Here is a 252,476-nt window from a genome sequence, read left to right as displayed (position 1 = left end):
CCAGGTCAGGGTTGTTCTTCCAAGCCTCGCCCAGATCGGCAGTGGAGACGGTCAATTCGATCTTCATGGTCGCCAATTTCGTGCGCACGGCTTGTAATTGCGTCGCGAGTTGTGTCACGGTGAGATACTTGCCGAAGAGGACTTCGTTGCCGACGATGATGCCTGCGAAGCGTGAGGAAGGGTATTTGTCGAGGATGCCGTACATTTGTTCGACTTGGCGTTCGTTGGTGGTCGTATTGCCGTCGAGGTACACGCCGAGCCAGACTTTCATGGAGGAGCTCATGCCGAGGCGGTCGATGGCCTCAAGGACCATGGCGGTCTGGTTACAATCTGTGCCGTAGAGCCGCACTGCAGGCGTCAATTGTGATAGGATTGCGATGTCGAGGGTGACGTTGTTCTGATCGGGAGGGTTGGTCAGGCACGCTGTGATTGGGTTAGCAAGACATGTCAGATGTGCGCATCGGTCGAGCCAAACGCGAGGCTTTGGTGGATGCTTACCTGGATATTGCGCATTCAAGGGAGTATAGTCCATTGTCGGGAAAACCTTGTGGAAGTTCTTGTTGCCCATGACAGCTTTGATCTCCCGTGTATTCATGTCCCAGAGACCCTGAGAGCTCCCTTGCGAGACCGTGACGCCACCAGAGTTACCATCACCGTTGCTCTGTGAAGCTTTCCTGCTACCAAGGACTCCACCGACGATGCCTCCCGCGATGGCAAGGACGACAATAACGGCTATGCCGACTCCCACCAACCAACGTAATCGCTTCTGCCCGCTACTTTGCTGTTTTAGCCACTCTGACTTTTCTTGATCGCGCGACGCTGACACCGGGCCGTAGTTGCCGCTCAGCGCGCGTGGGCCTCCTCCGAAAGCTTTCATCACTCCTGCTCCAGCGCCGCCTGCGCCAGCCGGAGCGGATGAAGCAGGCACGTGCTCGTTGAAGCCATCATCGCCATCATCGGCGATGTCCCTTGGGTCGAACTCGTCATACCCGTCGCCGTGATAGTAAGAAGCGCGTGGTAGTGATCTGTCGAAGCTTGATATGCTTGATCCTGCTGCGATGCCGGCTGCGCCCAAGTAGGCGTTCGGTGAAGGACTATACCGGTGTATTGACCGCGACGGCGAATGTGAATATTGTGGCCGTCCATCGTTATTGACGAGCGGCGCTATTGATGTTTGAGAGTCTCGTAGTTGATGATTTGCGGGCATGAGCGACATGTGAGGCGGAGGCATCGGAGGAGCTTGAGCGTAGTGTTGTCGGTCTCTAGTGTCATCATAGCTTGGTTGTGGAGAAGGGGACTCCATCCTGGGGTTATAGAGGTTGTCAACGTCTCGCAACGCGGGATGCACACTGCTCACAGATCGCGGATATCCAGAATTGATGCTAGGTGATCCGTGACCGTCACGAGCGAAGTGAGCATCGTGTCGCGGGGTCTGGGGTGTGAGCTGTATTGAGTTGGAGGGCGAGTGTCGAGCGGATCGCGATGATGGTCGGTAGGGTGGTAATGACGAGGTCGGAGGGTCATACAGGACGCCGTCATCTCGATCGTGGTACTCGGCGCGGGGAGCGTACCGCCTGTCGGACATGATGCTTTTCTTCCGGGCAGGCTGAGCACGAGGCGAGGGAACCCAACGGTCGTCCTCAGCGGTCGTCCGTTGGAACGTTTGTCTTGCAGAAAGTGGAACAGATCACGCTTCGTTCGGGTAGGCAGAGATTGAACAAAGCGCTCGTCGAGCGAAGAATTGCCCTGTCGTGCACAAAGTATCAATTTCAATGTACACAGTGTTGTTTGAGCAGGCGCCGGAAACTGGGAATGTCGAGAAGCCGCGGAAACCCCAGCAACAAAGCCTGTAAGTGATACACGAGCACAAGTTATCACCCGAGAAGAGATTGGTCGACTGGGTTGTTTTCTTCCCCGAGATTGTCAGCAACGGTCACAACTGTGGGCGATTAGAGAATGGCGAGTGAAGGACGATGGCAATGGTCCTGGAAGCCGGCCGCGTGGAGAGTAATGTGTATGGATGCGCGTTTGAGCGGCGCAGCAGGGAAAAGGCGTGGTCGAACGAGATGCATGCATGCGTGTACCCGCCCCGTCGTCGAACTGTCAATGAACGGTACGGGTGGACTTGTAGGGCTGCTGCTGGGTTGGTTAATTCGTCTTCCCGTCGTGTTCAATCATAGTAGTCGAGAATGGAGGATGCGAACTTTCGTATTTCTGGCAGCGGCTGTACATTAACAACAGTCTGCAACAAGAAAAGGCGACGATGATAGTAGCGCTGCGCCCAGAGGATTCGCCTCTCATACTTACGACATCATCATCACACACAGACGAGACGAAACCCGATGTTGGAGTCAAAAGCGCCGGATCCATACTAGCGTGGTCCTAAATATAGCTAGATCTGAACGGCACGGTAGCACCCAGCAACAAGAAAAGACAAAAACCCCAAGCATTACATAATCCGCAGAGAGGGGAGCGCAATTTGTACGGGCGGTCCTCTGATCAAATGTACTGCTCCAGTGCTGTATTGATACTGCTCAACGACAACATGCTGATGATGATCGTGACGGGCGCACGTTGCATCACCGTTCAGAAGAAGTCGATGAAAATCCCCGAACGATTCCTCGCCCGTCGCGCGAACGACACCGATTCGTACCCATGCGCGCCACACACAGCCCGCCCGCCACATGGTGTTCTCACAGCCCTCCCCGCCCCGCCACCAAGTTTCCAAAATTGCGCATTCGATACGGGGTCGGGTTGGATGCGTGCACATGATCAGGAGAGGGTTGACGATACCACCATCCTTCCACGAAAAGACTGTCTGCTGTTTGGACGAATTGACTGCGCGCAACTTCATACAGTCTCGTGCGGCTATGAGCGGAGAGCGTGAAAGCAGTTTAGACATCGGGTCCAAGTCTGCGTCTCAAACAGCGTGATCCAAGTCGAACAATTCCATCGTAAATTCATGAGAGACTACCTTTCCCATCGTACTGAACAAAAACGAAAAAACAACCATTACGCTCCCTGTGATACGAAACATGAGACAGCACAGAACAAAAACCAACGAAACCGACACTCCAAAACCCTTATCTGGGAAAACTTTCCGCGCCTTCCCAAATTCCATCGTAATCCTTTCTATCGTAACGCACCGCGGAGAGCAGTGTTATCAAGGGTTCCATGAGAGACCTCCCTTATGCCCGGGCGAGCCACTTGAGGACCTCCTCCTTCTCGTTCACAGGCAACATGCTGAGGACTTGAGCCACACCCTTCAGTCCGCCAGTCTTGTTGCTGCGCATGAGGGCCGCGACGTCATAAGCGACAGCGTCAGCCTTCATGGCCTCGATCTTGTCTGCGATTGACTTGCGGTTCTCCTCGAACCAGACCGCCACCGCCTTGTCATCGGTCGGGTAGTTGGGCAGCGAAGACCAGGCCTCGAGGGTCTTGAGGTTGGCATCGCGGTTGACGAGGTCCTTGGATTGTTGGCCGGCGATGCGGCGGAGCACGTATTCCTCGTTGAGACGGCGGCGGAGACGCCAGTAGAAAAAGCGACGGGCTTGTGCCCATTGTAGAGCCATGCGGATCGTGCCCTTGGCCTCCATACGCCCGGCACGGTCGTGCAAATCGGCGTATTGCAGAGAGATCTGCAGGTAGACCGGTAGTAGGAGATTCTCACGCTCCGTCATCTTGCGCTTGATATCGTTCTGTTGCTCGGCCGTGAGGTCCTTTGCCAGCGAGCGTGTCTTGAGCTCGCCGTAGGTCGGGTCGAGGCGGGCCATGGTCTCAAGCTGACGTTCCTTACGGTACTTGATGCCAACGATACCCTCGGGCTCGAGCACACCACCGCGGGATTCCTCGTCGGCATACATTTCCATGTATTGAGGGTTGATCGTGGGGTCGACGACGACCTGCGATTGTAAATTAGTCATGTGTCCACTCGTTCTTCAAATCACCCAGGTCATAACTTACCCAAGAACCACCTCGGAGCTCTCCATGCGGCGGGATGTATACGAAGATAGGCTGCTCGTACTTGACCAGCGCGTCGACGATGTAGGAGCCATACTTGAGAACCTCGTTGTACATATCACGCTGGCCACCAGAGAAACCTCGCCAGTTGGCAAGGATCATCAGAGGCAATTGTTCACCGTGGTTGAAGTCGCGGATTGCTTGTGCAGTCTTGTAAGCACTGTTCGGGTACCACACACCACCCGCCTCGTTGGTGACTTGCTCAATCGAGTCAGGGTTGGCGGGATCAGCGGGGGAGACGTTCTCCACGGAACGTGTCTCGACACCAATGACACCGACCGGAATGCCGCCGAGACGAGCGCGGCCGATGACGACGGTCCTGGCCCAGCCGCCGAGCGCCTCCTCAAAGGAATCTTTGTCGAACAGACCAGATTTGAAACCAGCATCGGTCTGCTGACCAGCAATAAGGTGACGAACGTCGTAAGGCGCCTTTTGTGGAGGGAAGAAGGTCACTTCACGATCCCAAGTGTCGGCTGAAGGTGAAATTGGCACAGGCGCGCCACGCTTCTCTGGTACGAACGAGAGCCATCGAACAATCTTGGACACACCAGCAAAGTCATCATTGGCTGTCATGTGGGAGACACCGTTCTTGTACATGATCTGGGTGCCACCGAGCTGGAGGTTGGAAGTGTACACTTCGCGGCCGAGAAGTTTGTTGATGGCGGGTGCACCTGTCAAAATGATCGGCTGTCCCTCAATTTGGATGGAACGTTGACCGAGACGGACGAGGTAGGCACCAATACCGACGGAACGGCAGGTGACGAGTGTCAATGTGAAGATATCCTCGTAGGCGCGAGAAGTCTCACCGGCGATGAGTCCAGAGCCTCGAAGACATTCAACACCAAGACCGTCCTCGGCACCAATGATGGTCGTGATCTGGTGGCGGAGCTCGCCCTCAACGGTGATTGGCTTGGTGAGGACGTGCTTCAGCGCGCCGTCTTCGAAACGAGCCTTCTTCTCTGGTGTGAGGTAGAGATACTCGAAGCCCGCCTCGGGTCTGTTGGCATCCTTCCAGGCGACAGAGAAGTGCGGAATAAGCTCTTCAGCCATACCGATACGTGCACCCGAGTTGGCCGACAAGTAAATCCTTGGGATACCAAGCTTGCGAGCAAGCTCGGAACACTTGTGAAAGAAGTTGTCTTCCAAAGGACCAAAGGAGCCGATCTTGTGGGTGATGTCGTTCGCGATAATGATGAAGCGGCGACCACGGGGATATTCGGGAGTCTTTGCGGTGACCATCCAGCCGACCATTCCGATCTGGTTGGCACCCGGTTCACGGTGGACTTCAGCCAAATTGTCGCTTTCGTCGATCACGAGTTCGTTATACTCGATACAATCTCCACGGACTGGCTGCTTGTCTTTCATGGATGGGTGCTGGGCCACAATAGCGGTCCATTCGTTCTCAATGGCTTGACGGAACAGCTCCGGGAAATCGTAGACGTATTGTGTGCCCATGATGTGTGCCTTGTAACGTTTCGGCTGGAGTGCGCCCTTGGTCTCGTAGGGAGTTGAGACCGGTCGCAGATGCATGGAGCCAACCTTGTTGGTACCACCGATGCTGTGGAAGAACCATTCGTTACCCTTTTCTGATTTACGCTCCTCGTAAAGCTCAACCGAGATGATGTATCCGGACGTGTTAGTGATGATGATGCGGATGGGCAGTGGTGCGCCTGTCTTGGGATCTGTGCAGATGATGCGGATCTCAGCACCTGTGACACGAAGTCTCCAGGCACGACGACCAAATCGATCGAGGAAGTTAGCAAGCGACTCTTCGAGTTTGCTGGGGTCCATGGAGAAGATGGCCGAGAAGTTGATGAAGATGTGGTTCATGTCAGAGTTGTTGTTACCAACGATTTCCATGGCATCAAGGATGTCAGTCATCAGTCGGTCAGCCTCGGAGATCATGTACTCGGCAGTTGGGATGTCCTCGTTCAGATGGCCAACACGAACCGTGGCGCGAGTGAAGTAGCGCTTGTCGGTTTCCGCATTCTTGCCGATAGCCTCGTACATGTGGATGTTACGGTTCTCGGTGAAAACCGGACGAATGTTGAATTTCGACAGACGTCCTAGTTCAAGTTGGAAAGCGAGCGCAGGCTCGATGTGACGAATGCTGATGTCCTCCTCATAAGCGGGACCACGGAAGGTGTAGTATCCTGGATAGGTGCCGTCCTTGTGACCGCAAATGAATGTGAGACGACGCACACGTCGAGCAATGAGTTCTTCGCGGTAGTCTTTGATGATCGGCATCAAGCGAGAGAGGATCTCGGCATCATCAGTGCTCTCAGCATCACGGATAGCCACATTGCAGACGGCAGTGAGCTCTTCGTCGCTCTCAGGCTTCGCCACTTGCGGACCACGTCTCTTGGACAGGTCGGCCGACAACGTGTTCCCTTGAGCGCTCTTGGCTGGCTTAGTTCCGACCAGAGGGAAGGCTTCTAAAACTTTGGCAAGATATTCATCGACTTCATCGAGGAAGGGCACTGGGACAACGGCACCTCGGCGGATAGGCTCACCAGATCCAATCTTACGGTCAATGTAACTCATATCGCTGATGGAGTGCACGCGTGAGAGTTGGTTTGGCCCAGGGGTTCCAGGATTGGATGCATGTGTTGAGGCGACAGGGAGACCGAACTCGGCCTCGCCTACTTTTCGGAGCGCAAAATCCCATGCCAGGACATATGGAGCTTCATCTGTGACCATGTAGTCGATCTTCTTAAGCTGGTAAGCACGGTAGGCGCGACGTGTGTAGACCTCGAGGGCAGCGAGAGACACCCAGGGGTCTTGATGGGCGAAAAAGGTCGGCAGCACATCGAAGACAGTATACTTCGAGTCGACCACTTCTCTGATGATGTCGTAATTTGGCGTACGGTGCTCCCATCCGCTCTCGCCATAGCGGGATTCTCGGACAGCTGAGCGGAGGATGTGCTCCATCTGAGCGCTGCGCTCCTCGAGAGATGGAAGAGCGCACTGGATAAGAACCTCACGAGCCTTCAGGGCGACCACAGCTACAGGTCGTCCCTCCAGCTCGGCGAGCTTCTGAAGCGAGGGGCGGAAGAACTTGGCAATGTTACCAATGCCAGGCTGATTGGGCTGGTATGCCTGGAGAATAGCAACGACGAGATTGTTCTTCGCATTGGCACGGGTGTGAGCGAGCACGGTCTGTACGACGCTCACGACCTTGTCCTTGTTGGCATCACGGAGAGCCAAGATGACCTCTTCATCGCGATTCTGACGAGCGGAGAAGATGCTCTCGACGGCAATGTATTGGTCGAACAGTCGGATGAAAGTGTTGAACTCGTGCACTTTCAGGCCCTCGCTGTATTTGTTCATGATGTCCAACAGTGGTGCCAAGCTGGTGCGGAGAAGTTCGGCTTCTGAGGGACTGAGTGCCTCTGCGCAGAACCGCTCGAAGGCTTTTTGGAGCTGCTTTGCAGGGAATTCGCTCTTGCGGCTGTGCGCACGCTCAACGATCTGCTCGAACGCAGCATCGAGCTTCTGAGGCATACGTGAGTGAAGCGCAGATGCTTTGAAAGTCCACTCGCCGTATGGCAATTCCGGATCACGAAGCACGGCAATAAGGTCCTTGAGCGTAGAAGCCATGATACTTTGGTTGTCGAAACCGCTGAGGATGTTCGATAGGACGCCGAACAGGAACTCAAATCGTTGCGTGATCTTGGTTCCAAGAACGACTGGCGGACCAAATTCGGGCATTGATCCGAGGAAAGGTTGCGCGGACTTGACCTTGGAGGGATCGTCCAATTGCAAAACACCGAGAACGTCTCCTGCTTCCAAGGTAGCGCCGGGCTGGAGGACCAAGTTCACCAAGCCATCCTCCTGCGCAACTAAAGGCATGTACATCTTCATGACCTCCACTTCGGCAAAGGTCTCGCCCTTCTTAACGTGCTCGCCGTTCTCAACAGTGTACTTGACGAGCTTTCCTGGAGATGGCGTCCGGAGCTGGGTGGGATCATTCTCCTGCTCGAGCAGGCAAGTCTTGCCGTCGACACTCATACGAACAGCACCGACTTCTTCCTTCCAGTAGACGTTGTGTGATCGTCCTCCGAGGAGCACAAGCAATCCCCCGTCGGAGAGCGTGCGGATGCTCACCAGAACCTTGCTACCGTTGATGTACAATGTGTAGCTATCTGCGCTTGAGCGCGTTGATGTGAATTTGTACTTCATGCCCTCGTAGATGAACTCTGTCGGGAAGACGATGCGTAGGATGTCCTTGCTCGGCACTTGACCCTTCTCGAGACCTGCTCGATACTCGCCGAGACATTGCTCACTGGCCAAATGAGCCTGGGTGACAGCACCACAGATGACTGCGATAATCGGGTCCGGCCTCTCTGCGGTCAATCTCTTGCTAATCAGCTCGTCGAGCCAGCCGGTGGTGATGGTGTTTTCTTCGAAAGCCGGTGTCTCGAGCAGCTTGATCAGGTATTCCACAGTTGTCCTGAAGTCACCACGAATGCTCAGCTCTTTCAGTGCGACGACCATGTGCTTCCTTGACGCTGTACGGTTCTCTCCGTATGCGAAAATGTGACCGAACTGTGAATCGGAGAAGTTGTGAATCGATGAAGCAGCTCCAACGGAGAAGTATCCCCAGACGTTGGAGCTCGATCGGAAATTCAGCTCATGCATGGTACCCGAAGAGGGCTTGAAGCCTTCACCAGGATCCTCGGAGGTGATACGACAAGCTGTGCAGTGACCCTTGGGTCTTGGTCGTCGCTGTTGTGACGCGCTGTCTTCCTTTTCGAAGTTGAAATCGATCTCGGTCGTAGTGTGCGGGTCAGCTCCATACAATAATCGAATGTCGCGAATGCGATGTAGAGGTAGACCCATCGCGATGAGCAATTGAGCAGCTGGGATGTTGACACCAGACACCATCTCTGTCGTGGGATGCTCGACCTGGAGACGAGGGTTCAGCTCCAAGAAGTAGAATTTGTCATCGGAGTGTGAGTAGAGGTATTCGACAGTACCGGCTGAGACGTAACCGACCAGTCGACCGAGCGCGACTGCAGCAGCTTCCATCTTGCGGAAGGTTTCTTGGCTGGCGATTGTGACGGGAGCCTCTTCGATGATCTTCTGGTGGCGTCGCTGGACGGAGCAATCACGACCAAAGATGGAAATGTTGTTGCCGTACTGGTCTGCAATCAGCTGGACCTCCAAATGCCTTGCATTGCCCGCAAGCTTCATGATGAAGATGGGCGATCCTGGGATCTCATTTGCGGCAGCCTTGTACAGGGCGGCGAAAGAGGCCTCGTCGTCGACCTTACGAATGCCCTTACCACCACCTCCTTCTGAGGCTTTGACCATGACTGGGAAACCAATCTTCTTGGCGGCTACCAGACCTTCCTCGACGGAGGTGACGCATCCTTTGGCGTAGATGTCCTCTGCCACGGTCACAATGTTGTTATCATCCACCTCCACCTCTTCGACACCAGTTCCGGACCATGGGATGCATGGCACGCCCGCGTGTTGCGCTACAATGGTGGACGAGATCTTGTCACCCAGTGATCGCATGGCCGAACCCGGTGGGCCGATGAAGACGATCTTCTTCGGTGACGCAGCGAGAGACTCTGGAAGCTTCGGGTTTTCTGATGCGTGACCCCTGCCAGATTGATCGTTAGCATGTCCTCTGTGGCAACCCGACCATCCGTCCCTCATCACGACCGGCGGCACTTACCATCCTGCCCAGACGGCGTGAACGTTCATGCGCTCAGCGATGTCCACGATGAGTTCCACGTTCGCGTAGTTGTTGTTGTTTGTGCCTCCGGGTACTTCGACGTACTGGTCAGCCATTCGGATGTAATCCGCATTGGCGGCCAAGTCTTCCGGGGTGGCCATCACAGTGAACTGGATGGCCCGCTCGTCGCCAAACGTCTCGTACGCCCATTTCCGTACTGATCGGATCTCTTTGACTGCTGCGATACCGTTGTTCGCGATCAGAACCTAGCAGGGTCATTGTCAGCTGTTGCGCCAGTCGTAGCTTGGATCGCTTAAACCCGATCAATGCTCGAGTCAAGCTATCGTCAGACACTTACACTTCCGATCACGGTATGACCATCGTGAGCGACAACGAAGTCCTTCAATTTGCTGGGCGGCGCTTTGGAGACATGGTTGCCTCCAACAAAATGTGGTGCCAGGTTATGCCTGGCCGCATAGCTGCTGGGTTGGCCGTTCGCATGGCCATTGGCTTGTGACGCCATATTGGTAGCCCTCTGCATGCAACGGTGGAGTGGCAGCTGCAGAAATGCTGGAGGAAAGCGGAAAACAAAAAAAAAGACAGATAGAAGGATGCGGAATTAAATCGAGTGACAGGTCAAGAAGAGGAGCTCTGTCTGATGACAATGTAGCTCTCGGCGGCCTGTTGCTGTCTTGCTGCAGTGTTGATTTCCAGCAGGGTTTCGACCCGATGCAAGCGATTATTAGGACCGGGTCTAAAATCCGGTGGGTGTGCTATCGTCGGATATCTAGAAATCGTGGGCGAAGCGGCTGCCCCACGCATTAATCGAATCTGTGACCGGCCGCTTGATTGAGCCCGCACGTTTGGAAGGGTCGATACTTCAACGGTTCTCTCGAACTACTCGAACGAGCGCCGCCGATGAACTGATATCGAAATGGAGACAGAATCGTTTTCGGAATTGCGAGAGGTGAGAATGAAATCGTGAGGAAGCCAGCATCTGGTACGCGCGGAAACACAATGAAGATATTAATACCAAGTTACATGTTGGGTGAGGTCTATCTACCATTGATCGTCACACCGAAACGGATGGGACATTCGTGGGGTACGTACCGAAGACTTACTCCACCTATTTCGCCCAGCGGAGAAGTATTCGGAGAGAAAATGCGCAAGGTTCCAAGGTTAGTTAGTTTGCACTGAATTTTGGCCCGGGAATTGAGTCTCCAGGGACTTTGAAAGGGCCCCGGGGCGTCACCACCGCACGTCAGGTAAGCACGGCGAGCTGAAAGGACCGATTTTCGAGGCGGTCCAATTATAAAAATACACCTGCTGCTGTATGGAAACTCCGGTGATCCTCCGAATCTCACAGAAAGGATAATCGCTTGTCATGGATCCATTCCTTCGTGAACGTCTCCCACGTCCTTAGATTTGTCCTGCGCACTGCGGTCCCAAACCAACCCAACCTCGGAGGATTTCTTTGGGGACGATACATTCCATGGGTGTTGAACGGTTGAGGGGGGGTCCAGGGAACGTGGCCGTGTGGTAGAGTCTAGAGACTTGCCCGCATTACCATTCAGGATAAGCGTTGCCGAATCGCATGGGAAAGTTCCGCTTCCGAAGTCGAATATGGGATCGGGGCGCTCGTTGTTTGCTTCCTCGCCAGGGCAGTCTTCTTCAACCGTAGCTTGTTATTACGGTGGTTTGCCCAGGTTCATGACTGTATATTGACAGCATGTTGACATCGGAGAGAGGCTGTGGATACATCATCGTGATCAACCAGGTCTCGACTTGCTGCACGACCAATCACTCCCATAAGCACTACTCACAGTCAAAGACCTTGACCTTTCAAAACTCATGAATAGTTCCAATAAATCTTGTGGCATCAATGGAAGCACAGCCGTTTGTCCTACATAGCTCCGGTGTTTTCCACCGCCTTTGTCCTTCTATTGAGAAACCATCGGACGGCGGTATTCAACGCTTTGTGAGACCGTTGATCATCTCAGCATCACCGCTGCTGCCGGCTCGTCAGGTCATTGGAAGCATGGACATCTATCGGGCCCCATCAATGGTTCCCACTAATCATCATCATCATCATCATCATCAATGATGACAATGAACCGGGCGGACGGGCGGAATGGGGGAGCGGAGTTCCTGCGATGGTGGTGCAGCAGGAGTGTCCCGTCGAGCCGTGCACGTCACGATGTACAATGTCACTCTTCATCGTCAATCTCAGAGCTTTCTCGTACTATACACAATACCACCATCCAATTTAATGATGGCGGGAGACCACAGACGGCATGTTGGCTCGGGTGAGCTCCGCCGCGCCATCCGACAGGCGAGTGAGATTCACAGGATCTTGATGGGACGATGCGATGACATGGTATCGCCCAGAGTAATAAAGAGCTTGGACTCCCGCCAGTCCTTCTGTTTCTTCTCTGCGGTGAGAAGCGAGAACGCCCGTTGAACTTCGACACGGACTTGGTGCCCACCGTTGCGGGATCGTTCCTCTTCCTCGACTCTTCTATATCGCCCGGGCCCAACGCATATACACCGGGGATGGTCTGCGTTCTATACGAACGCGAGTGCCATTCCAACGTGCAGAGCATGAGTCGGGATCACGACAACAGAGTCAGCAATGTTCTTTCAAGCTCAGCACTATATTCTGACACCTGAGCGGCTCTGAGTAAGATATGTCACAACGCATTGTCAGCGTGACGATCGTACAGCCCTGGAGTGTCGCCTAGCAAAAGGCTGTGTTATGCTGCCGAATCAGGGTACACGGCGGTCATGCAGCTCCCTACCCTCCTCCTGATTTGCATGGGACCATCTTCCGAGGGGCCCTGTATTGAGGCTCAACAATTTCCATCGGTGAGCTGCTCATCAACATACATACAGCTGGAGATTCAGGTAAATTGTTTCTACGGCATGTACACGGTCTCACACCGGGCCGATAGCAGCTAGATAATACTTTCAATAAACACAACAACATGTTGTACCCATCGCCTGTGTGACCTCATCCGAAATCTGACCGTGACACCGATTCTCTCTCACCACACGTACATACTGTAATCGAGGTGCGGTGCGCTCTCTCCTCAGCTCTCCGCCCAACAACGCCGATCCCAGAAGAATCTTCCCGCACGACTCCTCGCCCAGCAGGTGTGGACACGTATACCGCCGTTCGCTCAGAAGCGAAAAGTCCAGAACAAAATGAGGACTTTCCACACACGTCCCAGCGGGTAAGTGTTCGAACCTGCATATAAGCCAGCAGCGAACGTTCCAGATGGCGAGTGCCGTGATTACCTGCTTTGATTACTCCGGCCCTGTCAGCCCAGCGTCGAGCTAGAAGGGACTCGCGCGAGGGGGAAAGGCTGTTGGAGGCGGGCAGCTTACAGGAGTAGTACAGTAGGAGATGCCCTTTCAGAGAGCACACTACAGCGATTTTCTTCTACTTCTTCTGCTTCTTGTTCCTCTCCTCCTCCTCCTCCTCCTCCTCTCCTCCTCGCAGGTGGAGTGTCCTTTGTGGCGTGCCGAGATCTGGAATGTCGGCCACATCGATTTCGCGTGCCGTCAATTTCCGTAAGGGCGGGGCATAGGAGGGTATCGCAGGATTGGGAAAGTGTATGGATTGGAGATGCTTTGACTTGTGCACCCCAGACGTCACTGGCTGATTATGAGTGGGAATGAATGTCCCGTAATTGCCCTAGAGAGAGCATGGCGAGATCACATTTCGATCAGGAGCATTAATTTGCACGTGCGTGACCTCGCTCTGCGAAGGAGTCTAGATGCGAAGGGCGTCGCGGCGTGAGTTTGACTAATAACGGAGGTATGGTACGAGTGAAGCTGCTCAATGCATTTAAGCAATTTTGCACACGATATGGTAATATATGTGGTAATATACATATACCTAGGGATGCATTGGACCTGGGGGTTGAATTCGTCAATACTCATAGTCATGGTGGATGCTATCTGCTTGCTTGCCCGCCTGCCTGCCGTCCGTCCTGCTGCGTGGCTACATAAATAATACCTGCTGAGATCATACTCATCGAAAGAAAAGCGGTCGCAGCCATACTGCCTAGCCATTCCCCATTGCCTTTTTCCCATTGAATCTACAATCCCATTTCATCATAAAAAAAGCTAATAAAAACAACAATTCACAAAAGAGAAAAAATCCACAAAAGGCCATCTGCCATCCGGTCATCAGTACGTTTCGCCGACATCGCTGACCCTCTTGCGGCTCGGCGGAGGCAGCATTGCATGGCCGTTCAGACTGCTTCCACCGTCGAAGCCGCCCGTCGAAGCCCCGAAGTTCGAACTGGCGCGTTTCGTGATCGGGCGAGGGAGGATGCCACTCTGGCGGCGCGGCAAGGCGAATTGCGGCGGCGGGATCGCAGACGTCGATGCTTTCTTGTGCAAGACGTGGCTGCTGGTGCTGGCGCTGCTGTAGTGATGGCCACCTTTCCCGTTGGCGCCTTTGGGACTGTGGAAGGCATCGTCGGACTCGTTCGCTTTGCGCCGGAGTTCGCTTACGCTCGCGCTGGGGCGATGCTTGCGATGACTTGGCGGCATGGTGGTGGTATAGTTGCCGCCCATGCTGGATCGAGATCGACCCGGGTAGGCGGATGTCGTGCTGCTGACGGTGGTGGTGGTCGCGTCGCTCGCCGGGTAATGGCCGAGGTCGGCGGTGCGTGCGCCTGTCCTGCTCGCTGGCCGGGCAGCTCCCGCTAGACTCTGTCGACTGGCGGGGCGGGCAATGTGCGATGTTGGATTTTGGCCGTCTAGTGCCGATGGAGGACGATCGGGCGCATCCGCTCGATGGCCGACGACTGATGTTGGACGCGGGATCCCAAAGGAGAGCCGTTTCACATGGCTTGACCGTCGGCTTGAAGCCTCAGGGGCAGATTCTTCGCTCTGTAAGGCAGAAGATGACATACTGGTGCTGGTACGTTTTGAAGCACGGCGCACCGTCACTGACGAAGGAATGTTCTCGCCAGATGTGTAACCTGCCCGCGGCGAGCCACGAGGAGTCGTGTTGCTCGGAGTCGGCAACTTGGACCTAGCGTAGTGCACACGCTCCTCGATCTTTTGCATACGGCCGATAAGACCACGGATCTGCGACAAAGACTCTGTGCGAGACGTGCTCCCTGGCGAGGCATGGCTTGGACGACCGGTCCTTGCCCTCGTTGGCGGTGGTCGCATAGCACGTGAATCTGACGTGGTGGGAACGGTCCCTGCACTCGATGCGAACGAGCTGCCACGGACGTGCCGTGATGGGGCTCGAGAAGTGTGGGAAGACGGCTTCGGTGTTGACGAGTCGGGCACCATGGATCGCTTCCTCACCAAGGCGGGCGTCCGTTGTGGTGACTTGACGTGGACGGGCGCATCGGACAACGGCGGTGATGGCGGCGTGGCCATCTCTGATGTAGTGTCAGATCTTGGTGGAGGCGTCGAAGCTGTGGGAGACAAAGGCGTCATACCGCTCGCTTCGCTCAATGGGCTCCTTGCGCGCAACGAGTCCACAGCCAGCTGGGCGGGTTTTCGCGCTCGCAGGGTGGAAATCGTCTCTCCAGCCAGGCGAAGCTTCTCCAATGTGATCTCACTCTCCACCTTCAGATCACCTAGTTCGTCTCGAAGGCGCTGCGCCTCGATGCGCAATGACTCACGCTCCTGTTCGCCGATTTTGATCTCTTCGTCGAGCATGACCCGTTGTTCGATGGCGCTGTTGTATTTGCCCTCCAGATCTTCCAGGCTGGATTCGGTATTACGCGCCTGCCTCTCGTAATCATCATTCATAACTTCAATGTCTCGTAACTTCAACTGCAATGCACGTGTCGTCTCGCGCAAGGTCGTGATTTCCTTCTGTAGTGCATTCTGGGCCGAGTTGGCTTCGGTTTTGGCCTGCTTGTGCTTGGTCTTCCATTCCTCCACCTCGAAATTGAGCTTTTCTACTTGCTCCTTCCACTTGCGTTCGTTCTTCTCGGCGGCCTCGACATCTTTTTCTAATTGTTCCTCAAGCTCCTTGCTCGAGGCTTGAAATTCGCTGAGATCAGTTTCGAGCTGCGCATATTGTGTCTTGTACCATTCCAGTTGTTCTTTGAGGTCGGCGCCTGGGCGTAAAGGCGATGAAGCCATAATGTTGGCCGCAGAAGCGCGTTTCTAGCGGTGCATCTCTGGCCGGATTAGGACGTATTATATGAAACGCAAATTAATGCGCTAAGCAACCGGGAAGGCGTGCTGAGAGGGTTTTTGTGAATCGCTTGAGAGGGAGTGTGTCGGGGGAGCGGTGGGCAGCAGACGCGGATCGCGAATTTCCAAGGTTGTTGTCTCCGGGGTCCGGGTGAGGGGCGTGTGTCGTGGTCCGGGATAGGTGTCGTCAACGGGATTCCGGTTGGTCGTGGTTGTCGTCGTCGTCGTCTTCTCGTGTGCTGCCGTTGTCGATGACGGATCCGGATCCAGGCAGGGAGGCCGTCGGTCGGTGTTGGTGTTTGTCGTTGTCGTCGGATCAAAGCCAGCGGGCGTGGCCAGAAGAAGAAGCCCAAACTAAAGGCGGTCACAGTACGCTAATAGATCCGCTTGTTGACGTGGGCCGTCACCGTCGCCATGGCTGCGTGTTAGGGTACGGCGCGACCAATCAAGTGATACGATGGACTCTATAAATGTTGGAGGCTGCAGTGAAGGGGGAAGGACGGGCACGATGCGTTTCGGGCTGCGGGTCCCGCCAAAAACATCCAGCTCATCATCACTCTGGCACCTGCATTTATTATTATTACCTTCAAGGTGACTGACTTTCACTCGGCAATTTGACCACATCGGCGGCACGAGCTTTTCATTCCCCCTGGACGTTGGTTCTTCCCTCGTCATTGCGCACAAGCCCGTGAGACAGGGGAGCTGTGGTTCTTTTATGGATGAGATTCAGATGCAGAGCTGTGTGTCTCACATTGGACCATCGATTCATTTCTCGAACTGTCAGTCCCGCCAGACTCACCCTTATCCATCACCACCTTGGCACGCCTGAGGCAATTATTACGACGGTGAAGGTGGCGCCACACAGGCTGAACATCTGACGTCTCCCACCATACAACCGTGGAATGATACAGGACAGTTTGGCCCTTCGATGGGTGCTGATGCTGTGCTCGCTCTCCTTCTTGGATTCATGTCGCAGAAGACGCAATGCATGGTAGACGAGGCATGCGAAGAAAACTCCCACCGCCTTTGTGATGCCACGATTCATCAGATGGCTGGCTGCCCAGGTGCATGCATGGGGGGAGCGCTCTTGGTGTCTGCCCAAGTGTCTAGCCGATTCTCCGTGCGCGAAACACACATGAGGGAGACTTCCGCGTACAGTAGTGAAATGCACGCCTGCACCACATGGAGCCCAAAGTCTGGTGATATTGTTGAGTCATCACCCATATCCATGCAGGTGGATTGTAATAAGTGATGATTCCAGGAGAGAGTTGTCCCATCACGTGCCTGCGCGTATGCGGTGTTTCCTCTACCGTGGAGGATGGGCTGGCTGCAGACACAACCGGGCGAACATGCGGGCATCCGTCCAGCCCAGAGGTCAATTTCAGACTTCTCCCGGAATACTCGAAACACGTACATACTACATACATACTGCACTTCCGTCCAGGTGCAGACAAGCACCCAAGCTCGTTTCTCTCTGCAAGCTCCCCGGTCTGATGCAAGGTTTGTTCGATCTGGCGATGATGTTGCAGTGTCGCTACTAGGGACCTGGGTGGTGATGGGTTGGAAGGAACCCTGTCACGCCTGTCATCTGGGGGGCTTGGAAGTCTATCTATTCTGAACTCGGGATTGGCTCGAGTCGAGTCGCGTATGTTTGCACTAAACCGACATAGTTGCCACCGCGAGTGTTCCACGGTTTCTAGTAGTCACGGAGCAGTTGACCATACGATCGTGGGATTGTGACGCCGCACGAGACGGATGAATGATGGATGCATGCGCCCATGGACGTACACCACCGGCGCGCAATATATGCAATTAAGCGTGGTAGGGAGGCGAGCCGATGGTGGGAAATAGAACCGAGTCCGCATCGCCGCCCATGCTACTGTACTGTACTGTAGGAGATAGACCTCTGCCACGTCCGCTGTTGTCCACCTCCCTTTCAAGGTTCCCAAGGTTTTGCTTGCGAAATAACATCGTCACTCCTTCTTTTTCGGATTCTACACACGAGCTGGACCTCTTCTTCGGACTTCTGTTTTCTCCTTCCTCTCCTTCGTCTTCACCTCATTCGCATCGTACCTCTTTTTTCCTTCGGGCATCTCGTCCTGTTCTGTTCGGTTCGGTTCGGTGTTGCGCGGTTGGGCCAGTGTCGCGTCATCAGTGCGGGGCGACTGGGAATTTCGTGTGCACAAATCCAAGCCGCACAACATCAACGTCGCGTGCCTTCACCGCAGAGTCTCACGGGTCCGACGCCAACAGTGCATCTCTCGCGCGGCAGGTACATCGCGTGCGGAAAGCAATCAGCATACTGCTCTCATATCGATCTTTCATGACTTACGTTGACGATTTCACGGCCGCATAAAGAAACACATCTGGCGCAAGCCTCGAGCATCATTTCCAGCATTCCTTCTCCAGGCCCCTTATCCATATCCCATTCGCGCGGCCTTGGCAAGATATTCATATCCCGATCCCTTCATCATCATGGCAGATTTCGCATTTACACGTCAAGATGAGTCGGGCAACTCACTTGGTAAGTTTCCTCTGTTCCTCTATAAACACATCATCGCTACTGAAATCCATCCATGCGTGGACTGACCATCTATCGCAGAAACGACCAAAATTGTGCCTCTGACCTGCCATGGCCACTCTCGGCCAATCACTCACTTGTCCTTCTCTTCTCTCGACCCGAGCGCTAGCTCGACTCCCTTCTACCTCATTTCTGCATGCAAAGACAACAATCCGATGCTGCGAGATGGGCTCACAGGTGACTGGGTAGGGAGCTTCATCGGTCACAAGGGAGCTGTCTGGTGTGCTCGCCTTTCCGACGATGCCACCCTCGCCGCGACTGGATCCGCAGACTTCTCCGCCAGAGTGTGGGACACCTACTCTGGCGAGACGCTGCATACTCTTCAACACGACCACATCGTCCGCGCTGTGGCTTTCCCTCCCAACGACAGGCCGCAGATGCTGGCCACAGGTGGCATGGAGAAGAAACTCCGCATCTTCGACCTCTCGAGGACAGTGACTAGCGCCCACCCCGACAGCCCGAACGGACCCGTCCAGAACGAAACCCCAACCTCCTACGAAATCGGCGCGGACGAGCACAAGGGCGCCATCAAAAGCATCATCTGGATGCGCGATCCCAACATCATGACCACGGCCGCCGACGACAAAAAGATCCGCTGGTGGGATCTCCGCGCGCGCGAGGCCATCGCCGCCTACGCCATCGACGGCCTCCCCGGGTCCTGCGAGCTCAACAGCGGCTTCGAGGGCCACGCCGAAGGCATCGTCAGCGTCGCTGCGGGCAAGAACATTTACTTCTTCGACGGCGGCCGGCCCGGCCAGCTGGTCAAGCACATCAAGACCGAGCGCGAGGTCGCGAGCGTCGCGCTGAACGGCACGTCGAAACGTTTCGTCACGGGTTGTCCCAACGACACGTGGGTGCACATCTGGGACTTCGACGCGGAGCGGGAGGTCGAGAAGGGTCGCGGTCATCACGGGCCGGTGTGGACGACGTGTTTCAGCCCTGACGGGAAGTTGTACGCCACGGGGAGCGAGGACGGCACGGTGAAACTGTGGAAGTCTACAGAAGGGCCTTATGGCCTGTGGCGGTGATGGCGGCGAGAGGAATGGAGGGGGAGTCGCCGGAGTTGGCGCTCTTGTACCAAATCTTGTGGATCTCGTTTTCTCTAGCGTTTCCCTGGATTGCGGGTCATGTCACTTGGAGTCGTGTCATGGGACAGAGCATACCTCATGTCCGCCGACGTATGTACAGAAACAGAACGAGCTCCATTGTAAGCGAGCTCTCCTCGGCACATTAGGGTCCCGTTATCTGATCATGTGATATGTAGTCTCGCCGTCCAGAGGTGATCCACCACGATACTAGTCGGTATCGATCATCAAGTCGGCAACAGGATCGGGCGCGCAGTCCTGCCGTCCTAGTCTAGCACGTCTGCTGGGGCGCGCTTTCTCCAGAAGTCACATCCGCGAGATCGAGCGGAGGAAATGACAATGTGAAGTTGACAAAAGTGGAACGATCAGCCTGAAGCAGAAGCCGAAGCGGAACCAGACGTCAAAAGGCGGCAGACGGAGAAGAAGGAGAAAGGTTAAGGGGAAAGGTTCAAGTGAAGGGGGGTGGGTTTCAGGCCTCACACAAGAAAGAAGTAGTTTTTCCAATTCTGATACCAATCCAAGAGAGAGAAAAGAAAATCAGGTAAGGCCGACGTGTTGAAAACCACCCGTCCAATTCACACCCTGTGTGCTCATCAAATTCCCGTCAACACGCCACAAAACGCATGCAAAAATCTATGGGGAATCTCGCGAAATTTCCAAAGAGAAAAACAAAAAGAAGCGTACAAACACAACGCATCCCCAACATATTCCCAAAGCCCCGAATGCACAAAAGCAGAAAGTATAACCGGAAAATTCCAATCGTGAGGGATGGATGCACCGACTCTCGATGGGAACCTCTTTCAAAAAAAAAGAGGATTCAAAAAAAGACCTCTAACGCCGTCCTCGTTGCTGTTGCCTGTCTTACCTACGCTTCCATGACCAAGATGATTTCCGATTGAAAGTGTGCTCGATTGGAAAATGTTCCAGGATGCTAAACGACGAAAAGATTTCTAATTGGCGTGATCCAATTGGCGTGACATGAACTGTGTACTCTCATTCGAACCCGTTCTGTAGGGGGGAGATGTGTGTCTGTCTTGAGCTGTATGTATCTGGTGTATGCATGGTGACTGGTGTGACCGAGGGAGGTTGAGAGGGATGTAAACGAAAATCCAAGAGTGAAGATGCCGGTGAGTCGAGATGGGTATATGTTTGAAATGCAGCTGATGCATGGGTACCGCTATAGCCTGCACATGGTGGTCGTGCTGTGCGATCGCGAAAGAGAGATACGGAAGAGAGACCGATACGGGCCGTGACAACATGGCCTTTGTGTCCTCTCTGCCATGTCCGATCATTGCCGGAAGCCATAATCGGCATAGTCCATAGGACGGGGTTGGTTCGCATAGATCTCGCGGCCGTAGTTGCCATCGCCCATACTAGGCGGGAGGCCGGCAGAGTATTGGTGACTCTGTGGGTCCAACTGATTGCTGAAATCATAAACAGGTTGTGCAAATGGATTTGAGAACACCGTGTCTATGCCGGCACCGGGCGGCGATCGGTATCCTCCTGCGAGTAGGCCAGGCCGCGAGGCCAACCCAGGCGGCGGACCCGAGATGGCGCTGAAGCTTGATCCGTGCATGAGGCCGTAGTGGGGCGACATGGTTTGCGGAGACATGACGTTGTTTGCGGGCAAGAGGCCGCCGCCGGTCTGGCCTGAGCGCACTCCCAGTGGGTTCTTCGAGAAGCTGAGACGGATGCCACCCTTGACGCTATTGTGCAATGGAAGTCCGTAGAGCTCGTGCAGTGCTTTGGTCGCGTAGGCAATGTCCTCGAATTCGACGAAGCACATCGGCCCGTTCTGCTTGGTGCGGAAGCAGAGACGCTTGTAGCCGCGCTGTTTGGAGAATATGGATTTGAGTTCATCCTCGGAGGTGTCCACAGGGAGATTGCCCACGTAGAGCGTATTGCAAGGCGGGTTCTGATCTGCCGGGTTGACGGGTGGATATTGTGGTCGAGTGAAGTGAGGTGGTTGAGATCCGGTGGACGTCGCTGGCGACATTTGATTCGAGGGATTTGAGTAGGATGCTGTGTTGACGTTTGTTGACGCGCCTCTTGATGATATGATATCGCTCTGAGTAGGTGATGTTACTCCTCGACTTGAACCGTTTGTCTGGCTGATTGACAATCGGTTGAAAGATGACATTGGGATTTGCGGGCTCGTGCGCCGCCGCCCGAGAGGATTATGTCGCGCAAAGGCCACCGGGTCTTTGAGAAGCTCGCCCGTCTCTTCGTCTGCAAGGTCATCGTTTATGACAGACTTTCCGGTATTGTGATCGCTTGCCCCGTTTGTCAACGGCGACTGCGGCGAGAAGATATTCTGGATATGTGTGCTATTCTCGGGCGCAGGGAATTCAGGGATAACACCAGCTCCAGCACCCGCCAGGGTCGGCGAGATCCGATCTGTCGAGTGGAATGTGCTTTCGTAGCGCGATCGGGCAGTTGAACCAACTGTGGAAGATGCGCCTGAAGAAGCTGAGCTTGATAACGTGCGCGATGTCACACCGTCTACAGTATTTCGCCGCTCAAATACTCCAGGCATGCCACTGCCTTGAATTTCCACAATCATTAGAGCCTCCTTGGTAATGTTTGGTTTGCCGTTCAGCTTCTGTTGTGCGTCGAGGGCTCCAGAAGCCGTCTCGAAACGTGCAATGGCCGTAGCGAAGCCATTATCATCTGGGTTGGTTGAGCGAATAAAGTCGGTGTCGATCAGGTCACCCGCGAATAGCAGCATACTCCTGAGGGTCTGCTCGTTGGTGCCAAGCGGAAGGCGACGTATAATGATGACTGGCGCTTGTCGAGGTTCCAGTGTGAAGTTTCCATGATCAGACGATCCACTGTCGTAAACCGAGGTCATCATGCCTCGTGACGCAAGATATCGCTCGTCCGTTGGGCTGTTGCTGAACCCTGTGGTAGGTCGCCCATTTGGAAATTGTGAAAACATGTTCTGTCGAAAGGTTGTCTCGGAGGGTGAGGTCACTTTCGTGTGAAACGGGCTAAGCGATGACTTTCGAGATTGGACAACCGAACTGGCAGAATGAGCTAATGTGGATTCGCTCATCTCGACTCAAACCCGTTCCGTCGCAAGGATAGTGACAGAGCAGCACGTGTTGCGCGTTGATGTTGCGCGCGCCTAATCTCTGAATCGGTGAACTGCCAGAGATAGATAAGGCACTTGTTTGGTCGCGTTCGCTCGCGCACGCTTAGAACTTGTATGTCGGTGTTCACCGATATGAGGCGCCTTGCGACAGCGTACAGATGAAGCGGTGCCGACACAATGCGCTGGGGAGTGATGTGCAGCCGGCGCGTCGAGAAGGAACTTTGAAATATGCAGTCGCAATGCAAATTGTACAATATACACGTCCACGATAATGCAGTAAAAGGCGACAATGTCGTAGATGTGGTCGTAATGCTGGATAGAAAATGTGTGATGCAGGCGCACAACAGCCGGCCGGTTGGATCGATGTGATCAGCGCGCAATGCCGGAGGTACACCTTATCTTATGCTGAGTTCCGGACGGAAGATACAATAGGAACAAAGGTTTCTGATGCGCAATCGGAGAGAAAGGCGCGGCATGAGGAAGATGGGATGATGTGGTGTGGAAGTGAAGAAGTCCCACGACGTGGGAGGTACAGAAACCCAGACGAGCAGCAAGGATGCGACAGAACGCGCTCACTGTGCGAGAGAGGGACGATACTGTGAATGGGATGGACGGGTCCAAAAGTCGCAAACAGAATGTGGTGGAGGAGGAATGTGTGTGTGCGGGCGCGTGTGTGTGTGTGTGTGCGCCAGAGCGTGTGCGTGTGTGTGTGTGGTGAGAGGGAGATCGGGTGAGTGAGAGAGTGAGCGAGAAAGTGCAGGTGGTGAGGGCGAGGATTGCCGGCGGAGGGAGAGGATGAGAGAATGCAGGTGAATGATGGAAGCGTCCGATAGTCACAGTCACGGGCGGGCAATCAGTCAGTCAGTCAGTCAATCAGTCCGGCAGGCAGGCAGGCAGGCAGGCACCTGCGGGCAAGCAATCGGTTGCGCGCGCCCGATCAAAGAGGTGAGAGGGACATTTTTACTCACCCGCACGCTTACTTGCGGGCTGATTGACTACTTGTGAGCTGCGAACCGTCGTTGTGTGTGTGCGTCTGTGTGTGTGGGGTGGGTGGAATCGGTACGGCGCGCGCTGTACTTTGACGCATGTACAGTCCAGGACACACTCCTCAAATCAAGTCCAGTTCACGGTCAAATTCGAGTTCAACCACACCTGCACCACCATCAACAACTACTACTACTCCTGTACTGTACTCTGCATATACTTATCTAGTGAATGGTATTTCTAAGGCCCACGCGGCATGCGCCCTTGACCTCATAAATTCGACCTCCATCGTGCACGTTGACGTGATTGCTCAGTTCAAGGACAAAGCAAACCTTTTCCCTGACTCGGCCACTGACTGGTGTTCACGGCGCATACTCTCTGTGTTTGCGCCCTCGTCGCGCCAACAGTGACTGGACAACATCACACGCTGGCCTGACTACAAGAAAACCGCGATACGAAGGTCGTGTGTGTGCTGCTCTATCAGCGGTTGCACTTCTCGTGATGAGGACGATTATGACGCTGGTGACGAGTCGCGAGCACGAATGCTGATACCATTGGCCGGTGGGGAGAGGTTTCAGCTCCTCATTATTATTAATCATTATCATTACATACACAGCACCGTCATGGCTGCAAAGAAGAGGGAACGAGAAACACGCCGGTGCCTTAACTCCGTGCCCGGGTACGGACATTTGTGATCATCGCTACATGACAAGCGCACGCAGGATCCATTGGATGGTGACTGTCCTCGACAGGGTGTTTCTCTGGAGGATTGTCTTCCTGGGTGATTGTATCAATGACATCTGGAAGTCCATCCCAATCGCCTCGTGATTACGCAAGCTACCTAGGTAGACCATCCAGCCTGTATTGTGAGCGAACACATGTCTTAGGCTAACGAAACGATCATCATCAAAATTGTGGCAGCTCGGAAAATCTCCAGATGTTCTTTCGCAAACCCCCTCGATTTGCGCGGAAGCCTGGACCGTGCCCTCGATAAGCCGAAGCTCAAGCCTCTACAGAGGCACCCACACACACAAATTCGCACAAAAGCCGTTGTAAGAATATGCAAGCAGGGATGAGAAATGGCACTTGTGGTCGGACAGGCCGGATCAATCGAGGCCCACTGCCGGCAAGGGCTCTCTCGCTACACACATGTCAAGGTTGAACAGAGGGGCCCATCACTACTGGACGCCCGCGCTGAGAGGCGCTCGAATCTCGTGTCACACGGTCCGTTGGATGGTTCCACAGCCCCGAACATGGTGCAATGCTTTTCTCGTCCGAATAGACAAAAGCTAATCGGCCTCGAGGACTAATGGCATCATTCGGTCCTTGACAAGCTCGCTGTGCGATCGATCATGCAAGGTCGCTCCGGTAGTGCCAGAAACGATGTCCGAAGCTAAAACCATCGAGCGCAGAGGCAATCGACAATTTTAGTAAGTCGCATCATCCATACTCTGCTAGTGAACGGATAGTGGTCAAGTTCATGATGATTGCGACAGACCCCCACTTCCACATGGTTCCTGAACCACAGCTTATCGCAAGGGCGGTGGTACCATCCCTGAACGACTCTTTACATTGGCATCATGCGACGGCCATTCAATCGGCAACATATGACGAGGTGTTGCGCCGTACAGAGGCTCGGCCTCGAGCGATGACAAGGACCGCTGTGGATGCCGAAGAGCTTCTCAGCAATGTCGGAGGCCCCGCAGGTCTAGTGCCTGCTAATCTGCACGTCGAGCGACATTTCATGCATGCTCGCTTTCCCTCCCGTACCCGTAAAGCCCGTAGAGTTTCGTCCCGACGGCTCCAGAGTCTGTAGCGTGCGCAGCTGCGCATCTGACTCGTCAATCCTCTGGGAGCCGCTTCAACTCTAATACGCCAGCGGCCTGCGGGTGCGCAGCCTTGTTGAGGACACGGGCGTCCCCGGGTTCGAAGCGATACCCATCTGCGCAAAAGCAAACAGCTGCTGCATTCTACACTACCAAGGTGCATGTTCACCGGTCCTCGCAGTCGCGGAACGGGAATGTTATATTCAATATTCTTCGATGTGCTGATCCTGTTGTGGAAGTGCGGACCTACAAGAAATCAGGGTAGGGACGACGGCATGCTGGACGAATTGTCAAGTGGGCACTTCTCAATGGGTGTGGTCGCGAGAGGTTCGGGCAAGGCCTCCGATTCGTTGTCCTGCACGAAGTCACCCGACATTCGTTCTCGGCTCGTGCACCAAGTGGTGATCAGCCATAGGGAACAAGGATGTGCTTCTGAGAGAGTTCGCGGTTCGTGAGACGACGCCCTGCTGTGCGACCTCTGTCCCCGACATACGAGAGCTGCTTCCTTTGACCGGGCAATAGGGAATCACAATGTCGTGGTCGGCGTCAGCGTCAGCGTCCCCAATCTCATGTGGGTGTGCGTGCGAACGGGACGGCACATTCCCGATCACTACTACCCAGGCGAGAAACCTGCGTGCACACACATCTCATCTTGACGTCTTCCATCCTTGCCCATAAGCACAGCCAACTACTGCGCCAAGACAATCCGGTGGTCCCAGGTCCGCGGCGACTATTCCCGCCCTAATTCACTCCCGGTTCTGCACGCGAATAGACGAATTGCCGGCAGCGCAGCCCTGGAGGGAGGGCCTTTTGCCCCGTTGAGAAAAGGGCTACGGGTGTGTGATTGGAAATCCAGCAGCTGCCTCCACGACACGTGTTTGCCGGTGGGCTGCGATATCGCGTTTTGTATTACGAAGCATGTGTGATCGTCTCCTTCTTGGTTGTGATCGACGTCGGCAAAACATAATTCCGCCTTATGAGGACGATCCTTCTATTTCACTATGCTTAGGTCAGCGGATAATGCGAAATATGTAGTTACTTGCAGGTAGTATTGAATAAGCCTCGCCAAACTACACTTTCAATTATTCCTGATAATCAAGGGATTGGTGCCTTTTTGACAAGACGTGCCTGTTCAGCCACGCGATCATCCTGTCAATTATACAGACCGGACTGCTACACTACGAGCATCCAATGAGTCCCATTATAGTTCGTTGGTAGTGGCTCAGCGCAATCTTCGTCTGTCTTGTGGGCGCCTCGGCACTCATCGCAGATGTAGTTACACTCATCACCACTGTCAGCCCTAGAGACAACACGCCGAGCTCGAGTGTAGCTCTGCAACTTCTGTATGGGGCAAGCGAGCGCGACTTGTTGCTTTCCTCACGTCGAGGATGCGTGTCGTGAGGGACAGCATGACACCAACCCTAATGCGACACATAGCCCAAACCCTATCAGCCATCCCGAGTATGAGCAGGTCAATGACATTCAACTTCACGATTTGTCGTCATGGCACAACGTATAACGGGTACAGTATATGGTCATACACATCGTGGCTATCATCATCGGAGGGATATCAAACAAATATCGTCGTGTTGTAGTTCTGTTCGAGCGACCTGAGATTGGTGTGGATTAACATGTTTATCACGGTATTATCCTCAGGCGACAGTTCTCGTTCAATATCTGGACGTTGCGTCCTGGCAGCACAATGCGATGGCGTCTCACGACCGTGGTCGACTCGTGGGCACTTCCCTGCTGGCGCGCTGGTTGTTTCCACTTGCGGCCTGCCGCATCAAGACTTTGCTGTCATGTAACGCTCGGATCCCGGATGTCTTCTCCAGACCCATCTCACAGCCGGACAAGTCTCAGTATACGTATGTCTTGTTCCATCGGCACAGCGGCATGGTTGGTTGCAATTGTTCGTGGCGAGAGACGTTAATCGGAAAGCCATTATACAATGTGATGCGTGGAAGCGGTGTTCGAAAGAAGACGTAGACCTCGAGGTGGAAGATGAGTTTACCTACTTAGATAGGCATGTACCCACCCACCTAAGTAGTAAGCGGACAGGAGGTGACGCGCTGACAATGCCCCTGGACTTCACTTTTTAAAGGCCTGAAGAGCATCGGAACAAAGATCGGTACGGTCCAAGAAATGTTAGCGTATCGTGTGGATGGTCCCTCCGAGCGTTGCGAATGCCTCTATTACGTGGAACATGACGCTGTCCCTGACACACGGGAGGCCTACTTATGCGACCCGATCAGCCGCGGCGGTTGGGTAAAGCATCAAGGGTGAAGCCGCGCTATGCATCGGATGCAATGTTGTCACTACGATATCCCCAGTACAGATTCGAATGCCTTGAACACTCGTACCAACTTGTGGAGGAGCGCCGAAATCAGCGCGGTGTTGATCGGCAAACCGAATGACTGTTCATGTCAATGTATCTGTGGGCTCTCAAGAAGCGGACGACTGATGAAAACCAGGGTGAATATACGGCCGTCGAAAGGGCGCACGGAAGAACCCCGGCCAGTCGTTTGGATAACTCAAAGTCGAATGCTGCTTTCAATTTTATTCATGGACATCAAGTGCTGTACGGCGAGCAAGCCGGAGCCATTCGATTTCGACCTGCCAAGGGTAGAGCGTGAACAAATTTCGCTGGGTAGCCGCCAGGGTGATGACCACACTCGGCTCGAGACAGCTGCATCCAGAAGCCTGCATTGTACGTAGCTAGCATACGATCTTGACCATCCTAACTGCAGGTTCATAATCTGAAACTGCATATATCCTGTTCCTACCTCTAAGGGAGTGGTGCCCGACGCGTGATTTATAATTATTCTGTACTTCAGACGCGTGTGGGTGGGCGTGGACTGGCGGAGGAGAGCAGGAACAAACCTGGAAACTTCTGGGGGGTTGCGCTTAGAAGCACGGCCGCTACGCCATACATTGCAGCGTTATTCGTCGCTTACTAGGTATTGCTGTGTGAAAGAATTGAAAGAACCTTGGATTGATGGGTGACAGGCCGGGGAAGCCCTGGCAGCGGGCGGGACTGCGTCACCCTTCGGCCCACCTGCTTCGAAATGCGGATTCTCGTATGAAGAGCCTCCCAATCACGGGGAGCACGACGTCGTTCATCGTGCGTTTCATCGTCTTTTCCCTCCAGTCATCAGTCAGTAGTGGACGGCAGCAGCTCAGTCCAGTCCAGTGCAGTCGAGAAAGATATCCGCGCTCCGCTCCGGCTTCTGCTCACAATCCAACCCACCACCACCACCACTACTACCACCACCATCTCCACCACCTCCATCACTACTCCTGTTACCACGTCTCCCATCCTTCAGCTCTCTCCCAATCTCCTTTACGCACATCCGTAATCTTTATTCGACTCTCGTCTCTCTCTATCCGCCGCCTCTCGACTCTCGAACATCCCGTGGGACGGCTCCTCCGCATTTCTCTTCGCCAGGTCTGACGTCTGCTGCCCTTTCAGCAACGTTCACCTGTATATTCGTCCTGCGCGTGCAACCTAATCACTTCGGCTCCCATGCCTAGATCGCCATCCGTACAAAGCATCAAACCTTTGCTCTCTTGGGTTACTCAAAATTCAGCACGCTGCAGCTTGGAAAACTGATCTTGCCGCATCGACTCTCCCACCTCAGCCGTCAACAGTCGAAAAATCTCAACGGAGCTGCGGCAGTGTCATTCGGCTCAGGACGCCCGCACGACTAGCAAGCAACGCAGGATCCAAAACGTCATTGTACATCGCACTGCGACGGTGTCTCGCACTCTGCTGGCACCACATCCAGAATTGTCGAAGCGTTATAATTACATGAGAAGTTGCAACAGACAATAGGAGGAAAATCGTCGAGGATACAGGTGCACCCGACTACCTACGCCTTTCTCCCTCAACAAGCGGAGCAAGTCCTCCAAAATAATTCATAATGGCACCCAGCAAAGGCGTGGATTATACGCTGAACCTGGACGGTCTACCACAGCTCGGCCTTGCACAAACCCGTTCGGCCAATACTTCACAAGCGAATTCGCCCGGGGAGACGCCTGCTGGCTCAGGTCTCCGGTATCCACTAGGCAGTGGTCTCGCAGGCGTGGCAGCACAATCAGCCATCGGAAGGAACGGAGCTGGATCTCCGTCGAAGGAATATGGGAGCCGCTTGTTCCCCAAAAGGTATGTAGATAAGATGCGAAATGGGCCAGGCGTAGCTGACATCCACAGGGCTCGTGAAATTCAGCAGCAGGAAGGGCTTTCGCCGCAAATATGGGGCCCGCCACCGACTGGCAGTGGTCATTCTACGCCTTTGCGGGAGACAATCCCCGAGTCTCCTGGCAGCGACAGTTTCCCGGACTTTGATGCCGATCAAACAGGTCTGGGTACCAGTGTGCTAGACACGCTGCCACGGCGGACTCGGGCTGGCACAGTCCCATCAAGATTTCCAGCACCTCATTCTCTGGGAAGCTCGCAATCATCGGCGACCCGATCGGCTCGTGTTACACCTGTGCCAAGTCCTTTCCAAGGTGGTTCCCCACATAGCCTTCATGAGCCTCAGGGAATCAACGTGCTGCCTGCAAGCAATGCGACCCTGCTTTCGCGCCTGCGTGCAGGTTCTATGCCTCAGCGCAACAGCATTCTAGGCGGTAATAACCCATTTGGAAACTCAGTATTCATGAGCAACTGGACACCGATCAGAGACCGCGCGGATACCTTGCAAAGTATCAGGTCGTCTGAAGGTCCATCGTCGCCGAGAGACGGTCCAGTTGAAGGTGACGTGCGCACCTTGGACTATTTGGGACTCGTTGACACGCCACAATCAGCTCGCCCAGCCGGCTTGTCTCGATCGGATCTTGAAGCGCTCGTAAGTCAGCAAAGAGCCACAAGTGGAATGACTATTGCAGATCTCGCATCGCATAATGCGTTCATCAACAAGAACACTGCAAACCGATTTCGATCGTACTCGGTGAACGCAAAGGAAAAGTACGCCGACGTTGACGACGATGATTCGGATCCATACGACGGACAACAAATATACACAGATGAGGCTGCCGCGCAGGCCGCGGCGATACACGAGGCTGTCCGTCAACACAACCTTGACGTGCAGGCTTTCGCCAACTTCGCAAGTGCTAATCGTCCACGAGCGCGAACTGCCGGAGTGTTGGACTCACCATTGTCTCGAGGAATCCGCAATCAACAGTTGCCTGGGCCTTCTAGACTAGAGAGCAGCATCACAGCAGCAGATCTTCAAAATGAGATCGAATCTGATTACACCGGGTTGGCGCATGCCGTGCACACAATGAAGCTCGCTCCCAAAGGCCCTTTCGAGGCTGCCCTGGACCCAAATAACCTCGAAACTCCCACAAGAGCACTTTGGCTTGGCAGCATCCCTCCCTCCACTACGGTATCTTCATTGAACGTCATATTCGGACCATTCGGACCAATCGAGTTCGCCCGTGTCCTTACCCACAAAAGCTGTGGTTTCGTCAATTTCGAAAACGTTCAAAGCGCCATCGCTGCCAAAAATCAGTATAACGGCAAGGATATATTCCCTGGCAGTGGACCCATTAGAGTGGGCTTCGCAAAAGAGCAGAGCGCTTCAAATACACCTGGTGCAAATGGGGCCTTCCCATCGCCAAGCCCTGATCCGTTTGCGACAAAGACTCGTTCCGACGATTCTGCTCTCAGAACATCAGCGCTGCCGGTCGACGTCAATGCACAGACGGCAGCTGCTGCGCTTGTCACTCCGAGACTTGCTGATTTGCAGGAAGAAGTTTTCAGCATCGTACAGCAGTTCGGCGCGACTGCCGATGATCATCCTAGCATCGCAGAGAAACTCAATGCTGCTGTGAGCTTCAACGATTTCGTTGCGGAGATTCCCGTTGTTGCAGAGCCAGGTCACACTCGCGTCCATGATGCTCCGCGCCTTCGCGAAATTCGAAAGCGCATAGACAACAACTCCTGCAGTCCAGCCGAAATTGAAGGCATTGCCATCGAGATGATCCCCGAGATTGCTGAGCTCTCCTCCGATTATCTCGGCAACACCGTGGTGCAGAAGCTGTTCGAGCATTGTACCGAAGAGACCAAGGAAGCAATGCTCACAGAGATTGCCCCACACCTGGCGGAGATTGGCGTGCACAAGAATGGTACATGGGCAGCACAAAAGATTATTGATGTGGCCCGCACCGAGAAACAAATGCGTCTTATTGCAGACGCGCTCCGGCCGCACAGCGTCAACCTTTTCTTGGACCAATACGGAAATTACGTCATGCAGTGTTGCCTGCGCTTCGAATCACCCATGAATGGATTTATCTTCGACACCATGCTCAGCCGGCTCTGGGATGTCGCTCAAGGCCGATTTGGCGCCCGTGCTATGCGTGCATGCTTGGAGAGTCATCATGCCACGAATGACCAGAGGAGGCTCATGGCTGCAGCGATTGCGTTGCATAGTGTGCAACTCGCAACAAACTCCAACGGCGCGCTACTTTTGACCTGGTTTTTGGACACATGCACATTTCCGCGACGACGATCTGTCCTCGCACCGAGACTCATTGCGCACCTCGTGCACCTCTGCACGCACAAAGTGGCGTATCTAACGGTCTTGAAGGTCATTAATCAGCGCGGTGAGCCGGAGGCCCGCGATGCTATCCTCCGTGCTCTGTTTTTCGACGAGAAAACGCTTACAGACATTGTCAACGATCATTCCTGCGGTGCTACGCTCATCTTCAAAGTCTTGACAACCCCTTTCTTGGATGAAAACATCCGCTCCGAGTGCATCGAGAATGTCCGCAATGTTTTGCTTCGTATCAAGGCGCAGCCTTCTCAAGGCTACAAGCGCCTCATGGATGAAGTTGGCCTCTCAACTCGCCATGGCGCGACCCCGGTGAGCCACGAAGGACGTTCGAACAATGTTACAGTGCCGGCAAACGGCGCCGTCGCACACATGGACGCCACTCCTTCCGCGTACAACGGTCAAGGTTACGCTGCGGCCGGTCCACAGCACCCATCCATCAACCAAGGCGTGAACTCTCACGCGCAGCGCTCGACAAGCATGGACTCGAGCTTCGATCCTTATATCAATGGCTACACCCACAGTCCCTCAATGTCGCACAATGGCATGACACCGACCTCGGCCGTGCAATATCCGTTACAGCAGGCCCAGCCTCAAATCTCTCGAAATGCAGGCTTCTATCCCAACCAGAATGGCATGCAAATGCATTCTGGATTGCCATACGCCAATAATCCACCAGTGCAACATATGATGGACCCATATCGTCAGAACATGGCTGGTGCACCGATCGCGCCTCCTGGTATCGTTGGGCAAACCGGCTACCAACAACCAGCTTACGGAAATGCTATGATGGGTATGAACAACACTTTGAACAATGGCTACGGACAATACCAGAACCAAATGCCGCAATACTATCAGCAACCGCCAATGCAGAGCATCGGTCAGCAAAGACGAGGTCGGGTAAGCTCACACCACACTGACGAAATTCTCCTGAAAGTCAGAACCGAACACTAATATCTCCGCTTTCTTCGCAGCGCTGAACGTTCTCGCGTAACAAACCTCAACCCTTGTGAACAGCCAATCCGACGCTACCCAAGACTTTCCAATGACGAGCACCACGTTCTTTGCAGCATATTCGTATTCTATTTTAAGACCTATGATTATTCTTTCATCCCTTGTCGTTTCCAAACAACACGTTCTCATCCACCCGGCGATGCGATGGTCCTTACTGAAATGCAGCCCAGGAGTTTCCGTAAAAAAGACGGAAGGAAAAAAGGGGTGTCCCCGCATAGAGAAATCCATTTTTTCTTCTGATGTATCATGTTGTTTGATTATTTGATCATTCGCTCACGCGGCTGCTGCTGGTGATCCTGTGGACTTTCCCATTCTTTTCTCCCTGTCTGTCTGGTGGGCGTTTATTGATCGCGCGGCGTGTGGCTCGAGCGAATGATCTTGCCAGATGGGTGACATGGAAGGCAGGCCGGAGTGCACGCGTTTGCAATTTTCCTTCGGATAGCGGGATCTGGCGTCTCGGCGGAATGAATGGCGTTGGCGATTGGTTCATAGAACGGCGCTGTGGTTTCACAGCGTGCTGGGTGGTCCCGATGGTACCTTTTCTGGATATTCTGTACGCTTTACTCATTTCTCGACCTCGTGCCTTGAAATCGTCTTCACCCGTATGGCTTCTCGCCGACATTGCAAACTCGTTGTTCCATTCCATCGTGCTCGAGCCAGAAAGCCGCGCGACGATGTCATGGATTTGAGTACAATCCATCATGGACAAATAAATAACCCCTCCCTTACATGTTACAGTGTGTGATCGCCTTTTTCTTGACCATCTTCGTGTACGCTGCTGGGCTCGGGGAACCTCATGTACATGTCACGCACTTTCGCATTTCAAAATCGGTACGATTTGGGGGAAAGAGTATCATTCGCCTGATGTTCCAAACGTCTCGACTATATTTGCGCGCTGAGGTCAATTGTCTCACATATTTCTCGGCCCTCGCAACTCACGCTTGCGAACGCGAACCCGCTTCGATCCCAGCTCGCGATCAAAAAGATCGACGTCCATGTCGATCTCATTGGTGAGCTTGTGCTTGGCTTGTTGTATAGCCTCGAGAACATCGTTTATCTTCGTGGTGGTGTGCTGTGAAGTGGCTTTGACGAAAGTATCAATGGCGACTTCGTTTGCCATATACACGGAAGTGAAGATGGCGTTGTCTACCATTTCGTCTTCGAAGTATGAATTCGTCTCTTCACCGAACAGATCATCTGCGACCACCTCAGTCTTGGCAGTCTGCTTGTGTACAGTGTAGACACTTTTCGATAACCATCCGATCTTGGATTTCGGCGGGATGCCATCATAGAATGTTCTCAGAAAACGTTTCGTGCGTACACGAAGCGCCCCTACGCCAAGGTTGAAAACCGTGCAAATCAGCTCTCCATCGCCGCTCGTCTCATGCTTAAGTGTCCAATCAGGGCCATCGGCGAAGCCCGGCTTTACGGGATCATGTCTCAACGCCTCCTTGATGACGGCCTTGTTGCTTCGACACAGACTATCGTAAGTTCCGCAGAGCATCCAAGCAGAGTCTCCTGCATTAATCGCTTCTTGTACATTTGTTGCATCGGCGCTGTAGTGCTCTTGACGTACGACCTGATAAGCATAATGGCAGAAGTCTTCTGGACACAATTCCGAGGGTTCTGGGCTCTCGTCTTTGGCAACCAGTTGACGAGTCGAAGTATCACAGTCTTTCTCCGTGTCTGAAGCGATCGATTCGAGAGCGTTGATATCTGCAAAAATCGTTTTCCCACCTGTTGTTGCTCGCGAGTAAGGCCCAGTCTCAGTCTCCAAAGAGTCTGCTATCCTGTGGACGGCAGTGCAGGAAATCTTGCCTGCCCCAGACAGCATAGGAATCCCTCCACTTTCCACTGGGCCACTTCGCAAGTGTTGTCCCTTGTTCGTCAAGTGCTTTGATCCTCGAGATGCCTTTACAAGTGCGTTCACTTTTTGCTTTGCCTCAACGTCCCCTGAGGCGACCTTGTCCAGCAGCGGAATATTGTCAGACATTCCAGCATCCCGTAGAGCGTTCTTCACTTTAGTAAGGCGTTTGGACAAGGATTTTGCATCTTTCCGATCAAACCCATGTTTCTGACGCTGCTCCAGTACCCACGGCCAGTCGTGTCCAGCATCACGCCATCGTAGCACCAGAATGTCTTGGCTATGAATGGCCACCCCAGTATACGACGTTCTCTTAGCATGCGGGTTTTGGTCGACATCCCTAGAGCTACCAGAGTCTCGCTGAATTGACGCCGCCTGTGTTGGGGGCATTTTTGGCATACCTTGTGTCGCACTGGGCAATTTAGTTGCGTCAATGCCACCAATGACTGCGCCTTTCGTAGATAGTTCATTCGTCTGTACTAGCGCAGCTTCACCATTCCTAAGATCATTCTGTTGTGTGAATGGTTCTGGATGAATGGCATTAGGCCTCTGCCATTCAGGTGCAATTGAATCAGACACATCGGGCTTTTGACAAACTGCTGGCTCGCTGTAAGACTTAGGAGCATTGCTGTCGAGCGATATTGTAGGTTCACTACCATGACTCGTGCCCGAGGGCTCATCACGAGGATCTCGACCTGGCGTTTCGGTCGAGTCTGGGGTTTCCGCTTGCTCGTCGTTGCACGAATCAACAGACAGTGAGGTTGTTGGTGTGCCCAGGCTTTCGAACTGACCAACTTCCATGCTCTGCACAAGCGCATTTTGGTGGTCTTCAATATCATTGTCTGGATATTTAGAGTTCGGCGACGATGCTGTCGACAAGGACAAAGTTCCTCCCAAATGCTTCGAGTTCTGAGAGTCGGGCAAATTTTGGAATGGCCAGCCGAGCATGCTGCCCATGTTTACACAGAACCGATCATCGATCGTTTCCACTTCCCAATGATTGAATCGAACACAGATCTTTCGAGAGTTCGTGTATTCTGCCACGTCCATCGTTAACTTATGAGGATAACGAGCAATTATTTCTCTGCTAATAGAGGCCCGCAAGTGCTTGCCCAACTATCATAACCAATTTGTTCAAAATGTCGTAAAATTCCACGTCGGTAAAGGTACAGTGTACTTGTCGCTTTGAACCAGGGTGTGTTGAATCAGACAGTATAGCGGCATCTGAAGATATTCCGAGGGCCATGCAAGTGGACATCGAATGGATTTGTAATGATGTCTGCGAGTAGTGCTAGGAATTCGTGAAGGGTGATTTGCAGACCACGGCGCGAGGCCTCCGTCAGGTGCGTGATATGAAGCGACGGTAGACCGCGTCGATGTGTGTTGCAGTAGGTCGATGTGTCGAGAGATGTTGAATGCCGCCCTTGAGAATATGAAGGTAGATTGCATGTGACAGTGGCAGTCGCGGACAGTGTGTTGACGCAAAAAAGTATGGACATTGGACCTTCGACCGGGCTTTGTCTCGAGACCAGATACCGCAACCAAGGCCTGATTTGAGCTTGTAACGCGAGTCCCATGAAGTGTTCTTGGCTAGTGGTTGTGCAAGCTTGATCTGGTTGTGAGTTTGGAGTGACAATACAGGCTGTGAATTTGATCATCGGTCATTCTCGGCGCTCAGCTCGGCCATCAAGCCCCCGACATTTCGGCGTTTCTCGTCTTCCTCGAGCCTCGTCCTCACCAGCTTATCAAGCATCTTTGCCTTTTCTAGGACCGCATTCGTGCATGCCAAAATACTGACGCCATCGATTGGAGTGCCACCGAACTTGGCGATTTGACACACTTCGCCAAAGCGATTGAGCGAAACAATGATCTCACCCTCTCTGCACTGCTCTTCCAGCAGCGTCGCATCGTGGAGCATTATCGAGCCATTCTCGTAGTACGAGGTTGTGACGCAGAACGGTTGGTGTTGCATTTGCAACTTGACCGGCTCTCGTTCTGTGCTGGCGAAAATCGTAACCTCCTCGCCGTGAATTTCTACGTCAGGTCTTCTGAAATGAAGGAGCGCTGAAATGAGAGCGAGGCATGTTGCGTCTATGATATTCCCATCGTGGTCGAGAATATGTACATCAGCACGAATGTGGAAGCACTTCGACCCAGCAATGATACACAAGCTTTCAGTATCGAGTGCGCCAGAGCGACGGATCGTCTTCTCAAGGAGACGAGAAAGAATAACTTCCGTTTGATCCTGCCTGTGGAATTGTTCAGCACATAATTTAGGGATTGTACTTCAATGGATCGCGAGTGCTCACCGTCCGACTTCAAAAGCAGGACTGGCAATTGGGCTCAATTCCGAAGCTATTGTGAATATACCGTCAAACTTGCGATCGGTGTATGGAACTACAACTTCGGCCGATATTTTTACAAGCACTCGTGTCTTGCCTATGCGAACGTCTGCAACTCCGTACTCGTCGCCAAATGCCAAGTCGATTGATCGAAATTGATCGAAAGCTCGGCCATCGAGCCTTACATCCTCTTTCAATGCAGACAAGAGGAACTCTCGCTCGTTATTTGAGATCTCAGCTTCGCGTGGCATGTTGAGGCGGATGTGATGTTGTGATTTTCGGTGCTGTTGAATTTTCGAGGTCGACGGTACGTCAAAGTTCATCGCATGTGAAGATCGTCAGGTGCACGTGCCTGCCGTAGAGAGGCAGGATACATCCATTCCTGGGGCAAGTTGACCTGTTTTGTTTGCAAGAACAATTCACACCGGACATCACTCAAGCTGCTATAATCATACTCATATTTGAGCGATACCATGACGACCGCACATAGACCCACTTTCGATCCCGCGCGAGGAAAGGAAGCCGCCCGTGGCGAAGCATATCATCAGCGCCTGTTGCCTGCGCATAAAATCCTCAAATTTCGTCAAGCCACTCAAGGCGCGCCAGACGAGCAAGCTCGGCGTAATTTGCGCGCTGAGCTCCTCCGAGCCGAGGCAAAGCATTATGCGAAAAAAGAAGGACGCGAATACATTGAGGAAGAATCGATTGATGTGCCATCGAAAACGCTGCAGCTCGAAGATGGTCCAGCGTCTCCCGGAGGCACGAAGCGGAAGCTGGTAGACGGGACTTCAGGATTTGACAATTCCGAAGGCTTCGAGCCAGAGGAAGATTACGAGGCGAAGAAACGGCGCGTACTAGAGGAAACTCGGGACATCGACGCAGATTCAGAGTCGTCAGAAGAGTCGGATGAAGAAGAGTCGGAATCGGATGAAGAGTCGGATGATGAAGAAGCAGAATTACGTCGTGAGTTGGCTAAGATAAAAGCGGAGCGTGCAGAGGCCGCTGCGAAAGCCGCTGCAGAACAGGAAAAGAAGGATCAAGAGCAACGCGAGAGGGACATAGCGCTGGGAAATCCACTACTAAACCCACAAAAGGAGGACTACGGTGTGAAGCGTCGATGGGACGATGATGTGGTTTTCAAGAACCAAGCTAGAGGAACGGACGAGCGTGGCAAGGAGAAGCGCTTTGTGAACGACCTTCTCCGCAGTGACTTCCACCGCCGATTCATGGACAAGTACGTTCGTTGATATTGCTTCGACTATACAACAGCCTCCAGGAGGGAGTGCGAGCTATGTATTCTGCCCATTGGCGAGTCATTCGTGGGATCACAGTTTGGTGGTCGGACTTTGAGGTACCAATGTCAATGCGGGCTGGACGTCTCAACAAGAAGGATTCTAGCCGACTTACGCCGCCCACGCCCTATCGTTCTTCAAGTATTCATCGAACCAAGCCACGGCCTGAACAAATGCAGCCTCCTTGGCATACTTCACCTCCTTCTTGGAAATATCACCGCGCACAGCGAACCCATGTTCGACAGAGCTGTAGAGCGTGATTTGGTACGGGATCGTCATCTCCTTCAAGAGATCCTCGGTTTGGCGGCGCTTCTCTGCTGGGAAGATTGAGTCGGTTTCTGCAGCCTCGTATCAGCATAGGTCGAAAGTCACTTTGTTTTGGAGCATTTCCTTACCGGCAGCGGAGATTGACAGCGGGCCTGTCAACGCCTTGATTTCCTCGACATCAACGAAGCTGGGATGCGCCATGTAGCCAACATCGACACCTTTGCCGCCTGTCATGAAGCGCGCAACGTATTTGGCACCGAAGCAGTATCCGACTGCTCCAATCTTTTTGACACCTTGGTTGGTCTTCATGTCCTTGATCACAGCCTCAACGATCGGATCAGTTTGAGCTGGGCCATGACCACCGCTGGGCCCGCTCGATTTTAGCCACTCCATAAAGTCAAAGCCCGGTGGGTTGTTAAGACGGATCGGGTCTCCCTCGAACAGATCGGGCACGACAACGTAGTAGCCATTGGCGGCAAATTGGTCCGCGATCAGCTGAGCATTGATGAAGTTGTATCCAATCACATCTGTGAGGAGCAAGATGGCGATCTCGGTCTGCTTGGATTCGGGATAAGCGAAGTATGTATCAACTGCAAAGGCCGAAATGTAAGTTTGACATTTAACGTGTATTTGATGTTTTGCAAAGGTGCGCGCGTACTGTTGCCAATCTTCTTCGTCTCGCCCTTGGCTGATCCTTCGTGGGTGACACCAATGGTGCAGCACCTCGCTGGTGGGTTGGATGCCATTGTGTTCGAGTGGTTTGCTTTGATTCAATTTCGACTTGATTCAAGGATGAGGAGGGAGCCTTGGAATTCTGGAATGTGATTCTCTCAAAACATGACGGACATGATGCAATATATACTAGATCGTCGCATACCGTAGCTGGGGCTCGGTTCTCAAAATCGAGCTGACAGGCCCTACGTAATCCCAACAGCCATGGAGTGCAATGTAGGAATAGTCGCCCCCACTAGTCCCCTCCTCCTCGCCATTTTTATGTCCCTTCTCCGATTATGTCCGCCCTCCGACGGTTTTATGCCCAGGTGAGCAGCGATCTCGCAATGCTCAGCGCATTGTCCACGACGATCAATACTGAAGAAATGTACAGAGTGAAAATGTCGGTCTTTGAGGAAACGCTACGGAAGTACATCCCGATAAACCCTGATCGGCGTTCATCGAACCTAAGGTTGAGCGAACTGCCACGGTCGTAGCGCAAAAACATCATACTTTGAGAAGCCATCTGAAGCCTTCAATCGTGTCCATGGGCCATTGTCGCGAGGCTTTCAAATCTGGTAGCGTCAAATAAAAGCAATGCGGTAGCCCGGGATAGAGATGAACTTTCGTAGCGATCCCGTCTTTCTCCAAAAGCTCGTTGAATAGAAAGCTTTCATCACGGCTGGCATCCAGCCCGCAGATTTGGAAGTATGTTGGCGGCAGGTGCTTGTGGTTGTCTTCTGTCGGCCAAACCTGTCGTTGAAGTCAGCAGGATGATCGAGCGATGCACATGTCCTTCGCGTCTTACCATCGGCGCGTATAATTCGGATGTAGTATCGGGTTTAAGACATTGCAAGAAAAGCTTTTGCATGTCTGCAGAGAGCAAAGGATCGCTGCGCACTTCTTCCTGGTTCCGACTCAGGAGCCTCATGTCGTACTCGTCGCCGAGTTTGTGGCCATCAATCAGTCGACAAGAACCGCAACTATTCCAGAGGCCGGTCAACGGAGGCTCGAGCTTTTCGTCGCGCGCGAGATGGCTTAACACTACTGAGATCGTCGCGCCAGCAGAGAAACCGCCGATGATGAAACTTGTACGTGGATGAGCTTTTAGTTCTCCAAGTGCGTTCTTAGCAATCCACTTTAGACTGTCCCAGCAATCATTGATCCCGCAGGGAAATGGATATTCTGGAGCAAGGCGGTAGGCCGGAGCAGCGACTACTGCGTGGAACTGCTTCACGAGTACCCTTGCGATTTGTGACATCTGTGTTGGACTTCCCATAGCGAATCCGCCGCCGTGGTAGAGGACTATTAGTGAAGGTTCCGCCTCCTGCTGTAGGCCATCCTTCATGCGCCAAATGCGAATTCGAATCTTGTTTCCATCCCGCCCAGTCGCATAGAGATCTGTCTCCGTAACCAATGGATCTAGCTCATCCATTTCCTCAGTCAGAGACGTGAACATGCGAAGTCTCGAGATCGCAACATCTTGCTCTAAGGTGTCAATGCTCGAGGGTGGCCAGAATCTCCTGATCTGTATCTTCACATTCAGCCTGGACTGTGATTGTGATGTGTACGAAAGTATCGTACCTCTTCGTATTCTGGATCTGGTTTGGCAAGGGCAAGGATATCTTGCACAGACATCTGTGAAAAAGGTAGTGTTGGGGCAGACATGATGGCGCAGATGACCAATGCTTTCGCTTATCGTTGCAGCGACTTTGCTTGCTGGAATCTGTATGACCAATGGACATCAAAGAGGCGATAATTTCCAGAATCTATCGGATTCACAAGGCGAACAAGCTGACTCAATTCGCGGAGTATGCAGCTTGTAATAAGCTGGAGAGCGTGCATGCCGAAAAGCCCGGGAACCTTGGCGGAAAGACGCCGGAGCTTTATGGCTTCACGAATCGATGTAAGCGATCGACAAAAAGTCTCCGCATTGCCATTGCGCATGATGTACGGCAAATCAGTGTTGGGGTGCACAGTACTTGGGCAAATATTTGCATATCGTATTCGTCGTGCGTGAAGCCAACCACGGCACACGCTCCACATTCATCTGGTGAGGTGCAAGCTCGTTCGGCACAAACGGTTGCGCGGTGAAATGCAGTATTCGCCAGCGTTCTCGGACGCGTGCTCTACAGCGAGCATGCGTTGAATTGTCGTGCTGCTGTGATTTGGCCTGGCGCAAGTAGTCACGAAAAATGTGCACAATGGAATGAAGCCAATGCTTTTGTCACTCTGCTGATTCATGCTTGATTGACGTCGCGGATGCGGCCTTCTTATCAACAGGAGAAGGGCTGAATCCGCTGGGAACACCTCTCGCAGGTCTGCCCATGTCTCCATACGCAGGACCGACCCATGCGCCGAGGAGGCTGCTCCACGAGCAGCCGCCAGCTAAGATCCGTTGGATCAGTTTGTATGATTGGAGGTCTGCGTAGGGTAGTCCGGTCTTCGGATCTTTGAACTTTGCTGGCCAGCTTGTCAGGGCACATCTAGTCTTCGTGGGCGCCGGTGGTAGTAGTTGCTCTGCGCCACGCTTGCGCATCTTGGCGGTGAGATAGCGAAGCTCCTCAGACGTAAATTCCGGGTATGCGATTGGAGCTAGTGTCGAAGCAAGAGGTGTTGGGCCCACAAAAGTTTCTTTGCCCGCCTTTGCTGTGGAGCGTCGGATTGTTGTTATGGGATTTTCCAAGTGAGAGAATTGCTCTAGGATGAGTAGTGACCGCTGTGCCTGCTCCTCTATCACTGGTTCAGATGGTACAGTAGGCATTGATGGATTCGAATTTCTAGCTGAGTTGTGCTGCGGATCGGGCGGTGGACCTGTCTCATCAAATGAACCGGTCGACCAGTGGATTGCGTCGCCATGCAGGATCGGAAAGCTTGGGGTATAAAGCTGAGGCGGAGCAGCCAGCGACTGTGAAGATGAGTCCTCGATCTTGGTTGGAAGCGACTCTGACCCTGATTGCTGAGACGCATACGCATGTACTCCGTCCAGTAGCGTCTGCGGTTGTTGCTTGTCCAAATCACTGGAGTGCGCGTCCGCAGCCAAGGGTGCAACGTTCTCTTTTTTCAAATCAGTCGATTCCACAGGCGTAGGCTCCGCCTGTATCTGGGTCGGCACTACAGCCGAAAAATCATCTGTTGCTGATGCGGACGCGGTAATCGTATTAACATGCGGGATAACACCTTCACCGGCAACAGGGGCTGTAGCAGGTGTAGTTTCTGTTGGAGCTGGAGTTTCCGTGATATCAACCATCATCGCATCGTCGGTATTGTGGGCGTGTTCGCCTTCAAGCTTATCAGGCGTCTCGTCTATACCCTGTTGGTGTCCATGCATGCGCCCGATTTTGATCTGGTCACCCGCCCACAGTACGCTTCCACTCCAAAATTTGTGGATCGGTCCCTCTATTCCTCGTTTCCTCTTTGCCGCCAACTGTTCGTCTCTTATGCGCTGCCTCTCAGCCTCTTCGCGCTCCCAACGGCCGAATTCACGAGCAGTCTCTTTCTCCACCCTCATAGCTTTGGCCATACGCTCCTCCTTCGTCAGGTCTACACGCCTCTTCAACTGCTCGCGCTCCTGAGATTTCTGGGACTGCGTCTTTTGCTTCTCGGACCGTGCTGCGGACTCCTTCAGACTTGCATTCGTCATTTCCCGATTGTGCACGGCAGACGCTCGGCTAGACTGCCTCGTGGGTCCATCGAAATCCGCGGGAAGCCAGCCAGCTCGATCAGCCTTCTTCTTCGGTCTTGCCGATGCTCCATCTTCGGTCTTTGCATCATCCGCGAGTTTCACTCGTTTGTTACTCCTTTGCCAAGCTGGAATGCGCATTCGAGCAGCCTGCATGCGCTTTATCTTCTTAGCCTCAGCTCGTTCGGCACGCTTCAACTCTTTCTCCCCGTCCAAATCGTCTTGATCGCCATCCTTTGGTGGGCCGCCGTCCCCCTCATCGCTGGACGAGTCCATAGCCTCATCATCGTCACCCTGGTCCGAGCCTTCGTAATCGCCGACATCCTCCTCATCTTCAGCTAGCAATTCGTTTTGAAGTTCCTCGTCGTCAAGATTCTGCCGGAGCGTCGCATAAAGATTGCCAGCCGTCGAGCGTTTGGCTCGTGTGGCGATCAAGCCAGTGGTGCTGAGATCATCGCGCTCAGACTCAGAGTCTGATCGTTCATCGTTCGACATATTAATTCGCCAGGCAGTGGAGCTCAATTTAAAAACTCTGGTATTGGATAGACATGCGGCAGAGATGGGACAGTGATGCTGCCGGTGAGCGCATCGAGCAGGCTGTTTGGCGAAGAATTGAACGATGAATTGGCGGACGCGCAGTGGAGACGCGCATGATCGTACTTTTCCAGCTTGACCAAAATGACATACCCCAGTTCTTATCTGATGGGCGGAGCTGCGGCCCGAATCGCATCTCGTGCCGCTCACTCCCAAATGCGCCTGCAGGTACAGCTTGGAGATCAAATCATTTGGGATTCAAGAGCCATGTGCTTCTTCCGAGATCAACACAGCCACACAATAATCACGTGGAATGATAACTACACGTGCGAGCAGCAACGGTGGTTGTCGTGCGGCTGCTCAAATTGCTCAGAGCCGCTGCCGCATCATTGCTTCGATCCTTCAGCATCATCGCTCGTCAATTTGTGGCTACGCTGATTGAACGAACAGGCGATGCAACGAGTATTCCACCGCGACCATGCTACAGTGGGGTCTATTGTGCCCACTACTAATGACGACGCATTGTTTGATGAATGTGATGGACGACTACAATGGCAGTCTCCAAACGGAAACGCAGTATACGCACACCTTCGGGGATTGGACTCCGTGGCTTGCTGGTGGTCTCGGCGTGCCAATGTCTCTGCCTCATGGCTCTTCAATGCCGTCATGGATGAGCATATCTTCCATCGTCACACAGGTTTGCTTTGCTTATCTCCCCAGGGAATTCTAGACCAACCTCCCAAGTCGGTACTGACAGCCACGCGACATGTCTATTCGCCTAACGCTTGGCGTCGCATGGGACCAAGGTCTTGGCACAAGCCATTTCCGGTGCTCTGATCGGACAGACATCCCCGGACAAACATCGAGACCATCGGGCCAAATCGACGTACGAAGGGAGAAAAGAAGAGCGGAAAGCGAATTCCGAATGATACACGATATTGGAAACACGGGTTGTGGTTCGAGCTCGTCGACATTTCAAAAGTAGGTTCAGTGGACATCATTAATGTACTTTAAATTGACAATACATAGTGCGATCCATCCATCCATCGAACGTATAGTACAGGATTATTAGTATTTGGCGGCAAATGCGCTACCCCACAATACAAAACGCCGTAGATCCGGCCAAAAGGCAGCCCTCGGGCTTTCTGGCAATTCCCGAGTCTTTGCAATCTAGTACCACATCTCTACATATTGATACAAATCATGCGTGCATGATTGTGGACTCCTCGTTGCTTATTTGGTGGCTTATGCACCAGTTATCTCGAATGGCTTCAGAGACTGGAATTGAATCCCGGTCCGTGCTCGTCGATATTGTTGCTCGCGGGAAAGCAAGCTGCTCTGTGCTTTGATGATGGAGAAAGCCGAGATGCCCGCGGAATTGCCTGATACTATGGTGTCCTCGTAATTGTGTGATGAGAATCGTGGCATGCCAGCGAAATGCCGATGGTATATGCTGCCGGGGGAGTGTCAAATGTATGACGTATTCGCTTTGTGACGACCATTGTGTGTGCTTGAGTCATCATGTTGAGTCGCTTGTGCTTTGAAGTGGTTGATGTGTAATGCGCTTGCACTTAACAAGTAGGCGCTTGTAGATTGTCTCGTCTGACATGATTATGTTGTGCTGGCGAGGCGCAATAGGCAGGGTTGTGGCGAGCAAGTTGATGTCGATCGATGAAGTGGTGGAGGAGTTGCTGCTCCGTCGGCTTAAGGGCTTGTAGAACTGCATGTTGGCTGTTGGTTGGGAGAGATCTTCTGAAATACGACGAGTTCCACTGCGATTTGAATGATTTCGACGGGATACGTAGAACGCTTGTGATGTTTCTGAAAATCTGACGGAATGGACAGGACTGTGACTTAAGTATACTCGCAGATGAGCAGCAGAGTGCTAAGACACCGACGTATGTATAGACGGGACCACGAGTGGGAATAGGGCACTAAAAACCCCAAGACCTGGAGGATTGCTCGGACAGTGGCTTATCGCCGAGCAGCAAGAACGCCATAGCGCCATGGCGCATCTCGATTCCCATGTCTCGTGCATGACCATCTGGAGTTATCGGCATCGAATTGCGCTATCGCAGCCGGGTGACAGCAGGCAGCCTGGGTTGATTTGGTTCATCGAGCGGGAGTCCGGCAACGCCGGATTCAGCGAATAGCCTCTCACAGGGTCATATTTGTGCTCCATACTTCATACGCGTCACCAGCTTTCTCCGCACAGCGGTTTCATTTCGCCGGGGATGTGCCCCATTGTGATGGCTTTCTTGACATTGGTGTCGATGTTAGTCACTCGTCCGTCAACCGTGGTCTTCCAATATCTTAGGACCGTGCAAATTGGAACCATCGTTCTATCCAGCGCGAGAGCTATTATCATCACCTGAACAACCTCCGTGCTCTATGATTAGGTCCTGCTGATCGTGTGCGCAGGCACGGCAGGGATCTATTCGCTTGTGCGACCGTGCTACCGCCGAGCTTACGAAGAGGATGCATAATCGCCCATATCATGCATACTATGTCCGTTCTCAACACGAGGAGCAAAGCAGATGGGACTGCATATAGTCCGAAACACGAGAGGAATCAACTTGTCAACAGCGCGGCCTGCTTCACGGCCTTTCAAGAATGGCAGTGGAACGTCATGGCTGTTGTATACGCATTGCATAATTCATGTTTGGATGTTTCAGCCTGAGCGTGAATTGCAGCCACGCTACAGGTCTTGTCGTATAGCCATGGCTCGAGCTTGCGCGTGCTATGAAATAAATCGCTTCCAATCTGATACTGTGTGTTTGCGGGTGACGAGGGCCAGGGTGGAAATGGATGTCTCTGACTACCAACAGGGTGCAGTAAGACGGTGTGATGACACACTAGCCATGGATGCTGCGAACCTTCTGCTCCTGCTTTGCGAAGTTTTGAAGTATGACGAAGTCAAATTATATCTGCCCAGGTACCCAGGTGTTAATCCAAAGTGTCAATGAACCACAGCGGTTCCAGCGGGTCCATCCCCTGCCCCAGTGTGTTTGAATATGTCATCTGAGAATGAATGTTGTTCACTGCTAGGCCAACGCAACATACCTAGGTAACCAGCGTGCACAACATAATCGGCGTGCACATCATAACCACCCTGTCGAAAGCCTTCACTCTCCATGGGCATCAATCAGCGTACAAACATATCATGAACCATGCGGGTTCGCAGTCGATCACTGATCAAGTGCAAAACGCGACCGTCGCCGTTATTTCATCATCGGATCGACCAGCTGGAGCTCTCAACTTTTTGCCCCCGGCGGATCGGTCGGATTATCTCCGACTTGCACACAATTTACAGCGACGGCGAGTCGGCACTTGGCTGCCAATATCAACCATGAAGGTGCTCAAAGTTGTCGTCTGTGCCCAGATGATCTCCTGGTCGTTAATTATTGTAGATGTCTCGCAGTAAATCCTTTGTGTCGTTGTAACGAATCCACACGCGCAGGACGAACGCTTGCGATCGTCTCAGGTTTCTCCCTGGGAAATAAAGCTTTGCAATGGCTGCACGTCGCGCAAAAGATGGCTCACGCCCAGAATTGAGGGCGGAGACATGGGAAATGCAAAAAGAAATTGGATCGAACCTTGGCCTTGGTATGCACGCTGTTGCATGGCATTTATAGGAAGAGCCGAAGGCGGGGCTCGAACCCGCGACCTTGAGGTTGTCTCTTATGATAAGAGCCACACGCTCTACCGATTGAGCTACCCCGGCGTCTGAGATTGATGAGGAGGAGAATCCAGCTCGCTACATATAGCTCCTCAGTGGAGCCTCGTCTTTCGCATTGTCCCGTTCATCAGCGTAATCGTTAATCTAGGAACATGATGTCTGCTATTGGTGCTCTATTCGCAGTATCTTAAGCGGACAAGCAGTCGCGTAGAACAGCGATGACTGTTCACGCATCATTTTGGCGGGAAACTGCAGATCGGTGATCCTGAAGTTGTTCGACTCTGGAAGTGATTTGTGTCAGAAGGAGGTCGACTGGTGAAAATTCTTTGCACTCACGACAAGCAGATGTGAAGGTGTTGAAGGTGTCCCAATTTCGTACTGCTCCGGCAATGAGGACTTGGATGTCTGGTTTCATCTGGAACAGCATGCGCAGCGTTGCTACCAGCGCAGAGATGGCTTGCTTCTCATATGTCTGAGGCGTTTGATTGTCAGCAAAGTCGATCACAAAAAAAGAGATGCAATGTTGCTCCTCACAATATCAGCCCCTATCACCAAGTCATATGGCCAGGAAGCAAAATCCTCCTCGACCCAACTGCCAACAATGCCTCTGCCCCACCGAAATACACTAGACTGGAAATAGCTCTCGTCATGCAGTTCATTTAGGAACGCATTCTCCTTGAGCGCCTCTACCACACCCTCGTCACCATCAGTTGATGTGATATGTCTTGCTCCGAGGTGTTTGGCACAAAGCAGGGAGAGGAAGCCCGTTCCCGCTCCCAGTTCAAGGATGTTTTTATCTTTGACCAAGGATCGTCCCTCCTCTGTCAGAAGATAAGATCCGAGGTGTAGTGCAGCTTCCCAAGTCCTAAAGCCTGTGGTATTCGACCCAGATATCAAGTAACGTCGCTCCAATAGAGTGATTGTCGGCTCATCGTTAGACTCAGATTGACTTGACTCGCTTTCTCTGAGGCAAGTGAAGGTAACATACGTTTTCTGCTGTACAGCAGCGCTCTCGGTTGGAAGGTTTGAAGCTATCAATGTAGACAATCGTGTCATGAGGTCATCCGAGATGTCCTAGACAGCGTGGAGAGTATCAGATGTCGATGAGTTTCGAACACAAGTAATGAGTACCTTGGACTTGTCAGCACTTTGCAACATACATCTTCTTCCGGATCGCGAATCGAGCGTTCGATCTTCGTGACCAAGGGCTTAAGCACTCGGAACTGGTATCGCTCGGGGGGTAGTCTCGAGATTTGGTCAGTGTCGAACAGCTGCTCATATAGCCAACGCTGCACATCCTCTTCTTTCAGTAGGAGTGGGTCTGGCCATGCCAAAAAGTCAGGCTCGAGGCACTGCAAATATTGTCTCCGGAAGACGGCAAGACCGGCGTCCATCTTGGCTAGATTGATGCGAGATACACCCTTTGATGACAGTATGTACTACATCTAAATGATCAAATATCGATCACAGCTGTTAAGGTTGTGAACGCCCCTTGAGTGCTGCAAGCCATGGAGCCCTAACGATGTTGAAAGCCGTCCAGGCGCGGGCATAGAATTTGTTGAAGTATTAGGATTTATTGCCTCAGGCAATACATCTGCCAAGGCTCAGACCAGCCCACCAACGGAAAATCCGCATTGCTCCACACTACGAATCAAGGACACACGAATACAGCCGGCGAGCGCTTCATTATTGCTTCACAATCGACCATCGACAGACAAACCACCCATCATGTCGGACGCCCAGGTCACCTTGCGCACGCGCAAGTTCATTCGCAACCCTCTCCTCGGCCGCAAGCAGATGGTCGTGTGCGTATCGCCCTCCAATTCGACCGACTCGATGATATGTTATCGGAAAGAGCAGGCGCTGATATTCATAATACTTTAGTGATGTTCTTCACCCTTCCCGCGCCAATGTCTCCAAGGATGAGCTCCGCGAGAAGCTCGGTGAGCTCTACAAGACATCGAAGGACCAGGTGTCCGTCTTCGGTTTCCGCACTCAATTCGGTGGTGGCAAGAGCACAGGTTTCGCGCTCCTCTACGACTCGCCAGAGGCCATGAAGAAATTCGAGCCTCACTACCGATTGGTTCGATACGGACAGGCAACCAAGATTGAGAAGGCCAGCAGACAGCAACGTACGTCATACCGAGATGCCATGTTGAAAATATTGGATCTACACAGGAGACTATGGACGAGGATCATCGCTGACAGTGTTGCGCAGGCAAGCAAAGGAAGAACCGTGCAAAGGAGTCGCGTGGTACGGCGAAGACGAAGGGTGGAAAGGCCAAGAAGGAGAAATAGAGAACTCGCTCATGCTGCGGTATGGGATGACGGCGTTTCGTTTGCCTTCTACATGGTGCTCTCTACTTTCGACTTGCATGATCTGCTGCGAAGGGCGCACCAGCTTGGCGTTGATGATGCTTACAGTGTAGTTACATGAAGGGGGAATGAAAAAAACTTTCTATCATCACTCAGCTATGGCAATACAGTACATGACGCCAGCAACCCCCAGCGGCCTCCACGGGCATATGGCTATGAATCGGACAAATCCACGGAAATCATCGAGCCCGGAACAGATCTTATACGCCCGCTCTTCACACGAATGTCACGATTGGCGTGGTGCCCCTCACCCTCGCTATTTAATTTTAGCACGTCTGCACAACCGCCATGGATTTTGTTTCTCAGTTCTTGTTCCTTCATCTGTCATCGCTCGGTTGACACGGGCTCCGCCATTAGCCTTGACCTACGCGGAAGGGCAAACGGTACCTCCCTCGTCTTCCATGTTTGCTCTACGGTCCGGAAGGCGAAATGCAGATATCTGACAAAGGTACAATGAAGTAAGAGGTGGAACTCGGAATACCATCGGAACATACTAGTCACCTCGGACTCCGCGACTCGCGGAATAGGCCCATTAGTTAGGTCAGCAGGTTGCATCTCACAATTCCAAAGCGTCTGAGCTCTTCCATCGCAGGTCTTTTAGAACATGAAGGTATACGGCACTGCTCTGGACGCTGCTGAACCTGGCAAAACGGCATGGGGTATTATATCTGCATTAGGCCCACGTGCCTGTGACATCGTTACGTCGGAGACCTGCTGCTTAATGTTCACAGCGATTATTAGTGTAAGTGATGGACATATCGATTTCACGTGCGAGGAACCGCCGGAAAGCCGTCGTCGGTGCTATGACGAGACTTTCGTCGCCTTTGTTGCCTTGATTGCCGGATGCAATAATGCATTGGTCCCACTGACATGGCACCCGAGGGACATTCAGCGACCACAGTACATAAGTCCTGTTATTGCTGATCAAAGGGACGGTATATTTGACAACATTTCGGTACGCGTGAAATTTTCACAGTCGTCAAGGGCTCCTGCTGTCTTATGACGAGGAGGGAAGGCGACACGTGGTGGACGCGTAGCATATATCTGGATTACCCTTCGCTCAGTAGTAGCCTTCCAGGAACAAGCGTAGCGCGTGCATCGTCGTGGGCCATTATTATAGAGCACTCACGTTCCGTAGAGAATCGAAGCAGTGGATACTTTCAACGTGCTAGCGAACTGCTCGCAGTGCTCCAAGTGATCAGACATTCAAAGATTTGTCTCCAACACGTGCCGGCTGATTATTTGACTCGGGGTGCGTCTGATGCAAGCGGTGCGGACTTTGAAGGTTGGGTCCCATCCGAACATTCCAAGCTTGGCCGCGACTTTCGTCCAGCCTAACATCATTACTCAAGTGCTCCACTTGTGCACACTTGCTCCGCATTTGCATATGTTCATGGAATATCCCTGTTTCCAATGACCACAACTATAGGTACACTGACGATCTCAGCAGCAACCATAATGGAGACGCATTACTTTGCCAGGCACCACCACCTACCGCCGTAATGAGACCAGTAGACTCACGCCAGTGAAATTCACTCTCCATGCTCCCTCTTGCCGATATCGGTAGTGATGGACACCCCCGGCCTCGGCATTTTGGTTGTGGGAGGCGTTGAGCGATCGCGGAGCATCGTTCTCTACTCAGCACCGATGTACATAATGATGTCTGACAGGACTGTTGGAGTGGTTGTTCGATGTTGGCAAAATATACGGCGGACACGTACATGCAGCACTGCAGCCACGGGAGGGTGCCGTTGGGACACTGATGGTGGGTCCACTACGAGTTGCGGTCAAAAGTCGCTAGTATCCAGTCACGACAGCACGATTCTGTCTGCAGCCATGGCATTAGCAAATCAATCTGCGCAATGACAAGATGCAGCGGTCTCTGCGCCTCTTCAATTACATCCATGGCACTCTACAATTTCCCGATTGCGCCATGTTTCCGCCAGCACGCCGAGGAGCACGCCTTTGCACCGCATTCTCTCGATCGATGATGACCGATTGTCAGACAGTGCGCGAGAGGATGTATGTGTGTGCAATAAAACCTGTCCTGCCACGCGTCGACACCGACGATGTATACGCTCATTGCTGCACTTTCGCTCAGAATACTTGATCAACAAAGACCTCCTGATATTTGATCCAACTCTCTTGCCAAATATCCGAGCACACAAATCATTCGATATTGTAAATCCACTATAAGATTTGCCGATACTGATCGTCCGCGTTTGCACTATTTCGGCTCCGTCAGGCCGCCAACCTTATCGTCTTATCAACGACCGGAACAAGCCAGATACGGACACGCATTGGGTCGGCATAACCTTTCGGACGCAAGCCTGCAACAAGCCAGACCCTTGAATATCGCCGACTCTCGGGACGTTTCTGTATGTATCATAGCATTAGAAGACGCCAGAGGAGTTGAATTATGCATTTGAGCGACGTACTGCACATGAATTGAACTTCTTCCTCAACATTGCCATTGTCTTTATCCCCGAGAATTGAGCATCAATTGGCCGCCGCTGGACTTCACGTCTTGATCGAAGCTGATAATCATAGACAGCAGGCCGACGCCGCATTGGACAATCACAAACTTGTATGGGCTTCGGATATTGTTGAACATCGCTCAAGCATTCGATCTTTCTAGCTGCTTACGATCGAGTCGTCAAATTTGAAAACATCAGAGGCGTCTTCACAAGTCTCGACTCACAAACAATACCCACCACATCGCTAAACCGATCGCCACTCACGATGACTCAGCGACCTCAATTCTCACGTTCGAGTTCGTATGGACGCAAAGTTGTTCGACATAGTCATCATTCCTCAACAACTTCCATGAAGCTACAGAGTCCAACGAAAAGTACACACCATAGCGGCGCTAGGCGTGACGATCAGCGGAATTCTCATGAGAGCGATGATGACTCAGGGGCCGGTTTTCTTCAATTCTGGTGAGTGTCAAACTTGACTTGACGAACCTCCCTGGCGTGTCAGTCTGGCAAAACAGCTTGAGACGACGTTCTTGCTGCAGATGGACTTCTCTGGCTTACAAGGGGTATCAACACGCTACTGAAACGCCTTCTAACGACATTCATGACAGTGCCACATGTGAGAAGCAAATCGTGTCGCCAGGTCAGGCCTTATATTGCTCCGAGAGGTATGTGAACGAAATTGTCCCGGCGTATTAAGATGTCCCATTGACAGAACATCAAAGCTGTCGGAAACGCGACAATGTGCTGGACGAATACCTATCTTCACCAATGCCATCTCCATTACTATCACCATCGTCACCACTACACGAAATACCGCACTACCCGCACTTCGACATTGTCCCACAACGCTCTCCAACGGTCCTGAAACCATTGTCATTTTCTTTCGCCGGCTTATCAATGGCAGACCAAGGCTCACGTCAGGATCATGATCGTGACCATCGATACAACCCTCGCCAACTCTACGAGACGGCAAGATCAATGACATATCTCCCAAGCGATCATGTCTCATATCAGTCGACTGGACAGCGCCGCAACCAAGGGACGCGCGCCTCAGCCGATAGCTACATTCCGTCGCTCTCGCACACGCCGGGTTCATCTTACGGCACACTCAATTCAAGCTCATCATACCAGCTGCCACAGAGCTCTCGATTTCCCCAACGTGCAATGTCCTTCGCTGCTACCTCTGCGGAAATTGGCCTGTCGCAGCCGAGAACAACTTCGGCACTTTCGGAAGCAGCGGCGTCGGCACACATGTTACGTGATGCTAGCATGAAGAGCAGCGTCAGTACTTTGACATCATTCCGGTTCGTCGAGGCGGATAAGTCATCCTCAGGTGCGAGCATACGGAGCCCGGACGGAGATGAACCCGGGCCACCGACGGAGTTCGCTCACGTTAGCAGCTCGCTCCGCAGATTGTACTCTGCAAAACAGCCGTTAAAGTCGCCTCGCTCATGAGCGCTGGACTTGACGAGCGACCGCCTCTGTGAATCATGTTATTTTGTCGGCGAACTCTTGGGATGTTGTGGCATATGGATGCGGCTTTGCATTTTCGGAAACTAGGCATTGAAGCGGCACAGTGGGGACCTTTTTGGCGTACGGACTTCAAAAGTTGATTGAGTTGATCGGTCATGTTTCAAGGCATTGGAGATTGCATGGGGCCAACAGATGATGCAATGCTATGCGTGTTGTACATCTTGTCTGTCTAAGGTGCTGTCCGGGCTTCACGAACGATTTCATCTGCACCGAGTGCATTTTCGCCGACGCTCGGTAGCTTGCCCGATGCATTCTTTTCCACTGGCTTGCCAGATCCCTCGAGATCTCCCTCGATAATATCGACTTGCTCCACTTCGCCGTGCTCATTAAGCCCTTCGTGATCGTAGCCACTGGCCGCCAGTCGAGCCCGATCAATCCGTCGTCGCCAAGGCTTATACAGCACCATCGACAATCCACCAAAGACCAGAAAGGACCCGCAAATGGCACCACCGATGATATCATAGTTGTCTCCGGCTATGCCAACTCCCTCCCAGAAAGGACCGTCCAAGTCCGGACGAATGTTCAGGATCATACTCAGGAGCTGGAGCACGCCAATGACCAAAGCCACGCTGACGGTGACTGCGGTCAACACACATTGGTAGTAAAGCACCGCGATATTGTCCTTCGCTAGGCGAGCTGAGGTGTACAGACTCATCATGGCGGCGCCGTCAACGGTATCGAGTAGACACATTCCAGCCGTGAATAGAATAGGAAAGATCAGAATAAGCCAGAGTGAGGTGCCCTGTGCTGCCTCGATGGACGCGATGCCAAGCAAGGCGATCTCTGAAGAAGTGTCGAAGCCCAAGCCGAACAGGACGCCGACTGGGTACATTTTCCAAGGTCGGTCCACCAATTTGAAGACTCGCTTCATCAGCAGTGACATGCATCCTACCCCCTCAAATGACATGTTAGGCAACTCCTGGCCGCTCGGGGTCGCGATCGCCCGACGCAGCTGCTGTACCAGCCGAAAGAGAATGTACACATTCATACATCCGAGAATAATCAGGACACCAGAAGATACGGAACTTCCGATGATGCTCCCGACATTCTGAAACGATTCGAAGCGATCCTGGATTGCTGCTGAACTTGCCGCAACAACAATGCTTGTGATGATGACAATGGTTGAGTGTCCGAGGGAAAAGAAGGTGCCAACTGTAACAGGCTGCTGACCAGAAGCCAACAATCGCCGCGTGACGAGGTCAATGATGGTGATGTGATCAGCGTCAAGGGCATGCCGCAAGCCGAGCGTGTAGGCGAGGACGGCCGTAGAGACGAGTGCAGGATGAAAGCTAAGGACGACGCCGACAGATGTCCAGACAAGGGCTTGAACGATCAGCAAGAGGGCTGTAATCGCTATTGCAGGAGCCGGTAGTCGTCGGATCCAGGGTATTGTCGAATGCAGGCTGTGAGCCTTTTGTTTGAGCGCATGGTACCTCGTGCGGGTTGATGGCAATTCTGTGCCCTGAAACTCCATGTCTGCGGATCGATTCGTGTATACCCAAGCGAAGATCGCAGTCTGCGACGAAAAGATACGCTATTTCATATTCTCAAGCGCAACGAAGTTCGTATTTTATTCAGCGGATCATTGCCCCGAGTCAGTGAACATTTTGAAATTGACTTTGCAGCTTGCCAATACTGTCAATGCGGGGCTCACATCCCGCGCATTGGCATTGATAAGGATGCAGCTTATCTTCAGCGATTGAGTCAATTGTATTTCGAAATGCAAAGGCTGGCATTGGTGCCGCCGAAACCGAAGCTATTCGTAAGCGCATTTTGAACGGTGTGTGACTGTGATGTCTTTGCGACATAGTTGCAGTTGAAATCTTCTGCAGGGTCACCCGGCGTCTCAAGGTTGAGGGTTGGTGGCATAATGTTCTGCTCGCACCTGCATTAGCTGCTGTTGCCAGGAATGCACGGTCAATTTGAGACATGAGTGTGCTACATACGTGCTTAACTGCCAGGATGGTGAAAATTGCTTCGACGGCGCCGGCGGCGCCGAGCATGTGCCCGATGGCTCCCTTCGAACTGCTCATATTAATTCCAGAAGCAGATTGTCTGCCATTCTCACCCAGAAGCAGAGTCTTGATCGCATTGTTCTCTGCTGCATCTCCCAATTTGGTCGAGGTCGCATGAGCATTAACGTAGTCGACTTCCGCCGGTCTGATAGAGGCATGCCTCAGTGCGTGTCTCATGGATAAAAATGCACCGTGGCCGTCTGCCCGCGGCGCTGTCATATGATGGGCATCAGCAGACAGTCCGTAGCCTTTGATCTCTGCATAGATGTTCGCGCCACGAGACTTTGCGTGTTCTAACTCCTGTTTTCAGAATGTGTCAGTGCATTGAAGGAGCATGTACTGAATCACGACGTTGAGTTTACCTCCAGAATCACAACGCCAGCGCCCTCTCCGATAACAAAACCAGCCCTTTGGCGATCGAATGGGCGTGATGCCGCTGCCGGATTGTCGTTCCAATCAGTAGCGAGACTTCGAGCCCTGGCAAAACCGGCGATTGCCAGAGGATGGATGCATGATTCGGCACCGCCAGCGACCATAACTTTTGCATCGCCAAAGGCTATTAGTCTAGAGGCATCCCCAATGGCGTGCAGGCCTGTCGTACAGGCCGTAGTCGCAGCATGATTTGGGCCCTTGAAGCCGTACCTAATAGAGATGTGTCCGGCAGCAAGATTGATCAACAGTCTTGGAACGAATAATGGCGAGACTTTACGATAGCCAGCTTCGTGAAACGCAATCGATGTGTTGTAGGCCTCATCGAGATTGCCCACTCCTGAACCAATCGTGACACCAGTGGCTTCGAGGTCTTCTTGTTTCGTCGGATGCCAACCAGCGTCGGTCAAGGCTTCTTGGGCCGCAGCAATGGCGTATTGAGCAAACAAGGCCATCTGGCGCTCCTCGCTGGCGGGTAACCAGTCTCTCGCCTGCCATGCTCCATCGTTTTTCGCACCTTGCGGTACGAGTGCAGCAACTCTGCTGGGCAAAACATCGAATTGCGCGCCTCTCGTCGAGGTCGACACTAGACCAGATTCAGAATTTATGAGACGAGCCCATGTTTGCTTGATACCGGCTGCAAGAGGTGTGATGGCACCCAGTCCAGTCACGACAACTCTGTGCATCACTCTCCAATCGAGGAGAATCAAAGTTTTGATGGATACGATCGTATTGTCCTATTGACCTAACTGATGTGATCAAGTTGTTTGTCCAGCCACTGGTCACGCATGGCGAACTTGCGAGCGTGCGGTAGATCCCGGCATATGTATTCAAGCGCCCCAGTGGCGCCCCGACCATGCATTTACTCCTGGGCACGTATTAATTAATTATTTCCTATATACGAGAGCTCAAGCTCATCGCGGAACCATTTCTTTCTGTACACTGCAGTATTATTATTGAGAATTGCCCCCCGGACGTGGTGCCTGGGAGTGCTGAAAGTTTGTCACGTGACATGACCGTAGTCGCGCGTGCTCTGATGATGTCGCGCGTGAGGGACGTGTCGCGGGCCTTCCATTCCAATGTTCCATCAATACCAAATTCCTTAGGACATCGCCCAGCGCATCACGATATTCAAGAGCATCGCCAACATCTCGCGTCGCAATATTTGCCACTATCAGACTGCTCACCTCTTCAAATCTCTGTGCCACGATCCAGTGGCTTACACTTCACTGCTCAGTCCACTCATATACTGTCACAATGCCGCGACGAAAGCGCGCGGCCAGTCCTGCGCCAGTCGAAGATGTCGAAGAGGAAATCGAGGAGCTGGATGCCGATGTCGAGGGCGATTTGAGAGCATCTAAGAGATTGCGCTTCAATGAACCATTGACATGGCGCGCTGGCAAGGCGATTCCAGTCAGCGAGCTCTTGCGCCGATTACGGACATTGTACGAAGAGCTCCAACCGATGGAGCAATTGGACGAGGAGGAGCAAGATGCGAGGCGCTCACTTGCTCCTAAGGCGCAAGAGTTGGCCAGCTCAATGCTTCTAGGACACAAGGACAAAGGCATTCGCGCGTTTGCTATGCTCGGCATCGTCGAAATGTTCCGGATATTGGCCCCACATGCGCCCTACACAACTTCACAATTGAAGGAGATCTTCGGTCTTTTTGTCACATCGATAATCCCTGCACTCGCGACGCCGAGCGATCCTTACAATGCGCAACATCACAGCATCCTCGAATCGCTCGGGACCTGGCAGAGTATTGTCCTCATATCTGACATTCCAGGTTCTGAGCAACTTATAACTGATCTGTTCTCAAATTGCTTCGACGTGGTCTCAGGAACAATTCGCGGCAGTGGTACTGATCAGGTCAGCAAAAATGTCGAATTTCATATGAGCCAGATGTTGAGCACGCTTGTCGAGGAGTCTGGAACCCTACCATCCCCAGTGGTCGAGGTTATACTGGCACAATTTTTGAGAGCAGACCTGAGCGCCTTAGCTAGCAGCTCGAAGAAGGGAGAGCAGGCTCCGGCACCCCGGGAGCTTTCGTCGGCATACACCATGGCGCAATACACGTGCAATACTTGCGCAGACAAGATGGCGCGTTACATCGGCCATTATTTCAATGCTGTCTTGATCGACGCATCTGAGACATCTACCACCACTAAATCCAACAAGACAAAGCCGAAGCGAAGAAACCATGAAGACAGTGATGATGAGGATGACGCTGGTCTGCTCACGCCGCCTTCCGAGGAAGACTTGCAAGAAGCTGAAAAAGCGCATCGGCTTCTACGAGAATTATGGCGTTCATGCCCTGACGTCATCCGCAACGTAGTTCCTCAAGTTGAGGCGCAGGTCACTGGCGAGAATGTCAATTTACGAGTAATGGCGGTCCAAACAATCGGTGATATGGTTGCTGGCATCGGTGCCGCTGGTTGGCCGCCCTCAGTACAATTGGATCCGTCTGCACATCCGTCACAGAGCAGTCAGGAGTATTCTCCTCCTCCGCAGGATCTTGGCATCTTGCTAACACCCAATGCGCCACACGCATTCGCATCCGTATATCCCTCAGCGTATCAAGGTTTCATGGACCGACATCGTGACAAAGCCGCAGCTGTCAGAAGTGTCTGGGTGGCGGAAGCTGGACAGATAGTTCTGACTTCTGGCGGAGGCAAAGGTCTTGAAACGGAGCAAGAATCCAGCCTGTTGCGACACATTTCCGACATGCTTGTCGACCATGACGAAAAGGTCCGCCTCTCTGCTGTGCAAAGCATCGCACGGTTCAATTTCCCCCTGATAGTCCAGAAGCTAGGGAGCAACGGCGGCGTCATGGACGTGGGTTCCATCCTTGCAAATCTAGCCGATCGTGCTGTCGACCCCAAGTCACTCGTACACACAAGCGCACTTGAGCTTCTTGGGCGCATTTGGGGTGTGGCATCCGGAGCCATCGCTGAAGGGAACACTGTCGTGCGCAAGATTCTTGGCGGGATTCCTTCTCACATCTTGGAAGCAAGGTATAAAAACATTGGTAGCATTAACGTTACAGTACCACAAGTCTTGAACGAGTCCTTACTTCCTGTGGGATTTCCGCCCCTCAAGGCGAAGGCCAGCACGAGTGGTATCCAACGCGTGGACGGTGAGGAGAGCGCCATGCATCCGGATCGCATCAGAGTTGAACGATTGCTGGTGCTGCTACGAGACCTTGGCGAACGAGCACAGAAAGTTTTCTTCCAACTCCAGATTCAATCGGTTTCACGGGCTGCTTATGTGGACAAGATCCTAGAGCATTCAGAAATTTCGAACAAGGCTCGTGAGGGTGACAGCGCGGAATCCGCAAAACAAATCTCAAAGCTGATTGATGCTCTGGTGCGGGATCTTCCAGATCCAAAATCCGCCGCCGAACAGCTTGGGAAGTTTTTCAACTACCACGATCGACGCAATTTTGCGTTAGTCCGATTTTGCTATTCGGCCGAGAGTGACTACAAAAGAGTAGTGAATGCTCTAAAGGAACTTAGGAAACGACTGGAACAAGCACCGAGTGACGTTTCAGCTACCAGCGATACGGTCATTTCCTTCTTGCGCTCGGCATCTCTCCTGGTATACAACAAGAGTCATGTACCAGCAATCATGGAATTTGCTCGTACTGACCAACAGGGCCTTGGTCAAGCTGCGAACGAAATATTGAAGGAAATTGCGACGCGCAGCCCAACTGTCTTCAAAGCGCACGTCAAAGAGCTTTGCGAGACTCTCAAACAACAGGCGCCGACAGCCACAACTCCAAACGACCCCAGCGCAGTCGATTCTTTGAAAGCCTGCGCCGGATTTTCCCGCCGCTTTCCCAAAGAGATGCTCAGTGACCGCGATTTCTACAAAGCTATGGCCAAGATGGCAATGCACGGCGTGCCGTCAGCTGCTGCTAAGCACGCTGTCACGGTCATTGTGACTTCGGCAGACAAAAAGGATATGTATGTCAAGGACATCATGCAATATTGCATGAAAGGCTTCCAACTTGGCGCTGAGAGCTACACGTCGAGATTGGCTGCCATGAGTCAATTGCGATTGCTGGCAAACGCGGAAACAGAACGCTTCGACGAAGCGATCACTCAGATCGTAGCTGATAAGGTCCTCGCTCAGTCGCCCACTGCCGCTGACGAGACCGACCCCGAGTGGGATGACACTGTCAGCGACGATCTCGCTGCTAGAATATTGGCTTTGAGACTGCTCGTCAATGGCTTCCGAGGCAAAGCGATACGGGCAGAGACAGAGAAGCTGAGCACGTCTTTGGAGGATGCCTCGGTTCCAATCTTCAAGTTACTCAATACCCTGATAGAGCAGGCTGGCGAGCTCTCACAAGAATCGGGGGGCTCAACTCCCGCTCACTATAAAGCACGACTGCGACTAGCTGCAGCAAAGCTCATCCTCAAGCTTTGTTGTATCCGATCGTGCGATGCACTTTTCCTCCCCGCTGACTTCAATCGCCTTATCAAGATTGCTCAAGATCCTGTCGAACAAGTACGGACAGGTTTCAATGGCACTCTCAAGAAGTACCTGGGTCAAGGCAAACTACGTGCGCGATTCTATGGGCTTGTGTTCATTTATGCATTCGAGCCGATAAAGAGCGTCAAGGAGAATACCGCCACCTGGATAAGAGCTCGCGCCGCCGCTTACGCTCAACGACAGGAAGGCATTCTCGAAGGTGTCTTCCCACGCTTCTTAAGTCTTCTCGCACATCACGATGACTTCGGAACAGAAACAGACGATCTAGTTGATTCCGTCGAATACATCATGTTCTACCTGAAAAATGTGGCAACCGAAACAAATCTCCCACACATCTACAAGTTTGCGCAAGCGATGAAGGCCATGGGTATCCAGGACCGGATCGACCCAAACAAGAGTGAGAACCTATACGTACTTTCGGATCTTAGCGAAGCGATCATCCGCCAGTATCAGGAGATCCGTGGGTGGTCACTCCCTGTATTGCCAGGTAAACCAGCTTTGCCACAGGGTCTGTTCTCGCGTATACACAGCACAGCCATGGCCCAGGAAATTTCCGAGAAACGCTTCTTGCCTGAAGACATGATTGACAGACTGGAAGACCTCGTGAAATCTAGTGTCAAGTCAAAGAAGCGAAAAGCTGAGGGTGTTTCGACTCAGTCTGTGAAGAAGCCTAGACAATCGCTTTCCACCAGCCACAAGCCGACCTCGACGCGAAGAACGCCAAAATCGACAAAAACGCCCAAGCCAAAGAAGACGTCCCGAGATTCAGTCCCAGATTCAGAGAGACGGAAGAGCTCTCGTTCTAACCGAGCACGCAATTATGCCGAGAACGACGATAGCGAGGACGACGAGGAAATGGAGCAGTGGCAAGCCACAAGCGACGCTGAGTCGGCGGCTCCCGAAGATGCAGAGGACGCCGAGGACGCCGAGGAACGCGAATCCTCCACGCCACCGACGAGCCAACCAGCACCGCCGGCCAGGTCAGCTGAAAGGACAAGGTCCAAGGCAACAGCCACGCCTGCTTCGCGCGCCACTCGTGGGCGCTCATTGCGACAGCAGAAGCAATCCACCACGAATGCTGTGGATAGTGATAGCGATGGGCTTTCCAACCCACCAAGCGATATGGAGGACTGATCTTGATTTTTGTCCCGGCGTTGCTGGCGGCTGGGCCCTCCTGTTTTGCATTAAAGCGTAGTTTCTGAGAGTTGTGTTTGGCTTGTGATTTCGTGAGCGACGGCGTTGGGAATTCACCAGCTAAGTGAGCTCGTATGGTGAGATTGAAGGGCGTATTGACCATCAATACGTCAACTTCTATCATAGAGCCACACAATGCCAAAGTCATATGAAGAGAGGGAATCTTTGTAAATTTGGCACATGTTGTATGATAGCTTAGCAGGCGACTTTATTTCCTCGGAATGGCATGAAGCCTTGACAAGACGAGAAGACCAGTAGGCCAGTTTCATTCGCATATCATCGCGATATACAAGCTCGTTTAGTGACGGCATAATATACAATCGTAAAGTACCAGACCTTGGCCTGCGCATCTCCGCCCGTGACGCTCTTCATGCCTCCTGGGTATCGCCAGTCACAAAACGAATGAAGAATTATGATGTTCATGCACGCTGCTTCTCTGGTCGCTTCATCTCAAACGACAGATTGCACTTCCCTCGGACCAAGCACTGCGGCGCGAACCTGTAGTACGGCCGTGAGTTCCAGAACGAATTCCTGCAACACAACAATGTTCGTGAGGACGTGGTTGAGGCTAGCTGAGCGCACGCCGCTGTCCTTGTGCTCAGGGTCTGGCAACCCGTTGACCGGCAACGAGACCGTCTGCATGAGCACATCCGTCGTCGATGGGTTGTCCGGCGGCGGTGGACGGAATACAGAGCGGGGACCTGGAGAGCGGCTGGATCCGCGACTCTCATCACGGCGTCGTGCAGAGATCCCCGCTGGATGAGGGGATGTGGCTCGACTGTTCGGCTCGAGGCTCTCTCGACCTCGGGCCCGACTCGAACTTCGGCTTGACGACAGAAATTGCCCTGGGACCTCAAGGAAGCTGCCCTGGACGGGACTGTTCATTAACGACGGCGGCTCACTTGCTAAGATGTCGAGGTTGGAGGCTTGCAGCATCGTCTTGCGTACTGCTATTAATTGGTCTAGGTTCTTGATTCTCTCCCGCACACTTTCAAGCTCGGTGGCCAGCTGCTCTAAGATCCGGAACAAGGCGGGTGAGGATTGGTCGGTCCAGGCGGGTCGATGACTTGCACGCTTGAGGGAGAGCCAAGCGTTTTCTTCTTCACTATCGAGGAAGGATTGCCAAGGCCGGGTCGCACTGGTGGTCTCCTCGCTGACCGAATAAAGCGAGGGAGAAATCGCCGCCCAGCCATCGAGACGTATCTCTATACAAAGCGCCATTGAAATGAATGCTTGAGTCAATGCCAGATTGACGTCAACAGAGTTGGTAAAAAAAGTTCTGAGAGTGCTACTCATGCTTTTGAAAAGGCTGTCGTCGCTGTCCAGCAGGTACTCGCCTATATATGCTTGTGTATCGATGAAGCTGTTTTCAAGTGTTGCGTTCGTCGCGTGAGATGCCACTTGAGCCTCAATGTTGTGCCGCGCATCCTCGCACAATCCTACGTATGTGGTTTCGAGACCAAATTGAGGGTGCAAGGAAGTCGCCAGCAGCGAATAATGTTCAAGTTCGACCTCCAAGGCACCGATGGACCTGCTCGGGTCTGATGACTTGATGTTCTGAATCTTCAGCAAGGTTCCCAGCGCGTACTTTCTTTGTCGAGAGATTAATGTTGATGTGAGTTTGAGTGCGGAAAATGATGTCTGGCTGTTTTTGGAGCAAATACTGTTGACAATCAAGTCAAAAAGATTGAAGAGTATCGGTTCAACGCCATCGTTCGGCGCTTTGGGCGGATTAAGTGTCATCAGACTCTTCCGCCGTGTCAACGTAGCTTGTGAAGGAGGTTTTAATGAATTGAGATTCGAAATGCTTGCAGAGAGGTCAGCGCTCTTGCCTTCCGGGATTGCGAGGAGATAAGTGAGAATCATGTGAACGAGATCGGGGTATTCGAGGGATTCCAGAGCAGCTTGGAGATATGTGAGTACCGCCACAGAGCTACCGCCGTCGGTATCACTCGATTGCAGTAATGAAGGGTAAAGTAGCTGTTGCAAAAATAAAATCTGGAAGTGATCTAGCAAGGTCTGCTTGACGTCAGAACTACGAGAGTGGTCCAAGATGTCTTGCCAAAATGCCAAATATGACAGAAATGTCGCCATGTGGGCTTTGTGTCGCTCAGAGAAAGCCGACTCTGCTGTAGCACGCGTGTGTGTGGTCGTGTAGTCGCTCATGGCTAGTACTGCGGGCAGTGTAGCGTCAGGGTGGAGAATACTGAGCTCCCGGCTCAATTGACTATACAGAGCTCCCAGACCTGATGCCATCAAAGTAGGCAGATCACTCTGCACAATCCAGGCCTCCAACTCCTTGGAGCGACCTGTAGCTTCGAAGATATAAAGTAATCCTGTCCGGGCAAAATCGCCAATTCTACCCTCGTGGTGAACTCTATCGATCAGCAAATAACACAACGGGAAATCGTCCTTTTGCGTTACTCCAACAAAGTTGTTCTTCTCTTTCAAGACCAACTCTTCAAGCTCTTGTTTGACGCTAGATTGAAACCAGACCGGCAGAATCTCAGGCTGCAAGCGGATTTTCGCCGATATGGTGAACAATAATTCCAATATTGCGGTCTCTGTGTCCATGCCAATGAGCACGCTACCACTGTCCACTACTCTTCTTATCAGGCGCATGAGGCTTTTGGCGAATGGCGCGCTGGACACGAAATCCTCCTCTTCACTGTCGATAAGGGCGGCGAACGTGGCGATAGCGCTGCGGATAACAGGCTCATATTGACTCGCTGTCGCTGCGCGCGCAATTACAGCATAAAGCTGGCTGGTGCTTGCGAACTGAATGCATGAATGTGGGACGGGTGCGCGGGTCTCGTCACGCAGGAAAGAAGCTATCCTCTCCAGACACGAATGCAGCTCACTGAGTAGTGGTGCTTCATTTGAAGGGTCTCTTGGTCGGTTGATCAACTGCAACACTGTGTTGTAGACTTTTCGAAATTTGACGAGGCGAGCTTGTGGATCATTGGCGGGTGGTCGCGGGGCAGTCTTGCGCGATGTTTGCGAGGTACCTATCAGTCGTGATAACCAGTCCATTGTTGCCGCTCTGCTGTTGGGGATGACATGGGTCCAAGAGGTGTCGCGACTCGAAAAATACCTTGAACGCGTTCCAAGGGTGTCCGAGGCTATGCATGAAGCCCGCGAATTATCACCCCAGGGCTCAGACCCTCCAGGGATCTCTGGTCTGCTTGGGGTCTGCAGGTGGGTGGACCGCGACGATATTTGGCTTGATCCACTAGGCCGCAACGAGCGTTCTCTCGGACCTCATCACCCGAAATTTGTACGCACGCGGTGCCACGCACGATGTGCCCCGGCCGACATCGATGTTACGCCAGGGAACATCTCCGAGCTTAATCCACCGCGACATGCAATCCAGCTTTCGCCCGTACTAGAGGAGGCTGGCTCTCCGCACTTTTGACGTTGCCTTGTGATTAGCATCCATATCCGCAGGTACTGTACATATCTCACCGGTGTGTCTGGCGCAACGAGCACAGGGACATATGCCGCCAGTAACTGGTGGACCGATTGTAAGCGTGCCTTCTTACTATATCGATCAGCATTGATCTCAATTACGGTAGGATGTCACTTGATGAAATATCTTATCACTCTTCATTATCAAAGTTTATGTGTGCCGGTGAAGAGAAAGACGTCGTACGACGTGATTGAGCCCATGATGCTGGATCAAGCGCTGGATCGTGTCAAAGACGGAAGGTCGATGCGCCTAATGAAAAGGCTGAGTACAATGTGTGCTGGTTCGCGACTCAATAAAAAATACAAGACGATATGCCTTGCACAAATAGTGGCATGGATGCCTGCATGTCGTAGACATCAGAATTCGGGATGTACTCCGAATGTACCTAGGTATTGTATATGCTATCACACTGATAATCTGAGTACTTCGATCAGTGACCAACCGATTTATTCGGACGCAACAGAGCGCCCCGTCTTGGAAAAGGCAACGCTCGTCGGACAGAATCATGTGCTCAACAGCAAGGTGAGTGGGTGAGCCGCCGAGAACTTTCATTCGCGCTGCTGCTGCTGCTGCAACCGTAGACAGGTTTTGCGGCTTCGTCGCATCGCTTCCTGGCGCAAAGAATGTTCGGTATCTGCCAGCGAATTTTGAAGCTAACTGCGATTGCTGGAGCCCCTTCGCCAACACTCTGACACGTCAAACATGCTTGAGCATGTACTTGAGCAGCTATTCGCGAAGACCAATGTACTGCCGCTTGCCCAACGCAACAGACGTGGCGGTCACCGTAATAACGACACCACACCTTCTGAACAATTCGAGCATCTTCCACCAGAATCTGAGAACAGGTCATGATCACAGTAGCTCTCCAGCTGCCGACGTTTTTACAACGGGCGTTCATGCGTTTCGCTGAATAGACCATCGTCTATGCTGAGAACGATGATCTTGATGAAATATTGCGATGCATCGATACGCTTATTGAGAGACTTTGACATTGGCAGTGTAATCCATATTTGGGCTCGAAATAGATCGTCCGGATATCTCTCAGGATGAACGTGAACACGCATCACTGTCTACCTCAGGCAGTAGCACCTTAATTGCTCGTCGATGTAGTAATTTGTCATTGCAGTGAGCATCATGTTACCACGCTTCCTGTTTGGTTTCCCGTAATCTCTGGTCTTACAATTTAAGGCTAGAGGGCTGTAACCTTGATCGCAGGTTCGTTTGCAGAGCCTTTCGGTGCTCTTCCGTCACTGCCGGCCTGTAATGCTCGCTTCGTGTAACTGAGTCACTGCCGCATGCAATCTCGGCAAGCCGTCGTAAAATCTTGCATCAGTGTAGAGCCGTCTCTAGTCGTGACAACGCATTGGGATCCCTTGGTCCAGTTTACGATATTTGCTGTCGTTCTTGATCGCCTGAAGACGGCTTGGCTGCCTGGCTGCCTGGCTGATGATGAGGACGCCTGAGTTTATGGGCAATGGGTCGCGAACCACACAAAGACCGGTCAGAAAGCCACATGGCAAAGTTCAGTAGTTCAAACTTCAAAACGAGGTTTCTGTGGATACAGAAGGTAGACACATGGTTCCACATGGATTATTATTAGTGCACGTTCTCAATCTTCATGCCGGTCTGCGGGGGCGGCCTCAAGGCTCCTCCGTCAAGAAACAATCGGGGAGCGACTCGGCCGGATGCCGGGAGGCCACACCTGCCTTGCGCATTTTCTTGCATCGTGCCGCACGCCTTCTCCTTTGTATATGCCACCGGTGAGCAGTTATATTATGATGCGCCTATTCGCTTCCCATCGTGTTGCAAATCAGCATCTCGTATTTGTTCCGAGATCTGCTCTGTATTGCGCAAGGACTGTTCTCGACTCGTTGTCGTGAGTACAAGCTAATCAAAACGTCCGTCCACGGCCGATCGACAATCAGGGTGTGGCATGCTACTCGAAATCGCGCGAATTACACCAGCAAATCCCGACACGCAGAAGCTTCACCCGGTCAATGTGAGTGACTTGGCGTTTGTTCTTTTGATAAATGGCGAGACATACTTATTGTGATCAGGCGAGATTCGGGCCTTCTATCTACCAGTTGTGACTCGACCTGCCCAGAAATTCTGGCAATTTCGTCGGAATTGCGCAGATCACAGGACTTTCCTACATGAAGGATGAACAAGACCGATTTTCAAAATCACGCTGTGCAGAGCGATGCAGTGGATGTGTCTTCGGATCTTCAGCGTGGATCAGCCTTGAAAACATCTAGTTTTGCTGGGCATCATGACCAGGCAGCTTCACCGCTACATATGAGCGGGCTTACCCTACAGAAACACGATTCTTTCAATCTGGGTGGCACAGAACTCCGGCCGGCGGTAGACTCGCGTACCCCGTGCAGTAGAAGTCCGATGGTATTTGAGCCTAATAAGATACCGAACAAGACGCAGGCACCAGTGACGTCCTCACTTCCACTGGAATCACTCGCTACCTTGGCTCCTCTTGAGAACAAAAAACCAATAAATAGTGCGGTTGATACGCGAACTCAGTCATCCAGTAATCGCAAAGATCTAATCACAGCTGGCCCCACAGGTCATGTTCCGATGCTACATATGACGACAGAAGAGCTGTCCGCCGATTTAAAAAAGATCTATGGAAATCTTGCGAATATTGAGGCAAAATGTATCACCATAGATGCCGCTCAAGCCGCCGAGCCTCGTGCGCCACTCACCAACGAGCAGTGGCAGACGCTGATAGCGTTGCATCGCACCCTGCTGTACGATCATCATGATTTTATCATGGTAAGTGCAATACGAATGCGCCCTTGAATCATTCATTTGGCTGATTTTGTTTCAGGCTACTCAGCATAAGGCAGCAACTCCTGCAATGAACGGCTTGCCATTCAAGTACAGTATGCCTGCCAGGATGTGGAAGCACGGGATCCATGCGTTCCTCGAAGTCCTCAGACACCGAAGACCGGAATCTCACGATTACATGTTAGCTTTCATTTACCTCGCGTATCAGATGATTGCTCTTTTCCTAGAGACTGTTCCTAGCTACACGGACACTTGGATTGAATGCCTAGGAGATCTCGCGCGATACCGTATGGCTATCGAACCCGAGAAGGAAGCTCATACAGCCTGGGGTGGTGTAGCGGCGCGATGGTACACTCTAGCTTCAGACCGCAGTCCGGATGTCGGTCGACTGTACCACCACCTTGGGATCTTAGAACGACCCAGTCTTCGGAAACTCTGCTTCTTTGTGAAATCGCTGACTTGCTGGGTCCCATTCACGAATGCCCGAGATTCCCTAGCAACTCTTTGTGGTCCTTTCGTGCAGGACGATGCTGCTATCGAGCGAAGCGCCGGATCTCTTGAGGCTAGAGTCGTCACATTCCATGCCCTGGTCTGTTCCAACAAGGATTCGCAGACGGTCGGTCGGGTTAAGGCTGATGCTGTACGACTGCTCTCCGAGCTCCCGCTGTCCCTACCCAAGATTGGGCCTTATCTAGCGATCACTAACATTGGCAGCCTCTTCGAGCGTGGGTATCCTCAGAATCCCTTGTGGCGGCTCTACACGACAGCCTCGAACAATGCGAAATCTTCGGCACGTGGCGCGACATCTGTGAATGATGGGAGAATCGATCTCCTGTCTGCAAATACCTTCCAGGCGCAGATGAGCGACGCGCTCGCATTTAGCGCCGACTTCTGCTATAAAGCATTTGACGTGCTCCTGCATCCATGGGAAGATGAGATAGTATTGAAGGACAACCTCTCATTTGTTCACATCATGCTGGCGTGGCAGCATTCCTTGCACACACTTCGATCCTCCACGGACAACAAAAGCTTACTGGATGAACAATTTTGCACTCTCGTTGACCCTAGCAGGGTGTCTTGGGCACGATTGGCCAAATTCTTGAATCAGCTGGCCAAATTCCACCCTGTGAACGCGCGCATCCTCGCACATGGTAGAGATGGCAGCTTTCCTATATTGGAGCCCGCTCAGGCCCTGTCCGAGGACTTCCTGATTCGTGGTCTCATCTGGAGCCGAGGGTATCATCCTGCCGACCACTTCAAGAACCAGAGCGAAGACGATGGACGCAACATTGAGTCCAAGGCCACTAATAAGCTCCGAGCAGACCGAGTGCTATGGCTTGGGCTTTTCCTGGCGTTCCAAGCGCGATACCTTCACTACGACGAAGAGGCCAAACTTTTTTCTGCCAATGAGAACACTGCCTGGAAGGTCAGCAGTCATGAGGTTGAGTTGGTCGACATACCGAGATCCAGTGTCCAATCGCCTTCGATGACTGAGGACACAACAATGAAATCGTACTCGGGCAAACGATCAACGTCCTCGAGATCGAATAGCGAAGATGGGTTTGTCAAGGTCGCAAGACTGAGCCAATCGTGGTCACGCGGCCCTACGCCCCGAAATCCTCTGAACATACCCAAGCAATGGAGTTCCCGGGATGGTGCGCCTAGCTGAGCACGATATTCCATCTGTCTCGCACCATTTCACCGTTTCGGAGGCCGAATGAAGCTGTGAGCGCCATGGACAACTGCAAATGGGAACGCAACAATCGCTTCCAGTGGTGTAAGAGCGCCCTCCACTCGTAGATGTATTGCCTATTAGTGATTCATGAACTACTGCTTCCCTTTGGACTTCGCACCATTATGACAACTCTCAATTCATCCCCATGGCCCCATTTCCTACCATCAAAAGGCGAGACATCTACCTCAACGAATCCGTACCGAGCATACAATCCGACCCCCTGTGCACTCGACTCAACGTACGACAACAAGCCCAAAGCATCAGCCTTCTCTGCTCCCCACTGCATGGACAGAGCACCAACTCCTCTTCGCTGGAATCCCGGCCGTGTAGCCAGAACATGAAGATAAACATGCGCTTTCGCCCCGAGATGCTTTTCTTTCAACGCAGCGTGTGCACCCCTGAAATCATTCACCATCGCCACGTTCTGCCCTTCCGGCCCCCCATACTTGGCTGTGTCAGCCTCGACCCAGGCTTTCTCCTCGGCGAGCTCCTCCGGACTACGATCGTGTGGATATATACGCCATTGACTCACGCCAACGATGCCCTCGTAGGGATCTGACGCCGGCAGGGATGGGTCGACTACTTTGAAGCGGTATGTTCGCGAGGGGAATCGGGCTTCAGAGCGAAACGTCGCTGCTGTGGCGTTCTCGAGCGCGGCAGGCGAAACGCCGTTGGGATACCTGTGATAATTCGTGAGTGTCCAGAGGCGACGGATAGACTTATGAATACTGCAAAGGGGGCGACCGTGGCATTCACAAATTGATAGGATGCCAACGTGTTTTCGTTCCCATAGAACAGGGCTTGGGATCGGCCAGGGCGGGCTTGACCTGATGATCGGACACGAGAAAGCACATACATTAGACCCATGACTCCAGGAGCACAAGCTTCCTCCACGAGTTTGAAATACAGATGATACTGCGAATCTGGCAGTGGAGAGAATTCCAACGCCATGGTTTGAGGAGGTCTTCCAATGTCGTGCGTTGAGCTTTTCCACGAGTCCGAACCCAGAGTTTCGCAACTGTCCATGTAAGGGTGATTGATCAAATTGTTAGTTATCCTGACCGTCGTCGGAGGATATCTGTCTAGACTGTATGACTCAGACGGAGGCCGCCTCTGCCGCGACGCTCTGTGCCGCAAACAGATGAACAGGGCGTACTGTAAAAGGCTGACGACGACATTCGTCACATACATGTTACATGCTTGCCCTACATGCGATGATTTGCAGTTAAGTTTTTTCTCGGGTCGATCATCATCAGGCCAGCCCTGTCGTGGACGACCGACCTTACCTACCTTGGTTGATAGGTGCAAATCAGTAATGGTGATCTTCGAAACTTCCGAGAGATGCAGGCTGTGGTGCGTGTCTTCTGGTCCTCCGTACGCACTGGCAACCACATGTGCATGTCCGGAGCACGAGACAGTAGCGACGCTGAACGAGGACTAGCGTAACTCACCCGCATCGGAGATGTTGACGTGCAGAGCCACAGCATCGCACCGCTGCTGCCCGACGATGCAACCTAGCTTCAAAAGTCGCCTGATACCGACATGCAAATATCAGTGCACGAATCGCTTGGTGCCGATAACACACATAGTATGGTCCTGAGATGCAGACTGACCATCAGTGGCGTCACGATTCATGTTCCTTCTTCCGTTAGACGACCACATATTCCGCCAAACGGACCGGTGAACTACCGCGATGTTTGGTTCGGCAGGGACGCGTGAATTACAGTAATCACTCTGTTTCATCCACGAACTCGGATGTTGGTCGGGCTGCAACGACGGATCTGGACGTCATCTTGAGACACACGGTGGATGTCCTGGCCGGAGGAGAGAAAGCAACTTCGATCACACATGGCTGCTGCGAGCGCAAAATGAATTGCACGCTCGCCTTTTGTTCTCTCTTCACAGGATCACAATGTAGCACATTTCGGCTTTGTTGCTGCCAGTGTCAGGTCGAAAATGTCCGTCTTCCGCAGGAGAGAGGTATAATCCCGATCGTGTCGGTGGGCATCGTACTGTAGCTGGTGCCACGTGTTGGGCCGCGACAAAGGCATATCCATCAATTTGATCGTACAGATATGCTTCAGAATTCTTCGAGGCGATATGTACTTGCCGCCGCGTCAACGGGCTTTCAGTAGGTGGCTATCACGTGCGTGCGAGGACAGTGCACGTCGGGCTGTGATGTGGCTCAAGAGTTCGGCGGCGTGACGGACAATGCTGAGACGAGCAGACGTAAGTCGATTCCTGCACATCATCCTTGACACTGGAGTGATAGGTATCGCCCAAGTTGAACATTTCCTGAGAGATCCGACCTTTGCTGAGGAATAATCGTTGCATCCATGCGATGATATGTGCCTTTCGTCAATCTACCATTCTCGTGCGGTTCTCGGGGGATATCTACTTGGAGTGATTATTGCACAACTCTTCGTATCATGGACGGGTTTCCTAACATCCTGTTCGGAGAGGCGGGGGATATGGACTCCGACTGGCTTTCAGATGAGGGCGTGCATGTTCGTAGTCCCCGACCTGGATGTAAACAAAAATGCACGTGTCGTTGATCCTGTAGCAAACCTTGGAAGGAGACGCAACTAGAAATTGTCATAATTTACCCCTCCATGAGAAGAGATGGGCAGCCAGACGCCGGGCCGCCCGCTGACTTCCTGCCCAACTTGACGCACCCTGACGGTCTGGAGGCATCTGGTTGGGCAATCCCATCCTCCCACCTGATCATCATGAATCGCCGCTTATGGCTTCATGCACCATCACCACGTACAGGACGCACATGCGCGACCTGCGAGTCTGCGTCCTGCCACATGCATTCTGAACACAAATGCACGCGTTCTCAGTGACACACTCTGCTCGTGACTCTCCCGTATGCGCACATCGGCCCTACCGTATCATTTGGCGAGGAATTGGTTGGTCGGATGGTGTCTGCGCAACTTAATTTCTCTGCAGAATCTGTAGGCGGCTGCTGCGGTATGCCAGTTGGAACTTCCACCAGCAACCTGCCTGAATTTCCCTCGCAACATCCCATGCTCACCAATCCAGACCCATATCTTATACCCTGACCGTGAAAGGGTAACAACCACCACTGCTACAGTACATTTGTCCGCACATCTGTCTCACCAGAGGAGAGCAATAATGAGTGGTGTGATGAGTGGAAATGCCTAACGGCCTACCGAACAAAACTGCGCAGTACCGATTGAACCCGTGGAAAGACCCAGCTTTACCCGCGCTTGTTCCCTCTCCTGCTCGAACGCTTTGGGTGGCCACGGTGGGTGGTTGCCCTGCGTGTCATCGCGCGCTCCGTCGCCCGCTTCGCTTCTGTTCGCCTGCCCGCTATCTGTTGGCCACAATTCACTCCTCCTGTCACATTCTTCTTTCTTCATCTACATCATCGTCGCTCACCACCATCACTACTTGCTCCTCCCCTTCATTCCTCCCTTCTCTTCTATTCGCACCGATCTGTCCTCATCCACTCTGCTCGACGTGCGACCTTCTGCATAGGTCTGTAAAACGAGATTTGCCGAGTTCGCGTCGTGTCCGTCATCCGTGGACAGCAGATAGACAATCTTGCCCCACTCCCGGTCGCGATCTACCTCGAGGACGTCGCTTTTCTGAGCTTTTCACTTTGCTGGTTCGCTTCTTTTACCGGGACTGCATTCTGCCACTACTATTATTTGTTCCATCTGGCCATCTTCGGACCTCTTGCGCCACTAGGACTTCCTCAAGGCCCGCTTGTATACAATATCCGGATTTCCAAGGGACCTTCACAGTTCTTCTTGTGTGCCACTCATACTGCGAATACCCTTCCTCCAAAGGACTTGCTTGCATCCACCCGCCGGATTTCATTTCCATCTTCTGTGGCCACAATGCCGGACGCCGTTCGTCAGTGGTTCGTGCCAGCCGAAGGCATCGAGCGCCAGGTGATTTCAGCGGATATCCAGCGCTACCTAGGAAATGATGCGACCGTCCGTCCCGGACAAGGAAACGCCTCTGAGAATAACGTTAGTCCACTGTGGCCGTGCATGGCTATCGCTGCGTAGTTTGCATTATACTCATCCATCAGCAGGGCGTTCCCGTTCAAGGATACTGGATCAAAGCTTACCGCAATCTCACATCTGTATGTCGTCGCAGAGACGTTCCTCTTGCTCGTCATGTAGTGACTAATTCCGTTCAGGCCATGATTTTGGACTTGAAAGCAGATTCCGTACGATGGCGGCAAGAACAGCAGCGAACAGGGCCTAGAGGTATTTCATCACTGCGTCGAGCGAACGCGAACAATCGCAATATGGTTTCTGACGGGTGACCCAGATTACGCCGGTTCCACTACTTACAACGCATCCAGTGCTGGTCGGCCAGTGAATGCTCGTGAATCGCCGTCAGTGGAAGGTCCTTACGGAATCCCAAGCCGGGATAGAATGGCCTCCGATAGACTGTCTGCTGAAAGGAACCTCGGAGAAAGGATGCAGCTGGACCCACCAGTTGCACCGCCGGCTCGGACTCTTCCCACGACTGAAAGGAACTACCATCCGGATGGTCGTGCATATGGTCCATCCGACCGAGGATATCCACCTCCGGACAACAGGATGCCCTACCAGCAGGATGTGCCTTTGCCCTCTGCCTATGGACAACGCCCACCTGTCACGGCCCCCTATGAGCAACCTCGGTACGCACCCGAATACCCTGCAGGTAACGGACCTCCAGGATATTCTCGTCCCGGTGAACATATTCCTCCTGTTTCCAGCCCGTACGATTCCAACCACGGACCCAGACCGCCAGTGACCGGCTACGCCCAAGGCAACATATACGCTCAGGCACCACCACCGTCGATGCGCCCGCCGCGTGACGCTGGTTATCCTCAGCAGGAATACGTGGATCCCAGCAGGTATGCTTACCCTAGTCCAGCTACCACTGTATCCTCCATCGCCCGTGAGCCTGTTGCAACTCCTCCACAGCAACAACAGAGGTTCGATTGCCCCGTTCTCGTTTCTACCTGGCAAAGCCATGATACCAGTGCTGACCAAATCATTACAGTCCCTATCACAACATGGCGCCGAACCATCACGACCCTTACGGTGGTCGACGTAAGTTCTACTAGAGCACACGTGTGCATTCAGAGAGCACTCTGATCTGATGCATCCATGTGGTGTGCACAGCTATCATCAGATCCTCGGGAGGCACGCCGATTGCCACGTCACCGATTGGCATTCGTTCGGGCGTCTGTGCTGAAGACGCATTCGGACGTCCAGTGGACGCGGCACTTTCTTCCTTTCCCAACCGTCGTTGGAACTACTGAATTCCAGGAGTGGCGCCTCCGGACATAGTGTCTGCTTTGCTCGCTCCATTTCGCGGTTCTTGGGACTGGCTTTCCGCGAATGTTTTTGGAGATCTTATTCCCTGTCTTCAAGGCCATGGTGCTTCGAGCTTCTAGCCCGGTGTTACCCTATTGGGTGTGATTTATCATTACCATGACCTACATTGGAGCGCTGCGAGATCTGGTCCAAACTCACACTGATGGCTGTTTGGAACAATGGACCACTGCGCGCAGTGCCTTCGAACCAGGGCACCTGCATCTAACGAGCATAGACTTGGCTTGATCATGAAAGATCAGCCATGATGATTATGACACTTGGGAACTCACGAGATGATGTCCGGAGTTACCGAATAGAGGCACAGTCCTCATGTCGGTGCAGGAACACGCTGTCGAGGCTTCTCCATGAGCCCAGCCCGCCAAATAGACGGGACAGAATATCATGACTTAATTGCGATCATATGTAACTAGTCCATCCGATCGCACGCGATCCAATATACAGCGCAAATTGTTGTTGCATTGAAATTCTTGAATTAAAGGTTTTCCACACATCAATAAAATAGTCCTCAGCCAAGGTCTCCTTTAGCCATTGCCCCAACCCTATATCAACCCTATGCAGTTCCTGTGGCCGACTATTTGCACAGAGCCTTCAAGGTGTAGCATTCGCCGCATGACTTGCGCAACTACATCAAAGCACGTGCGATCGGAGGCCCGAATCTATTTTTCTTGATTAACTATTGCTTAAGTATGCGAACGCCGTTGGTTGTGTTCATCAACGACGGAGCGAGGTCCCGACTTTCGGGAAGCAGTCAGGACCAGTGAGTGGTACATTTCATTATTTGCAGGGCATGAATTTCTGACGAGGAGTTTCAAGGATGATCAAGTGGACTTTGAACCAACGTAACAGGAGGATGACAGGCTTGACAGCTTGGCTCGAGAGGTTGCTGCCGGACGAACAAGTGAAGGCATTCACAGTACTGTACCGACGAACGAGCCAGCTTTCGTTTGCTAATGAGAGACCCGATGCAGGGTCCACCTTTTCTCAGGCATGTTCGGGGACAAGCTCGTGTTTTTTTGTTCGGTGGATGGATTTCTAGGGCAAATGAATTGCGGAGAGAGCCAACCCTGAAGTGCGGGAGACAGAGAGGGGGCGTGCTAGGAGAGGCGAATCACCACTGAATACCTCCAGCTCCGATAATTGCACTGTATTGGTTACATATACCAGTGCTATTCGACACCGCCATTGTCCTCCTCCTCCTGCCGTGTATAGATTGATTCCTTCGAGATTGTATTCAACACGATTTGATTTCTCTCCTCCTCCATCATTCGATCATTCGGAATCTGTTCCATTCGACTCGAGACTTGCCTTGAAATATACGACAGTTACCGTGATCTTGTACTCCACCGCAAGATCACCACCGTTCGCTTGCGACCCCGCTGCAACAGCCACCGAGCTCGATTGAAAGGGGAATTTTGCGACGCTGCTGCGAAGCATTCTTCGGTCTTCAACCGCCTACCACCACCACGCCATAAAACAAAACCGCCATCATGAAGGGTTCGTCATCCGTTGCGCTCCACGATCAATCGCATTGTTGTCGTCATGGTCGTCTTTCTGTCCTCTTGCTCACCATGCGCCAGCTCTAATTCTCGTCGGTGGCTTCGGCACTCGTCTGCGGCCGCTCACTCTCACCCTCCCGAAGCCTCTCGTCGAGTTCGGCAACCGACCTATGATTCTGCACCAGATCGAGGCTCTCGCTGCCGTCGGTGTCACCGACATCGTCCTCGCCGTCAACTACCGCCCCGAGATGATGACCGCCGCATTGAAGAAGTATGAGCAACAATACAACGTCAAGATTGAATACTCGGTCGAGACAGAGCCTCTCGGTACCGCGGGACCATTGAAGCTCGCCGAGAAGATCCTTGGCAAAGACGATGCACCTTTCTTCGTTCTCAACTCGGATGTCATTTGCGACTATCCTTTCCAGGAGTTGGCAAAGTTCCACAAGTCGCACGGCGGCGAGGGTACCATCATCGTGACAAAGGTCGAGGAGCCGTCCAAGTACGGTGTGGTCGTGCACTCACCAGGTCACCCATCTCGCATTGACCGCTTCGTCGAGAAGCCCGTGGAATTCGTGGGCAACCGTATCAACGCTGGTCTGTACATCCTCAACCCCTCAGTCCTCTCCCGCATCGAGCTCCGCCCGACCTCGATCGAGCAGGAGACTTTCCCCGCCATGGTCAAAGAGGGTCAATTGCACTCATTCGACCTCGAGGGCTTCTGGATGGATGTCGGTCAGCCCAAGGATTTCCTCAGCGGTACCTGCCTCTACCTGTCTTCGTTGACCAAGAAGGGCAGCAAACTGCTCTCGTCGACCTCCGAGGCCTTTGTCAACGGCGGCAATGTCATGATTGACCCTTCGGCGAAGATCGGACAAAATTGCAAGATCGGTCCCAATGTCACCATCGGACCGAATGTCACCATCGGCGACGGTGTACGCCTGCAGCGTTGCGTTTTGCTCGCAGGCAGCACCGTCAAGGAACACGCCTGGGTCAAGAGCACGATTGTTGGCTGGAACAGCACCGTGGGCCGCTGGGCACGACTGGAGAATGTGACCGTCCTCGGCGAGGATGTCACCATTGGCGATGAGATCTACTGCAACGGCGCTTCAGTACTGCCGCACAAGAGCATCAAGGCCAACGTCGACAGTAAGTCCACTTTCCAATTCTTGGAACACTCTCGAGATGACCCGTCTCGCTTCACTGCAGTCCATTCTAGAGCGCAATTACTGACTCTATCACGTTCACAGGCCCTTCCATCATCATGTAGAAAAAAGATTACGATGGGTTCTCAGGATCACGTGTTGGAGAGTGGACGAAATCCCTTCTGGGCGGAGGCAGTGCGCTGTATTCAACAATCTCTTGCTTCGTAGACATACATTGGTACGCGATGAAGGGACGCTCCTATCGAGGCGTTTGATCAGGCATGTTAGCCACCGCAAAGAGGGAAGAGCGAAATAAAATCAACATTCTGTTATGCGAGCTCGTTGTCGTTCTCCTGGGCAGTGTCCTTCTGCTCCCGTAGAAGAATTCATCGGGAGAGTTGCGGAAAACGTCACAGTCCTGTAACTGATGACGTTCTATGCATACGGCTCTTGACGCGAATCCCCATGCCACATGTTGTTCGTCATGTCGGAATTCGTGATCGTGCATGATTGCAGTGACGGGACAAGCATTTTCTCGATTACAGAAGACACATGCAACCTTTGCCCTTGAAGTTTTGCACAGGAAATCACCTCGTTATCGACAGTAGATCCCCCTCACGTCGCTTCATCGGGCGAGCAGTACAGAACAGAACCGCTTATCAGCGCCTTGAGTAAGAGTGCATGTCATGAGGAACCTTTCCGGCGACAGTGGGACTGCTTGGTACATATATGCTACTGATATGAACGCGCAAGTCATTGGGAGTACCAGACCTGCGCGGTGATGCTGCGAACTTGTCCAGCCCGTTCCGAAGACTCCTCACGTTGTCTGTCCCGATCCTACTTCACGCCTGTCACTTGCCAACACATGTTTATTGCAGCAGGTAGGACGGCGGAGCCTATCCCAATGATCCCCGGCAGATGTCGCCCGCACGACACCCTGTTCAGTGACGCCAAGGTCATGTTTCCTTCCCACAGCAAAATCCAGCTTAAGCCGATTTGCTCAGGTGCTCGTCAACCCCAAATGTCTATCCGTAATCCAAAACGCCTCCCTTGGACGGATATGCATCATCAACACACGCCAGCGGCCAGCGAGCAACAACCGTCTTTGCACGAAGGGCAGGTTGAACCGAAGGGGACTTGTTATTCTCGTTGATTTGTCACGCATTCTGACATGGATACAGGCAGGGATCGGTTGCAAGGTTCCAAGGTTTTCTGGAACTGGGCGCTTCGATGACTTCTGCAGTACTCATAACCCGGTGACTAAACACAAGACGAGCCTTTTCCAAATCTTCCCTATCTGTAATAACACGACTAAAGGACAAATGAAATAAAGATATGCCTGCAGTGCTTGTCGATGGCTTCGATGGTACATACCATTTATCAATCAGATAGAGACAATTTCATATCAAAGGACGGAGAAGTCAGCTCGTGTTTGTTAAGCGGCTGTAGTCCCCTGTCCAATTTGACCGAGTCCTGTATCATCACAACCACGCACATGGCGGCTCCTAACCGTGTTGCAAGGAAAGGAACCCCAGAGCCGAAACTCATCATCGTCGTATAATCCTTTCTCCCATTCATGCATGCATGGGGTTTGTGCGGTACGTCGATGTACAGCTGGTCGCCTGGACGAACAGGCTGGCAAATCAATGTGTGGTATGTCGCGTGTGGTGCACCTGGCTTCGAAGTACTGTACATAGACAATTCCCATGGCGAGGAGAGGTATCGCGTGGTGATACGGCGGGCTGATAATAAGGCCGATTGGGGGGCGTTTTTGTGGCGGTTTGCTTTCGTCCAGGGGCCTGACGATGGCGTTTCAGGGCGGAACTGGGGTTGCGCTGGTCATAAAATGGCACTGTTGTGATGAGGTGGAGGAGCCGCGGAGGAGGTGCAAGCAGGGTACATGATGGGAATTTGTTGACGAACAGGGTTACTCGGGATGGGTTATCATCCAGGTTGTCATCATATTACCTGATGAGACGATTGACGGTGTCTCTCCCTCTCTCTGTCGCTACCTTGTCTCCCACGTGGTATACTGTACTTACAGTCGGAGCAAGACCTGAATCCATCAGAGAAATCCTGCAGGTAAACGATGATGCATGACGTGAGCAGGAGCATAGCGTGACACTGCGGAAGGCAGTAATCTGCGCTTCGTTCTCGCGAATGTTGCTCGTATGCATGCATGACGAGAGCAAACCTTGGTCAGTTACAACATGGATGTGTGTGTCACTCGTGTTGTCCAGTGTCGACACACCGAGGTAGATTGGCAATCCCTTCTGCGGCCGGTCCATCGAGCGCAGCAGCGATGACGAGCAGAAGCAGGGAGGGAAATCGCTGCCGACATCCAAGTGTAAATACATACATGTGAACATACATCATATAATGTACTCGGTGGCTGGCTGTACGAGAGTGAATCTGGACGGTGATGCCACGAGGGCATGAAAGGATTCCACCACGTGTGCGCGCGCGGCCGCCCAGTTCATCAGCGGCGGCGGGAGAAGGGAGCCATCAGGACTGAAGAGGGTGCGGCCTCCCTCCAAACGCTTGCGGGAGAGTCATCACACGATGCTTCCTGAGATTTGGCTGGGGCTCCAGGTCACTTCACGCACGGGTACCGCGGATTCGACAGCAGAGGCTCCCGATTGGTAACGATGCAGCCGTGGGAATGACAAGCGTGAAGTACGAGCGCAATGTCTTCGGATTACGCCGATGAGCACGAGTGTTGTCTCGCATCCCGAGGTGATTTGATCTTTGCAGAAGCTAGTACGTATTACATGGATTAAGGGATACATGAAAGTTCAAACGGCGAACAAAGCACAGTGTGAATAGCATCATGGCAGAACGTCGGCGTTTCATCCCTGTCAATATCGTTGTTTGTTGGTTGCAACCGTTGTCTGCCTGTGATGGGTAAGTAGCCTGTGTCGAAAGCATGTCCAAGGCAACTCGACCAAACATTTCATGTATGTACATAGTACCTGGTGGGTAAGGGAGAACACGCGACCAGGGTAAGGGAAAGAGGGCTATAGGACGGCGAGACTCTCTCGTTTCCGACTGCCAAATACATGCATCTGATTGCTTGTCGAGGATGAGTGAGAGCACCTGGGCAGGGTTTATAATTAGAAGAGTTGAACTTTGGGGTGACAAGCTTTGCGACAAAAAATTGATTAAAACAACCACGCCAGTGCGCCTGTTATCGCTGTCAGCGTCGCGGATAGATAGCCCTGCCTGGAGAATGGGGAGATGAGTCGTGTGCTCAACGCCACGCCCCGATGATCGAAGGGTCGACAATCAACCGTGTGCGCACACCACCCACAATAAAACTACCTCAGATCGGGTGAGAGTTGTGATTCATGTCCGTCTGTAGTGCCATGGGTGGGAGGCGACGCCGCGGCGGCATCTGTCAGCGAGCGATGTCAGGAGTAGACGTTCTCACCACACCTGGGCATCTACAGTACATCCTACTACAGTACATTCTACATCACTCCATCCACACTGTGGAGGGTGAGAGGATAATGTGTGCGTGCGCATGGACTGTGTGTTTGCGGACGGGAAACCGGGGATGGCATTCCGGATCACATAGACTACCCAGGTACTCTGCTTTGTACTGTAACGGAACAGCGCCCAGGCGGGAAGCCACCATCATGGCTGCAGCAATGGACTGCTGCATCTTCTACCGTGCCCGAAGAGACCGGCTTTCGTCGATGAAGCAGTAGCACCGACAGCAGCGGCGGCGTCGGCTGCAGCAACAGAAGTATTGGCGGTTGCAGCATAATGCACGGCTATGCACCAGGGAAAGGCGCACATCTCTTCTGTGCGACGGCACCATCGGCAGTCGGTGAGGGGCGGAAACAGGCGAGTGAATGTCCCTCGCGAGACCGATAACGCCGCGCATATGACATGGAGCACACATGTTGGGATGTATATCGTGTATTGTATCTTGTCCTTTGCTACGGTGATGTCATGTATTGCTGTCACAGTTCTTAAAGAAATACACGAAGGTGCTATACCAACATGAGGTCGCTTGCTTATGTTCGCTAGCGAAAGACAAATAGATTGAGGGCGTCCAATGTGAGAGAACATTTTACGAAGTTCTGGCCAGCAATTTCGATAGGGCGAACAATGCAATATCTCCACCCTCGACTAGCCGGTTTAGGCCGATCCTAACACCTGGTGATTGCGTTTTCCACTGCCTTTCGTCACCTCATCACGTGTGTAGCTCGCCAGCGGATCTCAGAACGAAAGGCAAAATAGATTAGACTGTTCGGCGGGGTTGCCGTGCCGTATAGATCGGCGGGCGCGGGTCGCCTGTGTAAGAAAGTCAGAATGAACGGCGCTCGTGTTTTCGCGCCACGTAAGCAGAACGAAACGACAAGATCCTTTCTGCATCACAGATACCTGCATTGTGCTGTGGTCTGAGGGAAGGTTGAAAAAGGCAGTTTCAGACGGCGGTGTGAGTTTACCCTTTCGGATTCGGAAACTGCCCTTCACCTTCCAGGCGCTTGATTGTGAACCTTGGCAGAACCCTTGTTCGGAGTGGAGCCTGCGCTGTCGCTCCTCCCATTGCCATCATCATCATAATCGTCATCATCATTGAATTCGGGTCGAGGCTTCTCCTGTTGGAGGAGTGCATGGGCAGTGCGATGCCTGCGTCGACTGGGACCGTGGCAGAATCACCTCCCCTGAAACGGACGGGAAGGATCCACCTGTGCATGCCCATTGCAGGGCGCCCAATGTACAGTGTACAGTAGTGCAACGCATGTATCCTCCACGAGGGTCGCTTGCCGAAGAAGCACGGTGATGTCTCGTCCTTGCTGGCACGGACATGCACGCACAATTGGGGGATGGTTATACATAGCCCTCTGCGTGTCGGAGTCGTCTGTGCGAGCCAGGCTGGCTTTCTGATTGCAGCGAGTTTTCTCCGTTTGATCCTTGTCCTGGAGGATCCAGACACGCACGGGTCAAGAATTGTGAGGCTCTATGATTGCTTTTTGAGCACCATCACTGCAGCTTGTACAATGCAGGCAGCATGCTAGCAACTGCCTGGTCATATTATCCCAGTGATCTTGCAATCGCCACATCGTTCACTACGGCTAGAACGAAGAAATTGTACGTATTGTTCACCAATGCCACTCGATTGATTACTTCGATCTCAAGGATACATAGGTAACAGGCTCATTTGAGCCGCCATCGAGCTTGGGCATTGATGGTCGTGACGGATCCTGCATACGGAATGAAGGATACGATGTGAAACAACAAGAACATCCATGGGCGGTCGATCTTCACATCATTCGCTTTCGCTCAGTCTACTCTTCCAGGTTTCGTTGCTGCCGAGTGGTGGTCATTGCAATTCAGGTGGCGCTCTACTTTTCAAACCCGGTCCGTTCGACCATGTGGACATTCCTTTCCTCCGAGTGGTCGAGCGACCCCGTAATTGCATTGTCGAAAAGCCTCCACCAGGGCCTGCCGGGCCTTTTATCTCGCCTTTCTAAACATGCTTTGACAACATGGTTCTCCCTGTGCTCACCAACATGATTACCATCATGTCATCGCCGTGAAGGAGTGCATTGTTTGCGCATTGTTTGCGCATTGTTTGCGCAGTGGCTGCAGGCGCGCCGAACGATCGCTCGAGCGGCGCGTCGGGGAACGTTGCTCGACCAAGGTGTGCTGCCCCGTCGCGATCGAACTTAATGAGTTAGTGTCAAAGTAGCGACTCGACCCTGGTCGCCCGGGCTTACGATCGCCGGGGGCCATGCGCCATTCGTGGTGATGGAGTTATGCGCGTGGAAAGGGAAAAATGTGCGGATAGGGAAGAAGAGGGTGTGCGTGTGGGTACTCACGTACTGTGCTGATTGATGAATATCGTGATGAAGACAACCTTGGAAAGTGCGAGAGCAGAGGGTGACTCGCTTCATTCATTCACGCACGCGGGCACGCACTTACAAGCACACACACACACACACACCCACACACCATCACTGCCCACACCACACACACACACACCTGCAAACCCATTTCTGTCCACGATTATCCTCCTCTTCTGGATGGCACGGATTAGTTGTGACATTGCTTGACGAGTGTATTGGATCACCCGGTGTGGAGTACTTGCTGCATGCTGATGGCGCTGTTGCTGCTGCTTTTCAATCACTTAATATTCACCTGTCCCTCCCTCTCGGCCGCACACGCTCGTCTTCCTCCACCTCTGTCTTTGGTGTCCATCCAACTCTTCTACATCTTCGTCAAAGCCGTCACCCGCTAGGCATGCGATTACCCTTGGCCGCTTGCGTATGCTGGTGTGGCACATATCTTCATATTAAGACAAACCCGTCTTGCCGCCCTCTCTCCAACCTTGTCACGCGAGCTTTCATCAACCTCTTTATCCCTCCTCACCATCTCTAATCACCATCCCTCACTTCCTGGCAATGGATGTTGCACTGCTTACCGCCGGTCATCATTCTGTTGCGCATAACGACTGTCGACCTCGTGCGCGACTGGACTGTTCGCTGCATTTTGCATCTGCTGTGATCCTCAAGACTGCTACCTACACACCATCGACAACGACTATGGACAACGGACCTTGCCTTTGCTTCCCATGTATCATCTCATACCTGGATGGTTTCGTGTGGCCCACCAAGGAGACACAGGTCTACCCACAGCTCCAACGGAAGGGATTCTCGAAGGCGCAACAGCGTGAGATCGCGGAAGAGTGGTATTGGGTGGCCATGGAGCGCGAGACAGCCGTCATGGACTATTTGAATGGATACGGGACCCTGTCGGATGGATGTTCGTGGCGGCGCCCTCCGCCGGGACCAATCAAGAAACCTATCTATCCAAGATGATGGCGGCCCTCCCATTTGCTCAACAGAACGCTTAACCACTGGCCACTTCTGACATTGTTCATCGCGATTTGACGACTTGCGCACGGCGATGTGGTCGGAATTTGTTCCGCCGAGATCCCTCTCTACTTGCGGGATCCTGGATACCCTCACCCTCGGCCCGCCCTGTCTGAAAATTATTGATGTCGCGAATCGCCCTGGCAGCCAAAACATCAGTCGCCATCGACTAGAGGTTTTCCACAGTATGCCTGTCAAACCGTGTTCCCGGATGGATCCGAGTTCCAGACGTCCCACTGCCCGTGGGACGTGGATCATCGTTCCGTGCGCCTCCCATGATTCCCGGACGGACTATTACGTCTTAATGGACAATCGCGCTCTCACACTCGCTTACATCTGAGCGCAATGGATGCCTCATCACCCACTTGCTGATTGATGACGGTGGCCTACACTAATTGCAACCACTACTCGACTTGCCGCTCGCCGCACCCATGCCAACCCGTACACGGACACCCTTTCCCGCTCCATTTACGGAAGGAGTTGCACATGGCGCCGTCTGACTAACCAGCCACGCCAGCGAATCGAGCTTGCTCGAACGCCCGCGGGCCGGATCAACTCCGGCTCAAGCTTATGCACGACAGATGACCCTAACCGTGCACGCGCCACCGATGGCCCTTTGCATCCCGTCGTCGCCGCCGCGCCGCTGAGTTCAAACCCAGATCACACCTGAGGTCGGATAGCAGGCGAATCTCCGAGCCGCATTGGATGATAGATGCAATCGCCCAATTTCTGGGCCCAGCGAACCGCTCGATCCTGGAGGAAGGAATTGTCCGCCCGTGCTGGATCATGTCGTATTCCAATCCTGTTGGCTCGCAGCGTCAACTCAGTCACATCCCTTGGAAGCTGGTCTGGAGCCAATGGTTGTACCTTCGCGTCGTTCCATCTCCTTCACCGCAAACATGGGCGCAACCACTGTCACCCTGAGTGAGAACGTCCCGAGCTATTCTATAACAACCTGAGATTTTCTGCAGTATTTGGACTCATTCCGATCTTGTGTGGGCCCATATTTTCATGACATCCAGCGTGTTTTTGCATGTCAACATTGATGAGAGCGGATCTCACGCAGCTGCACCGTCAGGCACCATGGACAGTATAGGCGCACGAGGCGCATGCTGTGCCGCACGCTCCGACCCTGATGGCGCTTTCCATCAGTTGGCATTCCCAGCAGCATATCCTCGCTTAACGATCGCAATATCGGGATGCGGGGTTGACCTTCTCGCTTCCTCCGCCGCGCTCGACTGTTTCCTACTATTCATCAATCGCGATGTTGATTGACGGGCGCGGATGTACACACTTCCATTTTTATGAGGTTAAACGATCTGGAGGCATTTCTAGCGGAATACTACACACTGCCATACTTTTATTAATATAAAACATCTCAACGTAACAATGCGGTGATGGCGTTCGCTTCCATAATTTCGCGACTTAGGATAGTGCCACCAAGATCAGATGGCCATGTACCTAGGTGTGATGCATCTGGCGCAGGAAACATTCCCTCGATCTCGGCGAGAATTCCAGGAGATGGAGCGGTGGGCCATTACGTGACCTCGATGCAGGCAGAGTTTGGGCGGATGAGCCGTCCGCTCGCGTGCGGACGTGGGCGAAAGCTCTGACAGTTTCCGTGCAGAGACCATTGCGACCCGCAACACTTCGCTTGTACAGTACCGTACCGTACTATTTTGGCCTTCTTCTATGATGACACCACAAGCAGATCGTCGTCGCATCTCATGCCCGCTGAAGGCTATCGTGGCGAAAATCATTCAAGTCGTTTAAGCGGTAGATACCGTAGCGTACGATCAGCAGCTGGCAACCAAGTGCGCGACACACGTCTCCCGCCCTTTGATGAAAATCGATCGGATCTCTGCGCCTTCTCGCCCTGCATTGTGCACAAAAGGCAAGGATCTTGGATGCAGCATGGCCCGTCCGCCATTGAATCGGAAGTGTGTGCAGTAATCCTGGTCGTCCATGCATTGGTACGCGAACAACACATCCACTCGTGCCACTTCCCATCCCTCCCTCAACGGAATTTCGGGCCGCGAGCAGAAATCTTTCCCTTGCCTGCTGCGAGTGTTGTTCGTCCCCCCGATGCTTACGCTCGTCTCGTCTCGTCTCATCTAATCCCCTTGCTTCGCCTGGGGGCGCCACTCAATTGCGATGGGCACCGCACAGACTTCTTCGATCCATGCGCGCGCGATGCAGCCATCGCCAACTCCCGCGAAAACTCTCTCTCGTGCCGACGTGGACGTGCACGACGGGTCATCTCACGATCGGAGTCTATTATGCCCACCAACAGCACGTCAGTGTGTGATATCCTCCTTTGTACTACGCGCGTATTACATGCATGATTCTCTAGTACCATCCAGCACGTACAATTATCGGGGAGTCGTGGCGTTGTTGGTTCCCACCTGGTTTCTTTAAATCCCAGTCGTTAACACCATGTCATCGTCCCGTTCATGCAGTCCATCGATGGTTCACTCTTTGCAGTCCACTGAAGCAAGCTAACATTGAGCAAATTCTCCATTTGTCTAGGCTCTGCAGGGTGAGATCCCAAGCGGCTCATCGATGTGAAGAGATGCTTATGTGTCGAGCACTATACAATCACTCGGGCGCAAGCATAACCCTTTCTGAGCAGCCATGGCTGCATTGTGGGTGGTGCGCCTCGATCAGGTCTCACGGAACGTGAGCACTAATCAACGTCAGTGCTGGACCAACAAGCGCGCCGCAGCCGCTTCTCACCGTCATGAAATTCCCGCAGACGGCTTCCACGGGGCACGACGGGCCTTGATCGTCCTCTACAAGTGTGAAATCGACGCCCATGCCCGTTACTTTTCCAAGATTGTTCCCGTAGTCGATCGTTGCGAATCCAATCTCGCCTCTTGCCTTTTGGCTAGCGGGATCTCGTCTTCCTAGATGGCGCTCATGCTGGGAGATTCATTCTTGCTCAGCCCTATGTGATCACTTTTTTGAAGTCTCACGAGCGTCTACCTATGTATGTTCCGAGGTTGTCGTCACAGACTCCTAGTGGTCGTTTCGATCCGCAAATCACGATCGTCATAATAAATGTCCGAGATGAGGCACACGCAAGAGGAGCTCGTATGTGTGTACATATCTAGTGTGCGTACACCCACCTTCGTGATTTGAAGAGTGTGCTGATCTTCTGCCGAATCCGACGACGGTACTCATCATCTGTTCCAAGCCGCCCTTGTACATGTGCAGTTTCCGCATTCGCCGCGACCTGTGTGTGAAACGCAAGCCCAATACAAGTGCTGACGACGAGAGCGTGGCTTGCACGACTCCCCCACCGTTTCAATGAATGGTCATACGATGGACTCTTCTGGCCAGAACGCCTCTGTGAGATCGGTGTCTGCAAACCCGCTTCCAGAATGATACAAGCTGGCCTGGAGCTATTGTCGTAGTCTACTCCCTCACCGTACGGGCGAACGAAGACATTTCGAGTGTTCGTCAATGTGTCTCCGGAGTTTGTTCCTGATACCTTCCTTGTCGCTACATCGCATGAGCATTTCGTAGCGGAAGCAAGTGTGCTTGACTGTGCCCCGGTCCAAGTGGCGATTGACTTTGGACTTGTGATGCAGGTCATTCGGGTGTCCACCAACTAATGCACCTCTAGAGGCCGAGATGCGACGCGATCCGCCCACCTACGCCCAGGAACCTCTAGGCTCTCGCACGGATTCATCTGAGCTGCTTCTCACGATGCAGTCTGTTGGCGGCACCAGTCATTCACGGTCATTTCCGTAAGGTAAGCGGTGCGTAACTGTGCTTGCTGGTTGCTGGGTGTGCCGCAATGGATGCGTGAGACGGGAAATGCGAGGGTCTTGGTCTGACAGCGAATCGATGTCATGATCATCGTCAGTGTGAATACCTATGTACCTTCTTCAATATTTCACTTTCTTGTGATGTGCGAATACGGAAAGTGATGAACAAATGTGCAGCTTCTCCCACTTAGTAGAACACCACTGATGGGGTACATCTATCGACATGGGCAGTACCTCAACAATTTCAGAGCACGGTACATGATGTGCTGCTCCAACTCAGCCCATATTCGCTCTGTCACCGTTGCATGATGCGAAGGCTTACTGTCCGAAGCCGGAGCCGGTCATGGTCTTCGCCGCAAAGGACGTTACCTTGCTCAGGACGCCTGCCCCAATGAAGGAGTTCCAAGCAGGCACCTTTTCCGAGAACCGAAAACTTGAAAGCATTCCACGCCACCGTCCAGAACTTTAAGATGCAACACACGTGCTCACAGCGCTGTTCCTCACGATGCCGGAGAAACATCGTCATTGCTGGTCTGCTGATTGACATCGTGCCAAGCACACCAGCTGATGTGGTGTTCCGGAAAATTGTCCCACCGAGGTCTAGCAGAAAGCCCTGAAGCAGACGCGCACGCAACGTGGCAGCAAAACGTGTCAGCTTAAGCTGATCTAGCCAGTATGTCATACACGTCGGTATAGTAAGCTGGACCAACACCAACGACACTGCCATTGGATGCTCGCGGGAATCTTCTGACGACGAAGGCCGCAGCACCAGCAACTATTTTGGGTCTCTCTCACCTTTGAAATTCCTCAATGGGGTTGTTCGCGGTGATAACTCACTGTGGTCCACGTCGATAGTGCGCTGCTCGCTTGTCTGTTCTGCACAACCCGCTCGACATCATGTGGGGTTCACCGACGACGACCGTGGTCACGGTGACGATGGTTCAGGCGCGCACAGTGCCACAGGAGGTCTGGCATGTGTTTGAAACACTACTCGATCATTCGCCGACCATCTTATACGTTTCCTTGATCCTGACGGCTTTGTTCTTTGGTCTCGCGCTTCCGGTAATGCCTCCTGAACACCACTGCCTCGCTCCGCGCGTGACGATTTCAGTCAATACCGAGATATAGGACCTGACCAGGACTGACATTGGTACACAGCTCTATGTTGTCGTCTATTTCTTCGCACCTACTCCGCGACCTGCGACGACTTCCGAGAAGCAATATATCACCGTGCTCGAGAATGGCGCCGTCTCCCCGAAATTACCCCTACCCTGTTGGCACGATGGCCACCTCGCCCTGAAAGAGATGGCGCAAAAGAAGTCCATTCTGCCTTCGGAGGCCTTTCAAATAAGTGAAGGAGAAGTCTTCATGTCGCTGGTCATACCGGCCTATAATGAGCAGGACCGCCTAATTGGTATGTTGGACGAGGCTGTGGAATATCTAGAGAAACAGTACGGGCATCACGGCACACCAAGCCGTAGCAGCACAAATGGGTCTGCACAGGCACATGGTCGTCAAGGTGATCCACGTCGCGGCTGGGAGATCATACTGGTGGACGATGGGTCACGAGATAAGACCGTGGCGGTCACTCTCGAGTTTGCTCGTCGGCATATCTTGCGCAGCAGGTTGGCGGCGGCAGGTCAAGCAGTACAGGCCGGAGCGCCGGCCGGAGCGATTCGCGTAGTCAGTCTGGAGAGGAACCGAGGCAAGGGCGGCGCTGTGACACATGGGATGCGACATGCGCGTGGGACATATGTTGTCTTTGCTGACGCCGATGGCGCAAGCAAATTCTCGGATTTGGGCAAATTGGTACAGGGCTGTGAACGTGGAAAGGATAAATTGGGTCGTGCTGTGGGCATCGGCTCGCGGGCGCACATGGTTGGCACTGCGGCAGTTGTGAAGGTGAGTTAACTTCCCCCGGTCTTCCCATATGGGAGCGACACGCACAGGACGGAAGCCTTCCAGAAGCTCGCGGCTCTGCCCAACTTTCACATCACCTCTGAGGTCCCGTCCCTCTTTCTGCTGCATCTGCACATGACTGACTCATCGATTTCGCAGCGATCTCTGCTCCGCAACACACTCATGCGCGCCTTCCATCTTTGCATCTGGTTACTCACGACACCCAAAGTCGCCAAGGTCAAGGACACCCAATGCGGCTTCAAGCTCTTTTCACGGCCTGCCCTACCTTATATCGTACCGTACATGCACTCGGAGGGTTGGATCTTCGATGTGGAGATGTTGATGTTGGCGGAGAGCGCAAATATCCCCATGATCGAGGTCCCTGTGGGTTGGAAAGAAGTCGGAGGCAGCAAATTGAATGTCGTCAAGGACAGCATCGGTATGGCGGTCGGACTGGCACTATTGCGGGTCGCATGGGGCACAGGTATCTATCGGAGGGACTGAGAATGGAATGTTTGCATAGGCCCCTAGATCGGAGGTATCTATCCTTTTGCATAAATTGTGTAGCCCATATCTGAAAAGCGTCTCGAAGGAAACGCCTGTGAAGCGTCAGACCAGTGTGGATTCTTGTTGCAGTGAGTATTTACAACATGGACTAGTTGCCTGGCGTCATTCTACCGAGGTCAGATCCATGAATTTTGTCGTGCTCTTCACGACTGTCGCCTGCAGGGGTATCCTTGGAAAGTCAAATTGAGGAGAAACAGAAATCAACAAAGGGTCGGTCCTGTATGTAACAACAACAATGTGGTACCGAGCCGATGGACCGGCTCTATCGTTCAAGCTGTCAGAAGCTTTCCAAGGGTCGCGCGGGCGTCAGATCCAATCCAACATGCCCAGGTGCTCTTGGAGGAGGGACAGACGCGTGTGTGGGCGCGTGTGCTGACAAGCAGACATAAAAGTAGACGCGGTGCCCACACTCGCTTTTCCTCCCCACCATCCGTCCCAGTACCCATCAGCCGATGATGACAGAAGGAAGTGGCATCTTTGTTGTCACTTTTGCATAACTCGTTGCATAATCTTCATCAAAGGCTCTCTTCGACAGATCAACAAGAGCAGCAGCATCATCATCATCATCATCATCATCACCACCGAACTACATGATTTCATACTCCTGGTCAGATCGAGTCACTGAAAGAGAAAAAAATTACAGGAAAGGGACGCGTCTATCATCGCCGCAGCTGTGTTCGTGCATGTCCCATCCCGACCAATCATCGCCCCGGATCACTCCAGGGAAGCTTGGACTGGGCCTGTCGTTCTGTGTCCCATTGACGCAATCCGGCAACCACTAAAACCTCCGTTACCTACCATTATTATTACAGCAAGTTTTTTTCGTTACTTTAATTTATGCCGAGCTCGCGACAGCTCTCCAACAAATCATTTTTGTTTTCTTTCTTGCGCCTCTCACAAATACGCTGTGTCTACCATCAGCGGCCAGAGGACAGAGCCGATCGCAGACCGTCTCACAATCCGCCTCGGTCTTATGCCCAGTGCAGTGATTGAGCAAGACTTGCACCGCCCTCAGCAGCATTGACACTCCTTCTGTTCGCGAGGCGGTAACTGCCGCCTGTCTCACGCCGCGTGTCGCTGCTCGCTCTATCCCCACCAGCCAGGACTCAGGCACCACTCGACGCACCCATCACCATGGACTCCAATTACCGCCCTCAATCACCAGACCTCTCCTCATACGCACCGCAATCACCTGATCTCTCGGGGTTCCAACCTCCCGACCCTGATATCGCATCTGCTCACACGTCGTCTCTCTACGCGGGTTTCGGACAGGATCCAGCCTTTTCGTCACATCAACCTCCAAGCTATGGTCAGCCGGCGGCCGGCAGATTTCAGGGCTCAGCATATCCGGGTGACAATGCCAACAGCCACAATAACGGTTTTCGAGGGAACTACCCTCAACAACCACCCACATCGATCCCACAGCTTCCAGAAGCTGCCTTCCAACAACAATTGCAACAGCAATCGTACCACCACCCACAGCAACAGCATCCCCAACAGTACATCTCACCCAATGTGATGGGACAGCCGCAGCAGTTCCTTCAACAGCAATATCCGCAGCAGCAGCAACCGATGTATCAACAACAACAATTCTTCAAACATGAGGACAACGACCCCGACTACAACCCCCACAGCGCGCCTGCTCCCACACCCGGCAAGCGAACCCGACGACCGAAACAGGAGCCATCGTCGTATGGCATGCCTGGTAGCAGCGGGTTCGGACCACAGTCCTCCTACGCCATGAACAACCACAACCGACATGGAATGCCTGCAGCACCAGTCAAATCCGAACCTCTTCCAGATCCCACGCTTGGCTGTCAACTCCGCACCACATTCCCAGTCGCCCGTATCAAGCGGCTCATGCAGGCCGATGAGGATATCGGCAAAGTCGCCCAAGTCACCCCGACTGTTGTCAGTCGGGCGTTGGAGCTCTTCATGATCAAATTGATCTCAGCATCAGCGATGCAAGCGCGAGGTGGCGCCGCTGCTACGACGGCAGCAGCAGCAGCGTCCGCGACAGCTCCCGGGACAGCAAAAGGCGGTGCAGCGGCGGCAACGGGTGGCTCCGGGCCAAAGAGGATACTCGTCCAACATTTAAAGAAAGCTGTGCTCGCAGATGAAACCTTTGACTTTCTACGGGAGATTGTGGACAAAGTACCCGATGCTCCGACGAAAGGCAAGAGAGAGGGAGCTGGCGGCGGCGTCGGAGGTGGAGGTGGTGCTGGGAGCGACTCAGAAGACGGCGGAGGAACAACGAAGGCGAAGAAGCGCGGCAAGAGACGAAAGGATTCGGGAGACGATTTTTGAGGGCAGAATGAATCCAAGGATAGACACTGCGAATCAAATGGAAAGAAGCATGGGCGATCATGATCGAATCCCTTCTCATGACGTGTTGACCTCTTTCATACTCCCATCTTTTATTGGAACATCTCCTCCGCTCGAATTGAAGCTGTATCGCAAACTGCGAGGTTTGATCGGACAAGTGCCATCAAGGATTGAGCAATCCCGGACAATACCTCCCTCTCCTACCCACGTTTCATCTGTGGACTGCCTCAAATATGAGCGTCTGACGAACACGCGCTCACTCGAATCTATCGCGACATCCTCGACCTCTCAAGATTTGCGCATTCAGACTGCATTGTGCAGGGCGCGAACAATCCAAGCCTGTCATTGGCTGCAAGCGCGTTGCAATGCGAACGCCTATGCAAGAGCTCAATTCCCGAGCACACAAGTACCGGTCACCACGAAGGCAGGCACAGACGACATTGATCGAATTAAAGAAGAAATCGTATTCATTCGTGAACCGGAACGTATTATTTGTACACCCATCTCTGAGACCACCGATTGCTGAGGACTCTTTGGGGATACTGCCATGCTCCAAAGCGGCGTCGTCCCAAGAACTTGTTTCGACCATGCCACCATGTGCAAGAGAGAATTAAAGAGAAAACTCGATGAAAATACCCGCTCTTTCATGAAACGTCACTGCGAGGAAGAAAGACAGAATGCTCCATGCTGCTCGTTTGCATCTATGCAAGCTGACCACGCACAGCGCCGGGAACCGCTAGGCTGCTGTGAACATCTGCGAAGAAAGCCGCCGGGTTCGCCTCGAGCTTAGCGATGGTGAAGCCGTCTCCGGAGTCAATCTTGGTGACGTTGTTCACGACGCCCGTCTTGAAGGGCCCCGAGATGCAGCCGACGCTGATGCGCTCGTTCTCCGGGCCGCCGGGGACGACCTTGGGGTTGGGAAAGGCGATGCGCGGGGGCCCGCTGGCGCCGCGGGCGGCTTCGTGGATGTGCGTGGCGGTGTTGGCCGGGGACTGGTAGTCGCCGCGGAAGTTCACCAGCTTGATGTTATAGCAGATGATGTCGAGCTTGCTGTTGAGCCCGAAGTTGTAGTAGCCGACGGCGCCCTCGAGACCACCGGTGGGAGTGGTGCCGTTGACGACCTGGTCAGGTGTGGCGCAGACGCTGAACTTGGAGGTGAAAGGGATCAGAGGCTGATCGCATTTCTGAAACGAGAGGTCTGTCAGTATCTTTCGCACCCGTTGGATGGTCTCCACCTTGGAGTGTGACTAAGACTTACGCGCCACGGGGAGCTCTTGAAGTTGACCGAGAGCAGAGCGTCGGGCTCAGCGGCAGGAGCAGCGAGGCCGGCAGCGGCGAAGAGAGCGGTAGCGGCGAAGAAAGTGGTCTTCATTTTGACGATTGTAAATGTGTTGGTTTGGTGGAATCGAGAAGGCTGTTCTTCTTGTCTAAATGTATCTTGTTGATGGATGGATGAGGATGTTAGACTCCAAACGAGACGTAGGGGAGTCTACTTATACATCTTGAGGTGCTGCTCAAATAACCATGTCATAACCATACTGTCTTGCCGGCGAGAGTGCTGCGCCATCTTGGGAGAGACAGAGCTCATCCGGAATGAGGTATGCCACGCCTTGGGCCTGGTCCTGATGGAAAGCATAGCAAATCATCCAACGGATCCAGCATCAATGGCTTGTCTTGGTATTGCCGCAGGTGTGCGGTCTCACATGGGTCGCTGCTGTTTTCCGCCTACATCGTGCGCAAAGTGAACGCGAAGTGTACTGGATACTGAACAAACGTTGACGTCCCAAGAGATTCAAGACGGAAAAGCTCAGCTCCGAGAGGCTGCCAATCCATGGCAGCACCATTTGCCAATGCTGGGCAGTGATCGGCAAATCTGGCCCCGTCACGCCCGGCGGCACTTCGTACAGGGCTGACGTCCAAAAGACTTTGGGCTAGAGACTCGATGTTGTGCCTCGTCATTTCACAGATTGATTGTTTGGGAGACTTTACCTGTCAATGCGAAAGAATACAATCGGGATGATCGATCCCGTTGAGGCGTTTCAGGAGCGAAGTCTCCATATTAGCATTTTCATCTCCAGCGGGAATACGTTTCTTACAAGCCTGTGAGCCCGATGTCGCTTTGTACATTATTTCAATCCGTGTCGGGTAGAACGCAGATAATCTGAGCAGAATTTCCTATCCTACTGCTATTACGCTGGCAAAGACGCGTGGACGAGTCTTTGGCAGACGGATGATGCCCTTGTTGTCATCAGTGTAGTCGCCGCCACCACCACTACCACCACCGCGGCGGAGCCGTCAACACCGCTACGGCCACGAGGAAGGGAGAAACTGGTCTCGCGCTACGTCCGGCGATCAACATTGCCAACATACGAACATGGCCATGAGGCTATAATGCTCGGAACTCGTGATAATCGACAACCCACTGTCATAGTTCGTCGCCCTCTTGCACTGCGCCGTATGCTTGGCATCGGGACGGTGACGAGGACGATGGGGCATGTATGCAAAGCAACGACTGCATTTTTGTCCATTGAGATTGGGAGATATGGTGAACGAGTGATGATTACATCATGTTCAGCCCCGCCCAGGAAAGAGTTCGAGATTCTAAGTCTGTCTCACCAGCACGTGCATGTATTGATGATGAAGCCGCCCTCAAAGGAGCCTTGCGGCTTCATTCGGATGAGCGGTTGATCCGTATAGGGCTAGCAGCATGGCACCGCTGGTCTTGGGACGTCCTGGAACGTGCAGCAAATTCACTTGGCTCTCCTGTAGTGTATCTACTGTGCAAATACAAATGCCCAAGCCTGGGGAAACTCCGGTTCTCATGATGACGGCGAAGACGCCGAAGAGGAGAACGAACATTGGCATTGCGTATGATGCCACGAGGCGAAGAAAGTCTTCTAGATCGAGCCTTGACGCCCCGTCCGGCGCCTTGGACTCTCGTCCAGTAGTTCCCAATAACCACGAGGAACTGCCGCAGAGACGGCCCATTGCCCCATTTCTTTTGCATCGTGGCGACCACGCTTCACGATTACGCTCTGCGCACACAAGGCTCTCTCCCCCATCTCCAAGCGCGCTGCCCAGACGACAAGGCGGTCTGATGGCCCTGGCCTCACTGCCGTGATTGATGAGTCCGGGGTAGAAGACTTGGGCAAAGCTACTCAATCTGTCCAGCCGAAGACTAACCAAATTGCTGTTTTTCCGTCACTTGTGACTGTGATGTAATGACCATTGCCGGGCTCTTATGATAACCCCTCGCATGTAGCATTGCTTTTTTCCTACATCATTGTCAAGCTTCCCGCTCCCAGGGTGTTGGTCTGGCTCGAAAGACTTTTCTGAGTGCAATCTACGTTCTGCACATTGACTCACGGCCGTACGCAGACGACATCAGAAAGTGAAACCTTGCATCTCGAGACAATTACAGAGTTTTACAGGAGAATTATGGTCGTTCATGACAACGGTCTCGATTTCGTTACAAAGATGCGTACAATTTCGTTATATATGACAAATTCGACTTTATGTGATCCGTTTAGATGCAATACGCAGATGCTGCGATGAAGCAAAAAAAGAAAGGACAACCCCGCGATGAAATTTACAAGATCAGACTCGCACCGAGAGTGGCGAATACGGCTGCAAGCCCGGTCATCCACAGGCCGGTGAAGTCGGTCGCTGGCATGAGCCGACCAGCCGCAGCATTCGGCGATGTCGAGGGGCTCGGGGTACCCGTGGCAACGACACCGCCATTGCCACCGAGTCGAGCCGTCAACGGCACAGCGTTCGTGCCGGTCGCCGTGCCAATCGCAGTAGCGAGGGTGCTGACACTGTGGCTGGTCGCGTAAGTTATCCGGGGCGGAATAGTCCAGGTGTTGGGTGAAGCGGTGACCACGTTCGACACTGCTCTGGCGACTCCTAAGGGACCAGCGGGCACGGGCACGATGTTAGATTTAGCAGAATCGTCTTCGGAAGCTTGCGCGATGCTGATTTGACCGTTGTCGAGATCGTACACGACATACATGCTCCGAAGAATGGCATCTCCGAGCCCACTCATGCCCTCCCCGTTTGGTTCATGAGGTTGAATCATGAAGAGACATGCTTGATTGTGCGCGTCGTACGCAATTGGCTCCTTGGTCTCAATATCGTAAGCTGGAATGATGAATTCACTGGCTGGGACCTTGATATGTACCCTGCCGCCGAACTCGAGGCTGAGAAAATCATTTGACGTGGCGTGAGCACACGAGCACAAGCCCTTTTCATCGACGAAGTCGAATACAGGCGCGATGATTTTTGCATAGATGTCGGCATCCAAAAACCAAGCGGCAGCGCCGGTATCGAGGATTACTGGCAAGCCGGCGTCATCATCGGAATACGCTTTGACGTCGGGCGAGCCTCCTGAAGTCAGCTTGTGCAGTTTGCCTGATACCGTGGCGTTCATTGCAGTCACGACACTTAGGTAACGATTAAGAAACCCAGGAGATGACCCCGTTGCTGTGATGTACTGAGGCAGCATGTTCAATGTGACCAGATTACCAGAGTACCGGCTGGTGTCGATGCCTCCAAAAAGAATGGAACCGGAGATATCCCTCTGGTCGTTCAGGAAAACGGAAAATAGTCGACTGTTGATTATGCCAGTGCTGACGAGGACTTCTGGTATGTTTGGATACTTCCCAGTTTCTAGTGAAGTGGCCTCCCCAATGTTGTAGCCGATTCCCATGAGGCCAACGCTGTAGCCTACCTTGCTTTCCGTCTCGGTAGCCAAGCCGAAGATCACATCCGAGATGGAAACGTCCCCAATACCGAAGGTATCCATGGCCAATGGACCAGTAGCGGTGGTACCGTCGCCGTAGAGTTGGTTGAAGGCAGGCGCAGGTATTATCTCCTTGTAAGTGTTTGATTTCGAGGGATTGAATGATCCGCCATGGCATGAACCTAGCCCTTGTTTCTGGCAATTTGGAAGAAAGGAAGCGTCGAAATAAAGATCCGATGATCCTGTATCGACGATGACGGTTTGTTCTTGAGGAGGCGAGCCTATCGTCACTACAACAGATTGTCAGCTGGCCCTCGTCAAGGCTGCATCAATTTCGAGGACTCTTACCATTCGCATAGTAGGCACCGCCATAGCTCCAGCTTAGCACATCGAACACGTTGGTGCCGACAGTCCCTCCAGCACGTCGCTCGAGCAGTGCGCTCCGAGCAAAGTTTGCAGTTGCGCCGTGGGTGTGTCTGTCTCGCTTTGATACTGAGATCTCAGGCAATATAGCAGCGGCAGAAACAATCAACAAAGGCGTCAATGCAAGACTCTTCATGATGCACTAAAGAGGACAGGGACCTATCGTCGTGAGGGTATTGAAAGACTCGAAGGAAGTTGTCGCCAACTGATTCGTGTAAACAAGACAGTTGAGGTCAACGAGATTGATGAAAGGGTGTGATTTTGAGAACTTGGCAAGTGAGGCCCACGGGTATTTGAATACATTTTGATCGTGAACGGCCATGCCGCCCAAACAAAGCAGTGATCTGAGGTCTCTAGAATACCAACGCATGGGTAGACCGCGCCGTATGTGGTGTTTCAGGATATTTCTAAAAGTAGTCGGCGAAGAGGCTGTGGCGTGCAGGCATGCGGCACGAACGACGGGACGCAAAGAGAGTCAGCGAGATCTGGCGGCTTGACCAGCACAACGAAGAGCCAATAGATGGGTGAACATACAGGTGATGAGATTCCCAGGGCAATACGCAACAGAAAACTCCTGTAAGCTTAATGAAGACAGTATATGAATATCGCGGTCATCGAAAGACAGATATCTCCAGAGCATAACGTGTAGTCATTGACACCCATGGATGTTTTCAGTCGGAGTGGACGTCCATGCACCGAGTTACCTCGTCCCTCAGGCACAAAAAGACAACCCTTGAAATCGCTCGACGAGAAAACCTGATTAGGACTAGTTTAATCTTAGCGTTTCTATAGTACGTCAGGGCCACGCTAGACGCGCGGAACAAGCGTCATCTTTACTTCTCATTGGTCCCGACTTCCTGTTGGCCACTGTTCAGGAAACATCCAAATATATATATATATATATATATATATATCGATCTCCTGTACATGCTGCGCCGAGCACTACGCCGCACGCTCCGGGGTTGCGTGCCTATCGCATGCGGTTTCGCGATAGAGACGAAGGCGTGCACTGCCTACATGGCTAGGAATACACTCCGAGAAGCCCATAGCCTACTCCGAGGGGCACAGCGGTCTGGTGGAGAAAGCTTGTCGGAGATGTGCGATTGCGACACACATCTTTCAAGCTCCGCCAGATGTAAGGAACGAGATGAGATCGGCCGCCAGGGACGAGGGTAATGCTTAATGGGCAGTAAAACCATGCGGCCACAAGGGGACCTGGTGGTTGTATCACATGTTGCATTTCATCGCCGCCAGCTACACCTCTTATCCGGGACCAGGATGATTCTGTCTGATATAGTATGGAGTGCAAGCACTGTCGACTCTCTCCACTTCATCTGTGTCTCCGGTTAGCTGCACCCGTTCTCGTAGTCGCTGCACGTCGTCGTGTGCTGGCGGAAAAAAGGTCACATGGATAGCAGGAAGGCGAGATTGCCATTGCTTTGCAGTGTGTCGGCGATGGCGGCCTATGGCTTTCCGGCCAGGAATCCCCAACAGTCGTGGCCTACGCCGTAATCCTGGCAGATCCTTTCTGAGCCACTTCACGGCACTTCCGGCAGCAGGACTGAAACACGGGCACCTTTGGTCTTTCACTAAGATAGAGTATCAGGCCGCCCACTGGAAGATGCTGCCACACGTGCATCATTGATATTGTCATACACTGGGTAGCGAGTGGGCCTTCTGCGGATATCATCTTGTTCTACTCTTTCTCATCCTGGTCGCTCCGCACGGAACATTTCCGTGTAAGGACATCGCAGATTGATGACGAGGCTGAGGGATTTTTGCATGTTGCGCATGGTCCAAGTGTTCTGGGCTATACAGTAGCGTCGTCGTGTGCTCCCGAACGCATGATTACGGAATACTTCCACTCTCAGGTACAATTGGGCGCGTCACCGCCTGCTTTGGGCCGGGGGCTCAATACTGAACCTCGGGGGCATTAGGAGCACTAGACAATTGACGTCCAGGAGTAAAGTTTCAATTGTTCTGAGTGACCCAGCGGTAGCTCTCTCATCACGTCTGTCGTTACGGTTTTGATTGTCCAGTGCATTTCATGGACGCTGCCGTTCGGAATCTGGTGAATGTGCAGGACGCACTTGTGCTCGTTGTCGCCGAGTATCCTCCTTGAGAACCGTTCGAGGAGTCACGCGTGATGTCTCAACCGGACGGGTCGCGCCCAGAGTTCGCAATGCAACAACGTCTGGGCGAGGTGACGAAAGAACCTTTCACGTTCGGCAGACGCCTGCTGGGACTTATCTGTCTGGCTACGACTGTGACTCTATGGACGGCGAGCAATTTTTTGGCTAGTGTACGCTCGTTCTCTACCTACATTGCTTTCCACAGCTGACACAAGTCTTGCCATAGACCATATTTGCAGACGATACATACAGCAAGCCATATTTCGTGACCTACGTCAATTCGACATTTTTCATCATTCCATTAATTCCAATATTAATTCACAAAGCATACAAACAGCCGGAAGAGCTGAAATCCTGGAGAGATGAGTTGCGCAGCCGAGCCGTCGGGCGGTACATGCCTGTCAGGGACGAGGAGGACGTCGAAGAGGAGGTGAACCCAAGAGCAAGCTCAGAGAGTGTAGAGGATGACACGCGGATACATCGTCGACCTTCAGTAAGGTCTCGTACTGAGTCCCAACAGATCGATCTTCAGGAGGGCTCTGCTCCACCTCTGACACTATACGAGACGATGCGACTCAGTTTTGAATTTTGTATACTGTGGTCCTTGGCGAATTACTTTGTCTCGGCATGCTTGCAATACACGACTGTGGCATCGTCGACCATCCTGACAAGTACGAGCAGTGTGTTTACGCTCGTCTTTGGAGTCATGTTCAAGGTCGAGATATTCACATTTCGCAAGACACTTGGCATCATGGCTTCTCTAGCCGGCATCATATTGATCTCCTCGATCGATCTTTCGGGCCGGAACAATGACGAGGACCATCGTGGTGACTTCCCGGAGAAATCATCACAAGAGATCGCGGTTGGCAATACTATGGCTTTGATTTCGGCTGTAATTTACGGCATGTATGCGGTCCTGATGAAGAAACGCATCGCTGACGAAAGCCGCATCAACATGCCGCTCTTCTTCGGATTCGTGGGCGCCATCAATTTCTTCCTCTTCTGGCCTGGATTCCTTGTGTTGCATTTCACGGGTATTGAGCCATTCGAGCTACCACCGGACAGTCGCGTCATGACCATTATCCTGTGCAATTCGTTGGCCAGTTTGATTAGCGACATAACGTGGGCCTATGCGGTCCTACTCACATCGCCGCTCGTGACCACTGTGGGATTGAGTCTCACAATTCCATGCTCACTGATCGGCCAGATGTTCATCAACAATCAGACGGTCGGGGTATGGTATTGGATTGGTGCGCTGTTGGTGCTGATTTCTTTCATATTTGTGTCGCAAGAGGACAAGGATTCCGACCAGTCACAAAGTGAAGCCAAACGACACGATGATTCGCCCCGTTCACGATCAACATCACACGGCCAGATCGCTGGAGAGCCTGCCGGCCTTTGACTATCGACCTTGCAGCCACCGACATCGCCGAAGGACGATTGAGTGGCTAGCAATATCCTTTGTCATGAAATGATACATGACATGAAGTCGCCTCCTACAAGAATTCATCTCTGCCGCATGACACAACTGCATAGCATCTCACTAACGGAAACGATCGATGCTCAATTAACAGAACGAGCATTCTAGCGAAGGCCACTATCTGATTCACTTCAGACTGACGAGAATTTTCTGTACACCCATCTATCATACTTCATCTAGTACCTTCTCGGCAGCTTGCACAAGCTTCTCGTATACATCCCGAACATATTTCTCTTCTGCCAAAGGATTAGCGGACACAACACGAATTGCATATACTCCCCCAACAAGAGTGGAAGTTAAGAAGTATTCCCGGCTTGAGTCGATGATATTGTAGACCTTCTCCGTCACATCGTTGGCGGCCTTGATGTTGGCGTCGTCCACCAAAGGCTGCACAGAAACTTCACTGTCTTGGTCAGGTCGTGGGTCACCTCCATCTGCGGCTTTGGTGTTCTCAGGGCGTCCTGCATTCCGCGGCACGACGGTCAAGACAGTTAACGCAAAATCTGGCGGAGACAAGATGCTGAAGATGTCGCTTCTTGACCGCACAAGATCAGCAAACAATTTTCCCAATGCGATGTGATGTCGGATATGCTCCTGCAAGCCTGCAACACCCCACGTTCGCATCACGAACCAAATTTTCAGGGCACGGAATCGACGGCCAAGCGGTATCTGCCAGTCGCGGTAGTCTGTCACCAAGCCGCTGTCCGTGAACTGATTCTTGAGATATGCTGGAGTCATCCCGAGCGTGTCCGTCAGATCTCGTCGTTTTCGCACGTACAAACATGACGCGTCGAAATTTGTCAACAGCCATTTATGCATATTCATATCGAACGAGTCCAAGAATGCCAACTGCTTGGAGAGGTGTTGGTATTCGGGCAGCACCAGTGCTGCTCCCGCGTAAGCTGCATCGCAGTGAATCCAGATGTCAGGATAGTCCTTGGCCACACCGGCAATCTCAACAAGATCGTCCACCGCACAAGTGCTCGTCGCGCCGATGCTGACAGTTAAGTAGTATGGGAATAGACCTTGTGATATGAGCTCCTCAATTTTCTTACGCAAAACTCCTCCCTTCAATGCATAGGCGTCTTCACGCCGCGTGCTCAGCTTCCTGATCCGCGTGCCCGCAATATTGGCCGCCTTGTGCGTAGACGAATGCGCCTGGTCCGAGCACAAGGCCACCAACTTCGCTCGAATCTCACACGATCGATCCTCAATCGCATCCGCGTCCACGACTCCCTCCCTCTCAATCTGTCGTCGAACATAGCGTTCTCGCGCAGCCACCACCACAGTGACGATCGCCTCGCTCGCCGAGCCCTGGATGACACCTCCGCCGGTCCCGTGAGAATGGAAAATCTCCGGCAGCGCCAGCGCCTGTGCCAGCCAGTCCAGAACAATCGTTTCGAGCTCCGTGACGGCCGGCGAGCAGATCCAGTTGAATGCCGGCGCGGTCAGAGCCGCGCTCCACAGCTCGCCTAGCATGCCCGGGTACGTGCTGCTGGCGGAGAAGAAGGCCATGAACTTGGGGCTCTGCCAGTGTGTGATTCCGGGCATGATGGCCCGTTCGATGTCCTTTTCGATCTCGGGCCATGCTTCGCCGTGTTGGGGTGGCGAGGTGGGGAGCAGTTTCCGGAGGTAGCCGGGCTCGATTGACGGCAGAACATCTCTGGTTGAGATTTCGGAATAGTATTTTTCAATCTCGTTGATCACGGAGAGGCCTGCTTTCTGGAATTCTTGGCCTGTCATGCCCAGGGGTGGTACAGTGCGGTGGTCCACGGTCGAGGGACGACCTGCACCCGAGCTTCTGTCTACATCGTGACTCGCATTATTTGTCGATGCCATTGTTGCTTCTAAGCTGCACTGATAAAAAATGCTTCTTCTTGTGTACGGATAATTCTATTAATGGCCTTCAATTAAAGAGTAGTGAACGTTTTCACGATTCGAAATAGAGAATTACGAAAGCTGCCGGATAATTAATCATACATCTGTGGTTTGACGAGGAGGGTCTGAGTCAATTCCGCAATGGAGCTTGGAGGCTCAAAACAGCCAGAGTTGCCCAATCCGGAGCTGCTTGTTGCCTCAATATTCTACTAATTTGCTGCCGATCGAAGTGGAGCGTGTGCAACACAATACAGCATGGAGGATGATCAGCACATGCAATGCGATCCGAACTTCATAATAATAACCTTGGAAAGTGGGACCCATTGACAACCTTGGGACCTGAGCGCGAATTCGTGATGACGTAGGTTTTGGTGTACAGTCGGGAGCTCCAAAATTATGATTCGATAGCCCGAGCGCAAGAATCAAGGCCGACATCAATCATTAACCTTGACGCACTCTTGAAGCTTCTTCGATTGCTTCATCAAGAACTCTGAATCTATTAAACGCTTGATAGAGTACTCCTCGACGTGCAAGTCAGCCCACCATGGCGTCCCAGCTTCGCAACTCCACGATGTTCACCTATCTGCCACCTCCGGCCGAGTGTCTCGCGATCCTCGTTGGTGGCGCTGAATTCCTCGTCTTCGGCCTCGCAGGGCTCGCCAACGCGCAAGAATTCGCGACAGCTTTCGGTCTGCCCGATCAGTCGACCAGCTCGGCCGACGAAACCGACAAATCTACCGTGACCACCACATCGACTCAGAATCGAAAGACTCAACAGGCACTGAACCAAGCTATTGCAGCACGAAACCTGTCCCACGGCGCGCTGATTTTGACGTTCGCTCTCTACCTCAGGGACCGTCGCGCCTTGGGCTATGCGATTGGATTCGGCTTCTTCACGACGGTAGCGGATTATTTGATCGTGAACGCATATGGTGTGCAGGCCAAAGCCTTGAATCACCTGCTCGGCGCGGCCAACTGCCTTGCTTTGGGAGGTTCACTTCTGTACTGGGGCAGGAATGACCCTTGGTGGTGAAAGCTATAGCAGACGAAGCAAAGACTTGACGATCATGGAATCCCCATGGGAATTTGTTCATCATGGCGATGTTCTACGTAAAGCGAATGTAATCATATGTCAAAATCACACGGCTCAGGCCACAATATGCTAGTCTTATACGTGCAGCTCGGCGACCTGTGCGTTCACCAATGCGCTGGCATATCTCGACTTGACGTCGGCGACCTTGGTCTTGATGAGCTTCTCGACAATTTCAGGGCAACGGCCGATGAAAGTCTTAGGGTCCGTGAGCGATTCAAGGTCAGGCAGAATCGAAGCAAAGTAGGGTGTGTTCCTGATGCGCTCCAAGAGATCGTTTGGCTTGCCTTGTTGCTTCACAACAGCACCGGCCTCGTGAGACAGAACACTACAGATGATCAGTAAAATACTCTGTAAGCCATCAAGGGTCAATAGCAGCTTACCGAATCTCTTCGTGAACCTCCTGTCGAGAGCTACCCGTGGCGACGAGAGCCATGATGATGTTCTCGGTCGCCATGAAGGGAAGCTCTTGCTCAACGCGCTGCTTAATGACAGCCTCGTTGACAACGAGTCCATCGGAAATGTTGTTCAACTGAACAATTGATTAGCTGATGACAATCTCTGAGCTTCACCGCCGGAGGCACCTACCAAAATCAAGCAAGCGTCTGCGCAAAGGAATGACTCCGGTAGCGAGATACGTCGAATAGCCGAGTCGTCCAAGCTTCGCTCCAACCACTGAGAGGCATAAGTCTGCTCGACATCAGCGCTGAAGTTGTGCAATTTACGGCCCAACGAGCACAGTCGCTCCGAACGCATCGGGTTACGCTTGTATGCCATGGCGCTCGATCCGATCTGATCCTTCTCAAACGGCTCCTCGATCTCCTTGAACATGGCGAGATGTCTGATGTCACCTCCAATGCGCTCGCAAGCGCATCCGAAAGCGCTAAGGGCGTGGATCACGTCAACATCGACCAATCGGGAGTATGTCTGGCTGGTAGAGATCTCAGCTTCCTCAAACCCGGCCTTCTTTGTGACAAGTTCATCAAGCGCCTCCACTTTGGCGTGGTCACCCTCGAAGATGGCGAGGAAACTTGCTTGTGTGCCAGTGGTTCCCTTGACACCACGGAACGAGCGGAGAACCTCGTCACGTTGGTGCTCAAGGTTACGAAGGTTGCGAAGAAGATCTGTGATCCAAAGACTGGCTCGCTTTCCGACGGTCACCAGCTGAGCTGGCTGGCCGTGGGTGTAGCCGAGACAAGGGAGATCCTTGTATTTGATTGCAAAGTCGCTCAATTGACTAATGACGACGACCAACTTCGAGATGGTCAAGTCCAGGGCGTCACGCAAGAAGATCTGGTCTTGTTAATCGATGAACGACTATCTCACACAGAAGGACAACTAACCAGATCAGCATTGTCCGTAACGTAGCTACGAATGAGGTTAGCTCTATGTTTTCAAACTGTGTCAAGCCACGCTCGCGACCATACATACCAAGACGTAGCACCCCAGTGAATGATTCCGGCAGCATCAGGCGCAGCAACACCATAGGTGTGGACGTGAGCCATGACATCGTGGCGACGACGTTTCTCCTCAACAGCAGCAGTCTTGAACTCGTCATCTTGGATCTTGACGTGGTCCTTCAGTTGTTGAATCGCAGCAGGAGTGATCTTCTCGAGACCCAATTCGTGCTCGGCCTCGGCAAGGTAGACCCAGAGTTGTCGCCAGGTGCTGAAACGGTTGCGAGGCGAGAAGATGTATTTCATCTGCTCTGAGCAGTACCTCGAGTTGAGGGGGCTGTGAAGTATTCGTTAGGAGGTTCTTTCATAATGGACAATGCTGAGGCGAATATAGTAGTTGTCGTCTGGCTGCTCGGGAGAATGGCACTTGACTTAACGAACTTTTGGTATGTATCATAGTCGGTGGCCATGATGAATGATTGTTATTTGATGCTGTTATTCTATCAGCAGGAGTACACTTTTGGGAGCACCTATGGTGAACCCACGGACTGCTGTGAACGGTTGGATATTTCGTTGAAGTGGTACCGGTTCTTCGAATGATGATTTGAACACTCCTCAGGTGTATTCTCAACTTGTGTTGAGCACCAATAAGGATCTCAGAATTTGTCGACAGACGAAGCGAGATCGGGACCAGTAAATTTATCACTAGCTAGTGCTAGCTATCCTGTTCAACCATGTCTTGCTTCCGTCGTAATTTTTTCCATGCATGCCGATAGCTTAACCCTAATCCGACCCTATCCGAGCAAAAGCAATCGTGAATAGTGGACGTTCACCACTCTTACCCAGATCGATACAACACGAACCCAAAGCCAGAGGCATTGCAGGAAGCATGAGGGGTTTCAGCATCATCGAGCTTCGCGCTTGCGCTGTTGTTCCACCATATCATCCACGATCTGAAAGATGCCTGTGACAATCTTCATAGTACCCTCATCGACGTTTCCACCAAAGCGATGTTGAATTTTGTCCGGATGCCAGCGCACTCGTTCTGCCTTGAGTAACTGTAAACGCGTGCGATCTCCGTCTGCTGGCACAGGCATATGCTCGAAAAAGGGCTCGATGTTGCGCTTGATGGCTGGCTTCGACGGAAGCACTGGCCATGGAATTCGACCTGCCACAGAGGGCTTGGACGCGTTGTCTGTCGCAGATTCTGTGCCGTTGGCGATGTTTGTCTTGAGTTCCTCCCATGCAGCTAGATACTTTGACCAAGCTTGAAGGAACTCCTTCGAGCCGCCATCTACTGGAGTAGATCTTTTCGAAGCACTGCCTTTGCGATCCTCAAAGTCAAAGACATACTCATAGTCGCGAGTGTTATCGTCCTCGACTCCAGCAAATCTCCTTCCTCCCTCTTCTTGTGCACGCTCCCAGGCAGCCCGCTGTTTCCGCCGAACGTACTCCTCTCTTCGCCTTGCAGTGTCCTCTTCTTCCTCCTTTCGCCTTTTCTCGGTTCTTTCCCTCTCCTTGACGATATGCGGATTCTTCTTTTCCCACATCTTGGTCTGCACGTACGCTGCGTACTGCTCATCGTTCATCTCCTCCAATTCACCCTTGGGCGTCTCCACCATCGGACGGGGATAGATGTGTATTGGTTGATTGTAGACACCCTCCCAATATGCCGCACCTTCGTCGTCTGCAAGCGCATCGAAGAGTGACTCTCGAAACGCTGTGGTAGAGTCGTTGGACGCTGAAGGATGAGGTTCGGTCGGTTCACGTGGAAATGGATGGGAGCCTTCGCCCTGATCTCCGGAGCCTGCATCGCTGTAGCTGCGAGCTTGTTTGTCACGGTCAGAATGCCGCGATGCCCTGTGTCGCTTAGAGCGAGACTCATGACGGTGACGTCGGCCAGGATCAGAGACACCCGATTTGAAGCGAAACTGTCCCCTTGCACGCGACATATCCTCATGCTCTCTCGAACGGCGACGTTTGCGTTCTGAACACTGCGCTTTCGATCGTGAAGTGTCCGAACGGCCATCATTGTGCATGTCAATCTCGTCCTGTAGACTGGCGAGGATAGCGTCATGGTCGATATTGTCACCAAGACTGTCCAAGCTGGCTTTCACCTCCCTCTTGCTTTCCGCCAGTGACGGCATGCTGGGCGCACTTGTGAACCTGTCTTGAGCGATGACATGATTCGCAGACCGCTCTCATATCAAAGAATGAGCATACTTCAATAAGCTCTCACGCCGTGTTTGGACAGAAATTATAGGTCGAGCAATTGGGAAAGTTTGTATCATGACCTCATTTTGTGATCGTCAGGCTTCAAAAGCTTGGACCCAGCTTCAGGTTGACCACGACCGTGAACAAGAATCAGCTCCACGACGTTACATAAAAATTGAATCCACTACGCATACTGCGCATACTGTGAAAAGATGGGAAATGCCAACAGGATGTCAAACTCCTCGGATGAAATGTATCGTTACTTGCATGTAATGTAAGCCATCGAAATACAACTGGAATGCCATCAAACCACTGTTCAGTTGTCGAAACACAATCATAATGCCACAAAACCCTTGCTTAGTTGTCGAAACGCAGTCATCGCAACCAACGCATTGTACAAATATCTTCTGGCCAATACTAGCACAGTGTGAGGGCGAAATCATCTCATGCCATGGACAAATTCTGGTTACATCAATCCATGTTCTCAATGCTGATCTCAACGTCTGACTCGTCGTCATCATCGTACTCGTCGTCGGAGTCAGTCCCGAAATCGTCCTCGAAATCATCCATATCCATTGCTGCACGGGCATGGATCTGGTCCAAGAGGTCGAGTTCCATGAGCTCTCTCGTCTCTTCTTCGGTACGATCGATGATGGCGAGCATATGAGCGCTCAACTTCAGCTCGACAGCTTCCCAAGGCCTGGCAAGCATTCCATTGACGACGCCAAATGTCCCACTTGCTAGTGTCTTGCTCATCATGAGAAATGTATCTGCATCTTGAGCAGGAATGGGTATGAGATCAGGGTCAGAGTGGTAGAGTTTCAGCCACTCCATCAAGTCGTCCAGATCGGTCCCATCGATGCCAAAGGGCGTCGTGCTTCGACAGATCTCCGCCTGAATGCGGACTTTCGGATCTTGATGATATTTCCTAACTTGTTTGCAGAATGGTAGGAGCGGCTTGAAGCTGAGTGTGTGACATGCTCTGAAGAGGAAGGTGTTGTCTGTGAACCATATCCCAATGGCCTCGTTACGAATCTGCCGAGATGTCCGGAGGAGTGGTGGTTGTCTAACTCGAACGAAGCTCCCATGCTTCCATTCATTGATCAGAATGGGCTCATCTTCGATCAGAGCATATTGCCATATCCGAGTACGAAGCTCAGGTGCAAGAGCGAGTAGCAGTGATGGTTTTTTGTTGCTTGAATTGAGCGGCTTGGTTTTGCGGGATCTTTGATGAGACTTGCCGCGAGTCCGTTGGACTGGTGTGCCTTTGGACTTGATCTTTATCTCAGCAACCTTTCTCTTTTTTGGCGCTGAAGCAGTTCGCTGCATGATGGGTGACAGGGACGATTCTGTCAGTCAATTCGGCCTCGACTGGCGAGACCACTGGAGCGTCTGTTGTTAATTAGGCGATGCGGATGTACGGGGAAGAGGAATTTGTAGAAGTTTGCAAATGGAAAGTCCAGATTGCAAAGTTTTGAAGAAGAAACCTCAATGTGGTGTTTCTGCCTGGAGAACGCGAGAAGTGACAGGCGTCAAAGGCTCATGCGCGGACCATCACGTCACCACCTGACACTTCGACTTAAACGTTCTTGCCGAGCTGCTGGTCCGTTTGCTTGAAGGAATGCTGGACGAGGAAGTTGAATTGGAATGAGAATGTGAAAGATCGAAATGCAAGTGCATATCACTTGGAGCAGCTGGAAGGTTCTTTCCTGGAAGGAACAAATAAACAATGCTATCAAGCCCAAGGGTATCATCAGAGTGAAACTCCTTGGTTGTACAAACCCAAATCCCGCTAACTATAAACCTCTTCCATGCATGAAACCTTAACAAACATGACGCCGACCATATATTCGTTTCCCTAAAGCGATGCACGTAAGATAAATTTTCGATCCCATCACCAACTATTCACCCACGGCTGGACTCTCAGCATGTCTTCTGCCATGCCCGACTTTGCTTCAACGCGTGCTGAACGCCAGAAATGCGAGCTGCACATAGTGCTTCGGTAGGTGTACGTAATGTGAAACCTCGCTGTGTGCTGATGACACCGATGGATTGCAAAATAGCCTTGCGAGGGTCTCGTGCAAAAATGTCCGGGTGAGCAATCCAGTCCAAGTTGGAATTTAGCTCAGAGTCAAGGATTGCCATCATCGCCGGATCGAACGAAACACTGCCGAGCGATGTCGACTCCTGTGCCCGGGAACTTGATGAAGGCCGTGTTGGCGAAGCTCTATTTGGCGACGAAGGCGCGCTCAGAGGAGCTATGATCGGGCTGCCCTTGGTGGGAGTCTTCGGAGTGGGTGGTAGTGCGACAGATGGCGGAGGAGATGGAAGAGAAGAAATGTTGACCTTTCCAAGGCCTTGAAGAATGGTCCTAGTTTCGGACAGCAGGTGAGTGGCTCTGGCACTCTGGCCTTGATCGATGAGCTGCAGTGCACGCGAGAGCATGTCTGAAGTCAGAAGTTCGAGACGCCGTTGAACAATGTATGGGTGAGGTGGTGTTGATGGTGTTCTTGGGCGGTTCGGCAAGTGAAACTCATGGAATGGGGATGAAGGAAGTCGATTGACAGCTAGGGTCGAGTGTTCCGGAAGTTGCACTCGGCTCCCATCACGTGTCAGATCACCCCAATCTAAATCAGCTTCTAGTAGAAGGACTTCCTCTGCGAGTGCCGAGCGATTTTCAGGAGGCTCAATCGGGCTCATGCCTGGTAGATTTGACACCATGCTCTCGAAATGATCTGAAAGGACGGCTTCAGTGATGCGTTCTGGCTGAATGATGAGTTGCACCAATACATTGCGTCGATCTCCATAGCGAAGATCGCCAAGTGCCACCTCAACCGATCTCCCGGGCACGTTCTTGGCTGACTCAAGCGCTCCGCTAACTTTGACAAATTTTGCAGGCGAGCCATCGGGTAGGCGCAGGCGAAGCTTGACATTTTGGTGTGAGATGCTTTGCAATGAGCCTACACAACCAGCGAGACAGTCGCGGAGCATATGCCATTCTTTCACGTAAGTATAGCTCGCTCTCGTCCGCTCTGAGACCCGGAGCAGAGCGTCTGGTGTATGCGTGACGCCAAGACCAAAGGTGTAGATGCCAATGTTGCCAGTGTCAGCCCGTGCCGTTAACAAGTCGATGCTGGTTTCGGCTGCGGCTGATCCTACGTCGCTCAGGAGAAAGACCTGAGCAATTGGATTAGACAAGCGTCGACGCATGAGAATATCGACGGCAGCGTTTGCACCCTCTATGATATCTGGTACTGTGTCCTGTTGCTCCAGTGGTTGGATTTGGCCCAGCTTTGATGACCAGCTGGCGGAATACTTGGTGGTCAGCGGTGCGAGAATTTTGCTACCGCTGTCGTCGCCGACTGTTATGATAGCCAACCTGTCCCGATCGCCGAGCAAGGACAACAGGAAGCGTAGAGAATCCCGTAAGATGTCCGCCTTGAACCCGTGCGCGGCAGAGGAGATTGGAAAGACAACAACAATGTCCATGGGACTATGAAGAGGGCGCATAGATACGAGTGCTTTATGAGCACCAACAGCTGTCTCGAGAGGCGGTGACTTCAATTTCAGAGGCACTTCCTCGACCGGCGAGTTCGCCGTCGTCTGCTGTGGCGTTTCTGCATGATGCTTTGTAGCGTTATTCTCGATCTCGGAAATGATCTCGTCCAGATCCATTTTGCTCAAGGAGAAGCGTGCTTCCCAATCGATGCTATTGAGAGCTTGACTCCATATTTCAAGATCCGCACGCGACGCGAACAGTAGGTGAAAGGCGGGAAGTTGGGGCACGGACAGGCCTAACGTCAGAATGTCATGATCGGGAACCGCTGCCACTTCCTCCAGATGCTTCTTGATCAGAATTGAGCCCTTGAGCACCCAGCGAGCGGCGGGCGCAGATTGCTCTAGACCATCCCAGACATGGCATGCACTCGCGGAAACCTTTTTCTCCTTGACGCAGATGAGCATCTCGGAGAAGAGGTAACAGTCAAGCTCTTGCCAAACTTTGCGATCCTTGCCAACTTTGATTGCTGATCCACGCAGCTTCAGCTTGCCGAAGTTGTTCGGATCTAGTCCGTGCCAATCGTCAACGCGCTGGAAAAGCTCTTCGCGAGCCCTTTCGAGATCCTCGATGCCTTCTTGCACGCTGGGGGTGTGCGCGGGTAGATTAGGCATTGGACTTGGCTGTAATGAAAGCTGTTCCTGCTTCGCTTGAATTGATGGCGAGATGAGGTTTGAATCTGGCAAGGTAGGCCAGCTGCTCTCTGCAACCTCTATCGTGACCATGCACGTGAGGCTTTGTTGGTATCGTGATTTAGTGATGGAAGGAAATTCGCTGCGCATCACTATTGTCGGTTCCTGAACAGGGAATCTGTCCAAGTCGTTTCGACCGTCAGACGGCAATTCTACCGCTGGCAGCTCGTGATCGCTGCGGGCATCCGCACGTCGCTGTTTCGGTTCTGTGGAGCCATGGGAGCCAATACTGCTGACATTCCTACTGTGCATATTCATGCCATCTTGGGACTGGGCGGCATCCTCGCCGTTCACCAACAGACTCCTGGTGGTCGAGCCGTCGGACCTCCGGTCCGACACTGCCTCGGGTAGAACCTCGGCCGCGTTCTCTGCTGTGTAGCTAACGGACGAGGTGGTTGACTGCGCTTGAGTTGGACGACTGCTTCGTCGTTGATCGATTGTGTCTTGTGTCGCACGTATGAGCTTGCGTAGGCTGTCATAGTCAACCTTACCGCCACGGCTGGTATCGAAATCCAGCGGCGCTTCGCACGTCGGACAGACAGCACTATGGCCGTCACGGACATATTCGTGCAGGCAGGCCTCATGAGAGATGTGCCCGCACGTCAACTGCAGAATCGCCTCTCCGCGCAGGATATGTTCGAGAGGTTCATCACAGGTCGCACAGACACTGCCGACGAATGTGCGCTCCCGCCGGTTTGGAAGTGTTGAGGTGAGCATGTTGTGAAGTACTTCAGATTGAGTCGAGCGGTGGAAATTCACTTCGAAAATGCCATGCCACTCGCCCGCATCTAAATATTAGATTTAAGATGAGCGGAGGTGTGTTCTCAATGAAAGTCGAGGGAATTCTTTCAGATCAAAGACTCATCGAAGTCGCCTCCCTCGCTGACAACCCTGGGCGAGCAGAGATCCAGGCTGTTACACATAAATTCCTTGTTGGCGAGTAGTCAGGCAATGCTAAATGTAGCTAGTCGTGTAGTATCTTGACTGTGTGTTATTAGACAGCGGGTATATCGGAACAAAGAAGTTGCGATGAAGTGTCTTTCTCTGGTAATGTACTTTAGAGAGTTCGTCTACTGACAGGCCTGTGAATGGTGGTAATTGACGCCGCTTTCAGTAGGGAGGACTACGCAAAAGCTCTCGGAGGAAGGTCTGGAAATTCAATGTGCAAGGCGCCTTGGATAGCTGAGTGGGAAAGACCAATTGATAAATCAAAGACCGCGATGAGGCCAGATGAAGTAGGCAGTCAGTCCGATTGTTCGGGTTTATTGTCGGATCTATTGTGCGACTTCCCGACACGCGTCGCTGATTGTACCCGGTCCCTGGCTGGAGTAATTGTTGTCAAGGGACAATGGGTTGTGATAGAGATAAACTGCAGACGTCAATGGGAAATTCCTTGACGGTCCTTCCTCGTAATAACAGCCAGGATATGTATGCCATGCCCACGATTCCTATCTCACCTCCGGCCGGGGTCGCTCGCAGTCGCTGAGGCGGGACATGGACTGTCACCAATGGTGCACAGGATCCACGCCGCTCCCGTCTAGTCAACATTCGGCACGAGCCAACACCCAATCCTACTTCACGCTTGTTTAGCTCTCGAGGTTATATGGCCGGTGGGCGTAGCAATATCTCCTCCTACAGTAGCGCAACGATGAGGGAAATCTGTACATCCCTACGTCCTAGGTGCACAACAGGCGTGGGCGCACATGCCGACGCAGAATCCAAAACTTCCTCCCAGTCACAAGTCGCCTACAATTGCACAGATGACGGGATTGAGCCAGTGATAAACTATCACGGCATGAACCAAGGTGGCCCTCGCACGTCCTTGTGGTATGCATGTGTACATCCGTATGAGCTTCAAGATGACATGCACGAATCCTTGGTTGTTCCGATGCCTTTGCACGTGTTCAAAGCTACTCAATTGATACAATTCTGCATACTGGTGATTGTCGCCTGCTGCTATCACGCGGACTCGTATTTGTAGTTCACCACACACAATCGGCTCCATCATGACGCCGGATGAAGCGAACAAGGTATCGCCCATATAGCAGGGACTGTAAGGGCCGTGTGTTCAGCCCGGTAGAGATTGTCAAGGGCACAATAAATCATCCAACATAGCCGACGTCGCGCACGACTGTGCGTGAATTCTATGCCGAACGGTGCGTGTTCAGCGAGGCCGTCTCTCAAGGGTGAGTATGCCCACGATCGTTGTATTTCGTGCTCGAGGGTAAGACGCGGGATGGCCTCCGCGCAGCGGCTGATCTTGGCAGAAGATGATAATTCACCTTGGTGGCGATGGGCTGTTACGTGGGCCATCTGGTACTGAGATTCACCATCACCACTTTCTTCCCATTTCTAGCACATCAACGACAATCGCGAAGACGACGCCAACGGGAGTGCGAGATTGCAGTACGATGCTAATCAGCCAAGTCAACCTTGAACGCCCTCCATCTACAATGCGAGAGTAAAGTGTTAGGTAACGTTGACCATGATCTTCGAGGTACATATATGTGCATATCGCGCGAGAACACCAATTTGCCAGCAGTGGCGGGCATCCACGAACTTGGGTGGTAGTGGACCATTCATTCATTCCCATCGTCCACCCGCCGCGACGCGAATACTACACACGCGTGGCGCCATTCCGTCGAAGGAGCCGATCACCCAGAGCACCCACGGCCGTCTGGCAGGACCTTCCGGCTTGGCCGGACATATTCTCTAGTGGGCGCGGATGCTGCAAGCATAATCCTGGCGGCGGTTGTGGCGATTCTTGCCATGTTTGGGCGTTATTCTCGTGCCGCGGTGCTCGTCGGGATGCACATAACATGTCTCGTGCCACAGCAGGGAGTGCTTTAGATTCATGTACGCCGGAAATATGATGCACGGTCAGGCGAGGTCTTGTCTGCATCGCACCACGCGCAATCCTCGTTGTGTGAAAGGATCTCCTTCCGTCATCGATTGCAGAATCTAGGATTTCTCCGGTCGATGTGCGGAATCGAGCAAAGTCAAGCGTTGGACTTTGCTCGGCGTCGACTTCGGGGAGGAAGATTGACCCCTGTGGCTTGCAACGACCCGCACAGTCTCGAAGCCCTAGCACACCACGCGAAATATCCAATCACGCAGAGCAGCGGCACGTGAGCATGATGAAGAAGGACATAAGCCCGTCTCGGGTTCCGACACCCTCATCATTCAACCATGCTGGGCTGTATCTAGGGGAGGACGGCGAGTGTATGTGTGCGATCCCTTGCGGTTGAGGCTTCGGACACCATTTCCCGAAGCATGGAGCGTGAGTCGTGCGCTCATCAGAGGATTCAAACAAACGCGTCCAGCAAGTGGTAGAGCCTCGTATGCTAGTAATACGGTAGGTGCGTTCTAGATGCATATCCATGTTTCCCATGGAAATGTACATCTCGCTACACATTTGGCAACGCCAAAAGGCTCTCCGCAAGACCCATGTGGAGGTCTTTGGACCGCCAGTGGCCTTTGCTTATTTCAAAATTGTAGCGTGCAAATTGAGATGAAGTGCAAAACGTGAATTGCGAGCTTCGCAAACATATCACTACACCACCATCATTCGACTGTGCCGCGGAACGCCAGTAGATCGTTGTTCAGATAGTCGGCGAGATAGTCAGTGTTGATCATACTGACTCACCCCATCTTCTGCTTGTCGACCTCGGTATGTCAACTGCGCTGCGTGCGTGGCATACTACAGTTTCGTTAAGCGAGTCCTACCTAGGATCGACTCCACCCAGGTCGGTCCGGGTAGAATATGTGAATTGCAATTGTCAGACTTTCATCGACGGTGGCATCTTCGGATTGTAGTGCGTTTACCATCCAGATGTGAACCCAAATGCTGCCCAGAGATGCACTAAACACTATCGTCCCTTCGCTGCGGATCATCAAAGCCAACCGTTGGAAAGTCTCCCACGGTCAACCCACGCACTCATCGGCCAAACCACGGTATTCCCACGAAGACCAAACGACACGTGAAATACACTGCAACCCAAGTGATCCTCTGTCAACAACACGTGCTTATAGAAAAGGCACCGATAGGCAACATCACCTAGTATATTTTGCATCTCTATAAGCCCAAATACCCTCTTCTCCGTTCTCGGTCGTGCAGCTCCGCACCACCGAATGGCGCAAAGAGCACGCCGCCGCGCTCGCCCACACAAGCATGTTTCCGTCCCAGTGGGAAATACGTAATATGTGCCGTCGCCAACCTTGCCATTCCCAAAACTCAAAATCACACTCCAGGCGTGCAACACGCCCCATTTGATGGTCGCAGGGCGCCATGCGCATGTATTCTAAAGCACGTGGGCCAGCCTCTCGTCCCAACTCCGTGGAAATCCTTGCGTCAGCTAGACAAACCTTCGCCCTCGCTAAAAGTTTCATGGCCCAATGGACAGGTTGAGCAGGGCTACAAACGCGTTTCGTACCTTGCATTGTGTTCCTATGTCGAGTCTGCTCGCTGTCCACGTCGGTTTAATCAACCAGTGAGAGGGATCTGATCGCGTGGGTTTCGTCATTGTGGCGTGAAGCATATGTATCAGGCCAGAGCTAGTCTGCTGTGAGACGGGACAAGAGCTGTTGACGTCCAACTGACGGCTCTCAGAGACAGAGATGTTGCGAGTCAGGAAGTCGGTCGCGTGGCATCTGGGCCTGCTATTAGGCTTGATTGACCGAGACATGATAAGAAGTGCGTGGGATAGCTTTCCTTGTCGTCCTACTATGCCGCGTCGTCTGACAGGGTAACGATTGCGTGAAGAAGAGCAGATCATCTGCTATTGTCTACTATGACGGACACAACATTCTGGTAGTTATCACCAAAAAGCCTCTCCAGAAATATCCAGAAGAGTTGTTGAAGTTTTCTGTTATACAGTAACCCTCTGCGCCCAAATTTGTACAACAAGTGGTCATAACGAACTGTGAAGAAATGAGCGCCTTCCCATTCTCCCGTTGCCCACGAAAATCCCACCTATAGAAACCGAACTATGAAACCTGCAATCCGTGTAACGCCGTCGTCCCGGGTATCATCTGTCGAAGCATAATGAAAAGTGCGCCAAATCCGTGACCGTCCCAAAACGATGATACATTGCATCCTGGTGCCGGCAAGCATGAAAAGCCAAACTGCGAGCTGTGCCAATTAGTGTGTTCCTTTATCGTTCAAGCACCAGTTGCGACACTCGGCTTGCGGCTCGCTGGTGCCATCATGCTCCGAGCAACACTGGCCTTGCGACTCGGTGCGATATTCTCCACGTCAGCAGCAGCGTCTTTATTTGCTCCCCCACCGAGATTGCTGTCCGATCCGCCGGTGCCGAAGATATTGCTGCCGCTGCGACCACCGAATGCCGATTGCATCATGCCCCGTATCCGGTTGTATTCGTACTTTTTTCGTAGCGGAACATATGTCGGCTGGTAAATAGGCGCTCCACCAAAAGCTCGAGCGATGCTTGTCAGAACGGTGTCTTTCTCTTCCTCGCTGTCGATCGGGCCCGATGGCATACTGTCGTCGTCGGGATTTGGAGCATTGGCATCGAAGGCTGCCTTGTGTAGCTTTGCTTGGTTCTTGCGCTGATACTCCATGAGCAATTTGTCATAGGGTCCACTTCGACCTGGAACAGCTCGCTTGGCACCCATGCTGTGGCTTTTGCAGGTCAAGCTGCGAGCACATTGTCCTCCTTGCGGTAGTTCGACACCGCATTGTTTTTCGACATCAACAGGCGGCTTCGCCTTAGGTGCTTTGGCTTTGAGATCATCCTTCTTCTTCTTTTTCTTGTTCGGTCCCCCATCATCTTCATCGTCTCCCGCTTTGCGCTTTTTGCTCGCCGTCAGACCTCCGTTCTTCAGGGCCGTCTTTTTGGCGCCTTCATCATCGTCGTCGTCACTGTCACCCGCCCTCTCTTTTCGCGCAGCTGCATCTCTGGCATCTTTAGCTTCCTTCTTCTTTCGCTGCTTCTCTTGCTTTTTATTCAGACATCCCTCTATGTGTCTGGGCATAGCATGCTTTGAGACCGCGCGCTTGCAGTGGTTGCATTTCAGAATGTCCGGGCGATCGGTCATCGGCTTGTTCGTAGCGAATGCTCTAGCCAGAGACCATGGTACACGATTCACCGATGGTCTCGGGCGACCATTCGGTTCTTTTGACTTTGCGCCTGGCAAGAAATGAGCATCACGCCAGAGGCACTGGTCACCTCGGGGGAGACATACCTCCATCGATCTCTGAGTTCCAACTCCCCGCGTTTTTAACAGTAGGGAGCTTTCTCTTCGCATCTTCAGCGATCTCTGCTTTGATGTAATGCTTGAGATCATCGAACAAGTGGGCTAGCGATAATGCGCCGTCTGTCTTGACAGACTTGTTGAGCGAAGGTGGCACTGTCACGTGTTAGTGATATGGCTTGCGGCGACACGCTCAGCAGGCTCACCCTTGCGAACGGCAGACACGCCATTCGGCGCCATGTTCACATATGCGAGCGAGCGAATGCGCGTTACATGCAACAAGTCTTATGCTGAAGACACTGTCGCATCGAAGGTAGTCCCGCATGACACGAGTAGTGAACGTTCTGGGGTATCCAGATGAGATGGCGTACTTGCCCGAGAGGTGCGACTCGGCCCGCGCCGCTCGCTGGTGCGCTCACGACTCACAATCGTCACTCGGCATTACTGAGCAATGTATCGCCCTTCGACATCATGTTCAGAATACCTGAGTGTCGTGCAAAATCAACAACGTTCTCAATGCGGTCTCATTGATCCCAGATGGCGTGGTCTTATACATTGTATTCCAGTGGCCCCACGTAATCACGGTGTGACACGGTTCCCATTGTCGTTTATTCGACATGGATGCAAGAACTAGAGCGTTCCAAGTCCTTAAACCATCATGCGTAGCCCTCAGTCAGGCTGCCCTGGCATTGAGCAGTTCTCAAACTCAAAAAGACACGCAACTGGTAGTCGTTGGCTTAGAAGACCTCAAGGCGAGACTCTCTACTATCATTAGCCATCCACACGCTCTTGATGAAAAGCTAGCGGAATACATCTTCTTTCCTCTTTCGCAACTACTCAAGGCGAGTCGTAATTGCTCCATTCGATGTCTAGAGCTGGTGTTTGAATGTCTCGCTTTAATCATCCAGCATGGTTGGAAGTCCAAAGTACAGCCGGAGTTGGCAGCTCAGTTGGTTATACTTTGTACTTTGATGGCAGACAAGAACCCGAAAGGCGTAATACCCGCTGAGACTACCAGTGAATTGCAGGTAGCAGCTTTCGCTTGCCTTTATCGGTTATTCGCAGTCCTCAGTCCAGCATCCGCAAGCAGCGATTTGCTTACGAAGGAGGCCAACATACCGCAGTTAGGACAAACGATCAGTGTCATATTGGACGGGATACAGCTCGGATCATCACGAGACATACAAACAACAGCTGCGAGGGCGCTCGATGCGCTCGTGAGCAACGTTGCGAGTTCTACCATAAAAACGGCTTTCCTGCCTGGCATTGCCTCTAGGCTGACGATTGTTCTTACACCATCCTCGGATCAGCGACGAGATCCACAATGTCTGATCATCTTGATTGGAATTCTCAAGGTTCTCATAGACGATCTGCTCTGTGATGAGCCACCCGCAAATACGACTGCAGCCAAGACTTTGACAGACTCAGGATCCAGCAGCGCGAAGAATCCTCTCACACCAAGCGAGCCTGACTGGAAAAAGAAAGCCTCGCAACAACTTGGACCAGCCATTGTCAAGATCATGCGTCTTCGATCTCACAGCAGGTCAGACGTGAGAGAGGCACTCGGTCGTCTTTGTTTGTCAATTCTGGAAAAATGTCGAATAGTTTTGGTCGAAAGTTGTCCTGTGGCACTGGAGTGTATCATCGCCATGTCTACGGAGAGCCTCGATAACGCGGTCCTTATCGGCCTCGAGATGCTGGTCTTAAGGGAGCCTGCATGCCTCGTCCTCCTACAGAATGCCACCTATAATTGGATACAACATTTGCCAATTCTATATCAGTCTGCTGATGAACAAGCTAAAGCAAGTAAGATGCGAGAAATTGGCATTGCCTACGGTCTGCTTGCCCGTAGCGAAATGGACCTGAGCTGGCTCGATAAGACCCTGACGGATGCTCTGCGAGACTGTGTTGTCATGACTCTTCATCCAGGCTCAACCAAGCACGTCGAACCACTACTCGAGTCGCAAATTCATTCTCTCAGCATCATGGATGGAAGCGAGGGGAGCAAGACAATGCAATACAATTCACCTTTGATCAAATACGCGGCGCAGAGGCCATTATTAGAATCGATATACAACGTCGCAAGGACAGTATCGCCTTCAATGTTAAAGTCAGGACTGGCTACATCTCTGGTGCGCTCCTTGCCTGTGTCGCGCGGTGATACTCAAATTGCTGTGTTTTGGCTCGCGATCACCACAATAGAAGCTGCACTGGACAAGGATCGAGAGGCCTCCGAACTGATGTTGTACATCGATAGTAGGCCACCAGCTGCTTTGCGCTCGTTGGAAGAAATGTATTCGTTCTCCTTAGGCGTGCTCACAGACGATATTGAAGAAGCATTCGACCCTCGCATGCACTCTTTGGCACTCAGGACCCTTGGCATGCAAGCTACACAACTCGCCGATGAGTTTCGCCATGAACTCATTGACGCCCTGTATCCTGTGTTGCATGCCATGGCAACACCGGATGAACAAGTCCAGCATGCTAGCTTGGTTACATTAAATTTGTTCACAAGCGCATGCAAGTACGGATCTGTCAAGGATTTGATCGTGCATAATGTCGACTACCTCACGAATGCTGTGGCTTTGAAACTCAACGCATTTGATGTCAGTCCTCAAGCTCCACAAGTCCTACTAATGATGATCAAATTAGCTGGTCCAAGTCTATTGCCATACCTGGAAGATACGATCGAAAGCATCTTTGCCGCTTTGCACGACTATCATGGCTATCCATTATTGGTCGAGCTTCTGTTCAAGGTTTTGAGCGCGATGGCAGAGGAAGGTGCAAAGACCCCCTTGCTTGCAATAGAAGCTGGTACAGTATTTGGCCGGGATGAGATAGGGACGAAAGAAAGTCGATTGATAGGCATCACAGATGTTGTCGAGTCCATAAGAACCCGGCATGAACTCCAAAAGAATAAGAGCGAAGGTGTGAAAGAACCTCATCCCAAGAAGCCCTGGGCCAGTGCAAAAGCGTCAAGTGAGGACAATGCAGATTCAGACGAAGATAATGAAGAACAAAAAGAAGCGAACGACAGCGATGGCAATCAAGAAGTACAAGCCGATGAAGCGGACGCGCCTCCTCCGGCTCCACGAACGTATAAACTCCTCCTCAAGATTGCCGACCTCACACAGCATTTCCTTCCCTCCGCCTCACCCTCCCTCCGCACCTCACTCCTGGGTTTGATCAAAACCGCCATCCCTGCCATTGCGCGTCATGAAAACTCTTTCCTCCCGCTGATCAACACGCTCTGGCCAGAGATTGTCTCCCGTCTAGACGACCCGGAAGCTCACGTCGTCGCCGCCACTCTCGACACGATTGTGCTGCTTTGTACCCATGCCGGCGATTTCATGCGCACGAGAATCATTCGCCTGTGGCCTGGACTCGTCGACATCCACACCCGCACGGCCAAGTCGATCCTCCAAAATACTCGAATCAAGGCCCCGGCAATGGGCAGCCGACAAGAGAGCCAGAGGCCCGCCCCGTCGACTTCGCTCATCCTCCGATCAGAGTCCCTCGCGCTCGCTATCCGCCGCATGCGAGTTGCTCGGGCAGATTATGTAGATGGCTCTGCTCGGGCAGTGTGGGAGGCGTTGGTACGTGCGCTCACAGCGATGGTGGAATTTACTGCTTTGTCGCCAGAGATGTTTGATGAGGCGCTTGCGATGCTTGAACCAGTGATTGATGAAGATCCTGATGTTCGTAAAGCGCTGGACCGTCAGAACGCGGACGCGGTCTGGCTTGCGAGAGTGCGGATGGGTTCGGAGATTCCGAAACGAACGGGCCTTGCTTCAGGAGGCCATCGGCGGAAATTCCCAAGCATCGTCCTGGGCATGCACGGTGTGCGTACATAGGATGATTGACAGTCAAAAACGATTCCTCCGTATTATTTCGACCTTTCCATCACTCATCATCTCCCATTCCCCGAATCCCATCCTGCATCAGACACCTCCAACACCCCTTCACCCGTTCCCAATACGTGACCGTCACGCTCTGTCTCTGCACCTCCTGCGCCGTGACGCGCAACTTCATCCAGACCATCGCCGTCCCTTTCTCCTCGTCGACGTCCGCCGCGATGCTCTGAATCTCAGTGCGATAATTCGGCGTGCCCTCGATGACCTCGCGATATCGCGTCATCAGCTGCTCGCGCGATGTCACGTCCGGCTGCGTCGAGTGCTCCACGTGCGCGGTGAAGTCCGGGACTATGTATCGCTCGAAATCTGGATGTGAGAATTGGGAGGTCGCGACTAGGTTGTAGAGGTGGAGCGTTATGGCTTCGAGCTCGAGAGTCGAGGTGGTTTTCGTTGGCGCTTCGGAGGGGCTGTGGGGACTGTCGATGGCGCTGCCGCCGCTGCTGTGGATGCTGCTCGGGCTGAGGATGTTGCTGGTGCCGCTGCTACTGCCAATGTGGGAGGATGCGCTTGGAGTGGGTGGAGATCGTGGCGTGGTGGTTGAGGTTGAGATATGTTCGCTTGTTGGGGTTGTCATTTTGGCGGAAATCTCCTCTCTTGCTGTGATTTCGAAATGATGAGAATCTCCTTGTCTGTGTGTCACTTGATGATTGGAATCACTTTCTTGTTTATGAGGCTTTGGGGCGTTCCTGACAATGGTCCTTGTAACGTATTGAAAATTCTATTCAACGAGAGTGCAAGGAAATATGAGCGAGAGAAATTCAACATGTCACACACAATGATTGCAATCGGCACGCGCATTTCAGTGTAACGGAGGCACAGGATACATATATACACGATCTATCACATACTCATGTCAGGACTGGCGACGCCGTCATAGGTAAAAAGTCTATCGGCAGCGAAGCGAATGAGCCAGGTCCAGCTGTGGGACGAGCGATGGAGCAATGGATCGAATCCTCCTCACCGGTTGGCGGCGGCCCGAATGCCAGCCAGATCGCACATGGTAGAACGCATCTTCGATCAGCTCGCGCACGTGAAACCGAGCCATGATTGATTTGTGTGTGAATATGTGCGTATGTTCATTGAGTGGACGATGCGATTCATTAGTCCTGCACTATAATTCTATAATTATAGCGATACCGCGCCCAAACGTGGCTCGTCCTTTTCAGCTCATGGAACAAGCGCGACGACCGAGATCATGGGGCGGATCCTTCGTCTCTATACCACCCCTAGTTCTGGGACCAATCGCACATACCGCATCTCGAGCTGAAGATATCATTCACAGCCAAATTCCGAATCTTACGAGTAAGGCCAGCCAAATCTGTATGATGAATGACTGACAAGTGCATGGCGAATGCTTTTCATGCACGCCTTGACTTGATTCGGTGATTGCCAAGGGGCACAGGGTGCGGTGCCGTTAAAGCCTACATTCACAGGATTCGTTTTCGTATGCATGACTGTACAGCACGGATGCTCGCTTTTATATACATGCCGGTGGAGATACAGCATGTGCCGATGTTCCGACTGAGATGCAACCACTATTGATATTGCATCTCGTGAAACCCAATACAGCCGAAGAAGGTAGTAAGACGTTGGCAGGAGTTTCATAACACTGACTCCAATCTTATGCCACTGGTTGTGGAAAATCTGTGGAGTCCAACATTATGAGCAACACAGGTCATACACAATCTCATCACACCTGCCGCATGAAAGTCTCTCGGAATACAAATTTGGCTACTGCATATCATCAGACGAGAATCATGCCGAGAAACTTTTCGCATACCCTCCAGGTGGACAGCGATTACAACGTTGATCACATCGATATTTGATGCCAGCCTTTCACAAACCTCAACACTATTTCGAGCAAATCCATGTCTAAGCCTGACGATGATTGTGGTGATACACAAAACCATTCGCTGTGTCGCTGACTATCCGAGGCGGTTAGGTCGCTTTGATGGTTTGATAATATGAAGAGCGCACAGCAGCTCGCTATTCCGAAAGAATGAAGGTTTGTGTTCATGTCGTAAAGTTCCCATCCAGTGCGCGTTGTTCAAGGCGGAATGTAGTTCCGCTGTCCCATGCTGCCACACAGAGAAGACCTTCTCGGCCCCTGCTTACAGTAGGGTTTGTCGCCAGGGTATGGGTATGTATACTGAACACTACCTAGGTGGGGATGTATTTTCAGCGAGCCCAGCAGAAGCACCAGCTCCGCCAGTCACTCGGCTCTTTCATCTGACCCGGGAATCAGCTGTGCTCCCTCGGCTTGGCCCTTCAAAGATATCTGAGACTTTGGTACAGCAAAACTTATCCCAGGCACTTGAAACTCGCACACCACAGCGCCTCAGGTCTCAGATGGACGTTACGGCCCTGCAGCAATGGCAGACACGCCTTGATGCAGGTAATTGAGCGATACTGTGCACGTGCATGAGATTTCCCACATGCGTGTTCGAACAGGGCAGAAACAGGAAACCGCCTCGGCTGAGAACCTGGGGAAAGTCTGGTGGAGGTGGGAATTCCTCGATGGACTCGAGAACCTCGAACTTCGCTGATGAAAGACCAGATGAACGAGTGCTTGGGTACATGTTGATTCATGGAGACAGCGAGATATCTGGCGATGAGACGACCCGATAAAATTTGAAGGATACAGTACAAACAAAAAGACAATTTTGCGGGCTGTAACGCTGTCATAGGTATCATGAGGAAAAGATCTACCAAATTTGCTTTCTTGGACCGGCGATGATGTGCACGATGAACGAAAGCGGGATTTTTCTGACGTCGGCTCCGAGCGTCCGTTCCCCCTTCTCTTTCCTCAACTTCGGCCGCGTGCACTGTTCCATCATCGTGAGTCGCGCCAACACGGGAATTTTGCAACGTCTTTCTCCCTGGTCTATTCCTATATTGGCAATTATATTTTCCATTCATTCAATCTTGTAATCATCATCGTTGTTCGTCCGCCGCGCGTAACGGGTCATCCACGTCGCGACTTGGAAATTGTTCCGACAGTTCTCACACATCGCCCTGCCTCCGACCCGTGACTCGGGTCATCTCCATAATCCGGTACGACTCACGACCTGAGAGCCTTCGTCGTGCATTCCATGGACCCTCGATCGACCATGTCGCCCGCATCATAAATCATACAGTCGCATCAACATCGAAAGCGCAAACGCGTCTAACCCAGTCAATCCATCACTATGGCGTTCAACTTCAACTGGTCGCCGCTCATCGCCGACACGGATCGCGTCCGCGAGATGCTCACCAGCGCGTTGAACAAATCGCCCAAGCCGCCTATCATCGTCGACGACATCATCGTGAATGAGTTAAACTTGGGATCAACACCACCGGAGTTGGAAATTTTGGAGATCGGCGACTTGGCCGAAGACAAGTTCAGGGGAATATTCAAGATGAGCTATACGGGGGATGCATACTTGACCTTGAAGACTCGAGTGCAAGCGAATCCGCTGCATACCTTCCTCTCGACCCGGCCTTCTTTTACAAGCCCACAGCCGCTTGCAGCGAACAGTAGCCTTACGATCCCCATTCAGATCACCCTCTCTGAATTTCGCCTCTCCGGTTTCGTCATCTTGGTGTTTTCGAAGCAGAAGGGTATCACGATTGTCTTCAGGAACGACCCGCTCGAAACGCTCAAGGTATCATCGACATTTGACTCGATACCTTTCGTCCGAAACTTCCTCCAAAAGACGATCGAGAATCAACTGCGGGTGCTGTTCATGGAGGATCTGCCGGCCATAATCCATCACCTGTCGCTACGCCTATTCAGCCCCGAGCATCAGATGACTCCAGAAAGCGCGACGAAAAAGCTAGAAGCAGATTTTCAGAAACCCCTGGACACATTCTCGAGCGATGATATTCTAGAAAGCGAAGCGACAGCTCAAGAAAGCGCGACTGAGCTATACGCCTCATTCTCCCAGAAAAGCATGCTCCGCTTAGCAGCACTAAGCGAGAGCCAGCGCACGCTGAGCTTGTTCACGCCAAGTATGAGGGACACGGTCTTTCGTGCTTGGACGCACGTATTACATCGAGATGAAATGGGCTCATACTCCCGAACACCCACAATCCGTCCAGTGACCTTGTCAAGATTGCAATCATCAATCGCAACGCCCACGGTGCTATCGTCAGCGGCCTCGCAAACATCAGATGGGACCTCACCACAGCAAAGACCGTCTCTGATCAATGTGTCATCATCAGCGTCAGTGTACAGTTTCGGCAGTGGAGCGCCACGGTCACGGCCGGGCAAGAAACGGAAGCACCGAGTCGTCAATCTGCGCAAGAGCAAAAATGCTGCGGAAGGCGACGGCTGTGATGACACGATGAGCCTGGCTAGTAGCTATGACGAATCTGCCAGCCGTAGTGTCACCGGATCCGCCGACTCCAGTGGAAAGCCGGCATCGACAGGTCCGACAACAATAGGAAGCGCGGTTCGTGACGGCGAAATCCACACTCCACCACGGAGTCCACAAAACATTAAGGGATCTCGTCACAGTGCAACCGGAATGTCCGTCAGATCACGCCAGGTTTCATCCTCAGGGTTGTCCCGTCCTGCCACACCACCACCGCAATCATCAACTTCCCTCCGCTTGACTTTGAATCAACTCGACCTCGACCCTACCCCTCGAGCGTCGACCGTCCTCCAACATCCAACGACAACCGCATCCGATGACATGGACAATCACGACACCATAAAACCCCTACGCCGCGTGCCTCCCCAACAACAACCCTGGCGCCACCACTCCACTCCATCTCGCTCACCCTCGCCGGAACTTCTCCGCCGCTCGTCCTCCAGCGAGAGTCACAACACGACCTCTTCCGCCGACCGTCGCCTCCAAACCCTGTTGACCTCCGTCCTCGCCGCCGCCGCCAACGATGACGAGCCGATCCTTGGCGGCGTGGGTAGCGGCGCCACCAGTCCACGGTACGCCGGCGGTGGCGGCATCCTCGAACAGGCCTGGATGCAGAAGATGACGAACGAGATCGCCCGCAAGGTCGCCGAGGAGAAATCCCGCAGCGCTTCCCTCTCCGGACCCGCAGGCCCAAGTAACCCACAAACGACGAGGCCTCCGATTTGGCGCTCGTCGCTGTCGGGAGCCTCGTCATATACCAATGTGCGCACAGCGGGTGAGGGTCCGCCGCCGGCTTACGCTTCTTGAGCCTGTCATGAAGAACACAAGCTTCGTTACTGCAGCCCTTGTGTTTCGGGAAACAAAACAGAACCTAGATTTGCGAGGGAACATGCACACTCCGAACGATGAGGCTGAAAGCGATAATGAATAAGACTGATTATGATCAATTGGAACGAGTACATACCTCCGTCTCGGCTTTTGGGGATCGGCGGGACCTTTCTCTCTTGCTCTCCGGAACAAAACAAATTTGCGAGAGACGCGGAGAGAGAGAGAGAGATTCAGGAGTCTTCTCACCTGTGACCGGCGCGTTTGAGAGATTTTGTTCTATTTTTGCTTTTGAATTTTCGCTAGAGAGATACCCTTTGTTTATTGACTTGTCCTGCTTTGATGTTGCCTTTTTTTCTCATCGCCTTCTCCTGAGAGGGACACGGGTTTTCTTTGAGAGAAAAGAACAATCTCATCTCTATTGCTGAATTAAACCTTTTCATCTCTATCGTGTTCTGCCTATCCGTTCTCTATATGTTCTTGATATTGGTCGGGCATGATCCGCGCTTCGCTTGTCCCTCTCGCTCGTCGGTGGTCGCCCAATCTCTCACGCCTTCCTCCGCACTTTTCCCACCCCGACGAGTCCGCTCACATCCAGCTCCGCCTCACCATAATCAGCATTTTCCTTCTTCTTCTCAGCCGCGACGCCCTCTTGAGCACCTTCGTGCTGCTGTTTATCCGCAGAGAGTAACTTTTCCACGGCGTCGACTATACTCGTTCAATGAACAGGAATACCCGCTAACGTCTCACGCGCCAGGGTTGGACATACCTTTGTCTTGGAAAGTCTGCTTCTTATCCGTCCGGCTGCCGATGCGGATGTCGCTTTGGATCCGCACGACGCCGCGCGCGTGCAGCATCGTCTAGATGAGATTCAGTATCACGAAAAGAAAGGGAGAAAGGTCCACAAGAGGTGGGGTTCACAAAGGGAAAACGTACGTGGCATTGCCCGATGACGGTCATGACTTGCTCCCAGGATCCCTCTATACAAAGCCGCCAGTGATCATGTCAGTCGAGAGGTAGTTAGATATGCCCGAGTTCAAACGTAGCAGAGAGAGACAGGATGGATGGTGCGTACCGAGGGTCGTGCCGGCGGCGTGCATGGAGTAGTTCACGCCGGCCGTCTTGAGGAAGCGTTGGACATGGGCGACTTCTATTGCATCGAACGGGAACGTGGTTTCAGACTCTGGCAACGAGGCATTTCTGGAACACGTCGAGTCTCAATCTACCTTGGGAAACCGAGGCGGTCGGCGTGCCGATTGGGATGAGGCAGAAATCTAGGAGAGACCGATGACATTACTACCGCGTCCGACGACGATGACATTTGGAGGTTCGAATCATCTATCTAATTGATCGCTCCGTCTCGCGAAGTCCGAATCGAGCGATACACACTCTCGCGGAACGTAACAATATAGGGATGGACGCAGCAGACAATGGGCGTCCTCCATGCTCAGAACATGTCGTCCTCCCGCGTGCTCGTATCTATGTGAAAGTCCCGTGACTGATGAACGACATACCGGCTGTGCATGATGCCGGGGTGGGCAGCTTGTTGGGGTCGGAATCGGCCATGGCGCGTAGGATATGGGCGAGCTGAGGAGAAGTGTCCATCTGATGATGATGAGGATGATGATGATATCAGAGACGGAGTCGAGATGATATGCTGTAGTGTGAAGCTAAGAAAGCCAAAACCCTCCCGGGCTCCTAAGACTCCCACCTTTCCGCGCACATGTGAAGGAGGGAGGCGTTAGGGTTGCCCACATTCCTTTCTTTCGCTCCAGCATGAAGAGGGCCCCACATATCACGGCCCATGGTCCATCATGGCCCGGGAGGAACGATGACGAGTATTGGGTGAGACAGGAAAGTATGCTGGACCCCTGTTTGACCCTTCATGTAAATCATGTACTCTGGTTCCTCCTCCTCCTCCTCCTCCTTATTATCATTACCTAGTATCCTCCTCGTACGTAGTGTGTACGTATGTCCGTGTATACCTACCTACCTAGGTACTCACGTACTCACTAGCAAGCACACATACATATATACATATCTGCAATTTGGGTCCTGTCTCGTCTGCGGACTTTTTCTCCTTCTCCCACCTGACGATGACGCGGTGGCCGTTTCTGCCCGACGCCATTTCTGTCTGGGTCGTCTCGTCTCTTCCACTCCACCTGCATCATGCACGGCCTTCCATAGTGTACCTACCTACCTAGGTACCTAGGTAGGTATATAATAGTCATACTCCAGGGCTGTGCCGAATGATGACTAAGAATTACGTAGAGGGGCATGAACCGCCTGCATTTGCATTTCTCTCTCAATGGTGGAGCGGAGCCATGCCCGGGGGCCGAGTACATGCCACAAGGGCACCATCGTGATTCTCTCCTCCAGCGACAGATCTGCACGTATTGTGAAGATTCAGATGTCTCTGTGAACTTCATGTACGGTAGGATCAACTTTGACTAACTCCACCCAAGCACATCCTGGGCCTCTCGGTGACGTCTCTCAATAGATTGCGCACTACGCTCTTCGATTGCTTCCACCCACTGCAGTCAACGTCACTTTACCCGCACATCGACCACCGACGACTTTCGGCCGGCTGTGTTTACCGACTGGTTGTTTCTCGGTCGCCTGCTCTGGAGACGTCGGCGAAATCTAGACCGGTCTCCCCGAGTCCTCTTGATTATGCGGTCATGACGACGGCGGTCGTGACAAGATTTCCGCGCTCGTCATCGAGGCAAGGTTGAGACGGTGATGCAACTGTACCCGTCGTGTCGATCATGGGCTCGATGCTCATAACAAAACCATCAAGATGGCCTGTATATCGCCACAAGCGTCGTCTTCTACCTCTCTATCAAGTAATCCCACACGACTCGTGATGTTTGTCAAGGTCTCCTATGTCGGTGCGTACCCACCGTACTTCATCATCGAAAACAACGATCATGGAGAGCATCAACCTCTCGCTGCCGAATGGCGAAAATGCATAATCGAATATCTCGACGAAGGCGGCGCCAACTTTATCTTCACCCTACGGCCCGCCAGTGATCCTCTCGACCTGCCTTCACGTCTCCGCGGAAAGCTCCTTCGTTTGCCTAAAAGCCTCCCACACGTCCTCCCTGCCGACGAGCAGCTCCAGACTTTTCGACGCAACTTCGGCAACCTCTTCCCTGTCGAGCACATCATCATCGCCGAGCTCGTCCGCGTCGACCACAGCGTCGTCGCCGCGCTCAACAATGGCCTCGCGCACATGCAACCCTCCACGAGACCGCTCCACCGCCTGACGGATCTTCTGCCAGACAGCGACATGGCTGGCCAGCTGATAACCGACATGACCACGGCGCCTGGCCAGACCCTCGTTCAGCTCAAACCGAAATGGCTACATCAGTCCCCCAATGCCCCGACCAACTCCCGCCGATGCAGGACCTGCGCGCTCCGCGCCTACCGCGCCGCAAAACGCGAGAGGACAGCCTCCGACGCGCAGGAAATCTGCCCATTGGCGCTCATCCACGGCGATATAACGATTCGGCGACATGCGTTCGCCCAAATCACAGCCGATCGCAAACTCCGCGAATACCTGGCGGTGGACGCACAGCCTCTACTACGGGAGCTACGCGAGTGTCAAGTCGACTTCGACGAGGCCGGCGTCCTGGGCGTAGAGAGCGAAACCGCGATCAAAAGTCTCTGCAAAGCGATGACCTTGCGGGACTGTACGCTTTACGTGCGAAGGAACGGCGAACAAGGCAGCGATGACGGAAGCGATGACGAGAACTACGCCGCCGGCGGCAGCAAACGTGCCGATGATGGCGTAGAGGGAGGGACCAGCGAGGGGGACTCGACCATTGAAGCGAGACTGGGGGATCTCGATCTCAAACTCCCTGGACGATTGGACTACTGGAAACGAACGGAACAGGATCTGGTCGATGGCGGGTGGTATACGAATGAGGAGGATGCGGCGCTGCGCACGCCGGAGACGATCTGTACGCTTTCGGTCGATGGCTCGTGAATTTGAACGCGCCCTCTTCCCTCTTCACGGGAGATCCAAAGCTCACAGAGGCCTTGGGTTTGAAACGGATCCTCATCCAACAGATATCATCATCACAGCCTTCTCGGTAGATACCCCAACTTGCGAGCAAACGTGAGAAATTCTCCGACTTGAGAAGCGGCAGGGAGAAGAAATAGCCGGAACAGAGATATCGCAGAGAAGACCAGAATAGAATGACAGAGGACCAAGATGAGAATCACGGCTCTCATTCTGCGGCGAAAGAAAACCCATCATGGAAGAGAGAAAAGAGCACGGACGACCAGAGCAGAACGGGAAAGATGAAGCACAAAGTCTTAATGATACAAACAGAGCACACAGCCCCACTATTCAAACAGGGCTGAATTCAAACCACAACCCCAAGAGCAGCAGAATACATCCGGAAAACGCTCTGCCCGCTCTCCGCCCGGCCCTCAAACCCACCACCACCACCGCGAGCAGCAAACCCACTCCCGCTGTTCATCGCATGGATGTCCCGCCCCAGGACCTCCTCCCGCAGCACCCTCTTCATCTCCGCCAGCGCCACCTTCGCCCTCAGCCCCCGCTGGATCGCAGCCCCGTCCTCCTCCATGAGCGCCAGCCGCTTGCCCAGGATGTCGCGGGTGTCGGCGCCCTTGCGGCCCTCGCGGTCCTTCTTGCCGAGGTGCGCGAGTCTGACGAAAGCCTCGTAGACGGCGCCGCCGTGTTGCCACCCGTCCGGCTTGCGGCCCGCGGGGCTCTCGCCGAAGGCCTCGAGGAGGAATTCCAGGTCGGCGTAGTCCTCCTCGATGACGGCGTCCGGGCCGACGGTCTCGACGAGCACGGCGTGGGCGTCGTCGAGCCGGTCCGCGCGGAGCAGCCAGAGGGCTTCGAGCGCGGCGTTGCGGTCGCGCAGGGCGTGCTCGTGTTGGGCTTTGGCGCGCCAGAGCAGCGGGGAGGGCACGGAGAGGTCGTGGGCGAGGAGGGTGAAGAGGTTGGTCTTGTCGGCGGGGTTGGGCTCCGGGATGACGCCGCCGTTGCGCAGCATGAGCGCGTTGAGCGCTTCCTCCCGCGAGTGGCGGTCGCGGAGGTGGAGGAGGACCCAAGCGGCGGTGACGAGGCAGTCTTCGTCGCTGTCTTCCTTGCTGGGGTGGCGAGAGGCGGCCTCGAGATCGGTGGCGAAGTCCAGCGCGATCTGGTCGAATTTGTCCTCGCTGAGGCGGTAACCTTTGACGTCGAACATGACGGCCAGTTGGAAGGCGAGGCGGTTGTCGGTGTACGTCCCGGTGATATTCTTGGCGTCAAATAGAGCCTCGAGATCGGCGCGGGTGCTCGCAAGGAGTCGAAGAAGGCCAAGGAGGACATCCTCGCGGTCGGCATTGTCGGCTTTGGCGGCGACATCCCAGCTTGGACGAGGGGTGACCTTTTCCTTGCCGTTGCTCAAGTCCACGAGGTATGCGTCTACGGCATCGCCACACGCGGTGGATCCACCATAGAACAGGCGCAGGGCAAAGCTTTGCTTCCACTCCCAGCCGTACCGCTCAGCGATGCAGAACTCTGCCGCACGATCCTCCGCGGCCTTCCCACTGCCCTTGACGGTACAGAAGTCGCCGGCGAGAATGCTGTAGATCGCCCGGATCGAATCGGTCATCTCCGCCCAATCGTTCCTCTCCCGCCAGACCTCCACCTGCCTCTTCATCGTGTCGCGAGCTTCGTCCTGCAGGGGGAGTTGAGCGACGAGGGTCGCAAGGCGGATGTTCTTAGCCTCGGCCAAAGCCTCGCAGGCGCCAACGACATTGTTCACCGTGAGCAGATGGAGCGCCAGTTCTTCCGCGCCGCGAGCCATCCGGGCCTTTTCCACAACCGCCGGCTTGAGCATGTTCGTCCAGTAGTCCCTCAGTGCGTCGAGGCGCAAGCGCTCTTCGAATCGCGCGATGAGCCCATCGTCCATGCCATCGAGCGCCACGCGGCCATTCCATGCGGTGGCGATGGGGTCGAACAGGACGGAGGCCAAGCGCCAAACTTCCGCGCCCACGCGGGACTCCTCACCGTCGTCCGAGAGGAAAGCATGGAATTGCGTGTCGGGCAGAATGCTCGCGCGAGGGAAGTCGTCCACCAGCTCGATCTGGGTGGCGCTCTTCTGCACGGCGAGCGCACCGCCGCTGACGCCGGCGACGGTGGTTTGCCAGCGGGCGAAGCGGATGTCAGTGTGCTCGCCGACCAACGGCTTGATGGCCTGCGTCATCTCGCCTGAGATCGGCGGAGCGGATCCGGGGATGCCGTAGACGAAGGTGCCGTTGTGCGCAAAAGAAGGCTTCCAGGAGTCGTGAAAGGCAGCTTCGGGACCGTCGAGGATTTGTGATGCAGACAGGCGAGTCTTCGCGTATGTGTTCTGTTAAGAATTTGATTTTTCAGCTATGTACTTTTTTGTGGTTTTCGATAGAAGGTTTGACTGGGAAGGAGGAATGGTGATTTCGGGCTTGGGAAGGGGGTATCTACATAAAGTGCAGGGTTGGTACCAATGAGGCACTGGCGATGTGGTTGCGGTACGCTTGACTAAACAGTGTTTCATCCTTTCTTTCCAAAATTCGTGAATAACCAACATGTGTCCTCCTCTTACAGTATCATTAAAAGCAAGGGATGGGGCATGAAGATGATCGTGCGCGAAATGATATCATACCTCGAGACCCTTGGCGGCCGCCGTGGTCCTTGCATTGCTCGTGCTGTTGTCTGCCCACAGCGAGTTGATCAAATCCATCGAGTTGCGGAAAGCTTGGCTATGACCAAGTTTGATGTCGTCGATCGGTTTCGAGGCCATTCGCTGGGCGCTCTTCTGACCTAGATAGCTTTGCTCGAATAAGCTTTGCTTGAATGTGCTCTGTCCGAATGCGTCGCCGGCAAGAAGGTCGGGCTGTCCATCACGCAGCTTCTGACGATCACGCTTCTGCGGGCTGATAGTCCGCTGAAGTTGATCTTCCCAGGATTCGGCCACGAGCTTCTCAGGTGACGCGAAGGCGCTCAAGGGCGCAGCAGTCGGCTTCAGAATGGACCGAAGACCCTTGGGCTGGGTCTCGCCGAAAGAGCCAGGCATCTCCTCGATGGCCTCGTCGATGGGACCAGACTCGGCGAGCATGCTTTGCTCATAACGCTCATACGCGCCGGGGGATGGTTGGCGCACGGCGCCGCCGGCTTGAACCATAAAAGGATCTTCATCGAAGCCGTCAGCCATCGTGCCATCTTGTTCATCCATGACGTCGTCTGAGGGTGGGTCATCATACTCATACTCGACATCGACATCATCCTCCTCATCGAAATTGCCTGGAACCCTTGGGCCAGGTGCTTGTGGTCGTCTGCGGATCTTGAACTCGAATGTGTCGTCAAGGTCGGCCGATCCTGCGCCGGCATCGATGCTCTGCATCATCTCGTCCTCTCCTGACGGCGTGGTAGGCACGTCGCTCAGAAGGCTGGATTCTTGCTGCAGATTGCTGGCTGTCACTTCGGTGTCATCATCCTCCTCGAATCCGTAGGTCGTGAAATGCTCGACAGTGAAGATCCAGAAGCCAGTCTTCTCATCGAAGCTCTTGAGCGTGGTGTTTGTCACGCTCTTCAACGTCTGAACAAAGCGGTCCAAGTTCGGCTGCTTGCCAATCATGATGGCCTTTCTGTTAGAAGGGTTCTTCGGCAGCACGTTCTCGAGGTAGATTGTACTGGGAACATTCAAGCCCTTTCCGCGGGGTGGCTTGACGATCGTAGTGGGATAGACAGTCGCCGATCGGTATTCTAGCTTGACGATACGTCCTGGAATGTCGTCGAGCTCGGTGTCGGTTAGGTCGCAAGTGCTGAACTCGATACGGCCGGTACCTGCCCTTCCAACCACAAACTTGGACACCTGTGAGAGCTGAGCGCGGGACATGCTCTTCAACTCCTTGATGGACGGCTTGGACCAGTATTCACCGATCTCGACCGCGTCGGCATTATCAGCAGAGCTTGAGTGGCGAGGGGTGCTGGCCCGGCTTGTCTGGACACCTTCTTGAACGGGCGCGAGGCTCGCCGAACCATTTGTCTGTTGCATTTCAGGAGCACCATTGGTCTGCGGGCGAGGCTTGGCTGTAGCACGGAACAAAGTTGGAGTGGGTTGATCCTCGTCCGCGTCCTCTGTGCGAACCAGAGCATTGGATGCGCTTGGCTCGGGAGTCTCCTTTGCAGCGGAGTTGTCGAAGCTCACCTTCTTCTTGAGGGAGGAATCCGAAGAATCGTGCGATCTGGATTCGGATGGAGGGCTGAACAAGTCAATGCGCAAGCTTCTGTCGATGTTGAGCTTACGCATGCTACCAGTCGCCAAGAACCTGCTCGATGCACTTCCCGGCACCGGGCGCAGCAAGCTCTCGCCCTCGCGGGGAGTCGAGCTGTCGCCCCGCAAGTTCTGCATGCTGATGCTCTTGGCAAGTCTACTGCTAAGATTGCTGCCGATGCTGCCGCTGGGCTTCAAGAGGCTGCTCGCGCCAGGTGTGAGGCTGCTCGAGAAGGATGAGCTAGGTGTGGCATACGAGTATGTTCCACCCCGGCTGAAGGAACCACGAGGGGTGTAAACGGGAGAGTTGAGTCTGGAGCTCGAAAGCAAGCTCGGAGTCTTGGACTGAGCAGGCTTTGCTCCCGTCAAAGGCGTAGCGAGGGGACCAACAGGGGTGGCCGAAGCGCCGAGCGATCCGAAAAGCTGCTCATTACCGTACGGAGCGATGGTCAGACTGGCGTGGAGCTGGTTCGACTGAGGGGTCTGGTTGCCACTCTGCCCGAGGCCAAACAGGGAGCTGTTGTTCTGTTGGTTTTGAGTGGACTGCGTCATGCTGTTGCCAAATAGCGAGCTGCCATTGTTAGGCTGTTGTTGTTGGTTGTTTCCAAACAGAGAGGAACCTCCATTGGCAGTGGCGGTGTTGTTTGTGTTGCCGAAGAGACCTCCGGCAGGCTTGTTTTGTTGCTGGCCGAACAGAGATCCGCCATTGTTATTGTTGGTGTTGCCGAAAAGACTCGAGCCTTGCTGTTGAGGCTGGGCATTATTGTTGCCGAACAAGCCGCCTCCGCCAGTAGCGGTAGTGCTGCTGCCGAACAAAGACCCCGCTGGCTTGTTTTGTTGCTGATTGTTTCCAAACAGTCCACCTGTAGTGGCGGCTCCGGCTCCGAACAGTCCACCATTTGGTTGTGCCTGTTGCTGCTGCTGCTGTTGTGTGTTTGCGCCGAACAGGCTTGTGCCGGCGGTGGCCGTGTTGTTGGTAGTGTTACCGAAAAGTCCTGTTGCAGGCTTGTTCTGATTGCCAAACAGACTACTTCCTGTGTTGGCGCCAAATCCGGAGGCAGGTTGCTGCTGCTGGTTATTGTTGTTGTTGCCGAACAAGCTGGTAGTTGTGGGTGCTGCGGCATTGTTGTTGTTGCCGAACAAGCTTGTAGTAGTGTTGTTCGTGTTGCCGAAGCCGCCGGTGTTTGTGTTGTTCGCACCAAACCCGCTGAGTCCTGAAGCAGGTTGGGCTGCAGCATTGTTGTTATTGCTGCCGAAGAGACTTGGGGTGGCGGTGTTGTTGCTGGCACCGAAGCCGCCCCCGAAACCGCCTGATGCACCGAACCCGCCGGTGCTCGCGGTGTTGGTGGCACCGAAGCCACCAGCAGCCGGTGTAGTGGTCGATTGGCCAAACACGGATCCCGCTGGCTTGTTTTGGCCAAAAAGCGATCCCCCGGAATTACCAAAGCCGCTCGTCGCGGTATTGTTAGCAGTGTTGGCTCCGAATCCGCCAAATCCGGTGTTGGCGGTCGCCGTGTTGTTGGTAGCACCAAAGCCAGTGCCTGTCGATTGAGTGTTGTTGTTGCTCGCACCAAAAGCGCTCGTGCCTCCGAATCCGGTGCTGGCACCAAAGCCGCCTGCTTGACCGTTGTTGTTACCATACTTGCGACCCTGCGCATAATCTTCTAGACGCAACTCTTCGAAAGTCTTGGCTTTGTACTGAGGTAAGCAGACGATGGATTGATAGGCGATGGTCTGGCCGGCCTGGGCGTCCTTTTCAGTCAGAGGTTGGAAAGGGGTTCCTGCCGTGCCATTCGTGGTTGCGGCTTGACCAGCTCCGAATCCACCGAATCCGCCTGTTGTGTTGTTGCTCGTGGAACCAAACCCTGTAGTGGTGTTGTTCGTTGCACCGAAGCCGGTGTTCGTCTGAGCGGTTGTGCTTCCGAAGCCGGTTGTGTTGTTGTTGGTGCTGCTGCCGAAGATTGAGCCTCCAGTGTTGTTGTTGGTTGACCCAAAACCGGTGGTAGCAGGTCGGTTGGCGCCGAAAAGTCCTATGCAAAATCAGTTCCCGGAACGACATATGTATCGTGAATGGTTGTGATGCTGTACTTACCACCGCCAGTGTTTGAAGAGCTTCCGAATCCCGAGCTCGCGGTAGTGGTACCTCCAAAGCCAGTTCCGCTCCCGAATCCTCCAGTGGTGTTGGTGTTGGTATTGGTGTTACTTCCGAAGAGTCCTCCACCAGTGGCCGCTGGTGCGCCGAAGCCCGACGGCTTCGCACCGAAAGGAGAATTGTTCGTTGAACCAAATCCTCCTCCTGCTGAGCCAAATCCACCCGATGTTGCCGTGTTACCACCGCCGAAGATGGAGCCGCTTGTGGACGCATTGTTGTTGGCGCCAAACCCGGTGTTCGTGCTGGAGCCGAATCCACCTCCGCTACCAAATCCGGTCGAGTTGTTGTTATTGTAGAAAGACATGGTGCCTGTGGTTGACGTCGCAGACGCCTATTTGGACTAGAGAAAATGCGCTCGCATGCGCTTTGATCGATTTGATATCTGGTCGGAGATTTATCGAGGGGGCGGTAATGAGAGAAGCTGCGCAAAACGCGTGTCAGTCGGTCATTTGTTCTTTCTGAAGCACTTCGATGGCCGCAACGAGGTGGACTCTAAGCTTCTCTTGATTCAAGGCGTTGTCGTTTGGATGGCAGATCGATAGATACGCGCTGCGGTGAAGCACTTACAGACCCGTCAAGAGCGCGTCATTGCTGGAGTAGAAATTTTCGCAATCGTGAATTGACTTGGAAATGGACCGTCAGTCGATCCCGTCGGACGATTCGGCGCGATTGCTGTGAAGAAGGTGATAGAGAGAAGGGGCGCGGAGACAACGCTCGATGCGATCAAATATATTTCACGCAAAGCACACGCGATGCTGGTATGCTGGAGGAAGATGCGCAGCGTGTCATTCCATAGCTCCTAGAAGCCGCTTTCGCGGAACATTTGTGGGCTGGGACAACCGCACGGGTGCGGGCCGTCAACCAATCACTGGCCGACGTGGTTGCTGCTTGTGAATCTTTCAGGCAGCTCACCAGGCACACACAGGCAGTAAAGTTAGTCTGCCTGGCCGATCGAAGTCTGGAACAAATTACTGCGTGAGTCACACCAATTGAGTCCCATCGATTCGATCGCACCGCTTGCAGGATTGCAACCCGCAATCATCTACTCACGACGAATGACAAAAACACCTACGTGAAGGAAGACAATAAAATGGACTTAGAGACTATTGAAATTTGAAGTCTGAATTTGATCTACGCAAAGAATTCGCTAATTGGATTTTTCGCTGATGTTATACCATTTTGGTACAGAGTTGAGGAGTTGAAACGGTGGGTTGGAGGGATACTCCTCGATTGCGCCCTCTCCGCAGTTGCCAGACTCCATTGGACGGCGTGTCTGAAGCGAACGGGTGATCCCTGCTTCTCGGCACGACGTCCTTTTATTTGTCTTTCTCACCGGTTGTCGATGAGGGCGTTGCGACTCTAGAGGCGCCGAGGACAGACGTATCTCCTTGAGGTGATTGACGACCACTGAATCGCTAGGATTCGTGAGGCCGACGTATACTGGAATCAATCCATGATCGGGTCGGCCAAGAGCTCACGACTCCACGTTCTTCGAGGATCCAGTGGTGATGCCAGGCAAACTGATCGGTCCAGGAGGCGCCGAAATATCAGGAGGTGGCGGCGCGCTGTCCGGCAACTTGATCATAGCATTGGGGTCGGCCTTGATTTTGCCAACAAGCTGTTCGCCACGCACGATCTTTTCCATCTCCTCTCTGTCAAGCGTCTCGTACTCCACGAGGGCAATCGCCAGACGTTCGAGAGCGGCGCGGTTGTCCGTTAGCAGCTTCAAGGCTCGAGCTCGGCCCTCTTCGACTAATCTGCGCACTTCGTCCTCGATCTTCTGCTTCGTCTCGCTTGAGAGCCTTTCGTAGTCGCTCGCCAGATCGACGTTGCCTAACGTGGCGGACATACCTGCCTGTGTGACCATGTGGTAGGCAGTGTTGGTGGCATTCGTGATATCGCTGCTCGCACCCGTTGTCACATTATCGGATCCGTAAATTAGCTCTTCAGCCATTTTCCCTCCCATTGCCATGTCAATGCGTGCCTCCAATTCTTTCTTGGACATGCTGACTCGGTCGAGTTCGGGTAAGAAGTGTGTCACTCCGAGCGCCTGTCCACGAGGCATGATCGTGGCCTTGTACAGCGGGTCGTTGCCAGCAGTAAGCATTCCGACGAGTGCGTGACCACCCTCGTGATACGCCGTCATGAGCTTATCCTTGGCCTGAATGACTGCACTTCGCCTTTCGGCGCCCATGAGAACTTTGTCCTTGGCCCATGATAGATCCGCCTCGGTGATCTTGGTCGACTTGTTTTTCGATGCATGCACTGCAGCTTGGTTCACGACGTTTTCCAGCTCGGCACCAGAGAAACCCGGGCAACCGCGAGCGATGATCGCTGGGTCCACCGAAGCGTCAGTCTTGACCTTCTCGAGATGATGCTTGAGAATTGCAATTCGGCCTCGAACGTCAGGAAGCGGGACAGAGACATTGCGATCGAAGCGTCCAGGTCGAACCAGAGCCTTATCCAGCGCCTGCGGGAGATTCGTTGCGCCAATCAGGACGATTCCAGTCGTCTGGTCGAAGCCATCGAGTTCAGTCAGAAGTTGGTTCAGTGTTTGCTTGGCGTAGCCAGGGTCGCGCTCATTTCGCTTTCCTCCAACGGCGTCGAGTTCGTCAATGAAAATGATGGATGGCGATTTCGCACGGGCAGCGGCGAACAGTTCTCGTACGCGCTTGGCTCCGACGCCGACGTACATCTCGTCAAACTCAGAGCCAGACATGTAGAAAAAGGGCACACCGGCTTCACCAGCGACGGCTCGGGCAAGCAGGGTCTTTCCGGTACCGGGAGGGCCGACCAGCAGGACACCCTTGGGGAGTTTACCTCCCAACGTGCTGAAAGAGTCGGGGTTCTTGAGGAAATCAACCAACTCCTGTAGATCTTCCTTTGCCTCGTCGCATCCGTGAACGTCACTGAAACGAGTCTTTTGCAATTCCGGTTTGGCTTCATTCGCACCTGATGCACCGCCAAGCTTCCGCAGCGGAGTGAACATCTCCATGCCGAATGTGATGATGACCGTGAAGATGTAGAGCGCAAACAGGTAGAAAAGCGCGGTCCTGAAGATGGCAAACAGAGTGGTTCGCCAGCTCTCTTCGACGACCACATAGAGAGGCTCATTCTTGCCGCCTGTCCCACTGCGAGCAGTAGCGACGCCAGATCCTCGACTCTTGGCCGCGACAGCCTGACCAATAGCCTGGAGCTGCTCGCTGCTCAATTGCCCACCTTGTCCGTTCGACGATGGTCCAAAATTGGTAGATCCGATACGACCAAGCTCTTGACCACCACTTTGCTCCAAAGCACGAGCATACGCAGCTTCTACGGCTGGATTGGAAGCATATTGACCGGTTGAGTGGCGCTCGACGATGATATGGGGCATGTTCTGGCGGAGAAGTGCTTGATAGAATGCATTTTGCGCAGTGGCGCTTCCGGGATTGTTGTTCGCTACCTGTTCGAGATTGGCCAAGTGGTTTGTGTTACTATTTGCGCCCCATGGAGATCGGAAGAGTGTTCGTCGCTGATTGAGGCCGAGAAAGGTTGTAGCGGCCGTTGCTCGGGAGTCGAGTGATGAGGCAGCCGATCGTCGTTCTACGGCAGAGGGCCGATATAGGGATGGAGCAATCGCTGAAGCAACAGAGTAGTCACTCCGCTGTTGGCGGGAAGGAGTACATCTCGAAAACGAGATTGGTGATGCGAAAACCGAGTCGTGATGTAGTGTCGAGGGTGTTCTGAATGCATTCGACCTCTGCGATATCGATCGAGTGGCGACGGTCGACAAATCTCTCCTCGCTGATGATCCCAGACGTTGAGACAACTTCGACGCCGCGGCGTTGACATTCGCGACAGCCGACGAAGACGTCCTGGATAATGAAGCCATCTTGAGAGCGTGGCGCTCGACGTGGCACCCCGAAACCCTCCCCACGATATTCAAGGGAGAAATGACCTTCAATAGCGAATGGACAAGGAAAATGTGCCTAAGGAGTGTATTGGAAACGTGGATCGGACTGTAAGGACATCAACTCATGCGCCGTGGCGGCCAGGCCGGTGATGAGCGCAATGACTGTGAGACAGCATCATGGACGGTTCTAGATAGCAAAGGGTCGATCGGACGCTAGGGTCACGTGCTCAACATCTCCGCCCATCGGAAACGGCCGAGGCGACGCCTGGACATGACGATACCACATAACCAATTGCACATCAAATCATGCATCAAACTTACAAATGCTCTTTTGATCTCATATGGTACGACGATTCAATGCATCAACAGTGCTGAAACGGCAAACTCAGAGAAATGAAAATTGATTGTATACATGAAATGACGAGACCACTTTTTGTTTTTTTGGAACTTGCTACCGTGCCACCGAAACCTCCGCATGTTTGTTCCATTACCTCAGAAATGCCTGCACAGAGTCCTATGATTTTCCACCCGACCTGGTAAAATCCACCTTGTTATACCCGATTGACTACTAGCAGAGTGTTTGCCAAAGCAGCGCGACCTGGTAACCCGCGATTCGATGGCTTCTCCTAGTAGTAGCCCGGGGGACTGGGAGTAGCATAGCTGCTCGGCCCCTGGTCCGACTTGCTGCTGTTGTCGTAGCCGTCGGAGCCCTTATCGGTTGGGTATGGGCCGTTGTCGTTCGAGCCTGGGCCCTTGTCAGTCGGGCTTGGTCCCTTTTCAGTCGGAGCTGGACCGTTATCATATGGAGCTGGGCCATTGCCGGTTGGGTTTGAGCCCTTGTCGGAAGGGGAAGCTCCATAGACAGGGCCATTGGTCTCGCATGGGGCAGTCTCGGTGATAGTCTTGGGTGGCTGACCAGGGCCTCCGATATCGCAGCTAGTGATGGTGACGGCGGGACGGTCGATGGTGACGGTTGGGCCATTCTCGTACACGGTGAGAGTAGTCGGCGGGAACGGAGGAGAGTTGTTGTCGCACTTGGTGACGGTGACTTCGGGTTTCTCGACGGTGACGGTGACCTCGGGCTTGTACTCGGTGACGGTCTTGGGTGGGAGGACGGGGCTGTCGATGGTGCAGCTTGAGATGGTCTCGGCGGGCTTCTCGACGGTGACGGTCTCCTTGGGAGCGTAGACGGTGATCGTCGGACCTCCTGGGCCGCCGGGACCTCCGGGACCTCCAGGGCCATAGACGGTGCAGTCCCTGATCGTCTCAGCTGGCTTGGTGACGGTGACGACATCACCAGGTCTGTCGAATGTGATAGTCACGACTGGAGGCGTGGGCCTGTACCAAGTGCAGTCGGAGACGGTGCTGCCAGGTCTCTCATCGGTGACGGTGACGGTGACGGGTGGTCCCTGCTCGGTGACTGTCTGGGGCGGGCGGATGGGTCCGACATCAGTGCAGCTTGGCGGACCTCCAGGAGATGGAATCACCGTGATGGTGACTGGCGGTGGGCCAGGCCGGTCAATGGTGCAGTCCGACACAGTCTCTCTGGGCGAGAAGACAGTGGTGGTAGATTCGGGAAGTGTCACCACTGAGGTAAACCCGGGACCTGCAACGGTCGAGAAGGTCGTCTCGGTCACAGTAGAGGCCTTGCAGGTCCAGTAGGAGCTCCAGCCGCCGTTCGGGCCCCAGCCGCCGTACGGGCCACCTTGTGGGCCTCCTTGCGTCTTGGAAGCAGTGACCCAGGACGGAGGCGAACCATAGCCATTCCAATCACTGGTTTGCCACGGGGAAGCAGCAACCGAGGAGGCGAGCATAATGCTCAAGAACAAGCGGTTGTTATCCATGATGAATGAGTAGGTGAGTGCAGAGTTGCAATGGCACTTCCAAGCAAATGATCAACAGGACTTGCGTGGAAGCTGTTCGAGAAGATTGAAGGGGGCTGCAAGGAAACGAGGGAGAGCTTGAGGTCCGGACGGGAGAAGAACGAGTCCGCTCTGCCGTAGGTCCAGCCTTTTATGTTTATTCTTGTCTCCGCATCGGATGATGATGATGATGTTCGAAATCATCGCAGAGGATGTACTTGCTTCGGACATCGGCCATCCACGGTCAGCTCCATCGCCCAATGCAGACGTCAGCTTGCTTCCATGTCGTCTCAAGAATATGCTGTGGAGCAGTAAGCTTGCAGAGGTCAGGATGTTGTTGTGCCCAATATGGTCGTGTAGCCGTGGCACGACATTCAAGTACCGCTGTACTTGGTCGGATTAGTTCGTGAATTCGACCACAGGGTTCACAAATGCCCAATGATGCACACATGACATTGAAGAAAACTGACATTGACGGATGTGGGGTTACAGTTATGGTGCCATCGCTGTGCATGAAGAGGCTGCCACCGAGGTAGGTGCGAACGATTTTGGGTTGAACATAGTGTCATAATATCGAACGCGGGAAATTGCTGGTCAGTGCATGTGTCGTCTTAGGTTTGTCCAGTGCAGCAGGTCATATTATAAAGTAAAGCCTATTCGAATCGAGCATGTGCTGTTCAACTCGAAACATAAGCTGGGTCTAAGCCTTGCTCGTAAGCACCTCGATCATCCAGCAGGATCGGCAAGCAGTGGAAGGTCAGTTCGGCCTCAATGGTTCGGCCCCCCAATGCTGACGCTCCAACCGGATGCATGGTCGGATGTAATCTTGAGCAGAGCATGCCCGCAGAAGCTTCGTCCAGATCCTGCGACGAGAGCATGATCGCCCTGGACAGCACGTGTAGTCTTGCGCAGGCACCACTTTCCACGCGGTCTTCTTGGCGGAACGTAAGACAAGAAGGATGCCCAATGCTGACGTGGCCGAAGCTCGCTCTGACCAGTCTGCGTGTTCTTTGGAAATTCGACCTTTCACGGGCCTGAATGAGGGTATGACCATTGGCTCATACACCGCCAAAGTCCGTGAGATTCCCGGGAGATCGCTCGCAAACAGGATTTCTACCCCATCGGAGGAGTATTGCCACTTTTGCATTTACTATTCCTCAGGTGCAAGCTAGACGAACACCCGATGTGTGAGCTTTTGTGGTCATGGTCCGTGGTGTTTCGTCCCAACAGGCAATGCAGTCGTCCCCGAAAGACCCCACAGGCCACAGCGTCATTAGGCTTGATAAAGAGAAACCTCGAACCACAAGCGAACTGTGTAATACCGCCAAGGCCCTGATGCCGACCTTTCCAGGCCTCGTCGATGTGCATCATCGCAGGAGAGCTTTCGGTCGTGGATGCTGTCCTTAAAGCCCCTGATCCGGCCATGTGAGGCTGAACCACAAGATGTCGCCTGACGAGCAGACCATGCAGTGCTCTCCGCTTTGAGATACGAAGCTGTGAGTGACCATGATCGAATAGCTTCGTGCAAAGTCCCGTCTCGACAATTTGAAATAATCTTGGGACGATGACGCCATGAGATCTACAAAGATCGTGACCTCGATCGTCTGAGTCTTGGGAGTTCCGGTATGCAGTGCGGAAACACGTGGTCCCATTCTGTGTGCATGGGACGACATGCATCAGGCCGTTGCGGGAAAGAGCCGGCGCTGTAACTAAGAGGAGTGAAGATCGAATGCCGTCCGCGTGTCGAGACTGAGGTCGTGCCGGAGTGGAGATTGTTAAGGTCGAAGGAGAGCGTACGGTTCAGCCTTGTTTGCTGGCGTGACTGTCTATCGGTATCCCTTGTCCTTGACAGTACTGACAGCGAAATCCCCTGGCGCGCTCATTCCGGTGGCCCAGGAATGGTTTCAGAGAGGAGACCTTCGTTGCAGAGTGGAGACGATGATTTTTCCTAACAGGGGATTTTCCCTTCCCGAACTATCGCGTCGAATTGAAAGATCTTCGAAAGTCCCTCGCTGTACCGAAAGAAATCACCAAGTCAGTCATGCCGAAAGCCCACAGAATTCATCATATCAATTCACATCCGCCGGCAAGGAACTTACCATAACTCCCCATCATCCCGCAGTTATTCTCATCACGCTTCCCCTCCGCCTCCGCCATCCACTCGCGAATCTTATCAATACGATTATGGTTACTGGGATGCGTGCTGAGGAACTCCGGCGGGGCCCCTCCTCCGCGCTCCCGCTCCGCCATCTCCATCCGCTGCCACAGCCGCAGCGCGGCGGCGGGGTTATAGCAGCTGGAGGCCATCATCAGGAGCCCGATGTAATCGGCCTCGGCCTCGGCGGCGCGGGAGCCGGGCAGCTGGAAGGCGTAGTTCAGGATGAAGCGGGTGATTCCGAAGTCGTAGCCGAGGGCGCCCGTCAGGCCGATCCAGAGCGGGATGAAGAAGGGCGCGAGCAGGACGAGTTGAGAGATGCGCTCAGCGGAGTGGTGGGCGACGTTGTGGGCGATTTCGTGGCCGAGCACGGCGGCGAGCCCGTCTTCCGTCTCGCAGATCCCCAGAATCCCCGTGAACACGAAGACCTTGTTGCCCGGGATCACGAAGGCGTTGAGTTGGCGCGGGTCGTCGATGACGTGAACTTCCCAGGCGGTGGGGCCGTCGGCGGCGAGGCCGGAGTGGGGGATCAGACGGTCGAGGACGCGTTTGACCAGGCGATGTTCGGGGCGATGGCGCGAGAGGATTTGCCCTTCGAACTGGCGGAGGGTGCCTTCATAGAGCTGAAGGCCCATCTCGGCCTCCCAGTCCGCGGGGACGACGTTGAAGCGTCGACGTCCGGAGACGGGAACGGTGTCGAGGTTGTAGATGTAGACTCCGGTTCCTGCGGCCGCGATGCCGCCAACTTCGTAGTAGAAGGTTGGCCGAGCAGCCCATCGACGAAAAATACCCGGGCCTCTCTGCTGGAATCGCTGGTATTGAAACGGCCTTTGATATGTACGCTTTTGAGCGGATTGGTGGATGTTTCTCCAGGGTATTCGAGGCCGTGTAGTCGTGAATGTGCGCGCAAAGGTTGAACCTGCGCTGATGCGGCTTGCTGTGAAGCTGCTACATGATGACTTCGAGGCGAACGTGAAGCACCCTGGAATACACGGGTGTTTCCAATAACGAATAGGCTGAAATGCTGACATGGAAATCACAAAGGCCGTCTTCTGCTCGAAAGTCTTGTCTAGTGAAAGTTGCGGCCGGGTCCCTTGTCGATGCGATGCGAACGGGCGTATTCTTATGTACTTGTATAATTCCCGGCAGGAGGAGAGGGAGCGATGGTTTGCAGCATGCGACAGGTCGGATCGTGAGATGACGTTGGTCTCGAAGCTTTGGCCCTGCCCAGGAATATCCACGCCAATCTATCGACATCCATGATTTCCACGAAGCGGCCTGAAGACCTAGGTGATAACAATGAAGGTAATCGAGTCGTTGCCAACATCTATCAGAATTATACCACAAAACAAGTACCACAAGTCACGTTCGTAATACCTGGAAGTCTGTTCTACAATGTATCTTTCCACGCTCGCTTGTGTCCTAGCCAACGAGACTTACTCGCGCAATGCACTGCACTGCTAATTCCTGATCCTCCAGCACAAACCTCCTGTCACGCGAGCATATCTCAAATGGACATATGGAAACAACTCTGCGTGTCAGGGAAAGTCTTCAATAAATGCTTCATCTATATCCATATCCATGAGTCTGTAATGTTTGGGCTTGTCCTATAGCAAAACCGGGTCGTTTTTTCATGCAAATATACATACAAAGATAGCAGTAGTAATAGCAGCAGCAGTGGGTAGTGGGTGGTATCCTCACACATTCGTCACAATGCCATCCTCGGTCCTCGTGCGCTCCTCCTCTTGGTCGTCCGCGGGTTTCAAATCGCGCCCAGCTCCTTCAGCTTCGCGATCAACCCGTCCACATCCTCGACCTTGCCACCGCCCTGTCGCGCCGGGGGTTCGGCGACCTTGAGCGTCTTCAGCCGCAGCGCGCCGTCGACGCCGTAGTCCGCCAGCGTCTTCTTTTCCAGCGGCTTCTTCTTCGCCTTCATGATGCTGGGCAGGGTGGCGTAGCGGGGCTCGTTGAGGCGCAGGTCGGTCGTGACGACCATGGGGAGCGGGGATTTGAGCGTCTCGACGCCGCCGTCGACTTCGCGGGTGACGGTGGCGGATTTGCCGTCCGAGGAGATCTCCACCTTGCTCGCCTGGGTCGCCTGCGGCCAGCCGAGGAGGCCGGCGAGCATCTGGCCCGTCTGGCCGCTGTCGTCGTCGATGGACTGCTTGCCAAGGATGACGAGGTTGCGGTCCTCCTGCTTGGTGACGGCGGCGAGGAGCTTGGCGATGGTGAGGGGTTCGAGCTCGGTCTTCTCCTCGACGACGTGGATGGCGCGGTCGGCGCCCATGGCGAGCGCGGTCCGGAGGATGTCCTGGGATTTACTGGGCCCGGCGGAGAAGGCGAGGATGTCGTCGACGGCCGGGTTGGTTTTGGTTTTGTTCTCGCGGATCCGGACGGCTTCTTCGATGGAGAGCTCGTCGAAGGGGTTCATGGAGTGTTTGACGTTGGTCTCGACGCCGGTGCCGGCTTTGTTCACTCGTGGTTTGACCTGGGTGGGAAGAAGAGGGGAGAGTCAGCGTGAATTTTGATGGCGAGAACCACCTCCGACACAACATGTTCCAGGATCGATCGCCAATTCAGACCCCAAAAAACAACAGCCTCCAAGGGAACCCCAACAAAGCGTGAATCAACATACCGCATAGTCAATGACCCGCTTGACCGGCACAAGGATCCTCAAACCCGACATCTCGTCGTCGGCGATCAAAAACTATCCTCCTCGTGAACCCGTAATCAGCAGCGCAAGTCGTGGTGGTAGAGGTGGTGGTTGTCGGAGAAGAATGTCGACAAGCGAAAAGACAGATCCAATGATGTAGGGAAGGATTTCGACTTCGGCATAGGTAGGTTCAAACGTTCGGCTGTGATGATGGCTGGCGGGCTGGCGGGCCAGAAAAGCATTGGTTAATGGGTGGGACGCGCGCGAGGTCGGCGCATTCGGCTTCGCCCTGTTCTACTCTTCACATGCTCCTTCTCTGCCCAGGTGCTCATGAGTTAATTAAGCTTGAGCTGCTTCGTCCCGAGCTATATGCCGGTCGATTGCTGCAATTTCATGATTCGTTCACGATGTCACATCTCATTGTCCAAACCGATCTTCAAACCTTACAATGACGGATATAGAGATGCGACTCGTCGAATATTTCCGAGACCATGTCAGACGGGAACTCTAACGCATTCCAAACAGGAGGTGCACGAAACTACGGCAGAACTAAGTCACATCCGACCAAAATGAGAAAGGAGAAAGCATTCGTCTCGACGTGATCATAATACAATTCCTGATATGGTTATCGTCGTAATCGCTGTTCGTGATTTTTATATTGTTTTTGGGGGTCTGATTCTTGACATTGCTCTCTCCAATGTCGGCAGAATGGCAAACGGGGGTGGGAGAAGACAACTGCAGGTCGAGAGTCCGAAGACACGTCTACACTAGCCCATCCCGTGGAGCGCGCGCCAAATCGTCTTCCGCTAACAGATTAGAAAAAAAAAAGAAATGGCGCGCAACACCGTCGTCGAGAGACCAGTCGATCTGCAACGCTCATCCGTCACCTCCTTCCAAAAGTCATCGCGACCATTTATGCGGCGGTGGCGGCAGGGGCCTCGGTCTCGGCGGCGCCCTCGGCGGCCAAGGTAGGCTCAACGGCGGTGCTCGGGTCCTCGTCCTCCTTGCCAGGGCTGTCGATGGCGACCTTGACGGCGATCTCACGACCCTCGATCTCACGGCCGTTCATCTCATCGCATGCCTTCTGCTGCAGCTCCTCGCTAGAGAGCGTGACAAAGCCGAAGCCACGGCCCTTGCGAGGCTCGTTGCGGGCTTGAAGCTTGCGAACCATGAACTTGGGGATGGGGCGAAGGGCGATCTTGGCGGCGGTGGGCGAGTAGTCCTTGAAGATCTCGAGGAGCTAGAAAATACGGTCAGCACATCAATCGCTTTTCACAAGGACTCGCTGCTGGAAAGACGTACCTTCTCCTCGCCGAGGTCGTAGGGAAGGTTGGCGACCATGATCTTGGTCTTGCTGGGGACACCGTCCTCTGGGGGACCGCGCTGCTTGCGCGGTGGGCGGGGAGCAGCAGCCTCGGGGACCTCAGCCTCGTTGGTGGTGTTAGCCAAAGGAGCGGCAGCGTCGCCCTCGGCAGGCACGGCCTCTTCTCCATCGGCCTTCTTGGCGTTGCGACCAGCACGGCCGGAACGGCCGCCACGGCCGCGGCCACGGCCACGAGTGGACTGACGGCGACGGGCACCGCCCTCTTCACCCTCGGCGTTCTCGTTGTTGACAGCAGCAGAGGCGGCGGGCGCAGCGGGCTCAGGCTTGCGCGCGAGCTGGACGGAAACCTTACGGTCGAGGATGGTCTTGCCGTTGAGGTCGTTGATGGCACGCTCGGCCTCGGACGGGGTGGACACGTCAACAAAGGCGTATCCAACCGGGCGGGTGGTGCGCGGGTTGGTGGGGATGGAGGTTGTCTCACTATCGATGCCATCAGTCATCCAACTCCTCCAAGCGTCCTCTCTTTTCCGGATGATCATGACGATCGCACTTACACAAGGTAGTCCTTGAAGAAATCCTTCAACTCTCCCTCAGTGGTGGCGTATGCGAGGTTTCCGATGTAGAGACGGCGACCCTCGGCGGCGCTGGCAAGGACAGCGTCGGTAGGGCCAGCGCTGCCCGCAGCGCCGGTGCTCGACTCATTCAAGGTGGCATTGGCCAACTGGTTGGTGACGGCGTCGGTAGACATGTTGTTGCGGTGAAGTTGATGACACGAAGCGTACTGCTAAGATGGAGTGGGATGGGAGTACTTTCGATTGGACGAGAAGTACTTCGTGTGGAGCTTGAGGGTAGACTAGAACGTCTTGTGTCCGCCGAAGAAAAAAATTGGTGGAGTTGACTTGACGAGCTGAAGATGACGAGGTCAGTCGGGATTTCCCTAGCGATCGAAATGGAACGACATCATGAGATGTGTGGTGATTGCCATTCCGCGCGCGTCACAGGATGTCGATCTGCGCGCGAAGATGACAAAGACCCATGGAAGCGGCAGCGCTTGAGAGGAGCAGCATCGCAGGAGATGACTCACGGAGAGTTGGGTTAGGCTAGCTACGTGGCCAAGATCCAGGTGGTGAAAGGGATTTGGGAGGGAGGTTTGCTTGTCGAACTTCTTTGACTTGTGTTGATGAACGGAAGAATCAAGGGAGGAAGAAGACGGGAGAGGAAATTCCACGGGCTATGTACGTATGTGGGAATTATCGCGGTGTGAGAGAAAGCTGGGGGGGGCGGCGTAACTTTTTTGGTCAGGGACAGCACACAGCGGCGGCGGCGTCAAGAACAGCAACAGCAGCAGCAGCAGTCACAGTCAATCACAGTTTAATCACACAAGACCCTCTAGTACGGTAATACAGCAAGGTAAAGTCCAGCACTGTCACGGTATTTTCCTGGATACAACACAAGACAGCAAGTGCAGGCGACACGCGAGGCAAAATCCGTGCGATACAAAGCAAGGGCGGAGTTTTGCCCCTACGGTCGGGAGTCTCCTGCCGCAATGTGGACAACTCAGGATGGAATTTCGCAAAGTCTTGGCAAGAACCTCGCCGCCTTCCCCCTTGCCCCTTTGCTGTTATTGCTTGTGATTACAGTACAAGGATTCCAAGGCGTCGTCGTGGTCGCCGTGGCCAGGTCGTCGCGTTGTGGACACCGCATGCACCAGTCCAGTCCCTCATCGCCACGTATGATGTGACACAACAGCGTATTCCTGCCTGATGTCCACATCATCATCGATGGCAATTTCCAATAAACCAGCTCTGAATGAATCTGTATCTACATACTTACTAGTTAGGTAGGTAGTCGTGATGGTGAAATGGGCGTCACGTGTGCTTCATGTACGGGCACTGAATGATTAATGCCGGAGAGCCTTTTCTGGAACCCTCCGACATCTGCCCTGGGATGGTGGAGACACCTGCAACCTGGGAATGCCATGGGCTGTCAATCACGCCCGGGCGGTCATGTCGACTACCTAGCTACGGTACAGAGGTGTGTCTTGTCTGGGAATGTACGGCAAGCACAATCCATACAGGTAGGTCCTGAGGCATCATAATGCGATTACGGCAAGGAAGCACACGACAACAAATTTGTCCCTCCCACGCTTGTTTCTTCACGGCTGCAGGGAGATGGGTATGAATCTCCTCCCTTTATCATCACCAAATTAAGCGAGGTTCTGGATGATCCCCATTATGGCTTGACAAATATGGCGAAGACCATATCACGGGGATCGATGCAAGCGCCTACGATGTCGACAGCCTCAATCACTTCGAACTTAATCCTCTGGATTATTATCGCTGGCTCGACCGTTGGACTGGCGCCCAGCGTGGTGACCCTCCGTGCACGAATCGGAAACTCTCCGCAGAGCCGCACGAACGATGTGAGGCCTGCCTGCCGACGAACGGAACTGGTCTCGACACATGATCTAGAATCTGGTCCTCAACGTCCGTCTTGTGACTGCAGTGTGGATAGTGGACCCGTTGTGTGCTATTCTCCTCGTCCTTCTCCCGCCGCCACTGGTTCGCAAAGGCACGAGTGTGGCTTCCCGACGGTGTTGTGTGGCTCATGCCCAGCGAGTGTACAAAACGTCGGTGAGTGCTCGCCGCAACGATCCCGATGTCGCAGTTCGTCACGTGTCTGGGTGAATTTCTGCAGGTGCTCACAGTTCACATAGGTCGAGTCCAGTAGTAGACCAACTTCAACGACGTCAGCGACATTTCTTATAGTTCGAGATAGACCGAAAACGCCCATACTGTGCTGTATAACAATATCATCGATCAGGGGCGAAAACATGATTCTCCAACTGTGTATAACCAGGTGGATGGTCGTCGGAGGAGTATCATCCAGGTCACTTATTATGTTGTCTATCAAGTTTTCCTTAGAATATAGGATCAATCCTCGGTTCATTGAACTCTTTTATGCCACAAAGAGAGATAGAGACGGAGACACTCTGACAATAATTGCTCATCGACGGACCATCTCTGATCGTGATATGAGAGATGTCGCCAGTACACATAGATGCGGATCGGGTCCCTTTCGTGTGACGAAAATGGTAATGATGATACGCATATTCGTATTGGCATAGGAGTTCGCCGTTGTAGCTGCTCGAGATTTCATGATCCGCCCGAACATCGGTCCTAACAATAATGTAACGGAATCACCTGGGCTGCCTATAATTCACCGTCGCGGCAATATTCTAGAACATCACTCTTTTGAGAATGATGCATGATACATTTACTGTACAATAATCATCTTTCTGCGACATCAGATCATCCAGCAAAAAACATTATCAAGAGTCTCACATCAAGGCTGCTGCTGCTGCTGCTGCTGCTGTCGGCTTCATGACAAGCTCGAGCGTGTGAGTCAATGCTCGTCACAAATCCTGCGCAACCTTCAAATTTCCACATGCTTTGATCCAACATGCCGGGCCTCAAGTCACGCCTTCGATCCCGACTGACCATTCCTCACTCAAAAGCGTCACCGCGTCGGCGCCGAAATCATCGAACGACCCGTCCTCTCGCTCTGCTCTGATCCTCTACGGTTCCGAGACGGGCAACGCTCAAGATGTCGCCGAAGAGGTTTCCCGCCTGACCGAACGACTTCGCTTCCAGACCACCTTGCTCGATCTCGACGCCGTGCCTCTTCGGGATCTGCTGCGTCCGACCGTCGTCATCTTTGTGATCTCCACGACCGGTCAGGGCGAGGTACCTCAGAACGCGCGTGCCTTCTGGAAACGCCTCCTGAGCAGTGCCCTCAAACCAGGGATTCTCCTTCGACTCCGATTCTCGTCCTTTGGTCTCGGAGACAGCTCATATCCGCAGTATAATGTCTCCCATCGAGCGCTGCATGCTCGACTGGTGCAGCTCGGTGCGCAATCGTTCTGTGAGCGCGGCGAAGGCAATGAACAGCATCCTGAAGGTCACAGCGCTGGAGTGCGGGAGTGGATGCTCTTGTTGAGGGAGACGCTCTTGGAACGGTTTCCACTCCCAACTGGAGTAGAACCGATTCCAGCGGATGAGTTTGTGGAGCCGCACTGGCGACTGGCACTGGATGACACCGTCTCAGAGAAAGTGCCTTTGCAAGACGACTCAGTCACCTTGACAGCCCCGTCGAAGTCTTTGGTCCCTGTCCATGGAGCCCATGCGGCATTCATCGAAAGTAACAGTCGCATTACAGCAACGGATCATTTTCAGGATGTAAGGCATATCGTTCTCCGCACCGATGAGCCCATTTCATACGGACCTGGAGCAGTGGCTGTCATATACCCCAAAAACTTCCCTGAAGATGTCAACCACTTCATCGAATTGATGGAATGGAGAGATATCGCGGACCAACCTCTACAGTTGGTCGCTGATTCCAATCACAAACACGGACCAGGTCCGCTATCTCCACTGCGCGCCTTCAACCTCTCCAACACGCGCCTCACCATTCGATGGCTCCTAGAGAATGTCCTCGACATAATGTCCATCCCTCGAAGATCATTCTTCGCCTCTCTCGTCTACTTCGCCCGTACCGACACCGAGGACGAATCCTACCAAAAGACCCGCCTCCTCGAACTCGCCGACCCAACCCTGATCGACGAGCTATGGGACTACACCACACGCCCGAAACGCACCATCCTCGAAGTAATGATGGACTTCACGACCCTCAAACTGCCCTGGCAATACATACTCACCACGCTCCCCCTCCTCCGCGGCCGCCAATTCAGCATCGCCAGCGGCGGCGCCCTCAAACAGGACCCAACCACCACCACAGAAGAAGGCGGCAAGTCCCGTGTCGAGCTCCTCGTCGCCATCGTCAACCCTCCCAGCCCGATCATCAAATACCGCCCCCGCTACGGCGTCGCCACCCGCTACATGGCCACCTGGGAAGCCGGCATGACCATCCCCATGGGCCTGCATCCAGGCTACCTCGCCACCTCGCCTTCGGACCTCGCCACGCCCGCATTGATGATCGGCCCCGGGACCGGCGTGGCACCGCTCCGCGCCCTCATCCACGAACGTCTCGCCTGGTCATCATCGCCATCATCGTCCCCACCTCCTCCTCCCCCCCTCGCCCAGGACATGCTCATCTTCGGCTGCCGCTCCTCGACGGCCGATCACTTCTTCCACGCGGAATGGACGACCCTCGCGATCTCCGCGGGCCTGCGACACTTCACCGCCTTCTCGCGCGATCAGGCATTCCCGCGGGAGTATGTCCAGGACGTGATCTGCAGGCAGGCGGGGAGCATCCGAGAGTTGCTCGTCGAGAGGGCGGGGAAGGTGTATGTCTGTGGGTCGAGCGGGAATATGCCCAAGGGGGTCCGGCAGGCGCTCGTGGAGGTCTTGTCCGGGCAAGCGGGTAACAATTCGGACGGGAACGATCGGGAGGAGAAGAGTGGTGAGGCGGAGGATGGATCCGCGACGCGGACTGTGACGGAGATCTCTGGATCGAAGGGATATATGACGGTGGAGGACGCGGAGGCGTTTCTCGCGGAGATGGAGAAGACGGGGAGATATTGGCAGGAGACGTGGTAGATTCTATGGAGAGGGAGGGAGAGAGAAAGGGGGGAAAGGAGGAGTTTCCCTCGTCGAGACACACGACCATCCTACTCTCACGCAGGAAAATGGCGAGACGGTATTTGGATGAAATGTAAATCCCGGCCCTGCTATCTTTCCCTCCATCATTCTTCCATCGTCCGAAATTGCTCAATACTCTCCCTCCTAGAAGGAAATCAATCACAATTTCGCCTCTCCACCGCCACCCTCCTCTTTCGCCTTCACCCTCCGAATCCTAAACTGCCACCGAGGAGCATGCAGCCTGACCTCCCTCTCCCCACCCATGTCGTCCCTGACGCTCTTCACGATGACGACCTCGCCCGCACTCAGCCCCACCAGCGTGCCCCGATCCTGATGGAAGAAGCCACCGCCATCGGTCGGGAAGACCTCCACAACCTCGCCGGCGCGCAGGCGCATGGGATCGGTCTCGTCGACGCTCAAGAGATGCGGGGGCTCGGCGAAGGCGGCGTTCAGCACGAGCGGCGTGGCTTGGACGCCGGTGAGGGACGGGACCCCGGCGGCCTGCGCGGACGACTTCGATTTGACGGCGGCGCGGAACCGCGCGTGCCAGGCGTAGACGCGCGGGAATCTCTCGGCGGAGAAATGCTCCCTCGGGGGCCGGAGTCCGATTAACCTGCAGGAAGAACATTGGGTCTCGTCAGCGATCGGCTCCAGGACCGGACGCCACCGCGGCTGGGGGATATCTCGCACTCACCAATCGATCGGCCAGACGCCCTCGAGGTCCGCCAGCGAAGGCTCCTCCGTGCCGGCGATCCACGGCCGCCCGTCGGCGAGCAGGCTCTCCAGGATGGCGAAGATCTGCTGCATGTGCACGGTGGCCTCCTGCCTCGCGGCGGGGCTGGCTTTGATGCCGCGGCCGCCGCCGAACTGCTCCCGGTCCTTGAGGAACTTCGCGTCTTTCATCAGGGGGTTCTCCGCGGGGATCAGGCGCACGACCTGGGAGAAGGCGCTCTCCGTCGACAGTTTCTGGAGCAGGGACGCCAGGCCCGCGTGCTGCGGGTGCGAGAGCCCCGGGTGCGAGGCCGATGCCGGGAAGAGGCTGTCGAGCTTGGAGATCATGAGCCGCGAGTCGACGTAGATGTCCCGCCCGATGGCCATGATGGGGGAGCGCCGGTATTGGATCCCTAGGGCGTCAAGGTCGGGTCGGGGCAGGTAGGGTGGTTGAAGCTGTCGGGGGTCAGTGTGTGGTTCCGTCTTAGGTCGTTCATGGTCGCTGCTGGATCGGGGTGTTGGGAATGATGGGGTTTTCCGCAAGAACGACGTACGCATTGTGCATAGGCGATGTTGCGCAGCGCGAGGTACCATGCTACCCGGCGACCATAAGGTGAGGCTTTGTACCAGTATAGAACGATGCCATTGGGGGCTTCGACATGTGCCATGATCTCGTCGTCGTTATGGTCGTCGTTGAGATCCCGATCGAACTGGCCTCAATGCGCCAGTCGTGAACGGTAGGATGTTGGAGGAGACAGAGACCAGCTCTAATGCGGGAAACGCTTGAACGGAGACTTCACTTTTGACTCTTGACGGATTCCAGGAAGGCGACTGAGGTGCGATTATGCGTGTTCCAATCCCTGACACATAGAATGTTGACTCGAGGACGGCGAAAAGATACTGTATTGGTTTGAAGCTAGAGGGACCTCGGCCATATTCTCCACTGACTGACGTAAAGGGCAACATCGCCGTCATTCACGCGCATTGTCGCCGCCAAACGTTTGCCCCACATGGACAGACTCGCCATCGTGTGAGCGGAATTGATCCATGTGTAATAAGACGAGGATGTCAACCAATGCGACTGGACTTTTGCATCCACGATACCCGGTGGAAGTCGGCATAGACGACTCGACCGAACAATGCTACGGACATATATGGCTGGGCTGGGCTGCAATGCGACAGTCGGCGCAGTTCGCGTACGTCAAAGGGTCCCCCTGCGCAGGTGAAGAGACAATTTGATACGGAACGCGATAGGAGAGGCTGAGATCGTCAAAGTTTGGCATGCAGCGACACATGGGCGTTAGGGTGTCTCCAACTCTCCTCCATGTTCATTCACACACGCGCAAGTGAAGCAACCATATCGACAGCGCATTTCCAATACTCGAACCTAGATCATCTGCATCTCGGATTGGGACGGTAAACACACCTCCTATTCCAAGCATCACAGCCACAGAAATGTCATCATCGCTCAAACGCAAAGGATCACCCACGATCGACGCATCAGAGGAATCTTCGAAACGACGATTCGCAGAAGCCACCGAAGGCGCCAAATCCGACAACGACAATGCTACGGAATCGCAGAAGGAACCGCAGAGCACCGACCTTGAAGCGGACGAAACGATCTCGACAGCGGGTTCATCGACAGCAGCAACCACCACCACAGCAGATCCCGTGACCGACCGATTAGCACGATTCGCCGCCCTGCGCGCGCGCAATCAAGCCTCCCGGAAATCCAACCTCCACGAAACCAAACACGAAGCGAAACGCGCCAGCACCGACCTCAGTCAACTCTCATCACTAAACCGCAAGAAAGAGATCGCCGCGCACAAGCTCCTCAAAGCAGAGATCGAAGACGGCGGCGAGGACTTCGAGCGGAAACGCGCCTGGGACTGGACGATCGAGGAGAGCGAACGGTGGGACGCGCGGAAAGCCGAAAAGGCCAACAACCGCGACAAGAACGCCTTCGCGGACTGGAGCCAGGAGGCGGAGAAGATCTACTCGCGCCAGGTCGGCTCCCTGGAGAAGAACGGCGGGATGGACGAGCGGCGGTCGGCCTACGAGGCGGAGAAATCCGCGGCGATCAAGCGCGCCGTGCAGAGCGGGGGGCTGGAGCTCGTGGAGACGAAGAACGGCGAGCTGATCGCGGTGGACCGCGACGGCACGTTCTACAGCACGGCGGATCAACAGACGACCTTCGCGGGCAACAGCAGCAAACCCTCCCGGGCGGCGGTGGACCGTCTGGTCGACGACATCAAGAAGGCGGAGGAGGTCCGGCTGAAGAAGAGGCGGGACCGGGGCCGGGCGGACGACAACGGAGGCGACATCACCTTCATCAACGAGAAGAACAAGCAGTTCAATTTGAAGTTGGCCAGGTTCTATAACAAGTATACGGCGGATATCCGGGAGAGCTTCGAGAGGGGCACGGCGATATGAGGGATGGTGGCGTTGTTTTTTCTTTTCTTTTTTTCCGCCGGAAATCGAACCTTGTCGTGAGAAACATTATGGCGTTCCTCTTTGGGTTGTGTGTTATCATTCGAGAAGACGGCGCACGAGCGATTGACGAGATTTCGTCATCATTAATTCCAGTGAAGGTTGAATGACTCGTTGGTCTTTGCACGCTGAAGATGGAACTACCTGATGATGCAGATGTATTTGGGCCGGCCTTACTCAGACTGCTACCAGGGTCTTATTGTCCTGTCTACTGCGAACATCTCGTTATCCAGAGGAGGAGGAGGAGTCGCAGTGAGAGATGCTACTCTTCATTCGCCCATCCATACGGATGTTGATGTTGCCCTCGGCATTCGACCGATGCCGCACGTGTTTTTGATCCGTTCAGTTCCCCGAAAATTGCTATACATACCAAACTGTCTCACATCTAGGATTCCATGCGGTGTAAGCTGGGCCGGACCAGACCAGACCAGAGACCAATCCCCTCGAATTGAGACCAACGACGACGATGATGATGACGGTGCCCCTCCATTTGTGACAATTTCCTAGTGCTGGTCCACCTCCGACCAATCGCATCTTCCCATCGGAGGCAAGGCTCCGTCATCGTCAGGTTCCACGGTTCGTGTGTCGGCGAGGTGGGTTGGAACTGTGCCGTGCCGTGCGATTGCCCCTCCTTTCCTTCTTCTGTTGGACCATTTGTCTGTCTCTCTGTCTGTTGTCTCTCGGGAGTCTGATCAATTCTGCATACGCCCACTTTTAGGAGTAGTGAACAGGAAACACACGCTCGGCTCTTTTACCCTTCAGACGTCAGGTAGGTACAGTCGGCTGCATAGAGCGCGCCGTCCCCAACATATTCATGTGTCCCTGCATTGCGCTCACCATACTGACCTCGTCCACCACCATCAGCGATTCAGCTATACGACAACAGTGAACCCTAACCACGACCGCAAGTAATCATGGCGGACGCAGATGTGGCCACCAAGGCGCCCGAAAGCGACGCGCAGGAGTCGCCGAGTGTGATTGCAGGCGACTCCAAGCCCGATCAAGGCGCGGCCAGTCTGGGAGTATGTACATTCGATTCGGGAGAGAAACCGTAGAATCCAGACAAAGACTGACCATATCACAGGAGCATTGTATCAAGGATCGCCCGACACGTAAGATTGCCACGCCAGTTCTAGGGACTCAATTCCAGGCTATGTCGCGAAGGCTGACAAGGTCATTTCTGAGTTCACAGCTGCGGGTGAACAACCGACCGGAGTATGAACCAACCCTGCCTCCCTCCATCATTTCGTCAACGATGTACATGCTCAGCGAGGGTATACTGAAGGATTCTCGTCTTCCAGGAAATTGCCAAATACAACGATGTAGAAGTGTACATCTCCAAGCCGGCCGACTACCCTCATTCGCCTTCGAAGCTGCTCCTCTTCCTGACCGGCGGCACCGGAATCCACAGCGTCAACAACCAGATCCAAGCCGACAGATATGCCGCCGAAGGGTTCGTCGTGGCCATGCCCGATCAGTCAGTCGTCCTCCCTTCCCTGAATCATACCCAACGGAAAATCCCAAAGTGACCCACCAAGTTTTTAATCAACACCGACTAAACCATGGCCCTCTTCACAGGTTCGCCGGCGACCCAGCCTCCTCCGCAACCAATTCCCGCACCGATGCCGCCGAAGAGAACCCCAGCGTGATCGAACAGATCAAGCTCAACATCGCCAGCGTCGCCAAGTCCTTCTCCATCGACATGTGGCTCGCGCGACACACGCCCGAGAAGGTGCTGCCCATCCTCCGCAGAGCGCTGAGCGGGATCAAAGAGGAATTCGCCGACGCCGTCTCGCACGGGGGAGGCGTGCACGCGGTGGGCTACTGCTTCGGCGCGAAATACGTCCTCCTCCTCGCCGCCGCCGCCGCCACCGACGCGAAATCCACCACCACCACCACCACCACCACGACCAACGAAGACCCCGCCAAACAGACCCCCAGCGACTCCCAGATCGAACAAGGCCACGCGCGGTCCGCGCCCGAGATCGCCGTCGCGGCCATCGCCCACGGCACACAGATCACGCTCTCCGACCTCGAGAACTGCGCCGTGCCGCTGTCCATCGTCGCGGTCGAGGACGACTCGCTCTTCCCCGACGAGATCCGCGAGGCGGGCGTCAAGGCGCTGGCGGAGAAGAAGGTCGAGCACGAGGTCGAGGTCTTCCCGGGGGTGCCGCATGGCTTCGCGGTGTGGGGCGATTACGAGGATGCGGGGATCCAGGAGCAGCAGGGGGTCGCGTTTGGGCAGCTGTTGGCGTGGTTGAAGGGGCATTGATTTCGAAAAAAGAAATTGGTGTGTGATCTGGGAGAATGCGATGCGATGCGATGCGATGCGATGCGATGGGGAGGAGAGAGAGAGAGAGTATAGTAGAAACCCTCGCTTTTTTTTCCTTCACTTTCTCTTTTTTTTGTTTTTTTCTTTTTCATGTTCGCTACTCGAGGCATGGGCGGCATGAACTCATGGGAGGACCGGTCCGTCGAACTTTTTGTTTGATTTTCCCCCTGTGAGAAGAAGGAGGAAACACTCAATCGAATTCTGAGATTGGAAGGGGAAAAAAAGAGGGTCTGATCGAAGAAGAATCCGACATGTTTCCTCTCCCTCCATCCCTCTCTCTCTCCCACTCTGTCCCTCCCTCCACGCATCCCTTGCACGCATCATGCCCAAAGCAAACAGAACCGACCAAACCATTTCAAACCCCGAGAGAAATGTTCTCAAATCAACTCGACGTCGCCCCGCCCGACCGCGCGTCGGACGCTCCTCCACCTCAGGACCCAGACATCGCCCCTGCGGACCTCCAGATCGGCATCAGCATCGCCATCGTCCCTCCCTCCCTCTTCCTCCTCCTCCTCCCCGGGATCCGGTAGGGATCTCACGCGGCAGTCCCTCAGCACCCGCGCGAAGACGGCGGCGTCCAGGTCCGGGCGGTCGCGCATCGACGAGGACGAGGCCCCGGAGGCGTCGTCCAGGCGCTGCAGCTGCGGCGGGAAGCTGGACAGGAAGCAGGCGGTGTGGTGCGCGGCGAGGAGGGCGGAGTGGGTGGTGAGATATTGGTGTTCGAGGGGGGAGAGGAGCGGCTGTTGGGGGTTTTTTGTTGTCGTCGAGGTGGTGGTGGTGGTGGTGGATTGGAGGTGGAGCGTTTGATAGTGGAGGGGGTGTCGGTCGATCTGTTATAAGAGAGAGTGTATGTGTGAGTAATCGGTGTTGAGGCGTTGTTTCTTTTTATGGGAAGGGTTGTAGGCAGCAGTCGAGAGAGAGAGAGAGAGAGAGGAGAAGAGAGAGAGAGGAGGAAGGCTGGGTTTCTTTTGGGAGAAAACTCCGCATTTTCATTGCTGATGTATATATATATTTACTACATCCGACTGTTCCTAAATATCTATGTCTATGTCTATATCTCTATATCTTGTTTCTTCCTCCTCGTTTCTCTCTGTATGACTCCTATCGCCCTTCGACTCTTTCATCTCTCTCTTTCTTTCTTTCCTTCTTTCTCTCTCTCTCTCTATCTTCTCTTGTGTGATGACACCATTTCCCATCTCTCTTCTTTCCCGCATTCCCTCATTCCCGTCTCTTATCACATAGTAACCTCCTCTTCTTATCCTTCTTCTCCCTCGTCTTCTTCTTTTTCTTCCTCTTCTTCCTCTTCCTCTCCCTCTTCCACTTCCTCTTCCACTTCCTCTTCTCCCTCCCTCCCTCCCGTTCCTAATCATCCCAACCCTTCCAAAAGAAGAAAAAGAAAAAAGAAAAGCAAAAAAGGAGAAAAGAGGGAAAAAAACAAAACTCACCTTCGCGATCCTCGCCCTCAAGAACCCCCGGAGTAAAAACCGAAAGCGCTCCAACTCGGTCTGCAGGACGACCATTCCGAAAACACCTCCACCACCGCCACCGCCACCACCTCCTCCTCCATCATCTTGATATCCCCCCGAGGCCATGCCCTCCAAGACCTCGATCTGCCCCGCGACCGCGCGCGTGCAGCGCTCGACCAGCGCGGTCGGGTAGGGGAGGAGTTCGGGCGCGACGCGCTCGTTGATCCAGGCGCGGGTGAGGGCTTGTTGGTCGAGGGCGCGGGGGTGCGGCTTGCTGCTGTTGTTGTTTCTGCTGTTGCTGTGCGAGGCGGAGGTGAGGTTGGCGGCGGTGGTGGGGTGGGAGATGGAGGTGAGGATGTCGGAGATGTCCATTTTTCTTTTATCTTTTCTTTTTTTGTGGGCTCGTTGGTTTGGTTTGGGTTTTGGCTCGGTGATGAGGGCTGCGGTCGTTAGTTGTTCTTCGATTTTTGGGTTGCTGGACGGGAGATGGGGTTCGTTGGGTGAGTGGGTGAGTGGGTGAGTGAGTGAGATGCGTGATCTCTCCGTCTGTGCAGAAGAAGGGAAAGGTGGGGTATATTACTGTGCGGAGTGTAGAGAGAGAAACGCGTCGCGTCCCGGCTGCGCGTGTCAAGCTCGTGGGAATGACGACGAAAAAGGTGGGGGGTGTATTCCATACGTGGTTCACGCGGAGGAAGCTGGAGAGATTCCAGCACCAGCAGCAGAAGAAGGTCGAGAAACAAATCCCATCACTACCGACCAAGGCATCATGGCCAAATCATATCTTCACTGGGAGAAAGAAAAGAGAAGTGGTCATAAGTAAAGTCACTGGGTATCCTTTTTTTTAGGTCTCACTTTTCCCTCAATAATACAAAATCCGTCCGTGCCATCACTCCATCCGGCCGATTCCATGTCCCCCTCTTTCCTTTCTCTTTTCTTTTCCCATCGTCATTAAAACGTCGGTATCATAATCCAAGGCAAAAACGATCTAGTAGTCGTTGTTGTTGTTGGTGTTGCTGCTGCCATAGGTGTTGCTGCTGCCGCCGTAGGTGTTGCTGCTGCCGTCCTGACCGAGACCTGCCTCTTCGCGCTTGGCGTGGCCCTTCTGGGCAATCTTCTCGTTGTTGAGGAGGCCGCCGGCTTTTTCCATGAGCTTGCCGACGGTGGAGTCGTTCTTGTTGTTGGAGTTGTTGTCTGCATTGTCGGGTCAGTATGGTTATGTCTACCATGTTAGAGGAGAATTAGATTGGGATGATACTCACTGGAGCTGCCGTAGGTGCTGCTGTTGTTGTTGTTGGAGCTGCCGTAGCTGTCGGTGTTGCTGCTGCCGCCATAGCCGGTGGTGGTGTTGGAGCTACCGTAGGTGTCGCTGCTGTCGAGGCCGGAGCTGCCGGTCTTGTTGTAGCTGCTGGTGGTGTTCTTTATCCGAGAAATCAGTCAATATTCGAGAGAATGGAGAAAGGCAAGGTCAACTCACCGAGTCACCATAGCTGTCGGTGTTGGATGAGCCGTAGGTGTTGGTGTTGGACGAGCCGTAGCTGTCGGTGTTTCCAGTGCGGCTGCTGAGACCGCCGATGGGGTTTCCACTGGCGTAGGTGTCGTCGGAAGAGGAGTTCAGACCGGTGCGGCCAGAGCTGCCATAGGAGTCATCATCGGTGTTGCGGCCAAGACCCGAAGTGGTGTTGCCGCTGCCGCGACCAGAGCTACCGTAGGTGTCGTCGGAGGAAGAGTTCAAGCCAGTGCGGCCGGAGCTGCCATATGTATCGTCGGAGGAAGAGTTCAAGCCAGTGCGGCCAGAGCTGCCGTAGGTATCATCGGAAGAGGAGTTCAAGCCAGTACGGCCAGAGCTGCCGTAGGAGTCATCGTTGTTGTCACGGCCGAGACCAGAGGAGGAGTTTCCTCCGAGACCGCCGGTGGTGCGGCCGGAGCTGCCGTAGGAGTCGTCGTCGTTGTTGCGCTTGATGCCGGAGCTGGTGTTGCCGTATGAGGAGGAGTTGTTGTTGTTGGTGCGGCCGGAGGACTGCGGGATCTCAGTCAATTATTTGGTCAGGTGTACAAGGTGTTGGAGCAACGATGAATCTGGGACTTGGGAAGGGAGAGGACTTACGCCGTAGCTGTCGGTGTTGCTGTTGTCGTCACCGTATGAGCCGGTTTGACGGCCTGGTGGTCGGTTTGGTCAGTTTGATCGACTTCTTCTTCTTCTTCTTTTTCTTCTTCTTTTCTTTTTCAATAGAGGGATCTTGTCGTCCGATGATGGTGATGATCATCTCTTATTGAGGGAACTCACCGGAGCTGCCATAGCTGTCGTCGTTGTTGTTGTAGTTGGACATGGTTGCGAAGAAAGAGGCGGTTGGGATCGGGTATATATGTGTGTGTGTGTGTGTGTGTTTTTGAAAGGGAGGAATGTGTTTCGATGTGGAAGTTGGAGAGGGAGAAGAGAGAGTCAGGTCGGACAGTTGAGGATGGTTCAAGGTCTTATATCCTCGCGAGCTCCGATCTCTCCCCGGGAAAACCGGTTGTTGGTCGACACGGAGGGTTGGAGGAGGAGCTGCCTGGTCTGCATTGACTACAGGTCCATCTCTTCTCTGTTTCCCTTTTCTCCTCTGACGACGAAAGCTTCCGCATGAACGGGGATCCCGATCGAGACACACAGAGAGAAAGAGAGAGAGAGAGAGAGCTGGGCTGAGCTACGACGCCAACCTTGGGAAGGGGTTTGGTCACGACACGCACGAGTCGACTAACACATCTCCTTCCGGCCATCACACAGACCCCGCGGAGGATGATATCCCTTGGAATGCCCACCTCCAGTTGTCAAAGACTATGATGAGAGTGACACGCGAATGGCGTCACTGGGAATGGCGATTACGAAGGAGGAGGGGAACGACGAGTAGGAGGAGGATACAGGTCATTGGCCGATGCCATGGTTTTTTCTTTGATTCTTCTCTCTTTCCCTTTTCCTTTCAGCTGGCCTGGTCAGGTCACGACATGTGATTATGATGATGATGATGATGTTGTCGGAAAGAGGGGTGGATCTGTGTCACCGGCGGCGGAGGAGATCGACAAACCATGATAGCACGGTATGTCATGACCTTCATCATCATCAATGACAACACATCTGCGGAGACGGCATGGGATGGGATGGCATGGGATGATCCTCCGAATGGATGGCGTGAGTCCTGCGCTGTGTTGTACTGTGCTGTGCCTGTGCTGCATGGTACTGGCTGATGAGCCGAAAGCTGTCGGGATCTGCCTTGTGATATTATCATACATAAAAGGGCGATGGGTGTATGTATGTACTGTATGTATGTCATGCCAATGAATTTGTGTACTATATGTACATTGCAGTTGGGAGGGAGCTGACATCGGGGTCTAGATGCGGTAGGAGGAGAACAGACGGCAGGACCCTCCTACTACACAAGCAATGGCTGTTCCTATGTTGTGGCTGTGTCCGGTATGTCTTTCTCTACTGCCAGCTTACGCGCAATCGATCCACGATCTAGTGATAGATGGCTTGGTGAAGGAGATGGAGGAGAAGGAGATTGGAACGGCATTCGGCACGAGGTTTGGCTGTCTATAGCGAGAACGCACAGTGCAGGGAGGCGTGCATCCAAAAGCCACATAACTAGGTACAGTAGGAGGAGATGCCGTCGAATGCCAGCCAGCCAGGGCGGGTGTTTTGATGGGCGCGAGTCAAGATCCGGGGCAGTGCAGCGACAATTGTAATAGTAGTAGTAATAATAACAATAATAATAATAATACAGTGACAATAATAATAGGGCCTGGCCGTGAAGAACCCTTGGAAGAACCCTTGGACAATGCATGAATGCGTCCCTAGGTATGACTCTCTCTCTCTCTCTCCCCCTCTCTTTCCTTTCATTCCTCAAAAAAACAAAAGCATGTGCCGCACGCCCATCGGACCCACAGCCAGCGACACGCTTGAACCGCGCCCATGTGGCCCGACGAAGGTCACGGATTCGGCAATGCAGGTGTGGGTTTTCGAAGCTGGAGAGGACTGCACTGGTTTGGTTTGGTTTGGTCTGGTCTGGTCTTTCTCTCTACAGCTGTATAGCACCTGCAGGAACGCTTTGCCCGATCGATGGATGGTTCCATGGTTGTTCGCCTGTTCGCTTGTGAAAGTCGCAAAACCCTTGGAAGCTTGAAGCTTTCTCCGGGGCACACGCACCCCTCGTACGTTCATTCATCGCTCTGACGTCAAAAACGCGGGACAGCAAGCACCTGGGCAACCTGGGCAGTCGTTCATCCAACCGACAGTCCCCGACGTTTCCCCAGCCCCATTTCCAGCCCGCCTGCCCGCCCTGGAATGGTTCATCATCATCCATCATCATCATCATCCTTCCCAATCTTTTCTCTCTGCCGATGCGCCAGAAAAAAAGCCTGCTTTCTCTTCGGTTTGGGGAATCGTCGTCACGAAGGATCGTATCCACTATATACTGTACAATCAAATCATCGATGGAGTTGGCACGTCCGTACCGATCTCTCATCAGAGGCTGTGAGACGACGTGATCCACGAGGACCTTGGAACCTTGGAAATCCCTCACTCGTTCCAGGCTTGAAGGGAAACAGAAACACCGCCGCCGTGTCCAGCTGCCGCGTCAGTGACATTACGCAAGCCCGGTAAATAGATTGATACTGTACCCAGATTAATTTGGAATTAACCTTGGGAGGTTTGCGTACGCATACGCTGGTCTCGCCCTGCACCGGTGACATCGTGGTCCTGGTTAGGGTTACCCAGGCCCAGATGTCATCTTTGGGGAAGAACAAGGGCAAGACGGAGCAGCTGGACATTACTGTCGCAATCGTCGGTCGTGATTTGATTAGATTTGTACCTCGAGGATAAATCCCTTCTCTCACATATCATAACGGATGTCTTTCGCTCGCATGGGATTGACCCAAGGGACGGAGCGTTTTGTCAAAGGTCACTCTCCCACGCGGCTGGAATAGACACAAGGTGACCCCTCGATTCGTACTCATTGGCGCGCCGCTCAACAAACACGGCAGCGACGACATTGCAAAACCAGCACATTCAAGACGCTGCGTGTCGGATCATATGCAACAGACACTCGATAGCGGAGCAATACTGGACAAAATCTTGTGAATAATAAGCCAACGATCATACAATTGTACTCATCTGTTTTGCTGGTCGTTATTATTATTGTTATTAGTACTGACATCCATAGCAATAATGTTCCAAAGCCCCGAGCCCCGTCGTGAGAGCTTCGGACCTTGGCGATTGTGTGTGTGTGTGGGTGGGTGTTGGTGAGCAACCCGTGGACTTTGTCGTGATGCACTCACTGGTGATCGTTCGAGAACAATCCGAGTGGGAACAACAGAATTACCTAGTGATCGGAATATACCACCCATGAGCTTCGTCCCGCCCTTCACCTATCTCGTCGAGTGCTCTCACAGACTCCTCCCGTGAACCTTTTGCCCCGCGATCATGGGATCCGACGCGTCGGAGGTGTACGTGGGCAGCATCGATCAGGGCACCACCAGCACTCGCTTCCTCATCTTCGACAAACAGGGTGAGATCGTCGCATCTCATCAGGAGGAATTCCAACAGATTTATCCCAAGCCGGGGTGTGTGTAATCCCATCATCCCATGCTCGTGCACGATGGGAGCGATCCAGAATCAGACCTGACCTTCATCGACATCACAGCCGACACGAACACGACGCCAACGAGATCTTCCAGTCCGTCCAGAACTGCATCGAAGGCGCGGTGAAGAAATTCGAATCGGACGGCCATCGCAAAGGCGCCATCAAAGCCATCGGCATCACCAACCAACGAGAGACGATCGTATGCTGGAACATCAAGACCGGCGAGACGATCCACAACGCCATCGTCTGGACCGACACGCGGACGGCATCCATCGCCCGGGAACTCAGAGCGAGACCGGGGAGCGACAAGATCAAGGACCTATGCGGCCTCCCGTTCTCCTCATATCCCACCGTCACCAAACTGCTCTGGCTGCTCAAAAACGATGAGACGATTCGGAAGACCTACGAGGCGGAGGAGCTCGCCGTCGGCACCGTCGACTCTTGGCTGACCTACAAGCTCAACGGCGGTGCGCGAAACCCCGTCTTCGTCACCGATGCCTCCAACGCCAGCCGCACCATGCTCATGGACCTTCACACCGTGTCCTACAGCGACGAGCTGTTCAAGTTCTTCTCCTACGAGTTCGACCTCCACAAGATCCACTTCCCGAAGATCGCCAAGTCGTCCTGCGCGGAGTCCTACGGGAGCATCGCCGACGGGGCCCTCCGAGGCTGCCCCATCGCCGGCTGCCTGGGCGACCAATCCGCCGCGCTCGTCGGGCAGAAGGGCTACGAACCCGGCAGCGCGAAGAACACCTACGGGACGGGGTGTTTCCTGCTGTACAACGTCGGCGGGACGCCGGTCATCTCACGGCACGGGCTGCTCGCGACCGTGGCGTACGATTTCGGCACGCCGACCTATGCCCTCGAGGGCAGCATCGCCGTGGCCGGCTCCGGCGTGAAGTTCCTGATGAAGAACTTCGGCTTCGGCGACTCCTCCGAAGCCATCACCGAATTGGCGGGCTCGGTGGAGGACAGCGGCGGGTTGGTCTTCGTCACGGCGTTCAGCGGGCTCTTCGCGCCGTATTGGATCGACGATGCGCAAGGCACCATGTGTGAGTCTCTCCTCTCCCCCTCTCCCCCCTCTCTCCTCTCCCTCTCCGCCGACCTCGACCTCATCCCTGACGTGGAAATCGCCAGTCGGCATCACCCACCACACCTCCCGCGGCCACATCGCGCGCGCCACGCTCGAGGCCGTCTGCTTCCAGACCAAAGCGATCCTGCACGCGATGGAGCAGGACAGCTCGCGGCGGCTGCACGGGCTCACCGTCGACGGGGGGATGGCGCAGTCGGACCTGTGCATGCAGATCCAGGCGGACATCAGCCAGCGGCCGATCGCGCGCCCCAAGATGCTGGAGACCACCGCCCTCGGCGCCGCCATCGCGGCCGGCCTGGCGCTCGGCGTGTGGACCGGCCTGGAGGAACTGAAGGGGGCGAGCGAGGAGGGCGGGACGGTCTTCGAACCTGCCATCGGTCGCGCCGAGAGCGAGAGGTCGTTCGCGAGGTGGGAGCGCGCCGTGCGCATGTGTCGGGGCTGGCTGGAGGACGGGGACGAGGAGAAGGTCGGTGATGTTGATGATGATGAGACTGCTCACGATGGAGTCGAGAAGAAGGACGAGTAGAAGAAACCTGCCCTGCTCTACCTTGGCGTGACGGAATCTCATTCTTTGGCACATGGTCGAGGAGTCCCCCATCGCGGGAGCCTGCATCACGCGATGGTCACCGTCCATATATATATCCTCTCTCTTCTCTCTCCCTCTTTCTATCCTCTCCTCCTGAAAAACCAAAGAACCCAAAATAAAATAAAACCATCGAAGCCTTTCCCCTCCCCAATCACAAGCCCGAAAGAGAAGGAAAAACAGAAGAAGAAAAAGAAAAGAGAATATATCACGATCGAATATCAACATCACCAATTCCGAGGACCGCTACGCCACCCATGTACTGGAGCAGAAAAGGAAGTGAAGTAGAAGAAGGAAAAAAGGACAAAAAGGGGAAAAAATGGAAAGAATAGAGGGGAGGAAACCTCACATGCCACAACATCTGCCATCTGCCATCTCATTTTTGTTTCATCTCGTTTCACTTCGTCTCATTGTCTGCCTGGTGTACCAGCACAAGCACACAAACACCTTTTTATTTCTCTCTCTCTCTCTCTATATGTGTCTCTCTCTCTGACTGCTGCCGCTGGCGCTGATACTGCTGCTGATACTTATACTGATACTCCACCACTTCCACTTCCACCTCCACCACCGCTCCCTCGCGAAACCTGCGTGGGACAGAAAAGAAAAGAAGGAAAAAACAAACCTTGCGTCTGAAGAGTCTTGATCTACTTCTCCCTCTTTTTCTCTCAAGGAACACGCATCTCCGAGTTCGGTCTTCCTTGGTGGTTCTCTGGGACGGTTACAAACACTCACACATACTCACAAACACACACACACACTTTTCAGAGAGACGCACGATCTTCGAGGATGACGATCTTACTCCCTCGTCGACCACCGTCGGCCACAGTGGTGGAAGGCACAGCAGTGGAAGACACGGCAATGGTCTCGATCATACCTTCGATGCCACCACCACCCTCATCATCACAGTCTGTACCTGGACTTGGACCTCTGCCGGGAGAGGCATCGTCAAACTCCATCCCAGGTGAATTCCAACCGAGAAGGTACGCATGAGACATTCTCTCTCCCATCCCTCCAACGGATAGATACATTTTCTCTTCCACATAGCAATCACTGACCTATGCGAAAAATCCACGACAGCCATTTCACCGGCCGAGAAGTCCTCTTCGTTGTCCCGCGCAGACCCGGGATCCGCGGGCCCGTCTCGTTCGTCTGCGATAAGGGCGTCATGGCGTGGTGCTCGTCCATCTTCGACGCCGAGATCACGCGGGCTTGCCAACGTCGTGATGAAGCGGTCGTCGTCGCCAGAGGGCGATTGTCCGGGAGATTCCCACGGGTCGTGCTCGGTCGTGTGGATGATCCAGGGCTCTTCGCACTGTTTCACAGGTTCATCCACACGGGCTCTTTCTCGGGAATGTTGTCGTCATCAAAAGCTTTGAGGATGAAGCAAAACAAGGGGCAAGGGGAGATAACAATACCTAGATGCAAAGGCAGCAGCATCTATGGGAGACAATCCCAGAAAGATACCCTCTCATCGCTCCCCTCGGAGTCCACAAATGAGAAGCAGAAGACCCTCACCCCAACAACCAATCTCCATCCCCCCACGAACCCGACGACGACGACGACGACCGCTCCCACCACCAACCCGGCATCATCACCATCACCATCCACAGACCAGAACCCCCTCTCCTACACCACGATCTTCACCCTCTGGATCTTCGCCGACCACCACGACATCCCCATGCTCCAAAACCGCCTCATGGACCAGCTCCTCGCCCAGATCTGCACGAGCCACACGCTCCCCACCGCGGAGGAAATGACCCCAGTCTTCCTCCAGGGTTTCCCGGGGATCTCCCTCCTCGGGGAATTCCTCTGCGCGCTCGCGATCGAGCTCGCCCATCGTCATCATCATCTCCATCGCCATCGCTCCCGGGAAGAAGTCCGGCGGCCCGGAGGCGACCGCGACAAGCTCACTGCTGCTGCTGCTGCTGAAATGGAGGAAGACGCGTCATCCTGCGCCCTCGCCCGATTAGATGACGTCCTCTACGGCAGCCGCGGGATCCCCTGCTCGGGGGCCGCAATCGATCCGATCGAGGACTCCATCGCGGGGATCTTCCGCCGGGCCGAACATCTCCTCCTCCTCCAACTCCCCCTCCCCCATGATGCGCACGCAGCAACAGCGGATGAGGAGGAGAAGTTGCGTCCACGGGGAGACCACTTAGCGGCAGCCCTCCGCGGCGGAGAGCAATTCCACTTGCCGAGTGGAGAATTCTTACGGCGGGCGAGGCGGTGCGAATGGCACGTCCACGCCGAGGGGGTCTCGTGCCGTGCGTCGCGCTGAGCGGGAACGGTCGCTCTTTTATTTTCCTTTCTTTTCCGTTTCGGACCGGAGACGAGATGTGGAGATGGGAGGGATGGATGAAGTGAAGGGATGGGGCCTTTTTCTTTTTTTTTCTCCCCGGAGCCGAAATGTGTGTGCTGTTGAAGGAGCGTGGCTGCTTTCGAATGCTTTTGTGGTTCTACTTCAGGATGGGGAGAACCCGAGACGGGTGGCAACGCAGAGATTAATCTCTCTCTCTCTCCCCCCCTTTTGTTCCGTTCTCGAAATTGTACAAGGCCCGTACGCAATGCAATGCGTACCTCTCTCCCTCCCTCCCTGTCTCGCTCCCTCTCTATCTCGATCTGATGACATCGCCATCCAACATCGGTAGAGCTGCAAGATCATCGTTTGACATGGGAAGGAGAAGAAGGAGAAGAAAAGAAAAAAAGAAAAGGACTGAACCGCATGATCGCGACGTTACCAAGAAAAGATATCTGTTCTTCAATTCATAGTGAGGGGGTATCCAATTTCCAGGGAAGCGAGAACAACGACAACAGCAGCAGCAGCAGAGCCATGGCCCCGTGGTCCTGACACCGCCAGGAGCCGCGGACCGAGATGAGGCCGCCCGGCGTGTGGGAAAAAAAAGGCCAAGCCAGGTCCTCGGCCGCACATCGAAAACGACAGCGTCCCTCATTCCTTCATGTGGAAAAAGCCCACCCCAATCCCATCCATCCATCCATCCAGTTTCCCCTTGTTCGCGTCCCCCCCGGCCCAGGCGAAGGCGTGCCGCTTCCGGGATTCTGCGCGGCGATGTGGGGCTTCGCGGGAAATTCTCCCACAGATACCTTTGTGACCTTTGTCCGACACGGGGGAAATGCTCATCTAAGAGCTTCTCCGACCGCGAGGCTCGAAGGGGAAGATGGCGGAGACGAGCGCCATGACGGCGAAGAGGGCCGCGCAGACCCAGATAGGGACGGTGGTGGTGGCGCCGTTTTTCTTCGAATAGCTGTTCGCGGGGGAAAGAAATCGAGGTTAGTCGGGACAAGTTCGTATGAAATTTCGTTTTTTTTTGGAAATGGAGCCGAGGGAGGAAACGGAAGGAGAGAGGGAGGAGGCTTACAATCCGACCAATGCGCTCATGATTCCCATGATCCGGTTGCAGGCGATGGCGATTCCGTTGCCGGTGCCGCGGTGTGCGGAGGGCAGGACTTCGGGAGTGTAGGCGTAGAGGGTGCCGTAGTAGATGTTCTATGAGGAGATGTTAGTAGACGCAACTTTTTGGAAAATTCAGGTGCTGGTGATGAATGAGGAGGAGTAGACGTTGTAGGTAGGGAAGAGGTGCGCGTTTCGGAGTTCCATCGTGCAGGTGAGATCTCAGCGTCTCACTGATAATGAGGTGATGGGTTGGCTCGACGATGAGGATTTCGGATTGGTGTTGATGTCGGTAGTGTATTTCCGTCGTGTGGAAACTTCGATCTCCTGAGATGGCAGGACGATGCCGCCGCGTCGGTGTCGTGGTCTCTCGAAGCGAGGTCCAGCAGGCATCTATTTAACTTTGCCCATACGCATGGGCAGGTAAGAAATCGAAAATGCGAGTTTGGACACGAAGTTTGCGGCGAGAGTCCTCGGTTGCAGCTGTTTGCAAAAGCCCGAGAGTGATTCGTCCCATCGAGTCGGTCAGACAAAGCGGACGAACGGAGCAGGAAATCACATGAGCCGCATGCAAGGAGAATACGTGCGTACGACCTGCATGATTTCGGCATGCAGCTCTTCTGGCGTTTCCGATACCGAATCCACGTGGGTGTAACAGTGCAGTTTCACGGCATTTGCCGCATACCATATGCAGGGTGCATCACAGAGGGCGATCCTTGAGTGTCGAAAACGATCATGCGCGAGTCTCGCTGGATTTGTCGTCGAGTTACTGCGCCTGAGCGCAACTTTTGCAATGACAGCGCAGACCGTAGCATCGACGAGGATGCCGCAATAGTAAGTTCACGTAGGGTTTGGGGGTCTCGGTTGTCGTTTTGGCGATGTTTTCTCTCTTACACAATGTTCGGGCATTGCTGACCACGGTTTGAATCGTGGTCAGCGATGCAGTGAATAGGCTCACCACCCCAGACATTGTGTCGCATTCGGCGTTTTGTTGTTACGGAGTTGTAATGGAATCGGCGCAGCTCTTGTACGTATGGGCGCAACGCACAGAAAGAAAAGTGTCATGAGACACTCCCCTCTCATAGCAAAGCGCAGTGATAGGCCCACTACCCAGACATGACTTGAACGCATATTTTTCGTTTGTCGCTTTTGCCGGCTCAGGGCACCGAGTGGTTCGAGACCGCTCAAGGTGCAGTGTTTGAGGGCCACCACCCAGACATTCAATCATCGCTTTTCGATTATGAATTCATTCTCAAACTCGATCCGGGCTTGATAGTCGAAGGGCACCAATAGTCAGGTGCAGTGTCAAGGGCCACCACCCGGACATTTTGGATGTCATCACCTCAAAGCTCAACGGGAAGTGCGCTTGAGACTCGCATTGTTGGATTTTGTGAGGGTGTCGAATGTAGATCGGATTGATATCTTTGAGATATGGAGATAGAGAGGACGGAAGGAAACGATAGGACTTACCAGGCAAAAGGCGATGGCACAGGTGATGCCCAAATTCTGAGCTTGGGTTTCGATCTGAGTGTAGACGAACATGAAAATCATGGTGAGCAGCGAGCCGATGATCTAAGGAATGATTAGCATGATGGACCATGGTCAAAAATTCTTCGTGTGTAAACATACCATAGTTCCACGACGGCCCCAGAACCATTTAGAGTTGCACATGTACGCAGCTAGGATCGGACTCGGGATGGACGCGACATTTCCAATAGCATAATCTCTCCAGCTCTCATTCACGGTTTGCGAGGGAAGTCTGCTCAAGTAATTTGGCAGGAAGACGTAGAAGAGCGGGTATGCGAGACCGATGAGCGCCCAGGAGAACCAGATGAGCGAAGTGCTAAGAGTCATCTTCCTTGTGGCGAAGAGGCCAGTGATGTGCTTGAACTGTGCGGAGCGGCGGCTGCCCGAATGTTGCCGAAGCTGTCCACACTCTTGGAGCTGCTCTACGGTGAGGCTGCATGGGCGATTGTACTTTTGCGCGATGTACTGCAGGCTCTTCACCACTTCAACGTCTTTGCCTTCGCCGACGAGATATTTGGGGGTCTCATTGAGACGGATGACGACGATTCGGAGGATGCTCATGACCAAGACCAGAGCACCGCTGGCGAACCACACGTATCTCCAACCGGCGTTGGTGCGCCAGTTGCAGACGTCGTCGACACCGGCGCAGCTGTATCGGGGAAGGAATGCCCAGGCAAATAGTCCGGTCACCAATTGACCCACACCCCACCAAGAGGCCATAAGGGTGACGAGCCATTGCTTGCTGGAAGGCAGGTACTCCAAGAATACGGCGGTATCCAGGACCAGATTTCCACCGCTGCCGAACGCGGACAGACAAACGAAAAGCCCGAGCACTTCCCAGTTGGGAGCAGAGCCGGCGACGATGCAGAAGATGGCCGAGATGAGTAGGGAGACGTTGAAGGCGTATTTCCGACCGATGATATCAGCAGACAGGCCCCAGAATAGCGCGCCGACCAACATGCCGACATAGACGGCGACGGTCAGACCGGTGGTGAAAGTTGGTTTGAATTCGTAGATGGCAGTCGGGGCAATGACGGACTGGACCAAGAGCATGAGAGAGTCGGCCGCGTAGCCAAACCCGTTCAAGACGAAGAGTTTCGCATGGTATGGAGTCAGACCGATCTCGTCAATGGCGTTGTTGACGAGATGCATCTTCTTGGTCAAGGCAGGATCGGACAACTCGTCGCCGAGGATGTCCACTTTGTTCAGGGACAAGTTGTCCGAAGGAGTTCCGGCCGGTTCAGGGTCGACATCCTTGCCTACGGCGACGGCATACTTTGGGGGCGCAGTATCATCCATGGTGCTTGGCGGCGATAGCCTACAGAGTTTCAATACTCGTAGGGACAGTCCTCAGGTAGGGAACAAACGATATCGAACAGAGGAGGACTAGGAAAGCAAAAAGCGGCGACGAGTCGCAGGATTATAAGATCGACGAAGGCGGAAGATGAAGCACGGTAACGTTACAGCAGGTGGTCGAGAGGACAATGCGCCAGCTCCCCCGGAAAGAGTGGCGGAAAGGGTAACGCACATTCTCGAAAGCTTCTAGTGAGGGAGAATTAGCGTCGCGAATGTGCGAAGTGAGGTTGGTCGCCCGCATGTCGACCGGGATTGAGGGTGCGGTGGTGTGCGCAGGGCCAAAATTCCGCTTGGTTTTTCTTCGCCCGCGCCGCGCCCAGCTCCCTGCGAGTTGCGCGACTAGGGCGTTCGCACGACATTTTTGGTTTGGCGAGGGCGTGTTGCGTGAGTGGTTGTCCTGAGATCCCATCGGGACCGAGCACCCCGCTTGCCTGGAAATGGTGTCGCTTCTTTGGTGGCTGCTGTCAGGCTCTAGACCCTTTCCGTGCAAATGTCGATTTCGTTTCCACGCACGTACGCCACACCAACAATCGCCTTGCGGCGTGGCCGAAGCGTGCGACGTGCATGAGAGGAACTTCCCGGCACGCGAGATCATGCAGCTGCATTGCTCAGATGGAAAGCCCATGTTGGCGGGGTTCCGCCATCCTGGTTGCTTAGTATTATCTTCATGGTTGATGGTTTGTCCCGTGCCAGCCAGCTCATGTGAAATGTCCCGTGAGACATGATCCTTCTCCTAGATCATCTGATCCGCTTCGGCCGGATCTGGTCTGGTTCACTGATGTCTCTTTGTGGATCTCAGGGAACAGATAGCCGAGATGTCAGATATCAGATATCCGCTTCTTTTTTTCCCTGCAGCTGCCGAGCCGTGGCGCGTCAAAATTGTGACACGTGCATCTTTCTGTAGCATCCGTCTCCATGTCGGAGGACGGGGCAGGTGCGTGATGTTGATATCGTACGCCAAAACCAGCCAGCGAGTGTGTACATCGTCGACCGAGTGGAGCATCACTAGAAACCAACGGCCATGGCGTCCACCATTGTCGTTCGAACAAATCGTCAACCCACGTCCTGATGAGCCGTGATGAGATGACGCTCACACACGAGATAGGCGGAAACAGTAGCCGAATTGGTAATGAAGCCAAAGGATGAAATATGGAGGGGACAGTTGACGAAACGTCGAAGAAACAGGACAAGTGCATAGGGCAAGTGTTACCGAGTGAGTGATGACAATGATGATGGGTTGCGATAAACGCACGGAGGTGATGCCATTTCGTCAAGGCCATGAGTAAGCAGAAAGGGCACGCAGTTACGCCCTTCTTGACCAATCTATGTATTCCGACTGCGATGCGACGTTGTGGAAAGCGAAGTCAACGGCAGCGATGAGGTGACGCTCGAGACATGTAGGAGGAGGATGCTGATGCCAATGTGGTGGCGTGAAGAATAGACAAGAGTGGAGTGTGTTTTCAATTGACGTCCTATCGGCCTCTCTCTTGACCCTTCACGCGAGCTCATCTACTACTACTCTACCGACAAAGTTGTACGAAGGTGCTGTAGGCTAACGTGAAATTCCGAGAGCGCGCGCTCTTCGCCTCTCTGGATACAGCGATGTGATAGAAACTGGATGCCACGTATAGCTGCGTGATTCTCATCTGACCTGGTTCTCCTCCTCTTCCTCAAGGCCGCAGTGCCTGACTAAATATTGTTCCTCTCCTCCTCAATTTCCCCTCTTCTTCCTCCTATCTCCTCCTCTCCTCCACTGAATCTCGACGCCGGTGGCAGTCCCGTGTGACCGCGACGATGCCGCCGGAGAAATGCAAATGTTGTGTTGTGGTGAATGCTGATGATGCTGATGATGGTATCGGTGATGCTAATGGGGATGACGGCGATGACTGAATAAAGGAAACAAAGGGGAAAGGGGGAGCAACGTATGGAGGACGAAATAGACAACAGAAAGTGCAACGCAAGAATGTAAAGTTGAAAAAACAGCCGAATCCAAGGACGCAGAAAGAGAAAGAAAGTCAGGAAACGCGAAAAACAACGAGGAAAATCCAAAGCTTGAACGCAGGAAACGCTAAAACGGCAGAAGCAAGGAAAGACCGACGAGAAAGTCGAGGGAGAAATAGCGCGGAATGCCATAGATGGCGCTGGCCGTGTAAATGGCGTTGGGATGTTGACCGCGTTGGGAGAAAGCATCACGATGCACATTCCCAGGGCATTGGAGATATCCGAGGAGCTAAAACTTGGCTCATCGTCATTCCATATCAACATAATCCCAACATCAGTAGCCACGCATAAGCGAAGTACCTAGGTGAGAATAACGCACATCGCTTGCCGGACCATCATGGCATTCGCACTGGTCGCTCCGACTCAAACTCTTCGCTCGCGTCCGCCCTCCACACCACGCGCTCCTCCAACAAGGGAGGAAGACGAGCGAGAAGGCGGCGGCGGCATCGGCGTCGGAGCAGACTGGCTGAGTCGTGAGGCCGGCGGCGGATGATAATACTCCTGATGTCGAGGATCCGGATAATGATCGTCCATGCCGCCGCCGGGCACAGGTTCGTACTCGTCGCCATCGTAATCTTCGTCGTCTTCGTCGTCGTCCAGCTCATCGCCGTCCTCGTCTTCGTCGTCGTAGTATTCCTCACCGGGTTCGAGAGGGTGGAGATTCGGGTCGTAGTCCTGGTGATGAGAGTTGATGTTTCCACCGCCTCCGTCGTCAGGATGTCGACCTCCTGAATTTGGCTGATGAGGGCCTCCGTGAGGACCGACACCGTTTCCTCCGGCGTTGTTGACGCCATTGCTGCCATTCTTGCCGACTTTGCCAGCTGCGCCGCTCTTCTTGTTCTTCCGACCTTTCATCTTCGCCTTTTCCAGCAGTCGTCGTTTCTCCGCCGCCTTCTTTCGCTCCTGGCGATCCTTAATCTCGTACTGTCGGATGAGGGCAAGCGGAGGAACACCATAGATGTCCTCGTATTCGCAGAATTCGCAAATCCACATATCTTCCGGCTTTATTCGACTGTGCCAATTTTGATACTGCTGCTGCTTCTGCCGGTTGAGTGCCTGCAGCGCATACTCCTTCGAGGGATTCCGACGAGGTCGAGGTTTAGGTGCCGGCGCAGGATTGACACCTGAATTCTGTTGATGATTTCCATTCGGGTTGGCGCCTGTCGAAGGTGCCGGTGGTGCCCGATTGTTGTACTGAGGGGTTGGGTTTCGAGAAGACATTGTTTGTGTACCATGCGATTTGTCAACTGGCGGCCCGGTGCGCGTCGGAGTCGGACTGCCAGTAGAGTATGCCGAATTTGATGGATGATGATCAACCAACTTGGTGGCACTGTCGGATTCACAGGTAAAAGTGAACTGTGTCTTCGGTGTGGTGCTGGACCCGGCACTAGCTGCAGACTGCAGAAGACTCATATTTTCTTTACCCTTTCCTACCGGCGTGAGCGGTCCTTGTTCTGCGGCTGTTTTGATGGCTTGTGAGATTATTCCTCCAGTGGTTTCGTAATCACCGTCTGCACGTCACAATGTTAGCACTTGCCGCCCAATAAAATCCCATTGTCTTTTCGGCTTACCCTGACCATGTTTGTCATCGTTCCCTCGCGAGGGAGCTCTTGGGTTGTATCCATTTATCGCATTCATCGTGCTGCTTCCTAGCGGCCGACGAGCGCGAGCCTCCTGTCTTCCATATCTGCCACGACCAGCGCCGCTGATACCAGTACCAGAGCCTGCGCTAATACTTCCTGAAGACGCATGGTTATAATGCTGTGGAGACTGTTGTTCACCCGCGGGAGTGTTGCTGTTGCTCGCATCTGCCGTCTCATCACCATGCCCATTGATGCCCATGTTTGCCATCTCCGCGCTCAATTGACTTTGGTGCAAGTTCGACACGCCCGAGAGTGGAATTTTCCGCTTCTTCTTATTCGATGTATTCTCGAAACTCTCATACCCATCTGCAGATGAAGCGGCGGACCCCGGGGGAGGCGGTTTGGTTGATGACCGCGACGCTGCGAGGAGTCGCTGATGGGGAGACTCGCCTGACTTCGCGGGTACACCATCGCCTTGAGGAAGTGGAGGATATCGAAAGTCGGGGTGATCAAACTCCACCTCTTCGTCACCACTGTCTCCGTGCTCGCCGCAGGTGCAATGACTGTGGACGGTGCGATGCTCGTGATGGTGATGAGGGCTGTGGTAAGAAGCGGCGTCGCCGTTGGTCATGTGAGCAGGCGAGGTGGTCGTGCTACCGTTCTCACGGGCATTGAAATTGAGTGTGAGTGCTCGCGGTGGCGGCTCGAGGGGATAGACGATCGTTGAAACCTGTTCGGGGGACAATTTCGACTTCAATCGACTCCTGGGAAGAGGCCTGATGGCTCGGTCGGGATAGACCAGGGAGGCAGTGTCGGGCGATCGGTTTATGGATGAAGATGGCGAGCTCGCAAAGTAAGCCGCAGCGTGGTCTGCAGATGGAAACAGGTCAGTATATGAGTTTCATGCTTGCTCTAGATGAGTGGGCCCAGCGAGGGATAGGATGTAGATGTCTCGGGATGAGATGATGGCGATGCTCGAATTCGTGAACGCCATCACATCGACAGAAGTCATCCCGAAGCCTGCATCTCGCCCGATGTATCTTCACATTGCGAAGAGCGCCGACCAGAGATGATGCTCGATCCTCCTTGAATGTATTAATCATTCCGCCCGCCTGATCGCACTCTCTCCCGCCCATCACTGATGTCGTCCATGCCATCACTCTCCTTCAGGGAAATGTACCCACCTTGCGCTCCGGCCATGCTCATGCTCTTTATCAACACGCTCCCAGCAGAGAGGATCCCTCCTCAGCAAAGCTGCCCAAGATGTCTCCAACGTTGGTGGATCCCAACTTATTATCCAAAAGTCCAAAACGTCTTCTGCAGGTCTGATAAGAGATGGATTTGTTGTAAATGCTGACGGCTCAGAAGGCGTGAAGCGATATGGAGATATTCAAAGATATCCGACTGTGAATAACGGGTTCATCAGTCAGAGGTCGTTCCACACTCCGGGGATCATGAAAATGGCCAAAGGATTTTCTGTCGTGCCCCATGTTCCCAGCAATCAGCCCGGCGGTCGATGGCGGACAATGACACTCACTTCGCTGCTTCCTTTAATCTGTCTTGATCATCGTCAGCGAAAGCTCAGGGACGATGAATGATGATGATGGAAATAGAGGACATGATGGTCCAATAGTAGAAGGGGCAGGACTTCGGAGCGGTCGGACTCACACACTTGATGATTGTATGTAATAACCCACAGACACAGACATGCACGCACGCACGCACACGCACACCTTTTGCTGTTTCGTGGAGAGAGCCCAAGTCCACCGCCCGCGGGCTTGGGGCCGGGGAGGGAGAGGATTACTAAGGCTAATTCCCCCCGTTCCTCGGTTTGGGCATTTCTGTCAACCCACTTTAGTGGTGATGACCTCAGGCAGCATTGCTAAACACGGCCGGGCTTGGATAAATATCTCTCTGCCCACCTGCCCTGCAGGCGCTGATACATCATTGGCTGACGTCGGAAATTCGTCGGTAGTATTGGCCGTCATTCAATATCTGATGCACATTATCACACGGTGGCATTGACAAAATCATGGGTATTATCATTCCGAATCGGAAATCTTCGGAAATAATGCCTAGGAATACAGAGTATCATTTCCATCTCCACATCATCGTCGAGCGAGCGACCTCCGCTTCCCGACCGTCTCGCCCTGTAGATCCTGCGAGAAAATCGAAAGAACATTGGTCGTGTTCTTGTACCCGACATCACAAGCCGTACTGAAATCTCCGATCGACTGGCCTCTCTCGCCCAGGAACTTCTTCATTCCGGCCGCCGAGCAACTCTCGAGCGGTCCATCGAAACAGTCGGGCAAAGTCTGCGGACTTCGGTTGACCAGCACTCGGTAGAAGGTTGGGTCGGTAGCGTTCTGGAAGCCGTCAGCCGCGGAGCAGTTCATCTTCTCGATGGCGACATTGGTCAAGAACGGGAGGATATATGAGCTGATCCACTGTCGGTGGTAGTTGATTCGGTCTGTCGGCATGGTGGCGTTGATGTTATTGCTGCCGGTCAGCTCGGAGTTGTTGAAGAGGCCAAGGGCCACGAGTACAGTTGGTGGGAGCTCGCGGTGAGTGAATGAAACGTAGAGATCTTGAGTATCATTGCTCGCAGGGGTGTCGAGGAGGTTCAGCGTCGCGTTGACCCATGGGAAGCCGATGGCACCGGAGTAAGGGCTGCCGTAGCCAGTATTGTAGTGGTACATGATATCCTGGCCGTACTCAAATTGCAGCCACTCGTCAGAGCGGAACAGGTCCAGCGAGCAGAATGGCGATTGTCCTCGGACCACAGTCTCGTAGCCACACCATTCGAACATGCCGACCACATCTTCAGACGTCCAGTTGAACGCGGGCGCCATGGATCGTAGGCGTGTCAAGATGGGCGTAGTGTATTTCTTGACATACTGACTGCTTTTCTTCGATCCAGCTGCGCCAGAGTAATTCGGGCATGACTTGTAAGGAGTCAAGCTGTTGGCACCCGTTTCCTTTCCTTCATCGATAGTCACCAGGCTGATTTCATCTTCTTCCATTTCGATGCCACGAATGAAACTTTCAGCACTGACGACCGTCCGCTCGGCACTGCTGGCCCAGACTTTCTTGGGCAGGCGAAGGTCATGGTAGCGATATGAGAGTTGAACACCCAACTGCGCAGCCTCCAGCTTGCCAGTACGTGTCAATTGTTCCTCTTCCTGGAACTTGGGCGCGCTCCACTTGCTCAAGAAAGACAACTGTGGGATCTTACTCCAATCGACAGTGGTATTCTTGAGCTTGCTCGAGAAGGGTTCCAAGTACGACTCGTAGTCGAAATCATTGGCATTGATGGCCGCGTGTCGAACTAGGTAAGCAGCACGGGTAACTTGGCATCCTTGCGGAGGTGAAGGATCGCGAGCTGGATCCGCAGGCTCGAAGTATGGCGCGATACCGGCGAGATGCTCGAGCGGGTTGAAGGTGTAGGTCGAGTAGAGAGGTTGTTGGTACAATGCTTGTGCCAAACCAAGGCTGCCAAGCAACGATAAGCACTTCATACTGGCGGAATATCTGGCACACCACGATGTTCGTGACGTGAATTGATTACCACAAGAAAAGATACGAAAAAAGTAGACACGATGTTCTGGCTATTGTCAAAAGGGAAAGGGAGGACGATTCTATTGTACAAATTGAAGGCAACCGGCTCAAAGTACTGGTTGACGAGACAACAACGAGGAGGAGAAACTCGTCACAATGACAAAACACTAGTACATGTACCTGACAGCAGTTCCCAATGATTGTTAGACTGTCGCGTGCCTAGTCCGGCGAAGTGATGCGTGCAGATCTTGACGTCGTAGGAAAATCTTGGAATGGCGGGAAGAGGCTCTGTGCACGAATGAATTTCTTATGACGCAACTGTTTGGGGAGAGCATTGCTGGCCCGGGCGCGCTGTGAAAGAAATTGGAGATGCAGCTCAACAACGCGAACTTTGCGCACCGCTCCACAACCACGTGATATAGTAGACGGAGCAGAGCAGAACATGAGGCCTCGCAAGCATACTCCTTTTCATCACCACGACAGCACGATTCAATCTACATTCTTCTATTCCATAGACATTACCTGAGAAATAAATACCCAAGTATTGGCTGAGGATGAGTAAGCACGATTCAATTCAACGGGTTTGTCATCAATAGTAATAGCTCTGCGCGCCAGCCGCGGTGTGTCCACACACATCGGGAAAAAGCTCGTGACAGAAACAAAATGTGGTATATACAAAATCAAAAATTTCCTAGCTTTCGTGGACCCCAGGCTCAGGGACAGACGCAATCGTCATCATCATCGATTGACGCCGATATGCGTCTGCGACGGAGTCCTCTCCACCGGCGCCGGCAATTCCACCGGTGCCATTGCCGACTTGCCAGGCAACTCCGCGCCGTGGTGGTGCGAGGACATTTCGTAAAAGGTGTTCAAGTTGGGTGCCTCCGAAGGGAAACGGTGTTGCAAGAGAGAGGATTTGCCGTCCATTTCCACGGAGCCATGTGAGCTGGCCGCGGCGGACACTTGTCGCTGACGGCGGCGTTTGCGGAAGCAGAGGAAGGCACCCAGTGCGATGAGGAGGAGCCCGGCACACACGCCGATGGCGAGCCCGACGATGCCGCCTGTGCTGAGGGCTTTGGTGCTGCTGCCGTCGCTGCTATTCGCAGTGGACGTCGTTCCGTTGTTCAACGAACTCGATGTAGATAGTGGTGTGGGAAGCGGGGCGTCCAATGGCGCGAGCGAGCCTGGTTCGACAGTGTTGGCGCGGAGGCAAGTGGCAACCGCGGTGGATTGAGGGAGGGTGACCGGACGAGCGTAGTCGGCGATGGGCAGGAATAGAGTAAGAATTCCCGTGGTCCACCAAGTGGACAAGGTATAGGTGTCGCTGTCGGCGGCGCCAATCTGCGTCCATATGAGACTGCCGTACTTTGTCTTGCACTGGGATGCCGCGACGAGAGATTTGGGGCCGGTGAGAGCTCCGCCCAGGGCAGGAGGTCCTGCGGAAAGCGATGCTGACCCGTTGAAGTATGGCGCACAAGATGAAGGGAAATTCGAGTTCACAATCGAGGCTATCTTCGCACAGACACTCGGCAATGAGTTTGCAGTAAGATTGGAATCCGGACCAGGAGTCGGGAGACCGACGAGCAGCCGGGCAGCGGCAGTTGCGGCGTTTGACATATCCTTCACACAGTTCGCGTCTAGGGTAGTCAAACAGTCACCTTTGTCTTTCTGCGCTCGTAGGAAGGTGTCGACAGTAAAAGGCAGCATCCAGAAATAGCAGACATCCCATCCGAGGTCGTAGTTGTCGGTGTAGTTAGCTCCATTCGTGTCAAACCAGAGCGAAAGCTCTGTCCGAGACGCATCGCCTGGTTTCGGTCGCGGCTGGTATACCGTCGTTCGCCAGCTGACGGGTGTAAATGAAAGATTGGTCGATTTCCCACCTTCGAGAATGTCGGGCGCGATGGTCTGGGAGCCCGTCTGGTCACGTCTTTGTTAGTCCATCGAAATGGCGATGTGAGAGAGTAGGTCTTTCGTGACACTCACGACATTGGGCGATCCGGCATTCGCCGCACATATCCTCGGAGTTCCGAATGTGCTATTGGAGGTGCCAGGCCCACCGCTGTTGCCGGCGAGGTTGTAGTTGAAATCTGCTGCCGCCACGCGCCCAAGTAATGTGGCAAGGATTGGTAGCAGAACAACTACCATTTTCGCGACACGACAACCTGGTAATTGTCGTGCGCGTGTGGTCAGACAGAGATGACACGCAGAGACGTTGGACTTGTCTACGGAGACCAGATCTCAACCCGAGGGCGGGCAATCGAGTACCAAATAAAAATCCCGACTGGGCGCCGCGCAGAAGGGGCCGAAAGGAAAAAGACTATGCGAAGGCGAACAGTGTAACAAGCGGCGGATTTTTTTCTTGCTGTAGTTGATGCTTACGATGGCGACAGCAAATGATTCGCAGAAAGGACAGTCGGCGACGAGCGGGCACGGCCTCTGATCGCCCTCGGACTACATATGAACGACTGTCCGACATCGAAGGGTGGCCAGATTTGCCGTGAGGAAAGAGAAGTAAGCAAGCCCCGCTTCCTCTCACGTCCAGCATCCATCGTGGCCACCACCGTGACTTTTGATTGTTGATGAGGCTTGAGCGTTGCGTAGCGTTGTGCACGGAAGCAGACTAGTGGACAAGCTGCAGGGAGGAGCACTAGCCTGCGATAAAGGAGCGCAGTCATCTCGCGTTCATCATGTTCTTGATAATTCCGTCGATCGGGGCGCGAGCGCGACGTAGTCCCCAAACGCGACAAGGGACTGCGTATACGAAGATCCTATCGCGAATTTCATTCATCGGAATTGCAATCGTAAGTCGAGATTTTCTCAGTGATCTAAGCGACATGAGAATCCAATGCCAAGTCCCGGGCCTGTGGTGATGTTGAGGTTTAGTCACACATAGTGGTCGACGCTAGCTTGGTCCCCGTAACCGAGAGCGCCAGGTACCAGCAGAGTCATCACATGCATCAACATCAATGTAGACAGAGCTGCCAGAACACCTGTGGACATCGTGCCGTCGTCCATCTCGTCTCCTGAACTGACGTTACCATCATATCTGCGCTGATGGTCAATACCCGTCGTGATTTCCATGTGTATGGACCACAGTTGTACATGTTGAAAAGGGATCCGGCAATGACAGTACGAATGGAGCGTGTTGGGCCCTAATTCGGGTCCGTATTGGCTGCCGACTGTAAATGGGCGTAAACAGGCGTTCAGTCCCCTCACCTATTTTTAGTTGCGTGCAGGAACAGGACATTCAAAGGCACACATTGTAACACAACTTTCGTATTGCTGATGGTATGATACATTTCCATTCTCGGAGTACAGGATCCATTATTCATTGGAAGACTTCGCTTCAGACACGTGGGTGGAAGCTATATGTGTTGCAGGAACGAGACTCTTCTCTCGTTTTCCCAAATGGGTTTCGAAAACGCGACAGGCGCGCGAATCGATCGTTCTCTTCACATCTTCACGCGCAGGAGATACCGGAGGCGGATTTGCGCGACATCGTAGCAGATGTATTCGTTGTACTGCAGGTATGCATTTGGCACATTCGTTGGACCAGGGGCTTTGGTCGTGTCAGGCTATAGCAGTCACGCGTTAGCGATCGAATTGTTCAGGACAAACATGGAGAAAGTGTTGGGACTTACAATCATGACACCAGCAAGATCAGGATGAATCGAAGCCGCGTCCTTCCAACCCAGAGGTGCTGTGGTACCTTTGCCCCATGTGGAGTACATCCCGCCCTGGATGGCGGTTTCGCCGGCGTTGTATGAAGCATTGGTCAGTTCTTGCATTGGAGCACCCAACTCAGCTTCACAGAGGAGGAGGAGCGCATGGCCGCCACTGATATGCGCGTAGCAGTAGTTGGCCGATTTCGATGCCATATCAGCTAAGTAAGTGCCTTTTCCGAACATGTAACCTGATACTGGAGCTTCCGGAGGCGCGATACGAAGTCCTTGACTCAGAATACCACCGTAATTTGTCGATCGCGAGCCGTGCCAGAGAAGTCGTCGGTCGCTTGGGATGGAAGCGAATTTGCTGGCCTTGAAACGATCGTGCTCGCCTTGACGTTCAATACGAAAAACGTCAAGGAGTTCGTAATTGTGTCCGTGAGTGGCGCCGCGGGTCTTGACGAGCAGGTCTTCGATACCCTTGAACTCATCCGAATCGCGCTCCACAGATGCCATGGACTTCATCTTCAAGCCTTCGTAGCGAGCATCCAGAGGATGGACATTGTCCGTAGATTTCTTCTCCATCTTGAGGATGGCATCGGCGTCCTTGAGATCCGTCAAACTTTCAAGCAATTGGACTTCCTTCTTGAGATGATCGATATCACTGATGATCGGTGGACGATTCCTTCCGAAGTCATGCGGGATGTACGAGTAGTACCGGTTGGAAAGATCCTCGCTGACTGTGTGGATGGGAGAGTTGTACTCTGATTGAGCAAGTGACGGGTCGTCCAGCACGGCGGCGAGCTTCTTCAATGCTTCGTAACCACGGGTGATTGTGGCTTTACTCAACTTGCCGAGAGGTAATTTGGCTGCATCATAGTTGAGTGAGGCCATGGTATTTGCGATGTGAGCTTGGTTGAAGATGAGCTCCATCAACGATGCAATGGGTTTCTCGAGTTTGCACTCTGGTGGCTCAACCTTGATCTTCTCGCCGCCATCGCCTTCCGACTTGGGTTTGACATCGGGTTCGTCGTCCGATTCCGGCTCGTAACTGCGCTCGACAAATACATATTTTTTCGGCTTCGGCTCGTCGGTCCGATCAGCCCATTTCAGGCCTGTCTTGTCTTTGAATTTTCTCTCGAAATTATTCATAGCATCGTCGAGCGTTCCGCAGCCAAGCAAGGCGCTTTGCCCGCGTTCACCGACCCTTCCCCATCTCCAGAGGTCATCAGCACATGTATACTAAGTTTGTTCTTGTAGTTGAGAGTCATACCTGCTCCATGTCTTGAATTCACCCTTGCCGTCTGTGAGGATTTGCAGCTTGTAAAATTTGTTGTTGTTGTTGCCGGCATTCGTTTGATTCAATGCCGCGTCGTATATTATACCGTCGTCGGGATTGACATAGACCGAATGGGACGTATTCAATGGGCAAATGTCGTCGACTGGGATCACGAGATTGTCGGAATGGGCAAATTGAGCGGAGGAGGTCTTAGGATCAGCTTCCTTCAACGCGTCGTCGGCTGGGGCATCGTCTGCGGCATCCTCATCTTCATCAACAGGCTCAGCCTTTGTTTTGGCAGCTTTGCCTTTCTTTGCCGCGGATTTTGTTGCTTTGTGATCATCATCAGCCGCTGTTGTTGAAGCTTTGCCCTTCCGGGCCTGCTTTTTGGGCGGGTCGGCCGCTTGCGTGTCCCCGTCGTCTGCCGGAGACGCGGCGCGTTTTCGCTGACGTAAAGCCGGCATATTTGGTCTGAAACAACGAAGTTACGAGGGTGAGGGAAGAAGAGTATGTCTACGTGGAAGAGACCGAATCGAGAGAGGGCAAGAGTTTGTTATATATTTGTGAGCGATGCGTCTGATCGGGTATTGGCATTGGCAATCCTTCCGCCGCCGCAATGATGTAGGTGCAGGTGAGCATTGATGAGACACAGCCCAGGGCCGGCCCAGCACAGTGAAGCGTAGGTGAAAGTGACGGGTCAGCGGAAGAAGCCGAGCACAAGCGCAGGCAGGTACGGCGATGTGACCAATCATTTTGCACCTGATGCCTGGCCTCATCCCCAGCACAATTGGCTGTTATTTATTATGCAGATTTCCATGGAAGGCGAACTTGAAGGCATGTGTCCACGCACATCATTCACAAGACTGCTCGTGACAGTGGGACTTCCTCCATTGAGATGAATCGTGATTGGCGATGTTGCCTGATTCTCTAACATCTTAAGCAGCCCTGTCTTCATCACGTGCTTGTGATATAAAGTCCTCCTCGAAGTCATCTGAGCGGATCTTCCTCGACATCGCGCCTGACGATCATATGTTCAGCTTCACGGACAAGACTCCTCGTTGACATACGGAGACATCCGAAGTCGAATCCAATACTAAATATTGCCATAAGATCGATCCAACATCACCTCGACATTCACTTTCAGTCACCTCTCCAACCCCGAATATCACCACCAGCCGGGTGGAGGCCAGCAACATGTCGCAACCACCACTCATCTTATCGCTTCCCCCAGAGATGATTATACAAGTCTCGAGGCATCTCACCACGGTAGAGCTTGGTCATTTGCGCGGCACGTGCAAACACATCGAACAGATCCTCTTCGACAGCTTCGCAAAGGAGTTCTTCGTCAAGAGGCAATTCATGCTACAGCAACACAGCTTACAAGCACTCCTGGATATCGCCAGCCATCCAACCCTGTCCAGATATCTTAAATATGTCATCGTCAGCGCAGAGAGGGTCAATAAAAGCGACTCGCAGCGAGTCCTCCTTCTGGCGGGCGAGCCCGACGCAGAGACGTTCCTGTGGTCAGGTCAAGCAAGAGACATGCTCGTTGAGGCTTTCACGAAACTGCCCAACCTCATCACGGTAGGTGTCCGAGATTATTCTGGGCCCAATCGATCCCGGGATGGTCCGAAGGCGAGATGGCGTAGCTACGGATGGTCCGTCGGTTTGGATCCATCGTCCCTCCATGAAGAATCGCGATCGCTATCGTTCCACAATACTCCCGATGCAGTGTCAATGACATTCTCCCTGGTTTTGACTGCCCTGGGCATGGCTCGTGTCCACCCTGAAGGGGTCGAGGTATTTATCAACGCCGCACACGGTTTGAAGGAGTCGGCGTTCAATGTAATCAACGGTCGTACGGGCCCTGCCGTGCGGGAGATCGTTGGCACATTGAAAGGGCTATTCCTGAATATCGGTAGCACGTATCTTGTACACATAGATTTGGCACCGATAAAAAGTTTTCTGGTGGCGGCGAAGAAGTTGGAAGCGCTCCGTCTCAACATGGTCAACTGCTCCTCTTCAGACCCTTTGCTGACATGGCTTGCAAAGCCTGCGAGCGAAACCGAAATTTCTACCAGGGACGTCGTGGCTGATCTTGACGACAACACGCTCCGACGGATAGTTGGGGATGAGGAACGGTTTCATGAGATTGATCGGTTGGATCAGTTTGATCAGGTTCATTTCCCGCCGGAATGGCTTCGCCAAAACTATCCTCCATCGCCAGAGTTTGCGAATCTCCAAAAGTTGGACATCGGTTTCGCGCGCCTGGCGAGCAGCACATTGCTGAAGCTTTTGACCAAATGGCGGATTCGAGAGTTTAGTCTGTGGAAGCTATGCGTTCTGCACGAAGATACAGCGCATGCCGGTTTCGAGGTCGTCAAACAGATTTTCCCAACCATTCTCAAACAGTTGGCCAAAGCATTCGCGTCAACCAGCCACGTGCGGACCATCATGATTGGTGATATCGTGGTTGGTCCGATGAGGGAAGATCGGAGTGAACAGAGATTCGTATTTGTTCAGTGTGCACCCGAAAGCGGTCCAACGGACGGTGTCGTGCCTCTGCTCCCGCACAAGTCGAATTTCAAGATCGAGTATCGCATGCGGACAGGTCGGACCGTAAGTGAATGGCTGGAAGATGCGGCGGAGCGCATTGCCCGCGTGGAGCAAATCAAAGTCCACTTGCTCGGACCCGGTCGATATACCGTGGCGCCGGACCGAGAACCTCGGCACACTGAGTCTGACGATGACGATGAAAGCAATTTTGACGGTGTCGATTTGATGGAAGACGACGAGGACATGAGCGACTAGTGAACGAGAAAGATCGAAACCAATCATGCATCTGAGAAGGCTATTCTTCCTCGCACTCGCGAGCCAACTCATAACCCCATGACGACTCTGCCAAGCGACGCCCAGCAGGGTTTTGTGTAGACACAAGAGCCACGGGAAACATCATCGATAAACCAACCCATCGACCGACTCAACAACGATTTGCCCCTTGCGTGTCATTCGACGCCCAAATGCTGCATCGGACACTTTGCATTTGCATAGTTTATGATTCCGCCGATCGTGGCATCGCACTTCAAAACAGTCCACATCGCCCTGCCGGCGAAGATTTTGGCGAAAAAGGGGGCCAGATGAGCTTTCGGCGGACGAGGCCATCCGGCAGGACGAATGTGCCGCTGGCGAGGGTTTCGAATCATACGTTGGATCTCATGGGATCGGAACGATAGGGGTCTGGGCATCGAGCGCGATCAATATGATCGTCTGTCAATTCAGCGAAGAGCATCGCACGACAAACAAGTTGTTACTAAATGATTACGGGAGAGAAAAAACGGAAGCTGATTTGTCCTGTGCGCAATTTGCGTAGAGCAGTAATCGCACTCCTGTTCAGCTATGTATGTGTTTTCGTTCGCCCACAACATGAAAGTCACGAATGATCGCCCTTGGAATACAGGTATCAGTCAAATCGGATGGGCTACTCCGATGACTAACCTAATAATCGGTCTCTGCGATGCCTCATGCAGTCCTGTTGCATCCAGTTCGTGAGTTTGTGAAAGGTAGAGTAGGATATCAACGCGGTTTTCATTCAGCTGTGGGAGTGTGTCTTGGCTTTTCGGTCGTGAACGGGAGCAGTCCGCTTCCAGAAAGTGAGTGATGGTCAGGGAAACGATCCTGAAGCTCGAAGTACGTTTTGCGAGATCCTCTCCATCCCAACGCCGCGAATCCGTAGACTTTCCCGGCCAGCCTCCCGATCGGGAGAAGGGCGCGACCGAGCCGAAGGTCTATCCCTCAAGGTTATCATTGCGAGTCGCGATGATCCCGTGGAGCAGCTCATCGACATACAGATCCACGGGTCCGCCGTTGGGACACTTGGCCTGGATGGTGGCGTTGATACACTGCTGAAAGCCGGAGCGGATGGTCGGGGACGCCGCCAGGCCGCCGGCGACGCTGCCGTTCGAGCGGAAGGTGAAAGTGTCGGTCGCGAAGGAGAAGGGCGGGGTGGCGCCGAGCACGCGGGTCTGTTTGACGGTGACGACGCACGGGACCGCCACGCGGGTCGCGGGCGCCGCGCAGGCGTAGCGGAACGAGCTGAGGAAGCCGCCCAGCCGCGTGTAATTTACGAGGTCGATGGCGTAGTCGAGCACGCCGGTCTTGCCGGCGGGGACCTTGGCGAAGTTCGGGGGCACGGCGGGCCGGATGAGGGGGAGGAGAGGGGCGGAGAGCGCGCCGGAGACGGTCACGAAGTTGGTGAAGTTGATGCGTTGATAACTGCCGACGGGACCGAGGGGCTTATCATCGAACTGTGAAGGGAACCACGAAATCGTTGTGTTAGTCTGGCGAAAATAACGGAGGAGAGCAGAACCGGATCGAGGAGGGGGTTTTCTTACGGTTGCGTTGGCGGGTTGGCATACGAAGGGGGCGCTGCCCCTGAGGAACTCTCTACCACAGACATCGCATAACCATTCCGGGTTTCTGTAAGGAGGATACGGGCTCGCATAGTTACAGTTGTCGGAGAAGTCGTTCGGATCTTGCGAGACTGCTGCACGGATCAGAGCCAGCAACAAGGCTCCGTAGAGCGTTGAGGTCCGCATGTTGTATCCGAATCAAATAGAGGGACAGACCGGGTGTGGCTGCGTAGACTTCGTGGCAAGGCAGGTCCAAGAGGATGGCTCCTTTATCACAAAGTCGTTTGCGGACCGATCTTATATATGAGAACAGACACCCATCATTCTCCAGTCCCATCACACCGTGACATCAGGACGCCTCGCGGGCCTTGCTCGATGGCGCATATGCCCCTCGCGACGATGATGCCCATCTTGCATGCATGAAGGGTGTCGTCTGAATCCGAACTCACGTCGCAGCCAGAGAAGAAGAAGCCAAAATCCACAGCAAACAGGACCGAAACGAATTCGGCAAAGAGTTCCGATGGGACAAAGTGCGGAGAAGAAAGAATTCCGCACGTGGCGGACGTTCTAGGTGATTTGAGTCTCACCTCGGTCCGGATCCACCAATGAACGGGCCCCCGCCGGGTTAAATTACCAGATGGGTGGATGTATGATGTGGTGCCTTGGTCCAATGGTCAGTATGGTGGAACTGCAGCAATCGTGTAGCTTCCTCCCCTCGGCGCCACAGCAGTAGGCCTCAGAAAGCAATTGCGCTTCTGAGAGTCGATTTACCACGTTATTAGAATATACAGTACATCCTTCGTCGCCAGGGCCGGGACAGGTGGATCTAGAAGAAGTCAAAGTAGCTTATCTCCAAGATTGGATGTCCGATATTGCATATAAGCGCTAGAGGCCGAACAGTCGCGTATACTTCGCCCTGGGCAAATTCGCGAACGGTTTCAAAAGAACGGAAAGGACAAGCGAAGCACAGACGAATCCCACTTCGTTCCGTGTGATGGATGATATGGAAAAGACACGTCGATTGATGAAGTCAGGAGCAGAAACCATGAGACCACGAGAGGGGCGAAAAAAGTGAATCATTTGGAGAGGGAAGAAAAAAATCAGATCCCTTCTTTGCCCCTGCCTCCCGCCAAACCATCATCGACACGACGACGGTGAAACACGGAAACATCGATGACGATGATGACGATGGGAGGTATGTATTGCGCCGTACCGTTTTCCCCCAAAATCTTCCCTTCTGTGGAAAATTCCATTTCCCATATTCCGTAGTTCTCGTGAAATGTCATACAAAGGTTTGAAAACGACCGTGAGAGCGAGCGAGAGAGAAAAGCGAAAAGAAAAAAAAGAAGTGCAGCGAAAGTACAAAAAAAGCCGAAAAAGGACGATGCCGGTCCTTTCATCCATCCTTTTCCCTTGTCGTGAAGCGATGAGGGTCAGCACAGCTGAGTCACATTCCACAACACGCATCCTGTCCCTTGTTCATATCAAATGACTATCTAAGCCTTCGCGGCGGCAGCACGCTTGATGTGCGCGAGCGCATGACCATGACCGTGTCTCGCGCCAGCCTCACCACGACGTTCATTGTTCTCGGCGGCGCCGGTCGGAGCGGGCGCATCGCGGGCGTAGACGGTGACCCACTGGGTGGCGGTAACGACAGTCTCCTCCGTGACGGTGACCATGTGGACGCCGGCGTTGTTGTTGTCGTCGGAGCCGTTCTTCTGGACAGGCTGGTAGTCTGCAGCGCCGACAGGCTTGTTGGAATTGTAGCCGGCGGGAGCGGCGGTGGTTGCGGCGGGAGCAGCAGCAGCGGTCGTGCCGGCTGAAGAGTCCTTGTCACTCGAGGAGGCTCCATCGATGAGCTTGGCGCTGAAGACCAACAGGTTGCCGACGCTCTTTCCGGCAGATTTCTTGAGGTAGCAGGCGGCGCCGGACATGCTGACGTCGACACAGCCGGAAGTGGAAGCGCAGGTGGCGATACAAGCAGAGAGGCCGCCGGAGAAGATCAACTTGAAGTCCATGTCACCGCCAGCGTGGTCGTGGGCACAGTCGATCATGAAACTCTTCTTCGATGTGGGGTCAGTGTATGTCTTTCCGTTTTGTTCTGGGCAGAGAGAGACGGAAGAGCCAGAGTCAGGCTTCGTGGAGCCACCATCTGTGTTGCTGCCACCACCGTTGCTGTTGCCGCCATTGCCATATCCGGTGGGCTTAGATTCGGCAGAGGTGGTCTTGGTAGGCTCTGCCTTCTGGGTGCTGAAAGTAGTAGGTGCGTTGTAAGTAGGAGCGGCCTGGGTCGAGGTAGTAGTGGGTTGTGAGGTGCCAGGAGAGGTGTTGCTGCCACTGCTTCCACTACCAGACGAGCCAGAAGATCCCTTCAGCGAGCATTGAGAAGTGGCGACACCGAGTGCGGCGATTTCCATGGCCGGCGCGGGGTTGACAGTCGAGATGGGGTTGCATCCAGGAAGCGAATCTCCTGGAGTGTCGACCTTCTCAGGGAAGCTCATCTTGAGTTTGCAGTTCTTGGTCTTGACGGGAGATTTGTGAAACGCGGGGCAGACTCCAATGTCTTCATTGCCGTAGAAAGGAGTCGGGCAGCCAGGAGAAGTGCCGTTGTTGAGCAAGGTCGAGAGAGTGCCAACCTTCCAGCCGTTGACGAAATCCATGTGCCATCCGAAACCAGTCTTGTCACCTTGAGAGAGAACAAACGTGTCTGGCTTGACCTTGTCAACGACCTTGTGAAGGTCGAATTGGTTCTCGATGAAAATGTGCGGCAGACGCTTCGGGTGACTTGCAGGGCAGGGGCCAAACATCACGTCGCCTTCCGGGTAGCTCACATGGGCACCAGGGTTGGCTTGATCGAAGTCCTTGCCGTTCCAGCAGTGAGGGAATTCGATGGCGCCGTTGAAGCCGGGATAATCGGTGCAGTCCTGAACACCGGTCGGGAAACCACCGTCTTTGCCCTCGTTCCAACCGCCAGGCTTGTGGCAGATCCATTGGGTGATGGCACGGTGCTTAACGTCCTCGTTCGGTGCGCGCAAGGTCTGTTGTCCGGCAATCATGCGGAAGCCTGGGGGAAATTCGAAAGGGTTGACCTTTTGGTCCTGGGCATTACCGACGTCACGGTAGTACAGCTTGTGGCCACTGGTCGGAATGCGAAAGTAACCCGAGCCGTCCTTGGCCTCCATGTAGAGAGAAGGGTGCCAGTAGCTGCTCATATCGTCGGCGTTACCATCGCCCTCGGCGGAACCAACGGTAGTACAATCCGACTCTCGGAGCGAATCGAAGGTCATGCCAGGGCCAGAATTTGAAGCACCAAAGATTTGGTGGACGTGAGCGGCAATGGCATTGGGAGACAGAATTGAGTCCATGCGCTCAACGAGGGTGTCATCTCCGCCTGGAGTGTACTGAACGACCTGAGAAGCCAAGGTGTTCGAGAAGAAGAAAGCTGCCGCCACGGCGACGGTGCGAGTTGAGAAGATCATTTTGGCGGCCAAGGAGTGTAATGTATGATGAAGATACAATTCGCAAAGAATGAATGCTGGCGATATTCTGTGTCTGCCAAAGTCCTCAAGACGTGGAAGCTAGATTCAGGCGCGACAATCAAACCAGTGATTGTCGAATTGTAGCCGAGGACGTTCGCAGAACGTGTGACGTTTGTGTCTGGGGAAGAGAAGATTTGTCGCGGGCCTCAGGAGATCGTGGTGACGATATGTTGATTTGAATGAGCGCGTAGCGAGGAGAAAAAGAGTGACTGTGGTGTCGAGCAACCAGGCGACACGATGAAGCGAAGAAGAGAGCGTGAGTGGGTACGTTAACGACGACGAAAAAAAAACCAGCGACGACTGTTAAAGTAAAAGGAAGAGAGAGAATTGAAGACAAAGAGATTCGGGGAGACAAAGGAATTCGGGGAGAGAGGAAGCGGAGTTGGTGGTGGAAATTGATGGAGGATGAAGCCGGGAATAGTGGGTGTGGTGGAGGCAATGGGGGTGTGTGTTGCAGCTGGAGCTGGTGAATTGAAAGGGAGGCGAGGGAGCATCCGCGCGGGTCTGTATCACACTATCACATAGAAATTTAGTCCTACACACACACATCGACATGGACTTTGTTCGGCCTTTCTTGAACCAGCATCACCCATTCAGCACTGCTTTCATGCATGTATGCATGTCGACGTGTTCATGTGCACCTGGGCAATGATGCGTGTGTGTTGTGTGTTGTGTGTTGTATCACAAACAGAACATGTATGAATTTCCCAAAAGAGGCATTTCAAGGTTGTCATCAATTCCAGGAAGGAGAGATCCGTGCAAGGAGTGAGCAAGCGCCGGCGGGAGGCAGGCAAGTTCGATTCCGATACGACACATCCATACCGCACACACACCCACGGAGAGAACAACACGATATCGTATATACAATGGTGCCCCACAACAGGTACAACACCCACACAATCTACACGGCATATTCATCGTGAGCGGCTTGTTAAACAATGATGCTTGGTGACGACGGTCTTTTCGAGAAGTGATGTCGCTGCTCTTCCATGCCATGTGTCGGACCCGTCGAGCGACCGTTGAGTGGTGATCAATTCTCAACGGTCAAGATGGATGGTCATGTTTCGTGTTCTATTTTCGCACATTCTGAGGCGAAACAGTCCACGAATGACAGGCACTGCTACACAGTCATCAGCAGAGAGAAGAACTACACCTGGGCAATATCCGTTCAGCCGCTTCCCGCTGTCTCCCTTCCTCCTGCATTTCCCATTGTGCTCCCTCCTCAATGAAATTATCAAGGGGCTTGGAAACAAACGCCACCTCGTGTTTCAGGTTCAGATCGTTCGGGCGCGCGCGCGTGGCTGCCGCTGGAGGACCAGAATTCCGGAGTCTCCACGGCATCTCATTGGCCCTCAGCCGGCGCTCACCCCTGGCCTGGCACTCATCATTTTCTTCCCGGCAGAATTCAGCACTGATGAGACTTTCCTGATCTGTACATATGCACCGATGGCTTCTCGCTCGGGACCACAAGGTTTCGTCATCCGAGATGCGTGGTCATCAATCGGATGCGATGTCATTCGCATGTACTTGACTACCAGAGTATTGGATATCATGCACGGCGATGAATGTCTTGGGGCATTATACAGTAGAGTTCCGACTGGCTGGCGATCACGTCCCTCCTGTTCTTTCCCTAGATTCAGGACCGGTGCAGTGACTAGTCAGGCACGATCGCAGGCGGCAAAAAGCTGCAGAACCGTGGAAGCCGCTCCCGCTATGCTTTACCCCTGGTTAGTCGAGAAGGCCCGGTTCGGATCTCCGTCAACGATCGACACGTGTCGCTCGCCAAACGGTCTCGACATCGACCATCAATGCAGCACAATGGATTGAAAGCAGTGAAACGCCTGCTCAGCATTGCACTCCACCCCGTAGCTAGGCCGACAATAGATTACACGTATATTGATATGAGCAGGAGTCATGCATCCAGCTGCGTGCATCAGGCAGGCGAAAGGCCCTACCTCTCGATGCTGTGAAGAGAACTTGATCGGACACGCAAACACAGAAACGTCCCTCGTCGAGAATGCTCTAGGCGCTCACGCAACGACCCTCCATAACCAATTTTCTGTACACAGGATCCGGGCTATCCATCGTTGGGCGGACGGACGGCACTTGAGGATGACTACGCAGACGTTTCGTGCTCACCAGGTCGACTCCGTTCTCGAAGCCGTCGCGAAATCTACCAAAATCTGCTCGCCCTGGTTTGAAGACGACAGGTCCACAGATCTCCTTCTTTCTTCCGGAATCATGAAGGGTTCGACGTGGCGATGACTGTTTCATACTCTCCATCCTCCTCCATGCTCTCGAACGGCGTGTGGCTAAAGGACATTTATCATCGTGGCTAGATTCTCCAGTTTGATGAGTAGGGATGAAACAAAGGCATTATTATTCACCGAAAATGATGAGTAGTATTATTCTTGTACGAAGAAATTCCTACTGGTCAGTCACCAACCGGCGGCCGGGCAGGTTCCCTATGGGTGGGTCTGTATCCAAACTTTCTGTTTTCCTTGAGCCGAGATACTATGCGAGATGCGGGCCATTTGTCTCATCCATTTGACAGCCCATGCCTGGGCTGGGAACCCGCCAGCTCGACCCTAAAAAGCATGAGAAGCCCTAGCCCAACCACGCATGTGTGCGCTGTACGCGCCGGCTTCTCTATCGAGGTGTCCACCATGCACAGCGTAACGCCGGGTTCGAAATCCTCAAAAGTCGCGCGCGCCAAAGGGAAAAGCCATGTCTTTGAAAATCCTCGTCATTCGTCATGACGTTAGAGCAGATTTTGTCGGGTTAGGTTGGGCGAATCTTCCCTGCTGCGCTGGGTCGCAAATGCTTTCCTTGCTGCCTTGGTCGTGACGCTTCGGGCCTACGGTATCACGGTGAACGCGAGTGTTCGAAACGTGAGGGGAACTGCTCTGGCGCCACGGCGGGTAGATATCGGGTATGATCGGCCGATTGATGAAATGGGAGGTCACATCATGAATATCACATCGGACATGGCACCGGAGTGAGAGGGGATACCTCGCAGTGGATCCATCGGTTCCCAGCATAGATACAATGTAAGAGCGATACTGCATTCAATCACAGCGTCAGGGAAGAAGTCAAATCCCTACTTAGCACAGTGGTCTTGAGTGAAGCGCTACAAGTATCCACGGAGGGCCGAAGGCTCGGGGGTCCCTTTTCAGCTCTCGTGACCGGCGTTGTTGAATGCTCAGGCGGGATATCGTTGAGTCGGAATAAGTTTTGTTGAGGATTTGGGATCGTGTGACACACAAAACTCGGCGATGCCCAGGCGATGAGATACGAATGCATGCCTGATAGTGGTTGCGAGGTGCATAGCGATATCCGCAATGGTCAAGAGTCATCCATCTCTCTCCATCGCGTCTTTCTCGAATTTCGATGCCATGCTCCAGGAGAAACCTCAACCGTATCGTCAACAGTACATTATGTCGGCAAACAACCATCATATCCATGTCACGTGTCTGATGGCCGCATTTGTGATAAGCACGATTGTTAAGCACAACTCGGATAATTGAGGCGGCATTGCCGTTCAAGGATCGAACGGATGTCATCCAAAGTGGTTCTCTGAGAGTCCGTTTGAATGGCGTGCAAGCATGAGCCTTTCTGGAGGTCTCGTCGTTCGTACGTGATGAACAGATGCGACGACTGTGAGTGCAGCATATCTGCACAAGTTGCAGGAGGAAAAGCTCTCGAGTCATGTGCCGGCGATTGCCTTGACTTGCCAAGAGAATGAAATGGAGCAGCCGATATTCTTTCATCGACGGGAATCAGTCAGATCGGAAGGGGCAACCTGATAACTAACCTGATATCTATGTCTCCGAAGGCTAATGGCATGATTCGTCTGTCTGCTTAGAAGTCTGATATTGGCCCATTTGTAAGTAGTCGTCGGAGTGCCTCATCCGGTTCGATCGATTTCCTATAGTCACGAATTCCCAGAAAGTCTCTCTGTCTGGGCGAGACTATCATCTGATAGTGCGCGAGTAATATGATCTGATGATCGCGTAATTTGCTACCTTTTGCCGTCGACAGGCCACACACCGCTGCAACGGAAGAAAAGTAGAGACAGAATACGGCAGTTGACTCCCACGTGGCGCCAACGTGGAGGTGCCGAGAGTAACGAAAGACAGTAGGGAACCACCGTCCAGACAAATAAGAGAATATTTCTTACCCTTGCCGTATTAAATTGAGGTTCGGAAGCCACGCAAAGTCTAGAACTTCTGCAGGGCAGCATGTCGTACGTGACGTGCGTGCTCTTTCGAGGTTGCATCGAGGAGCGTAGCATTGTGAGGGACTCTGCCTTTGCTTGGATCGAGCCCTGTCAATTGCATTCCGTCAAAACCTTCGCAGCCATCGAGTAGAAGAGGAATGGGTCTTTCATTCATTCATTCATTCATTCATTGAGCAAACGTCGATGCTCCTCCCCACACGGCTTGCTCTTTGCGTGATCGTCCTCATCCAGGCGATACTTGTCTTGTTCTAGCAAGACTGTCTTGGTTCGCGTGGGATACAGAGGCGCAGAGGCTCGGAGGGAATTTTCCGTGGTCGTAGTCATGGGTTCGCGAGGTCGGACCAGTCACCGCAACGGCACGGCTTCTAGAATAGACTATCGAAGCGAGGCTAGCGAAGTGCCCTAGAAGCCACAGTCGACGTGATCGATCTCGTGGGCCAGTATTGCAAAGCCGCTCCGTACTCATTGCGACGTCTTCCTGCGACGCCAATGAAGTGAAGTTCTGAGGATGCACGAAGTGTGTCGCAATGAGCAAGTTTGAGCACATATACCACTGCACGCCAAGCCGCCAGCGCCAACGCCGAGAACCCTCCGGGCGGGTAGACGGATCACCTACACCAGCCCATCAGCCATCATTATACACCTGGGCAATAATGGTAGACCAGCCAGCAATAAGCATATGTTGTCGCAAGTCAAGGTAGAGTCCTGGCCTCGGCCAGGCGGCCGAATGATCGGCAATGCTTTCCTCTTCGTCAGATTGAACAATGGCCGGACTCCCCATACACCACTGTCTTCTGCCTCATTATGCAGGTGGTTTCTACGCATCCTTCCAGAACATCGTCAAGGACACTGGACATGGATAAAGGCAAGACGCCCGATTATAATTCTATGGCTGCTGTTACTTTAGATGGACTACAGTCGATGTTGTGCTCGTACAGTAGACCTCATCAGGAAAAGGTTCTCCGCCAATACGCCAATCCTTCTTGGCATTCGGGGCCGTGGCCGCGGCGGAACGCCTTTCGACTGCTTCTTTTCTTTTTCGAACCCTCTCCATGTGTCGCCCTGCCGCACTTCTCGACTTGGCGAGTGTGTTTGCGTGGGGATCAATGTATTGATGATGGTAATTCAAGGCTTGATGGTGTCGGTCGTATTTCCCTTTTGCCCTCACGTTGGCCGCGGGCTAGCCAATAGATGGCGGTGTTCATGCTTGCATCTCACGCGGTATCACACTGTTTCGGATGGTCGCAGAAGGTATGCACATTCGACACGCACAGAAAGGATTGCCATGTGCCAAACGAGATGTGGGATGTGGCGTTCTTTTCTTCTTATCAGATTTTCAATCGAGTGAAACATCAAGGTGGTGCCCGTCGACATGTCATATAACGTGCAAGAGAACCTTTGATCAATCACTCCTTCGTTCTTGCTACTACGAAGCTCTCTTCGTGGTCTCACGCGGCAGTTTAAACTTCGGTTCGGCCGTTGACTTTTAACTTACCACGCACGCGCACGTGGCGAAGAGAAGAGACCTGCATTAACACAATTTCCATCGACTCATCGACCTTGTCGGCGACATCGAACATCAATACCGAAATCTCCTTGGTAGAGCAACTTCACCTTCACCACCAAGCGCGGTGCATTGCACCAACCGTACAATCCCGACATCATGGCCTACTCCTTTCTGACCCGGCACCTTCCCCGGCACATTCAGGACCACAACGAGGCCAACACCACGTTGGAACTTCACTGGGCATACCCGGACAGAGTTCTACCATGCACAAAAGACGCTGGCACCTGCGAGTACCTCGCCGCCGTCTACTGGATGCACGATACCTCGATGTTGTACACCTTCATCATGTGGGGAGTGATTCTCGGTGTATTCGCGCTTTGGGGCGGTCTCCGACTCGCCAGGTATACGGAAGATAGAAAGCGCGCGATCACAGGCGCACCCAAGCCGGTATCGACGTCGCCATCGATCCTTGCGCGTTCGAGGGAACTGCGGAGGAGGTTTCTCCTGGTCGAAGCTCCTTTGCCAATGCTGTTCGGTAGGACTTCAAGGCTACAGTTGGCGCTGCTGGCGGTCATTTCGATCTACTTGACCATCTTCACGTGAGTTCCATGTCCATCTCATGAGTTGCATGTTTCGGGCCGCTGACGTGTTTTGATTTCCTTCGACAGATTGGTCGGTATCACATACAAGGAATGGTATACGCCCATCAAGGGAAGCACTCTTACCAACTACCGAAGTGGTCTGGGTGGTTGGTCTGATCGAATAGGTGCTTTGGCCTACGCGTTGACGCCGTTTGCTGTTATGCTGGGAATGCGTGAGAGTGTACTCTCCGTGGTGACCGGAATTCCTCGTAAGTATTGTCAACGAACACTCTTACTGCAGTGCCATATTAGCGCAGTCGACTGACCACGCGGTCCTCAGACCAACATTTTCTCTTCCTCCACCGTTGGCTCGGCCGCATCATCTTCATTCAAGGCTTCCTACATACCCTGGGCTGGACGCTCATCGAGGGATTGTTCTACAAACCTCAGCCGGACATCTTCGCCAAGTTCATGATACAGACCTACGCCATCATGGGTGTCATCGCCATGTTCCTGATCACGCTGATGCTCTTGCTCAGCACCAAGACTGCAATTCGATGGTTCGGTTACGAATTTTTCAAGATCACGCATTGGCTCATTGCATTACTATATCTCGGCGCTTGTTGGGGCCACTGGTACCAATTGGCATGCTGGATGATTCCCGGCATCGCTTTGATGTTCATCGATCAGGGGTTGCGATTCTTGAGTATGGCGATTTTGCACACCTCATCAAAATCTGGCGGTCTTGGTAAGCGCTTCTCACGACGTGTGATGATTAAGCACATATCGCTGACTTTCCATTCACAGCTCCCGCCTTCAAGGCTGCCGATGCCCAGATCACTACCTTTGGCGAAGAGGAGGATGTCATGGTCCGCCTCGACTTCGCCATGAACCACCAGCAAGCGTGGTCTGCTGGTCAACATTTCTTCCTAACCTTCCCCAGCCTCAGTCTGGTGCAGACTCACCCTTTCACTGTCTCTTCATTGGCCTCCGAAAACCCACACAAACCTCATCATCACATGTACTTGCTCCGCGTCCGCAAAGGTCAAACGAAGCAAATCGCCGCCGTTCAGACTCCCACAATCTCTACCATCCTAGCGGGACCCTACGGCACTGCCTTCCCGCACCAGGACACCCGCCACATCCTTGCCGTTGCCGGAGGCAGCGGTGTCTCCTTCACGCTCCCCATTGTTCAAGAATCACTTCTTCGTCCTTCCAGCGGCGTGATCGACTTCGTCTGGATCGTCCGGAACAAGCGTGATCTGCTCTGGATCGCCGACGAGCTCGCACAACTCAAGCGTGCGCTCTCCCGAAACCTCGGTCTGCGCATCGCCATCTATGTCACCCGGGACGTCCTACATAGCGAAAAGCCCGTCGCGCCCGGGAGTGCGGCCGTGCCCGCGGTGATCGAATCGTCATCGTCGGACAGCGACAGCGCAGCGGAGAAGCCTACGCTCACTCCTCGAGTGCAAGAATTGACACCGGCGCAGAGACAACAGCGTCTGGACGAGCTGATCCTCGCGCCTTCGGGACAAAAGGGCGGTGAGGCATCACGATTCAGCATCGACTTTTTGAGCAACCATCATCCCGATCTTTCGGAGATTGTGGCGAAATTCAGAGAACGTGCTGCGGGTGCTGGAGGCATCGAGGACGATGCGGAGATCGTCGGCAGTGGACCTGAGGACATGGGTGCTGATTTACGAAAGGCGGCCGCGGCTGGCAACGGTGTTAGCATCGGAGAGCGATTCCATTGGGATGCGCGAGAGTAGTTTGAAAACTTTGCATATTTTCACGGCGCTCTATGAAATGAATTCGCATTCTACCACGCATCTGCTTTAGTGAAAAAGCATGCAATATCCGTTCGGAAAAGACGAGGTAATTCTCTTACTTCAATAGATGGCAGATCGAAACTTTGAAGTCGCGATGCTCAGCTACTCGATGAGGTTGATTATTCCTTTCTTGCTTATCGTGTCGATCGGCTCGATGCTCATGTCGTATGATAGTCGTCCCATGGATATAAGGCATTGGTGTCAGTACTCAGACTCAGCCTTCGGTCATGAGCACCGCAATCTTCCAGAAGTCCAGCAGACATCAAGTGAATCTCGTTCTTGGCACTTGCGGTTGAATATACTAGCAGCATTGTTCCTGTTGATTCATCCTTGAAAATGACAATGACAGTCTCTTATATTCGGCAGGTCTATTCCAATGCAAGGAAACACGAAAGAGGAAATGTACCTAGGTAGAATCGCAAATCCTGGGTCGTTGGCATAGTATCCTACCTAGGTACCTGGGCGAGCAAATCCCATAACATTGTTCAACCCCAACCCTAAGTAGATCCAACGGGCGGCAGGCGCTTTTGTTCGGAGCCACTCTGATAAATGTCTGATTGAACAGTGCAGGTTTGCTTTGAAAGATACAGGTGCCCAGCGGTAATGCAGTCCTGCACTTTCGTTGGATGCGACTCATTTCGCCGAGTCTGATTCAAGGCGATCTGCAACTCTCGCTGTCATTTAAGGAGATGTTCTCACCCTTTCTGACCCAGCCGTGAGTATTTAGGTAGTTCTTCAACACGCTGGAGTCTATCTAGGCCTTGACCTAAGTGCCCATCCAGTGCCTTTAAATGGCAGATCTTCGGCCGGCTTTTCTTCATGCGCAAGCCGTGTGTGTAGGAGCCTATAGTTGCGACGCAGCCGGACCAGGCATGAATGCAGCCTGTCGACGGCGCTGTCGTCGAGTCCAGACCTGATGCACGGAATTGGCCGCACGCCGTCGTTGTGACGGTGGTGAATTGTACATGTGTGGATACTGTAGATCTGGTTTGTGCGTCATGTCGCGAACAGAGCGGGAGAAACGTAAAGGGCACCAAAATAGTGCTGTGGCTCGTTTCGTACCAGATATCCCGTGCGTGCGTGCACAGCTAAATATGGCTTGCTCCGGGATGATGTATGGGAACATAGGAATGGTCGGTCTCCCATACATGCGTGAGCTTTTATTCGAGGAGATTATCCCAAGGAGAGAGGGAGCGCATTATACTGTCGAAACTTGCGAATCTGTGTCTTCATATCTCTCTCACACATGTACCGGCGAACTGCATGGAGTAGCGCTGTGTGACTGACGACATCTCAACCGCGGACACGGCCTGGGGTTTCCTTCTTCGCCCCAACGCCATCCACCACCACCACTGCCGCCGCACGCGACACACATGCAAACACACCCACGCTCACCCATCACGACTTCCGCATCCGATCATTCCACCACCAGAACAGACTTTCTCTTCGTCACCGTCCGCCGTCCGTGTCGCCTGTCCCAGCACCGCTCATCTCTTCCAGGCTTGTGCGCGTTTGTTCGCCGCTCGGACCGCTTCTACAAACGGCGCTCACCCGACTCGAAACGTCCTCTGTCGCCGAACACAGCATCATAATCATCACGCGCGTCGCCAAACCACGCGCGCGCTGAGATCACTGTCGTCCGATCCGCATCCGACGTGATCCATCCTAGCCGATGCGCTGACTGAGTGCGCGCGCGCCAGCAGTGCCCAGCGTCCTGCCGACCGGGCGACGGCCATGGCAGCGGCGCCGGTAGATGACCGCAAACGCGTCAAGGTGTACGAGCTGCGGCAGACGGACTGGTATGATCGCGGGACGGGTTTCTGTGTCGGCGAGATTGTCGGAGGACCTGACGCCAACCCGGATTGTCCGGACGCGCGCATCGTCGTCCACAGCGAGGAACGCCCCGGCCAGAAAATCCTCGAAACGCGCATCACAAAGGACGACGGCTACCAACAGCAGCAGCAGACCCTCATCGTGTGGACCGAGGCCGATGGCGTGGATATGGCCCTCAGCTTCCAGGAAGCTGAAGGCTGCACCACCATTTGGCAGTTCGTGAGCGAAGTGCAGTCAAAACTCAGCTTGTTTGCGCCCGAGGGAGGTTTATCGGATGATGACATGCTGGATACTCTGCCACTGCCAATAGCTCTACCGAAGCCTCAGCTTGGGCGCTTAGAGGAAGTGGTCGCGACGATACGCAATGTTTCGGGAACCCCATCTGGACGTGAAGCGCTCGTCAAGTTCATCATGAACCCGGACTCGCCGTACATTGATAGACTCGCACCACTTGTCGAGGATGCCGAGGATCTCGAGTCAGTCCATGATCTACACCAGCTTTGCAATATCATGAAGCACCTCATTCTACTCAATGATAATTCCATCATTGAGTATGTGGTAACGGACAACGTGATCATGGGCGTGCTCGGCGCACTGGAGTGTGAGTGGACTATGGCGAGCCTCGAGTACTGCCGCGAACACGGTACTGACACTACAGACAGATGATCCTGACTTCCCCTCACATCGCGCGGCGCATCGCCAGTTCCTCCGAGAAACCTCGAAATTCAAAGAGGTTGTCAAATTTAAGGATCCTGAAATCCGCAACAAAATCCAATACACGCATCGCCTCCTGTATCTCAAAGATGTCGTGCTGGCGCGCATCCTCGACGACCCCACGTTTTCGGTTCTCAACTCGCTCATATTCTTCCATCACGTGGACATCATTCAGTACATCACATCGGATTCCGAGCACTGTGAGAAGCTTTTCGCCATCATAAAGGACGAGGAAGAGTCGGCGGAGAACAAGAAGATTGCCGTGCTCTTCATTCAGAATTGCTGCGCTGTTGCTAAGAACATTCAACCAGCCAATCGCGAAAAGCTTTACACGACATTAATAAGCCATGGGCTATTCTCGGTGGTCAGCTTCGCTCTACGACACCACGATGCGAGCGTGCGAGTCGCGGGAACCGATGTCCTCGTATCACTGATCGATAGCGACCCCAATACGGTACGGAACCACATGATTGAAGAAGGCAATCGCAAGGATGGCTCCTTGATGGACACTTTGATTGAGCTTCTCTTGGTCGAGGTTGACCTGGGCGTGAAAAGCCAGATGGCGGATGCGATCAAAATTCTACTCGACCCGACGCTGACCCACGCAGCCTTGGAGAGCATGCACCGACACCAACCCGAAGGGAACAAGCGCGGAAGCATGGTCAATTGGCAACAGCAACAGCATGCGGAGTTTAACAGGATCCTCAAAATCGTTGTCACCCAATTCTACGCCGACGGGGTGCAGAAATTGTTTCAGCCACTTAATGATCTTGAACATCGCGAGGACATGAACTCGCTCACGGTGCAGGAACTCAATCTCTACACTCACCTTGTGGAGATCCTCTGTTTCTTCGCGCGCCAGCACAACTATGATTTGACTGCATATGTCCGGTCGGAGAACATGCATGCGAAGATTGCGCGTCTTCTCCGTTCTCGCAAGAAGTACATGAGACTCGTGGCGCTGAAATGGTTCCGCACTTGTATTGGCTTGCAAGACGCGACCCACCGAGATGAGATGATGCGGGAGCAGTTGTTCGAGCCGATCCTCGATATTGTCTATGAGACCATGCCGCGGGATAACTTGCTCAATAGCGCTTGCCTGGAAATCTTCGACTTCATTCGGGCACAGAACATTCGACCTCTAGTAAAGCATCTCGGAAGCTTGTATCGGGATCGTCTGCACGCGATCACCTACGTCCCGACATTCCGGGCCTTGCTTGCGCAATATGAGGAGAACGTTCGATCAGCACGGATCCTGGAGGCGGACAACAGTTTCACGACTGAGCCGGATACTCCACCTCTCAACACGATGCTTCCAAGTCTCCCAAGTAGACGTGAAATGTACGAGTCATTAACAGGAAAACCCGCGAATGAGGCGGATTTCCCTGACGATGACGACGACTTTGACGGAGATATGATTGATGATGATGAAAGCGCCTTGCCAACTGCACCGATTCTCAAATCCCACCCACCAAACGGACATGTCAACTCGAAGGGACCTCTGGTGGATTACCCTGACGATGATGACGACGACGACGAAGATGACGACGATCGCGGCCGCTACGTTGACATCCTTGCCAGCTCCCCTGATCCACAGCGCGAGAAGAAGAGCAGCGACGACACCAACACCTCCGATATGTCCAGGTTGGAAGATTCACCCGACAACGACCTTCGCGGCCGGAAACGCTCGGTCACGCCCCGCAGCAGCGACGACTGCGCCCGCCCGAATCGCACTTCTCAAACACCCTCGAAGCGCCGCCGCAGCGACGCCGAAGATGAAGACGACGAACTCGGCAAACTCATGACTCGCGCCAAACGCCGCAACAGCTCCGCTTCAACCACACCCAACACCAGTCAATCTCAACACAACAACCGCTCGCCACCATCTAGACCGGACGGCTCGGATCCCGACCTCCATCGCGAGGATTCCGGAAGTCAATCCCCAACCCTCCCCGCCGATTCGCCCACCCAAGACACAATGCAGCCCAGTCCCGGACACGGCCACACGCTTCGGCGTAAAGGCAGCCTGAAGACGAAAAACGAGACTGCCGCCACGAACGGCAAAATGTCGATCAAATTGAGCCTGGGCGGATCAAAAGGGCATCACAAAAATTCTCATCATAAGAATTCTTCATCAGGAAGGACAACCAGTAATGAGGAGCAGCAAAATTCTGCAGGTGAAGCGGACGGATGACGCGGGCATTGCAATGGAGGCAAAATTAACATGATGATTGATGAATTGGAATTGTTATGGCTTTCGAAAGGGAGAAGGGGGGCATTTATCACAAGAGCGGATTTTGTCTGCCGTTTTACTTCTCCTCCCTCTTTATTACTTCGGGATTCGCTCTGCCGCAACTCATTTCTATCAGGGAAAATTTATACCACTGCTCTATGATTGAGCAGCTTTTTCTTCATTCCTGTCTTCCTCGTTTCGTGCTTGTCACCGTGTTGTTGTGCCCGGATTTGTCGCCTTCCCCTGCGTGAGCGAAATGCACATGAGTGGCCGTGCACGCATGAGCTCCCCCCTTTCCTCTTCCAATCCACCCGTCTCCCTCTCAAAAGGGCCTGTTGCCGAAAAAAACATCCAAGCCCCTTTAAATCAGAGAACGTCCAAGAGTGCAGAGCCCACAGCAAAAGCCACTTTTGTTTTCTAGAACTCGGCTTCACCTCATTCTCCTCCATCCGAGATCCGGAGTGGGTGCTGATTCCATCCCTTTAATTCTCCCGTTCTGACTTTTCCCGAGCGCGTCGAAGAAAAAGCGCCCCATCAATCGTAGGGTAGATTCTCTTTTCCGAAACAGTTCGAACCAAAAGTTCATTGATTCCTCAGTACACGTCTGTTGTGGGAGCGGCTTGATAGGTTACTTGCGTCGTGAAACAGCTCAGATGAGAACTCTCACCCTCCGCACACGGAGGGTTGATGCGTCTGACGTGAAAGTATCTAGTGGAGGTGTCTACACTTCCAAGAAGAAAACCTTTCGTTCTATCTGTGCTCATTAAGGGCAGGGCTCCGCAAAGTCCGTGGCTCTAAGCTATATCGTCATCATCTATGTTTCCAGAGTAAACTTCCTGGCTTTCAAATGCTAGACCTTGGTGTGCGCCGCCTCGCCGTTTCTGAACGACTGCGGGACGAAGAGAAGAGCCATTAGCAGGCCAGCCTGTAAGGAGACCTCCAGAATGGCTTCCACGTATGAAAAAGCGTAGTACGAGTTGTAATAATCAGGGTTTTCATAATAACCACCGCCGAAGAGGTCTTGATAGAATTTCGCTGACCATGAGGTTGAGGTGGTGGCGAGAATAGTGATGAATAGCAGCTGAACCAAGGCGAAACGAAGTGGCCACTGAATATATATTGCGTCAGCATTTCAGTGTAACCGTCAGGTATAAAGCAGGCGGCGGGGATATCGACAATGTCGGAGACCACTCACGTTACGTGACTGTATGCTGACGGCGAGGATCGCCAAGACTGACACAAGGTACAGCGCAAAGAAGGCCACACCGATGTAAATTTTGCGCGGGAGCCAATAAGCCTGGCCCTCTGCACTAGCCTGAAAATCTTCACTGGAATCGGTGCCGCGTAAGGGCGTGATGACATCGACGAAATGGCCTTCGAGGCCGAACGTGGTGACAGTAAGCGCAGCCAGGAGTACAGACACGACGATGAGGAAGATCTTGAGGAAGCGACGACGTCCGGGACTGTCGGCCACGGCGATTGCGAGCAGAGTCACTGCGATCAAGGTCGCGATCCGAAATATGTAATCGAAGCCAACCGCGAAAACTACCAGAATTTGAATCGGTCGATACGTCGCGGTGAAGCCTGCTTCATCATTGTAGAAAACCCGCTGCACCAACGCTTGCCGGGCTTCTAAGCCTATGAAGAGGGCGAAAGATCTGCGTGCGGATGAATCAGTAATTCGTTCTTGTTTTGCATTGCTGACAATGCTATATATCTCGGCGAGAGCGGACTTACGCCAATGTCGTTAAGACGGCCAAATTGTATGCGACCAGTGTAGAACGTCGGATGCCCCTCCACTTTCGGAGAAAACATGATGCCAGTGCGCAACCGAGAATCGCCGGTAGGATAATACAGTGTACGACGAAGAGCGCCTCGTTATAGCTGTCCTAGATGTTTGTCGCAGACCGTTAGCGCGAGAGCTTGCCAGCACGATGGGGTCTGCGATGCCGACAGACAACCTTACCTGGAAATTGAGGCGCATGTTTGCAAAGGATCAGCTGCCTGAGTGTAATGACGCGCGGAACGATACAGTACAATGTCAAGAGACCGAGATATGTAGATCCGAATAGAAACAGAGGATTGGCACCGACCACACCTGCCACCGAGTGGGCATGACCGTCAATATAAGCATTTCTGTATATACATCACCGCTTCAGCAAGCCTGTCTTATCCGAGGCTTGCTCACGGGGTAGGCATATATTTCGTGCATGAAAGCCGCACGCATTCCGACCAAAATGGCTGGGGTGTAGCAGTAATTACAGTACGGCACAGTTATACTTACGACGGACGCACAGCACGGATTGGCCGCTTCATCAGGATCAGGCGAAGTTAGAGGCGCCCGATAATCTCACTCCTGCAAGCCACGCGACTCTTGTGCGACCAACGACGCGATGCTCCGAGGCGTGCAGATGTATGTGTGACTCACTGTGAATGGTGCTAACAATCGAGAAATCCAACATTTGATGAGATCTCTTGGTCGCAGTATGGTGCAGAATTTTTTGATTGTCGGCAATGGCAAGTGATGTTGCCTCATGCTTATATTGTGGTGTGGTGGCACAGGGCCTAATCAAGGACAAAATGCCCCGAAAGCTCAACAGATACGGTAGAAACCCCAGATCTGCAGTGTACATCGAGGTTTTACGTATATGTCCCGTTTCTGACGAGTAATGACTCTCCGTAGCGCATGCGCTAGCTATGGGAAGATCGGCCTCCACATGCTTCGTACATTGATCGCATGCCAATTGTCCTCAAAATGGATCTTTAAAATGAGGAGTGCAGGCGCAGGATGAGCGAGGCAATTTGTGGCCGATAATGTCACGGAAACAAGCAGCAAAGACAGCAGTGCAGTAAGCCGCGCGCCTTTCAAAGGAACAATGAGTATGCAATTCAAAGATTCAGACGCAACACAATACAAGCAACTACATAATCGTCAGAACGTTACTCTTCTCACATTCATTCACACCACTGCTTCCGTCATCAAATCTCAGGACAACTCCGTTTATGCATTCGTGACTTCGTTCTTGGGACGAGTCGTCTGATGACCATTCTGACGCGACTCTGCACCGAAAAACAAAGCCACAAGGGCGCCGGTCTGCAGGATGACCTCCAAGATGATGGCGACAGCGGCGAAACTCTCGAAAGTGTTGTAATCCCGACCCGAATAACGTCCATTGTTGACAGTTTTGATGAGGTTTGTCAAATAGTCCACGAATCCCGAATTAGAGGCGAGTGCGAGAATGGCGAGCATCACCAGCTGGATGGAGGCGGCGACGGCTGGCGACTGTATGTTCGGCGTGGATTAGCTTATGAGCACAAATGGACTTAGTATCGGGGTGTCTTCACTTACGCTGCGGCTAAAAATCGATATGATCGTGACTGCAATCATCGCCAGCAGATAGATCACGTAGAAAGCAGCTCCAGTGCCGAAGGAGCGTAGTAGCCAGTTGTAGTTGTCCAAAAGACCATATGCGGACGATGGATGGAGTGCGAGGTCACTGTAGCGACCGTAGAAGGCGATGTTGAGAATGAGAAGGAGGATCAAGATCGCCACAATCGCGATTCGGAAAAGGTGTAAGAATGAGCGGCGCCCGGAGGATGAGGTGAGCACAAGCGCGATCTGAGTGACGGCGCCGAAAATCGCGATCTTGGAGATGAGATCAAACGCCAGGACAAAGACATCGAAGATGATCAGCGGCCGGAAGTAGTTGGCGAGTCCATTCCTCGAAGCGCGTAAAGGAGCGGCTGCTACACGTCCTTCGTAGGCAATGTAAAAGACTACAGATCTGGTTGGGTGGACTGTCAGCTCCTTGATTCCACCACTGGCACATCGAAGCCATTGTCCACGAAGCAGATTGTTGTACGTACATGAGGAACGTCACAACGGCAAGGTTGTAAGTGACCCGCAAGGAGCGATCAGCGCCCTTCCAGGAGCGAAGCAGACATGAAGCTAGTCCACATCCAATGATAACCGGCAGCACGAGGAAGCGAATGATGAATTCCGCCAGTGCATAATTGGACTGTCGCAAGCAGTCAGATTGTTAGTGTTGATTCGACGAGAAGAGACGCAAAGTCCAGAGACGTACGCCAAAATTCAACCCAGCCATGTTTGCTGATCAGGAATCGAGAAGAGGCTTGGTGAGGTATTCGTTTCCTTGGGGGTATAAAGAGATACTAAGATGAGTGTGCGATGCGACTGGGAAAAAGCAGTTCTTTAGTCGGGCTTCATCGCGAATATATGTATCTTATGCGATACATGGATGAAGCTGCTTTACGCCCATGTGATGTACAGCCACTCTGGTTGTATATCGGCCATGCAGGTGCGGCTTGTCAATTTAACACGGCGACGGAAAACAATACCGAAATGGGCTTGTGATCACCGGTCAGAGAAGGAGGCTGAGGGAAACCATCGAGAGGCCGCCCAAAAACAATACGGGAATTCTGTAAGCACCACACATACTTCTGTTGCGATGACAGCATTTTGCCAAGCGATAATAGATAGGTACAGCCTCATGTATGGGCGGCCCGATGAGAATGCGATGTCGATCTACGTCCCGCGCCTTGCTAAAACCATGATGATCTGCACTGGGGGGACGGGCCACTTGTTGTTGTGTACAGCCCTGTGGAGGAAACTACAAGATAAATTACCACGCCCAGAAAACGCCCAGAGATCACGGGAGCCACAAGAGGAAACCTTTACCGGCATTAAAGTACTGAATGGATAATAAAAATAGCATAAACGTCATATGCACAGGATGCATACAGGACAAGTTGACCTCGAGAAATTTAGCCGCGTGATACTTTCTCCGTTGATCAGCGTTATTGGACCGTTGCGAACCATGAATTTATGAAGTCGGTGGTTTGCCTCCGCATTTTTCATCTGTGGGAGATGCTGGTGGAAGGACAGATCGTTCATCTCTCGAGGCAGTCTCATGACCAAACGATACATGAAATAAAACAAACCAATAACGCATGCCGGCGGACCACGATGCCGCGGAAAAGGAAACATAACGCGATGTCAAAAAAACTGCAGCGAGATGGGCAATAAGCAGCGATCGACGTATGGCCCGTCGCTCGTCGGGAAGGACATTGCAGTAGCGTTTCTAAGACGAGATATGACGTGACGCCATCAGAAACCTCATCAGCGTCGCATGACATGGCTCTGAAAAGCTTCATGCTAATGTTGACCGCGCCTGAACATCGGATTTCATGGCATGTCAACTTTGCTCTCGCCAGTCATACGAGCGGGAATCCACGATCGCGTCATCTCCACCAACGTGTAGAATGCCATCAAGCTTCACGACTACCGCACCATTATCGGACCGAAAACCATTTGAATCATCGCGAGATCCCGCGAATCACTGTCCGTCCTAGAGTGAAAGGCATGTCGATGCGGTACCCTGAGACTTCGGCACGCGACAATCAAAGATGCCACGAGGACTAGTTGAATGTGTCAAAAGATCTTCGTTGAGGAGGTCGCCGTCATGGCTGCGGCGACAAGGATTCATTCCCGTGGAGAACCATGAAAGTAAGTCAGTGCACCAGAAAAAAAAACAAAGTGGTAAATACAAAAAAGAGAGCTCCACGCTTCGTTAGGAAATACTTCTCGAAATGCCACCCACTTATTCGATAGAAAGAACATTGTCATCACGTCGTTATCATTGTCGATGCCACTTCTGATCCGCCTGGAACGGCGGCGACGGATGCGAATGATCATACACGTGAGCAGGCAACTCGACTGGCGCCTGGATCTGCTTGCCACCCAGTTCCGTGATGGGTTCATGTGAGGACATCTCGTAGAATGTGCTGTTTGGTGCCTCGGAGGGGTTTCGAGTATGGAGGAGAGCGGAGTTGCCCTCCGTCATCGCCGAGCCGCTGCGCAGTGCATTTTCCGAGGAGCCCTGGCGTTGTCGCCGCCGACGAAGGAAGAATACCACGAGGAGACCGATGATAATGCAGGCAATAGCGCCGATGACAATGCCGACAATGGCGCCGGCGCTGATGGCGGACTTGCTATCTGAGCTGGAGCTGGCCGGGACAGACGAGGAGTTGGGGTTGGAGTTCGAGGTGGCACCGCTCAAAGGAGTAGCTGTGGGCGCGGCGGATGGACTGTAGGCTCCGGCTGCGACTTTGTCCGCGCGCAAGCAATTGACGACGGTAGTAGAAACTGGCAGGATCGCCGGGCGGCTGGCGTCTGCAATCGGCATGAATGTCGTCAAGAGCGCAGTGACCCACCATGAGGAGAGCGTGTAAGAAAGAACATCTGCAGCGCCGAATTCTGTGAACATGAGGCTGCCATATTTGGTCTGACATTGCGAGTTGGAGACAAGAGATCGCGAGCCAGTGAGTGCTGTATCGTTGAAGAAAGCCACAAAGTCAGAATTTCCATACCAGAACGTAAAGGAATTGTGGGAAGTGGACCTACCTCCACCAATGTACGGCGAGCCTGCAACAAGGCTCCCTGTTCCATTGAAAAATGGCGCGCAAGAGGATGGAAAATTTATGTTCACTATCGAGGCGATCTGATTGCAGACGCCCGGCAATGAAGTCGCGTTCAGATTGCTGTAAGGGCCCGAATTAGGAAGAATGAAGAGCAGCTCATGGGATGCAGATTCTGTAGCCTTTTTGAGGTCGGCAATACAGCTAGCATCTAGCGTCGACGAGCAGTCGCCTGGGTCGTTCTGTCCTCGGAAGAATGTATTTGGCAGGAATGGCAGCATCCAGAAATAACACGCATCCCATCCTAATGCGAAGTTGTTGGTGTAATTCGCACCATGAGTGTCGAACCACAAGGATAATTCCGTGCGAGAGGCTTGTGATGCCGAGACTGGAGGCTGATATACTGTCGCTCGCCATGTCACAGGCGTGAAAGAAAGATTTCCTGCAGCGTTTCCACCCTGAAGGAGAGCGGGCGCGAGAGTGACTTCACCCGACTGAAGCAAAACCGCCGCCGCCGTCAGTAATTTGTTGACCAAATCTGAGGAAAGAACAAGACGTCCTCAAGATTCACTTACAACGTTTGCAGCGCCAGCGGAAGCCTCGCATAATCTTGGAGTTCCAAAAGTCGCGTTCGACGTCCCTGGCTGACCAGCATTGCCATTTAGAACTTGTGCAGTCGCACGCGAGCACAGCAATGTTGCGAGAAGGAGTAGCGTCGCGGAAGTCATGTTGAGTCGATCACTGAAACACCCAGCGAGTGGCCAACGATTGCAGCTTGATGTCAATGGCCGGACACTGTGTCTTGAGATCTAGACGGTAGACTGACGAGGGAAGTACAGTGTACTGAGAAAGACGTGATGGTACGAGTGGAGGCGAAGTTATGTCGGCAACGATGGCGGCAACGACGGACCGAGTGTGACGGATTTCTTCTGGCCTGATGGAAGCACCATCACATCAGCAGCACGACCTTCGCCCCGCGGGTGAAGGCAGAGACAAATGCCAGACTGTTGGTGGATCATTTCGATATGGTTAAACTTTGCGTAAGTGTGCCAGGGCGATCTCGCATTGGAGTAAAGCCGGCGCGTGCTCGCTTTGGCCTTTGTAAGTATACATCGCCGCGATACCAGACATGGGATAGCGTGCTGGCCGATAATCTTACAGCATGAAGTGGCGTGCCCAGGTGGTGCTACAGAGACCACCCGTAACCAGCCCTCTGTGCCTCGTCACAGCGAATGCCCACGCATCGCGCAAGGCCTCTAGGATCAATATAAGACTGGTTCACCGTCTGGCGATGCCTCCGCCGTATTCTTGTATGTAATGAACTCGTCGACCTCTCATATTTGTCCAAGTTGTAGATCACCATGCCGAGGTCCGATCAGGTTTAGGTAGGGCCGTAGCATTGACAGCCGCACTAGCTCGGGGAATCCCTTACCTTCAAAGTTTGAAACTTGATAACTGCTTGGCACGAACACGTGCTGGTGGTTATTCGGATGCATGTAGCCGCCGCGACCATCTCGAGGACTGTCCTGCAAGGTGAGGTTGTTGCTCACGATACGATTCGACTTTTCTTCAAACGATTCCTGTCCGAACCGGCGCGCGTGCTCGTGGACGATACCAACAAGGCCTCCTCCACCGCTAACTGTGGGATTTTCGCTTAGGTGTCAAGGGTCGCGACGTTGAAGCCGGCCCGCCTATTGAAGGGGCGACTCTCATCCCGAATTCGCTAGACTGTGTAAGCCTGTCCTTGGTGCCAACGGTGAGCTTTTTGAGATCTCTGAGTGGTCATTGTTTGGGGGTCCTTGTTCAGCATCCGGGCATCCTGGCACGTCGTTGAATGCCCGAGATCAAGGCAAATGTTGGGTCTGCGATTTTCTTCCCTTTTTGTAGAATGCGGGAGCATTTAACAGTATACTGTACATCGGGAAGTGAATGAGATTCTGGAGACAGATGATGCGCTTGCATGTCACGTGTGATCGCGTTGAAACTGTGCACGTGCCAGAAAGCAGAAGACTGTGCACAGTACTGTGGCACTATTCTTGTTGTAAGTCGTCCGCCTCTCGCAGCTCAATTCTCTGCGATATCCGGGTTGTTCAATACAGTACAGTGTATAATGTACATAGCTTGAAAGAGCGACATGGACCAAAGGACAATCCGTCACCCGTAAGAATATCGTCGTCGTCAAAATGAGAAGAGAACTTTTTGATTAATCGAGTGGCGTGGACTCCAACCTCTGAAACCACCAGGCTCCAGCATGGATCGTAACACGTTAACATTGAAAAAGACGAAACAAGACGCAAATCCCCAACACCATCCTATGCAGTTTCTTTCGATCGGTCCTGGTCTAGCGACTGCGCCAGACACATGGCATAATACCTTCCTCTGAGCGCCTGAAGCTCCTCATGCGTACCGACCTCAGCGATGCGACCGTCCGCCAACACAAAGATAACATCCGCATGGCGAATGGTCGATAGACGATGTGCCACCGCGATTGTGGTTCGGGTGGCGGCTGCTTCGTCCAGCGCTTTCTGGACGATCCGCTCACTCTGGGTGTCGAGCGCGGATGTTGCTTCGTCAAGCAATAGCAAGCGAGGTTTTCGGATGAGAGCGCGTGCTACGGCGATGCGCTGGCGTTGTCCGCCTGAAAATTGAAGCCCCTTCATGCCGCATTGGGTCTCGAGACCTTCGGGTAGCGAAGAAACAAACTCCCAGGCATTTGACTGTCGGCAAGCTTGCTGAATCTCTTCGTCTGTCGGCTCATGATCTAGGCCAAGGGTGATGTTCGCTCGGACCGTATTTTGATAAAGTGGTGGCTCTTGTTGCACGAGGGACATGTGTTGACGGTATAGATGTGGTGAATATTTCTTGATATCGGTGCCATTCAGCAAGATCTCGCCACTCGTGGGATCGTAGAAACGCTCGAGAAGGGCGACCAAAGTGCTCTTGCCGCACCCTGACGGTCCAACGAAGGCGGCGTACGAACCTGCTTTGATCTGTGATGTATTGTCAGCGTGATTAAGCTTGTCAGATCGACAACCCGGCTGCGCTTACCTTCATGTCGATGCCTCGTAGCACCTTGGCCGAATGACGCTGTCTGTATCGAAACTCGACGTTGTCCAAAGAAATAGGACCATCGCCAGACGGTCCATTGCCTTTGTTCTCCGGCGTCTCGCCAATCCTTGGAATAATTGTGCGAAGCCACAGGATATAGTTTGTGGCCGTCTTGGCCTTTGTGATAGAAGTTGTGTGACCAAAGAACTCCCCTGCTGCCTGGCCGCCAAAGATGACAGCGATGAAGATCGTGAAGAACTGGCTCGTCGTGTATGTGCCGTCGATCAGGAGTCGGGAACCGTACCAGAAACCGAGGGCTTGAATACAAAACTCGAGACACTGAGACAAGGCGTATGGGATGAGTGTGAGACTCAGACCTCTGACTGCGTTCGTCAAGATGCCATCGAGCGATTCCGCGTACTCTTTGAGGATCGACTCTTCCAGAGTGAGTGAAGCAACGGTTCGAATTGAAGTAACGGCTTCTGTGGCCAAGCCGGCACTATCTGCGAAGCGCTGGTCGGTCTTCTGCTGCATTTTCTGCTCGAGATGGATACGCAAAAAGCCCGATGCGATAAGAATGGGCATGCCGCCGAAGACGATGACGAGACCCAGTTTCCAGCCATAAGCAATGCCAAGAGTACTGGACGCAATGACGTTCACAACTACCACCATGAGAATGATGGAGTTTCCGGCCAGTATTTCCATTAGTGCAGCAGGCTGTGATGACAGTTTCGATGTGAGTGCTCCAGATGAATTCTCTGGCCGATCGAAGAAGTCCTGATCGAAATCTAGGATTCTTTCGAACATTTCACTCCTGTACCGGCTGGTGACGACTTGACCGACCTCGTTAGACAGGTAGCCAATACCAAAGTAAGCTATGCCGCTGGAAATTGCAAGTACGAAGAACATCAGGGCCCAAAAGTCAGCCGAAGCTCGACCTTCGTCTCCGGCCAGAGTAAAAGTGTTGATGAGGCGGGAAAACAAGACGGCCTGCACCGGAAACTGAGCGCCAGCGAGGAGAGAGGTCAACGCTGCCCCGATATAGTAGGGATACAGCTGCTTTTGTTCGGACAGCATGATGATGATGCATCGCAGAAGCGAATAACCCGCTGACTCACGGGTGAGTTGCTTGATTTCCGCGTCCATAACTGTCGATCCTGTCTCCGTCTGAGTCCGCTGCAAGGTCAGTCGGTCTGGAGCTGTGGAGATTCCCGGCTCATCCTCGGAGTCAGATTCGTAGTCGGACTTGCCCGAATCACCAAGGTCTTGGGACAGGACCATGCTAGCATATTGTCCTCCTTGTGTAATCAACTCTTGGTGTGTACCTTGCTCGACGACTTCGCCGTAAGAGATGACTGCGATGTTATGCGCTTTCTGAATTGTGGCGAGCTTATGCGCGATGATCAAGGTGGTCTTGTTCGCAGAAACCTTGTTCAAGGCGTCTTGGACAACCCTTTCTGCGCGTGGATCCAGCGCACTTGTGGCTTCATCCATCAGCAGGATTTTTGGATCGGATATGATGCTTCGGGCGATGGCAATTCGTTGCTTTTGACCACCGCTGAGCATGGATGCTCTCTCTCCGACTTGGGTATGGTAACCTTCAGGCAGTTCAACGATGAAGTCGTGCGCGTTGGACGATTTGCATGCTTCGATCACTAGTTCCATCTGTTTCTCTGTCGACAAATCCTGTTGACTCCCTACCAAACCTTTGATCACGTTCTGGAACACTGTTCCGCTGAACAGGACGGGTTCCTGCTGCACAAGCCGAATATGACTACGCAACCACTTTGTGTTGTATTGGGAGATGTCGACGCCATCGAGGAGGATCTGTCCTGAGCTGGGCTGGTACCATTTCTCCAATAACCCGACAAGCGTGGATTTTCCGCATCCACTAGCTCCAACCAAAGCGGTCGTCTTGCCGGCGGGAATATGCAGCGAGAGATGCTTGATCACAGGTGCAGAGGGCCGTGACGGGTAAGCGAAGGTGAGATTCTTGATCTCAATCTCGCCGACACAAGACGTTGGCTTTTGACCAGATGGATCAAGGGGATCGAGTTGTGAGTCCTTGTCTATGATTCCAAACAGTTCCGCAGCAGCGGCGGCAGCTGCAGTGATGGCTTGCATTTGAGGGCCGATGAGCTGCATTGATGTCGTGCCGAGGGTCACGGAGAGTACAACGGTCATGACGGTTCCCACTGAGGCGACTTCACCGCTCTGATACATTCGGTAACCCTGCCAGAAGGCCAAGGCCGTCCCTGCTGTCACGATAAAGCTTGACGCTCCGAGCATGGCGCCGATGAATGGGCTCTCCTTATGTCCCAGAGCACGTGCTGCATCTAGCTTCACGTCGTAATCTTTGACGAATTTCTTTTGAGCTGTGAAGGCATGAATTGTGCGGATCGAGCTGATAGCATCCTGAGCAATCACTCCGGCCGCAGAGTGGAGTTTCGTATTTTGAATCTCATATTTGATGATTGCAGAGATGCAAGGTCCAACAGCTATTGCTACAGCTGGGATGACGCTCATGGTGATGAGGGCAAGCTTCCATTGGACGGATAGGGCGACTACGAATGATGAAATGAAAAGTGCAAGCCCCTGAATCAACAAAGCTAGCTTTTCAGCAATGCCCTGGTTGATACGGTTGCCATCTACTCGCCGTCAGTACATGTGAAAGCTGCGTAGCGAGGTTTCGCTTACTGGTTGTAACCTGGGTTGCTGTTGACCCATTTGTCTGCTGGTCAAAATGGCATACTTCCTGTCGCAATGTGTGCTCGAGAAACGCTCCTCGCAGTCGACGGACGGTTCTGATGGCTGCGACGTTGACGGAAAAGGTGCCGATATAGATGATTGCGAAACGTGCAACAGCCAGATACACAAAATAAAGGGCTAGCTGGTTGACTACTGCGGTGAATTGGTCTGGAGTCGCCGCACCTACGGCGTAATCGGTGAACACTGTTGTGAATCGTCCGAAGATCAATGTCATCAGAGGAAGCGAAGCGCCGGTACCGACGGAGCAGATAGCGGCGATGAGGTAGAGAATACGATCCCACCGATCGGTATATCGGAAAATGCGCTGTTTGAATCGCGTCAGATAATGTTGTGCCCTCGGCTCGGTGGCAGCAAGACACCGATTGATCTTTTGAACATACAAAGAAATGACCTAATCCGCCATCCTTCTTTTTCTCGTCATCGTCACTGGGCAAGATTTCTGAAGGCTTTGCGACTTCTGCTTCACGGATGGATTCCTGTCGCGAACCATGACCGGATGGGACTGGCGACGGCGAGCTGTCAACCTCAGCTGCTGGTGCTTTCTCAGTGTGAAAATCGGAGTGATCCTCGTGTGAACCTCGAACGTTCCTGACGACATCAGCCACGGCGTTGTCTTTCTCCGGAAAGCCGCTCATGACGACGAGCTCTGGTCAAAATTGACGATACAATCTAACAGAGTGGTGATATGATTCGAGGGTCAAACAACGACACTCATCGAGGCCTTGATCTGATCATCGTATGTTTATATGTGATTACGCTGCCGTGAGCATGATGTTGGTCCCCGAGCCGCCACGAAATGATGTTGCCTCAATCACTAGTCTCCACACGTGGATCGCTAGGCTGATATATAAAAGATGTGCAACACGGGTACCGCAATGGGAAAGTGCATACCCGTCTGCTATGGTGAGACGACAATACCCGCGCATTTATGACATGCCAAGGCCGTGCATTATATCACTTATTATGATCGCCCATCTGGGCAGTGATTGATGATGAATCATCGTCGCTTCTTTGCTGTAGTGCAGTACGGCTGTTTTTCGCCGTGTCCCTTTTGCAGATTAGGGCTGCCGGCCCGTTCATTTCCCTTCGGCTCATCAGGGACCGTTAAACATAAGAACAATAATACACCATCTGAGCGTGCACAAAATCCGGGCATCTCGGCTTGGTCGACTGTGGCTTCCGAGACCGATTCCGACAGTGATGACTCATCCGATGGTTTCCCTCCCTCCAGCTGGAGTGCCGAGTGAGCTGCGTTCATCTACAGCCCTGGAGTATATTGACTCTCGAAGCCATGGAGAAAGTCGGCTGCCAAGACTAGGCAGCGATGACTTGTTCGGTTGACAGTGCACATACTCACGGTTCTACGCGGATTGTGACCTCGAAGGCATCCATGCGCAGGTGGAATTACACACGACCATGTCACGTGTAAACCGCAACGCAACCTTGGAATGGTCCAATGTTTGTTGCCTCAGGCGTGAAATCTGTGAGCTGGCGCAAGTTGCCCAGCCGACGCCGAACTATTTACTTTGTGACGTAAGCTCACCCAGCCGCCGCAATTGCTCTCCCAGCCACCCCAGATGCATGTCTGCAACAGGGTGACCAGCCTCGTATGGAAGTAGTTCTGTCCACGCGACTATCATTTCACTAAGACATTCACTCAGTAACCTGCATTTACAATCTTCACACAGTTCAACGTCTGCAATTACTGACATTCACAACTGCTACGGAAAGGCCGCCGAACAGCAGCAATGGCGCCTGTTCCGGAGATTCTGACCGTGTTATTCAAGCGCATGGTCACCAATGAAGCTCACAATCGTCATGAAAATTCCATGCCACTGGAAAGGCTGGAAGATGCTGCCTCGAGATCGGTCGAGGATGCCGTCAAACACATTCTGAAAGCACGCGCAGACCCGACGCCGACCCATGTTGGTGGATCCGGATCCGTCTCCCCCGATTCGATCAGCAATCCTGCCATCTTCGCTCTTTTCGCTTTCGTCGGCGTAGGAATGATCGTAGCATCGCTATGGTTCTTCTTCTGGGCCAAGAATGGAGGATTCCAATGGAAACAGAACGACTGGGAGGAGTACAAATCAACTGTCCTCCGACGCAAAGGACCCGACGGAAGGACCCTGAGTAACGCGACCAAGAGCACGAAATTGGGCAACGGAACTATTGTGGGAACTCAGCACTACGCATGGGAGAAAGAGATGGCGCGGTCGGTGGTTGGTCGCGACGAAAAGGGAAGGAAAGGTATATTGGGACGCCGAGGATGGGGTGGAACTCACAGTGTCTTCTACGACGATGGCTACATGACCGAGTCTTTCGCAACACGTACTGTCGTCACCGATGAGATGAGCGAGCTGCGATCTGACGCCGATACCGAAGAGAGAGAAAAGCACACCAAGCGCTACCGTGACCGCGACGTGCAGCAGTACAAGAAGGAACGTCCCGCGCGTGTCGGCGGTCTCAACCGCGTCGCCGATGGTAGCCACTTCGACTACACCAACTCTGAACGCTCCGACATCATGACTGAGACTGTCATCAGCGACAGTTCCACGCATCCCATGCTCGAGAAGCCTTCGGCACAAGAAATACAAGCACGCAAAGACAAAGAGCGTGCCGAGCGCAAGGCCCGCGACGAAGTTGCTCGTATGGAGCGCCGATGGAAACGCGAGGCCGAAGAAGCCGCTGCCATGCTCGCGCGCGAGAACCAACGTCCTGCACCGACTCTCTCGCGGAAGAGCGCTCTACCATCATCGTCCCGGCCGATCTCCAACAAACAACACGGCACCGCCAACTATCGCGAAGCCTCGCCCCGCAAACGCGATTTCTCCTACCAAGACGGGCCGGAGTCGGAGATTCTGAGCACATCATACACCGAATCTGTCACCACCGCGAGCGATCGTGCGCCGCCGAGCTATTACGATCGGTATCGCCCGAACGGGGCCATGGCCGCGGCAGCTGCTGCAGCGACCCGCTACCCGCCTTCCGCCTCCGATCGTTCAGCGAGACACAGCTCCCCTAAGAAGAAGCCCAATGGAGGCGGCGGAGGCTACCGCCGAGGAGGCAATGACAGCGATCTCGACTAGAGAGTCCAAACTGGTGCTTCCAGATCGGACATGGTCTGATACTAGGCAAGGTCTGATGCAGAGAAGCCTATCTCTATAATCTGACTGTCCTCGCCATCTCACAGGTCAAGGGCAGAACAAAACAAACTATCCTCGCCCACGTAACTCACCCACATGACCTTCCAGGCATGCGTGACATCCTTTGCTGCCCAACGGAGGAATTCCTCCTAAAATACTAACACGACAGAGGCGTGGATCGACGACAGAAGCGTTAACTTTATCGCCCGGCCCTCTCACGGCCCTGCACCCCACGCACCATTCAGATCTACCTAGGACCAACGCCTGTTTGGCAAGAAGCCACGCAGGCCGAAGAGAAGTTCAGCTTTGCCCGAGATGCAGGCTTCCTTTCCATCCCACTCACGCGCGAAGATCCCGAATCCGGCCTTGCGCCCAACCACACCAACCACGAAAAGGAAAAAAGGCCTGCCCTCGCTGATGAGGCTGGAAAATAAGTGCAAGACCCCGCCCACCCCTGGAGGATTTCGTATCCCACCAAATACTGCCTGTCTCCCTTGAATCCCTACTTGCTTGCTTGCTCGCATGCATGCAACATGTGCGGCGAGAAAAAGATCCCATCACAATCCTTCGCACTCTCGGGCAGCAATGCGTGCGTGCACAAGGATCTTTTGGGGGGGAAACTTCTTTCTAGCGCTTTCTGTCCCCGTCGATTCGCCATGCGAGTGATGAACACGGACGATTGTGAACAAGGCTTGTTCATGCATGCATACACCGTCGTCTGCATGCGCAATGTACCTTTGCGCAACTTTGCGCGCGCACGACGCGCGCTTCTTGTCGGGGGAAAGTTTCCTTTCCCCAATCGGCCCGAAAGTTATTCGGTCTGGTCTGATGTATCACGAATGAGCGATGATGAAAGGATTTTCGTTAGAGAGGACATGGATAGATATGAATGGACGAACTCAAGGAGAGACGGGACGAATGAGTCTCAGTACAGCATAACAAGAGTGGAAGATAGAGAGGCGAGTCATCATTCGTATTGTATTAGTTTTATCACTCTTGGAGCGCGAAGAAGAATTGAACATCATTGCTATGAGATTAGAAATTCGAGATCGAAAATGAATACCATGTTACAACAATTCTCCACGAGCTTGTTTCCTTGATCTTCGTAGAACCTTGGTAGTAGTCAGCCTTCCTTTTCCTTCAGCCCGCACTGGCAAGATTCTCTTTCACTGCGATGGCCTCGTCTGATGTTTCGAGCTGTGTCCAGAGATGAAATTGAAGGAGGTGTGAATGTATCGCAAGTGATAATTCGTGTTGCGAGAGATCTGTTGAAGACTAAAAGTTGACTGTAAGATCAACGTATTTGTGAAAATTCTCTTGGGAATAGAGAATGGGATCTGAACAAAAACCCGCAGTCGGTCGATATGGATAGATAGATATAGATCTGTACATGACAATTTTTTCTGGCGCTTCCGTACGCTTGGTATATTCATATGGTGACGTTGTTATTCTTCAAGTTTCCCATCTTCACAATTTTCAATTTTCAATTTTCCCACAAGGATTTCTCGATAACAAGAGAACAAAAACAATCTTCCCTCCCTATTCACGTCGTCGAGACTTCCCGTGTAAACTCGGCCTCTCTTTCTTTGTAGATCCTTACAACAGCGTGATAAAAGTGAACAAGGTGGCAGTCTGATCCAGCAGCAGCGATTTTCATTAACAACAGTGGTTTGCGAGTTTGCGGTGTAGGAAAGTCAAACAGGGAATTCGGGTGAGAAGTAAAAGGGTGGAAAACATGGATTTTCGGGGGTATCTCGCAAAGCTCTGAAGAAAAGCGCAGGACGAACACGGAAAGACAGCGAAGAAGTGAAAACGTATTTTTGAGCGGGAAAGGGTGGTGGGGGTGGTATATAATCGTGCAAGATGTAATGTATGCATATCGTGTCGGATGGAAGGTGTCGCTGGGTAGATAGGTATGCTGAGGAAAGAGGGGATTTTTTTTGGTTGCTGGGACCGGAAACCATGTCATTCGGTGGGTTCATTCTCGTGCAAATTCGCGATGGACAGCTTTGGTGTCGACGCCGCGTATTGGATGAGCTACTGCCGGTATCTGTGAACGGCTTTCGAGGTCGGAATGGAGATGTAGGATATAGTGATTCGTTTCTTCGTGTGTGGTGTCATGCGTCTGTATGTCTTCATGCTCATACCGTATGGTCATCATTCATCATTGAAAGGGCTTCGCAGTGCTTCCCTCGCGTTCTCTGGTAGAAGTAAGCGTGGTTCAGATAGCACGCTCGTAGCCACTCGAATCGTAATCGATCTCTTCCTGAGTCGGCCTGCGACTTGCAGAATAATCACTGCTGCCATAATACGACCGGCGATGGCCTCCACTTCTCGAGCTTCGGCTACTGCCGTGGTACCCGCTTTCTTGACCAGAGCTGCTGTTGATGACGGTGCGCATGCCACCTCCCTCGGTCCTCATCACTTCGATGGTCTGACCAGGTGCAACGTGGGCCATAGCGAGACCAGTCTCGGCATCTTTGATGGTGACGTACTCGTTGGACATCGTATGTTGCGAGATGCTTCCAGATCTCCTGCTGTGATGAGTGCGCCCTGATACATGACTGCCACTGCGTCGATTCAGTTGCTGCTGTGAATGCTGCTGCTGGCCCTGATCAGCCTGCTGCTTCATCTGAGCCAGCATTTCAGCAGTCAGATCACTCGACGCAGTGCCATTCGTCGTTTGGTAGCGTTGTGCATTGCGCTCTTTTGCTTCGAGCCTGTCGACCACACGCATTCTTCCAAACTCCTCCTCCAGATGGCCCAGACCTCTTTCGTGACGGTAAGCGTCGATTTCAGTCTGTGTCCAATCTTCACGGCGAGAGACTCTATCTTCGCCGCGCGATTGAAGGGCTCGATAGTCCTGTCCGTTTGGCCCAACAACTTGCTGTCGCCGCGATCCGGAGTTTGCAGTCGAGATGGAAGGACGGCGAGGGCCGTGTGATGATGAAGGCTGGGAGCCCTGTAGCATTGCACGAGCCGCTCGGTCCGAGTCAGTCTCCTGATATTCAACTCCGGTGTCAGATCGCGACATCCGTCGTGAGTCGTACTGACGCATGATACCTCTTGGGATGCTCTGCGCGGACGTGTGGGTCTCATACTGGGGTCGTCGGCTTGGGTGCAGCATGGCGTTGTTCTTCGGATAATGATTGTCGCCGTCAGAGTAAGAGTCTTCGGACGACGAGCTACTATCTCTGTCGGTTATTTGTCTCGTCGTGCGTGGAACAGGCGCAGTAATGCTTCCCCGGCGGGCGGAAAACGACGGTGTGCGCCCGATGGGAATAGGCGGCACTGATGCCACCCGCGGTGGATCAAGAACGCCACCGAAACTGGTCTGAGTCTTGCCGTATCGTGCAGAATAGATGCTTGGCTGAGTCGGAGATGTAGGCGAGGTCGGGGTGTAAGGAGGAACGTTCACCGGCACCCGGTGTGGTTGGGCGGCACCAAAATACTCTCCACTGGGCTTAGACGACACGACCGGACTATATTGCGGACCAGCCATGTAAGCCGAGTTCGATGGTGGCGGTCCTCGGATCGAACCGTCGTAAGAGCTACCATAAATATGCATACTCATCGGACGAGACGTGTTGCTGGAGAGACGACGCGGGCGCGGGCCGGCGGAAAGAGGTACCGGAGGCGGTGGCATTTGTCCGGCATTTGGAATCGGATATGGCTGCGAATACGGCTGCGCCTGGTAGCTCGGGTACTGGGGAGGATACTGTGGGCGTGCTTGTTGCTGTTGTGGAAGAGGCTGTTGATGTAATTGAGGGAAAGGCTGCTGAGGTTGAGAAGCATGATAAGGTGGAGCTGGATACTGAGACTGCGCAGAATGAGACGGTCGTGCCGAGGATGATCGTCGTTCACGATCGGGCAATGTGAATCTTCGCTCGCTGTCGTGAGAGCCTTCGTCGACAGTAGCGACAGTACTCTCAGCACTATGGAGCACTGGCTTGGAAGAACTCCTGCTGGGATTTCCACCGGATGGACGCTGAACCGGCGGCGCGCCAGAACGATTGTTAGCCGGCTCGGCCATGGCTAATTCTTCGTTGGCGAGCGACGAGTTCACAAGTGATGAATAACCCGAGTCGCTGGCTGGACCGGGCTCGCGCGGACGAGCACTCAGATGTTGCAGTTTGGCCGTTTGGTCAACGGCACGAGCACGGCGCGAGGCCTCAACGGCGGTGCCATATACCGCCTCGCCAGTTTCGGGGTCTTCGTCTTCAACCCTTGCAATCAAGGACACAGGTCTTCTAGTTCCCTCCGGCATTACGGTCGTGGTCGACCGGTGATCGGCAATGAAGTGACGTTTGGATAAGATATAGGTGATGTATGTAGCGATATAATCTGGAACCAGCGGTTTGCTGATCCTTGGTCAAGGTGTTAATAAGCCGAGCGACGGAGGCACACCGGTGAGGAACGGTGGGGTCGGGGTGTGGTACGGGAGCGCCCGTGACGGTTGGACACGGGCCTGAAGCTGGCGTACCACAATTCGCGCCTAAAGGGACAGCGACAACTCGTGGTAGATCGATCCGAACGAGAATAAATCGACCACGTCTCTCCCGATGGGTGGTGTCGGTCACCCAGTGGTATGTGCGCGCGCACGTTCGGGGCCCGAGACACTGCAGCAGATGTGGAGAGAACAAGAGAGCCAACAGTCGGATATTGATGCAGGATGAGAAGGAGAAGAGGCCGGCTTAAGGATGATTAATTCATAGTGGTAGTGGTACAGTGGATGGTAGTACAGTGGTGCGCGCGGGTATGACTCCTCCGTCGACACACTGCAGCACTTCTTTTTTTTTTCTCTGCGCTCCAGAGTCTGTCCGCTGGCCGTGGGGACGACGTCAATGGCGATTAGTCGGTGCTGGCCGCTAGGGCTCCTCCCACCGCAGGTACGTGTGGTTTCCGACTGGTTTCCGACTGCACCTGCAGCTGTCGTGGAACGCAAGGACGAGATCCGGGCACTGCTACCATGTGATTATGTGCGTAGTATGCGTTGGTGCGTCAGGTGGTTTGGTGAACAAGGACGGGGGATGTGTTTCAGCCTAGGTCCCGAGGGAATCCTCTGAGTTGCCTGATTCGACGTGGAGGTCGACACGGATGTGCAGGGAGAATTTTGCGACTCTACCTAGGTAGGCAGGGATGAAGGGATCCAAAAGAGGAAAGTACTGCAAGTGAAGCCCAGGTGCTTGCCAGTGGGATGACGGATGATGTGTGTGTATCGTTGTAGTGGGTGGTGAGTCGGATGCGAGATATTCGGTTGGTGTTGTGTCGTTTGACAATCAATGATAGAGATTGGTGATGATGGACGATGCCGGACGGGAGAAGATGGTTTGGGCCGAGCCGACGAGCGATGCTATAGGCGGAAGCATGCACGATGGGCAGCAAGCGGCAAAAGCAGGAGTGAGGGAATGGAAGACGGAGGAAACGATGGTGATGGTGGTGGTGGTGGTGATGAACGACCGAGAGAATGTGAAAAAGGCTATAGCCACGATGACGAAGACAACGTCAATCGCAGTGATGATCAACAACGACAACACGTCGTCGTGGTCGTGACCGCAGTAGATCCTCCACTCCCAACGCGCTCGTCGGCCAACGGCAAACCTCCTCGGGCCAGTACGGTACTCGTGGGCGCGGTTGTACAGTGTGTGATGAGATACAGTCCACGGGTATTGTGGTGCTGGCGTAGTGGTAGTAGTAGTGGTGATAGTGCCCAGGTAGACGAAGATTTTCCCGGCGTTGATGCCCAACTGAAAGCTGGGGAAGAAGTGTGTTCTAAAGATAAAAGCGGATGGAAGTGCAAGTGGAGTGAGATCCGCGGGCGTCGGCGATACTTGAACCCACCGGGGGCACCTGCTGGCTGCTGGCTGCTGGCTGTTGGCTGCTGGACAACGATGACAGTATATCCGCCCAGGTCAACACACACCACAGAACAGATTGGGTCGTCGCCTCCAGTCCTCGAGGGGGACATCCTCAGCACCGCTCGTACACTCCGTACAGTAATGTCTGTTTGTCTGTGTGTGTGTCTGTCTGTCTGTCTCTAGGCAGGCGTGCCCTCCCTCACTCCCTCCCTCACTTCCTCACTTCCTCACTTCCTCCCTGCCTTGCGGACCGTTCCCACGCACCCACACACACACATGCATTGTCCTCAGCCCTAGTCATATCTCATTCTCACTCCTGCTTCAACAGCATCTACAGGAGCATTTCAATCCTCCCCGGCCTGTCATGAATGCGGCTGCTGTGTCTGCCTGTCCTGTCCTGCCTGCCTGCCGGACTATTGAAACAGCGCATCCTCATCACACATACTCCGTTCATTCACGATAGTAGCATCTGGTGTAAGACTGGGTCATCAGTGCGCGTATCTATGAGGTGACGGCAGCGAGAGTCGCGTGTGCGTGTTGCTCACACGCGGGCTTTAACAAGCTGGAGTCTTGAAATCTACCACACTCCATCATCATCATCTCTCCTCATTGCGCCCTCGAGCTCTGCATATGCACGACGGGCGTTGCATACCGGTCTCCATAACGGACGGTCTGCTCTGGTAATGAAATCCCTTACGATCTGTCTCCATCCTTTCCCCATCCTTCAACTTTCCAAGCAGGCAGCATCCGCCATAGCTCCAGCGCAGCACACCACACTTGCCTCCAGGGCTTATCGTCATCACCTCCGCCTGCATGGAATCGTTGATCTCTGAGCAGCCAGCGATAGCCCAGCAGGCTGCAATCCCAATCACAGGCCAACGCTCCACGCGCTATACGTCTGGATGCATCCCATGTGTCTTTGTTCAAATGCCTCTACTGGAATGCCTCTGCGAAACATGGTGATCGCACATGGGTATGGATCTTGGACAGCACATAATTGCCACTCGCACGATCCACGTGTCGATCGTGTCCACGAAGGATTTCCAACCTAGCCGCATCCAAGAGACGCTGTCATCTGGCAAGGCGACATACGTCAATCCATGGATAGTGATAGCAGGACAGGGCATTCCCAGGTTGGTCATGACCCAATTACTCAGCATGATACTAATACCAGGTCTACAACTATATTCACTCCCGCAGCACTCGCCTCTTTGCGCGCATTCATGTCTCAGCATCGGCATGGTCTCTGCATAACGAGTTGGCCTCAATCCGAACCAGCCACGGACCGGAGGTGTTGAGAAGACCATCGTCTTCACGTACGTCGACCACATCTCTTGACCTCGAATCGCTTGTGGCGCCGCGGCCGACATAGGATTTTGAGTGAGGCAGGTGAGGGGCATGCGACAGTCTTCATTTACCGAACCTATCAGGACGATTCGACCACCCCAGCTGCTATGAGGTGAGTGGTCGACAGAGAGCAGCAGCAGACCACCTGCATGCGGTTGAGGGCTGTTGCTGGGTATGTCTGCCATGCTTTCCGGGCATAGGGAAGTCCCAGTCGTCTCGTGCATGAGCTTCTACAGCTTTCTCTCCTCTTCGCCTCAATCAAGAACGACAGGCAATGTGATAAGACGAGAACGGCTTTTGTCGTCCAACACTCTCTATCCCAATGACCACTACTTCGCATGCTCGCATTATCGAAGGAAATCACTGCCGCATTTCCAGAACAGCCTCACCAGCACTAATTTATGACATATGTCGACTCTCTTCGCGACCTCCCCTCTCAAACAGGCAATCTTCCCAACCACCCATTTGCCAGTGGAATGATCGTTGTAATGTTCCCTTTCCAACGCGACCCATGGTCAACCACTGCGTGCCTGGGCATGCAGCAGCACCGGTATCAGTGGTACAGCATTCGTAGTTGCAGGATGCATACCATCATCGCATACATCCCCCTAGAGCCGGCAGTGGAAAGTATAAAGCCAGAAAAGCACGCCTTGAATGACTCACATTAGTGTGTGTGAGCCGAGCGAGCATTCCAATCCAGGGAAAAACGAGGGTTCCCATGGTTCGTAGTGCATCGCTTCCACGGCGTTTGAGCATTCAGTTTTGGTTTGTCTTGACGTCTCAATTCCCATGTGCCCTCTCGCACGCGCGTACGCGTCGCCCACAGGCCGAAGGCACGAGAGACACTGTGATTGTATATTGAAGGTGAGGCTTTCTATAAATTATGGCCATTTTGCCAGAAAACTCTGTATTGATGTCACACCACGACCGCATCCTCAAAACGCTCAGGTCAACGTTTCTCTTATCAATGGTCGCAGGGTGAATCGTTTGTAAACCCAGAGCGACATTGAGTTATCACAGAGGCATTGTAGTAACTAATTCGTTATGGGAATGAAAGATAGAGCAGGGCTACCGAGGGAAGAGAGAGAGGGAGAGCGTATCAATCCCCGGGGAATGCAAGAGACGACTCACCGCCAATTCGCAAAAACGCGAACCAAAGCCATCGCGCATCACAGACACCACCACCATCGTCGCCATGTGCCCATATTCAACCCAGCTTTTCACTGCCAATGTCAAGTAACACAAGACTGACCACCACAGAATGAGAGGAAGACAACTCTGTGCATTTATAACACCATGTCATTCACGGAACGTGACAGACCTGGAGTTTGCCAGACCAACGAGACGACAAACCTCACCACGATCTGATATGTTTCCGCTCACGACAGATCATGCAAGTGACTCCCTCACGAATTCCCTCCCATCCCGATATGCCGTTACGATATGGGAATCATCGCCCACGAGAGAGAAGCACGTCCTTTCCTATGTGTATCTACAGTCCGTCAGCGCAGTGACACATAGGCTGGGTGAATGTGTACAAGGGCGAGGCACGAAAATGCAGTAGGAAGATTCGCTGCATGGTAATGCCTCTCCTGCACAGTATCCACTAGTCGGATCCATTGATCCGATTTTGTGATGGTGGGCGGTGGGTAGTCCACTTCCCTGTCTAATACCAAGCCAATTTCGCTTTGTAGTGGACGTGAGGCATGTTTTGCCGTGAAAGGGAATGGAAATTTGGGAATGAGTCGGCATAAATTTCTGTTATTCATTCATTGCTATGGTCCCCCACCTATGGGTTCCTGGGCCAAGTGTCCACTTCATGTCTTTGACGTGGTTTCATTCCACTCCAACTCCTCCAGCTCCGCTTCCTCGTCTCGAAGTCTTTACAGCCGGAAACTGTTGAAGAAAATCTACATACGCTCCACCGGCGACAAACCCAGCAACTTCATACCGTTGTTCAACACGATCCGAGCAGCCTCGTACATCGCCATGAGGGCGATCTTCTTCTCCGGGCTCTCGGCGTACATGACGCTGAGCGTCTTGGCGTTGCCATTGCTGCGGTCCAGCGCGTCGTAGCATGAACTGAGCAGATGCGTCATCTTGAAAAGGTATACGAGCACAGTAATCGGCTCATTGGTCTTGTAGGTGTTGAGGAAGACGTCAGGCCATTGCGCGAGTGATCGGATTAATTGCACGCCCTCCTTGGCGGTTATCAGGCTGAAGTCTGCAGTGGCGAATGCGCTCTCGGGGACGTCGGCCTTGCGCTTCATCGAGCACAGGCGCGCGTGGGAGTATTGCAAATAGGGGCCTGTGTCGCCCTCGAAGGAGGTCATTTTCTCCATGTCGAAGTTGTAGCCGTTGATCATCTTGCCGCTGTAATCTTGCACCATGATTGAGGAGATGGCGAGAATGTCGGCTGTTCCCTCTGGGTCCGCGACCTGCTCGTACTTTTCCTTGTTCTTACGCATCACGTCGTGCATGAAATCTTTGCAAGAGTCGAGACTGTCGGCGAGTGAGACAACAGTGCCCTTTCGGGTGCTCATGGTTTGTCCTTTGGGGTCCTTGACCATACCAAAGCTGACATGCTGGCATTTGGCAACGACCTCGCTGTAGGGTGAACCCATCAATTCGAGGATCTTGAAGAATTGCTTGACGTGGACATCTTGTTGGTTAGCGATGACGTAGACCATGAGGTCGAATTTATGCTTCTCGTAGCGCTCATAGTTGGCAGCAATGTCGCGAGTGAGGTAAAGCGATGTGCCGTCTCGCTTCTTGACCAGGGTCTTCCCGAGAGTAGGAGCGCCGTGTTTCGCAAGGTCAACGATGATGGCACCCTTACTCTCCTCGCTGATGCCCTTTTCAGAAAGAACAGTCGCAGCCTTCTCCATGTCTTCTTCCTTGACAGTAGATTCACCGCTGTACTCGTCGAAAGTGATGTTGAGACGTGCGTACATTTTGATATAAGCATCAATTGATAGTTGACGGAAACGAGCATAGTTCTTCAGTGCCTCCGGATCGCCATCACTCATTCGCTTGAAAAACCGACGGGCCTTTTCGTCAATGCTCGGGAGGTCGATCAGGCGCTGCTGTTCTGCTTCCAGTTTTGATATGGCTTCCTGTAGCTCTGCCTCTTGTGCATCGGTCCAGGGTGCCGCCGGAGGTGCTTCCGCTTCCTTACCCTTGGCAGGCTTCAGGGGTTTGGGCGGGTTCTTGACTTTTTCAAGCTTGTCCTTTGCTTCTGTCAGCTCCTTGGCAGTTTTCTGTTCTTCTGAATTATCCCGGTTGATCTTGACGTAGACGTCGTTAAGGTGCTTTACAGGGTCATTCTCTAACTCCTGTTCGCTGCCATACTTTTCGAACCCCTCAGACAAGACACCGTACTGCTTTCCCCAGTCTCCGAGGTAATTCATAGAAAGCGTTTCCCAGCCTGCAAGGCGGTACATCTTGATGAGAAACCCACCAATGATCGTGCTTCGCAAATGACCAGTGTGGAATTCTTTGGCAATGTTGGGGCTGGAATATTCGACAATGACCTTCTTCTTCCGACTTTGAGGGTTTGAAGGGTCCTCACGACCGAGATTTGAGTTGAAACCATACCCACTGGTTTGCTTGTGAATGGTGGGGATGACAAAATTGGCCAGAGGCCCGACCTTGAAGAAGAAGCGCACAAAGGTCTTTTCGATCGTCGGGGTCTCAAAAAGTGGCGAATCAAACTTTTCAACAATTTCTTTTGCCAGCTCATCCGGCTTCTTGCCTTTCAGTCGAAGCGCAGGCACGGGTAACATGAGATCGCCATTCTTGAGATCCTGCGTCCATTGAACGGCATTGTTGATGATGGGATGTTCCACACCTGTGATCCTGTGGACATGGTCAATAATCACAGCTCGGTAGATGTCGACGGGGTTGTGTTCAACGTAAAGCGGGACACCTTCAATCTTGGGCAAGTCGGAGATGCCAACATTCTGAAGCTGTGAAGTGATGTGTTCGACGTCCAGCGCAGACGATTGTGATTGTGAGGTCGCCATGTTCGCGATCAAATTACGAGAAGTGATCGTTGTGAATGGAATGAACTGTGACCGATCTCTCTGTGTCGTAGATATTCTTTTATTTGTGCCAGCGTGAGTCAAGCCAGGGTTCGGAGACCTTGAAAAATTCCGAACCTGGCGAGCTCCCAAAGTCCCGACCAGGCTAGTATGACATTTTCGCAATTGACCGAACATACAAATCTGCAGGGGAACGAAGCCCCGATGAAATATATTTGTTGATGATTATGATTTTGACACATCTGATGTTGTGATGGACATCACACGACTTGCCCGCTTCATCGGAACAATCACCGTTCGATGATGACCAGCATCCTACCGTTGGTGCACAGACCATGCCAACGCCCTGCGGTTCCAACAGCAAATGTGTCATGGGCGACGAGAGTAGAAATGATTGATGATGGAAAAGGGCATGTGCTGAGACAAACATGAGCTGTAGATTTCATGGTAAATTTCATCGTCTATGAGGTATCTTGAATATATGGGTAATAAAAGAAATGTTGAGTATAAGCACTTGAAGCATCACGCCTTCTTGCTCGAGCCATTCCGGCAATACTCCACGAGGACTTTGATGAGCTCCTCGCTACTCTCGTGTGTCTTGTAAACATTGGCGTGATCGACGCCTTGCCACCACATAATCTCCAGACCCTTGCCGGTCCACTTCTTGTTCTTCCAGCTGTCCGTACCTCCGCCGGCCGATTGAAGCTCCATGGTTTTGACGCCGGCCTCGTTCTCCACGAGGACGGGATCGGGAATCTTGTTTGCCATGAGGTAGTTTCCGATGCCCTCCGCATCGACGATCAAGTCGTCACTGCCGAGGCTAACTGTGATATTCAGATTGTTCTTCTTGATGAGGTTGAAGATCTCGTCTCGCCACAACACATTTTCATACCAGAAGAAGTTTCTAGAATTCTTGTTAGCTCAAGCTTCGCGAGCACTGTGTAGCAAGATAATACTAACCTTCCGAGAGTGTGAGCGACACCAGGGTCTTTCGATGCAAAGTACCAAAGCTGCCATTCGTTCGCACCAGTAGGCGCTCGCACGGTGAAGTTATAAGCCACATCGGGCATGTGAAGCATGATAGCGACAGGATCGACCAATAGCGACGAAACGACTCTCGATGAGAGCTTGGGATCCCTCAAGATGTATGTGCTGAAAATGCTGCCGTAAGAATGACCAGCCAGGACAAACTTGGAAATTTGGTGATGATCCAGGATTGTGGTAAATTCGCGAAGTAGCACCTCTCGTCGAGGAATTGAGTGATAGGATAGACGAGAAGAAATGTAGGGCAGTTCCATCATGACAATGCCGACTTGGTCGTCTGGTCCATGACCACGGTTGAGAGCTTCATCGAGGCGTTGAATCCATTGTGCATAGGTGATGAGGCCGATACCAATGCCGTGGAAATAAACGATCGGGAGTCGTGTCTTCGAAGTATGCGGGCGGGTAATCCAGTATGAGACCTTCTTTGCTACGGTAGGTCGACTCTGAATGAATGTTCCAATTCTGGGAGGGAAGATAGTACGATTTGTGGCGGTTCCGAAATATTGGTAACCTTTTTGCGAGAAGATGCGGAACATCCAGGTGTCCATGCCCATGATGAGCCCATACCACAAAAGTGTCCTGGTTCATGGTCAGTATTTATGCCTCCCGGATCGATCGCCGATACTCTACTCACCTCGACTCGATCTCAAAGGGATCAATGGACAATCGCAACCCCTTTGCATTGCTGGAACCTTCGCGGAAAGACAGCTCCGGCGACATCTGCTGAACCCGCTCGAAGTATTCCTGCAGTTCGTCTTCGTCCACCTCTTCCACTCTGCCGTCCCAGAATGACCAGATCAGGAATTCTTGAAGCTCTTTCACACCGATATCTCGAATTTCGGCTCCCTTGAACCAGCCGCGTAGGAAGCGGACTGGGTCATGGATCTCACTGAGGAGCTTGTCGAAGAGGGCTTTGCGCTCCTCCTTGGTGCGGCTTAGAGGGTGTATCGCAGGACGCTGAAGGACTCTTCGGTACCAGACGAACCACAACAGGAAGCCAGCTTCCAGCGCGCAGTATGTCCTCCATGGCGTGATATGATCATATAAGTCCGGCCAGAATCGCCAAATGTTCACGACGGTGTACGAAAGGCAGATATGACCCCATGACGAGAAGCCGGTGATAGCAGACCGGATGATCCACCGGTTCTTGGGCGTGTCGACGATCATGGTGCGCCGCGGTGGGGCGAATGGACAAGGCTTGAGATGCCGATGCGTGTACGACGGGACGACGAGCCTCTTTGCGAAACAGCCGCTGCTGCCCGCGAGAGGACGGAGGGGATACATATAGATACGAGACTCATACCACCGATTCCCAGCGCAAAACGCGGCGGCGCTATCGCCATTGAGATCTTGTTAAGACATAGCGTAGGAGGACTATGTTGGAGTGAAGCCACTTTGGTGGGAAACGTTATTGACGTGGGAGCGTAGCTTGATGCAGGGAGTTGGGGAACCGAAATGGCTGGCAGCCGTTTCATATCACGGATCGGGATGACCCCCAACACAACAGGAGTCATATTCGTCTTCATTCGCGAGAGCGTCTCATGTGGCCGCTCTGCGCCGAGGTGATCAGTATTAAAAGTGTAGATTTATTCGACGGCGTGACGTGCGCTCCCCCAGTCTCCGCGTCGATCAATACCTCCACAATTCCCACTGCCGGGCAAAAGCGAAGGAAGGGGTCCGTCAAACTAAAGGCGTTCGCATCAATTCCACCCCCGCTACGTGCGTAAAATCTCCGCTATTCCCTTGTCCGTTGCTCACGGCTTTAAGAGAATGACATACGAGTACGACCTCCTCACTTGGCCCCTCTCCCAAGTCGAAGGCACCAATATTAACTTATCAACCATTGCACAGAGTCGTGAAATTTTGTCATAGACAATAGCATATTTATAGTACGATGCGATCCAGGCAAAGTCACTTGTGAGGACAGTTTAAGACCCACGTCGTGAAACATGTATGGCATACGAGGAACGACCAGCCCTACCGCGAGAATTCATGTCTCGTGTAATGCTTGTGATACAACTTTTCTGAGCCTAGAGCTTGATTATTCGAGACGATTCAGTGTCGCGGGAAACAAAATCACCGTAGCAAGTCTCTCAGCTCCTGCAACACCCTCTGCACCATCTCGGAACTTTTCGCTAGCGGTTTGGTGGCCACGAAGTGCAAACTGCCCGCCACACCAGGTTTGAGCTCTCTCCGGAATTGATCGCTCAAGAACAATAATGTTCCTAGCGCAATGAGTGCACGGCTGAGGATCTCGGCGTCTGCTGCCGCATGAGGGTTCTCACACTCAAGCAAGACCGCGATGTCGGTCAGGAGTGCCTTCGCCTTGATCGTCGCATTCGATGGCTTGGAGTCGGAGATTAACAAGACCGCCAGATTGACGTACAGCGTTGCGAGAGCTTTCGCTTGTGCAGGAGACTCGGGTTCAGTGGCGTAAGGTCGGATGAGAGAGAGGATGTTGTCGAAGGATTCCGCTATTACGTGACGGCCGGGGTCGCTCTTAAAGAGGTTCACCAGAAGACGAATTGCATGGACGACATTATTTGCAGTTTCTTGTCGAGGTGCGAATAGGTTTGCAGAGGAGAGCGTTTCTATGACTGTGCCATTGCTTGCTGTATTGACGAAATCAGGTGACACAGCACACAAGGCGAGAACACCGACAGCGGGCACTCGGCTCTTGGTCGGCCACTGCGTTGCGACTTTGAAAAGTGGTGATGTTTGCGCTGCAGTCGGTTTCGGGTCCGTCTTATTTTGAAGCTGAGTGGACAGAGCCTGCAGCGCCTGTACGTCGTCTGACTGCAGAGATTGCTCGGCTGTGATGTCACCACTGCTTTTGAGTTCGTCGGTCTTTTTGCAGATCAAATTGATTGCGTTGAGGGGGTTGCCTTCTATGATATCAAGATATTTCCGCTGCGGCAAAGAGCCAGATGATGTTGGACCTGCGTCGCCAGGACGGTATCTTTTCTCGGTACCCCATGCATCGTGGCCTTGAGAGGGGGCTTGCTGTGAAGGTGCTGTGTCCCTGCCGAACTTTGCGCCTCTGGTGTTCTCTGTAAGCCAATTGGCAACCTGTTCGTAATATGACAGAGGCAGCTCGTTCCTCTCAAGGAACTTCCTGGCCGCATCCCATGCGTTTTCTGTCAAATTGTATGGTAATTTGAGTGGAGGCTTGCCATCCTCAATGTCGATGTCAAAGACGTAATCATACTCTTTGCCTTCGTAGACTTTCTTCGATGAACCAGAGCCTTCGCCGGACACCACTGTACCGATCTAGGCAAGTGTCAGCTCGTTTTCGGCTTACATTTTGAATAAAGACTTTACTCACCAGATTCCACTGGCTAGTGGAGGCCGACCAAAGATGTGCAGTGACGCTGCCGTCGTTCTCGCGAATAAACAATTGTTGGCCGTCTCGATCCCCAACCTTGCTCTGCAGTTCCTCTGTTCGCAATCATAAGCATCTTATCTCACAGCTGCTTGCAGGTCATTGTACGTACCAGGACCAGGTAGAGTCTCTTTTTCAAAAGGTTGACCCTGCGTCGCTGTCTCTGCTGGAATCGCGTACATTCTATTTCTCTCATCAAATTCCTTGAGCACCTGGGGATCGGCTTGTCGTTCAGGGTCGCGCGAGAACAATCGAACGACATTGTCGCTTGCGCCGCTGACGATATCGCCGGTCTCTGGGCATGCTGCAACGGTCCAGATGCTAATCGCCGGGTGTGATATCGTCTGGATGCATTGCGCATTTCGCCATATCTTCACAGTGCGGTCTTCCGATGAGCTCACAATGTCGCCGTTGGGCAGGATCGCCAGACTATAGATGTACGCATTGTGACCTTCCAACACCGCTGCCTGTTTTCCGTCGAGAGTCCACAACCGTATGACTTCGTCATTACCAGCCGAAGCAATAGCAGCGCCTGATGCATGTCCATCGGGGAGTTTGACGAAGCATCGTACGACATCCGTGTGGCCTTGAAATGCCTGGAGCGATTTGCCGTTGATGTCAAACAGTCGGATGACCTTGTCTGCGCATGCCGTGAGGATGAATCTGGCATCATATACCAAAATACCCCAGACTGGCCCTCCATGTCCTTCGAGCTCAGCGGTCACATTCCCAGCTTCTACATCCCAGACGAACGCCTGGCTGTCCCAGCCTCCGCTGATCACTTTGCTCCCATCCTCGCTGAATGCCACGCAAGTAATGTTGCCGGCATGTCCGATTAGCAACCGGTGGGGGTCCTCCTCCAGTGATTGTCCAACATGCTTGACGAACACAAACGTTTCTTTGCCTCCTGCCGCGATGGCACCGTTTGGATACTGTTTTGATGGTGGCGCGAATGCAATGCCGTTGTACCAATGTGATCCCTGGAGCACGATGCAGTCGTCATATGTTGGAGGCTTTGGTGCGGTCAATTGCCATTGTCGGACTGTGTTATCGCGTGAGGCGGAGAAGAGGGTGTTGCGACTGGGCCAAACGACTGCTCGAACCTTGGGATCTGGTTGTCAGCGATGTCAGATCCTTTGTGTACGAAAAACTTTCTGAAATGCGGCCCAAGCGAGATGGCTTGGATCGGGTTCATGGCGATGCAAAGCTCGTGTGGACTCGCCACTCACATCTTCCTCGTGCCCTTGCAAGGCGGCCGATAATCTGAAATCGCCTGCCATGTTGACTGTGATGGTGGCCCTGCTGGCGAATGGATGCCGGATTTGAAGAACGGATATCGGAGGTAAAAGTGACGATCTCACGCGAGCAATCGCTACACTGGATACTGATATAGCAGCAGTAGCACGATAGCTTATGATAAGTCCGGCATGCGCGATGGTGTCGATGGACAAAGCTTCAGGCACACAAATCGATCTTCGCGGGGTCCAACGCACCCGTGGACGTCATGAATGTCTCGGGAGTTTGGCCCGCGGGGCAGCAAAATAGCCCCAGGAAGAACCCTACTCAGGTACACTTGCATTGATGCGGACATCGCCAAACACTTCTGCTGCTACTGTACATGATGAAATGGTTCATACCAATGTCGACTATAATTACGAGACGTGACCAGAGTGACAGACCTCAATTATGTCATTCCCAGTCGTGTATCAATTGACAGATATGAAGCATGGATTCGAGCGACGTAAGCATGTTGAGACGCGCGTGTGTACGTCCTATCCTGCACGCGAAAACAGCATTTCACCACTCGCAGCTTTCAAGGTTTCGAATTTCTTTTTTCATTTGACAAGCGACTGAAACCCGGTTTGCAGAACCGAGGGTGAAACTAAGAATAATCGTGATCACAATTGCAGCAAATCGCATGATACAAAACACGTACCGCGACAACAAATGCCCTGCCCATGATCCACAATTCATTACCATCGCCCCGGAACTCAGTCGTCTAGCAAAGAAGGCTGACGAGACTGATCAACACTGGATCCGCCGCCGCGCGTGATCTGGAAGGTTTCAACGACTCTCGGCCGACCCCCAAAGCCTTTGCTCGTTGGCGAAATCTCTCGCGAGTGGAAGGCTGGAGCAGACGCTTCCACATCATCGATCTCTACGAGGATCGTCGAGCTTGCATTCGATGAGTTCGTCGATGTCAGCTTCAGGCCTTCGAGATCTTGCCATGATGTGACCGAGCTTTGAGACGGGCGATGGCCGTGGGCGACCGGACGGGGAAGAGGCGATCTGAGGGGAGTCAACTTCGTCGGTGACGGGGTTCTTGATGCCATTTTAATTGCGCCTCGCGGGCATTGCATACATGGTGTCATATCATGCGGACATGGATGACAAGGGCGGCTGCAAATGTGTCCGCAGGTTAGACTGGCTCCGCATGGCTGCTGGCACCCGCCTTGAAGATTATTCCAATCCTCAGCTTCAGCAATAAGTGTCTCAACGTGATGGACTTCACAGAACACTGGAAATGCTTTACCCAGTCGATTCGGGCGGAGCTTCGGCTTTTCGTTGCCCATATGACCGGCGATAATTGACACGATTTGTCTCCATATATCACTAGCATCGAAGAGCAGCCCGCAGTTTCCGAAAAGATAGAATCCGCGGCGGGCTCTGGAAAGTGCTACGCAGACCCTGTTGGCGTTATCTAGGAAACCCACTTGCTTCTTGTTGTTCGAACGGACCAGAGACAGAATGACGATGTCATTCTCCTCGCCCTGATAGCTGTCGACTGTGACCACTTTGGGCATGTAGTCGTGGAGGATCTTGCTGCTCCAAAAGTCTTTCACGAGAGCCTTTCGCTGACCATTGTAAAAGGTCAAGCATGTGATTTGAGTCTCACCATTCAGGAACATGTATTCGACAAAACCTCGAATCATGCTGCTCTCCGATGCATTGAACGACGACATGAGTTCATCTCGAGCCTCTGGCCATTCGTGGCTGAAACAGAAGCTGTTTATACCGCCCATGCCTCGTACTTGCGGGCGGTTTGCAGGCTCTGTGACAGAGACATGATCTCGGATCTTGTTTTCATATATCGGCATCAGCAGGCGTCGGATCTCGGGAATCATGCGGCGCTGCATTTTGAGAGTAGTAAACTCTACCTGGTTGTTGACCAAGCGTTCAAAAAGGGAAATATTTAGGTAGTGTGGCTCATTCTCAAGCTTCCGGTACTGTGTGTGTGGTCGTAGTTGAGCATGATCGCCGACAAGGATCAATTGCTTAAGTGAAGGCACACATGTGACAGCAATGGGCGCCTCCAAAACTTCGGCTGCTTCCTCGCATAGAATTATTCTTGGCTGGAGTGCATTTATCAGGGCCCGATTCTTGCTGAACCCCGTGGTGGTCATACCGATGACCTTCTGCTCCTTGAGAACATTCTCCTGCCGCTCCCAGCGACCAATCTTGCAAAGGCGAGCAAGCTTGTTGTACGTTTGAGCTTTGATCTGGAATTGTTGGAAGACGTGGGCTTTCATTTGCGCTTGCATGTGACGATAAACTGCTGGACGCTGTGCGTCACTGATCTCCCAAAGATCGTCGACCTTCAACAGTTGAGTCGGAGAAGTTCTTCCAGGCACACCAGGAGTCCGAGGACAAGTGAAATTATCATGAACTGGAAGTTCTGGTCCTTCGAGCGTTTCAAATTTGTCGTCTTCATCTATGGCCGCTTCTTTCTCTGCTTCGTTGAGGTAATCAACTTCCAGTTCTGCTTCTTCAAATTCAAACTGTTCAGCAGGCTGCTTTGCGACAGGCTTCAAGGAGTCACCAAGCCAGAGAGCAAATGGTGTAGAATGACCCCAACGAGCAGCGCCAGTGACGAGACTCTCGATTTGATTTTTGGACAAGAGGCTGAGACCCTGTGGTCCAAGTAATTCTAGGTCGAGTGGGAAGGCAGACTGTTGCAGCGGCGAAAGAAGACTGGTGATCTCCTTTTGAAGCGCTTCCATTTTTCGACGAGCCATATTCAGCTGGCAACCAGGCGGATTTCTTCCGTCGTGTTGCTGGCTCACTGCGAACAGTGTACGCTTCTTGACGATTTCGTCCTTGCTTTGACCACCAATGCGGACAAGATCAGGCTCGAATTTAAGGACGTGACGCGCGAGCTGGTCAAGCGCATGATTTGTCTGGGCGAGGATGATGATTGGTGGATCACCAGGACGCCAATTGGCCAACAAGACTTTGAGTGCTTCAACCGAGACATACGTCTTGCCAGTCCCTGGAGGCCCTTGGATGATCGCGAGGCGCTTGGTCACTATGCGGCAGAGGCCAGCTTGCTGAGATCCGTCCATCTCGCATGTGACATTAGTAGGCCAGGTCAACACATGTTGACACTCGTCTCCATAAACTGGAGAGATATCGAGAGCGGAATGCTGGATAGTGTGGACTTGCGTTTGGACACCGATGAGGTGCTCTTGGAAAGGGAATGACTCGCTAGCCATGTGTTGAAGTCCACGGAGAACATGTCGATCGGCCTCGAAGTAGCTTGACCGGGATTCGACCATCAAGTACTCCTTAGCGGGATCAATGTCAAGCTCAAGGCTGTCACAGAACAGGTAAAGTTCCGGCGGATTTTCAATGAGTTTTGAGAGCGGTCGAGCTGCGACGACAGCAACGATAACCTTGTTCAGGTCGTTCTTGGGAAGCAGCGCCACAAGACTGCCGCTTATAAGACGCTTAGATTGCTCCCAGATAATTCTCTTGCCGACGCGGATTAAACTGAAAGTCACACGAAGAGTTATGCCTCTAGTCGGCAACTTAACGGCTAGAACGCGTGTTCTGTCGTAGATACCTACAGCACCTTGAAACGCATCTTCTTTAAGAGTCGGGCGTAACCGAAGGGCTAGGAGAGCGTCTCTCAGAGGACCAACGGCTTGCTCTCGTATAAGACGGTAGTGTGCCGACAGATACTCCTCTAAGCACACGTCAAGAACTGTTAATTACAAGAGAGGACAGTAGAAAGGCTAACCTTTTGACGACCATGCGCCCGTAAGTCGGTTGCAGGGCAGGCCTCTCGGGCCATCGCTCGTCAATTCCGCCGAAGTTGGGACTTCTAGAGCGTTCAACCACTCTTGATCGTGCTTATCAGTTTTGTACTGGTCCTCATATTCCACGATCCTTGGGTTAAGTCGTGGCGGGAGAAATGTGACCTCGACTTGATCGCCGCACACATCGTACTGTTGCTGTTGCTGCTGCTGATGCGGTCGCCTCTTCGACTGGCCTGTAAGCCCACCATCAAATCTTTCTCTCAAGTGTTCATTCATTACGTTATTGCCTCAAACTTCGATCGGCGGACCAGAAGGCGAAGTTCGTCACAAAGAGGTGAAAGGATGGAAAAGGCATAAAGATGAGAAACACATCAAAGCGTTCCAAAGTTGTAAGTGTGATGGGCGTCAACACGTGTGGAAGGTGTAAACAGACCACCACATACAGAAAGATGTGGGAAGGCACGCACGGAAGTGGAGCGGATGAGAAGCACAAGTGAAATGGGCCACTTGCCGTAAACCTGGACGGTGACAATGTATTGCCTATTATAAACAGCGAGCGACACTTGCTTTGACTGTTGACATCGCCCACGAATTTGACTTGCGATTCACGTGTCGTAGCTTGGAAAGTAACCTCACCCTGGTGGTGTCGATTTTTGAGTGTCGGCGGAGCTATTGATGACACCCTGGAATGAACGTGCAGGTACTTTGCAACCTAAAAATGTGTCGGTCGGCCAGGGTTGCAAGTGCCTCTGTGATGGCTCCACTGAGTGTGTGTGTTTGGCATGAGGCAATGAAATCACTATGATGTTGATGATCCTCACGTTAATTGATGATCAAATGAGTTCGCGATAGTCAGAATTGAACATGAGAGATTCTGCACAGGTCAGAATTGCAGGGTGGTGATATCACTCATCAGCCGACAAAGAGAGCGGCACTGTGTGAAGTGAAGTACCTAGGTATATCACACTGGGATGTCGCAAGCCACAAGGAGAGCAATTTCACCTGGTGTGAAAATCTCACAGTATTCTGTTTGCTTTCGAGAGTCCATCATAGTGTTAGTCGTACTCCGGTTCTGCCCTTCGACTTCGTCGCAATAACTCATATGCTAAGCCATTGATCTCCATGATCGACGTCTCGATCTCAGGCTTGTCGAGGAGAGTTGGATGCCACTCAAGCGTGTCTGCTACAGCTTCACGCATGTCCTTGTCTGTTGCGGGAGTCTCCATGAATATTACGTGGATCGCTTCAGCGAGTTCGGGCGCATCCCTGATGATAGCAAAATCAGCATGATCGTTCGTGTTTCCTGAGATCCCACAGTTTCGTTTAGGCAAGTTCACACAGTGGTAAAATCCCTCCGGTCTAACATTGCAATATACACTTACCAATGCCGTGTCAGCTGGATCTTGAACTTATCCAATGCCAATGCCTTTAACCCACCAATCTTGTATCGTTCCGCAGCGGCGTACATCTTCGCGTGCAGCAGTAAGTGCGGCACTTTGCCTGCGAGCGGGGATGCTTCAGGGCCCTTGGCAATTAGCAGACCGCGTGTTGTCTTGTGTCTCCGAGGCCCATGCGATGGCGCGATGGAGACAGGGCCATGCTGAGCAAATGTAGCAAAGTCCGGCGCGCCCGAACTACCGCCACCCGGACCAGGCATCGCGTGAGAAGTCAATGCAGAGTCAGGGCGAGGTCGCAAAAATGCTGCTGTAGAGAAGGGAGAGTGTTGGTTGGAGCTCAGATTGTGAGGACCACCAAAAGCGGCGACTGCGCTGCTGCCATAGACATGGCCGTAGTGGCCGGCCTCAGTTCGGACGCTCATTGTGTCGCTGTCGCGTGAGCTGCGCGCATCATCCGTTACTACACTGGCGGACGAAGTACTCGTGGTTGGAAGCTCGCTGGGCGGCTGCCCGTTGCCGCTCGCATCGTAGTCGAGGAGATAAAAATACTCGACAAGTAATCGAACGATGTCCTGATCATCGGCAAGGTCGAGATGGCCCTCAACATTATCCTAGAAAGACGTTCAGTATCTGTTTGTAGCCATCGCGCGATGGTTATTGCAAGAAGAGATGGACGCACTCTCCACCGCCGGCCCCTCACTGCGTCATCCAGGAACGGAGCTCGCGGACACACAATTGCTCGATGGACAGGATGTCGGGAGCCATCATGTGAGAAAAGCACGAGATCTGACCAGTCGCGCGATTGAAACAGTGCGAATAGGCCGGCAGCCAACTCTAGGCGCGGCTTGTCTCCCATTTTGTGGCAAGATTGAAATCAATGAATGATTATTCTGATCTCATCACGGATCCTCAAAAGGTCTAGAACGTATCCTTATATTGAACTTGCGAGGACGATGGAAGGACAAGATTCGCCCTCGCAAGTGGACATGGGGAGTATCATCTCGAGGCTGTGCAGAAGCTTCGCTGGCAGCACGAAGGATCACTTGGGCGCATCAAGTGCAATCTCCAAGGGCTGTTCAGGCGACAGTGGTTTACCGCCCGTGGGGTTATGCTGCTGGTCTGGACATGATCGTCACGTCACAAATGAGAATGCACGAGCCTACCGTCGGATGAGCTCCGAAACAGGCTAGACGGCGCAAGGCCGCGCTATTTATATCGCCAAGCTCGGTAGATCTGCATATGTGTTTATGCAGGTGCGGTCCTCTGCAAGGCCACTTTGCCCGTCATTTGCGAGCATCCATGATCTTCGCCATGAGCATGCCGCAGCAGCAGCCTCCGAATCGGCGCATAGCGACAAAACGAATCCTCGGAATGGAAGGACGGCGGAGACTTGGACCCCACTCCTTCGCATTCAGGGATGAGATATGATGTTTGGGTAGTTACATTCATTATTCGTCGTGCGCTGCCAATCATTGCGCTACGCCTCATCAAATCTTTAGGAAACGCTTACCTTTGCCCAAACCTTGTAGAAATGTGGCATGCCGGGGTTTGCGACGATGACGCTCAAATGCCTTGAGTATATATACCTAGGGAGGTAACTAGGTAGGAAGGGATTGATCTATAGATTCGAGCCACCCTGACGCATCTCGTTCTAGCCTTCATTCATGCTGTGACGCATGGGGCGGTGCTTTGGCTTGAGGAAGAATTCACTGCCGATGAACAAAGAACTTCATGCAGAAGCCTTTGATCAAGCAGTCATATACCGACTATGTGGAGAAGTCGGGATGGTCTCACTTAACACTGATGAGCCGTACATAGTTTCTATTGCAATGGACACCACTACCAAACGGTGAACAACCTTGGAACGTGTTGTTATACCCAATCCATAACAGCGTCCTTCTCAAGCCATCTTCCATGCTGTAAACATACGCATCAATAGGAAAGCCCTCAAAGGTTTGACCTCTTGTAATCTGGAAGAATTATCGGCCACCATAGTACTGTATGATGATATTTCCCTCAAGGTGGCGGTACTTGCCTGTTGAAGATGTATTCTACTGATATGCTAACCCCTTGACCGCCTGGCCGGGCATTGTGTTGCGTTGATCTGTGACAGACGTCCATAAACAATCAAGTCGTTATCGTAGTCCGGCTGGTTTGCTCAGGTGATTTTCTTACGACCTCACATGCAATGCACTACCATGAGTTGTATTCGACAGTGCTGATACCTAACCCTGGTCCTCTTGAGTGGCCCGCGGAGGCATTCCATCTTCGATGCATTGAAACAAACATCAGCTGGCAAACAATCATGGAAATTCACTTGAAGATGCTTGTTCTCAACTTCGGAAGTTGCAAAATCCAATGTGAAATTAATTGCCAGCTGCAGGTTACAAAGAAATCTTATCATTCCGAACATGCTCATGATTATTACTAGCTACTTTCACTTTGCCAAAATTTATGCGAGGATCTGTGCATGATCCGCACTCTACCTGGCAATCGCGGTTGTTTCACCATCCCATCTCCCAACGAACGCAATCACCAAGTTCTTTGTTGGTAGCCTTTACCTACGATGAGAGTCGCAATTCCAACATGATCTAGAGATGTGAATCGCACTCCTCTCCTGATGGTGTGAACGGCCATATATTAGACTCGTCGAATGCCCTCCTCCCTGCTGCTGTTTGGGACTTCAATCAACCATATCTTCTTCCTGAGTTGCACGCATCTTCAAACGCCATGTGCGGTATCACTGCAGCAATTGCGCTCGATCGCCTCAGCAACCGGCATGTTCGAACAGCGTCGTATCGGCAATCAACTCTGTCGCAACTCAATCACAGCCTCGTGACAATCCGCCATCGCGGACCTGACTCCAGTGGAACCTGGATCAGCGCAGACAATCGTGTCGGTGAGTCACAAACAGATCAAAATGTCGCCGGAGCATTCCAAGTAGCGACTTGCTAATGATGTTGCCAATCAGCTTTGGCACACACTCGGCTCGCCATCAAAGATCTGAGCCCTACCGGTGCTCAGCCTCTTCATGACGCCACAAACACCATCCATGCCATCGTCAATGGTGAGCTCTACGACTACGCCAGCCTGAAGAAGGAGTTGATCGATTGGGGGTACACTTTCCAAGGCGACAGCGACTCAGAGCTGCTCCTGGCACTCTATGCTCGTGATGGCCAGCGATGTTTCGAATCGCTTCGAGGAGAGTTCGCTTTCGTTCTGTACGACTCCGCTCGCCAGCTTGTCATTGCTGCGAGAGATCGCTATGGTGTCAAACCACTGTTTTGGACTATCAGTGAGGGTCGTCTGCTCTTCGCCAGTGAGGCCAAGGCGTTCAAACCATTGGGCTGGAAGGCTGAATGGGATGTTCGAAGCATCACCGAGGATGGCTGGCTACACGACGAGCGGACGCTGTTCAAGAATGTCCGAAAGGTATGGGGCACGCTCTTGCATTGTTGCGAAAGTTTCACCGGGTTGCTGATACTGTAGCCTCAGATTCTCCCTGGAGAGTATATGCTCTGCCACTCCTTCGACTTCATCAAACATCGACGCTACTGGGAGATCAGCTTTCCCGACAAGGTACGTGCCTGCCCATTCTTTGGTACACTGAGCAGTACTGACCCGTATGACCAGCAAATCCGACAGGATCGCTGTGAAGAAGAAATGATCAAGGAACTCGAGGAGCGCTTGGTGGATGCGGTGACCGCCCGTACGCAAGGTGATGTGAAGATGGGAATATACCTGAGTGGGGGTCTTGACTCTGCCGCCGTTGCAGGCATTGCGGTGGACGTGATGAAGAAGAAAATGACCAAACTCATGGAAGGCCAGCCGCTGCAAGAGCAGAGCAAAGCCATCACGAATCTGATGTGCTTCAACGTGGGGTTCGACAGCAGCACTGAATATGATGAGACACGTGAGTATCGACCCTTCGAACAATATTTGCATAGCAGCACTGACCTGTATTTGCTCCGAAGCCATCGCCAAACGCACCGCAGAGTTCCTGGGCCTTCCCTTTGTCTCGACACGCCTGGACGAGGCTGCGTTTGCAGAGAATTTCGAGCAGACCTACCTGCACAGCGAACATCACAATCCGGACCTCAATTCCGTTGCCAAGTTCGTGCTCTCCGGTTTGGCGCGTGAGAATGGCGTAAAAGTCATCCTATCGGGTATCGTTGCACCTCTTTCCAAAGAGGACCTGGCGCGTGTGTACTGATCTTTTCGTTCAGGAGAGGGTTCTGACGAGCATTTCGGCGGCTATGGTCTTTTTCTTGCCGATTTCCTTCGCGACCCAGACACATCGTTCGGCGAAAACGAGATGAGCGAATCCGAGCGCAAAGACGCGATCGAGGAGGCAGAGTCCCAGCAAGGTCAAATCTACAAGGGTGTCGACACCGCATATCTTCCACGAGACTCAGCTCTGGCTCGCAAGTTGACAAACGGTACATCGATCACAAAGTCCATGATTCCAGTCACCTTCGTCCCCTTCGCGAACTGGGCCAAGCGATATTTTGGCAATGCCCTGAGCATCCCAGAGACCCGCGCTACCAATTCTGATGCACGCTCTTTGGCTTTGATGAAGGATGAGTGGCACTCCCTTCACACTTCTCAGTTCATCTGGACAAAGAGCATCTTGCCGAATCTCATTCTCACCTGCATGGGTGACCGAATGGAAATGTCACACTCCGTTGAAGGTCGCCCTGTCTTCCTCGACCATCGTCTGACAGAGTTTGTCAACCACCTACCACCATCGATGAAGATCAAGTACACCCCTGCCGTCGAACAATCCAAAGCTTGCTTTTACTCTGTCGACAGTGGCTACGGAGATGAGACAGAGCCCAGCTCTCCTGTGGACGCCAGCCCTATCGTCCAGGAAAAGTGGATTCTCCGCGAAGCTACCAAGAAGTACATCACGCACGAGATGTACTCCCGCAAAAAGTACCCCTTCACCGCACCATACATGTTTCCTGTCGGTGGGCCCCTGCACAAGCTCATGTTGCGCCTCGTTACTCACAAGAACGTCGCTCACCTCGGATTCGTGGATGTTGACCGTGCTGTGGCGCTTCTCGACAAGGCCTTCGTCTCACCGTCCAAAGCCGGCGATGGATTTGCGCTGAGAATGTTGTTTGTCATCGCACAGTGGGTCGTATTGTCGCAAGCTCTTGACATTGAGACTGCGGTTTCGGGTAACGGCCCTGGAGA

At 53.2% G+C, this 252,476-nt stretch overlaps 96 protein-coding genes and 1 non-coding gene across 97 annotated transcripts in view; 36 read left to right on the top strand and 61 right to left on the bottom strand.

Moving 5' to 3' along the window:
- K489DRAFT_302203 (glycoside hydrolase family 17 protein) overlaps positions 1 to 808 on the bottom strand; it is a gene marked incomplete at both ends in the record, with an annotated part of 1,477 nt that extends 669 nt beyond the window's left edge. The window contains 2 exons of the mRNA XM_033600447.1: positions 1 to 423; positions 499 to 808. The exon at positions 1 to 423 is cut by the window's left edge and continues 158 nt beyond it. Coding sequence (XP_033459533.1) covers positions 1 to 423; positions 499 to 808 — 733 coding nt within the window. The remainder of the gene's footprint in view (positions 424 to 498) is intronic.
- Positions 809 to 2,823: 2,015 nt separating this feature from the next.
- Positions 2,824 to 10,711, bottom strand: K489DRAFT_381269 (acetyl-CoA carboxylase acc1). The gene is made up of 4 exons (XM_033605079.1): positions 10,065 to 10,711; positions 9,707 to 9,972; positions 3,964 to 9,631; positions 2,824 to 3,902 (listed from the first exon to the last, which is right to left on the bottom strand). The coding sequence occupies exons 1-4, from the start codon at positions 10,227 to 10,229 to the stop codon at positions 3,189 to 3,191; spliced, it is 6,813 nt and encodes a 2,270-aa protein (XP_033459532.1). The 5' UTR covers positions 10,230 to 10,711; the 3' UTR covers positions 2,824 to 3,188.
- Positions 10,712 to 12,880: 2,169 nt separating this feature from the next.
- On the top strand, positions 12,881 to 13,630 carry K489DRAFT_381266 (uncharacterized protein). The gene has a single exon (XM_033605078.1). The coding sequence runs from the start codon at positions 13,113 to 13,115 to the stop codon at positions 13,281 to 13,283; it is 171 nt and encodes a 56-aa protein (XP_033459531.1). The 5' UTR covers positions 12,881 to 13,112; the 3' UTR covers positions 13,284 to 13,630.
- A 3,882-nt stretch (positions 13,631 to 17,512) lies between these two features.
- Positions 17,513 to 18,427, top strand: K489DRAFT_244952 (uncharacterized protein). The gene has a single exon (XM_033599903.1). The coding sequence runs from the start codon at positions 17,724 to 17,726 to the stop codon at positions 18,240 to 18,242; it is 519 nt and encodes a 172-aa protein (XP_033459530.1). The 5' UTR covers positions 17,513 to 17,723; the 3' UTR covers positions 18,243 to 18,427.
- Positions 18,362 to 19,495, top strand: K489DRAFT_410780 (WD40 repeat-like protein; the record flags this gene model as incomplete). Its single annotated transcript, XM_033607738.1, has 2 exons — positions 18,362 to 18,410; positions 18,489 to 19,495. 2 exons carry the CDS (start codon positions 18,362 to 18,364, stop codon positions 19,493 to 19,495), a joined length of 1,056 nt encoding a protein of 351 aa, XP_033459529.1.
- A 1,345-nt stretch (positions 19,496 to 20,840) lies between these two features.
- On the bottom strand, positions 20,841 to 22,403 carry K489DRAFT_321186 (uncharacterized protein; the record flags this gene model as incomplete). The annotated part of the gene is made up of 1 exon (XM_033601524.1): positions 20,841 to 22,403. The coding sequence occupies one exon, from the start codon at positions 22,401 to 22,403 to the stop codon at positions 20,841 to 20,843; it is 1,563 nt and encodes a 520-aa protein (XP_033459528.1).
- A 4,613-nt stretch (positions 22,404 to 27,016) lies between these two features.
- Positions 27,017 to 27,504, top strand: K489DRAFT_381261 (uncharacterized protein). The gene has a single exon (XM_033605077.1). The coding sequence runs from the start codon at positions 27,164 to 27,166 to the stop codon at positions 27,443 to 27,445; it is 282 nt and encodes a 93-aa protein (XP_033459527.1). The 5' UTR covers positions 27,017 to 27,163; the 3' UTR covers positions 27,446 to 27,504.
- A 1,875-nt stretch (positions 27,505 to 29,379) lies between these two features.
- On the top strand, positions 29,380 to 32,310 carry K489DRAFT_302085 (ARM repeat-containing protein; the record flags this gene model as incomplete). Its single annotated transcript, XM_033600443.1, has 2 exons — positions 29,380 to 29,621; positions 29,670 to 32,310. Coding segments are annotated over 2 exons (2,883 nt in total), but the record flags the coding sequence as incomplete, so codon positions are not given.
- Positions 32,311 to 33,937: 1,627 nt separating this feature from the next.
- On the bottom strand, positions 33,938 to 35,941 carry K489DRAFT_371319 (uncharacterized protein; the record flags this gene model as incomplete). The annotated part of the gene is made up of 1 exon (XM_033603229.1): positions 33,938 to 35,941. The coding sequence occupies one exon, from the start codon at positions 35,939 to 35,941 to the stop codon at positions 33,938 to 33,940; it is 2,004 nt and encodes a 667-aa protein (XP_033459525.1).
- A 604-nt stretch (positions 35,942 to 36,545) lies between these two features.
- Positions 36,546 to 37,484, bottom strand: K489DRAFT_320657 (ribosomal protein S5 domain 2-like protein; the record flags this gene model as incomplete). The annotated part of the gene is made up of 2 exons (XM_033601474.1): positions 36,546 to 37,140; positions 37,201 to 37,484. The coding sequence occupies 2 exons, from the start codon at positions 37,482 to 37,484 to the stop codon at positions 36,546 to 36,548; spliced, it is 879 nt and encodes a 292-aa protein (XP_033459524.1).
- Positions 37,485 to 37,651: 167 nt separating this feature from the next.
- On the top strand, positions 37,652 to 38,572 carry K489DRAFT_381254 (Cwf15/Cwc15 cell cycle control protein). Its single transcript, XM_033605076.1, has one exon. The coding sequence runs from the start codon at positions 37,707 to 37,709 to the stop codon at positions 38,478 to 38,480; it is 774 nt and encodes a 257-aa protein (XP_033459523.1). The 5' UTR covers positions 37,652 to 37,706; the 3' UTR covers positions 38,481 to 38,572.
- K489DRAFT_381251 (alpha/beta-hydrolase) lies at positions 38,199 to 39,628 on the bottom strand. Its single transcript, XM_033605075.1, has 3 exons — positions 39,451 to 39,628; positions 38,921 to 39,382; positions 38,199 to 38,863 (listed from the first exon to the last, which is right to left on the bottom strand). Exons 1-3 carry the CDS (start codon positions 39,536 to 39,538, stop codon positions 38,637 to 38,639), a joined length of 777 nt encoding a protein of 258 aa, XP_033459522.1. The 5' UTR covers positions 39,539 to 39,628; the 3' UTR covers positions 38,199 to 38,636.
- A 34-nt stretch (positions 39,629 to 39,662) lies between these two features.
- On the bottom strand, positions 39,663 to 41,549 carry K489DRAFT_381250 (alpha/beta-hydrolase). Its single transcript, XM_033605074.1, has 3 exons — positions 41,088 to 41,549; positions 40,312 to 41,031; positions 39,663 to 40,256 (listed from the first exon to the last, which is right to left on the bottom strand). Exons 1-3 carry the CDS (start codon positions 41,169 to 41,171, stop codon positions 40,011 to 40,013), a joined length of 1,050 nt encoding a protein of 349 aa, XP_033459521.1. The 5' UTR covers positions 41,172 to 41,549; the 3' UTR covers positions 39,663 to 40,010.
- A 181-nt stretch (positions 41,550 to 41,730) lies between these two features.
- On the bottom strand, positions 41,731 to 43,680 carry K489DRAFT_395082 (uncharacterized protein; the record flags this gene model as incomplete). Its single annotated transcript, XM_033606825.1, has 1 exon — positions 41,731 to 43,680. The coding sequence occupies one exon, from the start codon at positions 43,678 to 43,680 to the stop codon at positions 41,731 to 41,733; it is 1,950 nt and encodes a 649-aa protein (XP_033459520.1).
- Positions 43,681 to 47,358: 3,678 nt separating this feature from the next.
- On the bottom strand, positions 47,359 to 47,443 carry K489DRAFT_t33. Its single transcript has one exon. It is a non-coding gene; the product is annotated as a tRNA-Lys (tRNA).
- A 16-nt stretch (positions 47,444 to 47,459) lies between these two features.
- On the bottom strand, positions 47,460 to 48,882 carry K489DRAFT_340225 (uncharacterized protein). Its single transcript, XM_033602258.1, has 4 exons — positions 48,559 to 48,882; positions 47,933 to 48,472; positions 47,735 to 47,870; positions 47,460 to 47,679 (listed from the first exon to the last, which is right to left on the bottom strand). The coding sequence occupies exons 1-4, from the start codon at positions 48,790 to 48,792 to the stop codon at positions 47,561 to 47,563; spliced, it is 1,029 nt and encodes a 342-aa protein (XP_033459519.1). The 5' UTR covers positions 48,793 to 48,882; the 3' UTR covers positions 47,460 to 47,560.
- A 244-nt stretch (positions 48,883 to 49,126) lies between these two features.
- Positions 49,127 to 49,696, top strand: K489DRAFT_389305 (uncharacterized protein; the record flags this gene model as incomplete). The annotated part of the gene is made up of 3 exons (XM_033606496.1): positions 49,127 to 49,203; positions 49,283 to 49,530; positions 49,617 to 49,696. The coding sequence occupies 3 exons, from the start codon at positions 49,127 to 49,129 to the stop codon at positions 49,694 to 49,696; spliced, it is 405 nt and encodes a 134-aa protein (XP_033459518.1).
- A 2,662-nt stretch (positions 49,697 to 52,358) lies between these two features.
- On the top strand, positions 52,359 to 53,833 carry K489DRAFT_244463 (uncharacterized protein). The gene is made up of 3 exons (XM_033599901.1): positions 52,359 to 52,713; positions 52,863 to 52,919; positions 52,977 to 53,833. The coding sequence occupies exons 1-3, from the start codon at positions 52,517 to 52,519 to the stop codon at positions 53,707 to 53,709; spliced, it is 987 nt and encodes a 328-aa protein (XP_033459517.1). The 5' UTR covers positions 52,359 to 52,516; the 3' UTR covers positions 53,710 to 53,833.
- Positions 53,834 to 55,667, bottom strand: K489DRAFT_244464 (NicO-domain-containing protein). Its single transcript, XM_033599902.1, has one exon. It carries the CDS (start codon positions 55,259 to 55,261, stop codon positions 53,957 to 53,959), a length of 1,305 nt encoding a protein of 434 aa, XP_033459516.1. The 5' UTR covers positions 55,262 to 55,667; the 3' UTR covers positions 53,834 to 53,956.
- Positions 55,492 to 56,989, bottom strand: K489DRAFT_358743 (ketoacyl synthase domain-containing protein; the record flags this gene model as incomplete). The annotated part of the gene is made up of 3 exons (XM_033602589.1): positions 56,165 to 56,989; positions 55,734 to 56,102; positions 55,492 to 55,662 (listed from the first exon to the last, which is right to left on the bottom strand). The coding sequence occupies exons 1-3, from the start codon at positions 56,915 to 56,917 to the stop codon at positions 55,492 to 55,494; spliced, it is 1,293 nt and encodes a 430-aa protein (XP_033459515.1). The 5' UTR covers positions 56,918 to 56,989.
- A 329-nt stretch (positions 56,990 to 57,318) lies between these two features.
- On the top strand, positions 57,319 to 62,248 carry K489DRAFT_381241 (uncharacterized protein). The gene has a single exon (XM_033605073.1). It carries the CDS (start codon positions 57,489 to 57,491, stop codon positions 61,860 to 61,862), a length of 4,374 nt encoding a protein of 1,457 aa, XP_033459514.1. The 5' UTR covers positions 57,319 to 57,488; the 3' UTR covers positions 61,863 to 62,248.
- A 124-nt stretch (positions 62,249 to 62,372) lies between these two features.
- K489DRAFT_320752 (uncharacterized protein) lies at positions 62,373 to 64,955 on the bottom strand (the record flags this gene model as incomplete). Its single annotated transcript, XM_033601486.1, has 1 exon — positions 62,373 to 64,955. One exon carries the CDS (start codon positions 64,953 to 64,955, stop codon positions 62,373 to 62,375), a length of 2,583 nt encoding a protein of 860 aa, XP_033459513.1.
- A 3,031-nt stretch (positions 64,956 to 67,986) lies between these two features.
- K489DRAFT_410765 (uncharacterized protein) lies at positions 67,987 to 69,859 on the top strand (the record flags this gene model as incomplete). The annotated part of the gene is made up of 2 exons (XM_033607737.1): positions 67,987 to 68,175; positions 68,231 to 69,859. The coding sequence occupies 2 exons, from the start codon at positions 67,987 to 67,989 to the stop codon at positions 69,857 to 69,859; spliced, it is 1,818 nt and encodes a 605-aa protein (XP_033459512.1).
- A 151-nt stretch (positions 69,860 to 70,010) lies between these two features.
- K489DRAFT_320692 (uncharacterized protein) lies at positions 70,011 to 70,340 on the bottom strand (the record flags this gene model as incomplete). The annotated part of the gene is made up of 1 exon (XM_033601477.1): positions 70,011 to 70,340. The coding sequence occupies one exon, from the start codon at positions 70,338 to 70,340 to the stop codon at positions 70,011 to 70,013; it is 330 nt and encodes a 109-aa protein (XP_033459511.1).
- A 3,454-nt stretch (positions 70,341 to 73,794) lies between these two features.
- Positions 73,795 to 75,023, top strand: K489DRAFT_320055 (uncharacterized protein; the record flags this gene model as incomplete). The annotated part of the gene is made up of 5 exons (XM_033601429.1): positions 73,795 to 73,929; positions 73,995 to 74,045; positions 74,103 to 74,172; positions 74,237 to 74,810; positions 74,960 to 75,023. The coding sequence occupies 5 exons, from the start codon at positions 73,795 to 73,797 to the stop codon at positions 75,021 to 75,023; spliced, it is 894 nt and encodes a 297-aa protein (XP_033459510.1).
- Positions 75,024 to 76,559: 1,536 nt separating this feature from the next.
- K489DRAFT_244225 (uncharacterized protein) lies at positions 76,560 to 78,130 on the top strand. The gene is made up of 3 exons (XM_033599900.1): positions 76,560 to 76,791; positions 76,875 to 77,942; positions 78,044 to 78,130. Exons 1-3 carry the CDS (start codon positions 76,785 to 76,787, stop codon positions 78,061 to 78,063), a joined length of 1,095 nt encoding a protein of 364 aa, XP_033459509.1. The 5' UTR covers positions 76,560 to 76,784; the 3' UTR covers positions 78,064 to 78,130.
- A 1,045-nt stretch (positions 78,131 to 79,175) lies between these two features.
- On the bottom strand, positions 79,176 to 79,910 carry K489DRAFT_381231 (uncharacterized protein). The gene is made up of 2 exons (XM_033605072.1): positions 79,313 to 79,910; positions 79,176 to 79,249 (listed from the first exon to the last, which is right to left on the bottom strand). The coding sequence occupies exon 1, from the start codon at positions 79,631 to 79,633 to the stop codon at positions 79,319 to 79,321; it is 315 nt and encodes a 104-aa protein (XP_033459508.1). The 5' UTR covers positions 79,634 to 79,910; the 3' UTR covers positions 79,176 to 79,249; positions 79,313 to 79,318.
- Positions 79,911 to 84,354: 4,444 nt separating this feature from the next.
- On the top strand, positions 84,355 to 84,771 carry K489DRAFT_371301 (uncharacterized protein; the record flags this gene model as incomplete). The annotated part of the gene is made up of 1 exon (XM_033603228.1): positions 84,355 to 84,771. The coding sequence occupies one exon, from the start codon at positions 84,355 to 84,357 to the stop codon at positions 84,769 to 84,771; it is 417 nt and encodes a 138-aa protein (XP_033459507.1).
- A 1,555-nt stretch (positions 84,772 to 86,326) lies between these two features.
- Positions 86,327 to 87,752, top strand: K489DRAFT_244133 (uncharacterized protein). The gene is made up of 3 exons (XM_033599899.1): positions 86,327 to 87,121; positions 87,355 to 87,470; positions 87,526 to 87,752. The coding sequence occupies exons 1-3, from the start codon at positions 86,553 to 86,555 to the stop codon at positions 87,567 to 87,569; spliced, it is 729 nt and encodes a 242-aa protein (XP_033459506.1). The 5' UTR covers positions 86,327 to 86,552; the 3' UTR covers positions 87,570 to 87,752.
- K489DRAFT_381228 (uncharacterized protein) lies at positions 87,564 to 88,728 on the bottom strand. The gene has a single exon (XM_033605071.1). The coding sequence runs from the start codon at positions 88,421 to 88,423 to the stop codon at positions 87,935 to 87,937; it is 489 nt and encodes a 162-aa protein (XP_033459505.1). The 5' UTR covers positions 88,424 to 88,728; the 3' UTR covers positions 87,564 to 87,934.
- A 637-nt stretch (positions 88,729 to 89,365) lies between these two features.
- Positions 89,366 to 90,746, top strand: K489DRAFT_381227 (glycosyltransferase family 2 protein; the record flags this gene model as incomplete). The annotated part of the gene is made up of 2 exons (XM_033605070.1): positions 89,366 to 89,660; positions 89,757 to 90,746. Coding segments are annotated over exons 1-2 (913 nt in total), but the record flags the coding sequence as incomplete, so codon positions are not given.
- On the top strand, positions 90,630 to 91,172 carry K489DRAFT_244040 (uncharacterized protein). The gene is made up of 2 exons (XM_033599898.1): positions 90,630 to 91,035; positions 91,090 to 91,172. The coding sequence occupies exons 1-2, from the start codon at positions 90,749 to 90,751 to the stop codon at positions 91,100 to 91,102; spliced, it is 300 nt and encodes a 99-aa protein (XP_033459503.1). The 5' UTR covers positions 90,630 to 90,748; the 3' UTR covers positions 91,103 to 91,172.
- A 1,629-nt stretch (positions 91,173 to 92,801) lies between these two features.
- K489DRAFT_307826 (histone-fold-containing protein) lies at positions 92,802 to 93,245 on the top strand (the record flags this gene model as incomplete). Its single annotated transcript, XM_033600602.1, has 2 exons — positions 92,802 to 93,039; positions 93,112 to 93,245. Coding segments are annotated over 2 exons (372 nt in total), but the record flags the coding sequence as incomplete, so codon positions are not given.
- Positions 93,246 to 94,090: 845 nt separating this feature from the next.
- On the bottom strand, positions 94,091 to 94,761 carry K489DRAFT_389297 (uncharacterized protein; the record flags this gene model as incomplete). The annotated part of the gene is made up of 2 exons (XM_033606495.1): positions 94,091 to 94,561; positions 94,648 to 94,761. The coding sequence occupies 2 exons, from the start codon at positions 94,759 to 94,761 to the stop codon at positions 94,091 to 94,093; spliced, it is 585 nt and encodes a 194-aa protein (XP_033459501.1).
- Positions 94,762 to 96,948: 2,187 nt separating this feature from the next.
- Positions 96,949 to 99,174, bottom strand: K489DRAFT_432268 (acid protease). The gene is made up of 2 exons (XM_033608476.1): positions 98,479 to 99,174; positions 96,949 to 98,420 (listed from the first exon to the last, which is right to left on the bottom strand). Exons 1-2 carry the CDS (start codon positions 98,687 to 98,689, stop codon positions 96,979 to 96,981), a joined length of 1,653 nt encoding a protein of 550 aa, XP_033459500.1. The 5' UTR covers positions 98,690 to 99,174; the 3' UTR covers positions 96,949 to 96,978.
- A 336-nt stretch (positions 99,175 to 99,510) lies between these two features.
- On the bottom strand, positions 99,511 to 99,918 carry K489DRAFT_381223 (uncharacterized protein). Its single transcript, XM_033605069.1, has one exon. It carries the CDS (start codon positions 99,791 to 99,793, stop codon positions 99,575 to 99,577), a length of 219 nt encoding a protein of 72 aa, XP_033459499.1. The 5' UTR covers positions 99,794 to 99,918; the 3' UTR covers positions 99,511 to 99,574.
- Positions 99,919 to 100,914: 996 nt separating this feature from the next.
- K489DRAFT_299476 (uncharacterized protein) lies at positions 100,915 to 101,985 on the top strand (the record flags this gene model as incomplete). Its single annotated transcript, XM_033600381.1, has 1 exon — positions 100,915 to 101,985. A coding segment is annotated over one exon (1,071 nt), but the record flags the coding sequence as incomplete, so codon positions are not given.
- Positions 101,986 to 102,240: 255 nt separating this feature from the next.
- On the bottom strand, positions 102,241 to 104,100 carry K489DRAFT_381222 (uncharacterized protein). The gene has a single exon (XM_033605068.1). It carries the CDS (start codon positions 104,002 to 104,004, stop codon positions 102,331 to 102,333), a length of 1,674 nt encoding a protein of 557 aa, XP_033459497.1. The 5' UTR covers positions 104,005 to 104,100; the 3' UTR covers positions 102,241 to 102,330.
- Positions 104,101 to 104,305: 205 nt separating this feature from the next.
- K489DRAFT_381220 (uncharacterized protein) lies at positions 104,306 to 105,452 on the top strand. The gene has a single exon (XM_033605067.1). The coding sequence runs from the start codon at positions 104,588 to 104,590 to the stop codon at positions 105,074 to 105,076; it is 489 nt and encodes a 162-aa protein (XP_033459496.1). The 5' UTR covers positions 104,306 to 104,587; the 3' UTR covers positions 105,077 to 105,452.
- Positions 104,923 to 107,194, bottom strand: K489DRAFT_381218 (Adenylosuccinate lyase). The gene is made up of 7 exons (XM_033605066.1): positions 107,076 to 107,194; positions 106,972 to 107,022; positions 106,565 to 106,867; positions 106,477 to 106,501; positions 105,722 to 106,426; positions 105,517 to 105,665; positions 104,923 to 105,461 (listed from the first exon to the last, which is right to left on the bottom strand). Exons 2-7 carry the CDS (start codon positions 106,998 to 107,000, stop codon positions 105,212 to 105,214), a joined length of 1,461 nt encoding a protein of 486 aa, XP_033459495.1. The 5' UTR covers positions 107,001 to 107,022; positions 107,076 to 107,194; the 3' UTR covers positions 104,923 to 105,211.
- On the bottom strand, positions 107,091 to 108,793 carry K489DRAFT_381217 (uncharacterized protein). The gene has a single exon (XM_033605065.1). The coding sequence runs from the start codon at positions 108,675 to 108,677 to the stop codon at positions 107,436 to 107,438; it is 1,242 nt and encodes a 413-aa protein (XP_033459494.1). The 5' UTR covers positions 108,678 to 108,793; the 3' UTR covers positions 107,091 to 107,435.
- A 422-nt stretch (positions 108,794 to 109,215) lies between these two features.
- K489DRAFT_371292 (uncharacterized protein) lies at positions 109,216 to 110,073 on the bottom strand (the record flags this gene model as incomplete). The annotated part of the gene is made up of 1 exon (XM_033603227.1): positions 109,216 to 110,073. One exon carries the CDS (start codon positions 110,071 to 110,073, stop codon positions 109,216 to 109,218), a length of 858 nt encoding a protein of 285 aa, XP_033459493.1.
- Positions 110,074 to 110,682: 609 nt separating this feature from the next.
- K489DRAFT_292355 (uncharacterized protein) lies at positions 110,683 to 113,688 on the bottom strand (the record flags this gene model as incomplete). Its single annotated transcript, XM_033600217.1, has 2 exons — positions 110,683 to 110,911; positions 110,984 to 113,688. Coding segments are annotated over 2 exons (2,934 nt in total), but the record flags the coding sequence as incomplete, so codon positions are not given.
- A 2,342-nt stretch (positions 113,689 to 116,030) lies between these two features.
- K489DRAFT_243875 (uncharacterized protein) lies at positions 116,031 to 116,596 on the bottom strand. The gene has a single exon (XM_033599897.1). The coding sequence runs from the start codon at positions 116,405 to 116,407 to the stop codon at positions 116,102 to 116,104; it is 306 nt and encodes a 101-aa protein (XP_033459491.1). The 5' UTR covers positions 116,408 to 116,596; the 3' UTR covers positions 116,031 to 116,101.
- Positions 116,597 to 117,808: 1,212 nt separating this feature from the next.
- On the bottom strand, positions 117,809 to 119,529 carry K489DRAFT_340180 (SCA7-domain-containing protein). The gene is made up of 3 exons (XM_033602257.1): positions 119,412 to 119,529; positions 119,197 to 119,361; positions 117,809 to 119,141 (listed from the first exon to the last, which is right to left on the bottom strand). Exons 1-3 carry the CDS (start codon positions 119,443 to 119,445, stop codon positions 118,153 to 118,155), a joined length of 1,188 nt encoding a protein of 395 aa, XP_033459490.1. The 5' UTR covers positions 119,446 to 119,529; the 3' UTR covers positions 117,809 to 118,152.
- Positions 119,530 to 119,822: 293 nt separating this feature from the next.
- On the top strand, positions 119,823 to 123,059 carry K489DRAFT_320705 (uncharacterized protein; the record flags this gene model as incomplete). The annotated part of the gene is made up of 2 exons (XM_033601479.1): positions 119,823 to 120,755; positions 120,867 to 123,059. 2 exons carry the CDS (start codon positions 119,823 to 119,825, stop codon positions 123,057 to 123,059), a joined length of 3,126 nt encoding a protein of 1,041 aa, XP_033459489.1.
- Positions 123,060 to 123,108: 49 nt separating this feature from the next.
- On the bottom strand, positions 123,109 to 123,693 carry K489DRAFT_410748 (uncharacterized protein; the record flags this gene model as incomplete). The annotated part of the gene is made up of 1 exon (XM_033607736.1): positions 123,109 to 123,693. The coding sequence occupies one exon, from the start codon at positions 123,691 to 123,693 to the stop codon at positions 123,109 to 123,111; it is 585 nt and encodes a 194-aa protein (XP_033459488.1).
- Positions 123,694 to 126,307: 2,614 nt separating this feature from the next.
- K489DRAFT_301364 (uncharacterized protein) lies at positions 126,308 to 128,194 on the top strand (the record flags this gene model as incomplete). Its single annotated transcript, XM_033600429.1, has 2 exons — positions 126,308 to 127,508; positions 127,662 to 128,194. Coding segments are annotated over 2 exons (1,734 nt in total), but the record flags the coding sequence as incomplete, so codon positions are not given.
- Positions 128,195 to 128,885: 691 nt separating this feature from the next.
- K489DRAFT_381212 (uncharacterized protein) lies at positions 128,886 to 129,884 on the bottom strand. Its single transcript, XM_033605064.1, has 5 exons — positions 129,814 to 129,884; positions 129,526 to 129,573; positions 129,375 to 129,449; positions 129,236 to 129,279; positions 128,886 to 129,159 (listed from the first exon to the last, which is right to left on the bottom strand). Exons 1-5 carry the CDS (start codon positions 129,863 to 129,865, stop codon positions 129,046 to 129,048), a joined length of 333 nt encoding a protein of 110 aa, XP_033459486.1. The 5' UTR covers positions 129,866 to 129,884; the 3' UTR covers positions 128,886 to 129,045.
- A 797-nt stretch (positions 129,885 to 130,681) lies between these two features.
- K489DRAFT_243765 (uncharacterized protein) lies at positions 130,682 to 132,481 on the top strand. Its single transcript, XM_033599896.1, has 2 exons — positions 130,682 to 130,711; positions 130,765 to 132,481. The coding sequence occupies exon 2, from the start codon at positions 131,100 to 131,102 to the stop codon at positions 132,288 to 132,290; it is 1,191 nt and encodes a 396-aa protein (XP_033459485.1). The 5' UTR covers positions 130,682 to 130,711; positions 130,765 to 131,099; the 3' UTR covers positions 132,291 to 132,481.
- Positions 132,218 to 139,393, bottom strand: K489DRAFT_432254 (uncharacterized protein). Its single transcript, XM_033608475.1, has 3 exons — positions 138,668 to 139,393; positions 134,965 to 138,605; positions 132,218 to 134,676 (listed from the first exon to the last, which is right to left on the bottom strand). Exons 1-3 carry the CDS (start codon positions 139,029 to 139,031, stop codon positions 132,673 to 132,675), a joined length of 6,009 nt encoding a protein of 2,002 aa, XP_033459484.1. The 5' UTR covers positions 139,032 to 139,393; the 3' UTR covers positions 132,218 to 132,672.
- Positions 139,394 to 139,924: 531 nt separating this feature from the next.
- K489DRAFT_381209 (ATP-dependent metallopeptidase Hfl) lies at positions 139,925 to 142,768 on the bottom strand. Its single transcript, XM_033605063.1, has one exon. The coding sequence runs from the start codon at positions 142,596 to 142,598 to the stop codon at positions 140,202 to 140,204; it is 2,397 nt and encodes a 798-aa protein (XP_033459483.1). The 5' UTR covers positions 142,599 to 142,768; the 3' UTR covers positions 139,925 to 140,201.
- A 175-nt stretch (positions 142,769 to 142,943) lies between these two features.
- On the bottom strand, positions 142,944 to 144,732 carry K489DRAFT_243657 (uncharacterized protein). Its single transcript, XM_033599895.1, has one exon. It carries the CDS (start codon positions 144,461 to 144,463, stop codon positions 143,246 to 143,248), a length of 1,218 nt encoding a protein of 405 aa, XP_033459482.1. The 5' UTR covers positions 144,464 to 144,732; the 3' UTR covers positions 142,944 to 143,245.
- Positions 144,280 to 145,144, bottom strand: K489DRAFT_243635 (uncharacterized protein). The gene is made up of 2 exons (XM_033599894.1): positions 144,952 to 145,144; positions 144,280 to 144,865 (listed from the first exon to the last, which is right to left on the bottom strand). Exons 1-2 carry the CDS (start codon positions 145,048 to 145,050, stop codon positions 144,515 to 144,517), a joined length of 450 nt encoding a protein of 149 aa, XP_033459481.1. The 5' UTR covers positions 145,051 to 145,144; the 3' UTR covers positions 144,280 to 144,514.
- Positions 145,121 to 147,667, bottom strand: K489DRAFT_389287 (uncharacterized protein; the record flags this gene model as incomplete). Its single annotated transcript, XM_033606494.1, has 3 exons — positions 145,121 to 145,134; positions 146,581 to 147,584; positions 147,618 to 147,667. 3 exons carry the CDS (start codon positions 147,665 to 147,667, stop codon positions 145,121 to 145,123), a joined length of 1,068 nt encoding a protein of 355 aa, XP_033459480.1.
- Positions 147,668 to 148,367: 700 nt separating this feature from the next.
- Positions 148,368 to 149,478, bottom strand: K489DRAFT_381205 (electron transfer flavo protein, beta subunit). The gene is made up of 2 exons (XM_033605062.1): positions 149,272 to 149,478; positions 148,368 to 149,124 (listed from the first exon to the last, which is right to left on the bottom strand). The coding sequence occupies exons 1-2, from the start codon at positions 149,320 to 149,322 to the stop codon at positions 148,399 to 148,401; spliced, it is 777 nt and encodes a 258-aa protein (XP_033459479.1). The 5' UTR covers positions 149,323 to 149,478; the 3' UTR covers positions 148,368 to 148,398.
- Positions 149,479 to 149,738: 260 nt separating this feature from the next.
- Positions 149,739 to 151,722, bottom strand: K489DRAFT_381204 (RNA-binding domain-containing protein). Its single transcript, XM_033605061.1, has 4 exons — positions 151,698 to 151,722; positions 151,168 to 151,520; positions 150,592 to 151,093; positions 149,739 to 150,529 (listed from the first exon to the last, which is right to left on the bottom strand). Exons 2-4 carry the CDS (start codon positions 151,359 to 151,361, stop codon positions 150,203 to 150,205), a joined length of 1,023 nt encoding a protein of 340 aa, XP_033459478.1. The 5' UTR covers positions 151,362 to 151,520; positions 151,698 to 151,722; the 3' UTR covers positions 149,739 to 150,202.
- An 869-nt stretch (positions 151,723 to 152,591) lies between these two features.
- K489DRAFT_371278 (riboflavin synthase domain-like protein) lies at positions 152,592 to 156,171 on the top strand (the record flags this gene model as incomplete). Its single annotated transcript, XM_033603226.1, has 4 exons — positions 152,592 to 152,690; positions 152,781 to 153,246; positions 153,950 to 154,013; positions 154,131 to 156,171. The coding sequence occupies 4 exons, from the start codon at positions 152,592 to 152,594 to the stop codon at positions 156,169 to 156,171; spliced, it is 2,670 nt and encodes an 889-aa protein (XP_033459477.1).
- Positions 156,172 to 156,408: 237 nt separating this feature from the next.
- On the bottom strand, positions 156,409 to 157,592 carry K489DRAFT_308033 (uncharacterized protein; the record flags this gene model as incomplete). Its single annotated transcript, XM_033600608.1, has 3 exons — positions 156,409 to 156,826; positions 156,908 to 157,380; positions 157,479 to 157,592. Coding segments are annotated over 3 exons (1,005 nt in total), but the record flags the coding sequence as incomplete, so codon positions are not given.
- Positions 157,593 to 158,236: 644 nt separating this feature from the next.
- Positions 158,237 to 159,831, top strand: K489DRAFT_381199 (SYF2-domain-containing protein). Its single transcript, XM_033605060.1, has one exon. The coding sequence runs from the start codon at positions 158,380 to 158,382 to the stop codon at positions 159,355 to 159,357; it is 978 nt and encodes a 325-aa protein (XP_033459475.1). The 5' UTR covers positions 158,237 to 158,379; the 3' UTR covers positions 159,358 to 159,831.
- Positions 159,832 to 160,056: 225 nt separating this feature from the next.
- Positions 160,057 to 161,876, top strand: K489DRAFT_242888 (dienelactone hydrolase). The gene is made up of 6 exons (XM_033599891.1): positions 160,057 to 160,183; positions 160,279 to 160,436; positions 160,499 to 160,526; positions 160,607 to 160,629; positions 160,716 to 160,891; positions 160,993 to 161,876. Exons 2-6 carry the CDS (start codon positions 160,329 to 160,331, stop codon positions 161,684 to 161,686), a joined length of 1,029 nt encoding a protein of 342 aa, XP_033459474.1. The 5' UTR covers positions 160,057 to 160,183; positions 160,279 to 160,328; the 3' UTR covers positions 161,687 to 161,876.
- Positions 161,877 to 162,123: 247 nt separating this feature from the next.
- K489DRAFT_371274 (GINS complex, Sld5 component) lies at positions 162,124 to 163,584 on the bottom strand (the record flags this gene model as incomplete). The annotated part of the gene is made up of 2 exons (XM_033603225.1): positions 162,124 to 162,576; positions 163,192 to 163,584. The coding sequence occupies 2 exons, from the start codon at positions 163,582 to 163,584 to the stop codon at positions 162,124 to 162,126; spliced, it is 846 nt and encodes a 281-aa protein (XP_033459473.1).
- A 453-nt stretch (positions 163,585 to 164,037) lies between these two features.
- On the bottom strand, positions 164,038 to 165,588 carry K489DRAFT_381194 (uncharacterized protein). Its single transcript, XM_033605059.1, has 5 exons — positions 165,497 to 165,588; positions 165,317 to 165,369; positions 164,687 to 165,229; positions 164,472 to 164,628; positions 164,038 to 164,403 (listed from the first exon to the last, which is right to left on the bottom strand). Exons 1-5 carry the CDS (start codon positions 165,537 to 165,539, stop codon positions 164,198 to 164,200), a joined length of 1,002 nt encoding a protein of 333 aa, XP_033459472.1. The 5' UTR covers positions 165,540 to 165,588; the 3' UTR covers positions 164,038 to 164,197.
- Positions 165,589 to 166,141: 553 nt separating this feature from the next.
- K489DRAFT_242846 (uncharacterized protein) lies at positions 166,142 to 167,098 on the top strand. Its single transcript, XM_033599889.1, has 2 exons — positions 166,142 to 166,511; positions 166,583 to 167,098. The coding sequence occupies exons 1-2, from the start codon at positions 166,313 to 166,315 to the stop codon at positions 166,930 to 166,932; spliced, it is 549 nt and encodes a 182-aa protein (XP_033459471.1). The 5' UTR covers positions 166,142 to 166,312; the 3' UTR covers positions 166,933 to 167,098.
- Positions 167,099 to 168,667: 1,569 nt separating this feature from the next.
- Positions 168,668 to 170,446, top strand: K489DRAFT_410732 (glycerol kinase; the record flags this gene model as incomplete). Its single annotated transcript, XM_033607735.1, has 3 exons — positions 168,668 to 168,807; positions 168,888 to 169,879; positions 169,965 to 170,446. 3 exons carry the CDS (start codon positions 168,668 to 168,670, stop codon positions 170,444 to 170,446), a joined length of 1,614 nt encoding a protein of 537 aa, XP_033459470.1.
- A 697-nt stretch (positions 170,447 to 171,143) lies between these two features.
- On the top strand, positions 171,144 to 173,078 carry K489DRAFT_242851 (uncharacterized protein). Its single transcript, XM_033599890.1, has 2 exons — positions 171,144 to 171,483; positions 171,581 to 173,078. The coding sequence occupies exons 1-2, from the start codon at positions 171,290 to 171,292 to the stop codon at positions 172,779 to 172,781; spliced, it is 1,395 nt and encodes a 464-aa protein (XP_033459469.1). The 5' UTR covers positions 171,144 to 171,289; the 3' UTR covers positions 172,782 to 173,078.
- Positions 173,079 to 173,876: 798 nt separating this feature from the next.
- Positions 173,877 to 174,882, bottom strand: K489DRAFT_371270 (uncharacterized protein; the record flags this gene model as incomplete). The annotated part of the gene is made up of 4 exons (XM_033603224.1): positions 173,877 to 174,008; positions 174,147 to 174,305; positions 174,504 to 174,661; positions 174,807 to 174,882. 4 exons carry the CDS (start codon positions 174,880 to 174,882, stop codon positions 173,877 to 173,879), a joined length of 525 nt encoding a protein of 174 aa, XP_033459468.1.
- A 270-nt stretch (positions 174,883 to 175,152) lies between these two features.
- On the bottom strand, positions 175,153 to 176,985 carry K489DRAFT_243123 (MFS general substrate transporter). The gene is made up of 2 exons (XM_033599893.1): positions 175,542 to 176,985; positions 175,153 to 175,484 (listed from the first exon to the last, which is right to left on the bottom strand). Exons 1-2 carry the CDS (start codon positions 176,736 to 176,738, stop codon positions 175,263 to 175,265), a joined length of 1,419 nt encoding a protein of 472 aa, XP_033459467.1. The 5' UTR covers positions 176,739 to 176,985; the 3' UTR covers positions 175,153 to 175,262.
- On the bottom strand, positions 176,779 to 177,516 carry K489DRAFT_242930 (uncharacterized protein). Its single transcript, XM_033599892.1, has one exon. It carries the CDS (start codon positions 177,418 to 177,420, stop codon positions 176,860 to 176,862), a length of 561 nt encoding a protein of 186 aa, XP_033459466.1. The 5' UTR covers positions 177,421 to 177,516; the 3' UTR covers positions 176,779 to 176,859.
- Positions 177,517 to 179,159: 1,643 nt separating this feature from the next.
- On the bottom strand, positions 179,160 to 182,028 carry K489DRAFT_358660 (uncharacterized protein; the record flags this gene model as incomplete). The annotated part of the gene is made up of 5 exons (XM_033602588.1): positions 181,564 to 182,028; positions 180,368 to 181,249; positions 180,196 to 180,307; positions 179,564 to 180,126; positions 179,160 to 179,500 (listed from the first exon to the last, which is right to left on the bottom strand). Exons 1-5 carry the CDS (start codon positions 181,583 to 181,585, stop codon positions 179,160 to 179,162), a joined length of 1,920 nt encoding a protein of 639 aa, XP_033459465.1. The 5' UTR covers positions 181,586 to 182,028.
- A 331-nt stretch (positions 182,029 to 182,359) lies between these two features.
- On the bottom strand, positions 182,360 to 184,192 carry K489DRAFT_381185 (phosphoglycerate mutase-like protein). Its single transcript, XM_033605058.1, has one exon. The coding sequence runs from the start codon at positions 183,895 to 183,897 to the stop codon at positions 182,488 to 182,490; it is 1,410 nt and encodes a 469-aa protein (XP_033459464.1). The 5' UTR covers positions 183,898 to 184,192; the 3' UTR covers positions 182,360 to 182,487.
- A 290-nt stretch (positions 184,193 to 184,482) lies between these two features.
- Positions 184,483 to 186,523, bottom strand: K489DRAFT_381184 (uncharacterized protein). The gene is made up of 2 exons (XM_033605057.1): positions 185,921 to 186,523; positions 184,483 to 185,854 (listed from the first exon to the last, which is right to left on the bottom strand). The coding sequence occupies exons 1-2, from the start codon at positions 186,080 to 186,082 to the stop codon at positions 184,676 to 184,678; spliced, it is 1,341 nt and encodes a 446-aa protein (XP_033459463.1). The 5' UTR covers positions 186,083 to 186,523; the 3' UTR covers positions 184,483 to 184,675.
- A 678-nt stretch (positions 186,524 to 187,201) lies between these two features.
- Positions 187,202 to 189,513, bottom strand: K489DRAFT_381183 (PARP-domain-containing protein). Its single transcript, XM_033605056.1, has 3 exons — positions 188,876 to 189,513; positions 187,579 to 188,818; positions 187,202 to 187,512 (listed from the first exon to the last, which is right to left on the bottom strand). The coding sequence occupies exons 1-3, from the start codon at positions 189,343 to 189,345 to the stop codon at positions 187,390 to 187,392; spliced, it is 1,833 nt and encodes a 610-aa protein (XP_033459462.1). The 5' UTR covers positions 189,346 to 189,513; the 3' UTR covers positions 187,202 to 187,389.
- Positions 189,514 to 190,075: 562 nt separating this feature from the next.
- K489DRAFT_371264 (uncharacterized protein) lies at positions 190,076 to 191,692 on the top strand (the record flags this gene model as incomplete). The annotated part of the gene is made up of 1 exon (XM_033603223.1): positions 190,076 to 191,692. The coding sequence occupies one exon, from the start codon at positions 190,076 to 190,078 to the stop codon at positions 191,690 to 191,692; it is 1,617 nt and encodes a 538-aa protein (XP_033459461.1).
- A 974-nt stretch (positions 191,693 to 192,666) lies between these two features.
- Positions 192,667 to 193,476, bottom strand: K489DRAFT_371263 (uncharacterized protein; the record flags this gene model as incomplete). Its single annotated transcript, XM_033603222.1, has 1 exon — positions 192,667 to 193,476. The coding sequence occupies one exon, from the start codon at positions 193,474 to 193,476 to the stop codon at positions 192,667 to 192,669; it is 810 nt and encodes a 269-aa protein (XP_033459460.1).
- An 880-nt stretch (positions 193,477 to 194,356) lies between these two features.
- K489DRAFT_242680 (uncharacterized protein) lies at positions 194,357 to 194,990 on the bottom strand. Its single transcript, XM_033599888.1, has one exon. It carries the CDS (start codon positions 194,755 to 194,757, stop codon positions 194,428 to 194,430), a length of 330 nt encoding a protein of 109 aa, XP_033459459.1. The 5' UTR covers positions 194,758 to 194,990; the 3' UTR covers positions 194,357 to 194,427.
- K489DRAFT_381181 (uncharacterized protein) lies at positions 194,507 to 197,202 on the bottom strand. Its single transcript, XM_033605055.1, has one exon. It carries the CDS (start codon positions 196,767 to 196,769, stop codon positions 194,787 to 194,789), a length of 1,983 nt encoding a protein of 660 aa, XP_033459458.1. The 5' UTR covers positions 196,770 to 197,202; the 3' UTR covers positions 194,507 to 194,786.
- Positions 197,203 to 197,936: 734 nt separating this feature from the next.
- Positions 197,937 to 198,656, top strand: K489DRAFT_402153 (uncharacterized protein; the record flags this gene model as incomplete). The annotated part of the gene is made up of 1 exon (XM_033607041.1): positions 197,937 to 198,656. The coding sequence occupies one exon, from the start codon at positions 197,937 to 197,939 to the stop codon at positions 198,654 to 198,656; it is 720 nt and encodes a 239-aa protein (XP_033459457.1).
- Positions 198,657 to 199,656: 1,000 nt separating this feature from the next.
- Positions 199,657 to 200,724, bottom strand: K489DRAFT_242675 (uncharacterized protein). The gene has a single exon (XM_033599887.1). It carries the CDS (start codon positions 200,597 to 200,599, stop codon positions 199,934 to 199,936), a length of 666 nt encoding a protein of 221 aa, XP_033459456.1. The 5' UTR covers positions 200,600 to 200,724; the 3' UTR covers positions 199,657 to 199,933.
- Positions 200,725 to 201,207, bottom strand: K489DRAFT_242674 (uncharacterized protein). The gene has a single exon (XM_033599886.1). It carries the CDS (start codon positions 201,121 to 201,123, stop codon positions 200,851 to 200,853), a length of 273 nt encoding a protein of 90 aa, XP_033459455.1. The 5' UTR covers positions 201,124 to 201,207; the 3' UTR covers positions 200,725 to 200,850.
- Positions 201,208 to 201,940: 733 nt separating this feature from the next.
- On the top strand, positions 201,941 to 202,575 carry K489DRAFT_242468 (uncharacterized protein). The gene has a single exon (XM_033599884.1). It carries the CDS (start codon positions 201,977 to 201,979, stop codon positions 202,415 to 202,417), a length of 441 nt encoding a protein of 146 aa, XP_033459454.1. The 5' UTR covers positions 201,941 to 201,976; the 3' UTR covers positions 202,418 to 202,575.
- K489DRAFT_381179 (uncharacterized protein) lies at positions 202,431 to 205,314 on the top strand. Its single transcript, XM_033605054.1, has 4 exons — positions 202,431 to 203,175; positions 203,245 to 203,426; positions 203,498 to 203,905; positions 203,965 to 205,314. The coding sequence occupies exons 1-4, from the start codon at positions 202,733 to 202,735 to the stop codon at positions 204,924 to 204,926; spliced, it is 1,995 nt and encodes a 664-aa protein (XP_033459453.1). The 5' UTR covers positions 202,431 to 202,732; the 3' UTR covers positions 204,927 to 205,314.
- A 1,406-nt stretch (positions 205,315 to 206,720) lies between these two features.
- Positions 206,721 to 209,727, top strand: K489DRAFT_320770 (DUF625-domain-containing protein; the record flags this gene model as incomplete). The annotated part of the gene is made up of 3 exons (XM_033601487.1): positions 206,721 to 207,420; positions 207,482 to 209,177; positions 209,238 to 209,727. 3 exons carry the CDS (start codon positions 206,721 to 206,723, stop codon positions 209,725 to 209,727), a joined length of 2,886 nt encoding a protein of 961 aa, XP_033459452.1.
- Positions 209,728 to 210,171: 444 nt separating this feature from the next.
- K489DRAFT_242485 (uncharacterized protein) lies at positions 210,172 to 211,918 on the bottom strand. Its single transcript, XM_033599885.1, has 4 exons — positions 211,733 to 211,918; positions 211,504 to 211,655; positions 210,962 to 211,424; positions 210,172 to 210,874 (listed from the first exon to the last, which is right to left on the bottom strand). Exons 1-4 carry the CDS (start codon positions 211,748 to 211,750, stop codon positions 210,617 to 210,619), a joined length of 891 nt encoding a protein of 296 aa, XP_033459451.1. The 5' UTR covers positions 211,751 to 211,918; the 3' UTR covers positions 210,172 to 210,616.
- A 400-nt stretch (positions 211,919 to 212,318) lies between these two features.
- Positions 212,319 to 214,181, bottom strand: K489DRAFT_432230 (uncharacterized protein). The gene is made up of 4 exons (XM_033608474.1): positions 213,852 to 214,181; positions 213,634 to 213,785; positions 213,116 to 213,551; positions 212,319 to 213,049 (listed from the first exon to the last, which is right to left on the bottom strand). Exons 1-4 carry the CDS (start codon positions 213,870 to 213,872, stop codon positions 212,768 to 212,770), a joined length of 891 nt encoding a protein of 296 aa, XP_033459450.1. The 5' UTR covers positions 213,873 to 214,181; the 3' UTR covers positions 212,319 to 212,767.
- A 2,483-nt stretch (positions 214,182 to 216,664) lies between these two features.
- Positions 216,665 to 216,994, bottom strand: K489DRAFT_381172 (uncharacterized protein). Its single transcript, XM_033605053.1, has one exon. It carries the CDS (start codon positions 216,930 to 216,932, stop codon positions 216,765 to 216,767), a length of 168 nt encoding a protein of 55 aa, XP_033459449.1. The 5' UTR covers positions 216,933 to 216,994; the 3' UTR covers positions 216,665 to 216,764.
- A 1,255-nt stretch (positions 216,995 to 218,249) lies between these two features.
- On the bottom strand, positions 218,250 to 222,919 carry K489DRAFT_395047 (putative ABC transporter). Its single transcript, XM_033606824.1, has 4 exons — positions 222,402 to 222,919; positions 221,950 to 222,325; positions 219,253 to 221,900; positions 218,250 to 219,194 (listed from the first exon to the last, which is right to left on the bottom strand). The coding sequence occupies exons 1-4, from the start codon at positions 222,654 to 222,656 to the stop codon at positions 218,517 to 218,519; spliced, it is 3,957 nt and encodes a 1,318-aa protein (XP_033459448.1). The 5' UTR covers positions 222,657 to 222,919; the 3' UTR covers positions 218,250 to 218,516.
- Positions 222,920 to 223,769: 850 nt separating this feature from the next.
- Positions 223,770 to 225,110, top strand: K489DRAFT_389272 (uncharacterized protein; the record flags this gene model as incomplete). The annotated part of the gene is made up of 2 exons (XM_033606493.1): positions 223,770 to 223,836; positions 223,930 to 225,110. 2 exons carry the CDS (start codon positions 223,770 to 223,772, stop codon positions 225,108 to 225,110), a joined length of 1,248 nt encoding a protein of 415 aa, XP_033459447.1.
- A 295-nt stretch (positions 225,111 to 225,405) lies between these two features.
- Positions 225,406 to 226,488, top strand: K489DRAFT_242264 (uncharacterized protein). Its single transcript, XM_033599883.1, has one exon. The coding sequence runs from the start codon at positions 225,701 to 225,703 to the stop codon at positions 226,265 to 226,267; it is 567 nt and encodes a 188-aa protein (XP_033459446.1). The 5' UTR covers positions 225,406 to 225,700; the 3' UTR covers positions 226,268 to 226,488.
- A 900-nt stretch (positions 226,489 to 227,388) lies between these two features.
- K489DRAFT_410716 (uncharacterized protein) lies at positions 227,389 to 229,434 on the bottom strand (the record flags this gene model as incomplete). Its single annotated transcript, XM_033607734.1, has 1 exon — positions 227,389 to 229,434. One exon carries the CDS (start codon positions 229,432 to 229,434, stop codon positions 227,389 to 227,391), a length of 2,046 nt encoding a protein of 681 aa, XP_033459445.1.
- Positions 229,435 to 230,446: 1,012 nt separating this feature from the next.
- K489DRAFT_371251 (uncharacterized protein) lies at positions 230,447 to 232,557 on the bottom strand (the record flags this gene model as incomplete). Its single annotated transcript, XM_033603221.1, has 4 exons — positions 230,447 to 231,048; positions 231,091 to 231,170; positions 231,723 to 231,881; positions 232,118 to 232,557. 4 exons carry the CDS (start codon positions 232,555 to 232,557, stop codon positions 230,447 to 230,449), a joined length of 1,281 nt encoding a protein of 426 aa, XP_033459444.1.
- Positions 232,558 to 234,282: 1,725 nt separating this feature from the next.
- K489DRAFT_389271 (arginyl-tRNA synthetase) lies at positions 234,283 to 236,397 on the bottom strand (the record flags this gene model as incomplete). The annotated part of the gene is made up of 2 exons (XM_033606492.1): positions 234,283 to 235,500; positions 235,588 to 236,397. 2 exons carry the CDS (start codon positions 236,395 to 236,397, stop codon positions 234,283 to 234,285), a joined length of 2,028 nt encoding a protein of 675 aa, XP_033459443.1.
- A 540-nt stretch (positions 236,398 to 236,937) lies between these two features.
- K489DRAFT_320694 (uncharacterized protein) lies at positions 236,938 to 238,626 on the bottom strand (the record flags this gene model as incomplete). Its single annotated transcript, XM_033601478.1, has 3 exons — positions 236,938 to 237,319; positions 237,376 to 238,038; positions 238,094 to 238,626. 3 exons carry the CDS (start codon positions 238,624 to 238,626, stop codon positions 236,938 to 236,940), a joined length of 1,578 nt encoding a protein of 525 aa, XP_033459442.1.
- Positions 238,627 to 239,329: 703 nt separating this feature from the next.
- K489DRAFT_381163 (PFU-domain-containing protein) lies at positions 239,330 to 242,268 on the bottom strand. Its single transcript, XM_033605052.1, has 4 exons — positions 242,071 to 242,268; positions 240,954 to 241,944; positions 240,785 to 240,897; positions 239,330 to 240,729 (listed from the first exon to the last, which is right to left on the bottom strand). Exons 1-4 carry the CDS (start codon positions 242,119 to 242,121, stop codon positions 239,536 to 239,538), a joined length of 2,349 nt encoding a protein of 782 aa, XP_033459441.1. The 5' UTR covers positions 242,122 to 242,268; the 3' UTR covers positions 239,330 to 239,535.
- Positions 242,269 to 242,658: 390 nt separating this feature from the next.
- On the bottom strand, positions 242,659 to 246,232 carry K489DRAFT_381161 (uncharacterized protein). The gene is made up of 2 exons (XM_033605051.1): positions 245,862 to 246,232; positions 242,659 to 245,807 (listed from the first exon to the last, which is right to left on the bottom strand). The coding sequence occupies exons 1-2, from the start codon at positions 246,154 to 246,156 to the stop codon at positions 242,833 to 242,835; spliced, it is 3,270 nt and encodes a 1,089-aa protein (XP_033459440.1). The 5' UTR covers positions 246,157 to 246,232; the 3' UTR covers positions 242,659 to 242,832.
- Positions 246,233 to 246,935: 703 nt separating this feature from the next.
- K489DRAFT_320774 (uncharacterized protein) lies at positions 246,936 to 247,537 on the bottom strand (the record flags this gene model as incomplete). Its single annotated transcript, XM_033601488.1, has 2 exons — positions 246,936 to 247,146; positions 247,263 to 247,537. The coding sequence occupies 2 exons, from the start codon at positions 247,535 to 247,537 to the stop codon at positions 246,936 to 246,938; spliced, it is 486 nt and encodes a 161-aa protein (XP_033459439.1).
- A 2,146-nt stretch (positions 247,538 to 249,683) lies between these two features.
- K489DRAFT_358624 (asparagine synthase) overlaps positions 249,684 to 252,476 on the top strand; it is a gene marked incomplete at its 3' end in the record, with an annotated part of 2,857 nt that continues 64 nt past the window's right edge. Inside the window, exons 1-6 of the mRNA XM_033602586.1 lie at positions 249,684 to 250,176; positions 250,249 to 250,709; positions 250,773 to 250,856; positions 250,911 to 251,190; positions 251,252 to 251,443; positions 251,504 to 252,476. The exon at positions 251,504 to 252,476 is cut by the window's right edge and continues 64 nt beyond it. Coding sequence (XP_033459438.1) covers positions 250,008 to 250,176; positions 250,249 to 250,709; positions 250,773 to 250,856; positions 250,911 to 251,190; positions 251,252 to 251,443; positions 251,504 to 252,476 — 2,159 coding nt within the window. The 5' untranslated portion in view covers positions 249,684 to 250,007. The remainder of the gene's footprint in view (positions 250,177 to 250,248; positions 250,710 to 250,772; positions 250,857 to 250,910; positions 251,191 to 251,251; positions 251,444 to 251,503) is intronic.

This window comes from Dissoconium aciculare (genome assembly GCF_010015565.1).
Source record: "Dissoconium aciculare CBS 342.82 unplaced genomic scaffold K489scaffold_7, whole genome shotgun sequence".
NCBI classification, from domain to species: domain Eukaryota; kingdom Fungi; phylum Ascomycota; class Dothideomycetes; order Mycosphaerellales; family Dissoconiaceae; genus Dissoconium; species Dissoconium aciculare.
The sequence above is the reverse complement of the archived record's forward strand: the minus strand, read 5'-3'. Positions and strand labels throughout refer to the sequence as shown.

What these genes read in the sequence shown, in the direction of transcription:
- K489DRAFT_381269 (XM_033605079.1), bottom strand. Translation starts at nt 10,229, where the DNA reads ATGGCGTCACAAGCCAATGGCCATGCGAACGGCCAACCCAGCAGCTAT. An exon ending in GTCATACCGTGATCGGAAGT is followed by an intron (nt 9,973 to 10,064) that starts GTAAGTGTCTGA and finishes TGACCCTGCTAG; the next exon opens with GTTCTGATCGCGAACAACGG. An exon ending in AGCTCCGAGGTGGTTCTTGG is followed by an intron (nt 3,903 to 3,963) that starts GTAAGTTATGAC and finishes TTACAATCGCAG; the next exon opens with GTCGTCGTCGACCCCACGAT.
- K489DRAFT_381266 (XM_033605078.1), top strand. Translation starts at nt 13,113, where the DNA reads ATGCCCTTTCAGAGAGCACACTACAGCGATTTTCTTCTACTTCTTCTG.
- K489DRAFT_244952 (XM_033599903.1), top strand. Translation starts at nt 17,724, where the DNA reads ATGGTGGGAAATAGAACCGAGTCCGCATCGCCGCCCATGCTACTGTAC.
- K489DRAFT_381261 (XM_033605077.1), top strand. Translation starts at nt 27,164, where the DNA reads ATGGCGTCTCACGACCGTGGTCGACTCGTGGGCACTTCCCTGCTGGCG.
- K489DRAFT_381254 (XM_033605076.1), top strand. Translation starts at nt 37,707, where the DNA reads ATGACGACCGCACATAGACCCACTTTCGATCCCGCGCGAGGAAAGGAA.
- K489DRAFT_381251 (XM_033605075.1), bottom strand. Translation starts at nt 39,538, where the DNA reads ATGGCATCCAACCCACCAGCGAGGTGCTGCACCATTGGTGTCACCCAC. An exon ending in GACGAAGAAGATTGGCAACA is followed by an intron (nt 39,383 to 39,450) that starts GTACGCGCGCAC and finishes CGGCCTTTGCAG; the next exon opens with TTGATACATACTTCGCTTAT. An exon ending in GCTGTCAATCTCCGCTGCCG is followed by an intron (nt 38,864 to 38,920) that starts GTAAGGAAATGC and finishes ACGAGGCTGCAG; the next exon opens with AAACCGACTCAATCTTCCCA.
- K489DRAFT_381250 (XM_033605074.1), bottom strand. Translation starts at nt 41,171, where the DNA reads ATGTCTGCCCCAACACTACCTTTTTCACAGATGTCTGTGCAAGATATC. An exon ending in CAGATCCAGAATACGAAGAG is followed by an intron (nt 41,032 to 41,087) that starts GTACGATACTTT and finishes GTGAAGATACAG; the next exon opens with ATCAGGAGATTCTGGCCACC. An exon ending in CCGAATTATACGCGCCGATG is followed by an intron (nt 40,257 to 40,311) that starts GTAAGACGCGAA and finishes CTTCAACGACAG; the next exon opens with GTTTGGCCGACAGAAGACAA.
- K489DRAFT_340225 (XM_033602258.1), bottom strand. Translation starts at nt 48,792, where the DNA reads ATGGACGCCGGTCTTGCCGTCTTCCGGAGACAATATTTGCAGTGCCTC. An exon ending in TTCGCGATCCGGAAGAAGAT is followed by an intron (nt 48,473 to 48,558) that starts GTATGTTGCAAA and finishes CACGCTGTCTAG; the next exon opens with GACATCTCGGATGACCTCAT. An exon ending in CACCTTCACATCTGCTTGTC is followed by an intron (nt 47,680 to 47,734) that starts GTGAGTGCAAAG and finishes AATCACTTCCAG; the next exon opens with AGTCGAACAACTTCAGGATC.
- K489DRAFT_244463 (XM_033599901.1), top strand. Translation starts at nt 52,517, where the DNA reads ATGACTCAGCGACCTCAATTCTCACGTTCGAGTTCGTATGGACGCAAA. An exon ending in GCCGGTTTTCTTCAATTCTG is followed by an intron (nt 52,714 to 52,862) that starts GTGAGTGTCAAA and finishes CATTCATGACAG; the next exon opens with TGCCACATGTGAGAAGCAAA. An exon ending in GCCTTATATTGCTCCGAGAG is followed by an intron (nt 52,920 to 52,976) that starts GTATGTGAACGA and finishes AGAACATCAAAG; the next exon opens with CTGTCGGAAACGCGACAATG.
- K489DRAFT_244464 (XM_033599902.1), bottom strand. Translation starts at nt 55,261, where the DNA reads ATGGAGTTTCAGGGCACAGAATTGCCATCAACCCGCACGAGGTACCAT.
- K489DRAFT_381241 (XM_033605073.1), top strand. Translation starts at nt 57,489, where the DNA reads ATGCCGCGACGAAAGCGCGCGGCCAGTCCTGCGCCAGTCGAAGATGTC.
- K489DRAFT_244225 (XM_033599900.1), top strand. An exon ending in CATCAAGGCCAACGTCGACA is followed by an intron (nt 77,943 to 78,043) that starts GTAAGTCCACTT and finishes TCACGTTCACAG; the next exon opens with GCCCTTCCATCATCATGTAG.
- K489DRAFT_381231 (XM_033605072.1), bottom strand. Translation starts at nt 79,633, where the DNA reads ATGTACAGTACTTCGAAGCCAGGTGCACCACACGCGACATACCACACA.
- K489DRAFT_244133 (XM_033599899.1), top strand. Translation starts at nt 86,553, where the DNA reads ATGCCCGCTGAAGGCTATCGTGGCGAAAATCATTCAAGTCGTTTAAGC. An exon ending in ATTATGCCCACCAACAGCAC is followed by an intron (nt 87,122 to 87,354) that starts GTCAGTGTGTGA and finishes CCATTTGTCTAG; the next exon opens with GCTCTGCAGGGTGAGATCCC. An exon ending in TGAGCAGCCATGGCTGCATT is followed by an intron (nt 87,471 to 87,525) that starts GTGGGTGGTGCG and finishes AATCAACGTCAG; the next exon opens with TGCTGGACCAACAAGCGCGC.
- K489DRAFT_381228 (XM_033605071.1), bottom strand. Translation starts at nt 88,423, where the DNA reads ATGACCTGCATCACAAGTCCAAAGTCAATCGCCACTTGGACCGGGGCA.
- K489DRAFT_244040 (XM_033599898.1), top strand. Translation starts at nt 90,749, where the DNA reads ATGCGGCTTCAAGCTCTTTTCACGGCCTGCCCTACCTTATATCGTACC.
- K489DRAFT_432268 (XM_033608476.1), bottom strand. Translation starts at nt 98,689, where the DNA reads ATGAAGAGTCTTGCATTGACGCCTTTGTTGATTGTTTCTGCCGCTGCT. An exon ending in CGGTGCCTACTATGCGAATG is followed by an intron (nt 98,421 to 98,478) that starts GTAAGAGTCCTC and finishes AATCTGTTGTAG; the next exon opens with TGACGATAGGCTCGCCTCCT.
- K489DRAFT_381223 (XM_033605069.1), bottom strand. Translation starts at nt 99,793, where the DNA reads ATGCAACATGTGATACAACCACCAGGTCCCCTTGTGGCCGCATGGTTT.
- K489DRAFT_381222 (XM_033605068.1), bottom strand. Translation starts at nt 104,004, where the DNA reads ATGGCATCGACAAATAATGCGAGTCACGATGTAGACAGAAGCTCGGGT.
- K489DRAFT_381220 (XM_033605067.1), top strand. Translation starts at nt 104,588, where the DNA reads ATGGCGTCCCAGCTTCGCAACTCCACGATGTTCACCTATCTGCCACCT.
- K489DRAFT_381218 (XM_033605066.1), bottom strand. Translation starts at nt 107,000, where the DNA reads ATGGCCACCGACTATGATACATACCAAAA. An exon ending in CACTGGGGTGCTACGTCTTG is followed by an intron (nt 106,502 to 106,564) that starts GTATGTATGGTC and finishes CCTCATTCGTAG; the next exon opens with CTACGTTACGGACAATGCTG. An exon ending in TTACGGACAATGCTGATCTG is followed by an intron (nt 106,427 to 106,476) that starts GTTAGTTGTCCT and finishes TAACAAGACCAG; the next exon opens with ATCTTCTTGCGTGACGCCCT.
- K489DRAFT_381217 (XM_033605065.1), bottom strand. Translation starts at nt 108,677, where the DNA reads ATGCCGTCACTGGCGGAAAGCAAGAGGGAGGTGAAAGCCAGCTTGGAC.
- K489DRAFT_243875 (XM_033599897.1), bottom strand. Translation starts at nt 116,407, where the DNA reads ATGTGTAGCGAGATGTACATTTCCATGGGAAACATGGATATGCATCTA.
- K489DRAFT_340180 (XM_033602257.1), bottom strand. Translation starts at nt 119,445, where the DNA reads ATGGCGCCGAATGGCGTGTCTGCCGTTCGCAAGG. An exon ending in CGTGTCTGCCGTTCGCAAGG is followed by an intron (nt 119,362 to 119,411) that starts GTGAGCCTGCTG and finishes AACACGTGACAG; the next exon opens with TGCCACCTTCGCTCAACAAG. An exon ending in GAACTCAGAGATCGATGGAG is followed by an intron (nt 119,142 to 119,196) that starts GTATGTCTCCCC and finishes ATTTCTTGCCAG; the next exon opens with GCGCAAAGTCAAAAGAACCG.
- K489DRAFT_381212 (XM_033605064.1), bottom strand. Translation starts at nt 129,865, where the DNA reads ATGGCCGATTCCGACCCCAACAAGCTGCCCACCCCGGCATCATGCACA. An exon ending in CCCGGCATCATGCACAGCCG is followed by an intron (nt 129,574 to 129,813) that starts GTATGTCGTTCA and finishes GGTCTCTCCTAG; the next exon opens with ATTTCTGCCTCATCCCAATC. An exon ending in CGCCGCCGGCACGACCCTCG is followed by an intron (nt 129,280 to 129,374) that starts GTACGCACCATC and finishes GGCTTTGTATAG; the next exon opens with AGGGATCCTGGGAGCAAGTC.
- K489DRAFT_243765 (XM_033599896.1), top strand. Translation starts at nt 131,100, where the DNA reads ATGGCCTGTATATCGCCACAAGCGTCGTCTTCTACCTCTCTATCAAGT.
- K489DRAFT_432254 (XM_033608475.1), bottom strand. Translation starts at nt 139,031, where the DNA reads ATGTCTTTCTACAATAACAACAACTCGACCGGATTTGGTAGCGGAGGT. An exon ending in CTCTTCAAACACTGGCGGTG is followed by an intron (nt 138,606 to 138,667) that starts GTAAGTACAGCA and finishes GATTTTGCATAG; the next exon opens with GACTTTTCGGCGCCAACCGA. An exon ending in CGGCCGCCAAGGGTCTCGAG is followed by an intron (nt 134,677 to 134,964) that starts GTATGATATCAT and finishes AATTCTTAACAG; the next exon opens with AACACATACGCGAAGACTCG.
- K489DRAFT_381209 (XM_033605063.1), bottom strand. Translation starts at nt 142,598, where the DNA reads ATGGCTTCATTATCCAGGACGTCTTCGTCGGCTGTCGCGAATGTCAAC.
- K489DRAFT_243657 (XM_033599895.1), bottom strand. Translation starts at nt 144,463, where the DNA reads ATGGATAACAACCGCTTGTTCTTGAGCATTATGCTCGCCTCCTCGGTT.
- K489DRAFT_243635 (XM_033599894.1), bottom strand. Translation starts at nt 145,050, where the DNA reads ATGACACTATGTTCAACCCAAAATCGTTCGCACCTACCTCGGTGGCAG. An exon ending in GTAACCCCACATCCGTCAAT is followed by an intron (nt 144,866 to 144,951) that starts GTCAGTTTTCTT and finishes GACCAAGTACAG; the next exon opens with CGGTACTTGAATGTCGTGCC.
- K489DRAFT_381205 (XM_033605062.1), bottom strand. Translation starts at nt 149,322, where the DNA reads ATGTCGGGTTTGAGGATCCTTGTGCCGGTCAAGCGGGTCATTGACTAT. An exon ending in AGCGGGTCATTGACTATGCG is followed by an intron (nt 149,125 to 149,271) that starts GTATGTTGATTC and finishes CTTCCCACCCAG; the next exon opens with GTCAAACCACGAGTGAACAA.
- K489DRAFT_381204 (XM_033605061.1), bottom strand. Translation starts at nt 151,361, where the DNA reads ATGTCTACCGACGCCGTCACCAACCAGTTGGCCAATGCCACCTTGAAT. An exon ending in TTCTTCAAGGACTACCTTGT is followed by an intron (nt 151,094 to 151,167) that starts GTAAGTGCGATC and finishes TGGCATCGATAG; the next exon opens with TGAGACAACCTCCATCCCCA. An exon ending in ACGACCTCGGCGAGGAGAAG is followed by an intron (nt 150,530 to 150,591) that starts GTACGTCTTTCC and finishes CGTATTTTCTAG; the next exon opens with CTCCTCGAGATCTTCAAGGA.
- K489DRAFT_381199 (XM_033605060.1), top strand. Translation starts at nt 158,380, where the DNA reads ATGTCATCATCGCTCAAACGCAAAGGATCACCCACGATCGACGCATCA.
- K489DRAFT_242888 (XM_033599891.1), top strand. Translation starts at nt 160,329, where the DNA reads ATGGCGGACGCAGATGTGGCCACCAAGGCGCCCGAAAGCGACGCGCAG. An exon ending in AAGGCGCGGCCAGTCTGGGA is followed by an intron (nt 160,437 to 160,498) that starts GTATGTACATTC and finishes ACCATATCACAG; the next exon opens with GAGCATTGTATCAAGGATCG. An exon ending in GTCGTGGCCATGCCCGATCA is followed by an intron (nt 160,892 to 160,992) that starts GTCAGTCGTCCT and finishes CCCTCTTCACAG; the next exon opens with GTTCGCCGGCGACCCAGCCT.
- K489DRAFT_381194 (XM_033605059.1), bottom strand. Translation starts at nt 165,539, where the DNA reads ATGTCCAACTACAACAACAACGACGACAGCTATGGCAGCTCCG. An exon ending in CGACAGCTATGGCAGCTCCG is followed by an intron (nt 165,370 to 165,496) that starts GTGAGTTCCCTC and finishes ACCGACCACCAG; the next exon opens with GCCGTCAAACCGGCTCATAC. An exon ending in CCGACAGCTATGGTGACTCG is followed by an intron (nt 164,629 to 164,686) that starts GTGAGTTGACCT and finishes TCTCGGATAAAG; the next exon opens with AACACCACCAGCAGCTACAA.
- K489DRAFT_242846 (XM_033599889.1), top strand. Translation starts at nt 166,313, where the DNA reads ATGACAACACATCTGCGGAGACGGCATGGGATGGGATGGCATGGGATG. An exon ending in GGTGTATGTATGTACTGTAT is followed by an intron (nt 166,512 to 166,582) that starts GTATGTCATGCC and finishes ATCGGGGTCTAG; the next exon opens with ATGCGGTAGGAGGAGAACAG.
- K489DRAFT_242851 (XM_033599890.1), top strand. Translation starts at nt 171,290, where the DNA reads ATGACGATCTTACTCCCTCGTCGACCACCGTCGGCCACAGTGGTGGAA. An exon ending in GGTGAATTCCAACCGAGAAG is followed by an intron (nt 171,484 to 171,580) that starts GTACGCATGAGA and finishes AATCCACGACAG; the next exon opens with CCATTTCACCGGCCGAGAAG.
- K489DRAFT_243123 (XM_033599893.1), bottom strand. Translation starts at nt 176,738, where the DNA reads ATGGATGATACTGCGCCCCCAAAGTATGCCGTCGCCGTAGGCAAGGAT. An exon ending in GGGGCCGTCGTGGAACTATG is followed by an intron (nt 175,485 to 175,541) that starts GTATGTTTACAC and finishes ATCATTCCTTAG; the next exon opens with ATCATCGGCTCGCTGCTCAC.
- K489DRAFT_242930 (XM_033599892.1), bottom strand. Translation starts at nt 177,420, where the DNA reads ATGGGCTTTCCATCTGAGCAATGCAGCTGCATGATCTCGCGTGCCGGG.
- K489DRAFT_381185 (XM_033605058.1), bottom strand. Translation starts at nt 183,897, where the DNA reads ATGAAGTGCTTATCGTTGCTTGGCAGCCTTGGTTTGGCACAAGCATTG.
- K489DRAFT_381184 (XM_033605057.1), bottom strand. Translation starts at nt 186,082, where the DNA reads ATGGTAGTTGTTCTGCTACCAATCCTTGCCACATTACTTGGGCGCGTG. An exon ending in ATGCCGGATCGCCCAATGTC is followed by an intron (nt 185,855 to 185,920) that starts GTGAGTGTCACG and finishes AGACGTGACCAG; the next exon opens with ACGGGCTCCCAGACCATCGC.
- K489DRAFT_381183 (XM_033605056.1), bottom strand. Translation starts at nt 189,345, where the DNA reads ATGCCGGCTTTACGTCAGCGAAAACGCGCCGCGTCTCCGGCAGACGAC. An exon ending in GAATTCAAGACATGGAGCAG is followed by an intron (nt 188,819 to 188,875) that starts GTATGACTCTCA and finishes TGACCTCTGGAG; the next exon opens with ATGGGGAAGGGTCGGTGAAC. An exon ending in ATCTTGCTGGTGTCATGATT is followed by an intron (nt 187,513 to 187,578) that starts GTAAGTCCCAAC and finishes TGACTGCTATAG; the next exon opens with CCTGACACGACCAAAGCCCC.
- K489DRAFT_242680 (XM_033599888.1), bottom strand. Translation starts at nt 194,757, where the DNA reads ATGCGTGTTGTGGAATGTGACTCAGCTGTGCTGACCCTCATCGCTTCA.
- K489DRAFT_381181 (XM_033605055.1), bottom strand. Translation starts at nt 196,769, where the DNA reads ATGATCTTCTCAACTCGCACCGTCGCCGTGGCGGCAGCTTTCTTCTTC.
- K489DRAFT_242675 (XM_033599887.1), bottom strand. Translation starts at nt 200,599, where the DNA reads ATGAAAGAATATCGGCTGCTCCATTTCATTCTCTTGGCAAGTCAAGGC.
- K489DRAFT_242674 (XM_033599886.1), bottom strand. Translation starts at nt 201,123, where the DNA reads ATGCTACGCTCCTCGATGCAACCTCGAAAGAGCACGCACGTCACGTAC.
- K489DRAFT_242468 (XM_033599884.1), top strand. Translation starts at nt 201,977, where the DNA reads ATGGACTACAGTCGATGTTGTGCTCGTACAGTAGACCTCATCAGGAAA.
- K489DRAFT_381179 (XM_033605054.1), top strand. Translation starts at nt 202,733, where the DNA reads ATGGCCTACTCCTTTCTGACCCGGCACCTTCCCCGGCACATTCAGGAC. An exon ending in ATCTACTTGACCATCTTCAC is followed by an intron (nt 203,176 to 203,244) that starts GTGAGTTCCATG and finishes TTCCTTCGACAG; the next exon opens with ATTGGTCGGTATCACATACA. An exon ending in ATCAAAATCTGGCGGTCTTG is followed by an intron (nt 203,906 to 203,964) that starts GTAAGCGCTTCT and finishes TTCCATTCACAG; the next exon opens with CTCCCGCCTTCAAGGCTGCC.
- K489DRAFT_242485 (XM_033599885.1), bottom strand. An exon ending in GCCGTCTTAACGACATTGGC is followed by an intron (nt 211,425 to 211,503) that starts GTAAGTCCGCTC and finishes ATCCGCACGCAG; the next exon opens with ATCTTTCGCCCTCTTCATAG. An exon ending in TCAGCATACAGTCACGTAAC is followed by an intron (nt 210,875 to 210,961) that starts GTGAGTGGTCTC and finishes ATATATATTCAG; the next exon opens with TGGCCACTTCGTTTCGCCTT.
- K489DRAFT_432230 (XM_033608474.1), bottom strand. Translation starts at nt 213,872, where the DNA reads ATGGCTGGGTTGAATTTTGGC. An exon ending in TGGCTGGGTTGAATTTTGGC is followed by an intron (nt 213,786 to 213,851) that starts GTACGTCTCTGG and finishes TGCTTGCGACAG; the next exon opens with TCCAATTATGCACTGGCGGA. An exon ending in TATCGATTTTTAGCCGCAGC is followed by an intron (nt 213,050 to 213,115) that starts GTAAGTGAAGAC and finishes CCGAACATACAG; the next exon opens with TCGCCAGCCGTCGCCGCCTC.
- K489DRAFT_381172 (XM_033605053.1), bottom strand. Translation starts at nt 216,932, where the DNA reads ATGACTTCCGCGACGCTACTCCTTCTCGCAACATTGCTGTGCTCGCGT.
- K489DRAFT_395047 (XM_033606824.1), bottom strand. Translation starts at nt 222,656, where the DNA reads ATGAGCGGCTTTCCGGAGAAAGACAACGCCGTGGCTGATGTCGTCAGG. An exon ending in GCGGATTAGGTCATTTCTTT is followed by an intron (nt 222,326 to 222,401) that starts GTATGTTCAAAA and finishes CGATTCAAACAG; the next exon opens with CGCATTTTCCGATATACCGA. An exon ending in AGCAACCCAGGTTACAACCA is followed by an intron (nt 221,901 to 221,949) that starts GTAAGCGAAACC and finishes GACGGCGAGTAG; the next exon opens with ATGGCAACCGTATCAACCAG.
- K489DRAFT_242264 (XM_033599883.1), top strand. Translation starts at nt 225,701, where the DNA reads ATGTGCGGCGAGAAAAAGATCCCATCACAATCCTTCGCACTCTCGGGC.
- K489DRAFT_381163 (XM_033605052.1), bottom strand. Translation starts at nt 242,121, where the DNA reads ATGGCAGGCGATTTCAGATTATCGGCCGCCTTGCAAGGGCACGAGGAA. An exon ending in TGCAAGGGCACGAGGAAGAT is followed by an intron (nt 241,945 to 242,070) that starts GTGAGTGGCGAG and finishes CCAGATCCCAAG; the next exon opens with GTTCGAGCAGTCGTTTGGCC. An exon ending in AGAGACTCTACCTGGTCCTG is followed by an intron (nt 240,898 to 240,953) that starts GTACGTACAATG and finishes GATTGCGAACAG; the next exon opens with AGGAACTGCAGAGCAAGGTT.
- K489DRAFT_381161 (XM_033605051.1), bottom strand. Translation starts at nt 246,156, where the DNA reads ATGAATGAACACTTGAGAGAAAGATTTGATGGTGGGCTTACAGGCCAG. An exon ending in GGGCGCATGGTCGTCAAAAG is followed by an intron (nt 245,808 to 245,861) that starts GTTAGCCTTTCT and finishes ACGTGTGCTTAG; the next exon opens with AGGAGTATCTGTCGGCACAC.